At 38.4% G+C, this 262,048-nt stretch overlaps 6 protein-coding genes and 1 long non-coding RNA gene across 9 annotated transcripts; 3 read left to right on the forward strand and 4 right to left on the reverse strand.

The window, feature by feature from the left end:
• Positions 1–5,898: 5,898 nt before the first annotated feature.
• LOC127645299 (voltage-dependent L-type calcium channel subunit beta-3-like) lies at positions 5,899–40,493 on the reverse strand. Its single transcript, XM_052128870.1, has 14 exons — positions 40,198–40,493; positions 25,691–25,768; positions 18,058–18,180; positions 17,764–17,903; positions 17,565–17,626; positions 16,721–16,743; positions 16,480–16,560; positions 16,076–16,134; positions 15,818–15,927; positions 14,037–14,188; positions 13,466–13,561; positions 12,509–12,682; positions 10,036–10,676; positions 5,899–8,955 (listed from the first exon to the last, which is right to left on the reverse strand). The coding sequence occupies exons 1-14, from the start codon at positions 40,213–40,215 to the stop codon at positions 8,721–8,723; spliced, it is 1,992 nt and encodes a 663-aa protein (XP_051984830.1). The 5' UTR covers positions 40,216–40,493; the 3' UTR covers positions 5,899–8,720.
• Positions 40,494–54,779: 14,286 nt separating this feature from the next.
• Positions 54,780–58,731, reverse strand: tmem236 (transmembrane protein 236). The gene is made up of 4 exons (XM_052128875.1): positions 58,438–58,731; positions 57,509–57,581; positions 56,184–56,307; positions 54,780–56,065 (listed from the first exon to the last, which is right to left on the reverse strand). Exons 1-4 carry the CDS (start codon positions 58,683–58,685, stop codon positions 55,455–55,457), a joined length of 1,056 nt encoding a protein of 351 aa, XP_051984835.1. The 5' UTR covers positions 58,686–58,731; the 3' UTR covers positions 54,780–55,454.
• A 5,218-nt stretch (positions 58,732–63,949) lies between these two features.
• Positions 63,950–162,440, reverse strand: LOC127645306 (collectin-12-like). Its single transcript, XM_052128881.1, is given in 24 exon segments — positions 63,950–65,822; positions 66,973–67,106; positions 67,348–67,501; positions 70,314–70,368; positions 70,472–70,559; positions 70,809–70,891; positions 73,118–73,212; positions 73,512–73,713; positions 73,805–73,895; positions 76,990–77,136; positions 77,222–77,317; positions 77,467–77,542; positions 77,646–77,730; positions 95,444–95,513; positions 95,515–95,548; positions 99,076–99,141; positions 104,732–104,841; positions 104,981–105,123; positions 105,624–106,112; positions 107,976–109,019; positions 112,956–113,042; positions 118,634–118,756; positions 156,115–156,165; positions 161,886–162,440. Coding segments are annotated over 24 exon segments (3,735 nt in total). The 5' UTR covers positions 161,893–162,440; the 3' UTR covers positions 63,950–65,617.
• Positions 99,944–101,160, forward strand: LOC127645308 (uncharacterized). Its single transcript, XR_007970770.1, has 4 exons — positions 99,944–100,036; positions 100,211–100,260; positions 100,475–100,642; positions 101,131–101,160. It is a non-coding gene; the product is annotated as an uncharacterized LOC127645308 (long non-coding RNA).
• Positions 162,441–165,992: 3,552 nt separating the features above from the next.
• Positions 165,993–184,325, forward strand: clul1 (clusterin-like 1 (retinal)). The gene is made up of 9 exons (XM_052128874.1): positions 165,993–166,059; positions 168,556–168,700; positions 168,869–169,017; positions 170,253–170,423; positions 170,647–171,082; positions 171,206–171,328; positions 171,718–171,932; positions 183,473–183,651; positions 183,946–184,325. Exons 2-9 carry the CDS (start codon positions 168,598–168,600, stop codon positions 183,962–183,964), a joined length of 1,395 nt encoding a protein of 464 aa, XP_051984834.1. The 5' UTR covers positions 165,993–166,059; positions 168,556–168,597; the 3' UTR covers positions 183,965–184,325.
• Positions 184,326–184,500: 175 nt separating this feature from the next.
• Positions 184,501–242,455, reverse strand: yes1 (YES proto-oncogene 1, Src family tyrosine kinase). 2 transcript variants are annotated; one of them, XM_052128872.1, is made up of 12 exons: positions 242,318–242,455; positions 223,611–223,898; positions 207,496–207,595; positions 204,963–205,061; positions 201,855–201,958; positions 201,551–201,700; positions 197,739–197,894; positions 194,586–194,765; positions 193,875–193,951; positions 192,785–192,938; positions 190,701–190,832; positions 184,501–186,852 (listed from the first exon to the last, which is right to left on the reverse strand). In XM_052128872.1, exons 2-12 carry the CDS (start codon positions 223,888–223,890, stop codon positions 186,644–186,646), a joined length of 1,641 nt encoding a protein of 546 aa, XP_051984832.1. In that variant the 5' UTR covers positions 223,891–223,898; positions 242,318–242,455; the 3' UTR covers positions 184,501–186,643. The 2 variants fall into 2 exon arrangements, with proteins under 2 accessions (XP_051984832.1, XP_051984831.1); XM_052128871.1 differs by lacking the exon at positions 242,318–242,455 and adding an exon at positions 241,946–242,295.
• A 5,348-nt stretch (positions 242,456–247,803) lies between these two features.
• Positions 247,804–253,714, forward strand: LOC127645304 (glucagon family neuropeptides-like). 2 transcript variants are annotated; one of them, XM_052128877.1, is made up of 5 exons: positions 247,804–248,083; positions 248,506–248,610; positions 249,669–249,803; positions 250,218–250,322; positions 250,836–253,714. In XM_052128877.1, exons 2-5 carry the CDS (start codon positions 248,507–248,509, stop codon positions 251,017–251,019), a joined length of 528 nt encoding a protein of 175 aa, XP_051984837.1. In that variant the 5' UTR covers positions 247,804–248,083; position 248,506; the 3' UTR covers positions 251,020–253,714. The 2 variants fall into 2 exon arrangements, with proteins under 2 accessions (XP_051984837.1, XP_051984838.1); XM_052128878.1 differs by lacking the exon at positions 250,218–250,322.
• Positions 253,715–262,048: the final 8,334 nt, after the last annotated feature.

Genomic DNA, 262,048 nt, shown 5'->3' on the forward strand with positions numbered 1-262,048 from the left:
AGGCAGTGGGTGGGCATCAGTGGCATGGCACTGGAGTGGTTTAGGTCATATTTAGCGGATCGAACTTTTTGTGTCAGCATAGGTGAATTTGTATCCTCCACTGCTCCTCTCTTGTGTGGGGTCCCACAGGGCTCAGTCCTCGGCCCTCTACTTTTCTCTTTGTATTTGCTTCCACTTGGTTCCATACTTAGAAAGCACGGCATTTCATTCCACTGTTATGCAGATGACAGTCAGATTTATGTACCCCTTAAAAAGAAAAATGATAACTCTGTTGGACAACTACTCAATTGTCTCGACGACATAAAGTCCTGGATGGCTCTGAACTTTTTAAATTTTAATGATAAAAAACAGAAGTGATGGTTTTGGAGGCACCACTGGGACCCCGCCTGTAGATCTGGGCTCCTTGGCACCCTATATTAAATCTAACATTACAAATCTAGGAGTTAAAGTGGACCCTGAGCTTAAATTTGACAGTCACATCAAAGCTGTTGTCAAATCAAGCTTCTTTCATTTGAGGCAGCTGGCCAAAATAAAGCCAATTCTGTCAAGACAACATTTTGAAACTGCAATCCACGCCTTTGTAACTACACGGCTGGACTATTGTAATTCCCTATATGTGGGGGTTAGTGGGTCCTCCATCACCCGTCTCCAGATGGTACAAAATGCAGCAGCACATCTTTTAACAGGCACATGTAAACATGAGCACATTTCCCCTATTTTAGCTTCATTACATTGGCTGCCTATTCAATTTAGGATCCATTTTAAAATTCTGTTATTTGCTTTTAAATCTTTAAATGGTCTTGCCCCGCCATACCTCTCTGAGCTTCTACACTCTTATAAACCCGTCCGCGCTCTCAGGTCAGATGATCAGCTGCTCCTGACTGTGCCTAAAACTAAGCGTAAGCTCAGAGCGGACTGTGCCTTTGCTGTGTCTGCCCCTAGACTATGGAATAATCTGCCTTTGCATGTAAAGTAGGCCTCTTCTTTATCTGTTTTTAAAACCCTTCTTAAAACCCATATTTTCTCTGTGGCTTTTGACACCTAGTAAGAGGTTGATTTTATTTACTTGATTGTATTTGTTACTTTGTATTTATTGTATAGTTATTAACTGTACATATGTTTATGTATATTTTTCTATATTTTTCTGTACAGCACTTTGGTCAACTTTGGTTGTTGTAAAGTGCTTAACAAATAAAGTTGGTATGGTATGGTACTACAGAAGGTATGTTACTGGCCCACTGATGGATTTCAAAGCCACCAGAAGACAAAAGACTTCGCATCCTGTTGACGAGGTTATGGGCTTTCTCCGGGGAGTCAAGACTCTGCAAACAGTTATCTACATAGATTGCTTGCTCTACAGAGTTCCAAACATCTTCGTAGTCTTCACTGTTGTCCTTCACATGTTTTTGTAGTGCAAATGTGGCACAACAAGGACTGCAGGTTGTCCCAAAGGGAAGAACCTGCCATTCAAATACACTTGGTTCTTCGTCCCTCTTCATGTCCCTCCAGAGGAAGCGTAACAAGGAGCGGTCTTCTGTCAGAAGTTGGACCTGGTGGAACATTGCTTTAATTTCTCCACTGATGGCCACCGTGTGCTCTCGAAACCGGAGGAGGACACCAAGAAGGGATGGACCCAGAATGGGACCAGGAAGAAGGTGATCATTCAGCGCTTGTCCTCTGTATTAATTGATGCAATTGAAAACAATTCTTGATTTGTTATTGTGGTGAACTAAGTGATGAGGGAGATACCATGACTCTGTAGAGGAATCTACAGCCTCAGGTGTCAATCTCTTCACATAGCCTGCAATTTCAAGCTTTTGTACCTCTTGGCAATAGGTCATGGCTTGTTTGGTGTTGTTTGCGATCCTCCGCTCTGTACTTCGAAGTAGTGAAAGACATGCATATTTGGGTGCTTGTAGACAAGGACTGTCTTTCCGTCGGAGGAGAGGTGTGGCATATCTCTGTATGCCATCTACATTCACTCTTATAGTGCGCTGCTCTAGCAATTCAAGTGCTTGCTGATCCAGCTTGGATCGGGTGGCAGCCTTCTCACTGATATAAGGCAATGTATCAATTTGCCACAATTTCTCCATATGCTTTTGAAGATCAGAGTGGGGAGAGCTCGCTGTGGTATAGAAACACTGCTGCTCATCAATAGGGAGATATAACAAGCTGGCAGGACCTTGAAGTGTCCAGCCAAGGGAGGTACATATTGCAACAGGCCCCCCAGTAGGACCAACACGAACAGGCTGGGTAGGGATGAGCAAATGTGTAAAGTCAGAACCAATGAGTAGTACAGGCTTTACTTTGTCAATTCCTGGGATTGGCAGTCCTTGTAGATGTCTGTACTTCTTCATCAGTACTTTAACTGGGTAATTATGCTCAGAAAGACCCAGTTCATCAGCAGTGAATGCATGATAGATCTTATATCTATTTTCAGGGTTGTCAGCTGGTGAAATTTCAAAAGAGACGGATGCTCCTTTCAGGTGAATGACCTCATGCCGTACAGTTCTTAGTGAGAGGGTTTCTGGTTCTTTCTGTAGCTGAAGGTATTGTGCGGCTGAGGAGAGGATGATGGTCTGCTCTGACCCATCATCCAGCAGAGCATATGCCTCTAGTGAGTGTTCAGCATTATGCAGAAGTACTTTGACTACCTTTAACATGACATTTTTTGGACGGTTGGGATGGTCAAGGTATATGGTATCTTGAGGAGTACTAACCATGAGGATTTTGTTGGGCTCCTGTTCGTTTACATCATGTAGCACAGTGAGATGCTGCTTTTGACATATTTTACAGGGCTTCTTGAGGGTACAAGCCTTGGGTTTGTGATTGCATCCACAGCGCCAACAGCCTTTGTCTTTAAGCCACTCTGCAATTTGGGCAGTTGTCAGTGACTTTAATTTTGAACACAAACTGAGATAATGCTCACGTGTGTCACAATATGGGCAGTAAGGTTTAGGCTTGTCTTTGGGCTTTAGAGGGAAGGCACTGTGAGTCTGAGAGGTAGGGTGTATTCTATCAGGACTACTACTGATATTGTAGTACACCGAAGCTGATGGCTGACTTGGATCTCTCTTCCCTTTCCATTGAGGCTTCGTCTGCTCTTGAAACATAACAGCAGCTCTGCTGGAGATACGCCTTGCCTGTGATTTTATCTGGAGCCAAGCTGATAAGTCCAGCAGAGTGTATGTTTTGTCTGTCCCTGTGATTAGTATACTACGACTTAGACAATGCTCAACAAACCCATCACGGTAGCTGGCAGGCAGTTTGACTAAGAGTCTGTCCACATGTGAGCCACATCTCAGTTCGTAGCCATTCTCACCCTCTAAGGAACGAAGCATACCCACAAGAGCTTGTACTGAGAGTGCAAAGTTATCAAATGCTTCAGCATCCCCTACTTTGACTGGTGGAGAGTTCAATATAGCTCCAAGTTCACTCTGTACAAGCTGGCGGGGTTGCCCATATTTGTCTTGGAGGGCTTGCAATGCAGTTGTGTACGGAGTTGGGTCATGCATGTAGGCTTGTGCTAATTTGTAGGCACTTGGTAGCTTTAATCTGTCTAGAAGCACTTGGTATTTAAACTGCTCAGTAAGATGAGAATGGCCACCTACAAGACTATCTAGAGCCATTTTGAGTAAAGCAAAGTCAGACTCTTTACCACTATCAAATTTAGGCAGAGCTGGTTTAGGTATTCCATATGAACTGGCAATCAACATGTCCATCATATTGACTGGGGGCTGTGGTTGTGCACCCGGAATACTAGGCACTGAATATGGATGTGGGTTAAACAGCAGTTGCCTAACAGGTGGATGTAACTGACCTGTTGGAGGATGAGTTGGAGACTGAATTGGGCCTGTTAAATTAGGTAGCTGGGCATGACTAGTCCCTGTAGGAACATGTGGCATATATGATCTAGGCAGAAAGGTTGGGTTGGCACCTGACTGGCTAAGACTAATGGTTCGCCTATCAAAAGACAGTGAATGCTGTATTGTTGTAGAAGGATAGACATCTAGCATAGTTGGGACAGTAGGCGATTTTACCTGCTGGGGGGGCATGCTTGGAGATACTACAGGATAAATAGAAGAAACAACCCTTGGAGGATCAGTATGTAATGGTTTGGATGTAGTGAGAGATGTTATGTGCTCAGGAAAAGAAAATGAAGTTAAGGACTGAGTAGTGACTGGATTACTCTAATGTATATAAGGTGTTGAGTGTTGTGGATTATCAGATAACTGATGTATTATGTTGTGAGCAACTTCTACCTTCTGTGAGCACAGAATATCAGTCTGTACTTGCCCTAGGTCAAGTTCACCTTTGGTTTGTTGAACAGGTGTTACATTTTCAGTCTCTGATTCTCTAAGAAGTGATGCAATGAGACTTGCTTTCTCTAGCTCCATCTCCTTCTGTTTAATACGCCGCTGTCTTTCAAGCTGCTTAGTGATCAGTTCTTTGGTCTTGTGAGCAGCACGGGCCTCTTCCTCTAGATGCCGACTTCTCCTTTGCTGTTCTCTGAGCAAATCTTCTCTCTCATGTAGCGCTAGGCGTGCTTGTTGATCCAGGAATTCACACTGTTCTTCAGCTTTGCTTTCCTCAACCATCTGTCTCTGCATCTCTGCAAGCTCCATGCTCTTTAATTTCTCCTCTACAATAGCTGCCTGTAGATCAGTCAGTCGTTGTCCGGCTGGATCCAGAATTTCTGCTGGTCTTTGTTCTTGATTTGCTGCAACGTGAACTAGCAGATGAATGGGATGAAGGTGGTCTACTAGGCACATTATCTGGTTGTGCAGCTGGAATGGTGGCTACATGCCTTATACTGCTGGTATCCGTACTGGAAACTGGAATTTGACTTGGTTGATACCCAACTTCGTAATCACTTAAGGTGGATGTCTCTCCCACTGAGTATGAGGATGCACGATCGGCTCTGTGATCTCCTGCTGTGACTGCATGTTGTCTTCAAGGTTGCTATCATCCGGCTCGAAGGACCATTTGTAGAGGTGGTACCTCTGGAATGTTCAGATAGTTCTTGAAAACTGGTGACTCCGGTAAGAGAGTAAGGGCTCGGAGAGTTATATCCACAAAACTTTAATGAATTGCTGGGTACATGGATACAAGTCACGACGGTGAGTAATTTGGTTATAATGCATAGTAGTGGAAAGGTATGAGTGTGTAGATGTGTTTGTGTGTGTGGTCTGAAACATAATAAAAATGTGCAAATTAGACAAAGAATATTACAATCCTCTGTTAAATTGTTACATGTTAAACATTTACCATACTGAACATAAATAAACAATAAACAATCACCTATTGTCTGAAATTAACTGACAAATCTACAATTATTAGTGTAGTGTGTCAAATTCAGTTAATCTGGCTAACAGATTAACATTTATAATATAACAACAATGCATTACAGCACGTGTCTGTAATACTAGCATGTTAGCTTCCCGACAGAAATTGACAAATAAAATCAACTTGTGCAAATACAATAATGATAACATCAACATTATTAACAGGTATATTTCTTCTAGAAATTAGATATAACTTACTTTTTCTTCACGAACGCACACAGCTTTATAGATTACAGTAAGCCAGCTTGTGCGATGTATAAAGCACACTGTCTTAAAATGAAAGGTGTATATTAATCAGTAGTGTGAAAGACATGTTCCCTCTAGTGGTGAAGTATGAAAGTGCAATTAAAGGAATAGACTTTCTAACACTATTTGTGTATTGTGAATTTTTACATTGGCACAAGTAACTGAAAATTATTCAAAATGAAACAATGGAGGAAAAGACAACGTGATTTTAATAATAGCATTTATCTGCAAATGTCCAAAGGTAAGTAATGTGAGAGCAGATTTCAGAATAGCTTTCTTTCATTTGGCATTTTACAATATAGTGAAGACCAGGGCTAGTTGTCATTTCGGGAAATTGCCAAAGGCTGTCTCAGTAACTCTAAGAATATAAGTCATATGTCCAAATGCATACATGCTTAATTTCTATAGAATATGTGTTGTTTTCAATCACCGGTTCTAACCTGTTGTAAATGAAAGGGATATTTCACCCAAAAATGAAAATCCTCTCATAATTTTTTCTCACTCTGATACCATATAAGATGTGTATGACTTCTTTCTTTTGCAGAAAGTAGGTAAAGAAATTAAAGTGAATGATGGCCAGACATTTGAAGCTCCAAAAAGCAGATAAAGGCAGAATAAAAGTAATCCATAAGACTCCAGTGGGTTAATCACTGTCATCTGAAGTGACCAAACATACCAAAATATAATTCCTTTTTCACTATAAATCTTGACAGCAGTCTCCTTGGCGATCGTGATTTCAAGTTTGATTACACTTAATATTTCGCCATCTAGTGCTTTGTGCTTCAAGCTTGAAATCATAATCATGCCTCGAGATTTCAATATAAAATGTATGGTGAAAAAATAGTAATATTTTGGTCTGTTCTCACCCAAAACCAATGGGATCACTTCAGAAGACATTGATTAAACTACTGGAGTCAAATGGATCACTTTTATGTTGCCTATATCTGCTTTTTGGAGCTTTAAAGGTATGGCTGACATTCACTGAAATTACCTACAGAGCCTGAGATATTTTTCTACAAATCTTTGTGTTCCACAGAAGAAAGTCATACACATCTGGAATGGCACGAGGGTGAGTAAATGATGAGAGAATTTTCCTTTTTGGGAGAAATATCCCTTCAAAGAAATGTATTCTATTCACAAAAAAAGTACCATATTATCATATTTTTGTAATATTGTAGTTTGTGGGTAAATAAGCTAAACCATAGTGGCATATATTAAGCCAAGATTCAAATATATTATGATGGTATATTTTGAAGAACTCTAGGACTAGAATATCTTTCAGCTCGGGGCAAGTTCTCAAACTAGTTTCATACATTGCAGTTTTTAGTCAGCCAAAACAGTTGTTGGATATCTTTTGTTACCCTTTCCATTTTTGCTGTTTCATGAATTGTTTTACTTTTAGAATTTAGTTGAAAAGCCATTAAATAGCTTATAATGCATTTTAAATACAGGTATATTATGAGAGTGGTTGATGTATTATCATAGTTACTAAGAAAAAGACCCTGAACCTCATTAGGCAAATACTGGTTTGGCTGTGTTCTTGGGCATTGCAGTGTTAAGCGTGGGAGTTCTTGCTTATATTTACCTCAAACTTTCAAAAAGACTATCTTGGCCTATTTGAAAATCCAATATATAGTAACCCAGAGGCTACTTATTCTGAAAGTTAAGATACCAAAACATTGATTAACCTTGACATATCTGAATAGACTTGTTTCATGGTGCCCCAATACCAGAGTACATGTAAGGGATAATGTATAGTACAGTCAGTCATTATTGTTGTGCCCACTTTTAATTTAATGGCAATCCAAGCCAAAAGGCAAAGAAATATTTTACCCAAAACATCCATTAAAGTACAATTGTATTAAATACACTTTTCAAAACGGTCTATTTGTACTGCATGTGTATTCTTAAGAAAAATACCTTTTTGTAAACGCTTCATAGTATAGTTCCTTTTTCCCCTAATTAATCTAAGGTGAATACACAATGAGAGCTATTTTTGGAAAAACAAAACAATGCACAACAAAAAGGATAAAACATAATACATTTGAAGTGTGTGGTATTTGGTAGAGGACATATAAATAAAAACAATTTAGTCAGACCAATTGAAAATAGAAATATATCTATAATACATTGCAGCAGGAACTATCCACAGTTTTATCTGTACATATTTTCGCACGCATTTATGAGGTATGTACAAACGCATAGAAATCAATTTCAAGCTATAGTGTTAAAAACTAATGCATAGTGTACTCAGATTACATAACAGGATATTCAAATAAAACTCATGGAACCAGATGTATAAGCAATATCAACAGAGCCAAGAGTTTTTAGTTTGTTTTGTTTTTTGTACAAAACTGGAAACAAAGCTTTGTCCATGCTTTTAATTAAATAGATACTTTTTACCCATTTCTCTCAGGACATTAAAGCATGCCTTTATCCATTCCATATGTATACTGTATGTATATAAAAAAAAAAAGAACATCTGAATAGGTTAAAATAGATCCAGGGTCACGGTAAGCATTGTTATGAGTAGGGCTCCATGCAGAAACCAGAAATACATGTAGTTGGTTGGTTAAAAATATTTACATTTTATATATGATAAATCAAATTTGGAACAGAACAAAAAAGTTTTCATCTGCATTAATTTTGCATGAGCATCAAACACCGCTTTAGTATGGCTTAAGGTTTGATTTTCACATAACTACAGTTGAAGTCAGAAGTTTACATACACTTCGGTTTAAGTCATTAAATCTAATTTATTAACCACTCCATAGAATTAATATTATCAAACTATAGTTTTGGCAAGTCATTTAGGACATCAACTTTGTGCATGACACAAGTCATTTTTTCCAACAGTTGTTTACAGACAGATTGTTTCACTTTTAATTTACTATATTACAATTCCAGTGGGTCAGAAGTTTACATACACTTAAGTTAACAGTGCCTTTTAACTGCTTATAAATTTACAGAAAATTTATTCAAGCCATTAAAAAAAATTAGCCAATTAGCTTCTGATAGTAGATGTACTGAATAGGAGGCATACCTGTGGATATATTTTAAGGCCTACCTTCAAACTCTGTATCTCTTTGCTTGACATCATGGGAAAATCAAAAATTATTAGCCAAGACCTCAGAAAACAAATTGTGGACATCCACAATTCTGGTTCATCCTTGGGAGCAATTTCCAAATGCCTGAAGGTACCATGTTCATCTGTACAATCAATAGTGCGCAAGTATAAACACCATGGGACCACGCAGCCATCACACCGCTCAGGAAGGAGACGCATTCTGTCTGAGATGAAAGTAGTTTGGTGTGAAAAGTGCAAATCAATCCCAGAACAACAGCAAAGGACCTTGTGAAGATGCTGGATGAAACAGAGTATCAATCAATCAAGAGTAATGAATAAAAGTATCTATATCCACAGTAACACGAGTCCTATATCAACATAATTATTGATATATAATTATATATATATATATATATATATATATATATATATATATATATATATATATATATATATATATGGGGGTTATTATAATTATTTGTTTTTTTAAGGCTCATTTCACCTATTTAATTATTAATTATTTGTTCATTACTTATTTAATTTTACTTCTATCAAAATGTAGTCATGGCAGTGTGTCTGAAAGAAATAACACATTCAGATGTCTAACGCACGAGTTACAACATAGTCGGGAGCAGGTGTACATTTTGTTTGTACCAACTAACATTTTGAAAATACGAAAACCTTTATGAATCCGAAGATTTACATCAGACTGGCTTTACGAATGATTTACACAAAAATTTGTTCTGCTGGTGTTTCATGGATGAGGCCCTTATTCAGTCGCTATTCACTGATCATCCTTCACTATGCCATTGCTTTATCAGTGTTATCAGTGATATTTAAAGATTATCAGTGTTAGTTAGCTAAACAACAGAAGAAGATTATCAGTGAATAACAACGTTTTTTAAATAATTTTTTGGATATTTACAGTTGCTATCCACTTTCATTACATGGAAAAGACCAGCTCAAGATTTCTTGCGTTTCACAAACAAAAGAAAAGAAAAAGAACAAAAAAGAGAAAAAAAAGAAAAGAATGCAGGATTGGAATGACACAGTGTGAGTACGTTTTCATTTTTGGGTGAACAATTCTTTTAACAACAATGGTAATAGAAAGTAAGGTATAAAGCATAAGGAACACAAAATTATATGAATGAAAAACATCAAAAGAGAGATAAAGGAAAGTTAGACGTCAACCAGAGGAGGCAATGATGCAGCAGTATGATCAACAGACAGGGCACAACAGATCAAGAAAGAGAAACCGTGTTGCTCTGAGTACACAATAGACAGCTTTTCACATAGCAGCATTCAAAACAATCCAAATCCAGAACATTTCAGCGATGAATGTACATATCTTCAGTCCATTCCTCTGTCTCCACACACCTGTCCCTCTCTCTGTCTCTGTCCCGCTCCCGTCCCTGGAAGTGGTAGTGATTGTGATGCGGGTAATTGTAGTGATGTTCTTGGTGTGAGCACAGCTGGCTCTGGTTTCTCTGTTGCCTGTTACGCTTATTGTGGTCCAGCTCGTAGTCCTGCTGTCCGTGGTGGGAATAATCCGCCGGAACATCTGTGGTCCCACGCCGGTGATGATGATGATGATGGTGATGGTTGTGATGGTGGTGGTTATGGTCCCTGTGAATTGTTGTCCTATTTTGGTAGACCTCGGTTTGGTCCAGATCATCCTCATCCAGGAGCACGCGCCTGCTCCGGGGCTCCGTGTACAAAGAGTCTTTAGTGGGCAGCAGCTCCGTGTCACTGGGCTGCTGGTGGCGCACTTGGTGGTGCTGATGTTTATTTTGGTGCTCAGTTCGGTTGGTGTTGGAGCGATGGTGATGATGGTGATGATGGGTCTGTCTCTTTGGCTCACTACGAAGGAGCCTCTCCTCCTCCTCTGCCTCCTCCTGCACTTCTTCCTCTTCCTCTTCCTCCTCTCTTGTCTCCTGGGCCTGGGGCAGATGCTCCTGCTGGTACTCCTGAGATCCTTTCCTCTTAGTGGCAGCCACATTCTTGCTTTTCTCTTCCTCCTGTAAAGAGGAAGAATAATGTTTTGAGATTAAACACTCTAGAATGTTCAAGGTTTTTCTCATTTTTTCTTTATTTAGTCTCACTCTATGGACATTCCTTAAAAAGCAAACAAATACCCATACAGTGTGAAGGTTTTCTGAAATAATGCACAAATAAAGGAAGCTGTTGACTACTATTTATTTATTTTCACACAAAAAAAACTTTTCGTGTGTACAAAAGAGTTTAAACAAGCTATTTGCATTTACCCTCCACACCTGCCATTTACCTCCTAACCTTATTCTCATAGACAGGTGATAATGCCAGGTGATACTACATTTAAATAAAAGTAATCCACAAATGTGTTTCAAGTCAAGAATCAAAAGCCAAAAAATTCATAGTCAAAGTCCATAGTCAAAATAATACATTTCGTAATTCATAATCAATAAACCAATAACAAATGCACTTATACTTGAAATGGCTCCAACACTGTTTTTAATTATTTAGAGATGCTTCTCTGAATAGTTGCAGTAAAAAAGTAAGTAGTTACTTAAAGTGTTAAGAAAAAAAACACTGAACTACAAAAGTAGCACTACCACCCTATTAAAATATTTACTTACAACACCTAATATTCATAAAACTATGGAATACAAAGCACTAGTGTCTACTAACACTACAGGCATTTTACCCTTAGAGTCCATCCTACCATCTCACTCACCAAACGTTTTACCTCAAGTCTTCTTTAAACGTCCAAGAGAGTTTAGTAAGAGGTGGGGAGGAAATTAAAAATGTTACAGAATGACACCAAAAAAGAAAGGTTTTGGAGCATTATTGAGCTTGCAGATGTTCCAAGCTTAAAGGGAGTAGATTTTTTAAATATATTTTAAACCTGTGTATGATAATCACACTGCAAAACAAATAAAAATAAAATAATTACATTTTCTTAATCAATATTTTTGTTAATTGTGTTGTATTTTCCAGTAAAATACTTAGTGTAAGATACACTATATATATATATATATATATATATATATATATATATATATATATATATATATATATATTAGCCTGTTTTTAAGAGAGTTACACATTTACATTTCATAACAAAATTCCATCAAATTGAACTGTATCATTTTTAACATATACCTAATTAATATACATTAATATATGTATATACTACTAACTTTATAATAATATACCTTAATCTTATATATATATATATAAGCAATATCACATGAGCAAGAGTGCGATATGGCCCTTCATCAGCACTGCTGTGCCCCGTGCCTGCGGCCAAATCAGATCATCTGAGTTAGGGAAATATAGCATGATTGCATGGAACTACTTTATTACGAGGCGGATCAGAATCTGCCATTGCTGGTTTAAAACAAATGATGTGTCCAAGCCTCCTTGAGTAATTAAAACATTTCACTTCAGAAATAGTATCACGGCTTATGCTGTTTCTAACAAGTCATTGGATAAACAAGGATGGATGTGTGTGTGTGTGTGTGTGTGTGTGTGTGTGTGTGTGAGACAGAGAGAGAGAGTGAGTGAGTGATACACACACAGTGAAGTGTCGGAGTGCTGATGGAACATATCTCGTCCAATCAGTTTCGAGAACCATTGTATAAATAGTTATTTTGTTAAAAATTACTCAATTCAATTTGATGGATTTTTGTAAGACAATAGGCTATATCTTACATTAAGTTGTTACCAGCGGTATAGTAGTGTCTGTAGAGGTGGGCTTTGTGGGCTACTGTGAATTTATAAAGGAAGTCATTTTGGATAGCTTTCTAATGGCTTTCTCCCAGTACTTTTGCTCCAGCTAAAATACATTTGCTTCTTTCAGAGTGTGTACCTTAGCAGGTGTGGGGCTGGTGGGAAGTGTGTTTTCTGCCAGTTTCTCCAGCATGGGATTGGGAGGCTCCATTTCAGGAGGGTGGGTGGCTCTCCAGTAGGCCTCCAGGTAATCAGCGATGTGCTCGCAGGCATCTGTGAGCTGGTTCTCATCCAAGATGATATCAAAAAGCTCCTGTGAAACAGAGAGTTGATGATGTAATAACAAGGGTAAGAATAGTGACTTTGAAACAAAGCCACAGAGTAATTCTGGGACTAATTTATGTCAATGACTGCGAGGGGTGTCTTTAAGGTGCCTTGCAACATGGTGTAGCTTAAAAATAACAGTCTTTTTTGATAATCAGATCAAGGCTGTTTCTGATAAGGCCCTGCAGCTAAATTTGGATTTTATATATGGGCCGTTAAAAGGAGAACGTCAAATAGATACAGTACATCAGCATGAAAACATGGGTGATCATGTTGATTTTCTAGTAAATAAACAGACTGTTATGTAAAGAATATAAGAGGTACTGAAGACAAACAATAACATGGTTACCGTTTGTGTCAAAAATCCAGAGTAACTGACTAATTTAAAATAAATTGTTCACCAAAAAATTGAAATGGTGTCATCTGTGTCATTTACCCACCCAACTATGAATTATTTTCTTTGTAACGTGAAACTTAAAAGGAGATGTTAGAATTCAGTCTGTTCCTCACAAAGCTATTGTATGGCTTCATCAGACTAGGAATATAGTGCACAAGGCTCGCGTGGATGACCTTTGTGATACTTTTCTGTTGCTTTTTTGTCCTTTTTTGAGCTTGGCAGTATACTGTACTTGTACTTGGAGATTCTACCTTTCATGATCTCCTTGTATCACGTCAGAAAGAAAACAATATGGGCCTGTATCATGAGGAAGAGTACATGATGACAAAATATAAATATTCTTTATAAACATGTTTCAATGGAAGACACACTTACATTAGGACACTGGGCCAATTTGTCTGCAGCCACCATCTGAACATTCAGGTGTTTAGTCTGAGACTTTCCTCTGGTCTTAATCAATCTTGTGAGGACCTGAACAGTGGATGAAAAGAGCAAGGAAAATGGACAGAATGGATGAGTGGGAGGAATAGGGAGTGAAAGAACACTGGGCATTAGGTTTTGTTGGGTCACAAGAGAAAGGTTCTTGCTTGCAACCAGCTTTCTCTGTGAAATAAGCATTTTTCTTTTCATTTAAATGCAATGGCTGTGCATTAAATTGTTTTGGGCAATGAATTAAATGGTTTTTCATGCAGTCTAGCATAGAAATATATTTATAATTTTGAATGAGAACACAACTGAGAGCATGCAGACTTTAAAAGGAATTGAATAAACTACTGTATATTTTCAGAAAAAGACAAGTTTATCAAACAAGCTGATACGGTACCTTCCTAGTGGTAACTCTGTTATTCCTATTCATGACCTTAATTTATTAATTTATTTTGTATTGAAAAACTCTTTGATAGTATACTTGAGCAACTTTCCAAGCTCTGTGAAAAGGGATTCCAACCTTAGGTGATGAAATCTTGACATAGACCAGGATTGGGGCCAATGAGGTCTTGCTAAGCTGGATAGGGTGGTTAACGGTGTCTGCATCCAGAACCACAAGCTGTAGACTGCGAGCTAACTCAAAAATCCTCTCTACTTCTCCTTGGATTTGGGCTGTAGGGAAAGAGAGAGTAAATGCAACAAGCACTAAAGTTCTTTCATATGACATCTTCCAAATATTATTCTATCAAATCTACTGAAATGCAGCTCAAAGTACATAAATGTATTGTGAAGCTTTTAATGTCCAATTCTGCTCATATAAAAAGTAAGAAGAATGTCAAAAAAGGATTTTCAGAAGTAGTTTCAGAAGTGAAGCTAAAGTTCAGCAAATGTCCCAAATTCAATACGAAACACATTCTGATAAAATTTCATTCAAAGGTCATGCATTATGATGGCACAGATCCTCGTCCACAGGAAATAAAAGAACAATGAAAGCTTAAAGCTTGCTCTTTTCTCTAAAGTGAGCAAACTTTAATGATAAAAAAAAAACAGGAGAACCGAGTTAAAAAATCAACCTACTGGTTTGCATCAAACTGGTCTTTCACAACTAACTAGTACACAAACATTAAATACTTTGGCTTGTATTTGTTTCACCAAAAGAATTATACATGAATTGCAGAGGATTTAGTGGTAATGGTGTCTAACACAAGCCGAAGCTTTTAGGAGTAGTAACCTTCACTAAAAGTATCAGGGTTTTTTGACAGGTATAGTGTTCTCTATTAGGTGAAGCAGCTCTGATGACACCAACAGGAATGAGTTGGGGAGAACGACAGGCTACTGCTGAGTAATACATACCCGCAGCATCTGAGGTTAGAGAGCAATGTGAGGAACAGAGTGGAGAGAACCAATCAGATCTCCTTAACAAAGCTACACACCTCAGATCCACACTTGGTGAGAAAACACAACCACTATTGTTGAACAACTACTTAATTAAAATTAATTCCACTTTTTTGTGTGATGTGACAATTGTAATTTACAACAGTTTCTTTGAAGTGGGGTCATTTTCTTCCAACAGCCTCAGATTTTCTTGACTTCTTTTTTTTTTGCATTGATAAGTTGCTGTTAATAAATGATCTCTTTTACAGTACATGAGCTATAAATAAAGGTCTGGGTTCAGTGATCAATCAAATGTTTTCAAGACGCTCTCTGATTCTGTCACTGATTCAGCATTGAATTTCATTTTAATTATTTAAAGTGTGTAATTCTATTGAGGTTAAAATATATTCTCCAATCCCAGCTTAATTTCCAGACAAAACTTTAAGTAAGCCTTTTCAACACATAAAAATTGTAAGGACTGTTCTAAATTTGGCTAATTTGTATGATATCGTACGAATAAACTTGTTTGGAATTGTACGACTTTCGCTACAGCCAATGGCATCGCTTGACATATTTTCCATCTAATACGCAACAATTACATGCTTCTGTCACACACAACAGCTTCCTATCATATTTATACACTCTACTGATTGGTTAGGTTTGGTGGTTTGGGTAAGGGCATAATATTAATAAGTATGTCCTTCACGCATTACACATTTGGGTATATGCACGTGATGAAATCATATGAATGAAATCGTACAACATCATATGAAATAACCAACTCATAAAATATGTACGAATTTTCATGATATCGGGTTGGCCATTTATTTTAGGTGCAGAAATTACATACTTCAGCTTTAACTCATGTAATTAGTTTGTAATGAATGATAAAGATAGAAAAAATAGAAAAGAAAAGGTAGTGATTACCTAAATTGGAGCGGGTGTTGGAGCGATCCATAATGGCGTGCTTGCTGGGGTTGTTTAGGATCGACCGTTTGGCAAGTGCAATATCCGCCGTCACCCGGGTGATAGTTATTCTAATCATGAATTTTATATATCATAAACATCACATTATTCTATATGCCTACACAAAATGATTAAATCATAGCAGATATAAACATTTGTGGACATAAATATGTCATTGCTCAATGGTCCATTCATTCTGTATTCATATGGGCACCATACCTTCCTTCAAATCGGTGTTTTAGAAAATCAAATAGAGCTTTTTGCATCATGTCTGTAACCTGCAAAATGAAAAAAGAGGGAAAACTCATATACAATTAAGCTGTGAAGTATAAAGACTTCCCAAACTAAAGTGCCATTTAGTAATGTACAGTAGGGGGCAGTAAATATTTGTACTGCTTTTGTGTGGCTTTAATGGACATAATCTAAAGGTTCTGCTATAAGATACTTTATATAAACATGAATCACGGTATAAAATCATTTCTGTTTTTGTTTTAAGAGTAAAATATTCATATTTGTTTGATGAGCTACTGGATTCTTTAAAGCAGTAATGTTGGAAAAAAGCATAGACTTTGGACTGTCCGTAAATGTCTGAATACAGCACACATTGAGACACTGGTAATCACCTCATAGCCCTTGAGTGAAGGCCCCATGAGCACCACAGGACGCATGGAAGGCACAACATCATATGCAGCCAGTTGTTCTCCCTGCAATATAAAAATTGGTGCAAATGTTCTTAATCAAAAAGATGTGTAAATGGTTTTGTAAATATGAGTATACACGCATGTGTGTGTATATATAATATAATATAATATAATATAATATAATATAATATAATATGTGTGTACTATATAGGGGGGTGCTTACTGATTTTTTCTTTACTTGCTGAACTGAAAGTTAAAATAAAAAATATAAACATTTTATTGCATACAGTCAGGTAAAAAGATAACAATGTATATACACTCTCTAAGCACTTTATTAGGAACACCTGTAAACCTACATATTCATGCGATTATCTAATCAGACAATCACGTGGCAGCAGTGCATTGCATAAAATATTGCAGATATGGGTCAGGAGCTTCTGTTAATGTTCACATCAACCATAAGAATGGGGGAAAATGTGATCTCATTGATTTAGACCGTGAATGTTGGTGCCAGACAGGCTGGTTTGATTATTTCAGTGACTGCTGATCTTCTGGGATTTATACGCACTACAGTTTCTAGAGTTTACTGGAATTACTATAATGGTGCCTAAAACAAAAAACATCCAGTGAGCAGTAATTCTGCAGACAGAAATGCCTTGATGAGAGAGGTCAACAGAGAAAGGCCAGACTGGTTCAAGCTGACAGAAAGGCTACGGTAATTCAGATAACCACAATGTAAACTGTATTGAGCAGAATAGCATCTCAGAATGCACAGCACATCGAACCTTGAAGCGGATGGGCTAAAACAGCAGAAGACCATGTCAGACACTTTATTAGGACCATAGTGTTCTTAATAAAGTGCTCAGTGATTGAATTTTCTACCTTTATTCCAAGTAAAAGTACTGATGCAAATCTGTTTTGTCTAGGTTAAGGCATGATAACAATTTCTGAATCATTTGATGAAAAACACGTTAACATGCAAATTAAGTAATATACAGCTCTCTTACATCAGTCATTTCTCTGAATATACATAATATATATATTTTATTAATGTAATGTCAGCACACCTGTTTGTGGTGGAGCTACTTTCTTTGCGTTCATATCATCTTTGGCAGAACTTGCTGCTTTACTGGAACAAGAAAAATAAATAATTTTGAACATGATGAATGTTGCAGCAATTTACTTTCTTTGTCATTTCTGACTCATTCTCCCTAAAAGAACCAAAACATACAATATACAAAAAACAACACGTAAATAAGTTTTTACTTGGCTAGCGCTTTGGCGGCCTTCCTGGCCTGCACCTCTCTCCTGATCAGAATGGTCTCCAGATTCACTGGGCTGGGGATAAAACCAACCACTCCTCCTTCCTTTACAGGCCGCCCAATCCACCAGTCATTATTAAATTTCTGCACAAATAAAACAAAACAAAAAAACAATATGAGGTAGCTTAAAAACAACTTCATTGACTATTGAATATCTAATTAGATTTACCTAAGTGTAATAATTGCACAGATGATTAGCTGGGCAACTACATTGCTGGAAAACCTATTCTGCTCTCACCTCTTTTATATGTAGGAAGTCTTTAGCCTCAAAGGAAACTCCTTGCCCTGGTATAGGGACGTTGTCATCATCTGCAGGAGTGTAAGTGAAGTTTGTTCGAACAGCGAAAGCAACAGGCTTACACTGCATGGTGGGGTGAGAGAGTTTGAATCAATTGAAATTTCTGCTTTTATTTTCACACAACCCCGTTAATTGTACTTTTTTCATACATTTATTTTTAGTAGCTCAGATAAACATGTTGATCAATTTCCGACATGCAGTACAAAATATAAATGTGGATGCAATATATGGAAATCTACTATGTCTTTGGTTAACCTATTGTACAGTAAACGAACATGTTTATATTTCAGTGTTATATGTGTAGTGTAAATGTTTATAGAACTGTTTGCTTTAACAAAAAAAAAAAATTGTATTGTAAAATTTTTAAAATATAAATCTCATAAAGAGTAGGGGTGTAACCTGGTGTCCTGGTAATATACCCCACATTGGCTGTATCATTCACTCTAATCTCTCCTATCCACCAATAGCTGTTGTGTGGTGAGTGTACTGGTGCACTATGGCTGCAGGTAGTTGAGGACTTTCCCCTGTTTACTATGTATAGCGCTTTGAGGATCAGAAAAGTGCTAAATGAAAGTAACATTCATTAATTCATTAACCAGGAAAAGAGAGCAGTCTGTGTGTCTTTCCAAGTGTTATCATGAACTCATTAAATCAGGTATGTGCTCTGCTGTGTTATTTTCAGTAGAGATTACATTACTATATAATGGCAGTCACAAATGTCACAAACGATCCCAAGCTTTCTTGAGAGGATGAATCACAACTCTACAATCTGATAAAAGGATACATACAGAAGGTGGCTAATGTGATCCTTTGTGAGCAGATACCTATAAATTGCTAACAGCGTGTTTCAGTTCAGAATATTATAGATAGAGGTACAGATAAATCAAATCAAATATATAGGCCTATTATGTATGGGTAAGAATATTTGTGAATCTGTATTGTGGCTGTATTGTGGTAGTGTTTATGAGTGAGTCTATGTGAATGGGAGCAGATAGGGATGCTGATACAGAAACACTGTTGTGTTCAGCATGTGAGTAATAGCACATGTGCTGCATTGCCCCAGGCAAGTTACTAATAATAGCTTTCATTCATTTACCTTCAAACCAGTTAGAATGCATGACTTTATTCTCGAAGAACTCCATATCTGCCCAGTGAAAGGGTAATACCATCTAATGACAACTATATGAGGCTTTAGGAGAGTGCAGGTTTGGATACATATGATGAGATCGAGTGATATCATTGTAATTCAGTGTGCACTGTGAAATCTTTGTACCTGCTAGCCAAATAACATAAGTTGTCCTTAAAGTTCTGTAAAATGAGCAAGAATGGTTAATATGGATTGCAGTGTGGTGCCCTTAAATAAGGTCTATAATGTGCTACCGTGATCATATTTGCTTCTTCCTTATTTATTCTTGTAACATACTGTACAGTAACATGACAAAATGACTGGTGTAGAATTCAGTGTTGACAAATGGGATTTTATGATAAACATCTCAATTTTCATGAATCACAATGTATACCTATCTTATATATATATATATAAAATCTACTCCATTCGATTAAAAGAAAATAAATAAAGAAGAAAATAAATCTGCCCAAAATATATGACTGACAAATTAATAAATGTAATGTGAATGTAGACACTATTTAGTGGCAAGGCTATAACATTCTATTTTTTAAATATATGTTTTAAATATCTAATATTTATATTTTAAAATGGCCAAATATTTTGGGGGAAAATAAATGACAAAAACATATTTGAAATACATATATATGTCACGATGTGGGAAATCAGGAGAAGGCAGACAGAAGGTAGGATCCAAACGCGGCTTTATTGAAACAATAAATAAACAAAACACAGGAACAAAAGAAAGGACCACAATGGAAAAACAGAGACAGAACCTTGGAAGGACACGGGGACATCAACAGGGGGAACAGGAACCACAAACGAGAGAGTAGTCACAGAACTCGGGCTGGAAACAGGGAGCTAACAATTACATCCATAAACAAACAACGACCGACAGAGACTGAACAAACAGACAGGGTTTAAATACATGGACATAGGACAAAGGGACCAATGAACAAACAGAACTCAAAACCAGATAACAAGGTGATAGACAGAAACCAATGATAAATTAACAAGGGCAGGTGAAAACAATGAACGGAGAACACGAAAGCTAACAGGGAGACTATGGAGCGAAAAAAGGGACAAAAGTGAAAACTAAGGAATTACAAAAGTGACAAAAATGATAAACAAAGGGCAACAGTGAAACAAGACACCCCTAAAAGGAGCGGATTCCAGACGCTCAAAAGAAACATCACATAAAACAAGAACAAATGTCCATTGACTGTGGGGGAAGCTTGTGGTGGGCAGACAGACCAAGGGGGGCAACAAAGGGCAGACAGGCAGTCCAGGGGGCAAACAGGGGCAGACAGACAGTCCAGGGGGCAACGAGGGACAGACAGACAGTCCAGGGGGCAACGAGGGGCAGACAGACAGACCAAAGGGGGCACAAGGGGCAATCAGGCAGTCCGAGGAGGCAAAAGGGGCAAATAGGCAGTCCACGGGGGCACAAAGGGCAGACAGGCAGACCAGGGAGGCCGAGGGGGCAGGTAAGCAGTCTCTGGGGGTGTGTGCAGGGAACCAGGTCGGGTGGCCTGGGGGGCGTCCACCGGGTAGGGACAGGTTTAGGTGGGCTGGGAGATGGCCGCAGAGCAGGGGCCGGTTCAGGGGGCCTGGGAGGTGGCCACAGGACAGAGGCTGGTTTAGATGGCCCGGGAGCTGGCCACTTGGCAAGGGCCGGTTCAGGGGACCTGGGAGGTGGCCACAAGACAGGGACAGGTCTAGGAGGCCTGGGAGGTGGCCATCGGACAGGTCCAGGAGGCCTGGGAGGCAGCCTCAGGACAGGGACAGGTCCCGGAGGCGGAGCTGAGAGGGGCTCTGGAGACGAAGCTGTGGGAGGCTCTGGAGGCTCAGGAGGCGGAGCCAAGGGAGGCGGAACCATGGAAGGCTCTGGAGGCTCAGGAGGCGGAGCCGAGGGAGGCAGAACCATGGAAAGCTCTGGAGGATCAGGGGGCGGAGCCGTGGGAGGCTCAGGAGACAGGGCAGAGGGAGGTGGCGCCGCAGGAGGCTCTAGAGGCGAAGACGAGGGAGGCTCGGGAGGCTCTGGAGGCGGAGCCGATGGAGGCCTAGGAGGCGGAGCCGAGGATGGCTCAGGAGGTGGAGCCGAGGGCGGTGACGCCGTAGGCAGCTCTAGAGGCAGAGGCCTGGAAGGCTCTGGGGACGGAGCTGAGGAAGGCTCAGGAGGCGGAGCTGAGGAAGGGGGCGCCGTAGGAGGCTTTAGGGGCAGAGACCTGGAAGGCTCGGGAGGTGGAGCCGTAGGAGGCTCGGGAGGCAGAGCCCTAGAAGGCTCGGGAATCTCTGGGAGCAGAGCCGTAGGAGGCTCTGGAGGTGGGGCTGTACGAGGCTCTGGAGTCTCTTGGAGCAGGGCCATAGGAGGCTCGGGAGGCGGAGCCGTGGGAGGCTTGGGAGGCTCTGGAGATGAAGCCGTAGAAGGCTCTAGAGGCGGAGCCCTAGAAGGCTCTGGAGTCTCTGGGGGCAGAGCCGTAGGAGGTTCTGGAGGCGGAGTCATAAGAGGCTCTGGAGGTGGAGCCGTAGGAGGCTCAGGGAGAAGGGCCCTGGAAGGCTCGAGAGGCTTGAGAGGCGGAGCCCTGGAAGGCTCGAGTGACTTGAGGGGTGGAGCCCTGGGAGGCTCGAGAGGCGGAGTCCTGGAAGGCTCGAGAGGCGGAGCCCTGGAAGGCTCGAGAGGCTTGAGAGGCGGAGCCCTGGGAGGCTTGAGAGACATGAGAGGCGGAGCCCTGGGAGGCTCGAGAGGAGGAGCCCTGGAAGGCTCGAGAGACTTGAGAGGCGGCGCCCTGGGAAGCTCGGGAGGCGCTCTGGGAAGCTCAAGAGGAGCCCTGGAAGACTCGGTAGGCGGAGTTCTGGAAAGCGCGGAAGGCGGAGCTCTGGAAAGCTCGGAAGGCGGAGCTCTGGAAAGCTTGGGAAGCTGGGAAGGCACAGTTCTAGGGAGTTCGGAAGGCGGAGCTCTGGAAAGCTCGGGAGGCGGAGCTCTGGAAAGCTCGGAAGGCAGAGCTCTGGAAAGCTCGGGGGTGCTGGCTCTCAGACGGTCATGGCTACTGGCGCTGGCTCTTGGACGGTCAAGGCTACTGGCGCTGGCTCTTGGACGGTCATGGCTACTGGCGCTGGCTCTTGGACGGTCATGGCTACTGGCGCTGGCTCTTGGACGGTCATGGCTACTGGCACTGGGACGGACAAGACCACAGGCGCTGGCTCAGGGACGGTCGAGGCTGCAGGCGCTGGTTCAGGGACAGTCGAGGCTGCAGGCGCTGGTTCAGGGACGGTCAAGGCTGCAGGCGCTGGCTCACGGACATCTGAGGCTACAGGCGCTGGCTCATTGACGTTTGAGGCTATCGGCACTGGCTTGGGGACGGTCGAGGGCTCTGGCTCGCTCACAGTGACATGCGTGGGCTCTGGCTCGCTCACAGTGACAGGCGTGGGCTCTGGCTCGCTCACAGTGACAGGCGTGGGCTCTGGCTCGATGACCGTGGCAGGCGTGGGCTCTGGCTCGCTGACCGTGGCAGGCGTAAGCTGGAGAGCGGAGGCATTCCTTCTCCTCCTACTCTGGGCGGAAGAAGTGGGCAGCGCTGGCTCATCGATCTGGGTAGGCAGGGGCTCAGGCTCGACAGCCGGAAGGGGTGGTTCTTCAGGCACGAGTTTTCTCAGGACGAGACTCACGTACTCCCTCCACGTGAGGTCTCCGGAGTCCGGCAATTCCCTCTGCCGGTGTGTTGGTAGCCCGAGCCGGTAGATGGTCTTCAGGGATGTGTCGTCGATGCCGGTGTGGATGGCAACAGCGGAAAAGTGGGAGTACTCGCGGATGGTCAAATCCGCCTGGGCCAGTACCGTAAAGTAAGCCGCTAGATCCATTGTAGTGGTCGGTCGTTCTGTCACGATGTGGGAAATCAGGAGAAGGCAGGATCCAAACGCGGCTTTATTGAAACAATAAATAAACAAAACACGGGAACAAAAGGAAGGACCACAATGGGAAAACAGAGACAGAACCTTGGAAGGACACGGGGACATCAACAGGGGGAACAGGAACCACGAACGAGAGAGTAGTCACAGGGAACTCGGGCTGGAAACAGGGAGCTAACAATTACATCCATAAACATCCATAAACAAACAACGACCGACAGAGACTGAACAAACAGACAAGGTTTAAATACATGGACATAGGACAAACGGGGCCAATGAACAAACAGAACTCAAAACCAGATAACAAGGTGATAGACAGAAACCAATGGTAAATTAACGAGGGCAGGTGAAAACAATGAACGGAGAACACGAAAGCTAACAGGGAGACTATGGAGCGAAAAAAGGGACAAAAGTGAAAACTAAGGAATTACAAAAGTGACAAAAATGATAAACAAACGGCAACAGTGAAACAAGACACGGTAATCGTTACAATATATATATATTAGCAATGCATTTTCTTTATATATTTTTGGGCCTTTTTGTATATCAAAAACATAAAGATTGTCTCCATATTTAAAAATCCTGTCTCAGTCACAGTGCAAACAATAATAAATAATAATTTTATTATAATTGCATGCAATTATTATGTCATCAGTTGGTATTTAATGTAAAGCAAAGTCAAATGTCAGCACAATGGCAGTCTAGCTGTTTATAACTTGGCCTGTGGGAGATGGCAGGTTGTCATGCTTTCTGCTCCTTAATTAAAAAGACCGTAGGGGAATCATTGACATGGGCAGGGAATTTAATTCAATTTTTTAAGTACACCTAGCTAAATTAGACTCTGTAAAGAGCTAATGATACAACACCAAGCATATGTTGATCATTCACAGCTTGCTATGGTACAGGTAGTTGTTATAAGGTTTTGGACTTAATTAAAAAATAGAACAAAAAGCATCTAGCTAAGGCAAGTTTTACTTTCATTATTGCTCATACCAATGGTTAGGGATTTGAACCCTTGAGTATTGAATTTTGGCATGTAACTTTGTGACGAGGAGGAAGGCATGGCCGGGCCGTAACGATGGATGCCAATCAGCGGGAGAGGGTTAAAGAGGAGCCAGGGAAGCCAGTTTGAGTGAGAGAGATGCACATGTTGTGTGTGTGCGCATCTTTGTTTTGTTTATGTTCGTTTAAATTGAGTTCTGTCATTGTTGATTGTTCAGCTGGTTCCCGCCTCCTCCTTGCCCATCCTTTACCATTACATTGGTGCCGAAACCCGGGAAGGAGGAGAGATGCTTTGTCATGGAGTCCTCGTCACTACCGTCCCCCAGGGAAGTAGCCGCGGCCGTCCGGCAGGGGGACGGGAAGTCACTGCTGGCCACCAGGAGGCAGCGGAGCTGCTGCTGTCCGCCATTTAAGGGAGTAGCCGTTCCGTCAGCCAGGGGTTGGAGGACTCACTGCCGTCCGCTAGGGGAGGAGCGGCTATTGTCCGCCAGAGGGCGGAGGAGTGGCTGACAACCAGGCAACGACATGTCCAGTGACTGGCGAGCAAGTTTTTCTCTCTCTCTCTCTCTTGCGTGGTCTCTTTCCCTCTCCCCTCTCACTTACCCTCGTCTCTCCCAGGGCTCCAGAGAGGCGGGGAAGACCTGCCGGCAGGAGGACAGCTGGAAGGGCAACACAAAGGGGAGTATGTCATGCCGGAAGTTTCCCCAACCTGAATAGGGCGGCGGAGCAGTGTGACGAGGAGGATGCCGGGCCGTAACGATGGACGCCAGGCGCTGCATCAGCCCAATCAGCGGGAGAGGGATAAAGAGGAGCCAGGGATGCCAGTTCTCGCTTGTGTGTGTCTTTTGTTTTGTTTATGTTTGTTTAAATTCAGTTCTGTAATTAAAGTTTACGTTGATTGTTCAGCCGGTTCCCGCCTCCCCCTTGTCCATCCTTACCCGCTACAAACTTGTAGTGAACAGTCTGTGCATACGGACATGAAATGATACTTCAAATCATGTTGATAACTGGGGAGAGGTGTGCCATTACTTTTCAAACCGATCACCCTTGTGATTTGCATGGTGGATTCTTGTCTCTAGATTTGGCTTGGATGGCTACTTCTATGTGAGTCTAGTTACATTTTCTAACTGTATTGTAATACAACAAACCCTTGGAAGACAGCTCTTTTTTCTTAGGCCAGTAAGCAACCACAGAGCACCTTGCAATGTCTTACCAACCACCCAAAACACAACCAGGCAACTATCTACAATACCCTATAATCGCTGCGACAATTAGCACAGACACGCACAACTCACATTTTCTTTAGCAAAATGTAAACATCTAGTTATAGCTAATCTCTCTCAGTTAACACTAATGTGGTCTTTTCAGTCAGAGGATATAGTAATTAGCTACTTTGTTAAACTGATAGAGGAAAAAACAGCCATTCAAAATGTATGGCCACATCAAAGGCCATAAAATATTTCAGTCAATCTGGCCATGTAATACATTAGGTAGCTGGAAATGGGCAGCAGGGATAATTATGGAGTTGCACTCTACCTTGGCCTTCTCCAGCTGGACTTGGGCATTCTTCTCCTTCTCCTCAGTGGCCCCTAAGTCCTGACGGTCCGCCGAACCCTGTAGCAGTCCAACACAAGAGAACCAGCATTATTACAACACCCAGACTCACTCTCTTTCACAAGTCTCTCCACTCTGTCATGCTGTAGCTCAGTAGAGTCACAGAAGTAACTCTAGACAACAGGCACTTGTGTAAATAGTGTCAAAACTAACACTCAATAAAATGTGAGATGAATCAGAATGTGTTGAAAATATGCTGTCTTTCAATTACTAAATTAATTCATGAACTTGTTTTTTTACATCCATTCTTGAACCAACACACCAGATTAACACATTTAATTTTAACAGATGAATGAATATATTGTTCGTTTTACATTACCACCAATACAGGTAATACAATGTCTGGGTATTTACTACGTGTTTGGTTAAACTTTGAAATGTTTTAGTGTTGTATGTGAAATGTAAATGTAAATTTTTTATAAGTGAAAATTCATTATTTAAAGGTCCTGACATTGACAGTGAAGTTTAAATATGGCTATATCTGTTAACTAGCAACAGTGAGCACTGTGTCTTTTTGTGTGACACCATAAGGTATCTGGATATTAGCATTGCCATCAAAGTCACAAATGATCCCAGGCTTTACCCTTTGTCACAAAATTGTATTACTGGCTACGCACAAAGCACACTGTTCAAAGTCATTTGGAAAAATTCTCCGTAATCTCTGGCGATAACAATTCAAAGAAGCATTAGCTCTATCATACTGAACTAAGCTTGTAAATTGATACAAGCATAACATTCCATGTGATTTTTCAACACAAGTCTATCAATGGCAAAGTGCTACCACAGAAGAGTCTAGAAGGAAAAGTCATTATATTTGATTCTATGCCCTGCTTACCCTACTGAGGTGTTTTTATAACATTCATGCTGCATATTTAAAATATTTTGGTCACAGAACAAAGCTATAGAAATGTAAATGTTCAAATGTGAGACCCACACAAAATTGTTTCCTCCAAGTCATCAGCTATTCCAGACATAATGCAAGAACTGATGTACCATACTTTCAAAACACCAAAAACTAAACTAGTGTTACGCTAGCAATGTCCTTTTCTGCATATCGCGGTGTCATTTTGTGGTCCATTCTGCATAACGCAGCGGCTCATTTTAGCTTATCGAGGCCCATTCTGCGGCCGACCCACCAGCCCACTCGGTTATCCCGATGGCCAGTCCGCCCCTGATTGGCCCCAAAGTGCGTAGGCCACCGGGAAAAAGCCTGGTATGCCAGATTACCAGTCCAACCCTGATCTCATCCCTACTGTGCAGGGAGGAGTATTTATGGTAAAGATGTACTTAAATATTGATCTGTCTCTCACCCACACCTATCATATCAATTCAGAAGATATCAATATAACCACTGGAGTCTTATGGATTACTTTTGTGCGTTTTGGAGCTTAAAAATGTTGGCACCCATTCACTTGCATTGTATGGAACTACAGAGCAGAGATCATTTTTGCTCTGCTGAGGAAATAAAGTCATTTACACATCTGAGATGGCATTAGGGGGAGTAAATGATGAGAGATTTTTCATTTTTGGGAGAACTATCCCTTTAAGGGAGGGACATTCTCTTTCTAGAGAACATTTGATTGGAAAAAAATCTGAGAAGTGCAAGTTGAGTCATCGATATCTTTGGTTTGTTTACCAGAAGAGAAAGACAGTACATTTTAAATGCATAAATTTATGCTAACAGTGAATTTTGTCAACATGTAGGAGTATGCTAGCATGGCCTCAATGCTAACACAGATGGTCTGAAAGCCACAAAACTCCAATTTTGAACTCCAAAGTCACAATTGCAAAGGAAACATGCACTGTGATCAGGTTAAATTATGTACATTTTTCATATGCAAAAGTCTGTTAAGAATACAAATGTGATCTCAGCCTGACTATTATAATTAATACATATTACTTATTATTGTTTAAAATGAACAGGCCTTATAAGTTACAAAACACATTATTACCCAAGGGCATGCAGTGAACATATAAGAAATTAGGTTAATTAGCAGAGAAGGTGGTGAAAAGGAGAAAATAAAATGAGGAAGCAAAGGAGAGACAGAGCTAATTGGGGTGGGGGTTGGGCGGTTAGGATTCCCATAGGCACAGTCATGTAGAGGTGCTTGCTTTCATCTCTGTCATAGACATCTGTTCACTCAGTGGCATCTCTCCTGAAAGTCAAAGTCAGAGAGAGCAGAACAAAACGTTGCTGAATTATTAAACAATGCCACGGTCACCAAAATGCTCCTCCAACTACAGAGTTAGCATTGATTGAGATTTTTTTTACAGACAACACTGAAACCTGTAAAATTGTATGATCTCATTATTACATATCAGCACTCAACAATTAAGAATGTTATACTGACCCAGGCAGGCCAGCAGTTCAGATTTTACTTGTTAATCTTGGAATATTATAACACCTCTAAATATTCTTCATTTTACTTTAAGGAATACATTTAATATGCATCTATGTACACTGTAGATATTATATAAAAACTCAGCAAAAAAGAAACGTCCTCTCACATTCAACTGCTTTTATTTTCAGCAAAATTTACGCGTGTAAATATTTGTATGAACATAAAAAAAGATTCAAAAACTAAGACTATGTGACAATGTGACAAACAGAAATGGAATAATGTGTCCCTGAATGGGGGGTTGCATAGGCGACGTTGTTGGTGGGGATGTCTGGTAAGGACCTGCCTTACAACAGGCATACAAGCCCTCAGTCCAGCCTATCTCAGTCTTGCGGACTATCCGAGCACTGATGGAGAGATTGTGCATTCCTGGTGTAACTGATCCTGTGCAGGTGTTTTTACAAGTGGTCTGCCACTACGAGGATGATCAACTGACCTACCTGTCTCCCTGTAGCACTGTCTTAGGCGTCTCACAGTACGGACATTGCAATTTATTGCCCTGGCCACATCTACAGTCCTCATGCCTCCATGCAGTACGCCTAAGGCACGCTCACGCAGATGAGCAGGGACCCTTAGCATCTTTCTTTTGGTGTTTTTCAGAGTCAGTAGAAAGGTCTCTTCTTCTTCTTGTTAATGGCCGTTCACTCTTTAGGAGTATTACCGCCACCTACTGTATAGCTTACATGGGTGATGCATCTGTATTTTTATTGTTTTTTTTATTTTGTATTATTAATCACACACACGCATATACTATCCTATATACATATATGTACATATACATACATGAGGATGTAATACCCCACCCACCCCAGAGGATCTGAGCCCATGCTTCAGCTGGCACTGCTTGTTCAGCTCCTCCAGCATCCACGCTGGGCTCCTCAACCACCATGATGGCAGAAGCACCACAATCACCATACATTATATCCTGTGCTCTAGTCCTGTATTCTTTAAAAAGGTTAAAACAGCCCTATATGTCTGAGAATCTCTCAAAACCTTTCCCAAGTGGTCCGTGACATTTACTGTTCTATCCTGTTATTAATAATGTTATTAAAAAGACTACTGCTTGATCATATTTATTACATTTAATAAATACATGCTCTACAGTTTCTAAAACATCACATTCATCACACATACCATTTTCATGCTTCCCCATTATTAAAGTGTTGAATTTAATCCTGTGTGTCCCAGTCTTAATCTATAAATCATTACTTCTTCCTTTCTATACCTTCCATAACATTTTTATTTTCCTACTAATTTTGCAATATTATAATACCATCTCCCTGTGCTGCTATTTTCCCATCTTTGTTGCCATACATTTTCTAGTTTCTTTTTAATCACTGATTTTACCTCACTTCTCCCCAGGGGTAATTTAATATCCACCAAGTTTTTCTTTAATGCTTTTTTCTAATTTATCAGCTATTTCATTCCCTGCTATCCCAATGTGTGCCGGTATCCAACAAAAGTATATTGTTATACCCTCTGCTTTCAATCTGTACAATAATGTATAGATTTCCATCAGTAGATCTTCTCTGTCAGTTCTTGTAGTCATTATACTTTTAAGAGCTGAAGACGAATCTGAACAAATGACAGTCCTAATTGGTTTAGTCTGTTCAATCCATTGTAGCCCTACTATTATAGCAATTAGCTCTGTGGAATATACAGACAATTTATCAGTTATTCTAAGACTTATTTTTGTTTTAAAACTTGGAAATATATAATCTTATACCAACTTTTTGATTAAATGGATCTTTAGATCCATCTGTAAACATCTGCATAAAAGAGTACCAATTTTCTCTCATAAACACATTGATATCATTACTACCCTTCTTCTGCTTTTTCCCAGGCCTCTAATAATCTCATTTCAACAATAGGTTCCGGAAAGTTCCATACTGGGACACCATATAATGGCATATTAGGGCAGATGACTTAATTCATCCATTATTATTTTTATATTCCCCGCAATCTTTTAAAATTGTGAGTGTGCGATGATTATTGTCACTTCTTTGCAAGTTAACCCAATACATAATAGTTAGTTTTTCCCTTCTTAAGTCTAATGGCATCTCCCCCATTTCAACCCTGATGGCATCTAAAGGGGTTGATCTTATTGCTCCACAACAGATTCTAAGAGCTTTAGACGGTAAATTATCCAATTTATTCAGTTCTGATTTAGATGCAGCCCCATACACTGCACATCCTTAGTATATCGATATACAAGAACATATTAAAGCTTGATATACATGTAACAGTGAACTCCAGTAGAAAGGTCTCTTTAGTGTACTAAGTTTTCATAACTGTCATCTGTTAGTGTCTTAACAACCTTTCCTCAGGTGCATGTTCATTAACTGTTTATGGTTCATTGAACAAACATGAAAACATTGTTAAACCCTTTACAATAAAGATCTGTAAATTTATTTGGATTTTTACCAAATTATCTTTAAAATACAGTGTCGAGAAAAAGGGATGTTTATATATAATTTGGACCATGGCATGATTGTTGGTTCCAGACATGTATAATACTTATGGGTCATTGGCAAATACAGTTGTCCAAGGTGTTCAAATTTGAAATCTTTTAAAAATCTAGTTTAAAACACTTGTGTCATGTTCTCAGAAATGTTTTTTTTTAATAATAAAAAAAAAGAAAAAATCCTTTTATAGCATTTTCTACAAAACAAATTTTAAACTTTAAAACTGTCATGTGGTGAACCATCAAGTTTAAAGTATTATAATACATAATTTGCACCTTAAATACATGTGAGTATAAACAACATAATCATTCATTTCCAAAAAGTTTTCAAACGAAATATTTTTTTGAAATATTATGCATTTTTTTGTCAAAAATATCAAGACGTTTTCTCAGGGTTACACCACATGACTTGAACAGAATATGCCTTTTCATAAAAATGTCAAACTAAATAGCAGATGTTTTTTTTTTTTTACTTTATGCTCAGCCTTGAGGGTCTAAAGCTGCCTGCTCTTTTTTATGGTTTTTATGGTCAACATAAACCTACATGTTGGTTACACTCAATTACTTTTATTTGGTGAACAAAAGAGTTTTTAAATATTTTAAAACACAATTGCTTCACTTTTTTTATTTCAAGAAATAACAATAAAAGATTATTCTGCACTTTTTTCAGGAATTTCACTTTTTAATGAGACTTTTTTTTTACTGTCCCTGGACACCACATTACTTTTTTTATTTTAAGCCCCAGAAAAAATATCAATATGATTTTAAAGTCAGAAATTGAAAATATGCTCATCAAAGAAGAGGTGTATTCAAGTAAATGGTTTGTCAAGTTGGTTTTTATATATTTTCTTTTGATCACTCACCCACTGTCACAGACACATTTTTTTCTACTCCAATAACCAAACTAATAAAAGACATTTGGGCTGTTTCTATGAAAGATGCTTAAACAGTTGTGTAAAAAAAAAATTCTACACACAAAAGGGTTTTATGGGCAAAACCTTGAAAATTATTTGAATTAAAACATTTTACTTGTTGTAATTGTACACTCGTCATAGCAATATATTACATTCTGTTCTCTTCTTTTTAAAGGGGTCATATAATGCCATTTTTGTACAAGATAATATGAATCTTTAGGGTTTAAATGAAAACTTTGTAATACACTGTTATTAAAAATTCTCATTAGTATTTTAAGAAAACACAAATTTTACCTGCTCAAAATCAGCTCTGTTTTCAGCACGCCGTTTCAGTGCATATGACTTTAAATGATAATGATCTTTGGTCACCCCGCCCCTCCGTACACAGTTTTTAATAACACAATAACCATAACGCGTTGTTCATTATAAACGTGGGATTATGAATTATATTGAGAACGTCGTAACGTTATGGAAAACATGCCGTAATGTACCCTGAGTGTAAACATTAGCCACATTCATTGTGAAGCGTGCAAGCGATTTGCAAAGATTAATATAAAGGTTAATAAAACGTTACACTTACTTCTTCTGGAGGTGCAGAGGGAATATAAATAGTTTGTACCGAATCTTTTTTCAGCAGCAGCTTCTTAGCGAAACCAGCTTTATACTGACCTTCGTTTATAAAGCAGTCTGGTGAAAAATGATTCGCGCAAACATGAACGCATTGACGTTGCTCGTGGGGAATATTCCCATCGTAAACAAAACTCAGCCACTGCGTCTTCAGCGGTTCAGATTTAGGAGCATCAAAATGACTGCTGTGTTCGTTATTACACCGAAGAACAGAACACCACAATCGCTTAGGCGCCATTCTGCTCCAGTGTATCAACAATGATGAGGAACTATGATTGACAGCTCGCTCACGAGCGAGGGCGGGTCTGTGTTGAAACACTGCTGTCAATCAACAATCCTGGGAGGGGCGTCACACGGTCGAACGGCTCAATTTGAGGCAGGGGAAAATATATAAGGAGATTAAAACAAAAACACTGGATGGATTTTTATCATAATAGGATGGTTGTGTACAGGCACAGCCAACACACATTTCAGTACAATCAACTTGAAAAAGTGCATGTACCATTATATGACCCCTTTAATGAAAGACTGAATATTTTCTTGAACTGTCCTTTAGGCCATTTTTGAAAGTGCACGGAACTATGCAAAGTTGCATTACCTTCTGTGGCATAAGATTCACGTGAACACTAGAATCGTCAAGTCAACTCATCACTAAACTCTGACATGTTTGCCAGTGTTTTCTGACAACCAGTATCTTTTCGCAGTGGAGAGAGAGCTCACGCGCTCAAGGTAGCCAGATTGCTTGACTAAAGCATCGCCCTGCCCAAATGTATCCAAACTGTACAAGCATCAAGATCTAATTAGGGGATTTCACCTACAGAACTCTGGCAACCTCACATGTCGAAATAAAATCTGACCGGCTAATCGACCTTATTTAAAGTCTGCTATTTATCAAATGTCAAAAATTCTGTATTTTACTTGCATGATTAGTTCAAAGTAATACATGACAAAATCGATCTAAGGTGGATGGTAAGGGGGATGGTGGTTTTTATAAGGGAGATGCTTTTTGATATTAAATTTTTTACAAGGGGGATGCATCCCCTCACATCCCCCCTCAACTCCAGCCCTGTATATATATATACACATACACACACATATATATATATACTGTATTGTGATGAGGAGGAGGGCATGGCCGGGCCGTGAGGATGCACACCTGGCACTGGGTTGCCTAATCAGTGGGAGAGAGATAAAGGAGGAGCCGGGGATGCCAGCGAGAGAGAGAGATACACGCGGCCACTTTGTGTGTGTTTGTGTGTTTTAAGTTATGCTTAAGTTCCTTTGAGTCCTTAAAGTTTATGTTGACTGCTCAGCCAGTTCCCGCCTCCTCCTTTCCCATCCTTGAACCGCATTACATTGGTGCTAAAACCTCGGAAAGGAGGAGCAGCACGCTGCCCGGGAGAACTCGCAGCTGCCGTCCGCCAGGAAGGCAAAGGATCATGCTGCTATCTGCCAAGAGAAAGAGGAGCCGCTGCCATCCACCAGGAGGCAGAGGAGCCGTTGCCGTCTGGCAGGAGACGAAGGATTTGCTGATGTCTGCCAGGAGGGTGAGGAAATGCTGCCATCCGCCAGGGGGCGGAGGAGAGGCTGAGGACCACCGAAGAAGAGTGTTTTCTTTTCTTTACTCTTCTCTCTCTCTCCCCCCTCATCAATGCAATTTACAAAAAAATATTTATTAGGTTTTCAATAATAGCTGGAAATGAAACTAATGTAATTCCATGATAAAACCTAATTTATGTTGTTAGCCAGTAAGATCATTTTAAATAACATTTTATTAACATTTAAATCAACAGAATGTGCAACAACAATGTCCAATTCCTCATGAAAAACAAATGTTTAAATTTGAAGTTGCAAAAGCACATACTGTATAGTGTTATAATATACAGTAAGATGTGGCAACAACACAGCACTGGCTCAATAGGGTAAGTAACAGTACTGCCAACTATCCTCATTGTTGAACTCTGCATGTAGGAGTGCGCCTTATGGAGAGGTCTCTCCATTATGCTGAATACAGACATTATATAAGACAGAAAGGGGGTACTGTTTGCTGATTTTCTCCAAGCCAGTGATCAGACCTATACTCTTCACTGTTTCCTGCCCAGACCATGTTCAAGGTACTCCGCTCTTATGCTAATTTGACAGAGGCAATTGTAGAGGAATCAAATGCAAGCCTTTTCTTATTGTGACAAGAGCTCTTTTGGAGGGTGACCCAAAACTCAGGAATGTTAACTCAGCTTGTTTGATGTGGCATCAGTGTTCCTCCAATACAGCTCACATACAGTAGTGAAGGGACTATGATTGACTTGCCAGTGCGAACCTAACAAGCAAACCACATGGCACACCTTTATCATGGAAAATCATAATTTGTTTTAAAAAGCATACATTTAAAATAAATAACTCACTGTTAGAACAGATATGGGGCAACATCATAAAAAAGAAGAAAGCAATAACAAGAAAAAAGGGAAATGAAAGAAGGCCGGAGAATTTATTTTCAGGTTTGCTTTGAATCTTGTAAACCAAAAATTGTTTTTTAAGCCAAACATCCTCTGCATTATATCAGGAAGTAAATTCAGTGGTCCTTCCAGTGTAATGCGCATTGCATGAAATGTGGCTAAATAAATATACCGTGTTTAGTCCAAGCACACAGCTATAGGCAAGCCGAGGGAGAGTCTCCTAACTTTTTTACATTTTCTGAGCTGTTTTTGAATGGATTTAAATAGGGTCAAATATATGTTAAACACTCTTATTGGTAGCTGAAGGCATTACTTACAGTGAGAAATTTCACAATGTATAATAAACGATTATGCAGGGGATGTGAAGCACTTTATAAATGATGGGCATTCAAATTCTGAGGAGTTCTGTGGCTACAAATTCTGATTGGGCCAGCCTATAGGTAATTTATTGCTGGGGATATTATTTTTTAGGGAAAGATTTTAGAAAATTGGCAATAATTATAAAGGACATCCATTTCAATTGTCACTGGTTTTATAGAATGATTAAGTTACACTGTAGAAAGAAAAAGAAAGATTTGTGCCTCAACAACCATAAGGTATAAAAATAAATAGCTTCTACTCAGAAATATACATATTTTTAACACTTTTAGCTTTACTTCATTTTCATTAATGTGTACACCACCAAATATCATTATTAAGATGAACTTAGAGAGCTACATGAAGTAAATGAATTATCCTGAGTTCTTTGAAGTTTTGTAGCTTACAAATCCATAGAATTCAAAAGGAAATGATGTAGGCATTTCATTCGTTGTTTTTAAGAATTTATAGAGATTTTAGCTATTTTTTGTACTATTGATACTGTTTTATTGTAAATAGCGGTTTCGTGTAAAGTCACCATTAGGGTGATTAGTGCTCCATTAGTTGTCAAGTTGGATCCTGTTCAATTAATGTCATTTTTCCTTGCACATATGAATATGCATAATTGAAGTGCAGCTTTAAATTAAGTTTAATGGGACAGTTCACCCATTAATCACTTACCCTGATGCCATCCCAGATCTGTATGACTGCCTCTCTTCAGCAGAACACAAATAAAGATGTTTAGAAGCAGATAGAGCTCTGACAGGCCCTTATAATGCAAGTATTTGGATGCCGGGACTTTAATGGTCCAAAAGTCACACGTAGGCAGCATAAAAGTAATCCATGCGACTCCAGTCGATCAATGAATGTCTTCTGAAGCAAATCAATAAGTTTGAGTAATAAATAAATGTATAATTAAAACATTAATTATCCTTCCTGCCAGCAGTTGATGCACCACATAGCTGTCGTGTGACGTAAGCGAGTCTGTGATTTCATGCAAGAATTCGGAAGCAGCGCTTATTTACAACAGAAGAACGAACGTCACGAGCGATTGGGCCATTTCAAACAGCATCAGAGCCCTGGACAGAAGCACCGATTTAGTTAAGTTAAAAATATTTTAATTGTCAACTTGTTTCTTACATAAACCTATCGATTTGCTTCAAAGGACATTCATTAATTGACTGGAGTTGTGTGGATTACACAGATCTGACAGATATCTTTCTTCTAAAAATCTTAATTTGTGTTCTACTGAAGTAAGACAGTCATTCACATATGGGATGGCATCAAAGTATAATATACTGTACTCAGTATTTACCAGTGTTCAAATTGAGTCAGAGCTCTTGGGGTGTTATTATCTCCATTCTCTTGGGTTTCTCTAACAAAACAACAGGGCACCACATGTTTACCTGACCACAAACATAGTTAACCTGATTCAGCTGAGCTTTTGTGCTGAAGATATCCAATGCTTGACATATTTTCACTTTTGTCCTTGTGTTCTTTCTCTGTTCAATTCTCTGCTGTAACTCACTAAGTTGTCTGTGCTCCAAATAAACTACATCTCTGACCATGTTACTGCATTGGCATTTGGCATGTATCAGCTCTAATGCGGGGAGAGATGATGTTCGGGTGGCAGAAAAAATGCTGGTAGCCATGAAAACACGAGACTGTCTACCCCGTTTGAACTGAATAATCACATCAGACATAAGCATGACTCCTTACATTCCCTACACACACAACTATCCCTCATCACAGGAATGGCAAAATAATTAGACAAAGATATTTCTTCACATAGCATCCATATAATACCTTTAAAAATATGAGCCAACAAGTTTTGTTAGATAAATACTGGCAAAACGATGTGTATATTAACAGCGTGCCTATTAATTGACCTCTAGCAATGGATAAGTTCTAAAATAAATGATGAAGTGATGTTAGTAATGTAGGAGTAGGCTACCAACAATCATAAATCAAACAAGAAATATACCTTACTATTATTGTGAGGTGAAAATGAGGATTTACTTCCCCAGTGTCACCATCTGTAAGTTCCTTTAGAAAACAGCGAGTGATTATTTACAAAAACTGTGACAAATAATGGACAATGTGGACATTTGAAAGAAATATAGTTTTATGTATTTTAGTATTTTAGTATTATAGTTTGGTATTATGGGGCAATCCCTTGACTCTTGGCTCTCTGGAGTCAAACACAACAGAGGAACAATCTGTGTATGATAGAGTCCCACACTTTCTTATTTCAAACTGCCGCCTAATCTAATTAAGACTAAGATTAAGATTAACATACTGTTGCTAAATGAGCTCTAGCAGGTCACCCATGGATTCAACCACACTGTATTCATGACAATGCCAAATGATACTGTTTGTTCACTGCAAAATAATGACTATATATATATACACTCACCTAAAGGATTATTAGGAACACCTGTTAAATTTCTCATTAATGCAATTATCTAATTAGGGGTGTGGTCCTGGTCAAGACAATCTCCTGAACTCCAAACTGAATGTCAGAATGGGAAAGAAAGGTGATTTAAGCAATTTTGAGCGTGGCATGGTTGTTGGTGCCAGACGGGCCGGTCTGAGTATTTCACAATCTGCTCAGTTACTGGGATTTTCACACATAACCATTTCTAGGGTTTACAAAGAATGGTGTGAAAAGGGAAAAACATCCAGTATGCGGCAGTCCTGTGGGCGAAAATGCCTTGTTGATGCTAGAGGTCAGAGGAGAATGGGCCGACTGATTCAAGCTGATAGAAGAGCAACTTTGCCTGAAATAACCACTCGTTACAACCGAGGTATGCAGCAAAGCATTTGTGAAGCCACAACACGCACAACCTTGAGGCGGATGGGCTACAACAGCTGAAGACCCCACCGGGTACCACTCATCTCCACTACAAATAGGAAAAAGAGGCTACAATTTGCAAGAGCTTACCAAAATTGGACAGTTGAAGACTGGAAAAATGTTGCCTGGTCTGATGAGTCTCGATTTCTGTTGAGACATTCAGATGGTAGAGTCAGAATTTGGCGTAAACAGAATGAGAACATGGATCCATCATGCCTTGTTACCACTGTGCAGGCTGGTGGTGGTGTAATGGTGTGGGGGATGTTTTCTTGGCACACTTTAGGCCCCACAGTCACCAGATCTCAACCCAATAGAGCATCTTTGGGATGTGGTGGAACGGGAGCTTCGTGCCCTGGATGTGCATCCCACAAATCTCCATCAACTGCAAGATGCTATCCTATCAATATGGGCCAACATTTCTAAAGAATGCTTTCAGCACCTTGTTGAATCAATGCCACGTAGAATTAAGGCAGTTCTGAAGGCGAAAGGGGGTCAAACACAGTATTAGTATGGTGTTGCTAATAATCCTTTAGGTGAGTGTGTGTGTATATATATATATATATATATATATATATATATATATATATATTTACATTAAATGTGACCTGTAATTTGCAAGTAAATTATGCTATCACCCAAAACTGCAGCATAAACATACAATACATTACACATATTATTTTAAATGATCAGTGGCACTGGGAGTGTCACCTCTCCAGATTCAAAAGTGAAATCTATGCAGTGGAAAAATAATAAATGCCAACAACTGTATATTTCTACATCAACTAGATAAAATTTTGCCTTTGAAACCGCTTATGTGATACTTCGGTGGCACTGCATAGCACAGAGACAGCATGGTGGCTGTTCTGTACTGAAACACACTACCACAATCAACTGTGGTAGAGATGCTAGGTCAAGCTACACTCATGCACAGTACGTTTCTCTTTATCAGTGTTGTTCCTGGTCATGATTGCTTCTCTGTAAGGAGATTAAGATGGCATGCGTCAGTCCAGGATTTGGAGAGAAAAGACAAATGCAAGCTCCCCCTGGCCAACAGACAACACTACAGATGGAGCTTCACGCATCCCTATTACCCTGCAGGTGCAAAACAAGGACTACATTCTTTTTATTGTTATTTATTTGTCACACATTGTTCACATATGCCACACTAGCACCTGTCAAATTATTTATTCAAGGCTGCATAAAGCAACGATTAGGAATGCTTGATCTTGTTTAAGGTGTGACTACATCACAGGACACCCACTTATTTTAGTCCACAAATAACAGCTCTTTGAAGAGGAAAGACTTTAAATGAATACAGGATTATGGTAGGTGTAAAAAGCCAAATCAAATAAATTACTTTGGGGTTTTTTCTCCCCCCTTTTTCTCCCCAATTCCCAGTGCCCAAGTCCTCATGGTGGCGTAGTGACTCGCCTTAATCTGGGTGGTGAAGGACTAATCTCAGTTGCCTCCACGTCTGAGACCATCAATCCATGTATTTTATCACGTGGCTTGTTGAGCATGTTACTGCGGAGACATAGGGCGTGTGGAGGCTTCACGCTATTCTCTGCAGCATCCACGCACAACTCAACACGCGCCACACCAAGAGCGAACCACATTATTGCGACCAAGATGAGGTTACCCCATGTGACTCTACCATCCCTTGCAACTGGGCCAATTTGATTGCTCAGGAGACCTGGCTGGAGTCACTCAGCATGCCCTGTATTCAAACTCATGACTCCAGGGGTGGTAGTCAGCGTCTTTACTCGCTGAGCTACCCAGGCCCCCATAAATGACTTAGTTTTGCTTTTTTGAAGCTTGAAACAACATGGGTCTGGTTAAGTGCCCCATTGAAAGCTCATTATTAGCCTTTTTTATTCTAGGTAGCAGGTATCCAAAGAAAACACTATACTACTATAGGAAACTGTCCGGTATTTTACACCACGCCTGTTCTAAATTTAGAGATCATTTGATAAACAGCTGAGTTTTGTAATCCTGACAATTGAAAAGGGATTACGCACATAACACAGCTCAGCACAACTACGCCAGTTTCTGCATTACAATGATTGTGCAACCGGTCACATGGAGGTTACATTTCAGCACAATTCCACGTTTGCATATACGACATCTTGCATAGACCACACATCTTTAACCCAAGCACTGGTGTACACAGTGTATTGTCCGTGGCACATAAACGCAATGATGCAGAGCAGCTCAAGCTCATGGATTACATCTGAGCGCAACAGATGGCACTCTCCTCGAATGGCACTCTCATGTCTACCTCATCACTCCCTGGCGCTCGCTCGCTCACACACACACACACACACATACACACACACACACACTGCACATGAGACGTCTTACCTTTTTCTTGGGTGGCATGCTCACTTTTTCGTTTTTCTTTACGCTTCTCCACGATTAACAGCTTGAGTATTCAGTTTTAAACTGTCAAACCAGAGATTGACCGACGACTGAGAAATATCCATGTAATATTCTTCTTAATCTGTTCCGTCCTGGGATAGTCTGCCAACTTCTCTAATGTACCGCGAGCGTGCTTTACGGTTTATGTTTTGCATAATCATAATTTCGCGAGCGTCAGACTTCTTTGATTGTTGTCCAGGAGAAAGCGCAAACGATGGCTACTGGAAGTCTATACATGAGTGGATACTTCAGCGCTGTGAGCGGCTCCCGCTGTTAGTGGAGTTTGCCACCCCCCTCCCCTGTTGAAGAGCTTATCCCACAGAGTGGCATCTGTTGCTCCACGCACGAGCTACAAACCTGCGCGAGTTGCAAACGTTCTTCATGTTCCATCACTTAGCGAGGAAAGCACTCATTTCATTTGATTCGACTTAGAGGTAGGAAACGATTTGCTAAAAGGCGCGCGAAAAGGAAATGTGTTTTTTTTGTAGTGTTAAAAGTCATTTAGTTTTTTTATTTGGATGTAGGCCTACCTGTATTACACACATATTTTTCTGTCATGGTGCAACTTTATATTGACTTCTATTGTTTTACATTGACTGAACTAATAAAATTTTTTATCCCATAACCTAAACACTTTGCTGAAAAAACAAAACAAAAAGTTAACCTTATGTGCATCATGTGATAACTTTTAAATTAACTGTTTTTATTCAAGTCAGAAATATTTCTTAACATCACTAATGCCTCCTACACACTACATGACTTTCAAAGAGGTTGGATCATGGTACCATTCATATTACACAACTGTCTGTCTTGTCAGTTTTAAAATTATGAGACGACTCTGCGATATGGGTGAACACATTACAAAACATTTCACTATTGACGAATCCCCGATGACTGCCTGGACTCCAAATTACGTTTCACAACAGATTACACGCGAGAAGTGATACGAGATAGGAAAACAAATGATTATCATACGTTATGCATTTCAGAATATGATGTGTATGTTTTTAATCATATATTTTATTTGTTACAATATGAAAAAGTACCTCCTACTAAATCATCTACCTATTTGCTTACCTGACTGTCCAAGAGAATTGGCTATTTCTATCCAACTCTTCTCTGTCTCCACCCGGTTGTATTGAGTCAAACATATTTCACATTGCACGATTTGGAATTGCAGACAGGTCCAGATATTTAACATTCTAGTGTCAGCGATTGCGTATTTGATAGATCATACATTGCGTTTGTCGCTCATGGGCGCAAGCTCTGATGTGCCTACGATTTCAGGCTTTTGTCCACGATCTCCACAAAACTGTCAGCGAGCGAAACTCGAGCTTATAGTCGTGTAGTGTAAACTCGGCATAAGTCAACTTGAATACATTTGGTTACGCAATCAAAAACACATTTTTAAGGGTTTGGAAAAAATTGCTCCTTTAAGTAACATTGCAGGTTACCATTTTTTTTACAGTTCATTAAACCTAATCTGCACAGAAACATTTTTGCATAAAATAAAGCTCACTGTAGCTTACTTCTTGGGAAAAAATTTGTCTCCAAACTATAGTTAAGTATGTACACACACATTTCTAAATAAAGCTAATTATAATTACTATAGACTTCTAACCCCAACCCTGACCCATATACAAATCAAGAAATTGTAAAAGTCCTCTTTAGAAATAATAATTATATTTAATTAAAAGTCTTTTTAATTCAGGGCGTCCCAGATGTCCCCATCCCCAGGGCCGTTGCAGGGTATTCTGGGCCCCCTGACTCTATGTTGCTCTGGGCCCATTTCCTATAAAAGAAAAACTGTTGACAATTTGTTGTGGGCCCCCCTTGGACCTATTGGCCCCTAGAATCATTACCACTTTTCACCCACTAGCTACGGCCCTGCCAATCTCCAAAGGTTCAGATTTAGCAAATTTCTGAAGTAAATCCATAAACCCTTACACACATTAATTTTGATGCAAAATGCTTTGTCTTCTTATTTCCACTGGAGCGTAGACCTCTACATCTTACATGACATATATATTACACTAATCAGATGAGTATTAAAGATGTGCACCTGCAAGTGTGCATTGGCGATCATGTGTGTGTGTGAGTAAGTGATAATTTTGGTTCATGTTACTTTGTGCATTTTTTTAGTGTTTTCATGTAAACTTGCTTTGCAAGTATTGTAAGTATATGTAACTCCACAAATCTAGGTTGATGTATGTATTCATTACCTGTGCATGTTTGATTGATTGGGTGAGACACTCAGGGGACAACAGATGTGTTTATTAGGGCTCATAAATCCCTAGACGCTTGCCTTTTTGGTACCCAGGGAAACAGATACAGCTTTAAAGCATAGTTACATAAGAGTCCGGGCAAGGGGAGCTGAACAACTGCCATGATCGTTGCAATAGAGACTTAAATGACTAGGGCAATAATCTATGTACAAGGCACTGCTACACTATGACTCTCACACCTCATAAATAATCATCATGTCATCACTGGTTCTGCACACAAGATCACAGCAAGACATGCAAGCAACACATGACTGAAGTGATGAAAGTGGTAACCGTTCTTAAATGCTGATGTTGTTTATCAAGTAGTGTCATAGTGGAGTATAATTGAATTTCAATCAGTGCTTACATTTTAGTTGCACACTTTGAGATGCATTTTGAGCGCAGCATATTTAAATGGTGTGCCTGCTTGCTTTGTTCTCATATGAATAAAATCAATAAAGAAATGCAAATAGACCAATTTTTTATTAAAGTATTTAATATTAAAAGTATACAATCAATTTTTTAATCAATTAAATTATATAAAGTCCACGCATAATAGTGTAGTTAAATATATTGTTAGGTTTTTTGGTATTGTGGCAGTACACTGTTTTAAGTGGCAAATTATTCGATTTTTTTTTTCAGCATGAGACAGAGGCTATATAGATGTCTCATAGAGAATAACCCATACATTGCAGGGGAACATGAGAAAGTAGTCCAGATGAACCATTAATACAGGACTGCAAATATTGTACTATTTTGTGCATATCCTGTGTATAATTTTCAAATAACATACAATTTGTATAAATATCCTGGTTAAATTCTTAATTCCTGGTACCCTGGATATTTTTATTTTTGTTTGCTAATAAATTATATAAGCTTGTAAGAGACAACCAACATAAAAAGTAAATAATCAGAAAAATCATGAACAATGTAATTATGAAATCGTAATGAGATCATAGAGTAAAAGACCTGATTTTGGTTTGTTTTGACAAAATGTGTAGTTAATGTGCATTTTGCTTTTGCATGGCAGTATAAATGTCACCATTAGTCAAAATAATGTCTTATATAGAATAAATGATCTGTAACTCTATTTTGGACTTTTTAGGGTTTAGCTAAGAAAAGTGACAAAGATCTCAAAGATCTATATTTTACCATTTTATGAATAAGAACATTGCATCTATACATTTGCCTTGTACTCTAATGTTCTTTCTTAAATGTCAACCACCCACTTACATTGCGGAGATATGTTGCGTTCCATGAGTACAGATGCACTTACTAAATTAGGTGACATGTCTTAGCAGGGGGACATTTCCCGTCTCCCATAATAAAAGAGGATTACTGTAGAAGCAATCATTGATCATAAAAATGTCTGTTACATTGTCTAAATATAGCTTACATTAGCCTAGACATAATGCAGCCCAAATAAGGACTCTATTCTTTTTTCTCTCTTTTTTTTTTTAAATATTATTTTAAAGAAATATTCCTACACAAATGGTAGACACATACATCATATATTCATACTCATGAGAATGAAAGTGCATTGATATGCATGTGAAAGCATACACAGCTGGATTATACTTTAAATTCACGCACGCATGCACACACACACACACACGGCCAATCTGTAAGCCTCTTACAGAGGGTGTGTGCAGTGTAAAGCCATGCTCTGTAATACTTTTCAGTGGGAGATAACAAACTTTGACTGCACAGCTCCTTAGGACTTAATGTGTAGTTCATTAGAAATTGTAAAGGGATCCGATCCAAGGTCAGTGTTGAGCTTTATAAAGTATTAACTTTGTTCCAATATGAACTTGAATATTTTGCTTCTTTTTTGTATTACATTTGCAACTAGAATGTTGGATTGTCTGCTAACAATACTCCAGAAGAGCTTACATTCCATTTCTGTGAGAGTTATATCTTTTTTTCCTCAGTAATCCTTGTTCTTAACAGCATTCAGGTCACTCATTATGCCTGTTTGAAATGTGTTCGGTCATGAAAGCAGAAGAGTGATTTGGAAGGGTTTCCGACTTCTTAGCCTGCACATCTGTTTGAATATGGTATTACAAATAAACTTGTAGGGTTTTTAGGGACTATGGAGCAATTTTTAGTCCAGCTGAGATGCGTTTTGTATTCATGTTTTCAACCTCAAGCCACTTCCGCAAGATCACTGTGCACTGCTAATAATTTCAAACTAAATTAAATTCGGCATATTGGCTAATCTTTTAGACTATGGCATGCTGCCAGCTTTATTTTGTTCAGGATCTTAAAAAACAGCCCTTATTGAAACAAATTTGACATTGTTATGCCATTCTAACCACAAACTGGGCATCACAGACTACGGAATACAGCTGACAATAGTGTTGGACTGAAGAGAGCTTTCTACAACCTACAGTCCATTTAAAGCAAAGATTCCCATTAAAATCCATGTGCCTTGAAATAACATTGTGAGTAGAGTGAGACACACATAAAATCAACAATTAAATAGTAGACCTCAACTAAATGAGGTAGCTCAGGTTAAACCCTTTAAGGTTAAAAAGTACTCACCCAAGAGACATTTTTATTCTTAAGAGTCCTGGGCATTTCTGCAAAGAGGAGAAGGTGACCCAGTGATTGTTGCCGTCAATCTCTTTTTTGAGAGTTCTGTTGCCTCTAAGGTCCTTGGCCCAGTAGCACTGGTGTCTAGTCCCCCTGATGTTCAGATTAGGCTTTGATATGATTCCAGCTTGAAACATGAGTTCACATTAAACTATACAGTGGATATCAGCCACCACCTACATGATTTGTAAAGATGATGCATGACCTGGACGTGATGAAAAACATACAATGTTGTCTTTTCTCTACCATTTTCTTCCTCTTCGGCCCCTCTGACTGGCAGTGCATTAAAAAACTGCATGAATATGCAACGTAACATCTGGATGGTGCTCCGCCCTGTAGTGCTGGAGGCTGGAACTCATGAGCGGCCAATCCTGCCCACCCAACAGCTGCGAGAGGAGATTTAAAATTATAGAAAGAATAAGGTGGAGCACAGGGCCATCCTGCCCAATGTTGTCAGACAGATTGTATGTCTCTCTAAAACAGGATGAGCATTGCTCATAATCCTACAGCACAATTCAAACACACTCTGTATTATGCCTCTACTCAAGACCAATACATTGAGTACTGCAAAACGGCATAATGCATATTCACTATGCCTTTCATTCTATGAACTAACACCAGCCTTCATCTGTAACTTTGATACTTTGAATCCAAAGGATTTATTAACTACATAAGAAATACACTATATGGCAAAACGTATATGGACACCAACTATTAACATGTTTATCTCCGGCCCTTAATTCCTTTGAAGACAAATCTCAATTCTACTGCATACAGTGACATTCTAAATAATTGTGTTTCCAACATTGTGGCAAAAGTTTGGGATGTGTCTTGTTTTTTTCATGCATGACAATGTCTCTCTGCACAAGCCAAGTTGAGGTCCATAAAGAATTGAGTCTGGTGTGTTAGAACTTGACTTTCGCTTATAAAGCTTACACATTAACAACACTGAGCACCTTTGGGATGAACTGTAACATTGACTGCTAGCCAGGTCCCATTGCCTAAAATCAATACTGACCTTACTGATGCTCATTTGTCTGATTATGAACAAATCCCAATGGTCATGATCCAACATCTAGTGGAAAAGACTTCTCAGAAGAGTGGAAGCAATTTGGGTGTAACAGTTTTCAAAATATTCTCAACTCTGTGATTGGATATTTGGACAAAGGAATGTTTCAGGGAGAGCCTGTAAATCTGGGCTGCTTAGGCCACTGCCAAGTGACTTCAAGTACAGTTACAACAGAATTGTCAGTTTACCAGTGCTAAAGCTTATACCTTTGTCCTGGTGTCTTCATTAATTTCCTCAATTCAAAGACAGTTCCCCCAAGCTGGCGTTAAACCATCATCAGTTTTGCACATGATTCCTCACATAAAACAATAAAATGCTCAGCATTTTAAAAGGTCATGAAATACACAAGGCTGTTGCTAAGGTGCCATGTGAATACATTAATCATTCCTGTTGGGGGACATTAACACTACATATAGTTTTAAAAAAAGTTAACACTTTACAAAAAAGTTGTATATGTTAACATTAGTTAACACAATAATTAACATGAAATAACAATGAACCAACAATTATATTTTTCACGCAAATTAACACAATAGCAGCACTGTAAAGGCCAAAGTACACTTTGGTTGTCTGCGTTAATGATCGCTCCACGCACAGTATGCGTGACGCAAATGTAATTATCAGAACAATTTGGACAGAATGTCCTTGTGGAGCCCAGATCTTTTTGTCACGGGCACAGTCTGTGTGCTTCGTCGCCGCATGCGCCTGCTGTTAACTGTACTAAAAGAGGATCACCAGGCAGTCATAGTGTGCATGCGTCGAACAAGTTTGTATGCGCTCACGGTCAAAAGAGTATACTTTGAAAGGCAACACGGCTGACCACGGCCCGAGCCTTAAGAAGCCGTTTTTGTACCAAAGGAGCAATGCAAGCTTTGAAGTGTCACCTCCATTTTTTTGCAAGTCTCAGCCAGCAGGAGGCAGTAAGCACAGCTCCAGCTGTACAGGCAATGCGTTGCTTTACAGTCAACAAACTGACAGCTGATCAAAGACAGCTGTACAGAGAATAGAAAATATGCAGTAGTCTCAAAATGCATTTTTTTTAAGTTTCAAACTACTCTTAAAGTGATAGTTCATCCAAAATTTGTAATTCTCTCATCATTTGCTCACTGTCTTTGATCAGGTGTCAGTTTGCCATCCCAGATGTGTATAACTTACTTTCTTTAACAGAACACAACAAATATTTTTAGAAAATTATCTCAGATCTATAGCTTCAAACAATGCAAGTGAATGGTGATCAGACATTTGTAGCTCCAAAAATTGCATAAAGGAAACATAAAAATAATCAATATGACTCCAGTGTTTAAATCGATATCTTTAGAAGCTATATAATAGGTGTGGGTGAGAAAGTCCTTTTTTGCTCTAAATCCCCACGTTCACTTTCACATCTGAAAGTGAAATTAAACAGGTATCACATGTGAATTTCAGATGTGAAAGTGAAGATTTAGAGTAAAAAAAAGGTGAACTATCCAATATAAGCCCAAAGTATACTCAGATTTTGATGCAAAATACTAACATCTGCTTACATTGAAACGCTAGCTTTTCAAAGTACTTCGTTTGACATATGACTTCAGTGCGTATATACAAAGGCGGTTGGTGCATGCATGCTACAATTTCTATGAGATACTGAACTTTTTATCTTAAGGAGTTTAGACCCATAAATATGTCTTTATAGTCCTTCAGACTGGCATCATTCAAATGCAAGTACTGTATCTACTGATCTCCTCACACACGCACTCTTCACTTGCACATCCATTGTTGTTGTTGGTTATTTCTACCTTCGTCTCCTGTTATTGACCTCCTATTGCATCTTCTTCTGGCAGTTCTTCATGACAGCATCGACTCAGCAATGAGTGTTTCCACCTTGTGCGGTTAGAAAAATCAGGCTGTGTGCATTCAGTGCTCGAGCACTCTGCTGATGACGAAATTTTGTCATGCTTCCTGTAAACATACGCCTAATGTTCATGTCTAGTGTCCTAAAAATGCAGCGTTTATGCTAGAGATTCTGAAAAGCTGAAGTTCGATGAAACCACAAGTGAGACACTCGAACATTCCAAGTTTGCAGGAATGGAACGCAGGATAGGCTTATGTTCAATTATATGGAAATAAACCAAATAATGTATTGACTTGTAAAGCCACTTTTTAATTGTACAATCAATGCTTTACTCATCTGCCACTTTAATGTATTTATCTTGAATTATATATATATAATTTTGCCATCAGCAAATACTGATAGATGTGATTAATTTGATTAATTAATTGCCATAACATAAAAAAATATATATATATTAAAATTGACAGCCATAAAATTAACATTAACAAAGATTTTAAAAATGCCGTAATAGTCCTTTTCATTTGTGTAATGCTGTGTATGTGAATGCCAGAAATTGGCATTAACAGAGGCATGTCCTTCATCTGATGCCATCCTGTCTCCGGTATCCTGTCAGGATCATGACAGAGAGGGGTGATCTGCCATTAGCCACTGCCAATAGCCAGACAAACACTTAATATAATTCAGTTTCACTCAGGCTCACTATCTGCCAAAGAATATAATTCAAGTTCACTCAGGCTCACTATCTGCAAAAAAAAAAAAAACAAAAAAAACAAGCGTAGATCATAGTATAGGAAGAACATTCAAGTGAAGGCTAAACTAGTCCCTCTTTCCAGCCTTTCCAATCTCATTAGAGTTTAATGTTTCACCTTGTCACATTATGCTGCTATGCAATAAAAGATTTCCATTTAATGATTTGCTCTTAAAACTATTACTGATTAAACCATTTCTTTCTCACAATTTCACATCAATAACCACATCTAACAATCACACCCAAAAAACAAAACAAAAACAAATGACAAACTCTAAAGATTAACATTTGATCAAGTTCACAGGCCTACAAATGCAATCACCAAGGTTTAACCAATGTTGAAACAGTAAAGCAATGGTCTCTGTCTCTCGGCCCAAAACTGTGCAACCCCCAGGGATTTTTGAGGCTACCTTATATTTTCTCTTTGGTGGCTTAATGGAAAGAATAATCAATATGTGTGTTATTTTGGAGAAAAATATACTCTAGGCATCCTAGATTAATGTCTGATGGTACATTTTCTTGCTGCATTGCTGCAAAAGACCATTGCTGGTCACCAGCTTAGTATTTTGGGTCCTGGTCCCTCAGCATGGGATGCTGTTGTCTGCATTAGGCTTTTAAACAAGCTTAACCATCTGCATAAGAAAGACCATGCTGGTCAACTTGCTTCACTAGCTAGGTTTTGCTGGTGAAAAGCAGGGCTATGCTGGTCCACCAGCTAGACCAGCACCAAACCACCACTAACCAGCATTAACCAGCATAGACCATCATGGGAACTGCATGGTAGTCAAGCTGGTCTTTTCAGGGTGCTCAACTCAGTTTGTCTAGCAGTAGCAAGTTTTCATACTTGCTCTGCAGCAGCAGCGTAGCAGATCTAGCCCACCAAGACCAATCTCCTATCAATATGTCATAACTACATCAACATGCAAAATATTTCCAAGACTTGTCATGACTGAGCTAATGTTATTTATTTACTCACCAAAGTCGCATTTACTCGCATTTTGGTGCTTGGCCGAGTGTTAATTCTAGACCTGGCAAATCACCAGGTCAGAGAGTCTTTGGCTAAAAAACAGTGGGTTCAAATTTTTATTTTGAGCAACTTGCATGAGATCTAATGTGAGATTGGATGAAATTTAAATTGTGTCTTTTGGACATAAATACATGCTGTATAATCCATGTTAGAGGATTAGACACACAACAAAACCAAGAACACATGGCAGGGAATTGGAACAGGCCGCACCTCCCCATGCACTTCAATGGCTTAAAGGAATATTCCAGGTTCAATACAATTTACACAAGTTGAGCTCAGTCAAAAGTATTTGTGGCATAATTTTGATCGCCACAAATAGTTTGCCCCTCCTTTACATTTAAAAAAGAGAAAGGTTACAGTGAGGCACTTACAACGGAAGTGAATGGGACATGTAAACATTAAAATAATCACAAGACAGAAACGATATGCTTGTTTACATGATTTTAGTGTAATAAAATTACTTACTAACTTTTACTGTGTAGTTATAAAATTTTACAACTTTGTTTCCATGACGATGTAACACTGTAAACCCTCAAACCTAAAATATTTTAATTTAAACAACTTTATAGCTCAGAGGAAATTATAAGCTTCACATTTCTGCCTTTAGACCCTTCAACAATTGGCCCCATTCACTTTCATAGTAGGGTCATTCCTACAATTCAGAGACATTTTGGCCTTAAAGCTTGAAAAACGTAATACACATTTTTGTAAGTATCTTTATGTTTCATTATTAAAGGAACATGTTAAAGATTTTATATCATACCTGTCAAGCTTAATGATTAAAAAACTTGTGATGTCCAACATGAGATATCCATCCAGTTAAATGGGCAGGGTCAGAGTGGAACATAATGTGGTGGACAATTAATGGATAAATTGCTAATTATATTTAGAAAAAATAAATGTAAACCTACATTGATCATTTTATTTCTGTTACCATAAATATCATAAACTTTCCATATGGGGTCTTGACCAATATAAATATCATCCTAAATTAAAATAAAACATCGATAAAACAAAAGAGTTGTGCACTCGAAATAACTCAAAATGATTTTGCTGAATGGCTGTTGTCATTTCATAACATATACAGTATCTTTTATTAAAGGTTACAGTATCATGACATTATAGGGTGGACAATAAATCAGGACACACACAAAAATATCTTATCAATGTTAAAATGACACATTTACCACAAAGAAATACATTTTATTGCGAGAATGTCATACCACTTAATTGCATGGAACAACATTTAGAAATCAGATGTTTGTCATGCAGCTCTGGGGACATGAGGAAATTACATTAGTATATCAAATATCATAAAATTATTTAAAATATTAAAAATTAGATTTTTAGGACCACAGTAATGTGTAGAATTATTAATTGTCTTTATTAGTTTTACCAAGCTTATTACAATTGTAATCAGGTTATATTAAACAATATAAATATCATAATTTGTACTGGGGACTTAAATGGCACTGATTTGTAGGAATGACCCTGTAAGAGCCTCATTATAACCTCAATTTTTGGCACTCGAGGGATGAGTCAAAATATTATTTTTGTTGTAAGCAACATTATGCCACAAATACTGTTGACTGAGCTTAACTTGTATTGAACCCAGATTATCCTAAAATGTGAAAGTTAGGGTTCAGTTCATCCTAACACATCAGTATTTAACCATGCTCCCTCACTGTCTTTATCCATGCTTGCAAATGCTTCTAAAACTATTTTATCTTTGGCCAGTCATTGGTTTGACTAATTCTGAAGGATTCCTCTGTCGTTGTACTGACTGTGTTCTAGCAGAATATACCAATGGAGTGCTTCTGAGGCTTTGCAAAAATCTGACACCACCATTAAAGTAAGAGACATTACTTTCATCTTAGAATTATTTTCTTTATACTATGAGCTCTTTTGCTGACACTGCATAAAGTCTGTGGCACGATAAGCCTCTTTACTACCTGTTCGCACTGACAGCTTCTGAGCTCAGTGTGTTCTGTGAGACTCTCCTTCCCCTCTGCATGCTCTGGAGAGATTTAGGCAAGGGATTTATCATGGCACACACACTGTGACTCTTATCTCAGATGCTTTTGTCATTCCATTCTTTACACACACTCTCATTCATTTTCTTTCCATGCTGCAGCCCAGGTGGCAGTGAAAACGTGGCTTGTAAAATCAGTGAGTGTATTTTTAGATCATCAGATTCTGCGGTGAGGTCCCAAAGGAAATATATGATCCGAAGTCATATGTTATGAATGAGTGATGAACCAACATATAAACTAGTCTTGGGTGTTGCGTGCTGTTGTATGTGGATTGTGGGGTAAAAGGCCATTATTTTCTTAGTTTTCATCTCTGCACTAAATACTACAATGGGAACAGATTGCCATTTTGAAATCATAAAAGTCCAGAATGAAATTGCCCAGCAGAAAAACTAAAAAGTGTTCAAAACCTGGATATTATCAATAACATCAATTTCACCCCTGTTCCCAGATATGAAAGCCAATACACACAGAAAAACACTCAATTAAAACTTGAAGTATGCATACAATTATATTGCATAACATTATCTCACACATTTAAATGTACATCTAAAACGCTGTTCATGGGTCATATTTATACTCTTACAGTAAGTATAGCCCTCAAGAGCATCCTGTCTAGTCACTCTCACAGTGGAAGATGATGTTCAAGCATGCTGAGGTTACTCACATAGGTGGACTGTTCTCTCCGCCAGTGTCCCAGACCACAGCAATACATCAAGAGAACATCCAGGGGGTCGTGATGATGGTGCAGCCAAGAAGAGAGGCTAAATCACTCTTCCTGTGACTCACAGCCTCTAGATCCCGTTCGGTAAGGCACAGCCATCATATCAGTCTTATAAGAGATGCAGCAGGTCTCTACCTCTGTTTCACACATCCTCTGGTCATGCCTATGCATTCACAGAGCATATTAAAAATAAACATCCCTCCACAATTGCCAGGCTGTCAGTCATTCTTTGGATGATTCACATCCTTTGCACACCTCCTGATGCTCAGGACCAACGGGCACACAGTCTGCTGACTCCAGGTGTGTGTTTGTTCCACTCTTCCCTGTAGTGCTCTTTATATGAGTTTCTCTCTTTATTTATTTACACCAGCCTGCACCCTACCCAGACAAGCCCCCCTCTTTCCAAAGACACACACACAGGTTCAGAGTTTAAAATTGATGCACGGTGTAAATGTAATTTTCTTGCCTGACTTTCTCTGCGTCAGCCTCTCCCTGCCCTCTCCGGCCAATCAGAATCCAGAAGTGAGCCGTGTCTGGGCAGCCTTGTCTCCCAGTCCACACAGGCAGAGGCTGGACACTGTGCCTTTTCTCGGCAGTTACTTTACCTCCACGACTCCTCCCTGCCTCCTTCCCCTGTGGCTTCAGTCCATTGCAAGCTTTCTAGTATCTCTCTTCTTGTGTATCATGACACAGGCTTTACTCATTACCAGAGTTACCCCTTCTGTCCTTTCTGTGGCTACCGGAGAGGCTGTGAACTTCTGTTTTTCTCACTCCCTGTTCCTATACTGTGTGCTAGCGCTTGTAACACAAGAGAAACATGGTCTGAATTCAAATGTGCCTCTGGCTACACAGCTTTACAGCACTTTCTCTTCCTCTCTTCGATTCTCAGCCCTCTTGCTATCATTTGCCTTTATCTGTCCACTCCACTGCCTCTGCTTTATCTCTATACTGTATCTGTAAGTCTGTCCTTGCTTTCTCCTCTCCCCCTGTTGTCCCCTGCTGAGGAGGTGAGAGAGAGAGCTCATGCAATTTTACTTGCAGCATCTGTTCACATGCTGACTGTCAAGTTTAAGCTGAAAACATTAAGCTTTATTTTACATTCTGCAGGAGGCACTCTGAGGATAACAATTCATCTACACTCAGAGATACATTTTTAATGCCGACTCTCAAGGAAGAAAATTACACCTCGTTGGTTAAATGAGAATAGTGCACAGGAGAAAATATGCACCAACTAGCATTCCTAAAAACCAAGTCAGCCATATTTTTCTACTGGAGTACTTACAAATACAGATTTAAAAAAATAGTGTCATAGTTTTCACATGGTAGCGTAGTGGGCTAAAGCGCATAACTGTTAATCAGAAGGTCGCTGGTTTGATCCCCACAGCCACCGGGGGGATTGTCCCTGTAATAAGTGCACTGTAAGTCGCTTGGGATAAAAGTGTCTGCCAAATGCATAAATGTAAATGTAGTATCCAGTAGCCTATATAATTAACATCTTTTAAATAAATCTATTCTTAATATTAAAAATATCCCCCAAAATTTCAAATATTAATTTGGCCGCCTAAAATCCATTTTTAGCTTAAATCTCTCTCTCTCTCTCTCTTGCATGGATACACACACTGTGTGGGTGCATTTGGATAAAATGTCACATTTTGTATGCAAAATGATTTAAATTTTTTAACATTGGTTTTTAAACTTCCCTCAGAATCAAAGCACATCCTTCTGTTCTTCTAAAAAGAGAGAAGCCTCACTTTTTTGGGCAACAGGAAGTGGTGTAATTCCCCAAATTTACTGTAATAAACCCTTGGTCTTTGATTTTGGAAAAAATATCAGAACAAAATTAACCAGTTATTAACCGGTTACCAGCATTTAAAAATATTGCTTTATCTCTGGAACAATTAAGAGCAATTTTGTTACAGTTTTCGGTTACGTTCTGTAAAGATTTTAATAAATTTTTCGTTTCAGTTCCTTGAACCGTTTTTAGTCCCTGTTTGTCACACCACACACTGTCACAGCCCACTACGTGGCAAGGGTGTCTGATAACAGCAGTCTCACAAGAATTAATTGATAATCTTATGGTCAGGGATGTAAAAAGTACTCAGAAATAATACCTAAAATACTTAAAAACATACTTGCGTGAAAGTAAAAAAGTATTCACATTAAATGGTACTTAAGTATTGAAGTCAAAAGTTTTCCTAGATAGAATGAAATCAGGAGAGGAAATTGTGTGAGGATGTTGTTTAATTCAAAAATGTATTTTAATAAAAAAAAAAAAAAAAAGATATGAGAAATATGAGGTTTCATTTATAAGATGCAAGGGGATTTTTGAAAAGCTTCTCTTTGTAGTATGATATGGGTCAGAGTAGAATCAAATTATTAACAATCAAGCCTTTTACAAAAAAGCAATACGTTTTTCATGACACAGGTCAGATGAATTTGCATTATCTTAAGTCAATATGATCCTTGCGTGAGCTACACTCACATGTTGAAATGAAATCCAACAATAAATATTTAAATAAATACAAATGCATGTGCAAGAAGTTGATATATGTTCGAAATAAAAATTAGGCAGGAACATTTTAGATCAGTGGGGATGTATGGAACTGCAGTATATGTACTACATAAGCCAGAAATTGGATGCATAGAAAAACACACAAAAAAGCCTCAGTCAAAATATGAACACAAACAGCATTTGCCAATATATTTCTCAATAAATACAGAACGACAGAACCTTTACCTGGAAACAATAACAAACAGATGTTTGTGCCATCCGTAAAATATAAATCAACAATTATACACATTCATATGGTAGTAAAACATATTTACAGATGAAAATACAGGACATTATCAATATTGTACCCCTAATCGTTCTTCTGCTGCATTTTCCACACAAACCAGACTCCACAATGTCCTCAGAACATGCTTCCTCTATTCAGCATCTTTAGTTTAGTCATAAAGATGAAGTACACGAAGGATGCGGTTGCGAGAATGTTCTTTAGTATGTACAGTAGGGGAGTAACATAACCAAAGATCACCACCAGGCAGATGCGCACCACAAGAAATGGTAAATCTTGGGACAAAATACTTAATGATGCCAGCAACGGACTGTTGGGTGTTATTACCACACGCAGAACAGCCATATAAGCCAGTATGTATATAGGGAAGACCCACCCTGAGTAATAGACAGAAAGTGTCCCGGCCACCCTCACCATTTCCACAGTATCAAACCAGAACATGAAGCTGGCTACAAAGAGGTCATGACGAGGGTCTCGTATCCAAAGAAAGTGCAGAGGACCAGAGTGAGAGTGAGAGGAATAAAGATATGCTGCGCTGCTGGCCCGAGAAGTGCTGCACAAATCTGCATCACCCCAGTAACCCGATGGTGACCCATTCCAGACCGGTGACCTCAGAGATGTGCCACTGTCTCCTCCATTAGCCCGCAGCTGTGCAGACACTGATGTCACCTGCTCCAAGTGAGTCAGCGCTGGGCCCGGCATCTCAAATTCTGACTCTAATCCATTTGCTTTTAAAGAAAGGGGATAAAAAGAAGACAACTTCAGAAAGGCAGAGAAATAGATAGACAGACAGACAGACATGTCTTTAACTTATCTGGTCAAAATATATAATCTGTCATCACTTACCCTGTCCTGTCAGATGAAGAGGGCGAATTCTCTCTACTATGTCCACACAAATGAGGGAGAACAAGACCAGTGAGACAGGGAGCTCAGTGAAGTGGTCATAACAAATGCCAGCATCAACCTGAACCTGCATAACCATAAATAGGCCAGGGGGTTGCTGAGAGAACAGTCTGGAGCAAAAAAAGCCTTTTAACATCCTCAAGAGAAAACGGAGGTGAAAGACTAAAAACGAAAGCAGTTAAATCACCGCTTTTGGATAAATCACCACAAACAAACTGCATATGTTCTATTCTTAAAAGTTTCTCCACACTTTTTGACCAGTGAATTTCCATGACTTTACCATGACCTTTCCAGTTGTTTGTGATTACTGGATAAAGATGTTTTAAAAATCCTCTTGATTCAGACCACTTCACAAATAAATCAGACCGATTTGATCATGAGCATGCTGTGTCTACACAAGAGCAACATTGAGCTGATTAAATATTTGACAGCAGAGCATAACTAGATTTTTTTGCAGATTTATCAATAGATTCATCTATGTAGATTTATCTTTATACATCTACATGACATTTTAAGACTTTACTTATTTGCATGACTTTGTCAGACCTGAAACACACAATTTTAAAACATTACAGATATTTCCAGGCTTAGCACAATTGTGGGAACCATGTCAGTTACAAACAGGCTCAAAATTTAGGTTAATTTCATTATTTAAAAACACACGTGCCAACCCCTATCAGAGGTTCTAAAGGTATTTGCTGTCATCAACAGACCTTCCCTAACTATGACAGTAGTAATGCATTTACAGTTAATGCACATCTAAACCCTACAGGCCTCGGTTTTAACCTGAGACTTCAGTTGGCTGCAATACAAAACCATTGACATTCCACAGACTATATAATACACCATATTTTTGGTTAATAGCAAATCTCCTGTTCTTAAGTGAGTTACTGAGTACCTCCGAGATCTGTCTATGAAAAGTTTCTGGTTTTTTTTCATGATAAGCACTAGTATTTATTACATGGAAAGTACCATAGAGTTTCTCATACATGCACATTTTCAGTATAAAGGTTTTTAAAACATTCCACTGATCTGTATGCACTGTGAATAACATTAAAAGGTACACTCTTAAAAAATTAAAGGTTCCAATTAGGACAAAAGAATTTCAGAGCCTGATGCCATGGAGAATATATTCTATGTTCCACAAAGAACTTATTAAGGAAAACCTTAATTTTTAAAAGTGTATCTGCTTGGGTAAAATGGAATGAACTAATCAGCAAATACAAGTTCATGCAGTAGTTTAAAAATGTGACTGAGCAATGTATTACCTTTGAGCTGGCTATGATGATGGCAAAGCATGGTAAGGTGCTGACCAACACATATGCAAGTGTAACAGGTCTCCTGGAAAGGGGATAAGGTTTTGGTTTTTCCATTGTGAAAGTTACACCCTAACAAATTTTTTTTTACACCGTGCTCTATAGTATTACTGTTTTTATATTATTTGGGTGCGTTGATCCATTTTGGCATTCATAATACAATTAAGTGATGACCCGAACTCTGTTATTTTTTATTACATAACTTTAAGGGGAATTTTAAAATGTATGTTATACATATAACAGAAATTTCCTGCATTATCTGAGTGCGGATCATCACTTTATTATTTTGCGAATGTTACACCCTAACCAAATTTATCTAAAAACTTGGGAGTTTCCAATTTCAGAAAAGACAGCTTATAAGAATTGTGTTTGCATTAACTAATTATTCTACTATTCAAAAGAAGGCATCAATGAATTACTTCAAATAACAGGATGTTTCCTTGATATGCCTTGCATTACAATAAATAAACAATAACAAATAAATACATTCTTAAATCCTCATGCTTAGACACTTCCAGTTGAGAAGAAAATTGCATAATACAACTGATTTTCAGAAAATGTAACTTTTTTTTTCAATTTATTTTTCTTTCCCCATTATCAAATAGTTTTTTCTTGTTTTAACCCTAATCTAACAAAAATGCATGGAGGTGTAGGCTTAAAACGACAAAACTATTTGTCAGTGGGGTAAAAAAAAATAAATAAAAATTATCCGGATATATTCTCTGAATAAAGTCTTAACATACGCAGTTTGGTTGCAAGGATTTTTAGAAATGTTTTACTTGACAAGACAAAAACAGAGTAAGAAAATGATTTTTTTGCAGTGTACTTTTGTAACTTGGTTTATATAATTGTGGCAGCATAGTAAATGGAGATGCACTTACCAGTTAGTTACTTCTGAGAATCGTCGTGTCTTAAGAGTGAAGTACTTCAAAGGCACCCAAACAAACAGGGTTACACATGCCACATAGGCCACAGAGGCAGCCACCACCAGCCAATAGGCTGTGGAGCTCGACGTCACAGACCGAATGAGTGAAGCAAAGCGCTCCATAACTACAAATACAGGAATGCAGAGACATGCAAACTGCAGAACCTCATTAAGGATGAATTTGACCGTCTTCCCTGAAGGCATCTTGGCAAATTGAGTCTTCAGTAAATCCCTCTATGAGTGACCTGTCACAAAGCACATCCACTGCATCTCTCACGCTAATGAATGACTGAATGCTCCGGACTATGTACACTGGCAGTGCTTGCACTGCATTCTTAATAGAGTTATTTTATTGCCACAGTAATGAAGAAGTCACGCTTCTTTTTTATGGCTTCATGGGGGAAAAGTTGCATTCTGATATAGCAAACTGAAACACTACAATCATTATGACATTCACAAATCCAGGAATAATACAAGTGAGGATACAACATTGATATAGTGAATATTGAATTAAAATGGTGATTTTAATCTGCACTGCACAAAATCCCACTCTATTCTTATAACAAGCACTTTAATTTTAAGTGAAATAAGTGCAGACTATTTTCAAGATCTATTTTTTTTTTTAAAGGTGCTATATGTAATATTTTTACTGTACTAAATCATAAAATGACCATAATATGTCATTAGAGAATTAGGAAAATTCTCCGATAAAAATGCTACAAACAGTATATTCTATTTTGAAGTTTCCATTCCAGGCAGGACATCCTGTTTATGTTTTGGCCTGTGTGATCCCGCCCACTCACCAATAGTATTTCAACACCGCTGGGTTGCCAGATTTGAACAAGTTTGCAGGCGCAGGCAAAAAAACTGCAGCCATGGAAGCCAGCAAGCAAACTGGATCAGGGTCAGGGATAAAAGATTCAACCCGACATAAAAAGTCTCGTCATGCATCTAACTACCACCACGAACAGAGGCGTAGTAAAACAAGGATAAATTAAAAGGATAAAATTAAATTAAAGGAATAGTTCAACCAAATATGAAAATTCTGTCAATATTTACTTATCCTCATGTCGTTCCAAATGCACAAATAATTAATTATGGACTAATTTGAATGATTTGTTTTACTTTAAAGTGAGTTCATATCAGAAAGCATGTGAGCTTCCACCTGAGTGAAGAGGCCTTTTTGAAGATCCCGCTCTGTGCCGCTTGCTCAACCCAGAATGTGCTTCGTGATATGCCGGTTTGGGAATTTGCATAATAAGCAATTGGCCTGATGTTATGGAACTCCATTTTGTTTTAGTTAAGTTGCAAAACTTATAGCCTAAATAAATGCAAAGTATAAATCAAACAAAGTTAAAAACGAGGAAATGGATAGGAAGTGTGGAGAGACCGTGAGAATTAGCAACGATTCCTTTTGGACTCGTACGTGTCACATTGCCAGAGAGCACGTGGGTGTGCTACGCGAACATGATAGTGCAGCAAAAGGTGAGCTAGTATTCGATAATAAATTAATTTATACGTAAGATATATTATGTCGCATTATGTCATTGCAGCTGCCAGCTAGATGCAGGCCCAGTTCTGCTGGGTTGCACCCTCAGTTGAATATGTAAGCTTAATAATAAATCTATATTGGCAAAGCATTTTTCCTTGAATCCTGGCGAACACACACACACACAAAATCCCTGCATCAGAAGCAATACACATGTATGATCTTGAAGAGTTTGTCCTAATTTACAGGCGGAGCATTCTGCTTTCATGCCTCCATTGTTCAACTGAGCGTTTGATTAGTAAAGATTTCCGCTCTCGCATAGATAATTTCATTGCCGGTTGCTTTCGATTTCTGCTTCGGGATAAAGTGACACATAACTGCTGGTCAGTTTCCCAAAGACAAATCCACACCTTAATGGTAAGAGAAACATAAAAAACAAACTCTATTAGTGGTTGCGGACAACTTCCGAAATCGCTTGCTTCATTATTGCACAGAGAAAAAATATATAATCACTTTTCTTTAAAGGGTAACTAAACCCCTGCTCAGAGTCTGACTCCACCCACGAGCAATATTTGAAAAATGCTCGAAAAGTGGCCAGACCCCAGCGGGGATAGAGGGGACGAACCGAGGAAGGGGCTTAGCGGGGGGGTTGCACCTGAGACCCGTAGTGACAGATTAATTGACAGCTGCTGTCAGACTCTAAAATGGAGAGTGACTGGAGTGACGCAAGTAGCTTTGCCACGGAGCGGTCTTTTGAAGTCGAGAACCTTTCTCCCCCACCTTCACCTGAAGTGGAGGAGGGTGAATTGTCTGTGGATACAGGGCCAGAGCCATATCAATTCGAGCCGCTGGCTCAAACTGCGGTTTTAACTCCCTGTTGAGCATCCGAGTGCGCATTCACCTTCACTCGCGTGCAGGAAAAACAAACGAAACGCTGTTCAGTGATGTTTATCCTTTTAGCAGGATTTTTATTTAGCAAGCTTCACTTGAACATAACATCAGTTAGCTGTTCTCTCAACTTAGAAGAATGTGACGTAAAGCGTAACGTCATCATGTAAAAAACCGTATACCTCCAAATAAAACTATACAGGTAGTCAATACCGTAATACAATGTATAAGGGTGCAATACGTTTAACACTCCCGCATCGCGAACGCGCGTTTGTCGACCCCAGAGGATTAACTTTAGCCTAACCATAAATTGTGATTCAAATATATATGATCACTCACCTCAAGACGCCGCTGCGGTGGTGGAGTCCATGCAGGGGGAGCAGCGTTTGGCACTGCGTCGCTTTTCAGCGCGAGCTGTTTGGAGAAGCCCATTTCCACCTCCATTGCGTAAAATGCAGTTTGCACACTCCTCCAGCTCTAGGCGGGAACTCGCGGTCTTCCAGAACAAGGACGTGCAACCCCTGGCGCCTAATTTCCAAGTCTGCTGGAAAGCTATACAGTCCAGCAGTGCTGTTGCAACCAGAAACACTACACCTACGTACCATCCTGACCACTGTACTAAATACAGATAATCTATGCTAACTTGAAGCTATCCTAACTGACGCAATACTATGCTACTAACTAACTATGCTTCTAACAATACTACACTAACAAATATGCTAATTAACTACCTAGACTACACTAAATAATCTAAATAACTATATAAATGCTATGCTAAATAGATGCTAAAATACTGATCGTTTTCAATACTCGCAATTCCAACTACTGACTCGCTACAGTGGTTTTGACGAAACAAGATGGTTTTTATACTGCCATGGGCGTGGTAGCTCGTACCAAGGGCGTGGTGAGCTGGAACCTGCTTACGTCAGCTGTCACCGCTTACCTCACGAAGTACCGCAAACAGCCAATAGGAAAATTCAACTGCAGTAGCCACCGTTCAACCTGAAGAGGGCAGCACTCAGACGTTTTTACACCATATATTGTAGAATTAAAACACTTTATACACAAATGTCAAAAAAATTACTTGAATTAATGTCCAGTACTAATAAAGCCCCATTCTTACAGATCATTAACTAAAAAAAGTTGGTTTAGGGTTTAGTTACCCTTTAACGAAGGCAGTGTCATTTGTGAATTAAAGAATTTTTATTTGTTTTGGGTTCCTTAAACATGATTTCATCCTTATTGGACAAAATCTCACTTTATGCTGTACACATATTGTTTATCTGTAAAATATATGGTTAAACCTGTAGGCTACATAGAAAGAGCTTGCACAAGACGTGATCGTTAGACGCATATAAAGTCCAGATAAAATTTATGCTGCTTTAAAAATATCATTGAAAAACAAAGGGGGCATATGGTATCCACAGTCCTTCAGATTGCATATGATTTGCACATAGCCTATAAAATTGTAGGGAATATTAAAGCAACAACACTGAAATAGAGAGACTTTCACTGGTCTTTTCTGGATAACTCAATACACCCTTTAAAACTGAACACAAAATTAGGATGAGAAATTGTTCAAATGTATCAAATCTACAGTAATCATTCCGTGGAGACAACTGAAAAACAAGCATGAATTTCACTTTTACCTGCAATATTTTTCCTGGTACCAGTCCATGTTTTTATTATTGCAATAAACGACTTGAACAAACTTTAAAGTTGAAAAGATTTTGGTTTTCTGCATCGGTTGTATCACTCGGGTCCAGTTTATCACTTCAAGAGGCATGTTTGAGGACTTGTTTAAAGTAAATAAAGGTAATTAGAACTGAAAACAAATGTTATGTAATTATTTGATTTGGATCATAGACAGATACATGGGGTGCAAAATTAACGCTTATAATGAACAACACTTTTTTGCATACACACTCAGAAATGGGTAGCTGCGGCCCTTCGAAGGGGCAGTTGCTCGGGCCACTGTAGCAACCCCTGTGTACGTGCTTGGAACCAAGTATCCTACAGAGAAATTTTATGTCGGAGCGGGATTTGAGCGAACAATTTTTTTTTACCAGTGAGCGGTTCTTGAGCGGAGAGTCTGTTTGGGCCGTGAACGTTTGAGTGGAGCGCACACGCATGGAGCGGGTTATTGAGTGGAGGTTCATACCACTCCGCTTCACTCTGATATCAACTACCATTGTATTGACATCATGAACCAATATTCATCAAACGTTTATTTTAGTGTTCTGTGTAAGAAAGTCATATGGAACGACATGAGGGTGAGTAAATAAATGACAGAATTATAATTTTTGGGTGACTATTCTTTAAGCATAAACTTATTTTCTTACTCTCATTGTTTGTGGTGTGAAACTATTTATATTGCACTAATTGCAAGTTAAGTCCCCTTGAGTAAACTGAGGTAAGTGGCTCAAATAATAAAACTTATCGGTAACTCCCATCAAGGCTCAAACCTGTAACCTTTTTTAACTCTAGTGAAGGTATATTAATTAAGCAAATTAATATACAGTACTGTGCAAAAGTCTTGCAACATAAGATGTTTCACAAAAGCATTTGTCTTAAGATGGTTATTTATATCTTCAGTGGGTCAATAAGAAATATTAATGTTAGACCCCCAAACATTACTTTTGCAAACAGAAAATATTAGAACAGAAGAACAGGGAGCCCTGTAACAGATTTCATGGCCCCACAAAGCCACCCATGAACATCGTGTCAGTCTGAGATGACATGGAGAGACAGAAGTAATTGAGACCGCCTAAATAGATAGAAAAACTGTGGTGAATTCTCCAAGAAGCTTGGAACATCCTATCTGCCAACAATTAAAAAAAAAAAAAAAAAAAAAAAAACTGCGTCCAGGTGTACCTAGGAGAATTGGGGCGGTTTTAAAAGCAAAGGTGGTCACACAGAATATTGACATTGTATGACATTAAGTGATAAATGAAAATTATTTATGTCATTATTTTTGAAGACATCTTCACTATGCAACATGCCAAAAACTTTTGCACATTACTGTATTTATTGTACCTTTTCCACAATGAGCAAACACACCAGAGACATAAAATTGAAACACAATGTGTGCTATACATTTGGCCTAGTTTTATTGTGAATACTAATAATTATTAAGATGATTAAAATACTACATACAAACAACTGGGTACAGAACTGATACACTAAAAATCTTCCCTGTGGATAAGGTTTACGTAAGGATTCTCATCTCCATGTGCAAATGCTAAGGTGTTACAGAACTGGCTCATGGTCCCAGGGTTCCAATTTCCCAGAATGTCTCTATGAAATGTCAACAACTACTCTGATAACACTGCAGCCTAGACAGAGATGTGGGGTACCACCTTAGTTTATAGTAGGAGATTCAAATTAACGCATGGCATATGAGCCAGTTTGTTTTCTTTAGCGTTAGTCTCAGCCCTCCACAGGACTCAGAAACATAGATGAAGTTAACCCAATCATTCCACACACTACGATGCATTTAAACAAGATCACTCATTCCTGTGGCCATTCTAAAGGATATTGATAGTTTGTAAAATCTAAGACAAGATGCATGAGTATTTCTAACATCTGTATCGAAAGTTACAGGAAAAAAGGAAGACCTGAAAACATTTACAGAGTGCACGGTTAATGGCATTCTAATTGAGTCATAATCATCTAAGGGCTGAGGAAGTTTAAGGTGGACACGTTCGAAATGAGGGTAATGAAAAGGGTAAATTAAAAGTGCATGACATGGAGTAGCATTACTCCCCACCATCCCATGTGTCCTTTCTACAGATCAAGCAGCTGCTTTGAACATAATGTTCTAAAGACAGAGGTGAGATCACATATATACACATTTAGATCTGAACATAGGCAGAATATTACATCCTTCTTGTATTAATGTACTGTTAATTAAAACAGCAAAAAAACAATCACAATTTAAATAAAAATACACTAAAACATCTGATCACTTTAACACTGAGAACTGAGTTTAAAGGGACAGTTTACCCAAAAATGAAAATTGTGTCATCATTTACTTAATATGACCCCCCACACACAGTTGAACAAAAATATGATAAAAGAGCAATGGGGACTAATGCAAACATTTTGCCTAACATCTCCTTTTGTGTTACAAAGTGTTAAAAAAATAAAATAAATTCAAAGATTTGGAAAAAGGTGAGTAAATTATGTCAGAATTTTCATTTTTACGAGTGAACTATCCCATTAAAGACATTTAATGTCTTTAATTGGTTAGAGGTGATGGGTCACTGTCAGGGAGGACTATGGCAGTGTTTTGCTACATGGTTCTGGAGGAGAGGTGACATGTCTTCTGTAGGCCTGAACTCTTTCTCACCATCACATCCAGTCACATAGTGATGAGAATTTAACTGACGAAACCTCTCTTTCAGGACCTGCTGTGACAAACACCGGACTATTGAGACCTACTGTATATGACATTGCCAAATCATTCATATAACTTAGTGTTTCTCATCACCTTCATCAATTTTCTAATAATAGCCACAATTGTAAAAGATCAGTCATTAAATCGCTCTCTGAGAAAATACAACCAGTTAGTAGTCAACAATCACCACATGCTTTCATGATACAAAATAAGTGTTTCTGGGTATGTTTGTAGTGTCTTAAATAAATGAGAATACCATCTAAGAGATATCTTGTGTGTCTGTGGTGTTTCAAACTGAATGTTCTTTTTTTTATGAATGCATGTCCGTATGAAATCAGAGAGTTTGAGTCTCTATGGGTCCTATAAGAGAGCTTTCTCTAGATAAGGGGTCTGTTGGATGTCTGCAGTAGCTGGTAGGCTATGGATGGAGGGCATGGTATAGCCGGTCTGGGTCATGCCTGCTGGAGCACTGGATTGGTTCTGATAGGACTGGACATCAGCTGGGGGCATGTTGCCTGGAGTGGGGCTGTAGACTGGAGGTTGGCCCATGTACATATGGACGTCGCTGTTATGTGTGTGAGAGTATATATATATATATATATATATATATATATATATATATATATATGACAAAAAAAATATATATTTAAGCTTAATGAATAATATCTTACATACATTTAAATAAATTCAAAAAGAAGCATCGCACCTTGAAGATCAAGAATACAAAATATTGAAAGTCCTAAATTGGTAAATACAACAACCCATAAAGAAATCTGATATATTGCTATTTATGCAAAACACATATATAATATGTATGTACATGTATGATCTTTACTGATCTATAAAAAAAAGTCTTGAAATATATATAAACTTGTATATATATTTTAATATGTTTTCAAAATACTACAAGAATGGCTGTTTTCATACATACATCAAGCACATAAGGTATCCACAAACTTCAGGCAACCTATGTTGTTTGTGGACACCTTATGTGCTTGATAAACATTTCGACTCTTAATTTTAAGTCCATAGGCATCAATTCCTCCTTTGCTGCAACAACAGTTTCCACTCTTCTTGGAAGGTTTTCAACTATACTGTATGTAGCAAAATGGCTGCAGGGATTTGCTCCCATTCAGACACAAGAGCATCAGTGAGGTCAGATAGTGATGTTGGGGCAATTGGGCCCAATTGAGCCCAATTGAGCTTCCAATTCATCCCAAAAATGTTCAACGTGTTCCGTTTTGGGTTTTTTGCAGGCCAGTCAAGTTCTCTCACACCAGATGCAGTATGTTAAGTTTGAGACATTATAAATGTATTCATGCATATGTATACCTCTCTGCTGGATATCAGTTGAACAAGTGACTATCTGTTTAAGATTGCACATGACCATTTACTGAAGGGCAAATGGGAAGCTCTTGTTGTGAAGTAATCACCAAAAAATTACATATGCACAATGTGTACAAAATATGTGTACACACACACTTCTAACTGACCCTTCGCTAAGCCCCGCCTTAAAAGTGCTTCTGGCCAGTCCTGTGTGTCTTATGTGCCCAAGACTTTTTTTTTTATCTAAATAATGTACATATCATATATGGCCATCTATCAGAATTCTGTATGGCAGTGTTGTAAATGTATAATACAAATAAAAAAAATAAAATAAAATGTGACATTTAAACAATTAAAATCATAATACAAAAGTTAATTACTGTGGTTACCTGGGAGCTGGCTGCCCGGCAATTGGTGTTCCTGTTTGGTTCATAACAGAGAGCTGCTCCATTGGAACATTGTATGTTGGTGCTCCTGTGCTACTCATTGCATACTGCCCTCCAGTGGACTGGACAGTGTACACCTACAAATACACACACAGAGATACTCAAATGATCTGATATACTGTTCCAGTGACAAAATCCTCTTAAATCATTACAGCACAATAAGCCATCATTACAATCTTAATCACTCCCAAACTAAATGGATAAACAACACAGTCATCATTTTACAGTCTTAAGAAATTGTCTAATTTCTTCACACAGAGTTTTAGGCTCGTCCACAATTTTTGTTTTTAGTTGTTCCTCAGGTTTGCTGGTTCTCACCTGTTGGGAAGTGTTTGGAGTCTGCTGCATGTAGTATTGCTGGCTCTGTAATTTAGCATACATGGCGTACACTGGATCTTCATTCATTAGCTTAGCATAGAGGGAAAGAGCTTCCATGACCTTCATATTCAGATCGGACAACTCGGAGTGTTTCCTGAAAACAGAGTTATTATGTGAGATCTAAGGGAAACAGCACATGGGTTTGTTTGAGTTTCAATTCACTAGAAATGATTGTAGGTTTGTTTACAGGCTTTGGGTCCATCTACCTTTGAATAATTAGTTCTCATTTTTGTCTTCAAAAAGGAATAACCGATAAACCGTTCATTTACATTTATCACATTTCCATTATCTCTATCACATCACAACAATTAACATTGTATCCGCTTGGTTGTCAATTTAAAAAGAAATAGACAAAAACGGAAAACAAATTATTAAAATTAACTAAACTAAAATTTTTCTAATTATTTTAATGAAGAACATTAATATTTCTTGATAAAACCTCTGACAGCTGCATGTTTATTGCAATGCATACAGATCGTATAGGCCAGATGTTAAAGGGTAACTAAACCCTAAACCAACTTTTTTTAGTTAATGATCTGTAAGAATGGGGCTTTATTAGTACTGGTCATTAATTCAAGTAATTTGTTTGACATTTGTGTATAAAGTGTTTTAATTCTACAATATATGGTGTAAAAACGTCTGAGTGCTGCCCTCTTCAGGTTGAACGATGGCTACTGCAGTTGAATTTTCCTATTGGCTGTTTGCGGTACTTCGTGACGTAAGTTCCCGCGAGTTCCCGCCTAGAGCTGGAGGAGTGTGCAAACTGCATTTTACGCGGGATTGCTTCTCCAACGCAATGGAGGTGGAAATGGGCTTCTCCAAACAGCTCGCGCTGAAAAGCGACGCAGTGCCAAACGCTGCTCCTCCTGCATTGACTCCACCACCGCAGCGGCGTCTTGAGGTGAGTGATCATATATATTTGAATCACAATTTATGGTTAGGCTACAGTTAATCCTCTGGGGTAGACAAACGCGCCGGCGCATTTGCTGGATTTTTTCACATAGCGGCAAAATATGAATATCCTACAGAGCGCGCGCTATTGACATCAACTCGATAAAACTCATCAGATTCATGTACATGTCGTCTTGCGACCGTGTGAGGAATAATAATAACATAATAGTAATACTCCTGGAGAAAATTACCACTCCAGTCACTCTCCATTTTAGAGTCTATTAATCCGTCACTACGGGTCTCAGGTGCAAATTTCGATACCCAAGTGGTTAATCTCGTCAATGTCAGTGATAAGCATGTGGCATGCTAGATGTGCCCAAATCTAAAAGTGCCAGTGATTGGCTGTTTAGTCATCAAGGAAAAACACTAATTTATGCTGGCTACGCCCAATGACGTGACTCACATGTGAGGCTTTAGTGTGTATGCGTCCCAACCCCCATAGATGTAAAAGATGTGGAAAATATCAAAAGTGTGGCTACATTTCACCAGGCTCAATGCCAACAGCACACAATGCAATATTTGCGACAAGATAATTGCTGCCAAGACCGGCAACATGACAAATCTGATGAAGCACTTGACAGTGCACTGAATAAAGTTAAGAGCAGAAAGTTGCACCGTCTTCAACTGCAAGAAGACCGAGCTGGTGCAGTCATCCTCTCAGCATCCACCTGCCACAGCGCTTCCGTCAACATCCCCACCACGAGTCCTCCTCCAAAACTACTGATGAATGCAGTGGCGCTATGACTGGGACTCTGACAGGTAAGGTTAACGTTTAGCAAAAACCAACAAACAAAATCGAATAACTTGTAGTGGTACATGCTTGTGTACATGTTAAATTAACGTTTCTGTGTGCGGTGACATAGTCCTTCAATCTGGGACCTATGTAACGTTAGATATTGTTTGGATGTATGACTGTAGATAGCTAGCTAAATCGATGCTAAAAATGCTTTAAGGTTGACAGGAAGTTATCAAGTTTAACATACAATAAACTAGTTATCTTGTTAAACCGTACTTATCCTTAAGGTTGGCTGAATTAACAGTCTAGCTTTCTTGTTTGTTTTTTTCCTCTTCACATTTATGTTATAGCCTCTGCCCCTGCGGATCCTGGCATGAGGAGACCAGAAGGCTCAGGAGTCTTTGAGTCTGTAAAAAAAGTCATAAACTGAAAAAATAAAACCTACGGTTTTTTTTTAGGTAATGTGTAGTGTTTGTAATCTTGTTCAAATGGAAAAAAGTATAGTTTAGGAACTGGTATCGAAGTCAAGGTAACTGAACAATACCCAGCCCTAATCCTAACAATAAATGTAAACAATTTGTAGTGATTAAAACAAAAGGTTCATTCTGCTCTGCTTAACACATATAATTATAATACCTATAAGGACTTGTTTAACACAAATATATTCCCCCATAATTCACAAAAAATATATATACAGATTGACATGTCGAGCGAAATGAAGTGCTTGCTGATTGTAGCCATGGCAATATGCACACTTGAAACCACACCGTAAGCACCACACTGTCTGAAAAAAAGAAAAGCTGCCCTCCATGTACACGATAACCTTGTGGTGATTTAGTGCTAACCCCGTCCTGTGTGAAAGGGCTTTTAGTCTGAAGGAAGGAAACAAGAAAGAGTAGATAAAGTTGCAGGTTGACCAATAAGTAGAAATGGATGTGTCACATCCACCCACCTGTGCAAATGTAATAATAACGTTTTACACTTATTTCACAAGCTTCAAAATCAAGCTGAATTCTTGTTTTTATATTTCTTAAATGAAACAAAAAAAAAGTGTTTTCTCAGTTTTGCCAATTTCTTTCTAGAGGAAAAACAAGTAAACATTTGGTTTATTGGTTACTCCGTTTTGAAGACAAAAATGAGAAGTAATTATTCTAAGGTACACGACTGCTTTGCTAGACATTTTGATTAATCGATTTTTTGTTTAAATGCGTCTTCATACCCGTCAATGTCCTCCAACTTCTGATCAATAAGGGGACCCATCTGGTTGCAAGCAGCTTTTTGGGAAAAGTAAACAATTGTAAATCATCTCTATCCAACAAAGAACCAACATACTTCATCAGAACATGTATTAAACAGAGGCTGTGGTTTCAGACTCACCCTCCAACTGCAGAAGCTCACAGGTGTCTGACTGATCATCTGTTGGATCTGCACTCTGGATCATCTGAAGCAGCTGGTCCATTTTCTCCTGCAGAGCAAAGACATTGAAAGGAAAATGATTAGACCACACAACACTTCCATTAGAGCTACAGTGCCACTACTAATTTTAAAGCAGCAGTTCCCCAATGAGCGCATCTGACTGATATTACGTAATTGGAGCAAATCAAATAGTGGATCACACATATCATGTGAACATTTATCTGAGGTTATAAAGGGGTGTATGCATAAGGCAGGTGAAACAGAGCAATACTGTGCCAGATGAAACAGGCAGCCTTACCTCATCAATGTAGACAGGCTCTGGTTCAATAGCCTCAACCTGGATGTCTTCACTGAACTGCACAGTCTTTTTCTCTGTTTTCACTAAGGATAGAGAAACACTGCAGGTGAGTTTTAGTGTTGGGGGTCAAACTGAAAGAGAATGAACCTGCAGCTGAGTGAGGGAGGTCAAGTCTACTAAGCAAAAATGTAGGAACAGCCCACAATAAGAAACCCATGACACGAGGGTGACATATGCATTACTGTGCAAATAAAAAAAAAGAAAACATTAATTTATTTTTATGTTGTTTTATATCTTCTGCATATTGTGTCAAGTTATTTTTATTTTTATAGCGCTTGTCACACAAATTGTTTCAAAGCAGCTTTACAGAAAATCATGCATTAACAAAACAATTACCTGTAATATCTACAACGTTTTACAGTCATCATTGTGTAGTTTGATTAAATATGATTGTAAATTGTGTATACAAGTAAATAATTAAATAATAATTGTTTTTAGAACACCAGTGAGCAAGCCGAATGCGACTGTGGCAAGGAACACAAAACTCCATAAGATGTTGGTGAATGGAGAAAAATAACCTTGGGAGAAACCAGACTCACTGTGTGGGCCAGTTCCGCTCTGGCTAAACAGCATGAATATAATGCCAATATTTTACTCCCAATTTAGAATGCCCAATTCCCACTACTTAGCAGGTCCATGTGGTGGTGCGTTTACTCACTTCAATCCGGGTGGTGGAGGACAAGTCTCCACTTCTGAGACGTCAATACGCACATCTTATCACGTGGCTCATTGTGCATGACACCGCAGAGACTCCCAGCATGTGGAGGCTCATGCTACTCTCCTCGATCCACACACAGCTCATCACTCACCCCATTGAGAGCGAGAACCACTAATTGTGACCACGAGGAGGTTACCCTCCAAGCATGCTGAAGCTGTTTGGAAAGTTTAGTGTGCATCTGGACTGTGATTTGTGTAATTCTTCCTCTCCTCAGTCAGGTGCGAGCAGCAGTGCTGCTCTCACGAGTCATCATTTCAGTTTAATGTGATCTTGTGTTACGTTAAATGAGATCAAACGACTATTCGACAATGAACATTTTTGTTGACAATTTTTTATTGTCAACATTGTGAATAACATTGACTAATTGTTTCAGCCCTACTTAGCATGCTCGCATATGAAAGCTTTCAGACCAGTTTTATGTCTTGTCACTTTTTCAGTAATAGAAGCTCATTGGTGACTTGAAGAGAACACAAAAGCCCATTCTGGCAACATAAATATTTTTTCTGTCATGTTGGATCCTTTTTTCCTGTTGCTGGAACCATTAACTCAGCAGGGAGTCCTGACGGTCAAGGGATTACGACCTCCCGCTGGCAGACACTAATGTATGCTCTGTCTCTCATCTACTGGCCGGCAAATATGTTAATGAAGCTCAAATCTGAAGAATCTTTGGAAAAATATGGAGTTTTTTCTTCCTCCTCATTATACATTTTTCACAACAGCCTAGATTTGTTTTTTTACATGCTACAGTAGGTTCTATTAAATGGATAGCTCACCCAAAAATAACAATTCTTTCATCAATAACTCACCCTAATGCCATCCCAGATGTTTATGAGTTTCTTTCTTCAGCAGAGCACAAACAAAGATTTTTTTCATAAATATCTCAGCTCTGTAGGTCCATACAATGCAAGTGAATGGTGGCCAAACCTTTGTAGCTCCAAAGATCACACAGAAAAGTAATCGATATGACTCCAGTGGTTCAATCCATGTCTTCTGAAGCGATGTAATAGGTGTTGGTGAGAAACAGAACAATATTTAAGTCAATTTTTTACTCTAAATCTCCACTTTTACTTTCAAGTGGAGTCAAAGTGAAGTGGAGATTTAGTTAAAAAGGACTTACATTTGTATCTTTTTATCCCCCACACCTATTATATTGCTACTGAAGATATAGATTAAGATATACATATGGATTACTTTTATGTGTCCTTTATGTAATTTCATTTGCATTGTATGGACCTACAGAGCTGAGATATTCTTTAAAAATCTTCATTTGTGTTCAGTAGAAGAAAGTCATACACATCTCGGATGGGATGAAGATGAGTAAATTATGAGATAATTTAAATTTTTGGGTGAAATGTTCCTCTACAAAGTGTTTGGTTTTAGTTATGGTTGTATTAGAATACTGACCTTCTACTACAAAAGGACACACACTTTAAGAAAATAATGTGAAACAGGAAGACATGTAGACACATGCTGCTAGAGCAGGGCTTTAGACTGATTGCAGGAGAAGACAGAACGTGACAGCTCTACTCACTCATCTCAGGCTCTGCTGTTAGGTCTGCTGTCACAAAGTTTGACGGAAAAAGCCCAACACCCTGATATGTCTCGCCCTTCCACCAATTGGGGTCACTGTGATAGAAAAAAGATACTTGGGCCACATAATTTAAAGAGGACTAAATGTTAAAAAACCGTACTTCTATTTCGTAAGTATGTCCTTGTAAATTAGCCACCAATAGAGCTGAATTAATTTAACAGACCAAAGTGGTTAACGAATGCAAAACTTGGAAAACAGACCAAATGACTGAAATTGTCATATATTAAGGGAATGAAAGAGAGCCTGCAAATGGTATATATTGTGAGGGTCTGGTAGATTACAACATTTCCAAAAAAGCACCATCAACAATCGAGACTCGAGAAACGAGACTCACCTGTCATCCAGGATGGTGATGATCTCCCCTGACTTGAAGGTGAGCTCGTTGTCCTCAGCTGCCTCAAAGTCATAGATGGCCCTGACCTTTCTGCCCTCAGTCTTATGAAAGCTAATGAGGCTGCTGGTGCTTGGGTAGAGTCCAGACAGAGAGACCTGAGGCTGCTGCGGTTGTCGCTGTTCCTTCAGCGACAGTTCGATGGCTGAGAATGAATCACAGAGGCACAAAACAGTGAGCTTCTCTTTCTTCAAGACAATGTATCACTGCTCTTACCATTACAGATATGTGCACACCTTTAGCAAGGTCCTCTTCCTCCTTTTTGTTTGTTGATGTTGCAGGGTCTTTTGCTACCAATGCAGGACTTGCTTTAGCTTGTTCTGCTGCCTTAACAAACAAACACACGTAAAATAAAAGTTAAACATCTCATAACCTTATCATTACTTACTAGGGCCGTAAAAACAAACCGTATGGTTCAAAACCAATGGTTTGCTAAGCTTTGGCACTGTGGTTCACCTCAAGTTTAAAAACGCATCTGCAGCACAAGGTTTGGCGAAGAAAATTAAGTGTCCGATAGACAAGCACAGTTACAACTTCTTCTAATGCACCAGAATGGATACGCTCTGCCTGTGTTTCACATCGGTCAACTTGATGACATAACAGTTCTGCACGCATTGGAAGTAGTTGAAAATGGCAAGTGCCAAGCAGAGAAAATGAGACGGTGATAGAGAAGCCCCCAGCAATATTTAAAACTGTCTGAAACATTAGCTTTTGCAGTCAATTACAACAGAAATGGTCAAAAAACCTTTACAAAACAGGCACTGTTTGCTGACATCGCTCGGCGTGAGCGTCATATAATTAATAATTTACACTGACATCGACAGAGGCTATACAGCGCGCACAGAGCCCGAAACTGCACATGCCCCATTCTGTTTTTAAGAAGGCACTCAGTGCTAATTTGGACATGAAACAATTCTTGGGGTGTTCATTGCCAAAGTTCATTTGCCCTACTCCGGTGATAAGGATGTGGGATTTTCGCATAGGATTAAAACACTCTGTTACTACAGCACTTCTCGTATCCATTTTAATAGCAAGTTTAGTCCTTCTATAGTGACGTACAGCTTCTGAATGTTGAATATGTGTTGAGTTGAGTTTAAAATGCCCTTTATGTTGATGCATGTAGCACAATAGTGCAGGTATCAAGTTAAAATTTTGATTTATTTTTTACAATTTATTTAATTAGAGAATTTTTTTTTTAGTTAAGGTCCCTAATGAAAATTAACCATGGTTTTACTATAATAATATTGTAGTAACCATGACTGTAATAATATCCATGAATGCTGTCACTATAGTTTTCTTAGCAGAAATCATGGTTTTGATCAAATTAGCCATGGTTTTACAACAGTAGCCTAATACTGTAGTTTCCATATAGTGACCATGATTTAACTAAAGTATTGTAACATGACAGAAACCATTTTTATTTAGTTGTTACAATAATTTTACTACAAACACCATGATTAAACTATGGTTACTGTAGTAAAACCATGATTTTTATAAAGAGCAAACCTGTTGAAGTGTTTACCACATACACTCACCTAAAGGATTATTAGGAACACCATACTAATACTGTGTTTGACCCCCTTTCGCCTTCAGAACTGCCTTAATCCTACGTGGCATTGATTCAACAAGGTGCTGAAAGCATTCTTTAGAAATGTTGGCCCATATTGATAGGATAGCATCTTGCAGTTGATGGAGATTTGTGGGATGCACATCCAGGGCACGAAGCTCCCGTTCCACCACATCCCAAAGATGCTCTATTGGGTTGAGATCTGGTGACTGTGGGGGCCATTTTAGTACAGTGAACTCATTGTCATGTTCAAGAAACCAATTTGAAATGATTCGAGCTTTGTGACATGGTGCATTATCCTGCTGGAAGTAGCCATCAGAGGATGGGTACATGGTGGCCATAAAGGGATGGACATGGTCAGAAACAATGCTCAGGTAGACCGTGACATTTAAACGATGCCCAATTGGCACTAAGGGGCCTAAAGTGTGCCAAGAAAACATCCCCCACACCATTACACCACCACCACCAGCCTGCACAGTGGTAACAAGGCATGATGGATCCATGTTCTCATTCTGTTTACGCCAAATTCTGACTCTACCATCTGAATGTCTCAACAGAAATCGAGACTCAGCAGACCAGGCAACATTTTTCCAGTCTTCAACTGTCCAATTTTGGTAAGCTCTTGCAAATTGTAGCCTCTTTTTCCTATTTGTAGTGGAGATGAGTGGTACCCGGTGGGGTCTTCTGCTGTTGTAGCCCATCCGCCTCAAGGTTGTGTGTGTTGTGGCTTCACAAATGCTTTGCTGCATACCTCGGTTGTAACGAGTGGTTATTTCAGGCAAAGTTGCTCTTCTATCAGCTTGAATCAGTCGGCCCATTCTCCTCTGACCTCTAGCATCAAAAAGGCATTTTTGCCCACAGGACTGCCGCATACTGGATGTTTTTCCCGTTTCACACCATTCTTTGTAAACCCTAGAAATGGTTGTGAGTGAAAATCCCAGTAACTGAGCAGATTGTGAAATACTCAGACCGGCCCGTCTGGCACCAACAACCATGCCACGCTCAAAATTGCTTAAATCACCTTTCTTTCCCATTCTGACATTCAGTTTGGAGTTCAGGAGATTGTCTTGACCAGAACCACACCCCTAAATGCATTGAAGCAACTGCCATGTGATTGGTTGATTAGATAATTGCATTAATGAGAAATTGAAAAGGTGTTCCTAATAATCCTTTAGGTGAGTGTATATTCTTACTTTGGATTTGGCAGTAAGATATTTTTTTTATGAACATTGCAAATACTGAACAGTACCGAACCTGTGACCCAAAAACCATAATACAAAGTGAACCGTGAGAAAATGTAACCATTATACCCTTATTTCTTAATTTTCTCATGTTAAAATGATGACTGAATGGCATGAAATTATAAAATATAAGAAAACTAAATTTGCACCAAAACCATACACCCATGTACTTCAATGTCAAAAAATGTTTGATACCGTTCTGCATCTGAATAATTACAAACAGTGTTCCCGTACCTTTTGACCAAAGAATTTCCATGTCTTTTCCAGTCCTTCATGATAAGATAAATATTTATATAACAGAGATTTCACTCACAAACAGCAATTTTTAGCCAGCCAATTAAATATTTTAGAGTTTAGCATAACTAGAAAAATGTGTATTCACTATAGACACCTTCACTTCATAAGCCTTGCCTTTCATTTTTATTATTTCATAATAATTTCCACACACACACACTTTTTTTTTTTTTAAATGGCTGTGCATGTTAATGCAATATTTGGTGTATACAACCTTTTAAACTAAAACTGCAATCCTGAAACACATTTAATTCCCAACATGATTTTATAATAAGTATGATATTTCTAAGAATCCATTTAACCAAGAGAGCCCGCTAACCTGAGAGCCCACAGCAGGGAAGATGACGCCCTGTTCCCTCAGGTTCTTGATCATGGCTGAGATGAGGCTTAGTTGGGGGTCATTACGGAAATCCTCTGCCCATTCCACCATAAGTGCCTTCAGCTTCTCACACACTTTTGGGTGGCCCTTGGGAAGGGACACACATCAGATTTACGCATGACAAACCCAAATCATAAAGTATGTCTACATAAAAACAAAATGAAGTACATACCTTATTTAGCACATTGCTAACTTCACTAGCAAACTCCCTGGAACAGACCTCCAAATGGAATATTTTTCCACAGTTTGACACACATGCACCAAGTAGCTACGTAAGAGAAAACACTCATCAGTAAATTTAATAAGAACAGTTTCTTTCTGAACAAGGAAAGCTCATAAAATGGCTTCGAATGACTGCTTACTTGAAGCATACTTTCACCTCATCAGATAGAAAGCATTTAGAATCTATTATCTTACCGTCAACGCTTGCATGGCAACATGGGGATCCTTGTGATTCACTCTCCTCATTATAGAACGCAGGCATTCTTTAGGCCTTCAGAAGACAAGGAGTGATAATACATATTTCACCTTCTAAAGCACCCATAAGTTAAAAGACATTATTCTCAAAAACGTCTAGAATGGTCTTGTTGACTAACCCGGTGCGAGACTGCCCAATTTTGTCGCATATGTCCAGAATGAGGCCCCAATCCTCAGCTGTGTTCATCTCACATGTGGCTTTCTCTGTAGATGAATAATAAAATCAAAATTCTGATTCTGATCAATCCAACCATCAAATAGAGGCTATGAGAAAACAAACACACAAAAGCACACATGCCTTGTTCAAATCTTTGTGATGTGGTACAGAAATGAAAGTGGAGCGTAGTTCTAGCGGGAAGACCAGCAGGTGCACATCATCACATCATTAGCTGGGTAACTCCTAGCCAATCGCACGTAAGCCAATGCTTTATAAGTCTGCTCACAATCTATCACATTGCTGTTTTGGTGTGCTAACACTGCAATCTTCTCAACTTCTGCCAACATCAAACCCATGGGGAGTAAACAACCAGCAAACCCGGATCTTCACCCATATCTCATTCACTCAGGAGATCTCACTCAATCGCATTGCATGACCCAGCGCGGAAGGAGCGCGCACCCCGCGAATCCTGCAAAATCATCGGCCCAGGCAGCAGCCGGCTTCCATCAGAAATAAGCTAAGCCATTTTCATATCCATCAAATGCATTCAGATCTAGTCATGGGTCTAGACCTTCCGTTGCCATGCTACCTGTTCATCACAAAGTTGCAACGCTGCCTGTTCATCATAACGCTTTCGCATTAACATCAAAAGCCAGTATTTCATGTCAACAGCGCATTCACTCTCATAGTATGTCAGGCAATCATGTAATCTCATGAGGGCAACTCGGTCAAGGTTCATTCACTTGTCATTCACAGTCTGCATGCCCGAGCGTTCCCCATTGGGGAATTAAGATAATTATTCAGGCACATCATCATGTTGAGTCAACGCTTATCATACGGGCTCTCATTACTTCATTCAGTAAGATTCCCCCATTTTGCGGCCGCCTTCGCCCAAATCACGTAAAGGGTGCGTTCCAATCCAATTCATCATCCCTATGCCCTACTCACTAGGAAGACCGAGCCCATGATGTGAGCATTCCGAGGGAGCATGACATCACAGTTTCACCTGGTGATGTGCGCCCCCCCTTCCCGAGCACAAACCATGCAAATTACATACCCAACTTAAATGGCTGTATCTACTGGCTCCCCTGGAGTATGGACACAGTTGTAGTATCTTTCGAAAGAATACACTTTGGGCTTCACTTCTCAAGTTTCAGAATTAATATATGTTGTTATTTTTAAAGTAAAAACAACAAACTACAATCTCCAAAAAAAAAAAAACTTTGAAATGGGCTCATTCTGTTTAGAAGACTTCATATGATAATATACAGTTTGACAAAGGGAATGCTGCTCAGATTGCATAGTCTGTCAAAGAACGACGATAAAATGTAATTCTTCCAGGCGAGATCTCATGTAAACATAGAGAACATATATTATCAAGATTTATAATTGCGTACAAAAGTGCTACTGGACGTTATAGAATGAACTCTGTCACGGACAACTGACCCAAGAAGGCCGAACTGGATTCATCTGGCGATCGCCATTTCATAATAAGGTATGGAGTCCCGTTTTTGATATTGCATGTTGTCATCCGCACTTCCGGCACAAATAAACAAATTGCTGTTTCTGGAGGACTGCTACCATGCAACAGAGATCGGATATCAACGTCGAACACTTAGACCTTCGAAAAGACGTATAATCTGTTAACAATATTCAAATATCCATGCATGGATATATCAGAATGCAAATATATTAAACGTAAGCAGAGTGACGTCACTCCCGAGTGCAAACAAATGCGTATCAACGGGTTAATATAGCCTTCACCAAGCCTTGTGAAAGAATTTACTTCGTTCGCTACAACATTCGATGAGGTTCCCAGAGCGCCTCCAAAGGCACATATACACGATCCATAAAACGCAGCATTTTCTTACTCCAGACGTACTTCCATGTTCTCATCGCTAGCACCACTGTTGCAGCACGCCTCTGACCCCTAGCAGTAGGCTCCGCACCGCTTCCCCATTTCATCAGATTATCTACCACCAGCGTACGGCATTTCGCTATGATCAGGTCATACAGCGAGTAATTCCCATCTCATGGCATACTTCCATTTTATTATCATTCAGGCATCATCAAAGAGCAGAAATTCGTTGGCATGTCTTCACAAATCATTCACTCATCGTGGTCAGACCACTACAGCAACAACTAATCAGAACCAATATGATCGACAGCGTAAATGCCGGAATTCAGCCATACACGTTTAGGCGTGCGTGTATCTGGTCTCCAGAATATGTCAGAGACAATGGTAACTTGGCACATCAGCCATCGAATCAGCTATCAAACACATTCGGAAGGAGATTTGCAAATATTCACAAAAGATAAAGTGCGATACTGCATCTTCAGGTCGTAAAGGTGGGACATGAACAGCCGGAACCGATCCATGCTCGAGAATCACATTCTTGAAGATCCCGATTCATATCGACACACATTCACAAAGCAGTCTCGTGCAGGATGATTTGTACAAACATGCACACGTTTTCGTATGTTTTGGGGCACACCTCCTTCAAAAACTAAACCGTCCACTGCATCTTCAGGGCTCTATGCTGGGAGTACATAAGACTCTCATGTTCCTTTTACAGCCAACAACTAAACTCTCATGAAGCTGAGACATTATTCTTCTCACCGTATTTGCTCCAGCTCGAGGAATAAGAGGGAGGAGAGAGAGAGAGTGAGAGAGAAGAGAAAAAAAATAAAAAAATAAATAAAAAAAAATAACAACCCATAACAAGCCATGTCTCTAGAATTCTAGACATCACACACATTCTCTAACCATGCAAGCTTCCCCCCTAAAGAAACATGACAGGATCAGGTCTATTTTCACGTCGTTCCCTGGTCAGTTTGGGTCTCCTAACGCAATCTCCAGCCCCATCAGGCCTCCTCAATTTTGCCATGCTTATCATTCCTCAAGGACACTCCGCCGTTTTTCCGCCTCCTCACACTAGCTCATTCCATAGACAGCCTCTCCTATCCACTAATCGATGATGGCTGGCGAGAATCTCCGGATGACACGCCCCTATTTCTCGGACATGGCTCCCTCCATAGGATTCAGGGGTTGCCGTCTAGGACCATGGTTCACCGGGGAATGGCCAGAATTATACTTTCTTCAATATAGCTTCCTACGGTCCAGACGCTCTCTTCGTAAGTAATCCCATTGCTAGATATTCCATAAATTAATGTATTTAACAAATGTTCTCGATCTACAATCCCAGTCTCGATGTGGTTCAGCGGAGGGAAGAAAGAAACGACACCGAGACCCAAGCTTCAAATCCTTCCTCGCCATTCGTACAGCACTTCATCATACGGTCCAGCAAACAACCTTTCCCTCTACCCTCCAATGAAATGGTTCTTTACCCTACATGGGGTAAAATATATGTTTGAGTTCAGAAATAGGAAATACATTCCCAGAACCACTGCAGCCTCATTCTGCGATGACACAGCAAGCTACATCTACAAAAGAAGTTTAAAATAGGCCTTTCTTATTCCACACCCATCATCACGGCCAGCGTCATATGGGTTCCCTCCAGAAACTCAAACTCATCATAGTCATGCGACAATTCCGCAGTCGTTTCTACAATCAATAAAGTCTGGCCCTCCTCGAACCATCATGTCCCCTATGAGAAGTCTGACATGGCCTGTAACTTCATCATCCCAGCCAGACACATTCCCGGGTTTTTCAACGTAGTCTCTGACCCCCTCCCTCGCTTCGCAGGAGTTCCACAGACCAGCTCGATGGGCACCCTTCGAGGTATACTGGAACCTACAATGAAGATGCTCGGCCGCTGCTCTCCCCAATCGTACCCGAAATGGTCAACTTGACCCAAATCATCAAACAAGCTCAACTCCCCATCAGCCATAAGTTCTCATGCATATCTGGTGGTGGTTGGCGGCTCTTCCCCAGCTCATGATTCTATGATTCAATTCAAGCAAGCTCACCGTTCGCAAGGACAGCACATAACTATGTCCCCCCTCCCCCTCGCCGGGCTTCCATAATCTCAAGCACAGTTCCTTCGCAAAGGTATTGCTCAAACCAGCCGCCCTCGCCGGAAGCTTGCGCCATAACGAGATGGCTTTCAACAAGGTATGGCACGACAACATCGGCATTATCGTATGGCGTTATGTATGCTGTTCACTCTGGCAAAGATAACCATCAAACAACTTTCCCTCGTCGGAGGGTTTTCATATCAATGTTGTTTTCTTTCAATTAAGGGACTGCACGCAACGTCGCCATTATCGTATGGCTCTACACACGTTGTCCCCTTCGGCAAAGATACCTCAAACAACCTTTCCCTCGCCGGAGGGTTTACATATCAAATGTCATTTATCTTTCAACAAAGACACTGAACAACAATGCCGACCTAAAGCAAAGATTCTGCTCAACCAGGGGCTCTCGACGGAGTGCCCAAAATCACACTCGAGGACAAAGAGGAAATGCACAGGGATGAAATCAAACTCCAACTAAAAAAAAAATAATAAAAATAAAAATACTGCTTTCCCATCGCAAAGGCTTCACACAACCACGCCAGAGGTATTGCAAATTTCACGTCAAATTCTGACGCTCGTATCTCTTAATTCCTCCTCCAGAATGAATGCCCAACTCAAGACCTGGTTCGTACCAAACTGGATCATCTCTTTTGGGGGTAGTATACTACTTTCTCTCTTTTTGGGGGTAGGCTCCTCGCCCCTGCCTCCTATCTCCGGCAGGACATGACGGTTCCGGGTACAACTACCTCGGACTGCCGGACGGGGCCTACGTCAAAGAGAGAGACATCACCTCCCGTTTTACATCTATCAAATAAATGGCATCTCAGACTTCACTCAAGCCTGCGTGTCTTCCTGATAGAACTACTGTCCCATTGCAAAACAATAACATTCATGGTAAACAAAACACATTATGAGACTAATTATATATATGAAAATAATACCAGACCACCGTAATCAGCACTGACTGACAATGACATTTACTATGTGCCCTGTTCATCATTACATAACACATAGGCCTACACAGATTTCAGTTTGCACGAACTTTCCATATCATATTCAGTAGATAAGAAGCATTCTGCTACTTTAATGTTTAAGTACTTGTGCATCTTTAAAGGAATAGTTCACCCAAATTATCTCATGATTTACTCGCTCTCCTGGCGTCCCAGGTGTGTATGACTTTCTTTCATCTGCTGAACTAGGGCTGAACGATTTGGGGAAAATGCCATTGCGATTATTGAGGTTAATATTGCGATATGCAATTGCGATATAATAAACAAATGGTATCATGAGTCAACTTGCTTGGTTATCAAGGAAAATGCACAAATAGATTACTGATAATGCTGAAACATGTATTTTTCAACTCAAACATACAAACTAGCAACAACAACCACTATAAATACAGTGTTTTCAAATAAAAATATTTTTACAAAATTAAATAATATCTTTGCATTACTGCAAGTTTATTTTCTCAATATTACACCTAAATAAAATAGAACAATAAATAAGAACATACGTATTTTCACGAAAATAAGATTGTCCAAACAAACAGGGACATTTAAGCAGGATGTAACGTACTTTCTATAAACTCTTTTGAAAAGGAAACTGGATATAAAAGTGTGGTTCACTCAAACCACTTTTTTTTTTAAATGGCCAACTGTATTTACAAATCCTATTTCTAAAAAGTTCTACTTATCGCTGGTATCTCTTGTCCAGTGTGTGGATCACTTTCTGAAATCCCACTTTGCTAACGGTGCATCATGTCTCTTTATATCTCTGTGAAGACTTGTCATATGGCACTCGCAAACACATCTGTAATTGTGCTTTGTTTTGTTTGGCTTGCTGGGCTTTTTAATGTAGTTTTAGTCAAAGAAAACTATTGACATTTTAGTCATATTTTAGTAACATTTAGTCATATTGATATTTTAGTCACTGAACACTGTAAACATTTTAGTCATAAGAGTATTATTGATAAGCATTTGTCAATCTTGTCTATCCAAAGCCAATATATATATATAAAATAAAAAATATTCAGATAATTACAATGCATTACATTCCTGTAGCAGAAGAGTTAATCATTGATAAGACAATACAAAAAGCGGCTTTAGAATACAATGTATTGTTTACTACCATATTATTGATCATAATCCAATCATTGGCACACAGTTCACAGCAATCCATTTCAGCAACATAAAATGTTTAGGTCACTGTATCAAGTTCAATATAGTTTAATACTCAATCTTTAAACACATCTTGAGATCCCTTTGTTCGGATTTGAGCTCCATTAAGTATTTTGAACGCAAGAACGTAACGCATGTGTTGTGTTGTTCTGCCTACTGAAGTGTTTTCTTCACTGTATAAACTGCGCATTGCTCATACAGCTGAAATTTCACTTACTGCCCTCTGGAGTAAACAGGTGGTACTACAAGCTTGCATTTCTCAGGAATCTTCCTTATTATGGTCCAGGGGCATGCGATTAACTGCGTAACTTTTTTTACACGTTATTTTTTGAAAAATTAAATCGCACTGAATTAACGCGTTAAATCGACAGCCCTAATAGTGTGTGTGTGTGTGTGTGTTATATATATATATATATATATATATATATAACACACACACACACACACATTTTATTGTTGTTGTCATTTTAGTGTTATTTTTCACATAAGATTGATCTTATCATGATGATCTCATCAATGATGCAACAAGCTGCGAGCTGCAGACAGCAGGGGTGGGAGACAAGCATCTCCCGGCATCACCCGGCAGAACTTTAAATGTCTCCCGGTCTCGACTCCCGCTCAGATTGGGTCTCTTCCGCGACTGGTTGAAGCAGCTCTGACCGCACAGAGAATGACAGTTTTGGAGTTTGTGCTTATTTACATGTCATGCTCCCGTATTATATAAACTATAAGGGGCCCAATGACGTGACGTGCGATTTTGATGTCCAAACCCCTTTATGATGTCAAAATAAGGAAATGTTTAATAAAAAGCACATTTATTGAATCTATTGATCTCTGTTTATCAAATGATATGAACATATATTGAGGGTATTACAAAGTGTAAGAATTGTTAGACATCTCTCAGTAGCCTCGCGCAGCAGTCAGAGCAGAGAGGAGACACACACCCCTCCGCGTCCAGGCTGCAAATGAATCGCGCATGCGCATGGCCGCCACTGTTCCCGCCCTGGCTTACAGAGCGGGGTATAAATGTAAATGTTCACTCACTCTCACACAAAAATAAATCACTGCATTTAAATTGACTCACGACATAGCTTTCCATTCACTTTAGTCTAGTCTCTTGCCAAGTTTGCTTGTGCCAGCTCTCGCTAGTCTTATCAATCTCGATTTACATAGGCATTTACTACAAAACCCCAACATTCTTTTTAAAGACTAAACCCACAAACATTCTTTTTTAAGATTAAATCAAATCTTAGCCCTAGCCAGTATTTTTTTTTTTAACTGCTAGGCAGTAGCTACACTTAGCTAAAACTACCCAAACGACTAAGACACACACACACACACACACACACACACACACAGACGAGGACTACAATCGTTAAGTATTAAAATAAAATCTGAATTGTCTGCAAAATAATTATTTTGTTCATTTAATTAAAGATCCCGACTGATTAGCCCCTGATACGTCTCTCAACATACACCACACACACAGTTACATATTGCCTAAACTTTATTGAAAACACATCAAAATGTAGAAATTTCTTGTGAGGACCAACAAGCCAACCGACGCACCACCAGCTGCAAAAAAGCTTCAAAGGTAAGATGAAGCATACCTGCAATTTGGGTTTACAGTCACGGCTGATCTGAGACCTCAGTGTGTCGTGTGTGCCGTGGTGCTGGCAAACGACAGTATGAAGCCCTGCAAATTAAAAAGGCACCTCGAAACAAAGCATGCTGGCATTAAAAATAAACCAGCTGAATATTTTAAAAGAAAGCTTGATGGCCTCCATCAGCAACAGGCAACCATTTCAGTGCACAGCACTGTGTCTAAACAGTGTTTGGAGGCATCGTATGTAGTGGCCAAAAGGATCGGTAAACTGGGTAAACCGCATACAATCGCCGAGACTCATTTTGCCAGCAGTGCAAGACATGTGCGGAATAATGATAGGCGATAGTGCAGCAGCCAAACTCGGTGCAGTACCACTGTCCAGTCGCTAGGAGAATTGTAGACATGTCCAATGATATCAGAGAGCAACTGATAGAGTTCGTAAAAAAGAGTCCTTCCTACGCGCTGCAGCTGGACGAATCCACTGATATTGCTGGGCAGGCACAGCTCCTCACCTATGTCAGGTATCTGCGGGACAAGGCGATTGAGGAGGATGTCCTGTTTTGCCGGCCTCTTCAGTCGCACACTACAGGAGAAGCCATTTTCAATGTCCTTGATATTTTTATCCGTGAAAATGGTTTGGCTTGGGACCGATGCGTTGGCCTATGCACGGATGGTGCGCAGGCAATGACGGGGCGTGAGCGTGGCCTAGCTGCTCTCGTTCAGCAAGTAGCTCCACTTGTGAAATAGACACATTGCATGGTCCATCGCGAAGCACTAGCTGCTAAAAAAATGCCGGTTCTCTTTGACTCCGTGCTGAACCAATCTGTGAAAATAATAAATCTCATCAAATCACGGCTGCTAAACTCTCGCTTGTTTGAGGTCCTCTGCCAGGAGATGGGGTCAGGGCACGAACAGCTGCTTCTGCACACTGAAGCTCGCTGGCTCTCCAGGGGGCGGATGTTACAGCGGTTGTATGTGCTTCGAGAGGAGGTGAAGTGGTTTTTGACAGAAATAAAATCAGATCTGGTGAAGCATCTGGATGACACTATGTGGCTTGCGTCTCTGTCCTATTTGGTCGATATATTTGACCGCTTGAATGGACTGGTCTTTGCAAGGCCGCAAAACTCATATTTTGCTCCTTGCAGACAAAGTGCACGCCTTCACACAAAAACTAGACCTCTGGCATGGCCGCATCAGTCGAGGGAACTGCGACATGTTCCCCAGCCTTGCAGACTTTATCACTGATGCAGGCACATCACACGATTTCTCCTCCCTATTTCAATCAGCGTCTGAGCACCTGTCAGCAATGAGAAAACAATTTGCGACGTACTTTAAAGAGGATTATCGCTCTTTTGCGTGGGTTCGAGATCCGTTTGTGTGCACAGCAAACGAGCTATCAATTGATATGCAGGAACAGCTTATTGAGCTGAAGAGTGACAGTAGACTGAAGGAACTCTTTAGCTCCTGCCCTCTTTCGTCATTCTGGGCAGCATTGATGCAGGAATACCCTGAACTCTGTGACATCGCCTTGAAGATTCTCCTTCCTTTCGCGTCGACATATTTGTGTGAGGCGGGATTCTCAAAAATGACTGCACTCAAAACGAAATAAACGTGCACAAATCGAGGATGATTTGAGGCTATGTTTATCAAACATTGAGCCAAGAATTGAGGATCTTTGCAAGGCAAAGCAGGCTCAGGTCTCACATTAACATCACCTACCAGCAAGCTTCTGTAAAAAATGCAGATGATGCCTACTATTAGGCCTAGTAATAATAACAATAATAAAGCATAAATTAATATCAGAGGTCTGGTGCCAATTCCCAATTATAGCAATAGCCTAGTAATGATAATAGGCCTACTGATGATGATAATAATAATAATAATAATAATAACAACAATAAAGCATGTAACCTCATATAATTATATAGCAATAGCCTAGTAATGATGATAGGCCTACTACTACTCATAATAATAATAATAATGCCTGAAAGCTCACATTAGAAGTCTGGTGCTACTGCCAATTATTATTATAATAATAATAATAATAATAATAATAACAACAACAACAACAATAAAGATGTTATGTGTAACATTCACAACATTATTATGTGTAAGTGTTGTAAAACTGACAATTCATGTGTTAACTCATATGGTGTCATACAGAGTAACAATTTAAGTCAGGCGGGATAACGCTGTTTTTTTCCATTGAAATGCATAATTTCACTTCATGGAGTTGAGGAAACAATAATAACATGATACCAAGTTCTGTAAAGCATTTTCAGACATTTTGCATTTTAAATCACATTGCAGTGTTAAAATGTGGGTAAAGAACTTGAACAAGTAGGGTCACGTTTAAAGAAATCACAATATAATGAGAAAAAATTGTTGTGCAAAAAAATGTTTTCTGAGCTCTAAATATTGTTTACTGCATCACTTTACATATTCATCAAGTATTATTGATCTGAAAAGTTTTAATACCATAATATTTAGAAAATGCATTAACGTTACCCCGTATGACATTTTGACTGGTGTCGTCACTTGATTCTCAGTTAAACCACTTAAAATAAATTGTTTAAAATTGAGATTTTAGTAATAAGTAAAAAACATCCCCATAAAGATAATAACTACTTTGATGTGCAATTTTAACCTATTTGAATTTTTTATCAGTTGAAAACCTTATTTGTCACTGGCCCAAGGATGAAATAAAGACATATCGCCAAGCTATGATCTGTGTTTCTGTGTTATTTTTCCTGGCCACCAGTTCAGTGTCGGTCTGCTTGGGGTCCATCTTCACCTGATTTCCATGCTGCACACCGTAAACTCACATGACATGACTGCACGTGCCACACCCTAAACTGAAACAGACTGGTCATCTTTTTATTAGCGGTGTAGAAAATGGGCAAACAGCTCTCAGAGGGAATGGGCTGTCACATCCACACGTGCACTTATATATTTAATAAAATCGCAGCATTTTGCCGTCATATAATCGCACCAGCTGACAATGCGATTGCGATATGATTCATCCTGCAGCACTATGCTGAACACCAATGAAGATCTCAGCTCTGTATTTCCATACAATGCAAGTGAATGCCAACATTTTGAAGCTCCAAATCCACATTAGGGCAACATAAATGTACTCTAGATTAGAGGTCGACCGATTAATCGGCCGATTTTTTTGCATTTTTTACATAATCGGCATCGGCCAATATCCACGCATATCAAGCCGATTATTAGGCAGGCGCATCTGTGGGCATCCTAGTGTTGTTGTGGAACACGTGTTCGATGCACGCTGCCCCTAGAGTCATTTTCCAGCAGAGTGAGCAGACCTCATCCAGTGCCTAAGGAAGGAGCTAAATTCCTTGGAGAAAACAGTAAGGATTAAATTTGTATAACTTCTTTAGATTTAATTAAAAACTTTTGATATGTTACTGCCAACTTCAAGAAAAAACATGACAAACGCGATAGTTGACATGACGTTCGGCTACTTTGGATATTGATAGCGTAGTTGAAGTTGCATTATCACAGCAGAAAGGTTGCTATCATGTCACAATAAGTAAGCAAGAATTTTGCAATTACAGACAGTGAATCTGAGACTTTTATTTGTTCTGTTTGTGTGTCTTCTATTTGAGAGGGTTGTCACTCAATGCAGAGAAATAAGTAATAAAAAAAGATACCAACGCGCTATAGGCTATTGAAGGACTGGCTTTGGTAAGCTCGGACGTTATTGGTTCTGCTGTCGGTACTGGAGAAATTAAGAAAATACATTCTTTATTGCTATAAAGAGAAAGTTATTTTATCTCGCCAGCCATTTCTATGTATAATAATATGAAACCATTTGTCTGTGATGCAATTTAGCTATTCGCAGTCAGAGAGAGAGAGAGAGAGAGAGAGAGAGAGAGAGAACTCGCTCACGCGGTGCTACAGCGAGCACAAAACGAGCCCAACACGAGCCCAGCTTAATGAGTGACAGAACTAAACATTCAAACATAGCCTGGTTTAGATCTGTGATTATTAGTCTGATTTTATTTTAGATTTCGCCTTCCAAAGATTATAAAAATAATATTTATACATAAGTCGCATTCTGTCTAGCACAACTTCCTTCCCTTCACAGCGGTGCACTGACATTCCTCCCTAAAACTCAAACTTAACGTCAGAATCAGCACGATCGGTGATTGTTGTAAAATACAGTCTAGCTACTGTTGCTAAATTGCGGGACGCGTTTAATAATAAAAAGATCGCAAGAGATACCGTTCCCAAGGCGGCGCGCGCTCCGAAACAGACCGCAACGAGTCAAGCAAAGTATAGGCTAGTTTGGGTTTCATGCGTCTAAAAGATCAAATATACACAAAAATATGTCAAAACGACCGGCTTGGAGATTCGCTTAAACACAGTTTATGTCTTAAATGGACGTAGTTATGGAAATAGTTGGGGAGAAAATATGCTGCATCAGGAGCCTATTAGATCTGAACTCGGTCTTAAAGGGGAAGCAGTCTAATAAACATGCTGACGATTGAGCCATTACTGCGAATCAAACAACAAAAGGCAAAGAGAAAATCACTTACAGCTCTTGAATGAATAACTTCTGCATTAATAAGCATTAATCTATCAATGATAAACTATGCAGTGTTATTTTACAATTGATCACTTTATTAGATTTCTTTTTAGACCACACCTGAACAGTAATGTTAGTAGACCTTCCTGAAATTAAATCACTGTGCCTATATAACGTTTATATTTGTGTAATATATATATATATATATATATATATATAACAAAAAGAACCGTTAAGAATACCGTTAAAGTACCGGATCGATAAGCAGTATCGGTAAGATAGTAATACCATTAAAACCTTAACGATACCCATCCCTAGTTATGCCTGTGCTTCTCTTGGATGCTCTGAATATTGGATTACGTGTCTGGATTGCCCCTTAATTAAAGCTGCATTTGGATCTCAACCTTCGTGTCTCGGAGCAGTTCGTAACACCTGCTTTGTTTATTTAATATATTTGTTATACATTATTTATACAATATGTTTTTACATTATACATTTTTAATTTTAAGTGTACAAGTGCAGATTGGTCAAGTGTTCAATAAATGTATTTGTTGAGAAATGTTGTCTATCTTAAGTAATTATTTGTGTTACATTTTATATTTCAAATAAAAGGTTCAAATAAGAGGTTAAAAACAAGCACATATCGGCCAAATATCGGCCAAAATAAATCGGCAGCATTAATCGGCCATCGGCCGACCCGGATTTCAAAAGATCGGCATCGGCCTGAACAAAAAACAATATCGGTCGACCTCTACTCTAGATGACTTCAGTGTTTTAACTTTTTTTACTATAAATTCTCCTCCCTGCTCAGTCAATCTCCACTTCAGTTTCACTTTCCCATTGTTCTTCTGTTTTTGGTGATTCACAGTTAACGCACCCCTACTGGGCAGAGAGGAGAATTTTTGATAAACCTGACTTAAATATTGATCTGTTTCTCACCCACACCTATCATATCGTGTCTAAACACATGTATTTAACCACTTGAGTCATATGGATTACTTTTATGCTCCCTTTATGCAGATTTTGGAGCTTACAAATTTTGGCACCCATTCACTTGCATTGTATGGACATACAGAGCTGAAATATTCTTCTAAAAATCTTAATTTGTGTTCTGCAGAAGAATGAAATTCATGCATATCTGGGATGCCAGGAGAGAATTTTCATTTTTGGGTGAACTATCCCTTTAACGCTACTAGACTGTTCAGTCATTTTTTTTTACCGTTTTCATTTTTGTTTTTTAAATAAAAATGGTTTCCTCAAACTGAGTGGCTCAAAACTTGGTGACTTGATTTAGATATGCAATCACAAAAATAATAAAAAAAAATGTCATTCATTTGATGAGACAATGCAACACCTTGGCTGTTATTGGTCAAAATTGACCCACCATAGGAAATGAATGGGAAGACCATAACAATATGTGTTGAATACAATCTATATATCAGCCACAATGCTGAATGAACACACACAGAAATGAGACTACAAAACATCCAAAAGATTCACACCCACTCACACTCTTACATACAGAGAGAGAGAGAAAAAAAATAGGTTAGACTATGACAGCCAGAATAAACAAACAAACAGTCACACACACAGACATATCATATTTTCTTTATGTTTAAATTTATAGACGTGTCAATTTTTACTGCAGTGAAGTTGCTAATTTGGATATGCAAATGATAGTGAAATTGAAACATTTGCATGTAAATTAAAGCTGAAACGATTAGTCTGATTAGGGCTGTCGAATAGTCGTCTGATTGCATTTAACACAACATGAGATCTTATGAAACACTAATGATGACACGGAAGAGCAGCACTTCAGCTCGCAATTGATTGAGGAGAGGAAGAAAGAACAGCTCAGTCCAGACGCAGTCCAAACAGATTAAGGTGATGTAGATCGCAGAGTATTACAAAAATAATAAAAAAAATGCAAAACAAGTAAATACAGAAGCAGTGTCGTCATGAAATAAAGCGGAGCGTACCTGGTGTTCCGCTTGAGCAAAACGTGCCTGTCACAGCGTCTAAAAAGGAAACACTGCACCGTTATATACACTCACCTAAAGGATTATTAGGAACACCATACTAATACTGTGTTTGACCCCCTTTCGCCTTCAGAACTGCCTTAATTCTACGTGGCATTGATTCAACAAGGTGCTGAAAGCATTATTTAGAAATGTTGGCCCATATTGATAGGATAGCATCTTGCAGTTGATGGAGATTTGTGGGATGCACATCCAGGGCATGAAGCTCCCGTTCCACCACATCCCAAAGATGCTCTATTGGGTTGAGATCTGGTGACTGTGGGGGCCATTTTAGTACAGTGAACTCATTGTCATGTTCAAGAAACCAATTTGAAATGATTCGAGCTTTGTAACATGGTGCATTATCCTGCTGGAAGTAGCCATCAGAGGATGGGTACATGGTGGCCATAAAGGGATGGACATGGTCAGAAACAATGCTCAGGTAGGCCGTGGCATTTAAACGATGCCCAATTGGCACTAAGGGGCCTAAAGTGTGCCAAGAAAACATCCCCCACACCATTACACCACCACCACCAGCCTGCACAGTGGTAACAAGGCATGATGGATCCATGTTCTCATTCTGTTTACAAATTCTGACTCTACCATCTGAATATCTCAACAGAAATCGAGACTCATCAGACCAGGCAACATTTTTGCAGTCTTCAACTGTCCAATTTTGGTGAGCTCTTGCAAATTGTAGCCTCTTTTTCCTATTTGTAGTGGAGATGAGTGGTACCCGGTTGGGTCTTCTGCTGTTGTAGCCCATCCGCCTCAAGGTTGTGCGTGTTGTGGCTTCACAAATGCTTTGGTTGTAACGAGTGGTTATTTCAGGCAAAGTTGCTCTTCTATCAGCTTGAATCAGTCGGCCCATTCTCCTCTGACCTCTAGCATCAACAAGGCATTTTCGCCCACAGGACTGCCGCAGACTGGATGTTTTTCCCTTTTCACACCATTCTTTGTAAACCCTAGAAATGGTTGCGCGTGAAAATCCCAGTAACTGAGCAGATTGTGAAATACTCAGACCGGCCCGTCTGGCTCAAAATTGCTTAAATCACCTTTCTTTCCCATTCTGACATTCAGTTTGGAGTTCAGGAGATTGTCTTGACCAGGACCACACCCCTAAATGCATTGAAGCAACTGCCATGTGATTGGTTGATTAGATAATTGCATTAATGAGAAATTGAACAGGTGTTCCTAATAATCCTTTAGGTGAGAGTACTGTATTTAATGCATCATTTATTAAAGTTCAAATAATAAGAAAGCGGGCTGTATAAATAAGCACAAACTCCGAAACTGGCATGTGTCTTTTTGGTCAGAGCCGCTTATAAGAGTCGCGTAAAAAACAGCGTGAGAGTGTTTCAAATTTCTCCCAGCTGATACACTGTCTTGCGCGGAGACGCTCATCACTGGCGGGCTTGCTGCAGCTAGAGTTTGTTTATAGTGATTGATCGCGACATAGTGAATTATATTTTGAGCGTCACGGTGTGTTATGGTGAAGAAAATCAGCGATACACAGCTCTATAAAGAAGAGTTTGTTTTTTGTGAGTTAAAGATGGATCGAAATCAAGTGAACAAAAAGGTGAGAGGCTGTAGTCTTGGCCCATTATACAATGCAAACATTTTTTTTTTTTATTTGTCTTTTTTGGTTTGTTTTCCAATATAAATATCTAAAACTCCTTATATACATTCACTTTAGAATCTATTCTGCAGAAGAAGAAAACAATTATCAGAGAATTTTGAATATAATATTTAATAAATTTTTATATTTTTAAATATTGAAAAATCCTTAAAACAAGATACATTTACATGAGAAGCAACATATAAGATCTTTAGACTTGCTTTTAGAGAAAATATCTTGAATATGAGTCTATTTTGTCTTTACTGCACTGGCAGAAGTATGAACAAGTGGAAAAAATATACTTATTAAGATACATTCTCTTAGCGAGTCTAAATATCTTATATGTTGCTTCTCAAGTAAATGCATTTTTAGATAATGTTAAATAGAAAACAAGACAAAATCTTGATAACAATATGATTTTTTGCAGTGATATTTTTGATTAATTAAACAATAAAGATCAAAGTAGTTTTCCCCTTTAATCCAGTGAATGTCATTTTAGAGGTATTTTTTAAAAGATGCTTTTGTCCTCTTTATTGTTAATAAGCACGTTTAATACAACCTTTTAAGTCGAGGCACAAGCTGAATAGTTGGTTAAGAGCTAATGATTAATCATTGCAATAAGTCGAATAATCATTCTAATTATCGTTAGATTAGTCAGTTATTAAAATAATCGTTAGTTGCAGCCCTAATGTAAATAAGATATAAATAACCTAAAATCCCAAAAGTGCATAATTTTATTGTTACTACTTCAGGGAAGTTAGTGTAATAACATTTTCATTAAAAAAGGGGGTACACCTTTATTGTATCCAGTCAAAAATGACCACAAACAGCCAAGATGTTGACCATTTTTAACAGCTTAGGAGGGTTAATGTGTACTGTATATCCAGTGTGTGTTATCATGTGTATAATATCGATATTGTGTATTACAGTGCATTAAGTGTATTGTGCATTATTATGTCTGTATATTCTCCAGTTTTTACATGATTGCAGTGTTAAATGGACCCAAGAATTTCACTCACTGTTGCACTTTTGGTGCAGGAATAAAGTGATTTGATGGTTTCATCTACTTAAAAAATGTCAGGAGAATAAATTAATATATCGTGAATAATTCACATGTGAGAACTAACCATAGAACTTAAGCTAAATGTCAAGCTGGCATAAATGCAAAACACGAGCAGGCTAAAAATTCAATCAGGATGTTGGAGATGATGACTATAAACGATTATCTTCATAACACTAGATAGGCTACAAACATGCAATTGGAACAATAATAACGAGCAGAACACCAGCAATGGCAATAATTTCGACGCCATTATAACAAAACAACCCTAATTATTTATGAGAGTAACAGATGGGCACTGTCTAACATTTGCAGAGTCACCGTCTGAACCGTTAGCGCATGTATTTATATCGGGCTGAATTACTGTATTAATCATCTGAAGTGAACTGGAAATCACCCGTTTTCATTTTTAGTGCACTGTCAGTGCCATAAAAACAGAGAATAGTGTATATTAATCGCTGACAGACACTGCGTCTCCAGCTACAAACTTGCCTAGCAATGCGGCTAATAACAAGTTAAGCGCACTAGCTGTGAGACTGTTGTCATTTACGGCTTTGTTAACGGTTTCACGGCAAAACCACCGTTTGGACGATATTAAACCTGCAGAATGCAATACGTAAAGATCCTACAGATAATTAAAGCGTGATACAGAAAAGAAATAGAAAGCGGGTGGGTTGCTAAGCGCAACAATAGACATGTATGTGCTCCCGTTAGCACGCCTGTTAGCTGCCTGACATATCTTCAAACTTACCAACATCTTGATCAAAGGGATTTGACGTGAAGAGAGGCATGGCCAAGATATGCACTGAACGGAATCAAAGGCTCGATCCTCTTCTTGTTCGCCTCCCTTTCAGCACTTGGTTAAAAGTGAATTAATAAACATAATAAAATCAAAACTACACTCAGTGTTGATGATGGAACCCCTTCAGTCACCCATCTAGCAGCACTTCTGCATTATGGGTAAGAGGCGTTGTGGTAACCCATTTACTACAGATTAAACACACAAATATCATATCCAAATAAATATGAGAGGCATTGTGTATAGTGCTATTTGAAACTGATATTCCAATTTCGTTTATAGAATTGTGCAAAATGAAGACTTATTAAATGTTAAGAAAAATCATATGATTTAATCACATGGTACACCCATGACTCAACAGAGTCACGGGATGATGTAGTCAACATTTTTTTTTATTATTTCAATTGCTTCTCTTCTACTGCTGCGTTCCATTTAAGTCGGATGTGGGATATTCCTACTTGATATCTCCGATCTCCGACCATAAATGCATTCCATTACCAGATGCTCTGAAGATGACGTGTAAGGAAACAAAACTGCAACGCTCTCGTTAGCTTGTTTGACTGCCATTAGAGATGTCTCCTAGCAACCCAATAGATAAACAGTGCTGCAAGGCTAGCATTTGTGCTTCAGGTGTACGATTATCAAAAGAGATTATAATTTACAGGCGTTTGTTAAACAAGCTTAAATATCATGTAATGTAGGAACTTTGACTCATTTATCGATATTACTTAATTAAAGTGAATATGTATCACTTACTTTGTATATCTCAACGAGTGCCGACATTTTAGCGTGAAGACAAGCACATGCATCTCAACGAAATCGGAGTTGAAATTTTTTCTACAAGTCTACAAATTGGAATTCCGATTTCAAGCGGCTCCATTGCAATTTTCCTAGAATGAAAATCCGACTTTCGGAGTTGAATGGAACGCAGCATAATTGACCTGTATCAATGACGTCACTTTCCCCCGCTGCCGCCATCAGCGGGAAGAAACAATGGCATTGAAAGGAAAATCATCAAAAATGGCTTTTGGTACATGCCCAGTCCCAGGAAATGTTCACACATGTCTGAAGACAGCACAAATATTGGCAAATTTAACTTTCGCAGACATTAAATATATTTTATCCACGATTTTTTTCCATACACCGGCTAGTATGACGTGTGACCAGCGAATCTATCATTCAAAAGTTACAAATATTTTTGTGTTGTTTTCTGGTCTGATTTAGTCACAGTATAAAAAAACAAACAAACAAAAAAAAAAACGTCTGTGTGAATGTTGGAGCTGATTTTAACTCCTGAAGAAGGCTTTTGTTGCATCCCACAGTGCAGCACACTGATATTGGTCACAAACATGGAAACAGTTGCTCTGTACAGATGCTCTGTAAAACAAACAAACAAAAAAAAAAAAAAAAAAAAAAACGTTTGTGACTATTTTTCAGCACAAATGGAAAAAGTTATCAAAATAACACAATGCCAACTTTCTATTATGATTGCATCAGTCAGTGTGAGCCCACATTGAAAATTCTTCATAGCAAATTGATTCCCAAAACAATGTTTTTCTGTTGTTGTTTATTTTCTGTTTTTATGGGGGCTTTTAGCTTTGATTTCTTTATATAGTTTTACTTTCTATTTATATTCAATGTGTCACTTCAATTTAGTTTGGTTTTCACATTTTGTCTGTTAGTTTTAGTTTAGTTTTCCTTGATTCAGTTTAGTTAGCTTTTATTTTAGTTGTAGTATTTTATGACTGCTAAAGCTAAAGCTACTGATATAATTTAAAATGTCTTATGTAATAACATTTCTCAGTCTTGTGTTACATCTATCTTGTGGGATTTTCACGTTTAATTAAAGTAAATTGTGAATGTTTCAAATTTTATAATAACTGTAAGTTTACTTTCCCCCAGCCATTTTTTTCTTCTTCGATTTATTTATTTTTTTCTTTCAGTTAACGAAGATGTTTTGATTTAGTTTTTGTTAACGATAATAACACTGCATGTAACAAGGAGACTTTTTTTATACCTCAAATGCTATCCTTTCACTTTTTGGACAGTTAGTGGTTGGATAGTTTTAAGTAATCACATTGAACTAAACTGAAAATGATTTTTAATTATTGTTTTTGTCTCAAAATAGCTACATAAATTTGCGAAATTTGTAAAATAATTTTGTCTATTGTCTATTATATGTCTATATAATTTCTATTATATAGACATTGCACACAATGATTTCATTTTTTTTTTTTTATAACCGAGGGACTGGTCTGAATTGTTTTCTTTGGTAATCAACATTATGCCACAAATGATGTCAACTGAGCTTAATATGAACCCTGATCGTACACAGAAAAGCAGTCCTCCTCCAACACTCCACATAGGAGAATACACAAACAGGAAATTCAAGAGCATGCCAAGTGAGGCATTTTCAATACAACAATCTATTTAAATTAGTGATGCATTGACAAGGATATCCACATTCAAAAGTTTTCATCAAAATTATAACATTTTAAATGGTCTGCACTTATATAGCACCTTTTTAACCTTAACAGTATTCAAAGCACTTTACACTGTGACACATTCATACACCAATGAAGGCAGAGCTGCCATGCAAGGCGCTAGCCTGCCATTGGGAGCAACTTGGGGTTCAGTGTCTTGCCCAAGGAATGTGGAGTCATGGGAGCCAGGATTCAAACCACCAATCCTGCGATTAGTGGCCAACCCACTCTACCAACTGAGCCACAGCCACCTTTTTCATCTTAAAAAGAACATATTGAAAAATACCAACTATATTTTATTTCAGATAAAATCATGACCTGTTATGATGTCACTACATACATGTACATGAATTCAAATCCCAACTGTTTTATACATTGCTACTACATAATCAAAAAATGAAAAAGTTCAAAGTTTTTATTATTTTCTCCCATAATACTCACATCATTAATAACCAAGACTTAAGTAAAACTCTGTTGTGGAAAAAAATTGTATTATAGTTATTGAAATATATCAACATATTATTTGTAGCTTTATGGATGGCTTTGCGTAGCTTTATATGAATTAAAGCAGCTACAAAGACTCATTGTAATGCACTGGACTAATGGATTATCAGCTTTGTTAAAGACACAGTTAAAAACATTTTTAATGGTATTTACAATCATGATTACAAAACATTACAGCTTTTTTTTATTTATTTAAAAATTAACATGAATGGTGATAAGTGTATTTAGTCTGCCGCCTTGAATTGCTCAATGATTGTCTGTGTAATTTATTTTTGAGTCCATCAGGTATGAACGTTTCTGGGCAAAGTGGTATAAGGGCAAAGTGACAGATGCCTTCTGAAGTGTCTCTGTGATTGTCAAATCTAGAATATTCTCTGCTCATTCTGTAACGGATGCTATAAAACTGGAACGTTTGCTGTAAAAAATAGAATAAAGACAGCAATAAATTATATGACTAAGCAAATAACCATTTACAAAGAAAACAAAAAGACATGCAAACTGGCTATAATTTGTAACTTACCTTCATTGATTCGTTCACAAATGAAACTAATGCGATCTTTGCAGAAAAAGTCATTCCAATTGCCATCATGTATTAACCCTGCACAGTCCTCCCCTTCCTCATGACCATGACTCCAATTATCAGGCTGCCCAGGTTTCCATTTCCTATAAGTTAAAATCAGACAAGGCTCAAAGTAAACAGGATTATTACACATATTGGTAACCTGTTCAATTTACTTATTCATATTTAATCCCACCAATGCATTACATTTATGCATTTGGCAGATGCTTGTATGCACTGTAATCCCAAACAGTTGTACTAGCTCATAACTAATAAGGTCATAACAGTCAAATGTCGTTATGCAGTTGACCAAACTATAAAGTATTTAGCTCTGTTGAGATTTATGCCACTTTAATTGAATAGGGCTCAATATTTTATAGCTAATTTGTGTGGAACACTCAAAACGTTTAGGAACCATACAGTAGTGTCATGACGTTATCGACGTCATGGCGTTCTGGTGGGTGGGTCTTATCTCTCCCTCAGGAAAGCTGAGTCAGCCATCTTGAATTTGCCTTGAGTTTTGGCCAGCCCCACAGTTTAATTTATTTTTATTTGTTTGCATCAATGCGCACTTTTATCCCCTCGCTTCAAACCACCACCTCATTTTTTTTCATTAGTATTATTGCCTTCCTTTTTTTAAGCGCCGTCTTATTATCAGCCCTGATTTGGTAAGTAACGCTAACTTTTTTGTTGTTGTTGTGTTTTAAATTGAATTTCAATAAATAGTCTTAAATTTGGAACTGGGAATATATTTGTACAATGTGCACAGTGAATATTTGTTGTAAATAGTTTACAAATCCAAGTAATTGTAACTTTAGAAGTTGTTGAATCTTACAACAGTGTAAAGTTATCAGCGGGTTTCCTGGAAGAACTACATTTCCCATAATGCATGTTTTCCCGGACATTGACGAAAGGCATAACGTTAACTTATCCCTGCTTCCCGATTTCTGCCGGTTCGGGTGTTGTTTTCGCTGTTCGCTGGTAATGCACGTGCGTACTGTGAGTAACGTTATACTTATTTCAATAAGTGTCCGCGTTACACAGTCAATATTTTAGGTGGTCGAGCTGTGTGTATTTGTGTGCTAGCGTGAATCGAACAATGCTAAACAACATAAAGTGAGTGTGTTATCATGATGCTAACAAGGTCTGTGTTTGTACTGTATTTCTTTGTAGGCTCAAGTGTGTGGTTGTAAGATCATCTAGAAATCATTTTAGGAGTTCAGGTAGGATGTATTATGAAATAGTGTTATTAGTGTTTACAGCCTGTTTTAAATTAAAGAATGACAATTAACTTTCTATTTTGACCTTGGTTCTGACTCATCCCTAGTAGAATTGCCCTTGGTTTTGCTACCTGGCAACTGAAAACTTCTTAAAATGTTCACAATTCTGTTCCTAATTCATCTTTGTATATTTCTGTGTAATTCTGTCCATGTACAGGTGTTTGCAGAGTTCCACCGAATCAACAATGTTAACCTGCGCAATCAATTCTACAAGGAGCTGGACAGACACACGCCTAAACTCATCACCTTGTTCAGAGACAAGGCCACCAAGACTGGCAAGACAGCGGAGGAGCTAGCCAAGCTCATGAGGATTTATGATCTTCAGGTAAATTTTAAACTTTACATGATCCAGAAACAGATTATTAACAGATTATATTCAGACAACTATAAGAAACCATAGTGTGAATTGCCTGGACTGTGCCCTGAGGTTAAGTGATTATTCCATGAACACAATATTGTCATCTCATCAGAGATAGACATCTTGACAAGATGTATTCTATCAGAAAGAGGTACCTTTAAAAGATACTTTATCAGCTTCAATTTGAAGAAGTCCAAATAACTACTGTTTTCGTGGAAATTTTATTTACAATTTTAAGTTTTTTCCTTTGTGTGTTATTAAAGTATTTACAATAGAAAGTTATTAATTTGAAAAATGTTTTACTGAAGAAATGGTGACCCAAAATACTGAATCTACTATCTATAGCAATGACCACCATCAGAATATGGAGCTATTTAACACTTTGATTTTTTTTTTAAGTGTTTGCTCTGCATTTGTGTAATTACTGTTGTAATGGATATTTTTTGTCCATCTAGGAACAACGTGATGTAAATATGAGACGGGCCCTCGATCCTTCGGTGCACTTCCTGTGTACCTGCGTGAAGATGCCTCCAAGTTCTTCAGGACCTGTAATGTAAGTGTACTGGCCTCACTATCAATCCCTTTGCCTAGCTATTCAGTCAGCTTAAACATATAACATCACTCAAAGAACTCTAGGAGAACCAGGGGGGTATTTCAGAAAGCAGGTTATGTGAAAACTCAGAGTGAACCCTGAGATGAGGGAAACTCTTGAGTTATCCATTCCAGAGGGTAATTCCAGAAAGGAGGTTCAACAAACTCTAAGCCTAACCCTGAACTCTGAGTTAACTTACCCTGAGTTTTCAGTTCCAGAATAGCAAATCTGAGTTAGGTAATTCGACTCTGAGTATCTTAAATCTGAGTTGAGCTTGTGCCTGACGAGTAGTATAAAGCCATCAATGGAGCTCTGATACTGTGATGCTCCATGGCAAACAGGATGCAGAGAGGTAACTTAAACTCTGGGTCTGTTACTGTGGTAACTTACTCTGTGAACCAAACCTGCCAGTGAGCTGGTTAACCTGAAGAAACCCTGAGTCTGACGGAGCTGTCTGACAGCGGCTGTCCTTTCCTTCTCAGTCCGATCATGTTAAAGCAGAAATAATTCACATAGTTTTACACCAGGAAGAGAATTTTGATTCATTTAGATGAGCTCTCACTCCCTGACAAGGACTGAACCGAACAGTAGACCGCTTCTCATCAGTCCGTAATTTATATACTCCGGCCGCACAGCTGAATATCAGACTACACGTCATCGCTGACGTGCTCTCAGATCAGAACAATCGTCTTTGTTTTAGCTTTTTTTTATCACTTTGCAGGTTTAATCAATCGCCTTCCATCAGCCAGAAAAAGATAATTAACTAATAATACTATAATAATAATATTTAGAGTCGAATTACCTAACTCAGATCAGCTGTTCTGGAACTGAAAACTCAGGGTAAGTCAACTCAGAGTTCAGGGTTAGGCTTAGAGTTTGTTGAACCTCCTTCCTGGAATAGCCCCCAGGACCTGTTTATGAAGTTTACTTGAGTTGTTATTCTGCAAACTGACATGTAGAAATTACATAAATGAAAAGGTAAGTAATAAAGCATTCCACTAAACAAAAAGTATGCTAACAGATAGGTGTGAAACTAACATAAGATATAAGCATATGTAAAGAAAATAGTTTAAACATGTAGCTTAGTTGCAGTCTAAGTGCCAGTAATGTTTAGAGATCATTAGCATGATTTGTATCCTTGAGGGGCTGAACTCATTCTTGTATTATTTGTGTTTTATAGTCAGCAGATGGTCCAGACCTCACTGACACTCCAGTGGCTCTCCTGACAGTCGTCACGGATAACACTACTGATGCGGCCCTCTTCAGCCCTGAGAGCATCTGTATTGTCGTGGAGGATGAAATGCTTGTGAGTGGTCCCACAAATCTGGCTGACTCATTTCTCCTGCTCTTTGGGTACGTCTATGCACTAGACCTACAGTACCCAAAGAATCTCGAGCTTACCTTTACATTTATACAAAAAGTTGTAATGTGTCTTGAGGACAACAAACCACTGAAAGGGCGTCTACTGACGCTGAAGAATGATTTGTTCAATGAGTGAATCACTCAGAATGGACTATTTGTTGAGCTGAGTATTGAGGAAGTTTTTTGTTGTTTTTTCTCCTCTTTACAAATGTAATCATTTGCCTGTTCTACCTCACATTTAAGATGACACTGTTTGCCTTTTCTACCTCAGATTTAAGATGAGACTGTTTGCCTCTTCTACCTCAGATTTAATTAATTGATTGTTAAAAGATAAATATCACAACATTGACGCATTGCCCAGCCCAAGTTTTTGCACTTAATAACGCACATAATAACTTGTGGGAAACGACTGTTTCATGCACTATACATGTTTAATGTTCTGTTGGCTAATGCCTACCTTGATGTTGTCAGTTGAATGGCAACAGTTGAACTTCATTTGAATTTAAAAATAAAACAAAGTGAGTTGCAGCCTTCAAGGTACAGTAAGTGCCTAAATGTTTTTAAACAGTATTGAAGGATCACGCTGACTTTTTGGGACTTTAGGTTATTCACCGTATCCCCCAGAGTTAGATAAGTCCACACACACCCTTCTCATCTCTGTGCGTGCTGTAACTCTGTTTGACGCACCCACCGCTAGCCTAGTTTAGCACAAAGACTGGAAGTAAATGGCTACAGCTAGCATACTAATCCCAATAAGTGACAAAATAACGCCAACATTTTCCTATTTATATGTTGTGATTTGTATAGTCACAGTGTGTACAAATAACAAGGTCATATGAGACACAGGCATCTTTTAACGTATACATAGGTTAAAAGACGGTTAAAAGATGCCTGTGTCTCATATGACCTTGTTATTTGTACACACTGTGACTATACAAATCACAACATATAAATAGGAAAATGTTGGCGTTATTTTGTCACTTATTGGGATTAGTATGCTAGCTGTAGCCATTTACTTCCAGTCTTTGTGCTAAGCTAGGCTAGCGTGGGTGTGTCAGACACGCAGTTATGGCACGCACAGAGATGAGAAGGTGTGTGTGGACTTATCTAACTCTGGGGATACGTGAATAACCTAAAGTCCCAAAAAGTCGCTGTGTTCTTTTAAATGGCTCCACATTCTAATAGTTGTCATTGCTGTTGAGGATGGATAATACTTAGAATCTTATTTAATTTTATCATGAATTCCTTGTGAGTTTTTATCATAATGTTTACTGAATAATGTGAGATGGAGACCTAAAATACTGAATCTACCCTCTGTAGCAATGACCACTATCAGAATATGGAACTATTAACACTTAATGTACTTTTTTTTTCATGAAATCATTTCCTTTTATTTTATGACAAGCACTTTGTTTTGACTGAGCTCCTTCGATTTGTGCCTTTTAAAAAGCACATTGTGTTGAATAAAAAAAAAGTTGCTAAATTGTCACTGTGGTGTCACTCATGTTTTCTGACATTATTAGCTGATTATAATTGTGTAGTGGGCCGACATCAGTATTTTAGTTTAGAATAAATTTTGATTATGAGTTGAAAATTATAGAAAATTGAGTGTATTTCCCACATTATATGAGTTTAAGAATATTGAAAATTTTGAGTGTATTTCCCACATTTTATGAGTTGAAGAATATTTAAATTATTTAGTGAATTACTCACTTATTTTAAGTTGAGGAATATCAATATTTATAAGATAACCTTGAGATAATTTAAGGCAACTGTACATATAATTTTTATTTTATGTAAACTTAAAACATTTAAAAACATCACTAAAATATTTTTGTGTAATCTGTTACAAAATAATTTTTGAGTTCTGTGAACTTATTAGGGTTTACAGTGTGCAAATTGTCCTAGAGTGCATTCAAGGTTTGCCTTTTACCAGTATTTGTGTTCTTCTGAGAATCTTGACATTGTTTGTACATTGTTCTACCACTTGAAAATTACTATGGATCCTCTAAATAATGGGACAAATATTATGTAGATATACACTGGAGTAACAATAACGATTCATGCATATTTACATTTATATATACAATCAATTTACTCACGTATAGGTGGGCAGGTTCCCATCCACCCATCTCCAGATGTTTTCCTCTGCACTGTCTGTGAGGCCCAGCCAAAAGTAGCCTTTTCCAGAAATATGCCTCTTTATCCATAGCTGTGATACAAAATATAGTGGACATGGTTTAACACTGACTGTAAAACAGTGGTCTGTTTAGACACTGTTTTAACAGTTTATTTATGACATATAACATATTTGAGAGCACAGATCATACACTATAACAACAAAGATCTACCTGCTCATCTTCATCATTGATAATGAGCATAGATGAACTATTGTTGCCGCATCTTTCCTTTGTTTCATCAAAGTTCAGATTCTCTGCTGGAACTGAGAAGTAGTAGCATGTTTCCCTAAAGCTCTTCCACTGAGGTGGGCATCCTTAGATAAAAAAATACATCAAACATTATCACATTTTCCCTTGTGCTTAAATGTAACACTCAGTTATCAGATACAAATCAAATGTATTTGGGATTGTGGTATGTTGACTAATAAAAGATACTATACATTTTACAAACTAACAGTAGTAAATACATCTCAAAATATGGTGAGGAGATTTTAGTTTGATAGAATAAAACCATACTGTATAATTAATATTACATGAAACCCTATACATTTTGTATTTTAAATTTTTTATCTTATAAGTTGCATTCAAGGTATACATTGTATCAGTTTGTGTATTCCCGGCGTGGGAGTCGAAGCCATGATCTTGCTGTTGCTAGTGTCATGCTCTACCAGTCAAGTTACAGGTACAGGAACTCTACAAATTTAACTAGAACATGCTTTGGCCGGGAATTGGACCCTAGTCTCCCACGAATCAGGCAAGAATTCTACCACTGAACCACCAATACTTATGTTAGAATGTAAAAAAGAGTGTGTACCTGGTGCACTTGTAGGTAGAGCTACCTGGTGGTTGACAAAGGCTTGAGGATCTACAGGGGGCACAACTACTGGTGCAGGAAGTCCTGGTAATCCAGGAGGTCCAGGTGGGCCCACGGGGCCAACGGGCCCATGGGCTCCTTCTGGTCCTGCAGGCCCTCTGAGTCCCTGTAATCCCTGTGGTCCTTGTGGCCCCTGAAGACCTGGCTGACCATCTCTTCCGGGCAGACCAGTTATACCAGGGTCACCTTTCTCTCCTTGAGGCCCTGCCCTGCCTCCTGATCCCCGCGAACCCTTTTGCCCAGGGCTTCCTTTTGACCCTGGTAGACCTTTGAACCCTGGCACACCGTGAGGCCCTGTTGGACCTTTTTCTCCTTTAGGCCCAGAAACACCAGGTGCTCCTTTTTCGCCAGTTTCACCTTTCTGGCCAGGGTTCCCAGGAGGCCCTTGGGAGCCTTTGTCTCCCCGAGGACCCTTTGGACCAGGAGGACCTGAAATCAATGACAAATAAATTTACTTGCTCTATAACGGTCTAAAAGTACAAAATGCTGGTAGTGAAAATGTCCATTATTAAAGAAATAGATCACCCATGAACTCACCCTCATGTCATTCCAAAACTGTGTGACTTTTTTTCTTATGCGGAAGACAAAAGAATGTGCTCTAAAGAAGACTGTTTTCAGTGCTAAACAATGCAAATTGTTAAGTTAACACTCGAGCCACGGTGAACAAGCTTCTCTCATAACAATCATGATCATGCAACAGTTATGAATATTTTCATTAGAAAATAACTTACATTTTAGATTGTTTCTCACCAAAACTTATAGTATGTTTTCAGAAGACTTGGGATATGGTGCACGACTCACATTAGCAAATATGACGCATTGACTACTTTTATTGTACTATTGGGTTCTTTTAAAAGTGAGAACCCACTTTTGTATTGAAAAGATGGACCACGGTATTCTTTAAAACATCTTTTGTGTTCCACATAAAGAAGAAAGTCATTTGGTTTTGGAATGGCATGAGGGTGAATAAATTATGACAGAATTTTCTGTTTTGTGTCAACAATATTTTAAGGCTTGCTCTGGTTACCAGAGATAATTTTTACAAGCACAAAGCCTATAATCCTAAAAAAAATTTTTTTTATAAAATACTAAAATCTTTCAAAAAGATCAGTCTTTGATTTAGCCTAACGGCAGCCCACATGACCTCACAAACAGTTTTGGTTGCTATTTATGGTTCTAAATATCATCGTTTTAAAATAATAAAAACATTTTAATTTAATAATTTGAAATCATTTATAATGTATTCATAATAAAAGGGTTTCTCAAAGTTTTTGGACAAAGTACCCCTTTCATGACCCCAATTGTTTGAGATCCATCAATCAGAGAAGTTGCTATTACCATAGAAAAAGGAATTGCGGCTGTAACTGCTCTATTCCATAAACTGTAGTGAGCTGCCTCTGGCGGAAGCATTTTAAGGCACACTCCAGATATGTAGACTGTTCCAAAAGGTAGGTTTCGTATTATACTGCTACTTATAGTATGTATCCTTCCACGGGTAGGCAATCCCAGAATGCACTGTGATGAGCATTTCCAAGAATGGGAAATTTTTATAATAAATATAATGCATTCAGTACTGAAAATTATTTAAATATATATTTTTTTAAATAACAGAAAACTAACAATTTTACCTAATATGTGTGTGTGTGCTATGTCTATTATGCTTCAATAGAGTATCACATTTTTCTCTCTCTCATTTTCTGCTCGAATTGATTCCAGTATATTGGGAGTCCCCACGCCTTGATGTTTAGGGGGTGGTAGTGGATTTACATATTTGAGACCCAAAAATGAATATGTTATGGGGGGTCTCTAATGCCTTGTGGGGGGTCCCTGCCCCCCTCATTTCAACTTTTCCTTTCACGTCACCTGTATCGAAATAGTTAAGGGTCGAGTCTACCATGCGCTGTGTGTGAGGAGTGATGTTTCAATGACGCTTAGAGTTGCTGCATATGTAGATCATTCCAAATCGGTGGCTCTCTCATGTGGCTCTGTTTCAGTTAGGCTGCTGCCAAAGTAGGTAGCTGCCTATGTATGCAGGAGACAGCAAGGAAGCTCACTATGTTCTGGAACAGACCCATAGTCAATGACTTAGACTATAAAAATAGACTTTAATTCAGCTCAGGAATTTTCCAAGACACCCTGGTAATTTAACCCCCTGAGTATTTAGTAATAGATTGAAATGAACATTTGAGTCAATGATTAGGCTGTTTTGACTGCATGAGTAACTATATTGGGCCATTGAATTGCAGACTCTGTCCTAATTTAAATTAATAGAGGACTTGCCTCAGGTCTTACCCTGAAGGATAGTGAAGTTGGTTATAAGCTGTGAATGTTTGCTGTCAACCAGTTTCATTTCCTCCATGATTATGGAGAGGTTGCTGACCTCTCGGTCAAGCCTGGTGGCAAGTTCTTCGTGCTGTGATTTGAGCTTGGCGCTGTCTGCCCTGGTCTCAGCCACACTGCTGTTCAGCCCCAGCAGCAGGTCAGAGTGCCAGGTCACTGTCTCAGCGCAGGTGCGCAGACCATTAATGTCTCTGCTGATTACGCCAAGCAGCTGTGTGGCAAAGCTTACATTGCCTGTTATGCGGTCCATCTCCCCCTCGTTGCGGTCAAGACGTGCTTCCTGTTCGTCAAACTTCATTGAAGTGGCATTGTCATGGTCTTGCTGCTGGTCCATGAGCTCACGCAGGCTTTGGTCATGACCATCAGTGATGGCTGAAGCGTTTTGCACCTGCTCTGAGAGTGAGTTCAGCTGCGAGGTCACATCTTCTAGAGTGTCACTGTTAGAGCGAGTCAGTGCAGAATTATTAGCAGCTAATACCTGAAGGTTCTGCACCTTCTCTCTAAGCCAATCAGCATCCACTTTGGTCTGGCTGGCCACCTGCTGAAGTCTCTGATAATCATTCTTAAGCTTCTGGACAGCCTGGCTGGTGTCCTCCACTGACCTTTGAAGGGAGCTAATCAGGTTCCTCTGCTGGGTCTGGGTAAAGTTCAGAGTGCTGAGGCTGTGGGTGTTTTGGCTCTTCCTGCTGCTCTGCACCTGAAGATCCAATTGGAGCCGCTCTGTGTCTGTCTTTAGTCCATCAATCAGGCCGCTGTATGTGTTTAAGGTGCAGTTGACTTTGCTGATAACGTTGGCATTGCTCTCCAGCAGATCTCGCAGTGAGAGATGTCCACTCTGCATGTCCTCACCAGCTAGTTGTAGCTCATCAAGAGCAGCTCTATTGCTAGAAGCCCTCAGAGCAACGTCATTGAGCTGATTCTGCAAGGTTTGAATTTCCAACTTAAATGAGAGGAGCTCACTGGTGGCGTTCTCTGACTTCTCTCCTGTTTGATCATCTGCATAACAAATTTAGATTTAATTAAATGCAATGAAAAATCTAAAATTAAGTGTTTCAAGCATTTAGCAAAATCATTCTGTATTTAAGGGATAGGTTACCCAAAAATAAAAATTCTCTCATCATATACTCACCCTAATGCCATCCACGATGCGTATTACTTTTTTTTCCCCATTGAACACAAACAAAGATTTCAAGAAGAATAACTTCTTTATAAGCTCTTTAGGTCCATTAAATCCAAGTGAATGATTGCCAGAAATTTGAAGCTCCAAAAAGGACATAAATATACCATAAAATGATAAAACTCCAGTGGTTAAATCCATGTCTACAGAAGCAATATGATAGGTGTGGGTAAGAGGCAGTGTTGGCTCAGTGGTTGAGGCTCAGGGTTACTGACCAGAAGGTCGGGGTTCAAGCCCCAGCACCACCAAGATGCCACTGTTGGGCCCTTGAGCAAGGCACTTAACTCCAGGTTGCTCCAGGGGGATTGTCCCTGAAATAAGTGCACTGTAAGTTGCTTTGGATAAAAGTGTCTGCCAAATGCATAAATGTATAATGTAAATGTAGAAACCTAAGAAAGTGTTTCAACGCTGTTCAAATGCACTTTGGATTGCATAATTTATATGTATAAACAGGTTTGGGGAGTAACGAAATACATGTAATGGGCATACTTATTTAGCTGTATGTGTGTATCAGTATGGTATGTCATTGTTTTGGCCGATGCTCGCTCGCGTTCCTATGGAGTGTGTGCATGAGCGCGAGCACGAGCAACAGGTAGATGGCTGCAGTTCACTTAATGGCCACAGGTGATTAATAATAAGGGTTTCTGAATCTTACATACTGTATCTTTAAGACAGCAAGTCATACACATCTGGGATGGCATGAGCGTGAGTAAATGAGAGAATGTTCATTTTTTGGTGAACTATCCCTTTGATACAATTTCCCACATTTTAGAATCAAAACCATGGAATAACACAAATGGAAGTATGGGAATTATGTAGTGATCAAAATGTTAAACAATCAGAACTATCTTGTATTTTAGCTTCTTCTAAGTAGTCACCTTTTGCCACCTGGGCCGTTATATACAGTCAAACTTTTTGAAACACTTACTCATTCTTTATTATAAATTTTTTTCTTCACATTTTAGAATAATTGTTAAGTCATCAAAACTAAGGAATAACATAAATGGAACTATGGGAATTATATTGCGACTAAACAAAATCCAAAATAATCTTCAAAGTAGTCACCATTGGCCTAGAATTTACAGACATGTACTCTTGACATATTTTCTCAACCAACTTCTTGAGGTATCACCCTGGGATGCTTTTTATCCCATATTGAAGGAGTTCCCATCTATATTGGGCACTTATTGGATTATTTTCTTTATTATTTGGTCATTATATAAGTCATTAATTTAAAAAATGTTTTTTTATTAAATGTTAGTTTTATAATGAAATAAATTAATATGGTGGCACAATTATATTTTTGTCTACAAAACTAATTTCAAACATTTAAGCATATACCTTCAGATCAAAAGATATTTAAGATCATGAGAATCATTTCAGTCAAGTGTTTCAAAAGTTTTGACAGGTAGTGTACATAATATCACTGTTTCCCAACTTTTTTCTGCCATGGCACACTTTTTATGCCTAAACAATTCTACGGCACACCACAATCCCACATAGGCTAACCATTGTCAATATTTTTCCTTTTCAAGAACTTGTCCATATTTTCTATCCGTCTTAGTAGCGTGTTTACTTGTAATATTTGAAATTCGGCTATGCAAAATAAAAAATCCAAAAACAAGTCACATAGGTTGGCTACACTGTGTGAATTCACAGGTGGCAAAAGCACAAAATGGGTCATGAAAAAACAACAAATGAAATTCTTTGTTCTTTGTTTGTTTCAAGCAAACTTTTCTAATTTTAGATTTGTTCTTGCAATGCCACAACAAATTACAAGGATGCAAACTCATGAGAGGTGAAAAAGGTAACACCAGTGTCAAGCGCCGCATCGCGCTCCACGTGACAAGAGTTGCAGATGTCACGAATGTAGGTGAAGGTAGACGAGGGGCGAGGATCTAGATGCAGTGGTTTTTATTGAAACAAAACAAATGGTAACAGACACAACAGGAACAAAGGAAATACCCGCGATGGGGAAAAATAAAGCAAAACAACACGAAAGTCATTCGATGGGTTTAACAGGTAGGAGAAACAATGACGGAGAGCATGGAAACAAGCATCCACAAACATTAAAGACCGACAGGGGAATGGAGAAACAACCGGGGTTAAATACAGCGACACAGGAAGATAACAAACGATATTCAGGTGCAGACAATAACGCTGTGGCAGTGGTGATGAGGGCCGGGAACCATGGGAAATGTAGTTTATTACACAGACAGTGAAACACGGGGCGGACAACAAGGAAAACGTGACATGGAACGTGAAAAGTGGCATGTGAAACAGACAACACAGGAACGTGACAGCAGAAAGCATCACAGAGGGGTGATTTTACAAGTTTGCCACGTAAAAATGCGGGAGGTGAGCACAATAAACATTGAAAACATGTATTTGGAAGAAAGAAAAAATGCTTGCATTTGCTTTTGTAGCAGAAAATAATAAAAGGACTTGTTTATATTTAGGTCTTAACATTTTCTTGCTGAATTTAAATTAGTTCAATAACTGGTGTCTCTGATATTTGTAAATTATATAGTAATATTTAATTAAAAGAAATTATGAGCCATTCAATGTCTTCACAAATTTGGACAGTTTTTTAATATTTCTTGTTGCTTAGTACTCTTAAAGACATTACTGGTGAAGCAAAAACGTGTGTGAAAAACACTTTGGTGTAAAGTGACGTCACTTCTGTAACGTTCCGGTGTTGTCTGTCCTATGTTCTCTGTTTTCACCCATCACGTTTATGTCATGTTTCCTGGTCTGCTCCGTGTTTTCCGTCTCACCTGTCACCGCTCCTATTCCATGTCACGTTTTCCCTGTTGTCCGCCTGCAGTCTCACTGTCCGAGCGTAAAACTGCAATTCCCACAATTCCCGGCCCCTCTCACTGCCTGCACTCTTCATTGTTCTCACCTGTGTCTCGTCAAGTCTTCATTGTGTTCGTGTATTTAACCGTGTCTGTTTCTCCTTTCCCTTGTCGGTCTTTGATGTATGTGGACGTCTGTTATCCGTGCTCTTGCTCTTGCTCTTGCTCTTGCTCTTGCTCTTGCTCTTGCTCTTGCTCTTGCTCTTGCTCTTGCTCTTGCTCTTGCTCTTGCTCTTGCTCTTGCTCTTGCTCTTGCTCTTGCTCTTGCTCTTGCTCTTGCTCTTGCTCTTGCTCTTGCTCTTCGCCCGTGGAACCCTTGGTATGCCCTCCGTGTTTGGTTAACCCTTGGTATGCCCTCCGTGTTTTGTTTTCCCCTTTTTCCCCTCGTGGATGTTTTCTTTGCTCGTGTTTTGTTTTGTGATTTAATAAAAGATTCCGCTGCAAGTAGATCCCTTGTCCCGTGCCTACCTTCACCGTCATTTGTGACAACTTCATAGACTTCAATGTATTCTGCAGCGCTGACACAAGTCATGTGAAAGACCCATAACACGTATAAATATCACTCACATTTGCACAATAATCATTGCTCTTCACAAAAAAAAAAAATAAAAAAAAAATAAAAATGTATTTCATGCATTTATTTGTTTTGTAAGGAATTTTATAATTTTCCATGCCACACCTGACAAACTTTCACAGTGGTTGGCACAGTGGCAGGGAAACAGTGTGTTATATGATAATTGGTCAATGTTTTTCCTTCAAACTCATCCATTAAAAAAAGTTTTGCAAAGAAATTCATAACTAATTACAAAAATAAATTCAGTCAAGTGTTTTAAAGCATTTGACTGGCAGTGCATGTGATCTCTATATAGAGCAACATCTCATGTCTACTGGACTCACCAAGCTTCTTGAGGTCTGTCTCTACAGCCATGATCTTCCCACCATAATTATCCATTCCCTCTGTGACCATATCCATCTTTTGAACAACTGCGGGACAGACATTATAAAATGTCAGTAAGACTTTATCTGCACCAAGGCCTGAAAATATACAGTGCATTCATAAAGCATTAATAACCCTTAATTTTGTAAAACAAAAAAAATTATGTTGCAGACTTATGCTAAAATGCTTTAAATTATTATTATATTTTCACATCAATCTACACTCCATACCCCATAATGACAAAGCAAAAAATTAGATTTTTAATAACTTTGCAATTAAAACCCTGAAATATCACAATGAAATAAGTATTCAGACCCTTTGCAATGACACTTGAAATTTAGCGTGCATCCCATTTCTCTGGATCATCTTTGAGATGTTTCTACACTTTGATTGGAGTACACCTGTGGCAAATACAATTGATCTCACAGCTCACAGGTCTCACAGCTGAAAATGCATATCAGAGCAAAAACCAAGCCATGAGGTCAAAGGAACTGCCTGCAGAGCTCAGAGACAGGATTGTGTCGAGGCACAGATATGGGGAAGGTTGCATTTAATTTTTTTGGCTGCATTGAAAGTTCCAAAGAGCACAGTGGCCTCCACAATTCTTAAATGGAAGATGTTTGGAACAACCAGGACTCTTCTTAGAGCTGGCTGCCCTGCCAAACTGAGCAATTGGGGGAGAAGGGCCTTGGGTAAGAGTGGTGAACAAGAACCCAATTTTACTCTGGTTGAGCTCCAGAGATCATGTGTGGAGATGGGAGAAACTTGCAGAAGGACAACCATCACTGCAACACCAGATGGAGTGGCCAGATGGAATCCTCTCCTCAGTGCAAGACACATGAAAGCCTGCTTGGAATTTGCAAAAAAACACCAAAAGGGCTCTCAGACTGTGAGAAGTCTGAGATAAGATTCTCTGGTCTGATGAAACGAAGACTGAACTGCTTGGCCTCAATTCCAAGCATCATGTCTGGAAGAAACTGTTCATCACGCGCGCAATACCATCCCAGTGGTGAAGAAAGGTGGTGTCAGCATCATACTGTGGGGGTGTTTTTCAGCGGCAGGGACTGGGTGACTGGTCAGTGTTGAAGGAAATATGAATGCAGCAAAATTCTGAGATATTTTTTATGAAAACCTGGTCCAGAGCTCTCAGGACCTCAGACTGGTCTGAAGGTTTACATTCCAACAGGGCAATGACCCCAAGCATACAGCCAAGATAACGCAAGTGTGGCTTAAGAACAACTCTGTGAATGTCCTTGAGTGGCCCGGACTTGAACCCAATTGAGCATCTCTGGAGAGACCTGAAAATGGCTGTCTACCGACAGTCACCATCCAACCTGATAAACCTTGAGAGGATCTGTAGAGAAGAATGGCTGAAAATCCCCAAATCCAAAAAAGTAGTCGCATCATACACAAAAAGACTTGAGGCTGTAATTACAGCCAAAGGTGCTTCAATTAAGTACTGAGTTAAGGGTCTGAATACTTATGTCAATGTGAGAGTTCAGTTTTTACTTTCAATAAATTTGCAAAGTTATCAAATCTAGTTTTTGCTTTGTCATTATGGGGTATTGAGTGTAGACTTTGTGAATGTGAATTTTTTTTTATAATTTAAAGCATTTTATCACAAGGCTGCAACTTAACAAAATATGAAATAAAGGGGTTTGAATACTACAAAAAATAATCTATACTGAGAAAAAAAAAAAGAAGAGTTTTGGAAACTGCTTCAACAGAGGTCCTCAGCACAGGATGTACCGATGGCACTGCATTATTATATGATCTCAAACAAATCTTTGTGAAAAATTGTAAATATGCATTCAACAAAAAGACAATAATAGGTGAACTTAAACTAAAGCTAAAAGTAAGATGCTAAAGCTTAGCTTAATGTTTCTTTGTCCCTCCAGCATTAAAATACATTAAGTAAAATTAAAATGTAATGTACAAGTGGGCTATATATGACTGCACATCACATTCCACACACTCAGTCACGCAGGAAATAGACGACACTCCATTTCCTCTGGAATTTGGAATGGATCCCGAGTCGTTGTTATCTGAGTGTCTCCTGCAAGCCTTTGTGTTGATTCCCAGCAGTCTTTCTGGCACTACTATAGCTATTTAGACACAAATTTTTGGTCTCAGCCCTGATATGTGCAATAATAAAAACCCAGTTTAAGCAATTTCAAGATGCTTAAGGGCTAAAACAGTAATATAAACAGTCATAGTCATGACTGGACTACTTATGTCATTTTACAATTTTGTAAACATTGTGTGTATTGTTTGTTGTTCTTGATTCTAGGGTTATGTTCACATTCAACACTAGAGGGCGCTTTCATTGTGGATTCCGCTTTAGATCTATTGGTAAGCAGTTTATGATTAAAATACCAACTGCCACATTTGTCTTTGTCTTTTTCTTTGGAATGGTCAGACTGTGATCTCATTTCTGACAAAGCCATGGGGAAAACTAGAATGGATTAACCCCCCCCCCCCCCCCCTTGCTCAGAAGTGTTTATTCCAATGAATATCTCATTGGCAGTCAAACATGAATGGAATAAAGACATCATCTTCACTCTTCAGTATATTTCCACTCATTTTTTTTAATTTGTGTTTCATTCAGACACGCAGCACTAAGCTATTCATCGCCAGCAAACTAAAACACATCAAAGATCTTGGGTGTTAGCATTCCTGACTGGGTTTGTGTAACCAAACACAAAACAAATATATGCTGGAAGGGAAAATAAATAAATATTGAGGTCCATTTCAAAGGCTGGTTGGTCATTTTCACACTGGGAGGCTGTTAGTGGGAGGTCAACACTGCAAGTTCCTCCTCTCAATCCCCTGTCCTCCCTCTCTCCTCTTTTTTTCCTCAAGAAGAACGAGCATTATTTCCCTGTACAAACCATGTTATTTTTGAATGGAGTTTAGCGGGAAGGTTTTTAATCGCCTCATTATGACAGAATCAGCCTAAATCTGCATTAAAAACCATTGGGAGGCTCACTGGATTCAATTTAAAAATTGCAATTATAAATTGCTGTTCATATGTAGTTGTTAAGAAGGGAGTTTTTAAGTGACTTTAATATTTGTCCTCTTAACAATGTCTTTCTGGTAATTTAGAGTTTAACTGTTCTCGCCCAAAGGTTAACCAGATTCACTCTGGCACAGCCAACAATGGAAACATGAACTGTATTTAGAATGCCACAAAGTCCCTGTCAGTCAACCTGCGGTTTCTGAGGCAACAAATTGCTGCGAAGGCATAAAATCTCCTCTGGAGCAGATTTGCTATGAGGCTTGCTACTTTACATGATCTTCTCATCTGGTTGACATTAGGGTGGGAAAAAAGCTCAATATAAGCGATTTGCCTCTCCCAAAATAAGCAAAAATAATAGATTACATTTTTTCCCATGTGATGGAACTTTCAGGACAGAAATCATAAGCATAGTATACAGTAGCCTACATAGAGTAATGTCTTTTCAATAAGTGTATTCTTAAAAGGATAGTTCACCCAAAAATGAAAATTCTCTCATCATTTACTCACTCTCATGCCATCCCAGATGTGTATGATTTTCTATCTTCTGCAGAACACAAATTATGATTTTTAGAAGAATATCTCAGCTTGGTCCATACAATGCAAGTGAATGGGTACCACAATTTTGTCGCTCCAAAATGCACATAAAGGCATCAGAAAAGTAATCCATATGACTCAAGTGGATAAATCCATATTTTCTGAAGCAATATGATAGGTGTGGGTGAGAAACAAATACATATTTAAGCATTTTTTGCTTGAAATTACTGCCCAGTAGGGGGCGGTATACACGAAGAATGTGAATTACCAAAAACGCAAGAACAAAAATGTGAAAGTGATATGTTTCTCACACACACCTATCACATTGCTTCTGAAGATACTGATTTAAACACTGGAGTCTTATGGATTACTTTTATGCTGACTTATGTGATTTTTGGAGCTTCACATTTTTATTACTCTTTCACTTGCCTTGTATGGACCAAAAGAGCTGAGAAATTATTTTAAAAATCTTCATTTGTGTTCAGCAGATGAAAGAAAGTCATACACATCTGGCATAAGGGTGAGTAAATTAGAGACATTTTCTTTTAATATTAAATATAGCTGCAAAAATATTTCAAAGATTACTTTAGCCAACAAAAATTAATCAATAGTCTAAATCTCTTGCTGGCCGACTGATTTATATTTTTTAAACATTGGGTTGGGTTTTAAACTAGTGGTTTCCTTCAAAATCAAAGCACATATTTTTGTTCTACTAAAAAGAGATGAAGCCTAATGTTTTCAAGCAATAGGAAGAGGTGTAATTCTGAAAATGTACTGTGATTAAACCCTTTTGTCTTTGTTTCATGTAAACAACTATCATAACAAAATTATCCAGTTATTAACTAGTTACCAACATTTTGTGAAGGTAACAAAATATTTTTCTCACTTCAGAACAATTGAAAGCGATTTCGTTCCCGTTCTAGGTTACATTCTGAAAAACAAAAATCGTGTTAGGTTTCTGTTCCTTTAACCGTTTTTATCCCTGGTATTACTAAAGTGTTTACGGAACATTTTGAAAAGAATTTTTTTTTTCAGACTGAAATTCGACTTTAAAATGGAATGTAAATGTACTGAATATCATGTATTAACTTATCCTGTTTTATGTCAATAGACAAAATAAACTGTTTCACACAGCTCTGCTTCCTGGCTTTTCCAGCTAATACAGAAAACACATGCCTCTGTATTACAACTGTGCCTATGGTGAAGCATGCTTGCCTTATGTCAAGACCAGAAATAAAGTGAGCCAAAGTTCAACAATGAAAAGCAGAAATTATGGTGAATGTTAAATTATGGCACATTCTTGAAACAAACTTTTTTCTTTGGATAAGAAAAAAATCCCAGTAACTCCGGGATAAAACACTAGCACAGTTTTCCAGGTTTCTGGAAACAGAAGATAACAGTAATTATGTAAATGTATCTTGCAGTTTTGTTTGTCCACTGTGAAAAGCTTAGAGGTGTTAGAGAAACCCAAAAGGCAAATTCACCTCTGGTTCCATCTGGAGTGGTTTTTACAATGGAGCTTTTCTGTTTATGAGTCAAATAAGGTCTGTGGTAAACATTACTTGAAGATCCTTGGATGTTTTGTTCTACAACAAAAATTACACATAATCAGACATCAAATATGAATTTTTAAGCCATTATGTTCTTAAAAAATGTATGTTGCTAAAGAAGGACTACAACTACGAGTATGTGATTGTACGTGCCAGACGAAAACTCTTTATCTAGCAACTTGTTAGCACTTTTTTTAAACATGGCATCTTTAAAATTCACGTTTAGGGTATGATGACTGTGTGTGGTTTAAGCTGTATAACAAAACATTCAAGTATCTTCAAGTAATGTTTACCAAAAACATTATTTTACTCATAAATCTAAAACTGCCATTATAAAAACCCCTTGTAAAATCCCAAGGGAACCCATGGCCCGCAAATCCTAATTCTCTTTTGGGGATTTGGACTACAACCTGAACAGCTCTATTGTGGGCAGAAGATGCAACCATATATAATTATATTTACAATTACAATTACATGTCACACTGTAATAGATTAATGATTCAGCAATGCAGACAATGTCATCAGGAGGTCCTACCTTTGTACCCCAACACAGCCACAGCTATGGTGAGCAGTGCACAAAGCACATATAGAAGGGCAATGGCCACCCTTAAGGCCCAGTCATTTTTACATTTAGTGCATTCACTTCCCTCCTGGATACCTGCAATAGAAAAGCACATAGCATCAAAATGTTACATTTCTATTCTTTCTATATTTCTTATTTCTATATCACTTCTCATACAGCAATTCTTTCAAATCTGACAGGAACAACTGGGATAGCTGCTGCTCTTGGTTCGTGCATGACGTGTGTATTTTTAAACAATTATTTTATGTATTTAATTCTTAAAGGGATAATTTGGGGTATGATAAAATGTAAAAAAAAAAAACACAGGTCCTTAACACTTACTTTGTTTACCAATTTTAAACCATGACTTGCACCACACATAAATAACTAATATCGGCGTTATATGCTCATGCTGTTAGCCAGAGGGGAACTGGCCCACACAGTGAGTCTGGTTTCTCCCAAGGTTATTTTTCTCCATTAACCAAAATGTGACCTATGTGATTTTTGGAGCTACAAATGTCTGATCACCATTCACTTGCATTTTATGGACCTACAGAGCTGAGATATTTTTCTAAAAATCTTAATTTGTATTCAGCTGAAGAAAGAACACATCTGGGATGGAATGAGGGTGAGTAAATTATAACAGAATTAAAATGTTTTGGTAAACCATCCCTTTAATATGCAGAGACAGCTGAAAGTAAGGCATTACTTGGTTGATTGCATGATAAGATGAGGAGAAAACCTGTTAAAAAACTGATTATATTTGCTATTCCATATGGTGATGCTGGTGGCGCAGAAATTACACACTAAGCCCTTCACTAAGTCGAAGCGATTCTTTTTCTCTTCAGCATATTTTGTATATTTGCTTCTATTTCATATTTTCTTTGTATTCAGCTCATTTACACTTGATATGTTGATAATGAACCGCTGATTATAATCATAATGACTGCATCCGAATATACCTTATACTGTCAATAGTATGCCATAAATGTATACTGTATATATTCATAAATAGCATGCAAGAAATTCCCGGATGACCTACAATTCTCGGTAAGATTATTCAATATTGAGAGTAGTCTGAGGTAACCAATCTTCTGTACTATCCAATTATGCATTTATAAAACAAAACACAATTTCAAGGGACAAGCAAATATTTGAATGGTTTGGCGCAAAGCAGCGCAAGAGATCACAGTCTTTTGCCACATGAGGGTGGAAGTGAGATCCTCAGATTAACTGCTTGTTTTCACAAGCCAAGCTGAAACTACACCATTACTCTGGTGAGAGTGTCATCCTTTCCTGGATGAAAATGACAGTCAGTCTGGTTCAAATTACCACTGAGCCAAATTGTTTACCCTTTAAATATAAACGGAATAAACAGAAAGTCAGCCATAAGTATTTGTTATTGCCAACGTTGCACTTCCAACATCCTGAGCCACTAGGACGCACTGCAATAATTTTTTAATGGCACGTAAAGGAACATGTTATGTCAAACTTGTATGTTTTTGTTATAGCAAATCCTGTAGCAAAAAGTGAAGAGGCACCCTGTTGTGCAGAGGTTGAGGCAGACAAGGCGCTTAGCAAATAAACATCAGACCACTATCTCCAGAAAAAGTCCAGACATTCCACAACTAAGCACACATCCTCGTTTGACTTCCTCCCCATAGTGTTATCAGAATGTGGGTTTTATCAGCACGTGGTCACAGTGGCAGCCATGGCATCCAGGTCAGGCTAAAATGAAAGCCCAAGGAGCGAACCGGGGGGTGGGCAGGTCACTGGGGAGCTTGTCTTTAACCCCACACATCTGTATAAACATCTTGGCAGAGCGCCTCAAAGGGCCCTCCAAGCTATGGCCCCAGATGTGGGGAATCTATACCCCCGTGGACTGAGAGTTTGTGAGGTGGTCTGTGTGGGGGAGAGCAGGAGTTGTCTCCCAACAGCCACCAGCCACTCTCAGTCAACTATAATCAAACCTCACCATGTAAACAAGCAACATCACCACCTCCAGCTATGGGTCAGTGGGATGTGCAAAAGTGAGAGAGATTGAAAATAAAATAATTAATCCATCACTTCTACATAATTTTAGAGTGTTTATTGCTCTTTTATGTCCACCTTATGAAAACTATTTCACCAGAGATGGACAAAATGCTCCCAACTGAATTAAAGCTAGTTTAATGCTTTTAATAAAAGGGCTTTCTCTTCTCTCCCTCCTTTTTCACATATGCTTTCAAAATCAGGACGGAATAGCTGCTCTGAAAAGATAGAGGTTATGTGCAATGTATATTTAACCTGGCATATTTGATGTCCCTCCAACAAATGATGCATTTCGGCATGCATAGTTGAACAGCCAGATGAAGACTGTAACTCAACTATGTAAAAACATGCGATAGAATCATTATAAATGTACATGTAAACTTACTGACTGAGTCACCTCTGATACAAAATGAACTCAAGCAGTCTACGTGGACTGTACAGTGCATGACAACATTACCCATAAATATTCTGACATGCATTCAAACAACCACACATTTTTTGTTTGGGACTCTGGGACTCTGGACTCTGCACTGGAATGGATGACCATACCTTGCCCTTTTCTACAGGGCTTTAGAGAGGGTTTGGAAAGGGGCCAAAACATCCCTTTCAACAGACTGATTTGGATCCAAGAAATTTCCAATGAGAAAATAACTAGTCAAATAGCCTGAATGGAGTTTAAGTATAACACAACATAGCCCAAGCCTTCTGTAAATGACTGTATATTAAAGATGAGTGATCTAGACTGAATAACTGTTCTAGACTGTAATATATATTTCAGATTTTGAGTGTTACAGATTTCATATTAAAAGTTGGAGGGGGAAAGAAGGAGAGAAGTGCTTTCACTATGTGTGAGTTGGGGTCGTTCAGCTGTGGCAGGCAATACCGAGAGAGAGAGAGAGAGAGAGAGAGAGAGAGAGGGAGAGATCCACGCCTGTGCAACATCTGTGCTTCATTTGGACCCAGAAAATTGCCAGTGTTACCAAACTCCTCCCTCTGAAAATCTCCAGAACTACCCTCAGAAGTCAAAATGTTTTGCAAAGCTTTGCACTTATATAAAACACACCATATATAGGCCTACGTATGTATGTGTATATTAAAAAAAGCATATAAAAGATGCATAAAACAAGTTCACTGATAAAGGCAGTGCATTTGGTCCTGTGTAATTTGACAGCAGCAGCATCTTTATAACAGGCTTTACATAAATCTTCTAAGTAATAAATTGATTGATCCACGTTCAGCAGGTTCAGGGTTTTGATTTTGCGATGTGCTTGGTGGTCATTGCATATTTTTTGTTAGATCTAACTTCTTATCACATAGTATGAGTGAGTTTGTGTTTATTAATTAATCACCACAAACAGCTAAAAAAAAAAGCCAAATATTTTTAAATATGGATGAAATCGCTACTTGATGCAAAACATAATTTAAAGTAGCAGCAACCATAAGAAAGTCACTAAATTTAGTCTCAATTGGTCCAAGTTATCAACACTGGAAGTTGCTGAAAGAAAGTTCCTTTATTCAATTTTTTCTTTTGTTTTCTTTGTACCTGCAGTAGGACCCACTCACACTTGCCCAGTTCAACAGAACACTTGTGATTGAAATGCCCATGGAAACAATACAGATTTCCACAATAAAAACAGAAAACAGTTTATGTTTGAGTTTTTTGGTGTGGTACTGGGACTGAAATACAGTATACAGTATAAATGATTCATCTCCCAAGGGAGTCTAAAAGTCAAAATTGGGCTTGCAAAAACACTATAAAAGACGGTATCCCCTGTTTCTATTTTTATGTCAGAAAGCAAGAGACCCAAGAGGAGAGGAACAGTTCATGGGATTTATTGACAATAAATTAGAACAATGGGGGCACAGACCGGTGCCGGTCCGCCGACCTCTTAACACAAGCCCAGTCCCTATGAGGGATTCTCTGGTGGCTTTCTAGGTGCAACAGCAACTTTGAATAAAGGCATGAGTGGACGGGACCTGAACGTCGGGCTCTTGGGTGGGGAACAAAAGGGGCAGGTAACCGAGCCTACACTGGAAGAATGATAACCCCGTAGAAGATGACTGCAAAGAGTTGTGGGCATACTCGACCCAGACTAAATGAGAGCTCCAAGAAGACAGATTATGGGAGGCCATACAGCACAGGGTCTTCTCAAGTTCCCGATTAGCCTGCTGTCTGGGGATGGAACCTAGAGGACAAACTCACAATAGCCCCCAGCTTTTGACAGAATTCTGCCCAAAATCATGACACAAATTGGGGGCCTCTGTCAGACACCACATGGGCCAGGAGGCCATGAATGCAAAAGACATGGTTAATGGCTGCCACCGCTGTCTTCCTCATTGTGGGGAATTTGGGTAGGGGAATGAAGTGAGCCGCTTTCGAGAACCGGTCCACAATAATCAAAACGACTCTGCTGCAATGGGAGGGGGGATACCGGTAATAAAATCCATGGGTGAGACCAGGGTCTCGAAGGAACTGACAGCGGTTGGAGGAGCTTGCCCAGGGGTTGACTGGAGGATTTATGACAAGTCCACCCCTGATTGGCCCCAAATTGCGTCAGCCCACTGGGAAAATGCCCGGTAAGCCAGATTACCAGTCCAGCCCTGATAACAAGCGGCACTGAATGAATGACCACATTCCAGGACGTATATCTGAACTGATCACGGAACAAATAACAAACTCGCTGGGCATGTAGCGGGAGGAGCGGTGTTACATAGTGCAGCACAGACTTTGGCCTCCACATCCCAAGATACCATGCCCACCACCCGATACAAGAGAACGAAGTCAACCTGGTGAAAAATATGGCCTAGCGAGCCTGTCTAGAATTAAGGTACTTAGCACTACAGATGTACTCTGTTCTTATGATCAGTTCCGACCACGAAAGGTACCCCCGGACCCTCTAACCAGTGACACCACTTGCCGGATTGCCAGCAATTCTCTGTTACTGATGTTGTAATTCCATTCAGCTGGAGTTTAGCGTTGCGATAAAAAAGTGCATGGATGCACCTTTCCATCTGAGGAAGAGTGCTGAAACAGAACTGCTCTGACCCCAACATCTGACATATCCACCTCCACCACAAACTGACATGAAGGGTCTGGAGTATTAAGGACAGGGGCGGTTGTAAACCACTTCTTTAATTTAGAAAACGCAGCTTCGGTTCACAGAGACCAACAAAAGTCAGCGCAGGTGGAGGTGAGATCTGTAAGAGTTACGGCGAGTTGTCTGTAGTTACGAATAAACCTACAACAAAAAATAGCGAACCCCAGAAATCTCTGCAATGCCTTGCAGGAATCTAGGGTTGGCCAATCGGAGATGGCTCTGACCTTGGAAGGGTCCATGCACACTCCCTCTGTGAAATGATAAACAGCAGGAATGGAACCAACAGGACACTTCTTCACTTTAATGAACAGCTGATTCTCTAGCAGTCGCTGAAGCACCTTCCCAATGTGCTGGACATGGTCCTGGTTATTCTGGGAACATATCAGAATATCATCTAGATAGACAAACACAATCCAGTCGACCATGTCTCTGAACATGGCTTCATGACCATGAAGGCATGACCATCCAAGGATGCCTCCACACTACCGGTGCAGATGGAGATTGGACCAGGTAGAAGGATAACTGTTCCAAATGATTGCCAGAGACTAAGGTAACTGGCTTGGTGGAATGGGTGATGATAGTCTGGAGTGTGCTGCTGATGGTATTGGCTGTGATAAATTCATCCAACTGGACCACTTGACAACTGGAAACCATTTTGATGTCAAGAAAGTTCCCTTTAGCTCCGGAATCCACCAATGTTGAAAAATGTCACTAGTTGATCCATACTGCAGTCGAGCAGGGAGAAGAGTACATAGTCCAGGGGTTTTGCTCAGGGGTGTTGGGCTTGCCAATAACCCCCTGCCTACTGACGAGTGGCTCACTTTTACAGGACAGGAGGTGCAGACATGGCCAGGATGGGCACAATATAAACAGAGTACTTGGGTGAAGCATCGTTACTTGTCTGCCAGAGAAAGCCGAGTCCTCCTGATCTGCATAGTCTCTGCCTCGGTCCATGATTCTGTTGGCCTGGCCGGAACAGTGGACTGGTTATGGCGGTCAGCCACCCAGGCAGGTGGAGAATGGCGACAGCAGCGATGCAGTGTCAGGCACTGATCCACTCGTATGGCCAGGTCCACCAGGTTGTCAAAATGGGGAGGCTTGGAATGAAGAACAACAGGGATGTCTGTTGTCCCACATGGCTGTTCCCCATTCACTGGCCCTTCCGGTGAGGAATGTGATGATGCATACACCTTCATTGTCTCTGATGGGAAAACAGAGGACTGAACAAGAAGTACAAGGAACATTGTGAAAGAAAGGTGTGGCAAGAACCTGCTTCACCTGAGAAAGGGGCTGGAGGACTGAGACGAGTCTTAATCATCCAGAAATGTGTGGAACCGCCAGAGCAGACGAGGGCGCTTCCTGGGTCTGACTGGTGTCGGAAGGTGATATGTTGGATGACAGAGGTGAGCTCAGCGAACTGCGATGCCATCACCTCCAGAGGAAGGTTAGAATTGGAGATCTGATCCTGCTGACATCCCAGTAAAGCTCCCTGCTGAGAAAGGGTAGAGCGAAGAGTGGATTCCTCCTCTGGCCCCATCCTGGCTAGATTGTTCTGGCAGAAAGCAAGAGAGCCAAGAGCAGAGGAACAGGTCACAGGATCTATTGACAATAAGAACACAGCAGGGCTGGCAAAGTGTGGAAAACCTGACACCAACTGCAGCAGGAAGGCAGTGAGTGTGTTTGTAGATGTGTGTGTGTCGTAGTCATGTAAAGAGCAGATCCGTGAGGAATCCTCCATGAAGAGTGTGTTCATAGGCGAGTATGCATCTTGGCAGTTTAGAGAGCGGATTCGTAAGGAATCCTCCATGAAGAGTGTGTTCGTAGGCATGTATGCATCGTGGTAGTAGGGAACAGATCCGTAAGGAATCGTCCATTGAAGAATGTGTAGGCAGAAGGACAAGTGCAGCAGCAAACTGGAAGGTATCCATACTCCAGACACACAGGCAGAGACGGGCAACCAATACAAATACACGAGACAGGACCAACTGAGGAAGAGAGAGTGATATGACACAACAACAATCTATCAAAGCTCATGACGCAACGAAATGTATAAGTAGGCAGAGAATCAATGGAGAACAGGTGCTCTCTGCATGCTAATTAGTTGCGTGATCAGCGTTCCCATGGAAACAATCAGTATTCCCATGGATATGTCGATCACGCATGCCAGCAGCACCTAAGACACATGATGGAGAGAAAAACAAAACAAACATAAACAGGGAACCGGGACTGTGACGTTTTATTTTAATAAAAACAAACTATTTATACATCTAGAGTGGGTGACTGTCTGATTCGTAATTACAGTAAGTTCAACCCAAAATGAAAATGTTGTCATTATTGACTGCCCCTAAAGTTGTTTCAAACCTTTATTAAATTATTTTCAGAGTGAATATGTGCACTAGATATAAATAGCACCTGCCACACAGCTACAGTATTTCCACTCCAATGCTCTGGTGGAAACACAGAAATTGGAGATTGTGGGGATGAGGGCGTAGTCATGTGTCTGTTTGCAGGAGAGAGGGAGTGGTGTGGCTGATCAAACTGGTTGACGTTGTTTCTTGTTACAGTGATGGTGGAGAGAGACCTTGAAAAGCAGCCAAACTCGGCAGAGATGGCAGAGAGAGAACAACACGCGTGTGCGTTGTTGCCGGCTGTTATATCTATTAAGTGTTTTATGTTTTAAGAGGTTTATGTTTATTTTAGATGTGACTTTATTTAAACTGAGAAAACAAAAAAATCACAGAGAGTGCAATAGCTGTGCAGAGAGGCAGAGAAATAAAGAGCCTTACCTGAACTGCAGTGTGTCACTGCTCCCTGTCTCCTCCTTCCCATACCCGAACATTGACTGTGTTACAAAGACAAACTGCACCACTAGTGTTGCTTCAGTGGAGTGGGGTGTAATGGTGGTGTACTGTAGATGTACTTTTCTTGTGCAGTCAACTCAGCTTCAAAACTGCCTTCAGTGCCACTTTTTCCATCCTGTTTCCTGTCTCCACTCTTAATATTTCCTTTATAATAATAAATATAAAGGTTGATTTCCTCACAGTGATTTGTTACATTGAAGGTCGTTGAGTTGAGAGAAAGGTGGTAAAATTAAACATGGGTTTACAATAGTAATTCTTTTTGAAGAATTTTTTTTGAAGAATTCTATGGTTTCTGTAGTAAATTCATGATTCATTTTTTGTAAGGGAAGGTTAGGGTTAGGTATAGGTTTAGGGGTTTGTTGGACTATTTTTGCTAAGGGGGTATTTACGCTTGGTCACTTCATGTGTTTTTACCGATTAGATTGATATCCAATTGAATAAGTACATTCCATTTACCCTCGGCTACATCAATGCGCCAAACGGATATAAATCCGATCTTCGATTCCTGCTCTATATGCAAATAAAAAAGTTTACTTCTGTGATTACGCTAAGGCATGAATTTAAAAGATGTAATTAATTATTAGCCCAGTGCGCATGGGTGTCTGTATGTGCACATGCTGTGTATTTTCCCCCTCTGGACTTAATGTAGGTAAGATGCGTCAAGTGTGTCAGCTGTAGTCATTTTCAGTGTTTAGTTTCAGTTTCTCCAGCAATCTACATCAAATGAATGAAAAAAAAAGGTTCTGTCTCTCCTACATAGTGCGTCCATCTCATAATTTGTTTTATTTATTGTGCTATGCAAGCCCTAAGCAAATACTGTAGATGTTCCTGTATATTTAGCATTTTCCCTGTATTGACAGAGTTTCATCTGTAACGCATCTCAAACCCTTCCAGAGGTGAAAATACCTCCTTAGGGTAATTAGAATCTATCGCTATTTGCCAATTGTTTTTTCTGTGGAACCCAAAAGGAGATGCTAGGAAGAATTTTAGGCTCATTCACCACTTTCGCTGCATCTTTTTCCATACAATGTAAGTAAATGGTGACTGAGGCTAAACATTCTTGCTAACATGTCCACAGAAGAACGAAAGTCATGCAGGATTGGAACACCATGAGTGTGAGTAAATGATTACAGAATTTTCAATGCCTTTACTATCCCTTTACAGGACCATCCCAGGATAAGTTAAACTCAGTTGACAGCATTTGTGGCTTAATGTTGATTACCACAAGAATGTATTTCGGCTTGTAAGTAGCAAAAACATAGGTTATAATGTGGCACTTAAAATGGAAGTTCAATGCGGCTCAATGGATCCAGTCTGTAAACATTAAAATACACACCGTTTAAAAAAGTATAGCTGCAATACTTATACATTATATGTATAAGTATATATGTTAGCATGATTTTAGTCTGATAAAATTGCTTCCTTTTCTCTGTTAATTTGTATTCATTTTTATAACTTTGCTGCTGTATGATGATGTAATGCCATAAAACAACCATAAAATGGTCAGCTCAAATTTACAGCTCAAATAATACAGAAGTTTAACCAAACAATTCATTTACCGTAAGTGGTTTTATCAAATTCTAAGATCCACATTTTTACCTTTAAACCCTCTAAAAATTGGCCCCATTCACTTCCATTGTAAGTGACTCACTGAAACATCTTTTCGTTTTTTTTTTTTTCTTCCAAAAAAAAGTCCAAATTGTTTTTGTTGTACTCAACATTATGCCACAAATGCTGTCAAATGATCTTAACGTTTGAACCCAGAATATTCCTTTAACAACAAATTGGGAACATTTGAGCAGTAAACTGGAGCAATTTTCATAATATTTATAGGCTTTATAATAGGCCTATGCCTGAATTCCTCAAATGTGAAAAAGTTTTGAGAATAAAGTGTATTATTTACATAAACGCATTACCTCAGTCATTATTAGCTTATTCTGTGACTGGACATGTTTAGAAGATGTGATGTTGTGTTCCATGAAAAAAGAAGGTCATATGGATTTGGAATGATATGAGGGTGTGTAAATGATGACACTTTTTCATTTTTGGGGGAACTTTCCTTTAAGATTAAAAATTAACTTTCACTTTTAATTTATTTTAGATCTGTCTTAAAGTTTCAGTAAAGTCATTAATTAGTAAAAGCAATGGAAAACATCATGCAATTATTTACTGTAGGTCATTCAAGATTATTATTTTACTATACAAAAACATTTTTTTAATTGTTTTAATAAATGTTCCATATATTTGCTTTATCGATCTATGTTAACATTCAGAACATCTGGTAACATCACTCTCAGCAGACACAAATATAAGATATTGAGTCATTTAGCATCAGATTTTTCAGGTTGCACATTTAATGTATCTGGTGCACATGTCTCATGTCTGGATCCAATCACCTTGCCCCCTGCGCCCCTTATTAAAAGCCCCCTCTCTGGAATGTTAACAAGCAAGCACTGTAAAAAAGGGGGTATAACCATAGAGACAAATTACTACACCATTATGTTACTAAACCTCTGAACTGTACTGCAACAACAACAAAAAAATAAAACAAATCCCCATTTTTGACGGCATACAGGTTTATAACACTTTAAATAGGTACAACCACCACAAGTATCTGGAGCTTATTAAAGACAGAAAAAAAAAAAATCAAAGGATGCAGAACATTTGATACATCATCCCTTCATGCCAGGACTGAAGAACAAACATTTAAATGTCAGCTCAGTTTACAATTTGGATGCAAGGAATGCTTTGCTCAAAGAACTCCTTTGTATTACTTTCTTCAGGCAATTTATAAAAACACAGCCATGATATAGGAAGTGAATTCTGTAGAGCGTTTGAAGAAAGGGTTAACTTTTAAACTTCAAGAACACTCACCAAACTTGGTGTATCTGTGCGGAAGAGCTCTGGTCCAAAAAACAGCACAGCCCATTATCTGGAGAATCTAATTTAAAGGGATAGTTCACCCAAAATGAAAATTCTTTCAACATTTACTGACCTTCATGCAGTTGCAGTCGTAACTTTGGCTAACATTTTTGACAGGGTGAGTAAATTATATATGATTCGTTTTTTTTTTTTTTTTTTGTCTGAACTATCCTATCCCTTGAACCCTTTAACATGGGGTCTTTAGTGACCCTAGACCTCATTCCACCCCGCTTTTTGTTTAGTAAGTCCCACATATTTTTAGTAGCCTATTCTTCAAAAAATATCTACTCGATAGTATAAAAAAAAATACTATCGGGGGCTCCCCTGCCTGAGAGATCGAGGGAGGAATGTGACAGGGCGGAAGGCGGGGCCGGGTCGTGATTATACAAACCCGGTCCCTTATCAGGCTAATTAAGCCTCCGAGAGGGATAAAGGCCGATGTTCTATAACTGCACATAGCAGTTTTTGAGGTAGCAGACAGGTATAAAGTCACAATAATTCAAGTACAACTCAGCACACGTGTGTGTGTGTGTGTGTGTGTGTCTCAGTCCAGTCTCTGAGTATTGAGGAGTCTGATGGCTTGGGGGAAGAAGCTGTTACACAATCTGGCCGTGAGGGCCCGAATGCTTCGGTACCTCTTGCCAGATGGCAGGAGGGTGAAGAGTTTGTGTGAGGGGTGTGTGGGGTCATCCACAATGCTGGTTGCTTTGCGTATGCAGTGTTTTTTGTACATGTCTTTCTTGGAGGGAAGAGGGAAGAAAGGTGAGATGAAAGCTATAATTCAGAAGGAATTAAATAAAGAATGGCAGGGAAGCAGTAGGGGTAGGTGGCTTTATATAATCAGGAAGATAGTGGCAAGTAAATGGTCTATGGGAATGAATAAAAGGGAGGAAGTATTGTTAGTGAGGCTCAGACTGAGAAACACTGGCTTAAACTCAACTTTTGAGAGCATTTAGGGTATATCTGTAAGTGTAGAGGATATTTTGGGTCTAGCGGATACACTGGTGTATAAAGCACTTTTTACCTTTCAACATGACACAGGTTTAGTTAGAAGAATATAATATGGTGCAATGCTTGGATTTGGACTGTGTGGGGATTTAAAAGGATGGAGCTGAACAAGCAGTGCCATTTGATGCCGGATCCACAAAATAGCTCTAAGATCTTGGCAGAGCATCATGTTTTTAGGCAAAAGGATGTAGGAAATACAATACTGTAGGTGGCGCTAATGCTCCTAGGAGTGAACAGCCATTAACAAGAAGAAGAAGGAGGAAGTTAGTTAGGCAGAAACAGTAAGAAAGTGTGCTCTTTTAATCTGCAATCCAAGGACATCATCTCTTATAAGCTCTTGATAAGGCATTGCCTGTGAGTTATATGATTTGGGAACGGTTCGGCAAGGCACAGGTAGACCTGTTAGCCTCCCGAAAGACCTTCCACTGCATGCTCTGGTACTCCCGAACGGAGGCTACCCTCGGGACAGACGCGCTGGCACACAGCTGGCCCAGGGGGCTGCGCAAGTATGCATTTTCCCCAGTGAGCCTTATTGCACAGGTGCTATGCAAGGTCAGGGAGGACTAGGAACAAGTCATTCTGGTGGTCCCCTACTGGCCCTCTCGGACTTGGTTCTCGGATCTCGTGCTTCCCCTGAGGAAGGACCATCTCTCTCAGGGACGGGGCAACCTGCACCGGCATCCACGCCCAGACCTCTGGAACCTCCACGTCTGGCCCCTGGATGGGATGCGGAAGATCTAATTGGCCTACCACCTGCTGTCGTAGACACGATCAACCAAGCCAGAGCTCCCTCTACCAGGCAACTTTACGCCCTGAAGTGGTGCTTGTTCACGAATTGGTGTTCTTCCCGGTCTGAAGACCCACAGAGGTGCGCAGTCGGGTCAGTGCTCTCATTTCTGCAGGAGAGGTTGGAGGGGAGGCTGTCCCCCTCCACCTTGAAGGTGTATGTTCCGCTATTGCGGCCCACCACGACACAAGTCTTTGGGTAATCCTGATTTGCAATTAATCAAGATGGACTTCAAAGACTTTGGTCATTAATCTTACAGTTCAAACACAATCGATGTTTAATCACTGACCCTTAACACTTAGTTTAATAATTTTAAACCATGATTTTAACTATACATAATTAATATTTACATTACATTCAAAATGTTAGCCAGAGGGGAACTGGCCCCCACAGTGAGTCTGGTTTCTCCCAAGGTTATTTTTCTCCATTAATCAACATCTTATGGAGTTTTGTGTTCCTTGCCACAGTCAGCCTACAGCTTGCTCACTGGGGTTATTAATACAATTATCATTTAATTATTTTTAAACACTATTAAAAATCATATTTTATCGAAATTACACAATGATGATTAATCGACTTTATAGACATTACAGTTTTATCGTCTGTTAATGCTGATATTCTGTAAAGCTGCTTTGAAACGATGTGTGTTGTGAAAGGCGCTATACAAATAAAATTGACTTGACTTGAATTCACTTGATTTGGTAATCAGGTTAGAGGCGCCCGGAGTTTGAACCCTCCTCGGACAAGCCTGTTCCCATTCTGGGATCTCTCAGTGGTCCTCTCGGGCCTTCAGAGACCCCCCTTTGAGCTGCTAGAATCAGTTGAGCTTAAGGCCCTCTCCCTGAAGACGGTTCTATCATGCCTCCATCAAGAGGGCCGGGGACATGCAAGCGTTCTCTGTCAGCGACACCTGCCTGGAGTTCGGTCTGGCAGACACTCACGTCACCCTAAGACCGCGCCCAGGCTACATGCCCAAGGTTCCTACGACTGTGTCTGATACATGCTTTTCATATCTATTTGGACCGCACACAGAGCTTTAGATGTTCTGAGCAGCTCTTTGTCTGCTTTGGTGGACAGCGGAAAGGGAACTCTGTCTCCAAATAGAGGTTTTCTCACTGGGTGTTTGACACCATTGCATTGGCCTATCACACCCTGGCTGGAGAGAGACGTTGTGTCCTCCTGGCCACGTCGCTGAACCGAGCCACTGTTATGGCCAAACCTCATTGTCGGCTCCTCAGCCAAAATCCTAAATGAACAGACGCATTTCCCTCCTTATACCTGTATGTCAGGGGGCGGGACATGCAAATTCTGTCTGCCAATTTCTCATTGGCCTTATGCGCAAGGCTTTCGAGAGACCCCTAGTGTCGCTTCTTCGATACAACGTCTCATTCCCTCCATCAGGGAACGGAGGTTACAACAGTAACCTAGACATTCTTTACCCATTCTAACCTTTTCTTTTTGTTTTTCTGTTTCAAAAGTAACAATAATAATAGTTCCAAGACAACCCAGAAATACAATGTTCGCAAAGCCACAAGTCTGAAGAAGTTATGTTTCAAATTTGAAGATGATCTAACAAAAAATGTGGTTCCTGCAAGCTTTTTTTCTCTGTAAAATCGCTGCCGGTGTACAGAGTAAAATTAAGGCTCCGCCTTTCAAGACTACACAAAATCTGACTGCACTGCTTGGTTATTATGAATAAAACTATGCTGCATTTTTAAAAATAAACTTTGGAGATAGGCTCATTTTGTTTATGAGACTCTAATATATAAGATCATATACAGTTTTACAACATGAATGCTGCTCAGATTGCATAGTTTGTTAAAGAACGACAACAAAGGGTAATACTTTCAGGTGAGATCTCATGTAAACAAGAGAATATATCAATATTTCTCAGATTTAGGATGTTTTTCAATGAACGCTTGTAATGGACAATTGACCCAAGTGTGGTGAACTGGATTCATAACAAAGGTATGAAGTCCCGTTTTGATATTGCATATTTTTATTTGTACTCCTGGCACAAATAACTAAATTGCTGTTTCTGGAGCATTACTGTTATGAAACAGAGATCAGATATCAATTTTGAACCCTTTGATCTTTGAAAAGATGTATAATTTGTTAACATGAATTGCATTTATAGAAGTTAAATTATATATTAAATGTAAGCAGAGTGACGTCACCACCGCATAATGGGGAAATGCGTATCAACAGGTTAAAGTATGCGTACGCACAAAAGGCAGATTATCCCAGCTTGCGGAAGATTGTGCTTACATGCCCTTGATTCATTCCCCCAGCCTGTCTCCTCCCCAGAATATCCATATATGGAGTGTACAACACCTGTTTTTACTATGCTTATCCTCATCTGCATACAATTACCATATGCATTTCACCATCTAGGCATGTGATTACTGCGTTTAACTGTACGAGAAACTTTATTATAGGAGATTAGACTATAAATGTCACATGTGCCCAAAGGTTAGATGCTGCACCATGAAGAAACATTATTTATTAAGATATGAACTTGTTTTCAAAGAATATATCTTGAATATCCCTTGGTAAAATGTTTTTATCTTTGCAGACATAAATCTAAACCAAGCAATTTTGCTTCTCAGAAAACCTTTTAAATCGTTTTAAGTGTGTTTTTATTTATAATTTGTTATTGAGAAAGATTTTTAGTACTGGAAACAAAATGAAAATTATTACAATTCTTTGTGCAGCATTGTCTGATATCATCAGACTACAAAGATTTTATATTTGACTGGTATTTTATATATATAATCACAGTCCTCTAAATTACCAGCAGATGGAGGATTGGAAGATGAATCCCCTCCACTAAAGGGACGTCAAATGTCTAGTCACTCAACAGATAATGCCATCCAACTCTCTTGAACTATCAGTCATGCCATGAAATGAGCACCCCTGCAGCATGCCTTACCCAGGTTGTGTTAGTCGTTATTCAGTCTTTCCTGCCCACAATTCTGGTAATACAGCCTAAACATTATTGGCGAAATATCTAGCAAGATGTCAACTATTATCATCCAGGCTTACCAGGTTTGAAGATAGGCCAGATGATTATTTGGCATGGAAATCCAATTCCTTAATGCTATTGAGACCTTAGATCTTAAGGTTGATCTTAAAATAGTGGTAAGGTACAGACTCGGCAGAACATGCTCGGCGTATTAAATCAGTAAATGTAAGGAAAGCATCTGGAGTGAGCCTTGGAGTGAGATGGAGTATCATGTCAGATATCTTAACGTTTCACAAGCTGAAGGTTGAGAGATCTTACACACACAGAGGGGTGCCCTATATGGTCAACCAGTCTTTTCGATCCGCTAGGTTTCCTGGCACCAGTAACCATTACTTAGGGAGTTAACAACACAAGCCAGTGATTGGGACTTCATCCTCTCTGAGAGTATGACAGAAAAATGGATGGCGTGGCAAAATTCATGGCATAATCTAATTGACATTCGTGTGCCCTGCATATATTCAATAGTTTCTCTCTCCAAAGCTCCAAAGCAGGATTTTTACTGGGAAGGTCAAGAGTCACACCTTCTGATCTTGCAGTTACCATGCTGGAGCTCTGAGCAGCTGTGATGGCTGTTGAGATTGCAGTAGTGAAGAAAAAGACATGACTCAATTCAATCAGTTACTATAATGACAGTATAGACAGTAAAGTGGTTTTGGGGTATATTCATAACCAGTCAAGGCACTTCTATGTCTATGTAAATAACAGAAGACAATAACAGGGTACAATGCATAAGACAGTCTAGAAGCCTGAACAGTGGCATTACGTGCCAATGAACGAAAATCCAGCTGACCATGGTTCACGTTCAGTCTTTGCTTCAAAGCTCCTCACCAGCACATGGATTACAGTGGCTCCTTTCCTTCATCACAGTTAAAATCCAACACCAGAACAGCAAACCAGATTTGAGCTTATTGACCTAAATGTAGAAATTTGTCCTAAGGTGAAGTCCTTGTCCACTCATATCCCTGAAAATCACCTGAGCTCAAAATGGTGGGAACGCTTTTCCAAATGGAAATCTATAGTTTAGGCTGTAACTAATCCCTGCCACATTGCTCAATGTTTCGCTCATCCTAGAGAGGTTGGAGACTATGTCAGTTGGTAAATCTGCAAGAAAGGGATGTATATGGATTCACTGGAAAAGGCAGAGAAAGAAATTATTAGGAATGCACAGCACAGAGTATATTCAGAGGAATTTAGATGCATCCATGCAAAGCATAATCTTTCCCATCAAAGTCCACTCTTTAAACTGAATCCCACAATTGACAGTGATCGTCTGTTGAGAATTGGTGGATGCATCTGCCGAGCTGGCCTCGAGTTGAATGAAACAAACCCTGTTATTGTCCCTGGCAGAGATCACATGATAAGATCCAACATCAGGGAAGGCATTTTACAGAGGGAGCTAGTGGCCTGTGGTTAGTGGGAGGTAAAGGGGGCATAAGTTCTCAATCAGTGTGTTACCTGTAGGAGACTCCGGGCAAAGTAGAGGAACAGCAGATGAGTGACCTGCCGGCAGAACGGCTCCAAATGGATCCCTGTTTCTTCTATGTTGGTATGGACTTGTTTTGCCCATGGGACATGTCAGCAAGGCACACAAGAACGTGTTCAGTTTCTCGCAGATTAATTCTGGAATAAGTGGCGGAAAGTATATCTAAGTACTTTGCAATGTCTTCAGAAATGGCCACACAAGAAACCTGACATCAAAGAGAGAGATGTAGTGCTTCTTAAGGAGAAACAAGTCAGGAAGAATGAATGGCCCATGGGTATCATTGTGAAAGCTGTTCCAAGCAAAGATTGGCTTACAAGGAATGCTGAGCTCAAAGTTGTTCAAGGACTGACCAAGATTTACCACAGGCCTATTTCAGAACTGGTCTTCCTAGTGTCTCTGAATTAAAATTTCATTATTGAGTTATGACATCTTAAAGATGCCAGGTTCTGGCACTGTCAGTTATTTTTCTTATGAAGTAAGGTGACCTCTTGTGGTTAAATCTGGTATAGCACATGGTTTAAAGGAAGTGACCTCACTAAAAGGAGACAATGCATCAGGAAGTTACTTAGGCAGCAACAGCAAGAAAGTGTGCAATCTGCAATCCAAGGACATTGGAGTGTATTGGAAAAAGCACAAATAAAATGATTAGACTTTTATGATTCAATATATTTTTATTAATTGGGCAACAAAATCTCAATGTTCTCTCTTTGCACAGTCATAGCCAGTGCTTAAGCATTTTTACAGTCAGAAATTAGTATAAATAATTCTGTTTCAAATTAATAGCCAGCATTGTCCAATCACAGCCAACCATGCTAAAATAAAATTATGCGTTATAAATTCTGAATCTAATTACTGATTACCATTGTCCCATGTCTGCCAAACATGTTGAGTGGTCAAAACATCATCTGCAGACTGAAACTGAACTTTTTGGTTGGATTTTAGGTGAGTGCACTTAGCTGCATTAGAAATCTATAGTATGCACCGTTTCTCCCTGGCTCCCTATTTAGAGAATGATTTAACCTCCAGCATGCTGTGTGTCTATGGAGTTTCCTTTGTGTCTTTATTATTCAATCAAACATACTGTGTTTGAGAGTAAAATTTATTATTTTGTAATTAAAAAAAAATAAAAGAGTGCAAAAAAGTCTTCTAAATGCTCAAAAATAAAGAAGTTGATAACAAAATTATTTGCAGTGCGTGTAATCTTTTGAAAACTTTTTTTTTTTGTGCACTTCAAAAACTTTTCATCACAAACCCACACATTTTGCTCTCTTTTCTGCTGTCTTTTTTGCCGCTGTAAATATTTTGCTTGCGAGTTGAAAAGTTTTGCTTGCGAGTTGAAAAGTTTTGCTTGCGCGTAAAGCTGTACCTCAGTGGGCGGTCTCTAACAACCAGATGAAAGGCCTTTTTCTATTGGTCACCCTCGATTGAAGTGACCGGTTGGCCACGCCCATTACAGTTTCCCAACGCTGCTGCTGCTGCTGCTGCCATCAGTGTCGCACTGCGGTCAAGCCAGCCGTGGTTTGAAAATACACGGTCAAGCCAGCCGCCAAAAAAAGAAGTGTGTGCGCCTATTACTATGAATACGGTAATTTCAGTAACAGCACAGAAAGAACGCGCTTTCAGAGCACTTGAGTTGCCCAGATCGATCCGTCCGTCTGTCTATCTATCTTTTTCTTTCTTTCTATGTCTTTTTATCTATCTATCTATCTATCTATCTATCTATCTATCTATCTATCTATCTATCTATCTATCTATCTATCTATCTATCTATCTATCTATCTATCTATCTATCTATCTATCTATCTATCTATCTATCTATCTATCTTTTTTCTTTATTTCTATCTATCTATCTATCTATCTATCTATCTATCTATCTATCTATCTATCTATCTATCTATCTATCTATCTATCTATTTCTAAAGGCCAAATTTCTAATAAGTAGAAAAAACTAATGGTCAGTTCTTGTAGGGGACGTCCCATACCATACAGTATACTCACCTCATATCAAACCAGTTTACTGTAGCATTTTGGAGAAATGTCACATTATTTGACTTCAGAGGCCCATTAATACCTCATTTCTAATAAGTAGAAAAAAATAATGGTCAGTTCTTGTGGGGGACGTCCCATACAGTATACACACCTCATATCAAACCATTTTACTGTAGCATTTTGGAGAAATGTCACATTATTTGACTTCTGAGGCCCATAAAGACCTAATTTCTAATAAGTAGAAAAAAACTAATGGTCAGTTCTTATACTGGACGTCCCATACAGTATACTCACTTCATATCAAACCATTTTACTGCAGCATTTTGGAGAAATGTCACATTATTCGACTTCAGAGGCCCATTAATACCTCATTTCTAAGTAGAAAAAATAATGGTCAGTTCTTATACGGGACGTCCCATACTGGGCTGGCTTGACCGTGTATTTTCAAACCACGGCTGGCTTGACCGAGTGCGACGATGATGGCAGCAGCAGCGGCGGAAACTGTAATGGCGTGGCCAACCGGTCACTTCAATCGAGGGTGACCAATAGAAAAGGCCTTTCATCTGGTTGTTAGAGACCGCCCACTGAGGTACAGCTTTACGCGCAAGCAAAACTTTTCAACTCGCAAGCAAAACTTTTCAACTCGCAAGCAAAACTTTTCAACTTCATAAGCAAAATATTTAGAGCCGCAAAAAGACAGCAGAAAAGAGAGCAAAATGTGTGGGTTTGTGATGAAAAGTTTTTGAAGTGCACAAAAAAAAAAAAAAAAAAGTTTTCAAAAGATTACACGCACTGCAAATAATTTTGTTATCAACTTCTTTATTTTTGAGCATTTAGAAGACTTTTTTTGCACTCTTTTATTTTTTTTAATTACAAAATAATTAATTTTACTCTCAAACACAGTATGTTTGATTGAATAATAAAGACACAAAGGAAACTCCATATGTGTCTGCACTGGTCTCAGAACAGTTTGAAATGCAACTTATCCTAACCCCATATAAAGCCTCTGAAAGCAATCATTTCAGTGTGAAAATGAAAACCCTTTACTGACAGCCCAGTGTTTTCTGAACTGAGATCCATCGGTTTTAGATTAATTTAAATTAAGCATTGCATATAGTGAAGCTAAAGCACAATGTCTGCGCAGAACGACGTGGTATCGCACAAGGATATCTTTAGAAGTTTAGTATCACAGGATATATATTTCTTGGTTTATTATAAGACAAATAAGTACTATATTCATGCAGTTGACTAATATATCCTGTTGATTTTCTGTGTGACAATGGTGAATTATCAGTATCCCATATGCATGTACACAAACATATTATACATGCTATTTCTTACTCAAGGTGGCGCTGATATTTCAGAGATTGACCTGCTTTATATTTCACATTGGTATTTGACGAAGAAGCAGCGTTGAAGCAAATTATAACAAGTTTAACACAAGAAGAGTATGATTTGATTTTGTTATTTGGGTGTAATAATGAAATTATGTAAGTTGTGTCTATTTAGACTCAAAAAATGCCTCATAAAATACATATAGCTAATGTGTGATCTACCTCTCATGGTTAATTAAGCATCACCATCTATGGTATTAGTGAGATAGCAAGCATAAATTAACAGCCAGGTAAAGTTGCAAATTGCGGTTAATTTTCATAATAGGCTGTGTCTACCAGAGGAGGGGGGGCTCAAGTTACATGACAACTCCAGTTGCAAATTTCAGGACTTGTGACTTGTTTGATTGAAGTAAGAAAATGACTTGACTTGACTTAGACATGAGAGAAAATGACTTGGAGGACTGAAACTACAAAGAGAAGCATGACAAGAGAAGAGTCAACAAAGGCAATTTTAATCTGTTATAGAAAAACGTTTAAACGAACAAAGGAAAATCTTCGCTTCAGTTGACATTTGCAATTCATAATGGGTAGCCTAAATGTCAGTAGGCAATATGTTTATGTAAAAAAAGAGAACAAATAGTTTGTGAATTTAAAACAATCGAAAAATATATTTCCATTATCACAAAATCTGAACAACTGGCCGAGATGGAGAACATTTTCTAGTTGCTTCACATCGGCTCCTCCACATTGATGTGAGTGTTCAAGAGGAAGTTAAAAGCTGTGTCTCAAAACTGATAAACTGCCTTACCAGACATCACCTTTAAACGTTTATCTAGCATGTGTTTGCATAGTAAAACAATGCGGACGGAAGCACAAACGTGTTCGGTGTGAACAACAGCCCCCACAAGCTCAAAATGCTGCGATATTGATGCCCAAAAATGCTGTCTACTGTATGTAGTCAGCTCACTATGTCATGAGACAAAGTCTTACGCCAGTCATAGGAAATCTGTCTTGAATATTCCACTTCAGTATCCGCCTCCCCGTTTCACACAATAGTTTTCATACACTAAACAAAATTTGTGTGTTTTACGATTGCAAAAAAAGTTGTTATAGTATGTTTGCACTGAATGTAGTGTCTCGTAATGATCATTTTCAATAACTTATTATAAACAGTAATTACATTTTTGTTTAAAAAATAATTATTGTGGCATTAATTCATATACAAAAATGTACTGTAAGCCACGACGGAACAGCCAGCACCACTGATCGTTGCCTGCGCAGTTAATGCTGCACAAGCTCAAAATGTGCCAAACATGACAGATGATCGGCCTGCAAAAATAATCTCTTTTTTCTATAAGGACTTGCCAGATGCTCAATATGCAATGAAAGGATATTGGACTTGACCACCACGACCTCAAATTTCATCATTTCCAGAACCACACGGAAAGGTAAGTAAATAATTTTGATATGGATAGATTTTCACTAATATCTAGAAATATTAATGTGCAAAATTACTGTTCTTTTTTTAACTGTTGTCAGTAGGCCTAAATCAAAATCTCATGTTTTGTATGTTGAGCGTGATTAATAACACATTTCACATTAGCTGGCATTTGCATTTTTACTCGCTTCTTTTAATGATAGAAAATAATATAAACAGTTTTAATGACACTGTGTTCTTTATTAGTGGCGTTTCACTCAATGATGATATTTCATACTTTTTTTTTAGCTATTGTGATATGTTGTTTTTGATCCTGTTATGCATGTTCACAACATAGTGACAAAGTCTTGGCAAACCTTATTTTCTACAAATGCAACCAATTTTGGACACAATAATGTAGATTGGATATTCGTTGCTATTTTGAACATTTTATGTAAGTAACTGAATTTGTTTTATTTTATATTATTCTAATTTCAGATATTAATGTAGCACAGATAGGTATATAATTCGACAGAGCTGTGCAAAGGTTTTAGGCACTTGTGAAAAATTTTGCATAGTGAGGATGTCTTCAAAAATAATGCCATAAATAGTTTTCATTTATCACTTATTGTCATACAAAGTTCAGTAAACATAAAAAAGCTGAATTAATATTCGGCTTTTGCCTTATAAACAGCCCCAATTCTCCTAGGTAGACCTGGACACAGTTTTTCTTGGTTGTTGGCAAATAGGATGTTCCAAGCTTCTTGGAGAATTCACCACAGTTCTTCTATCTATTTAGGCTGTCTCAATTACTTCTGTCTCTCCATGTAATCTAGACACAATGTTCGTTGGCGGCTTTGTGGGAGCCATGACATCTGTTACAGGGCTCCCTGTTCTTCTATTCTAATCTTTTCTATTTGCAAAAGTAGTGTTTGGGAGTCTAACATTTATATTTCCTATTGAAACACTAAAGCTGAAGATATAAATAACCAGCTTAAGACCTTAAAGATCTTAAAATGCTTTGGTGAAACATCTTATGTGCCTAAGATGTTTTCACAGTACTGTATGTATATAAGTTCATCTTTTCGGGGTAAAAATAAATATGTAGCCCAAATAATAACTTTTATTTATTGCTGTTTGGTACTGTGACTTGACTCGACTTGACTTGATACTTAGCGGGACTTGAGGTAAGTGACTGACTTGACTTGACTTGCTTGATTTGTCTGCATTGCGACTTGAGACTTGACTCGGACTTGATGGTTAAAACCTCTGTTGTCTACGGATGACAGACTAAATCACAAGCTCTTTCGAAGTCCATTTTCACCTCAACTGACCAATCACGCTCTCTTCAGAAGTTCACAACTGATCAATCGCTATTCAACTTTCTAGCATGCACTGAAATACATAGCCATAGATGTTTACTAGTATAGTATGCCTTGTGTGTAAGCCACTCTGATCTGTAGTGTGTAACACATACTCGAAACACAGATTGATGATATCAAGTCTGATGATGTAATGTTCCAGCTGTCTCAGAGCAGTTCAGTGATCGTTACACATGAATGCTTTGATTATGTATGTTATGAACCGAACAGCTATTCCTGCTGTTTGTACATGCCGGTAACATACTTTGACAGGGCGGAGGGCGGGGCCGAGTAGTGATTCAACACACCAGTGTAAAGGGATTAAGGGAAAGGAAGCAGCGAAAATCGGCTTGACAATATAAATTATATTTAAATGTAAAACTGAAACCAAAAGACACAAACACACACATATGATGGACAGCTGCCCGTAAACGCTCTCTCTCTCTCTCTCTCTCTCTCTCTCACACCACCAGCCGCAGTCGGTCTTTATCCCTCTCGGAGGCTTGATTAGCCTGATGAGGGGCCGGGTGTGTTGAACCCTGCCCTCCGCCCTGTCACACATACGCTAACGCTATTATATTTAAAGTATTCCAGATTCACAGTTCCAAATATGTTTGGCCACTACAAGTGTCTAAACAAATCTAAAGTAACCCTATGGCACAGGGGATTTGTGGACTGAGGATGAGATGAGAGTATTTCCCAAAGATAAGCACAAAACTGTTGTCACATCTGCTGGTAACAGACAGGAAGTCAGAAACAACAACAGTCTTCCATCAAAATAAAAGGCTTGATTAAAATAATTAGGCTTCTGAAAAAATAAAGGCTTGAGATTGTATAGCAATGCTGCATGCTAAATTATTACTGAGATATATTCCCATTGTATATTACTATTACTTCTACAGTTTTTTTCCCTTTTAGAATTTATATCTAAGCAATGGCAACAGTGATTTTGTTTTTCTAATTGTGCAGCCTTGAAGTACTTCTTTTCAAATGACAGATTAATCAGTATTAATAATTGTCATTAAAATTTTGAGCAAAATAATCTTGATTATTATTTTCACAATTATCATGCAGCCCTGTGTAGCTCAATATGTTTTTGACAGTCAGTTACGTCTCATGAAATTTCAGTGTAGAAGTAATGATTCCTGTTCTATATTTATTTCATCATCTCTTTAATATACAGTATGAAAAATAAAATAAAAAAAGATATTAGAATATATTCTATTCTATAATTTTCTAATTGTCTCGAAAATCTGTCGAACATTTGACACTATCAAGGCATTTTGTAGATCCATTTGTGAAAGGTATATGTGCAAAGTCCCTGAGCACCCGAGGTATGAAATACTGCTTGGGGAAACACCCATGCATTTAAGGGTTATGTCAGTAGAATGCAAACTGGGGTCAGGAAATCAAATCTACATTGAAAACTACACCTACAATCTACACTGAATACAATTATTGTTTGAAATACTAAAGTCATAATTCCTCTGTAGATTATTGCTCACTCGTGGTTGGGCTAAGACATGATTTGTTTACATTTAAGTGTTTTTGCTTAAATGTAATCAGACACATGCATCTTTTCAAAGAACGTCTTTGTAAAGTTTTCAATCGCATCATTCTTTTTATGACACCAGCAAAGAAATAAATCCTTTCTGGAGTTCAGAGAGAGGCAATAAACTCTTTCCTAAGACATTGGCACTGTCAATGGGACACGTGTGGACTGTTTTCTACAATAATTACTACCTTATGCGATCAAGGCCATGTGCAGTTTTAGAAATCTTGTGAGACTCTGAAGGAATGGGATGACATAGACCTAGTGATTGTTACAACAAGCCTCTCAACAACATAAAGGACTGTTTAAAGGGATAGTTCAGCTTTTCAGTAATACAATACAGATGACTATTACAGAGCCAGGCATAATCATCTATAAGCATTCCTATAGATTTAAACAAATTAGATAGTTCACCCAAACATTAAGATATTTTAAGACTCACCCTCATGCTGTTCCAAACCTGTATTACTTTTTTCTTCAATAAAACATCTCCTTTTGTGTTCCACAAAATAAATAAATACAGGTTTGGAAAAAAATGAGGGTGATGACAGAATGTTCCTTTTTGGGTGAATTTTCCCTTTTAAATATGTGGGCATTCTTATAAGTACTTACAGATGATTATGCCTGGCCCTGTAATAGTAATATGTTTTGTATTACTGTAGAAAGTTACTGTAAAATAAAGCACAACCTATATAGGAAATTATAAAAAAGCACGTATGGAAAATGTGTGGAGACAAAAGCAATGAAAGATGTGAAAAGTTAATTCACAGCCAGACAGGCACAGGCAGATCCCACTTAGAATCTGAGACAGGAAATCAAAGTCCAAAGACAGGAGCCTCTGGCTAATGAGCTCAAAGAGAGATTCCGCTCTTGATATTGCTCTATTGTGCATAATAGTGTTTATTATACCTTTTTAAATATTTTTTTTTTTCTAAATGATTTAGCAGTATTGGGACCTATACCTACAACTTAACTTGAGCCTTAACTCATGAAGTTAAAAAGAATAAATGGTAGGATATGGCAGTCTTAACTTTTTCACATTCAAATTTTAAAGTCAGCTGATTTTTTTTTTTTTTTTTTTTTTTTTGACGTTGTTTCCTTAGTCCACAAAAAATTAAACACATAAACCATACAGCACCATTATATTACTGCAAATAACATTCCTGGCTGTTAAAAAAATAGCAACTAATGTGCAAAAAATAAATAAATAAACATTTTAGCCGGTCCATATTTTCAAATGTTAAATCAAAAGAATAGACTGTTCCAATAGCGCTTCAATAGACAGTTCAAATGTTACACTTACTGATCCCACAGTATACTACCCCCAGCTAAAACTTCATAATAGCAGCGAAATACCACACTGATTTTTTATTCATTACAGTATACAGTATGTAGGGTAGCAATATTCACAGATAGCAGTGGTATTCGGCTGAACTCAGTGGTGAAGCATCTCAGATTATGAGCATAGGCAAGGGGCTCTTCAAACAGATTGAAGACATCAGACTGGAACCGAACGCGAGAATCTCGAGACACTTATTTCCAAGTTTAACTCCTTTCCAGAAAAAGTGTTTCACAAACTTGTTGCTTAATATGAGAAATGTTATAAAGAGAGCAAGATGCAAAGACCAAAGACCTCCACCAACTGTAAGGGGCTGTTCACACCGAACGCTTTTGCAACCATCCAGTTGATTTTCTATGTAAACACACGCTAGACGAACGTCTTTGTTTCACTTTGTTTTTGTTTATTAAGCGTCTCGTGCAAGAGCGCTGTTTTTTTTTGATCCTGTGTCTAATTAAAAATACTTTTAAAAAGCTTCTTGAGACACCAGGATTCTGATAAACTGTATTTGTTGCACTGTGTCTTGCCTTTTTTAGTGCAAGAATGAGATTGATTTGAAGTCATTGTCAGTGCTAGGCACAAATCCAAAATTCGAATACACAGTTTTAGCATTCAAATGTGCATTTTTTTCTTAAACTCAATAAATATTCAAAATTCAAATTTTTATTTGACAGCCCTAATGTACACATCTGTCTCGAATCTTTCTTGATTGAGATGCCAAAAGAAAGTTTGGTATAAACATAGCAAATTATACATAGTGGCTTTGATACATGCAGAATTCTGTGAGGTAACACAAACTTACCTTGGCCTTATTCCAGCACAAGATCTGTGATATTTATTGTTGTTTAAGCATTGCTTAATACAAATGCAAAGCAGCTCCTTTATTCAAAGTGAAATCACTTTGATTTTAAGAACAAATGTTCCTTTCTTTGAAAAGTACTAGCATTATGTACGGTAATTGCAAGTTCTGGCATTCACCTACTTGAGTATTCACAGTATACAGTGTAGGTTATTATAGTGGGGGTTAAAAAGCATACAGGGAATTAATTAGATTGTTTTTTTGTGTGAGCAATGTGAATGTGATTTTTTTCAAATCCAATTTGGGCCACATTACAATATGCTTTTCAAATCCAGTCTTTTAGAATGTCTGAACATGGCGTTACTTGCAAGTTATCTGTTTGGATCTCTGTGTTCAGACAATGCAGTCTTTTTCTAGCATTTCTACAATGGTTGCTATAGTGTTGACATGGGCGTCACTACCATGCCATGTGAGTTTTAAATACACAATTGGTTGTAGTCAAGTCACTAGATCTCGAGTCCAAGTCGATTCTCAAGTTCTCACTGCTCAAGTCCGAGTCTGAGTCACCAATATTGTGTCACAGTCGAGTGTAAGTTGAGTCCCCATTAACTACGTATAAGTCAGAAAATACAGGACAAACTGTGTTCCTTATTAGTTCAATAAGGACAATCTTTTTTTTATTATTATTATTATTTATTTTTTTATAAATGGGCTGATCCCATACTATAAGGGACAGGTGACAACTAGAAGAGCTTACCTTTCGCGATGCACAGGAGAAAGTTGCCAGTTGAATTTACCGGTTGTCCCTAGTTGCTCCTCAGTCACTTTATGGAAAATTTTCCATTTTGCTGAACATTTCTTGACATCCATGGTAAAATTACTATAACCAAAACTGACAACACGGGGCACTGGCATGTTGATGAAACATTAAAGTTGTCTGGCTAGCTAGCGAACTTCACATATTATGGAGAGAAAGACAAAAAGGTGGATATTTGTTCTCTGCTTGTGTAACAGTAGCCAGCTGGTAAGTGATAGCTCACTCTCTTGGCCTTAAGAGACGCACTAGCGACTGAGGCTAGAGGCCATGCCTTTTCTAGCTTCTTTGCTAGCGCATCCAGCTCCCATGCTGGGGATTGCCAGTTCGAATTCCGCTCGTGGTGTGTTGAGAAGGACCAGTGACATTGGTGCCGTGATGCAGATGGGAATGAGGTTTAGGGGAAGAGTGTAATGGTAGCCAGCTGGTATTTGATACTGTAGCTGTGCAGTGTGTAAACCTCACTCTCCTGGCCTCAAGAGAGGCATTAGCGACAGAGGCTAGAGGCCATGGCTTCTCTTGCCTCCTTGTTAGCACATCTGACTTTCATGCCAGGGATCACCAGTTCGAATCCCATTTGTAGAAATCATGGCATCTAGCCACAGTGCTGAACTCAAGTGGCAGGTTATTTCATGGTCCCCTCACCACTGGCATGAATGTGCAGGGTTGAGAATGGAAGAGGTGATAAAGCTTTGATTGCATGTAGTTCTAAGGTGGGTTGATGACAGCGTTTGACTTGCCAGATTCTGTTTACCACAAATGTACAGCAACATGTCAAATAGGCATATACTGTCTATGTCTCATACTAAATAAAGTAATCTAATCTGAAATGTGGTTTAATTCCAAAATGTTAAAAGACAAGCCCAGCATTGGTCATATTGTGTGCTGGTGTGCTAGCTTAACTAGCTTAACCAGCAAGACTTTTTTGATCAACAAACTCAACTTAAAAGACAATGTTGGTTGACCAGCTTCACCAGTTGGCAATACTGGTCGACCAGTTAGACCAGCACCCAACAAGCAAGGTAACTTTGTAGCTGGGGTGGTCAGATTGGATTACTTGTGCTCTTTTTTCTGATTCAAATTAGCATTCAGATATGCAAGAAAAATCAGAATTGGTCTGCCACTGGCTTTCATGTGGTACATGCTAGGTCCTAGATCTGAATCTGATTCACCGCCATGAGACCCAACTGTGAACTGTATAACAAATCACTGACATCAAAACTGGAATGACCGCAGACAGGCCACACAAACTGTGATGATGATGAAAGTTTCATCAAGCATACTCTGCGTGAGACAAACCGGAGCACGGAAAACCGATGTCAACTTTGGCCTTTAGTGGGAACATGCGAGGCAGTTCAGGGAATGTGAGACAGTTTATCAGTATTAGCAAACTAGCTTTGCTATTGGCATTTACTTCATGGACAGTCTCGAAAATATGACTTATTTTGTTGACATCATGTGCATATGGTGGTAATGAGCATGGCATTAATGGTTTAAAAGTGTGCATGTATGTCCTTTCAGGGTGGCAGTCTGTTCATACTGATGACAGATATAGATAACGCAAAAGTTGACAGTCAAAGCAAAGAGACTTCGGCTGTTGAGCATAATAAAATCGATCCCTCCTAGAACTATCACGTAAGAATCGTGTTTCTATTAAAGCACAAACAAAGGCCTTATTACAAATCAACATTAGAAAGATTAGGCCAGAGGGCAGTACACATGCCATTAGAATCACACATGATCCAGTGGAACAACTAAAGAGACATTACACCAATTCATTCATTAGTAAAATACTTTTCATGAGCAGACTGTGTCTGGGCGGCATCTAAAAACTATTACTGCCCTATTTAGAACAATTATATCTGTACCTACAGCTTGGACAAAAAGGACACCTGGGTCCAAAAGTAACATACTTGTATTAAATTTAAAGCAATTCAAAATGCACTATGCATAGAGTATGCAAATATTCTGTTAACATAGTTCTAATTTAAATATGCAGTATTCAACAGTGTAATGCTTGGCCAATATTGCCCACAATGCATCCATATTTTCCTTTTCTGTGGAGGACATACAAAAGTTTTATTCAAGGGCAAGTAGACGTGCTAGAATTGTACCAATACATGTCTGATTTGACCTGCCATGTTTCTTATGGTAACATGGCAGGTTCTAAATTCTATAGACAGACATCTGCATTAATTTATGATATAACATATAATTTATCCAAAGAGACATAAGCATTCAAGTTATATATTTATCAGAATGCGAGTTTCCTGAAAATCAAATGTTGCCAGTGCTTTACCAGTTGTTCCACGAATTTTGAATTTTACCTACATTCATTTATTTATTTTTTAAATAGTATGCAATATACAGTAGATACTATGTAGTAGGTAGTATGCTGCACATATGCAACACAGAGCCAATTTCCAATGCACCTCAACAAAGCCTCAGGGCTAAAACATTTACTTTAAAGGGAGTCTAGAGGAACTCATACTAATGACCTCAGTGATAGAAATCACATTATGAAATAAAAAGGTTTGCTTTCAATGTTTTATGGTTATGATTTTATAAGGAACTGAGAGGAGAGAACACCACTGGGGCCAATGAAAACAACACCTCCCACAAATGTATTGTTGCCAGCACTGATTTTCAGTATGGCTCATTGCTCTAGACAGTAATGTGATGTCATCTATATGTGCCCATGGAGATTGAAATTAGCCCTCTCTTTTGGAACATTATAATGTTCTGGGATCTGGCCCTAAACGTTCATGAAACAGAGAGGAGTTAAAAGACCCTCTGAGCTAGTGCAGAATATATTTAGGGTTTGGAATCAAGTCACATAAATATAATACTTCTTGGAGACACTATAATAAAAATGTAATTGTTATGGACATGTTGCCTCAATAAAACTTAAATATGTGAATGATAATAGGGTGACCACAACACAAATTCACATTATACGCCGATTTACAGAATGATTCTGATGTCAGCTGAAAGTTTCTGTGCGATTTTCTTGCTCTCACTTTGTCAAAGGGTTTGCCATAGAATGCGGTTGGCAATAAAAATGCAAAAGAGGCTATTGAATGCAGTAACATATAGCACTCAGCAATCATCCTTCATGTAATTATTGACACTAAACAGAGTAAAGTCAACAATTCTTGCATCCAAATTAAAACAGAGCAAAACAAACCAACTACTGAGTGATTTATAAAATTATTAAACACTTTATCATGTTATTTAAGGGAATTTCTCACCCAAAATGAAAATTGGATCATTATTTACAGCCCCTAATCTTGTTGGAAACCAAGTGGAACACAAAAGTAGAAGCTGTCAAACTTCAAAAGGATGTAAAAAAAAAACATCTACTTGTAAAAATGTCTTGTGCATTATACTGAATAATATGAAAAGCTTGTATTTGCTTTCATAAAAAAAAAAAAATGCTGTGTTGACGTCATTGACACCAAAACAACTTTGGTTCGTTCATGTGTTGGAGCCGATTTTTGAACTGTGCATGCAAACGCAGGCAAGATGCAATCTTTGTGCATGTTTATCAGTGAAACCTAACATATATCTTCAAATGGCTTGGAATATTGCGCAGAAGTCATATTGACAACTTTTATGATACATTCATCATACTTTTTGTGTGTATATTTTGTTAATTATTATACTGGAGCTTAACAACTGCAGTATGAACTGTCATTGTATGGCATGAACATGGAAAAAAAATTCCCCTTTTGTGTTCCATATAGGGATAAACACATATAGGTAGCATAAAAGTAATCCATAAGACTCCAGTGATTAAATATATATCTTCAGAAGCAATTTCATTGGTGTGGGTCAACAGCCTTACTAGTCCATATTTTATTACAAATTCTCCTCCCAGCCCAGTAGGTGGCCATATGCACAAAGAATGTAAATTGCCAAAAATAATAGATGAAGAAGGTGAAAGTGGGGATTAATAGTAAATGATCTGTTTCTCACCCACACTTACTGTATATTACTTTAACCACTGGAGTCTTATCGATCAGATTTATCCTGCCTTTATTTGCTTTTGGACCTTCACAATTTTGGTAACCATTCACTTGTATTGTGAGAACCAACAGAGTTGAAATATTCTTCTAAAAACCTTTGTTTGTGTTCAGCAGAAGAAAGTCATACACATCTTGGATCGCATGAGGTTGAGTAAATTACGAGACGTTTCTTCACTTTCTCTCTTTATTGTAAATTGAATGTTCTAGCAGGAGCACAGTCATGTGTGCTGGTTAGAAGGGGTTTGGGGGTCTGGAATGAGAAAGGTTCATGCTAGTGGGTGGCTGACCGCAATGCCTGGATCCTGACTCAGCAATTAGTGGTCATCACAGTGAATGGCTGTCCGTTACCGTAGCAACTACGCCTAGCCTGATATAAGCCAGAGTCACCCAAGAGTGCTCCCAACCTTCATCACTTTACACAGCCAATAAAACCACTGAACTCTTTAATAAACTTCCCTGCCAGACATGCTTGACACGTAACAGAACAAAGTGCTGCAAACACTAGTAAAAAGCTGCCACTCCATCCACTGTGTGTTGACAAAGAAACCAAAACAAAATGTAAACAATCATTAAGTTTGGAGATGGAAAATGGATGTTGTGTTGTTCAATTTTGCAATACTCATGGAGCCATTCCAATTAAGCTAGATGTTCCATAATTACTGTCTAAATGTCAACTGTCAAAGAAGCGAATTCCTTTCTTGTGCCGTAACATTTTCAGAAAAGCAAGCTTATTAAAAGTCTCAAGTAGGTATTTTCTAATGATAAACTCTTCACAAACCAAACAGTTCACAAAAGGTAAACCACCAAACACAATGTACAATACCAGTTCCACCAAATCGAAGTCAGATATATAAAATGAAACACGATCAAGAATAATACTGTGCGGCAGACCCCTTGACAGTTTAAGTAATCAAAGTCTTAGAAACAAAGGCACTTTGCCTCTGTCTTGGCCAGTTGTGTAAAAGGGATTGCCAGTAAGTAGTATTCCGAGTCGAGTGAAGGAAAATACACATCTTTTTTGACTCTACCTCTTTTTTCAGGCCAGGAAGCACAGAGTTGATTTTGGCTGACTTGTGAGCCAAAAGACTTTCATTAATATATCAGACACAGTGCAGCACTCGGGCTCTATATTCTATTGGTAATGCAAAAAGAAAAAACTTGTGTTGTTTTTGAAAGAGTGCCAGACTCTGTGGAGCGGCAAAGGCACCGGGTCATCCATCATTTAAGTGTGGCACCATATCAAATGACAGCTTGTTACAGGGGTGCTGTTTGTGGGCAAACACATCTCAAAAGACCACTGTCTTAACCTGTGAGGAGCAGACCAAAATGTAAAAGGATAATTCACACAAACATTCTAATTCTGTCATCATTCACTCACCCTTGTGTTTTTCTAATCCCATAGAACACAAAAGGAGATATTAAGCAAAAGTTTCAGACACCATTCACAAAAGATCCAGTAAAATTAAAGTTTTTCACACTGAAGACAAGCTTTTACAGTAGCATTTTTATCTGGAAAGAGCGGCACCTATATATCAGTGATGGTACTGTTCTTTTATAGTAGATGTTAGACAGTTAACCATTCATTTTTTAGCTCAGAAGAAAATAAAAAAGATTATTGGAAAACTTACACATAGTTTCTGCTGCAAACAAATACGGAATCATGGTTTAAAAATATTATTTCAGAATATAAATGTCTACTGGGTAGACGAAAAACTTTTAAAACCCCATAGACTTCCACTGAATAGATCCCCTCTCATGTGGACATCATAGACATTTGGGGATGGTCTCTTAACTTGGGCCAGTAAGAAACCATTTAGCAACCACCTATAAACACCCTAGCAATGCCATAGTAACCACTAAGAACACCCTGACATTTAAATAATATAAACAAGTATCATAACATTTTTATTTATTTTTAATTACTTATTCTTTTATACATTGTTATGAGAATCCAAACATAATTTCGACCGATTATAATATTAATATTAGCCTTTCACACTTTAAAAAAACAACAACAAAAAAACACAGGAAGATCGCTGTAGGGTGAAGTCTCACTGTCCTCACTCCTCACATAGGAAAAAATCATGCTAGAGCCAGACAGATGGTTTGTGCATGCTGAATTTATATCTATTTGTCAAGAGTTGAGAGGGGGAGTTGGTAGCATTCCTAGTTTACACAAGGAGACCACCACCCCTGATCTTTTGCCTGGAGGAATTTCAACAACAAGCCAATTCAACATAAACAAGCAAGTTTTACTCTACAAGCATCTAAATCTTCTTTGTCACAATGTAAACTACACTGTTGTAGAAATAATTTTTCTGAGCATATCCAGCTCAGATTTGTGTGGCTACATGCTCTATCCAAGGGTCTCCACTGAGAGCTTCTGCAAAGGTGGCTTTAGAGACTCAAATTCCAATGGCCTGACCCTGCCCTGACCCAAGCCATTCCCTACTAATGCCCCCTCCAGAACTCTTATGGCACATGCCAAGAACCCCCTGCTTGGAACTAGTGATTTGTGCAGGGGCTGCACTCAGATCTGATGGAGATCTGTGTACCATTCTCCTAATCCAAGTAGCAGAAAGCTTGATATAAGGATACAATCCTGCAGACCCCCTGGCAGCTTAACTTGCAGACCCTGTGGGCTGGAGGACAGACAAATGTTCATTCTCCATCTACCTCCATCATCCTTGTCTGTGCACGTGTATTGAAAACACAAGCATGTCATACTGTATTTCAAACCAGCGTTAGAGCACACAATTACATGAAGACCCTAGGGGGTGTATTAAGCAAGTACTCTGAAAACATTCTCCAGCTAATAAACTTCAGCCAAATGAAAGCCACTTGGTATGTAATATACCATATCGAAGTCATCTTCACTACAAAACACACAATCAACAAAAACATGGCCACATACATCTACATCCTACCACTATTTTCATTATAATATACTGCGAGCAATGGAAAACAGCTCAGGTTTTTTACTGTCAGAATTACTTCAAAATTAACTGGTTTTTTTTCTGTATTTTTTTATATTTCCTCATTCAGTGCTTTTTCCCGTCAGCATTGAAAACCATCTGAAAAACCATATCCATGTCAATGGGTTGTAAAATAGTATCTCTTTTATTCCATTGAAGGATAAAACATTACTTTTGCCAAATCTGAAGCACAGCCTTTTTATTTTGAGTGAAGAAGAAATTATTGAACTTAATAGTGAAAATGTGTTAAAAGCAAACTCAAACAGACAGCTTTGATTATTTGGTTATGCCAGACAGAAGGGGCTCGAATAGTTTCCATGCCATTCTGTCCATAACTGCACTGGCTCAGCATAAAGCAGTGCATTGAGATGCAATGTACCCACTGAGAGGGCACACACTCCTGGGTGGACCCTGCAACCCACCAGCCCCACTCTCTAGTGCTGACAAAGAAATTATACTTTCTGCCATATTCCTTCACCCTATCTACACACTTTCCCTACTCCCACCTCACAATTGTCAAGCCATGCAAATTAGCTTGAATTCTTTCTACCAAATGGGCAAAGGAAGTATATCAGCAACTCAATAGACATTGTCTCTGACACCAGCATTTCAAACCATGTTGATGTGGTGTCCTTTCTGAACACTAGCAAAACCAAACAGAATAGCAAAAATGAAGCCTGTTGTCAAAAAGGTTTTTCAAACACAGCCAATTACAATTCCGTTTGGTGCCGCTAATTGTACCAAATTACACTAAGGGTGGTAAATCAAACGTTTCATTAGGATACAATGTTATATCGATTCTCTCAGCGATGTGAGGTTACCTCTTAGTCAGCGTTACCACAAAGTCTGTCACGATGCAATTTTGTTTCGATTTGATTCAGGGGCCTGCGATTATGTGCCTAATTTACACAGTCAGTTACATTTCTTTTAATTCACAAATGCAATCAAAATATAATCTGAAAATTTTATGGAGCTCTTGGATCCAGTTTACACATTGGGACATCCAAAATAAAATAAGATTTTGGATGTTGTTGAGATTTTGGATGTAAGATTTTCAGTTGTTGAAAAAATAATACAGAAAATAAAGTCACACACGTGTGATTCTGTCTCATTCCCTGTTGTGCTTTTATGTTGAAGTTCTTGTTTAGTTACTGTTTCCTGTTAGGTTTTTGTAGTTCCTTGTAGTTTAATTTTATGATTGGTTTTCCCCTGATTATTTCTCATTCCCTGATTGTTTCCCCAGGTGTTCCTTGTTCCCTTGTTTGTTCCCTTGTATATTTAAGCCCTTGTTTTCCCCAGATAGTTTGTCAGTTATTGCATGTTTTATTATGCTTGGTTCCCTGTGTTTTTCTTTACTATGTGTTTTCTTGTTTATTTTAATAAAGCTGCACTTAGATCCTCATTCTTTGCCTGCCTTGTCACATTATCATTCATTTGATGACAGCTATTATAGGTAGCCTATATAATTCTATATAATCATAAGATTGTAGTGGACCCTGACAACTTTAGACTTTCAGAGTAATTTGAATTACAGCCTTAGAACAAATTATGCATGGATGGAGTGGAGAGAAAATATATCAAGAACAAAAATAAGGATGGAGTGAATGGAAATATATTAAACGGAAAGATCAAGATTAAGAACCTAAAATTTGACAGATGGGAATTGCTTAAAGAATGATGACGATTATTTCTGTTTGATGGAAATGTAATAAGCAATGATCCCGCCCCACAAAATGCAAAATATGAGTTATGAATGAAACCGGTCTCTTATGATCTGTCCGGTGACATATGAGTTTGTCTAGTTTGATGAAATTCAGAGTAACCATTGTGAGAAAATGCAATAACTACAAAATCCACATCAAAATAATTCAAGCCATTTTTCTCAGTTTCAATGTTAGTTAATGAGTATGGCCTTTATCGGTAAAGGGTATTGATATTTTTTACCAGTTTCTGTGTAAAGTCATTTAGGGAATGCAGGAATTTGGATGGATGGATGGAAAGTAAAGCCATATAAGCACCAAAGGTTATTTTCATGTAGTTTAAAACACAGTGACAAACAGTAAACAACAAACTATCACAGCACTGTATAAATGTGTTTATGAAAGAGATGTAAGTCACGGGGAGACAGACAGTATCTCTCATCGACACTGAATTAACAACTAGGGAAACAGTGTATTCAGTTTGAAAGTGTCAGAAGAAAGAAAGAAAAAAAAAGATATATTTGCAATCAAATCACGCTAGAAATTAGCCTTGAATTCTGTTTCATGTGACTGTTGACAAAGATAAAACATATAATTCAAACATGTTCCAAGTTTAGCATGATCAAATACAAAACATCAAGATCAAAAACCATAACACAAAGGCATCCAGGACCAGACCTGTTCACTAAAACATCCCTCTCTCTGGGGCAAATGATAATAGCACATGTTTAGAGGGGAAAACAACTGCTGTAGACTCCAGGCCATGACCTCATTTGACTTGTAATCAGCTTTCCAGATTACAAGTTAGATAGGGTCTAATTCATCTTCCAAACACTGACAACACTTTCAATCTGATATATGGAAAAGATTAAAGATTGTAGTGTGTATTAAGAACATTACTATCAGTCATCAAGCACAGCAATCCACTTACCAAATCTTTTGTAGCCAAAAGACTGCACTTCCTCTTCATCATTGAAGTCATCTGAAAATGACATATGACACATATTAATCCCTGCATGCCTGATAATCAAAGGATGTCCTAATATTTGAGGACTATCCACTATTCTTTATCATGATAAAATACACATATATAGGATGCAACAGAATGCTTGTATCTAACATTTTAAAGAAGCTCTAAAAATTGCAGTATAATATGTATGTGCTTCCCAAGAAACCATGTGAGCATGTTAAGTTGAGATAATTAACATAAATATAAATAACAACATCTTGCTGGGGTAAATTTGGCGGCAGTATTAACACTGGCCTGGATGGTACATTCACTGGTTAACTAAACGATACCATTCTCTACTTCCTCTTCTTGCGATGGAGTACAGTCTGCTTGGAGCACTTCGGGTGCTCTCATGTGGATGCCATGCTCATGGGAAAGGACAGAGGTGACTCCAGGCAGTTTTATGTGTCATTGTCCAAGGCCAGAGAAAATAAGGAAAGAACACATGTTTCTGTAGTTGGAGCCCACTCCCCCTTCTGCTTTCACCAAACCAGAGTCAGAGCCGCAGGTGGGAGAGGGAACAGACTGTTAAGGAATCCCACAGAGAGTGACCTCAGGTCCAACCATCCAACTGGACAGATATATGCAAGACAGGCTGAGCTGGACAAGGAAATGGGGTCTGGCTGTCTTTGTTGACTGATGCTGTTGGCTATTTCAGTCTTTTTCCTGAAAATAACAACATTTCTGGGAAAAGCTGAGGAACAAAGCTCCCACACACCCAAAAAACAACATTTTCACAGAGTCATGACATTTGAAGTGAAATATTACTTCAAATAAAACTTTTAAGGCGTAGAATATTACGCATGGAGGAGTATCATGGAAGACTACCGGTGACTCCAAACTCAGAAAAACAGCATTTAACAGTGTGTGTGGCCTAAACTGCCTTTTAAGCAGGGACGTGCACAGACATTTTGGGGGGCAGGTGCTCAAGTGGAAAAAAAGGGCACTTCTCATAAATATTTATTTTTAAAAAAATTAAGCAAAATGTTATATATTAACACAACTCTAACTTCATTGCCAAATTATTTTAATTATTTTACACTCACGCAATTGATTCAGACTTTCTACAAAATAATCAGTTCACACAGAGACCATGGTTATTTAGTACTCTCTAGGTTTATCACAAGAGCAGGCAACAGCAAAGGAAACTTTGCCACAATGTGCATGTTTTCTATGTTTGACAGGGCGGAGGGCGGGGCCGGGTCGTGATGCTACACACCCGGCCCCTAATCAGGCTAATCAAGACTCCGAGAGGTATAAAGGCAGACTGGAAGCTGCAGTGCGACAGAGAGAGAGATTTACGGGCAGCTGTCCGAGACCTTTGTGTGTTTGTGTTTTTGTTTAGTTTTTCATTAAACTATTATTTATATCGTCAAGCCGGTTCTCGCCTCCTCCTTTCCTTTAATCCCTTTACGCTGGTTACACTGGTGGAGGGATGCGCCTAAGTAGAGTCCTCGCCACTACAATCCACCCCAATGGAGCAGCCATGGCCATCCGCCAGAGGACGGAGGAGCCCAGCCGCTTGGAAGCGGAGGAACAGCAAACTGACTGCGAGGGGCAGAGGGGCTCTCAAACAACCGCCTGGAGCAGTTACCGCTGCCAGGGGTGGGGGAGAACCCTACCGTCCACCAAAAACGCAACAGGGTGTTCTGTCCGCCAGGGACCGGAGGTCTGCCTCCGATCCGTCAGGGGAGGTGCGGCTGTCATCCATTAGAGGGTGGAGGAGTGGCCGAGGACCAAGCTACAGTGTATAGGAGAACCAGCGAGTAAGTGGGGTTTTTTTCTCCTTTCTCTCTCCCACTGCCACTCCTTGTTGGCCTTTCCCTCTTTTTATTAAAAATGTTTTTGTTAATTTGGCACGATTGTCTTTATGGCGTGTAGGTGCCAATTTTTTTTTTATTTCCCTCCCCTTGCACCCACCCTCATCCATGTAGACGGGGATGACCCCAGGGAAAGAGTGGGGGTGTACATCATGCCGGGGGCTCCCCAGCCTGAGAGAACGAGTAAGGCATGTGACAGGGCTGAGGGCAGGGCCGGGTTGTGATGCTACACACCCGGCCCCTAATCAGGCTAATCAAGCCACAGAGAGGGATAAAGGCCGAATGTAGACTGCAGTGGGACAGCGAGAGAGGGGCAGCTGTCTGACACCTTTGTGTGTTTGTCTTTTTGTTTAGTTTTTCATTAAAATATTATTTATATCATCAAGCCGGTTCTCGCCTCCTCCTTTCCATTAATCCCTTTACACTAGACTTTTTACACTTAATTTCAAGTATGAAATTATACCCACTTTCACATTAGATTTGTAAATTGTGTTGTGTAAATATGTTGTTTATTGTAAATTGGTACACCCACTGTTGCACTTCTGCATATGGTCGTGTGACAATAAAGCGATTAGATTTTTTATTTGATTTGATGTATTTAGAATAAATGACTGCACCAAGGAGAGGGAAATAGTTTCACTAATAATTTGTTTATATTGCACAAGTCATTAAATCATTTGAATTATTTTGGTGTTATAGGAATACATAACATTTCAATGTATGCAAATTAGTGCATTTCAATTAGTTAATGCCTAATTTGCATATTAATCTGGCAATTGTGATAACGTTATTAGACACAAATTTTACTGTATTCACCTGTAGTGCCTCCATTAAGTACATTAGCCTGTATGGCCATGTTATATTGCCTCAGCTAAACTTTAGCTAACTTATTACATTAGCTAGTAGCTAATGAGTCATGCATGTTAGCAAGACACAAGTTAACTATATTTGTCTTTTGGCTAACTAGCTGTAAAGTCGAGGCACTGGTAGCTTAGTCTATTGTTAATCACCACTCACCTCCACACAAGCCAAGAAAAACACAACTGGGATTGGAGCTGGGAGAGGCTGCTGCCTGCATTTCTGTGGGTCTAATGTGCCGATGTGTGCTGCATATATATATATATCTATATATATATATATATAGATATATATACATACATTTATTTAAAAAAAAAACAAAAAAAATGAAAAAAGGGCACTATCTCTCAAGGAAGAAAAAAGGGCAGGTGCTCAAGACCCCTTTGATGTCTATGTGTGCACGTGCCTGCTTGTAAGGTTATTTCCATGTAGGCTACTTTTTGCTCTGTTTACTAATCTCTAAAATGTTCATTCATTAAATTATTTAATACATTTTAACAAAAGATTAACCAAAAAGTTTGGCCTAAATCCAGGCATTGCTCGAGAAAACTGTCACTGTTAGACATAAACATAATGACAAGAAGTCCACTAATTCCTGCTTATACAATCAGAATTGGTTTGTTTGGAAATTGCGTCAATTAAACTTTTTTTTTTTTCTTTTTTAAGAAAACTAATATGTTAATTCCTTGAATAATTGTATGGATACATTAAAAACGAGATTTTTTCTATTCAAAAGTTTAACTAAAAACAGATAACTCATTTGTTTTAAGTTTGGCCTATATCCAGACAAACCACAGGAAAACAGATTTTTACTGTTCTGACACAAACATTGTGCCAATTAGATACAACTTTCATTCAGAAGTGATTTGTTTTAAATGTCAATTTCAAAATGTCTGTTTAAATGTTTATGTCTCTGCTTAGAAAAGAATGAAAGCCAGCATGCATGAGTAGCCTGTATAACAGAGCTAAATCTATAATGTGATTTATCATTTCGCTAGATGGCAGCATTCGGGCAGTTGATCAAAATATGAGAAGAACATAATAATTGCATAACTCACAATTAAAGCACAAAACTTTCAAGTTAAGGTGTGGTGTTTCCTGTTTGTCAGAGCATCAGGCCAATGAACATGTAAAATTATTCAGTATGTGAATGATTTTTTTTATTTTCTACAGTAGACCTTTTCATTTCAATAATAACCCTGACTCATTATTTTCCACTGCTGCACACTTAGAATTAAAGGGATAGTTCACCCATAAATGAAAATGCTCTCATCATTTACTCGCCCTCATACCATCCAAGATGTGTATGACTTTCTTTCATTTGCTGAACACAAATTAAGATTTTTAGAAGAATTTCTCAGCCCTGTAGGTCCATACAATGCAAGTTAAAAGGAGTTTAAAAAATTGAAACTCCAAAATACACATCAGGGCAACATAAAATTACTCCAGACTACTCTGATGGTTAAATCCATATCTTCTGATGCAATATGACAGGTGTGGGTGAGAAACAGATAAATATTTAAGTCCTTTTTCCTTCACTTTCACTTTCTCCTTCTGTTTTTGGTGATTCACATTCTTCATGCATATTGCCCCCTACTCGTAAAGGAGGAGAATTTATGAAAAAAAAATTACTTTATAATTTTTTCAAGTATGTCAAAGTGGCTTACATTGGCTTACAGTGACCACTAGTGGCCAGGATGCTGCATCATTCAAACACAGTCGTTTTCAGTTACCTATGCCATTGTAGAAATTAACTTTGGACAGTAAACAAGAATTAATTTAATCCAGGAGCAGTTACTGAGATTAAGCAAGTAGTATTCAGCTCATCATGTGATGCAAACATGGCTTCCCCATGAGGGTGCCCATGCTCCATGTAAAAGAGCTTTTATAAGGTTACTGATAAGACTGAACTCTTCATCTCACATGAGTGGTCATGATTACATAAATATGTTTCAATATTACTATTAATTTCTTTAGAAGAAAAAAAAATTAAATGAGGACAAAAAATTAAAAATACTGAGCGCACCTTTAAATATTGATCTGTTTCTCACCCACACCTATCATATAGGGTCTGCACACATAGATTTAACCACTGGAGTCATATAGATTGCTTTTATGCTGATTTATGTGGCTTTTGGATCTTAACAATGTTGGCACACATTCACTTGCATTGTGAGGACCTAGAGAGTTGAAATATTCTTCTAAATATCTTAATATGTGTTCTGCAGAAGAAAGAAAGTTATACACCTGGGATGCCAGGAGGGTGAGTAAATTATGAGAATTTTAATTTTAGGTGAACGATCGCTTTAACAGCAGTTTACACTTTTTAAAAAAAGTTAATGTTGAATTAAAACCATGTTGTTTAACTTATATAGAATATGTAAATAAAAATAAATAAATAAATAAAAACGTAATTCTCACAAATGTTTCATTTTTAACGTAGTCCACGCTTTTGAAAATGTTTAAGGGTAAGGAAAGCAATGCCCATGAAAATCCCACACAATAGCCGGGTCAGTGTGGATAATTTTATACAGCTGTCTTCTGGCAGTTCAGCCAAATAAACGGCCAAGATTAAGGGCCGTTCGCACCGAATGCGTTATTGTGCTCGTCCACATTTAGACAGACGGCTTTCGCCGTTATGTCATGTCTCGCACAGCAGTGCTGTTTTTGGTACGCTGTGTCAGGTAACAAAGAACGTCAACTTTTTAAAATGCTTCCTGAGACACCTGCGTTGTATTCGCTTCACTGCGTTTAGATTTTGTTTTGCGCAAGAACGTGTATGGTCTGAACGGCCCCTTAGACACCACGAGCAGTTTAATTGCAACCAGATGTTTCATGCGCTGAAGTTACAGGCATTCCACTCACAAGGGAAAAAACAAGAAGAAAGAGAAGGAAAAAAGTAAAGAGGCATACGCGTGGATAGACTCGTTCAATGTCTTACAAAGGCACCGTTTCAACAAAGTGTCAACAGAAAACAATTATAGGCCTAAAGCAAACATTTTTGCTGTCGCTTACCCTTCATTTTGGTAAAACTGAGGTTCACCGTTCCGTTACGAGCCAAACGTTCACATCAATCTCATGACAATAGTGCAGACTCAATTATAGTGCTGAAGCACAATGATCTTGCTCTGAAAGCTACTGCCTCTGTAGTTCCTCCACAGTGTGGAAAATGTCCTAAAGTTTCACAGATGCGAGCATTCCACCTGAAACATATGGCGGAGTTCTTGCATCCTCATATCCCTGTGACTGACGCAAAAGTTGTACAAGAAAAAGGAAACAACAAATGGAATGGGTGATCGTTGCTTTACAGACAAACTTTTGCTAAAAAACAAACATTGTCTCTCTCTCCATGAGTAACGATTCACGATGGAAATGCAGTTAAGGTAAGTAACGATACCTCCTCTTCTGCATGCTGACTGCTACCCAAGAACCACAGAGAAGTTGAGAGTCCGTAGGGTGTCTGTTAGTCTACTTGTTTTCAAAAGTGAGTGAGTCTCGTGGGTTCTTAAAGGAAAACCAGGTGAAAAGCAGCAGCCTCCACTTCACTGAGGAGCCTTTTACTCTGCTGCGCATCTGGAGTTAAACTTCCTCTTGGCACATGGGAGGGTCTTACACGTTGCATTGGTTATTATTGGGCTTGGAGTATACAGTGAAATTTAATCTGTAATAAGGAACATTCCAGAAAATGCACAATACTACTCATACTATGTCTTTAAAGAGTTTATCCCAAACTCAGCATTTCAGATATCTTCATTTGCTTTGCAATGTTTTTCACCATGTCCTGAAGGCAGAACTTTTGCAGTCTAAATATCAAAATGTGCTATGTGGTTCAAGCATGCTAAGAAGGAACAATTTTTATCTTAAAAAAAAAAAAAAAAGGTGTAGTCATAACTTTCTATTATGCTTAAATGTAAAATGGATTGTGAAGGTGTTATTAATGCATTATAACACATTCACAAATCATAATGAATTAATAAAATGTATCAGTCGTATATTCTTTTAAATAAATGACGTCAAGTCAATGGTTTTTATTGTCGTTTCAACCATATACAGTTAGTACAGTACACAGCAAAACGAGACAACGTTCCTCCAGGACCATGGTGCTACATAAAAACAACATAGGACAAACACAGGACCACATGAGACTACACAACTAAGGTAGTATATATAATATATAATATATATTTTATATAGGTTATAAAGTGACAGTAATTAAAGTGCAACTCAGGACACGTGTGTGTGTGTGTGTGTGTGTGTGTGTGTGTGTGTTTGTGTGTGTGTGTGTGCCAAACCAGTCTCTGAGTATTGAGGGGTCTGATGGCTTGGGGGAAGAAGCTGTTACACAGTCTGGCCGTGAGGGCCCGAATCCTTCGGTACCTCTTGCCAGACGGCAGGAGGGTGAAGAGTTTGTGTGAGGGGTGTGTGGGGTCGTCCACAATGCTGGTTGCTTTGCGGATGCAGCGTTTGGTGTAAATGTCTTTGATGGAGAGAAGAGAGACCCCAATGATCTTCTCAGCTGTCCTCACTATCCTCTGCAGGGCTTTGCGGTCCGAAACGGTGCAAGTCCCAAACCAGGCAGTGATGCAGCTGCTCAGGATGCTCTCAATAGTCCCTCTATAGAATGTAGTGAGGATGGGGGTGGGAGATGTGCTTTTCTCAGCCTTCGAAGAAAGTAGAAATCACAGTAATACAACATTATAATACCTTTAATAATATATTAGAGACCAATACTATAATATTAGCTGTATCTGGTACTCATAACAAATTACAACTACAATTATAAAGTGTATCCTAACATAATATTTTAGATTACACTTTAAGGTACACTCGTCTGATTACTTTTGGATTGTAGGTCCCATATTATAATTAACTGATTTTAAGTGTATTACTGTAAATAAAAATGTACACTCCTTTCATTAAGCATTAATAAACATGAAATCAAACAACAATTTGCCTACAAAAATTAGGTCATGTAATCGATATGTAATCAAGTAATCCATGAAAAGTCGTTTCAAAATAAAACATTTAAAATACATAATTGATTTTTGTAATCTGATTACGCAACACAGATTACGTGCAGTTCCGCCTGTATGTTTTTTTAAGAGTAGCTTTGAACCACATAACTGTTTCTTCAAAGGTGTTCCTATAGTAAAGCATTATAATTAAATGGTGATTACAATTATTTATTAATATATTTGAAGTATGTGTATAAATTATAATTCTTATTATTAGGAATATCTGCAAAGTGCATTAAAATATACAAATATAATGCAATGTCGGCCTATACACAAGTTCTACTGAATCTCTTTCTCATCAGTTATCATGCACCTTTTTTAGAGTGAGAGTATTGACTGTTGTCCAGAATTGCTTGCACAGTCGTTCCACTTTAATAAGCGCACAGCTCATTTTGTTCTTTGTATTTCTTACTTAACTCCTTTACCGCAGGGATCCGTGATTAATTATTTGACATCCCTCTGGATTGTGCAGATTCGTGTGATCCATTGCACCACGCGACTTTGTTGCACTGGCCAGAAATGTTTTTTCAACTTAACAAGGCTAAGCACTAACATAAAAAAACAACATAAACGTATTACAGCTCTACTGCTGGGATCTAAACCTACTTTACAGGTCCTCTTAATTATTGTGCAGCTTTTGTGCCAAAGCAGATGCCTTATCCAATTTTACTTACCATCAAACTGTCCCTTTTCTTTCAAATACCCTTACAAAAATATACCATATTAATCATAGTTGCAGTAATAGTTATTGTTAGTACAGAAAACTGTGATAACTTTGTATTAGCTACCACTGTCCAAAATTTATGTCAGAGTCCACATTCTGAAAGCTTCATAGAGAGCTTGAAGGAAATTACATTTATTTATTTTTACAGTAGAAGCAATGAAAGTAATAAATTGTATTTTGGTGGAAACACGAATATGGAAAATGTCTGTGTCTACATCATTTTATTCTGACCAACTAGACTGTTCTGTCTTTACTGGTTATATTTATTCTGCCCTGTTTGGGCAAGGTTCCCATAGTCTCAGATCGAGAACTGGCTAACAATTGAGTAATCACCCTCAGTGTGCCAAGCTGTCTGGTCTGTGGCACTAGATGAACGTGACAGGTCCAGATAGATTTACGTGAAACAGGTGTCTTTGAATTTAGCTTAGATGGACATAACAGTGGCCCATATTTCTGTTTCTCATTAGAGGTTAGAAAATACTATTTTCAAGCCCTGAATAGAGGGCACTATTAAAAGACATGGTGTGCTAATGGGAAACGTAAGGGGAATACAGGCCTGTTTGGAATATTTGTTTTATTATAAAGGCAAGGTTTACAAACTGTTTATAAATCTTTAAAAAATAAAGTAGCTGCCCAGTCACATAAATATTCCTGCATTGTTTCATATGTTGATAACAACTGATTTAGCTTTGCTGCATACTGTATATTTACAGACTGTAAATATTATAATAAGAACCTATAATGCAGCATTTGTAATGCCCAATTCCCAATGCTTTCAAACTCCTCGTGGTGGCGTAGTGACTCGCCTCAATCCAGGTGGTGGAGGACAAATCTGAGACCATCAATCTGCACATCTTATCACGTGGCTTGTTGAGCATGTTACCGCAGAGACAAATCATATGTGGAGGTTTCACGCTATTCTCCGCAGCATCCACACACAACTCAGCATGCGCCCCACCGAGAGCGAATCACATTATAGCCTCTACGAGGAGGTGACTCTACCCTTCCTAGCAACCGGGCCAATTTGGTTTCTTGAGAGACCTGCCTGGAGTCACTCAGCACACCTTGGATTTGAACTCGTGACTCCAGGGTGGTAGTCAGTGTCTTTACTCGCTGAGCTACCCAGGCCAATAATGCAGTATTTAACAATTAGACCACATAAGATAATAAATACATACAGTATCAAAATTATCTGTGGTTATATGAAAGTCATACATGTATTTAAAATAAGTGTACTGAGTATGGCACAAAAAAAGGCTGTTTACTAGTGTTGATGGCTGGATTACGTCAGGCCCCAACCTTTCAATACTTTAATTGGATCACCTCTGGTGCGACACTGCATAAATAGAACCATCCAGGTACAGATAAACAGCACACCTTCCTTCGACACAGAAAATAACATAATACCATCACACACACTGTGCAGTCAGGCATTAGAGAGAATTTTCTGGTGAGTTCTTTTTAGATTAAGATGATGCTGTTTACTAGATATTTCCTTATTATCTAGTGTATAGATTGTAGTCAAATCATTACTGTTTTTATCTGGAAGTGAGTGTGCTTTATTCAAGGGAATAGATTTGGGGGTGGGGTGGTGGTGGGGGGGGGTGTTTGAGGCATTGAATCTATGCACCTAGCTTTATCCATATTTCATGAACTACATTGATCAAGGCACAAATACTTATCTTTCACACTTGAGACATTTAATTGACCAGTACTGTAAAATACAAACTATGGAGAGTATTTGACTATGGAAGAAAATAATATATGTTAAACATCAACATGCTTACAACATGCAATGTTGATGTTTGATGACCTAATAGTAAACAAATCACTAATAACAATAGAAGACATGCACATTTACTCCATTGTAAGGGTTATAATTTTAGGATATGAGAACTACAGATACTAGATAATAGAATTTTAAATGCACAGTATAAAGTTAGCTGAGTCCTTTATTTGCTAATTACTTAATTACTTAAGCAGTGATTCTATGGCTTTAAAAGCACATCCTCCTTTTTGCTAATGCAGACACTATTGTGTAATCCCCTCGAATTGGGGCGCGAATACCATTGGTGGGAGAAAATTACATTGATTGATTGAGGGTGATTGTTTTACCAGCACTCAGACACATGACATATGACTCAACAGCTTTACAACATAAGCTTTTGACTTGAACTTACCAAATTGGAACTTTGTTTTGTAAGGTTTAGACAACAGATTGCCATGAAGCAAAGCTGGTGAACTTCTCATTTCTAATAAACCAATATACCTTTTGTGGAATTTTCTCACGTCTCTCAGTACTAACTGTATTGATTTTCTGCATTGCACCTCTGGATCTTACAACTGTAGTCTGAGACTTAGTTCAATGTCTAAAATGCCTTGTCTTTCAAGATAACGCCTTTCATGTCTTCTCTGATCTTGTAAACAATCAATTTCTCAGTTCTAAATTCACTGTTTGCCAAATCAAAGGTATGGTAACATCGGAGTTCAGTTTATTAAGGGATCAATTAAATTAAGTCACAAGACTTTTAAGATGTATATAAAATCTTTGCATCTTTGGTTGATAATGTGAACTTATTGCCACATTCTGTAATAATTTTAAAGGAATATTCTGGGTTCATTACAAGTTAAGCTCAATCGACAGCATTTGTGGCATGATGTTGATTATCACAAAAATAAATAAAAAAAATAAGTTACAGTGAGGCATTTACAATGGATATAAATGGGGCTAAGCCTTAAATGTTAAAATACTAATTTCTTCAAAAGTATTGCCAGAATATGTTAACAAATTGCGTGTTAACACGATTTTAGTGTGATAAAATCGCATACTAACCATTTCTGTGTAGTTATATCCAAATTTACAACTTTGTTGCCATAATGATGTAACAATGCAAACCCTAAAATGACTGTAAAATTTAAGCAACTTTACTGCTCAAATAATACATGAAATTTAACAGAAGAATTAATGTACATGCTTTTATAAAATTATAAGCTTCATATTTTTGCTTTTTAATCCTCCAAAAATTGGCCCCGTTCACTTCTATTGTAAGTGTCTCACTATAACCTTGATTTTTGCTTCTTTTCTTTTTCAAAAAAAAAAGGTGGGGCGAGTCAAATTATTATTATTATTATTATTTGTGGTGATCAACATTATGGCACAAAATCTGTTGATTGAGCTTAACTTGAATTGAATCAGGAATATTCCTTTAATTACCTATGTCACATTTTGTGCATACCCCTTAATCCCAGAAAAGACACTTCTGAGAGCCATTGGGTCGCTTATAATCTGGAAATATCTAGATGCAGATTAAAGAATGGATTACAATTCTAAATTGATCTGACAATAAACTAAAGATGGACAGACATACCACATGACAGAAATGTATACAAGTACAAACGAAACAGTGAAATAAATTATTTTAATTTAATAGATGCAGTGCTACTCAGTGGTTACTCACTGGTATTACTACTACAAATCTCTGTGGGAGACAGCAAAGTGACTGATGCTGGGTGTGCAAGAAGATGATAAATAGAGATGGTTCAACAAACTACTGTTAAGGGATTGTTTACTCAAAAATGACAGTTCTGTCATCATTTACTCACCATTTAGTTATAAATTAACCAATTTGACTTTCCTTCCTCTGTGGAACACAAAATTAGATGTTAGGCAGAGAGACTCAATCTCCAATATTTTTCATTGTATCTTTTCCCCCATACTGAGGATGTCATCAAACATCTGCCTAAAACATCTCCTTTTTGTTCCACTGAAAATAGGAAGTCATATGGCTTTGAAACAATACGAATGTGATTAAATTATGACCGAAATTTCCATTTTGGATGAACTATCTCTTTAAGGATGATATTAGTTATGTTTAAACATGTCTCATTCAGAAATAGGTCTGCTAATAAAATGAAGTATTAAGGCAAATATTTGTTTCTTTAACAGGTTTTCTTTATCATCTGAGACTTAAAAGGATAGTTGCTGAGGATGAGGGTGTTGATACTCTCTCTGGTTTTACTGGCATCTCTGGGGGCCTTTTATTGCGTCCCTGATACAGCACTGCCTCTGGTTTCAGCCGACACTCTCAAACGTGAGTCTTGAAGTGCTGAATATCATAAATAGGTTCTCCACTCCTGTTGAATGAATTTACTAATGCCAGGAACAGCAGATCCCGGCATAAATCATGATACAGAATATGTGAACAAAATGACCTGAAAATGCGCTCACTGATTTACAGTATGTGTTGATGGTGTTTCAGGCCTGTCTATCGAAGGCGAGAAGCTGGTGGATCAGGAGGTGAGCAAGGCACTGTATGGAATCAAACAAATGAAGGAGGTGATGGCCAGAAATGAGGAGAAGCACACAAATCTCATGAATTCTCTCAGGCATAGCGGGGAGAAGAAGAAGGTCTGTGCTCACATGCATGAGCCAGTGCTGCAATGTTAAAATTCATAATTAAATGGGGAGAGGACTATACTATGTTCACATGACTTTCCCCTCTCTCTACTCCACATCATTTCCTTTCATCTCTGTACTGTTCTTGAAATAAAAATGACAGAGAACTGAATACCATTGTGCTATTAAAGGTATCACCAAAATGTTCACCAAAAAAATTATTCTCTCATCATTTACTCACCCTCATGCCATCCCAGATGTGTATGTCTTTATTTCTTCTGCAGAACACAAATTCATATTTTTAGAATGTTTCAGCTCTGTAGGCAGGAGCGGACTGGCCATAGGGAGAATCGTGACTTTTCCCGGTGGGCTGACCATGAAACGGGGCCAAATGGGTTGTGACTGGCTGAAGAGGGGAGCAAAACAGTGCTGCTATATGCCGAAGGGGCCACTATATGCGAGCTATGGACAGAGAGAGTTGGCAATGTAGAGTGTAAAAGAAAATGCTCTGTTAGCAGGCATGCCGATGATGGTGATGATGATGTAGGTCCATACAATGCAAGCGAATGGTGGCCAGAACTCTGAAGGTCCAATTATCACATAAAGGCATCATAAAAGTAATCCATACGACTCCAGTGGTTTAATCCATGTCTTCTGAAGTGATTCAATGGTTTTCTGGGTGTGAACAGACCAAAATATATTTCCTTTTTCACCATAAATCTTAACAGCAGTCTCCTTGGCGATTATGATTTCAAGCTCAATTACACTTCCTAGCACCATCTAGAGCTTTGCACATGTGTCAAACACTATGAAGTGGAATCGAGCTTGAAATCATAATTGCACCTAGAGACTTCGATGGCAAGATGCACATTGAAAAAGGAGTTATATTTTGGTTTGTTCTCGCTCAAAACCGATTGGATCACTTCAGAAGACATCGATTAAAACACTGGAGTCATATGAATTACTTTCATAATGCCTTTGTGTGATATTTAGACCTTCAGAGTTCTGGCCACCATTTACTTGCAATGTGAGGGCCAACAGAGCAGAAATATTTTTCTAAAAATCTTAATTTGTGTTCTGCAGAAGAAAAACGTCATACACATCTGGGATGGCATGTGGGTCATCAAGTACATGAGTAAATGATAAAACATTTAACATTTTACTGAAGCCTGCCACAACAAAAATCAAATATTCTTCTATTAGACTTCTATATTCTATCTATCTATTATACCTTCTTGTACCACTAGGGGGCAGCAGAGATAGCCCATGAGGTAGTAAAGAAACTAAATGAAGCCGAGGAGCAGTGTAAGGAGTCTCTTAAATCCTCCTGGGAGGAATGCCGACCTTGTCTGGAGGACACCTGTAAGAACTTCTATATCAACACCTGTCGCCGCGGCTTCGCCACCTTCACTAATAAAGTACAGAACCATAATTCACCTGCACCATTTAAACTGAACGCATCCCTTTTTCCAAATACTGTGACATACTGAGAGCAGAAACATAATAGATCCATATTTTTCTGTGCTTACATGTTTAGTAGATATTCACATCCATATTAACATGAAAAAGTGGTTGAATGTGTGATACAAAGGAATCAACTTCCTACACTATTATACTACATTATACTTCTCTTCTCCACAGATACAGAACTTCTTCCAAAGACTGAGCTCTCGCTTGGGTCCTCGTGATACTCAGGATGAGGTAGTGTTGAACCAGAGTGCGGAGAATCCTGACCTGGATGTGGTGAGAATCAAGGACTCCTTCAACAACCTCCTCACTAAGGTTGGAACCCTGGTCAATCGCAGCGTGGTGCTGGTTTCCCATTTCCACCATGAGCTGGACCAGGCTCTGCACAAAGCCTTCAGCCCTAAGCTCCAGGAGGACAGGGGAAGTGAGCTGGGACTCAAGCCTGCCAACAAAGCCCTGGATTCTGCCTTCCTGCAGGGGGTGGGCCTGGATGATGTGCTGGAGTCCTTCTTTGACTTTGGCAGAAGTGTGCTGGAGGAGTTTGGGGCAGTGGTCACACAAGTGTTCAGCGACCTTCATGAAACTGTGAAGGAGACAGAGAAAGGGAGAGGTAATTTGTCCTAATACATAGGTTCATGCAATAATACACATGTACAGAGTTCCCTAAGATCAATTAAAGAGTCCTGCATGCATTAATCAACTTTCTTTGTATGTGTTTGTGTGTTTACCCCAGAGAAGAACGTCTTCCCCCTGTTCCTACAGAACAAAAGACTTTGCAGAGATCTACGCAGGCAATCCTCAGAGTGCTGGCAGCTACAGAGCAAGTGTGAGGCCTGCCAGGGAACCTTATTGACTGGTAACAAAAACATCTAACTAAGTTCAGATAACAAGGATTAATCTTATTGTTAAAAGGATAGCAAAATCAAAAATGAAAATTGTACTGTCAATCACTCACCATGATGTTGTTCCAAACCTTTATGACTTTTTTTGTTCCATGAAAAACAAAAGGGCATGTTAGGCAGATCTCAGTCACCATTTACTTTTATTGAATTGGGAAAAGATGCAATGAAATTAAAAGGTGACTGAGTTGAACATAATATGTCCTTTTGTGATGGCAGAAAGTCATACAGGTTTGGAACAACATGAGGGTAAGTAGGTGATGGAGGAATTATTATAAAAAACATTTTTTTTTAGCCCTTTAACTTCAAACATGGAGCTTATTTGTGTGTAATTTATGAGTAACAGATTGCCCAAATATAAAGGAGCTGCATGTGGAGCTTGATGAGGCTTCTCAGCTTTTGGAGGTGTCAAAACAGCAGTATGAGGAGGTGCTGGACATTGTGCAACATCATACTGATGACACTATCAACTGGCTCAGCAACATGGCCTCTGACTTTGGTTGGGTGACCGAGTTTACCAACAACAACACCACCCCTGAGAACATCTTCAGCATCGCAACGGTAAGACACTAACAAAAAAGTACCAAAAAAAATACCAAGTTACTACCATTTTCTTTTTTTTTTTCTTTTTTAAATTTATGGCAATTGAAAAAAAAAAAACTAAATAAAAAGCGGTGTTACAATCAAGGAATTTAAAATATGTAATAGAAAGTATTAAAATTGTCCATGTAACTTCGGATTATTTGTTTTCTTGTTTTTGTCTTCAAAATGAAATAACCAATAAACCGTTCATCACATTTCCATTATATCTCTTTATCACACCACAGCAATTTATGTTGTATCTGCTTGTTTTTCAGTTTAAAAACAAATAGCCAAAAACAAGAAAAAAAGTCATTCATGCATAATCCGTGTATCATTTGTTCTTTTCATATTCAATTAAGAATCCAAAATCGGAAAAACTAAAAACTACTTTTTCAGTAATCATTTACAAAACCAATATTAAAAAATAAACAGCAAGTTGTTTTTCGTACTTTTATACTCCAGTTAAAAATAGAAATTGGAAACATGGCCACGGGATGGTTATATCTTCATATAATATTTATATATTTTTTTGTCTTTGTAACAAGGTAAAAGGGAAAGGAGGAGGTGAGAACCGGCTTAACAACATAAATAATTATTTAATAATTAACTTAAACAAAAAGACCGGGGAGCCCCCAGCATTACATACTATGATTTCTACATGTTCAATCCAAGTTTCATGTACAACAGTAAAGAGAAATGTCATCATATGGGAAGAATTACAAAGAAATAGCCACTTTTGAAACAGAAAAACAAAAAGAAAAGGTTAGAGTGGGCAAAGGAATACAGACATTGGACAACAGTTATCCCTATTGAGCTTTTGTGGGATCAGCTAGACTAAAAGATGGGCATCCAGGCATTGCTGGAACAGGCATCGGCGACCTCTCTGAAATGGCTATGCTGGGGAAAAAAACGTTATATTCCAGAATAATATCTGTTTATTATGGGCGGATTCATTTTCAGCACCTATCTAGATTCTAACTCACTCATTCTTCTGCCTGGATGCTCAGATAGTTATAAAAAATAGGTTTGGTGAATTAACACAGGCAACACTATAAGTCAAATGAAGCCATTTGCTCTTTTGACATAAATAGCCTCCTTATTCAGGGGGTCATTTTCAGCACCTATCTAGATTCTAACTCACTCATTCTTCTGTCTAGATGCTCAGAAAGTCATAAAATAGGTTTGGCGGATTCATAAATGCAACACTATATATCCCATAAAGCATTCGTTTGTATTTAAATAGACAGTCTTATTATTCAGAGTGATAATAATAAGGCAGAGCCATTTTTATCCACCTGTCTGGATTCTAACTCCCTCAATCTTCTAGCTGGATGCTCAGATAGTCATAAAATAGATTTTGTGAAATAATAAATGCAACACTGTATTTCTATCAGGAAGACACGCAGGCTTGAGTGAAGTTTGAGATGCCATTTATTTGATAGATGTAAAACGGGAGGTGATGTCTCTCTCTTTGGCGTAGGCCCCGTCCGGCAGTCCGAGGTAGTTGTACCCGGAACCGTCATGTCCTGCCGGAGATAGGAGGTAGGGGTGAGCAACCTACCCCCCCTGCGGGACAGGGCTCAACTGGTGCTGGTGGGGAGGTGGAGGTTGCAGTGTTAGCACACCGAAACAGCAATGTGATTGATTGTGAGCGGACTTATAAAGCATTGGCTTACGTGCAATTGGCTAGGAGTTACCCAGCTAATGATGTGATGATGTGCACCTGCTGGTCTTCCCGCTAGAACTACGCTGCACTTCCATTTCCTATTGAGCATTTACACAATCTATGACTTTGTGTACAGGAGGTTCTTTAGAGAGGTCAAACAGGTCATAATAGTCTCTCTCAAAAAGTGTTGTCTAGAACAATTATCATAGTAAACACACACAAATCTATAATCACAGATAGTCATTCTGAATAATACAGAAATATTTTCTGTAAAGAAAACAAGTCTCACCATTGCAAACTCAACCAAACATCTATCAAAATCACAATTCATCCTTGTCTCAAATGCAGTAAATAAAAGGCACACAATTTTTCAACTATAAAAATAGTTAATTATTGAAAAACTTAAAAGGTTATTCTGCCATCCCAAAGGAGGGCTTTGTTCCTTGACCCCATGTTAGAATGTTTGCCAAATATTAAACAATGCCAGGATGTAACAAGGTAGTTGAAGTTGTTAATCTACACAATGTGCTTTTTATGTGCTAAATCTATAATTTCTTGCTAAATAAAATCAGTTATGTTTCAATGTTACAATAATGATTTTCATGTTAATGGCTTTTTTGCGATACAAGGGATGCAATGTGTCATGGTGGTCAAGCGATACACTGCCTCACCCAAAATAACAAGATGGCACATCCTGTGGTGTCTTTACTTTGAAAGTAATTGATGCAAAATAGCTCTATGTTATAGAGCTCATCTGTGAAGAACACTTATCCTCCTAAACTGTCAATTCCTTAAAGCATTATCTTTGGAAACACAATGTAGAATAATTATGGTGTATATAGTCTGCTGATGTCTAATTTATGTTTGATTTCTCTGTATGATCAAATTGCTTCTTTTCTTCTTTTTTAGTTTTCATAATGTGTACTCAGAGAGGAGCTAAGTGTTTTCCTAAACGACAAAGGGAGTGTTAGAATTAAGGAAGGAAATTAGAGAAATTAGGCTGGAACTCTTCTCTAAAACAGCAGTATGTTTAATGTTATTGCAAAGTATTTTAGAGAAAACTTTTTCCAGTGTGCTTAGATTTGTTTCTCAGAATTTCACCTGTACCATTTAGATTTAATAGGGTGCAAAATATCTTTTACAATGCATAGTGTGCATTCATGTTATCCTTCTCACTTTAATTGGTTATTTTTAGATGACCTGAGCCAGCTGTGCCATGACTATGGGGAGGAATGTAGTGATAATAACTGGGTAATAGGGGTGTACAATATGACCAAAATCGTATATCACTATATGAATAATTTTATATCACGATAACAATATATATCAAAATATAGTAAAAGATTTCAATAAAATCAATAAAAAACTGATTTATAAACTAAATAGCCTTATTGTAATGCCTATTTTTGGAACTCCAGTCAGTGAATTAAATACTTTATAAATGAAAACTTCCTCTTTATAGAGAAAAACACAATGTCAAAGTAAATAAATAATATATAAAAAAATCAACTTGTTTTCAAAAATCTACCTTACCAAAATACTCAATTTCACAGTATGCCACATTTCAGTTTGAAATATTGTTAACCATTATTATTATTATTATAAACTTTCCTCAATAAACTTAAGATCTTCTCAAAGCAATGTGAGAAAGAAAATAAAACATAAGTAAACAACAAAATATACAACAGAAATAAACAATTCTTGAAGAGAAAAAAAATCTAATAAACATAACATCTGGCAAAATAAGTAAACAACCAAATTATGGCGCAGTTCATCTTTTGTATTTCATGATATTCTTTTGTGTGCTTTATTTTGAGGTTGTAAAACAGATTGCTTGAATTATGAGTGATTATATCGTCGTGCGACACAGTTAGCAGAATAGATTTGTCTGCTCTGTGCTGGCTTTTGTGAACCCACAACACAGACGTTGCACCTGTTTTAATAACAAGCTTGACCTGTTTGGGTGTCATTCCATTCTGTGGAGATATCTCCTGTCTCTGGAGCGTAAATATTAGACAGCCTGCAGTATTCACGCACACTTCGGAGTTCCAGAGACAGCACGCACCAGAGTCACTTGAAACATTCACGTGTCAGATGAGAAGAATATTTAGCACTTTTGAAGTGCCAAAAGCGCAATGAAGGTCATTCAATTAGCTTGTGTGGCCACAGAAAAATTTAAAATGCTGGAAAATACCTTTCCATGTTTCTTCAATTCTCTCAGTCTCGAGTGATCAGGGCTGGACTGGTAATCTGGCATACCGGGCATTTTCTCAGTGGGCCGACGCACTTTGGGGCTGATAAGGGGCAGACTGGCCACCGGGAGAACCTTGTGAACCGGTGGGTTGGCTGAGAAACGTGTTGAATGGGCCGGGATAAGTTGAAATGTACCGTCGCTTTATGCAGAACGGACCCCAAAAACGGTGCAGCGATATGCAGAAAAGGACAAGTTTTAGGCCAGTTGCCATGTAAAATCCGGGGCTGATTTCTCTTCCCAGTCCAACACTGCACGTGTTGCCCTGCCCACAGATAGAGAAGACCACGCTGTGTGCATGGACATTTACATATTGCAGTATAGGCTACACAATATAACAAAGTCTCTATCGATTGACACTTTAAATCGTCACGATATATATCATCATATCGCCCAGCCCTACTGGGTAAGTACCCAGTCCACCAACAGTTACAGTGTCTGTCCGTAACATTGCTGAAAGATCATACATTTTTTGCGTTATTTTGGATTAGTGTTTCCCGACTGCTGTGCCACACTAGTGTGTTGACAGGTTGTCAGGTGTGCCGTGGAAAATTATCAATCCCCCCACCCACCATATATCATTGATGATATATCCGCTGACATTGAGTGTTGTACTCGAAAAATTATTTAACTAGTGGAAAATTTGCACTTCAGGTTGATGAATCAAGAGACATAAGTGAACATTCCCAGCTGTTAGCAAATGTGTGCTTTGTGGATTGTGAAATCATCAGAGAGAAAAAAATTTTTTGCAAAGAGTTGCCATCAAAACAACAGGAGAGGAAATATTTCGAGTGACATCCGATTATATTAAACATGGAGGACTAAAATGGGAAAACTGTGTAAGTGTGTGTACCGATGTTGCAGCATCTATTACCGGGCCTACCAAGGGATTCGTCAGCAGAGTCAAAGAGAAAAATCCAAATGTTGTGGTCACACACTTTTTTTTATCAAGAGGCACTTGAGCCAAGATGTTACCAAAAGAGCTGTCGGACATGTTGGACGGTGCAGTGCGGATTGTCATCTTTCTAAAAACAAAACCTTTGAAAAGCAGCCTATAAGCCACCTTATGTGAGGAGATGGAGGAAGACCATCAGACTTTATTGTTTCATATGGAGGTCTGATAGCTGTCCAGTGGTAAAGTATTGTTGTGTATGTATGAACTGAGGGAAGAACTAAAAATCTTCTTAACAGCAGAAAAATCGCAGTACGCATTGCTGTTGGCAGATGAGGAATGGTGTGCAAGGCTAGCATACACGGTGGACATTTTTGATTTTAAATTGCCTATGACTGCTGCAATCAGTGGTACCACCAATCTTGTGTTCAGGGACAAAGTGCATTTTCTATGTTTGCCTGTTACAATTATGTAGGACACATTCAAACAGGTTTAATGAAATATATCATTTGAATAAAATGGTGTATAGGACATACAGAATTATCTTGCTTTTGTTACTACACTAAACCAATTTTCATGAATATCTGAGCATCCAGCAAGAGGAATCAGGGAAGTAGAATCCAGGCAGGTTGGTAAAAATGACCCCGCCCAGTTTTTACCCAACTGAATAACAAGTTTGTCTATATTATTTGTATCAAATGCCAGGGGGGACATTTAGTGTTGCTTGTGGTAATATACCAAACCTATTTTTATGACTATCTGAACATTCATCTAGAATATTGAGTGAGGTAGATTCCAGGCAGGTAGGTAAAAATGAACCCGCCCAGTTATTACCCCCTGAATAATAAGACTGTCAAAAGAATCAAATACAGTATGGGACATGAGGTGTTGCTTGTGTTAATATGCCAAAACTATTTTTATGTCTATCTGAGCATCCAGACAGAAGAATGAAGAAGGTAGAATCCAGGCAAATGAGTACAAATGACCTGCCCAGTTTTTACCCCCCCTGAATATTAAGACTGTCTATGTCAATAGAATGACATATATTATGGGACATACTTGTGTCAATCCACCAAATCCATTTTCAAGACATTTATTTGGCATTTCAATTGTTTGAGCTCCCAGACAAAAAAATGAGGGAGGTAGAATCCAGGAAGGTAGGTTAAATCATCCTGCCCAGTTATTACCTCCTGAATTATGAGGATATTTATTTCAAAATAGTCAAATAAATACAGTGTTGCTTGTTTTAGCCACCAGCCATAAGAATGAGGAAAGTAGAATCTAGGCACGTGGGTAAAAATGACTCAGCCCAGTTATTACCCCCTGAATAATAAGACTGTTTATGTCCAAATAGTCAAATGCTTAATTTGACTTATAGTGTTGCCTGTGTTAATTCAACAAACCTATTTTTATGACTATCTGAGCATCCAGGCAGAAGAATGAGTGAGTTAGTATCTAGATAGGTGCTGAAAATGAATCCACCCATAATAAACAGATATTATCCTGGTACATGACAATGTTTTTTTCTGCCAATGTTGAAAGATAGACAATTACAGCACATTTCTTGTGACTACTGCATGTATCATTTACAACTAACAGGTTTATGAAATAAAATACTAATAACAAATAATTACCATCATTCCTGTCCCAAAGAAACCCAAAATCACACAAATGAATGACTACAGACCAGTCGCTCTGACGTCTGTGGTCATGAAGTCATTTGAGAGACTAGTGTTGGCCCACCTGAAGGACATCACTGGACCCTTTCTAATTCCCTTTCAATTTGCGATACAGCATCTTATTGAGCAAACAGGTCTGTGAATAATGCAGTCAACATGGGATTGCATCATATTCTGCAATATCTGGACAGATCAGGGTCAAATGCAAGGATCCTTTTTGTGGACTTCAGTTTGGCTGTCAACACCATCATCCCAGCTATTCTCTGGACTAAATTGCATCAATTCTCTGTTCCCATGTCTATCTGTCAGTGGACCACCAGCTTTCTGATGGGCAGGCAGCAGCTAGTGAGACAGGGGAAATTCACTTCCAGCACATGTACGATTATCACTGGTGCCCCCCAGGGATATGTGCTCTCCTCACTACTCTTCTCCATGTGTACCAATGACTGCACCGCCAAGGACCACTATGTCAAGTTCCTGAAGTTTGCAGATGACACTACTGTCATCGACCTCATCCAAGATGACGATGAGTCAGTATACAGAAGAGAGGTTGAACAGCTGTCTCAGTGGTGCTGTCAAAACAACCTGGAGATGAACACACTCAAAACAGTGCAGATGATAGTGGACTTTAGGAGGAACACCCCATCATTATCCCCCCTCACCATTATAAACAGCACTGTGGCAGCAGTGGAGTCATACAGGTTCCTGGGCACTACCATCTCACAGGACCTGAAGAGGGAGATACACATCGACTCCATTGTTAAAAAGGCCCAGCAGAGGTTGTACTTCCTTCATCAGCTGAGGAAGTTCAACCTGCCACAGGCGGTGCTGATACAGTTCTACACAGCAGTCATTGAGTCTGTCCTCTGCACTTCAGTAACTGTCTGGTTTGTTTCAGCTATGAAATCGGACATCAGAAGACTACAAAGGACAGTTCGGACTGCTGAGAGGATTATTGGTTGCCCCCTGCCCTCCCTTTAAGAACTATACACTTCCAGAGTGAGGAAAAGGATCTGGAAAAATCACTCTGGACTCCACTCACCCAGCCCACTAACTTTTTGAACTGTTACTTCTGGCAGGCGCTTCAGAGCACTGAGCACCAGAACCGTCAGGCACAGGAACAGTTTTTTCCCTCAAGCTATCCATCTCATGAATAGTTAAAACAGCCCCATTGAGCAATAATAATGTGCAATACACAGCTTAGTCTATTTATATTTATCCAACATTCCCTCTTCTGCCATACATTCCCTTGCATCTGTATATTTGTATACAAACAGATTTGTATTTGTACATAAATATCAGAATTAGGTACAACACCTGAACTATCGGAAACAACATGCCGAACTGATCCCGTGTGATCATGTTGGTGAAAAGGCATTTATTCTGAATAAAATGAGTGAGGAAGGACAGATGACATTGCAGGTTTAACCAATCAGTATAGATAGTTGTCACTTCATCCACTTGTGCAAATCAAATATTACGATTTTACACTTATTTTATGTGCTTGAATAAAAAAAAAAGAAAAAGAGAAAAATATTCATTTATTATGAATCATTAATTTCAAAAAGGTTTTAAATCAAATTTTCAAGGTAATCATATATACATGATACAAATACATACACTGTATAAAAAAACTGCATGGATTTGACAATATTTAACATTAATTTTAACAATAAAATACTACTTTCAGAATTTTACTGTAAAATCAATGGAGACTGTGCCATTTTCTGTTATCACACAAAAATAACAATATCACACTGCATTGTGGGATAATTGTGTTTTGTTTGAATGGTAAATTTGACTTACTTATGAATGAATGTTACATAGTACTTTTCAGACACTACACTCAAAGCACTTTACACAGTCAACAGGGTACTCTCCTCAACCACCATCAGTGTGCAGCATCCACAGTGTGCTCACCACACACCAGCTATTGGTGGCAAGGAGAAAGTGGAGTGATTGAGCCAATAAATGGATGGGGATTATTAGGAAGCCATGATTGACAAAGGCCAATGGGTGGGAATTTGGCCAGGACACCAGGGTTACCCCCCTACTTTTTTCAAGAAATGTCATGGGATTATTAATTACCACAGAGAGTTAAGAACTCAGTTTAACGTCACATCCAAAGGACAGTGGCTTTTTGCAGCATAGTGTCCCCATCACTATACTGGGGCAATAGGATCCTACACAGTCTGCAGGGTGGACACCACCTGCTGGACTCCATAATACCTCTTCCATCAGCAACCTTAGTTTCCCCAGGAGGTCTCCCATTCAGGTACTGACAAGGCTCAACCCTGCTTAGCTTCAGTAGGCAACCGGTCTTGAGCTACAGAGTGATATGGCTACCGGCAATTTACAGTAAATAAATGTTTTCCTAGCTGGTGCAATTTTTATTAAAGAACATTATTCTTTGCACTGTGTGACGGAGAAAATTTGTTCAATTTAGAGATTGACTTTGTCTGATCAAGATGTGTAGTCTACACTATAGGATGCATTTGTAAGAAAAAGATAAATGGTTGTAATCAAAAAATGAGGTAGTGATGCTTGCAATGCCAGACTGTGATTTGATTGATCTGTTAATGCACATAAACTTTTAGTAGAGTTGGCAAACAGGTACACACAGAAATCAGCTCACAGCATACATAACTTAATAATGGTGACAATTTACAAACATTGCAGGTTAAATATATAAGTGTGATAATTGTGATTCTACAATACAGCACTGCTACATTACAGAAATGTAATGGCTCTGTTCAGAGTAAATTCACAGTATATAGTTGTCTTTTAATTGTAATAAACTGTAGAACTTCTACTGTAAAATATACTGTGGAAGTCATGCAACTTGGTGCCAGGAATTTACTGGAAACTCACACAATTTGTTTTTACAGTGTATGTAAATAATCATGAATCATGAGTCATTAATATCAGGATGTATTCTTAGGGTACTCAATTTGACCTGAATAAGGTCAAATGATAAGGGTCTAAAGGGGTCCTCTATGTTTTAGTTTTTGTGGTCACATGACAACCGAATGTTGGTCACACCACCAAACTGAACAAAAGTATTAACAATATTTTTAAATGAAATCGTTTCACTATTTATACATTTTTTAAAAGAAATAAATAGTTATAAAAGATTATTACAAACTTAAGCCAACATTTCATTTGAGAATTTCAGCTTTTAATGAGAATATTATGTCTCCCGACAGTTAAATCACATTTTTTATTTTAATATATATATTCACAATTCCTGACATTTAATCATAGAAAACTTTCCCTGTCTTAGCTCAGTTAGGAACACTACTTTATTTTAAGAATGATAAATGTCAGAATAATAGTAGAGAGAATCATTTTTTCAGCTTTTATTTCTTTCATCACATTCCAAGATGTCGCTGGAATTTTGGCCCATTCTTCCAGACAGAACTGGTGTAACGGAGTCAGGTTTGTAGGCCTTCTTCCTCGCATATGCTTTTTCAGTTCTGCCTACAAATTTTCAATCAGATTGAGGTCAGGGCTTTGTGATGGCCACTCCAATACCTTGACTTTGTTTTCCTTAAGCCATTTTGCCACAACTTATGAAGGTATGCTTGGGGTCATTGTCCATTGGAAGACCCATTTGTGACTGAGCTTTAACTTCTTGGCTGACAGCTTGAGATGTTGCTACAATATATCCACATAATTTTCCTTCCTCATGATGCCATCTATTTTGTGAAGTGCACCAGTACCTCCATCCCTCCCATCAAAGCACACACACATACAACAACATAATTCTGCCACCCCATGCTTCATGGTTGGGATGGTGTTCTTCGGTTTGAAAGCCTCACCCCTTTTCCTCCAAACAAAACGATGGTCATTATGGCCAAACAGTTACATTTTTGTTTCATTACACCAGAGGATATTTATCCAAAAAAGTATGATATTTGTCCCATGTCCACTGTAGTCTGGCTTTTTATGGTGGTTTTAGAGCAGTTAATTATTTCTTGCTGAGCAGCCTTTCAGGTTATATTGATATTTGTTTTGTTTTTCTGTGAATTTGGATACTTGTCTGCCTGTTACCTCCAGCATCTTTACAAGGTCCTTTGCTGTATTTCTGGGATTGTTTTGCACTTTTCACACCAAACTACGTTCATCTCTAGTTGACAGATTATGTCAGTATGATGGCTGCATGGTCCCATGGTGTTTATACTTGTACTATTGTTTGTACAGATGAACGCATTACCTTCAGGCATTTGGAAATTGTGCCCAAGGAAACCAGACTTGTGGAAGTCCACCATTTTTTTCTAAGGCCTTGGCTGATTTCTTTTGACATCCACAGGTACACCTCCAATCAGAAGCTAATTGGCTAATTATCTAAAGGCTTGACATCATTTTCTGGAATTTTCCAAGCTGCTTAAAGGCACAGTTATGTAAACTTCTGACCCGGTGGAATAGTGATATAGTCAGTTAAAAGTTAAATAATCTGTCTGTAAACAATTGCTGGAAAAAATATTTGTGTTATGCACAGAGTAGATTAAACTAAATTACTTGCCAAAACTAGTTTACTAATATTAAATCTGTGGAGTGGTTAAAAATGTCTTCAACCTTTTTCAAATGTCTTCAACCTAAGTGTATGTAAACTTCTGACTTAAAATGTGTAATATATATATATAAAAATCACAATGACGTCAAACTTAAAAATTGAAAACATGTTCATCATAGTGTATGTATATTTAAGTAATTGTTAATTGCATTAATCTATTTTTGAATAACTTGATAAATCCAGGAAAATAAAATAAAAACTGAGCATCACATCATTGACCCATATACAGTATCAAAGTACCATCATATTGCTATCTGATATCCTCTCTGTACCATGGTATGGCCACAGTACTTTATGAGAAAGAATAAAATTGATCTGGATTGGAGGTAAGGTAGTTACAGTAAAAGTAACTGTACAAATATCTGTATCAGACCATCAGGCTTCATACAATACTAGGTAGAAAAATCTGAAAATTGATTATACTCTTTAATCCTAAACAAGCCATTTGTGATTAGGTTGTGGCACAGACTGAAGAGGGCGACATCACCCAAGCAGCAGACACTCAAGTGGAAGTCAATATCCTAAACTCCCCCACTCTCACCCTGACTGTACCTGCTGATCTCAAGCTGCAGGATCCAGCGTTCATCCAATATGTGACACAGGAGGCTCTGGGCATGTATAAACAGATGGCCAGGTGAGATATGTTCAAATTAAACTCGCATCAGGCAACATGACAGTATTGTAACTGAATACACTTACCAGCATAAACTTAATCAGTAAAACCAAGCAATGGTTAACATTCTAACGAAAAAAATATAAAAGAATATCCCATTGTCTAATCAGATAAATGTTTTTTGGGTTTGTTTGTACAAGAGATACAAAGAATCAGATAACAGATTGTCTGTAGATTAGGCAGCGACAATCAGTTCAGACTTGCCTTTAAAAAGTTATTTAACAATGTTCAAATACTTTTATTTGTACTTTTCAGGCATGATGATGTGAAATGAAACTAGAAGTCTCATTTTCATCCCAGCACTAACCTGGACACACAATCTTATCCTGTTAAAATTATGTCTGCTCATATTCTATGCAATGTTTATTTAAAATCAATGTATATGTCTCTTTGTTTCATCATTTATTTTAGGGTGTCATCATGTAACTGCAATTAAATTGTGTAACACAACTGGTGTTAAATTACCTACATATCAAGATGTCAGTCCTATCAGAAATTATTCACATTGTGATTGTCAACAGGTGTATTTTTAACAACTATTCAATAATAGAGCAAGTAATTTACTTTCAGTGCAAAACCATTTGATTAGTTGACTATGTAAATGTATTCACTTGGGGAAAAATATAGACAATAAACCTGAGTACATTTTTTATTTTATTCTCTTAAAGGCTACCTTTCTGTCGCTAAGAGATAATTAATGGTTTAAGGATCAACTGATAAAACAATTGTATTAATGTCTGTATTCGGGTCAGAATGTCTGTACCTGTTTTTGTAGAGATTTCAAATAATCCTCAGTCAGTTAAAAGCATTATTTAAAATTTTATTTTTTTACTGTACAAATTCTTCAGATTAGTAATCATAACCATTGTCTCACAACAAATGTCCTCATCATTTAGTTAAAACTCCGCATTGGAGACCCTCACTTTACAACCTACCAGAGTTATCTCTCTTTTTTTTAAAGACACAAGGAACATACTTGATAAAAGAGTTTCGCAGAAACTTGCCTGTATCCCTTTTAAAACAGGAGGTGGTGATGAGAAAGATGTGTGGGCAGTATCCTGGATAAAGACATAGGAGACAATAAGGTCCCTGAGACAAAGGGCTCACATACATGAGGACAAAAGCAAGGCCTCTCTCTAAATACAGAAAGATACACAACAAAAGGGAGAAGAAACCCAGTAACAAATTAGCCCTCCAAATATTTCCAGAGATGACCGTCTTCTGTTTCATAGCAAGTTCTTGTCTTGTCGTGGATTAAATTAACCCATTAACTCAAATATTAAGACCTACTCTGTAACATTAGTGTAAAAACTGTACCTTTGCCCTTCTCCATTAGACTTATAATATTTCATCTTACAATTTAAGAGATAAAGGATAACATCGAACAGTAATAAGCAGTGTTGGTGAAGCTATTTAAAGCTTTTGCTACACTCAGGTTGGAGGGCAAATTCTACTCATTCCATCAAAACTTTGGTTAGTAAATGGTCTTAATCTGCAGTACCTGAATATTTCAGTGTTCATGCCAAAACTAAGAAAATGTAACACCTCCACAAGTAGCAAACATCGTATGTCATCATAGTGACAGATAAAAAGTGTCAAACATCAGACTTTCTTCACAACTAATTTCTTTTTTAAGAAACTTGCAAAAGAGACAAAAATGGATCAGCTTAAAATTATTTTAGCAAGTTCACATTCGTATGCCAGGATGAAGAAACCGTTTCTCTTGAAATACTTACATAGAAAGTGTTATATATGAAGTAATCTGTAAAAAGAGCAATAAATCTATGTCCTTCATTTAGTACATGAGGTTGGAAACACTATAAATGAAGTGGCATGAAAACAAAAACCTTATACATCAAAAAGAAAATCAGTCATTACTGTTGTGATATTTAGTGTTAAACTGTTGGGTTTAAACATCATCATAAGGACTGGTCAGATCTAGCATTTCTTTATTCATTGGTCTTTCTGCTAAATTACTGTTGGAGAATCTAAGACAAAATAAGATTTGTACATTTGCGATATGTTCAACTTTTTGCTTTGAAAATGTGCAGTTGGTTGAAATGGCAAAGCAGAAATGCATTGTGAAAATAGAGGCTTCCCAATATGAATCCTCCCCCAGGATATGATTTCAAGTTCTCATCAAAATCTTGATAGAATTGAGACTGATTAAAACTAAAATGAAAGAACATATGAAAATTATGATTTACTGTTTTAGAGGATATAAATCCACCCCTGTTATCAATCTTATAATTTCAAATTCTCACTCTGGATAGTTCCCTCATGCTCACATCCATCTGTCTCTCTCTCTCTATAAATGTCCTCTGTCTTTCTCTGACTTCCACAGTCCTGTCCCAGCAATGGCACAGTCTCTGGTAGCGCCAACAGATTCAACCACAGTTATTGGTCACTTGTAATAACCTACTCAACTACTACTAAAAAACAAAGCAACATTACAATCAGAATAGGATTTAGTGTCCAAATGAAAAATAACACAGGCAAAGGGAATAATAAAAAAAATGATATAAAAATTAAATGAAAAAACAAAATGTAATTTTGTGCAACTGTGAACCAGCCATTAGCATTAAGCTTTTTGCTTTCCTCACAGCTCCCTCTGTCTGCACTGCAAGATAACCCAGCAGATCTCTGGAAGCATGATATGGTCCTGTTCCAATGCCTCTAACAAACACACACCGCCCATCAACTCCACCACACACACATTCTCGGGCAAAGAGCTGCCTGAAAAAAGCCATTCTATGATCATTTTCGGTGTTTAATGCGCTAATCAAGTTTAGAAATTTGACTCTGGGGGGAAAGGAAAGAAAAAGAGAGAAAAAAACATCTCTTTAGGACAAGTGCGCTGGGGAACTGTAGGGAAGAGGTGCCACAATGGGTTTGGAAACCATCCTGCTGCCTTATTAGCATGTTGTTGTGAGTCTCTAGCCCTTTAGGGTCTCTACAGGTTGTCTCCAGGCTGGTACTGAGGCTCAGTGGCGGTGAAATAGTCCTCCAGGAAGGACTGGATGTACTCGAAAGTGGGCCGCTCATCGGGCTCCTTCTTCCAGCAGAGTCGCATCATTTCGTGCAACGACTCCGGGCAGCCCTGAGGACACGGCATCCTGTAGCCCCGCTCCACCTGCTCCAACACTTCTCTGTTCACCATGCCTGCAAACAAGAGTTGATCTGAAGTCAGTTTGTGTAACCACCCACTGTTGAGGGGACCAGACAGTCTCAGGCAGAATGTAAGGGGTGTGTAATTACAGCGTTGCTTGGAATTCACAGAGGATGACAGCTTTGAGGTAAAAAGGGGACAGACAAACTGGTGCCATGTTACAGGAAAAGGAAGTTTAAAGCACTCTCTGAGGAAGGAGACTTTTCCTGGACTCAGCGCCTGTGAATCAAAGCATTGGCTACTGAGGCGAACACACATCAATAAAATCCTTGAAAATTTATTGTCATATTATTTGTGACTATGAGCATGCAAGATACACAGTGAGCTTTGAAAGCCCAGCCCACTTTCATTACACCGCAATGACTCACAGGCATAATGACTCAACAGTTAGGCTTAATAAAATCACAAGTCAATAGATCTCGCATAAGTGGAGAGCTAGAAAGCTGCTAAACTTTCTGCTGTGTCTTGGATGGAAATGTCTAAGACTATGAAAGCAAAGTGTTGTCATATTTCAGATTCTATATTTTTCCTATGATACCAGTTCTATTCACATTCAGAAGTTTCTTTCTGGATCCTCACTTTCAAAAAATTCCTGTTTTTATGGTAATATGATACAGTGCTGGTCTCAGATGGTAATACCAGATAAAATAGTCCTTAAATTAATGTACCATTGTATTAACATGGTACTTCAGGTACTTCCAGGAATGCCATGGCACATGTCCAAGTACCATGGTACATGTATAAAAAAATATATAAATGGTATTACCATTCTACCATTTCCAAAAACTCTGGTAGTACTATTTGATACTTTTACCCCATGTTGCGCAAACTCTTACAAAAATCCCTTAGGAATTGACATGCATTCAAACATGTACAACAGACGACTGTGTGGTCCAATTTTGAAATTATACATTTAACTTTGGTAAGCACTTTCATCTAAAATAGACTTCGTCCAAATTAGCATATCATCATAGTATGTACACAATTTAACAAAGAATGTACTTAAAAAAAAAAAGCATGTTCTTAAGGTATACAGGTGAGTAGTATGAATACATTCTGGACATTAGACGTAAACCGATCGGGTTACGGCTCGATTTTACTGATTAATCGTGCCAATAGTTGCTTTTTGGAACTATCGGTAATCGGTTCTACAGTATTAAGTATAAACAACTTGGTTCTACAGTATAAAGGCACTGTCACATTTACAGTCATCTCAAATGAAATTTGCACAGTGGACTTCCGGTGATGAAGAATTCCCCCTTTGTGTCTCCAACTTAATATCTTGTGAATAAAAAACTTTAAAAAAAAACAAACAACAACTGATGAATCTGCTGAAATAAACAGAAATAAAATAAAAATAACATGTTAAAAAATTTACGCAATTATTCATGTCTCCAGAACGTAATAAAGAATATATGTATCATTGGAGCAACTCAAGCTTGAAGTGCCAGCTGTGTAGGTTATGCGCAGCTCTACAGAGAACAAACCACACTCAGGCTTGCTTGACTCTTGCGTGGCACAGAGGAATCCAGCAACATTTGCAGTGAAAACCTTTATTAGACTTAAAATTAATAACATTAACCAACGCGCTTTGGCACGTAGGCCTTCATCAGGGTTAGGATAAAAATACACTACATGCTCATTTAAAACCACTCTGATCAAAAGCACACTTAAAGAACCAATCATATTGGGCTCTGGAATTGAATACCTGCTAGTTATTAGATTAACTAGGGACGTGCATTACCTCGATCATTTAATCAGTCACGATACTTAACTAATCACAGTGTCAGAATGGTGTCTCAAATAGATAACAATTCACTAGAACACCTCACAAATGGCCATATTAAAAATATAGATGTAAAAATATTATTAATCCAGACACAATTTTTCAACACCAATCAAAAAACAACAGAAATCAACAACACTTGGCACTTGCGATAGAACAAGATTTGAACACGTTTTTGAGTACAAAGAGCTGGACACTATAGAATGGAGAGATCTTGAGACATATTTTCATAAGACGTTTCAAATAATGGTTAACTTGAAACACAGACCGAAAAAACACTGTGTTTATGACATGATGCAACCAAAGATGCTCCAAAAGCACCAGTCTGACACGTTTACATTGACATGTATTTAGTAAAACCCTGACTCAATTTGTAATACATTTATCTCGGACAGATTGGCAAATTAAATTGCAAAATGAATGGCTATGGACAGTAGGCCAACGATAGGCTGTTCAATAACATGGAAATAAACAATATATTGCCTTCTTTTCTGGTATAGTTAGTGTCCATTCTTCTATGGGATAGTTAAGTGTCCCTTGGATGCGCACTTCACAATCTAGCCGGATGTAGTAGGTCATCCATCATATTTAAATCTTTCATAGGTCATATTTCTTGCCAATTTAATCAATGTTGACATACTACTCCATTGACATACTGCTTCTGGAATCCTATACATTGTGAAAGTATGTATATTCGGACCCAGGGTTAGAGTACATTTTAGCTTGAGGTGCCATGCTCAAAGTCAAAATGGTGATGGCTCAAGGATAGCTATTACTGGGGTTCAAACCTACAACCTTTTGGCTCCCAGCCAAGATCTTTAACCACAAAGCCACCCCACAACAGGTAAATGCATTTGAGTAAATTTACCACATAAATCCAGCCTAATCTAGGATTCCACATGGAAGCAGATGCCCATCAATAATGGACTGACTCTAACAGTGTACGACTGAATGATTGATGAATTGCATAACTCAGTTTATGATGTGCAGCATCACTGAGGCTTTAGGTAAGCACTACAAAAGACAAAAGCTGGGCAGTGCAGGGAGATATGGACTGATGGTGGTAAATAAGAACTGGTGCTTTGTCAGTCCTTCATGCCTACATCAGCCAGATGGCTATTTCAGAGTAGTAATTACACACCCAGCAGTCCCACTTTGCTCCAGCAGGGGACACAGTGGACTCTGCATCTTTCAGACTGTCTAAACCTTGTTGGTGCTCCTGGAAACCAACCTACCTGAAGAGTTTAGTCACAACACCACTCTAACACACCTGCCTGTAATTTATCAGGTGAACCCAAAGACCTTGAGCTAGCTCAGATGTGTCAAGAAGGATGCAGATCTTCAGAAAAATAATAATAAAATAAAATAAAATAAACACCACCACCCTGCGATGGACTGGCGACCTGTCCAGGGTGTCCCCCGCCTTTTGCCCAATGTTAGCTGGGATAGGCTCCAGCCCCCCGCGACCTTGTACACAGGATAAGCGGTTGACGATGGATGGATGGATGGAAACACCACCACCACCAAAGTAGTAGATATGGTGAACAATATTTTTTTTTATTGTTCTTTAATAAGGTGACTTCAATTTCAGTCTGATTTTCATGCAAAGTTGATGTATGCCTTGAGAGCATGTGAAATGTAGCTCACAGGTTGTATGGACTACTTTCATAGTGGGTTTTATTAATTTGTTTCGTGTTTGACATTTTTGGAGTTAGAAGCTTGATATACATGGTCACAATGAGCTGCCATTGTATGAAAATAAGCTGTCCAAATATTCTTCAAACATTCTTGCATTGAGTTCCAGAGGAAAAATAATAGGATGTATGTTTGGAAGGAAATTAGTGCAAGTAAACAATCAATTTTAATTTTTTGCAATTATTCCTTTCAATAGATATGGCAGTTTAACTTACTGAAGGTGAACTGAACATACAGGTAAATTAAAATGTAATTCTGACAAAACTATGGAAGAGTATGAGATTTCATACAAGGTTATATAAATTATAAATGACATGAATCTGGGACAGAATGTATTATGTGTATTGTTTCTCTTCTCACCTGGATATGGCACTCTGCCTTTAGTCACCAGCTCAGTCAGCAGAATACCAAAGGACCAGACATCAGATTTGATGGTGAATCGTCCGTACAGAGCTGCCTCAGGTGCAGTCCACTTAATGGGAAACTTGGCTCCTAAAGAAACAATGGCACGGTTACACAATCTCTAAATTACTGCAGTGGAGTCAATGACTATTACTAAAGCAAAGCATTTGTCAGCATTTTAAAGCATCCCTGTCGACGACTCTATCATTCACTGGATTTGAGTGGTAACAAATTTAAATGGTATTATTTTTGATAATTTGCCATTTAATTGATAATGAAATTATAGGACAAGAAATGAGTTTGGGACATGATGCAGGCATGACGCAGCTTGTGTGCGCTAACTGCTAGTTGCAGAGTCAGTTCTGACAGGTGGAGTTTCATATGATTTCTCAAGCCAGGTGTTAATAATAAAAACTGTTTCCTGTTCTTGGATTGGGTGCCCAGCTACACTGTAATGTTCAAGCACTTGTAGTGCAGTCAATGCAACAACTCAGACTAAACCTACTAGGTGCTCTCCAATGGTAGTGCACTGAGGGCAAATAAACAAAATGCCAGCTAATCAAAACCGAGATTTTAGATGGCCTGTCCACCCAAAATGGGTAATTAAGATCAATAGATCCAATCTTGTTTTAGTTTTTTTTGTTTTTATATGTTTTTCATTTTTACATTATAACAAAAGTTTATTATTTTACATTATCCTTTTTACCTTATTTGTCAAGTATGCATTGTATTTATTTATTTTTTTCTAATATGATGTACCTTGATTTGCACTGTCTTTGTTTTATTTCTGTGCAGCTCATTTGAAAACGCTTTGGCAATACGAATGTAAAAATAATTGTCATGCCAATTAAGCACCTTAAAACTGAAAAAACAAGAACAAAACAGAAGAAAGAGAGATTGAGAGAGAGAGGGGGGAGAAGGAGAATGTTGAAAGACAGAGAGCTGAGCAGATTGAATGTTGCACAGAGAACTGTTAACCCAATCAGGCCCAGAAACCATTTTATAGGGTACAATCCCTCCCACACATCAATCATCCAAGATTATCAGAGACATCTGCAAATATTTCCAGTATGTACAATGAATAAGCTTGCAGTTTTATGAGATTTCATTTTTCACTGACCAAAGGTTTTTGCTCTGTCAAGCTTTTCTGCGATGACAAATAATAATCCTCCATTTATGCACCATGTAGACAAGTATGCTTATTCTTTACAGTCGCAGTGCAAAATATATTTCTGCACAATGGCTTTGTTGCCAATAACAGCATTGTTCCTGGCCAAAGATGGTGTTATCTACTATAGCACCTTTTGTGAATGACCATTTCCTCTTTTAACATTAATGAAAGAGGTCTGATTTTGTGGCTTTCTTAGTATAAAACCAAAAAAAAACCAAAAACAATGATCGTTCCAACTGCAAATAAACAATGCACTAATGAAAATGCCATTCCAAATGTGTATGACGAATATTTCTCTGTATCTCAGCTCTGTAGGTCCTCACAACGCAAGTGAATGGTGACCAGAACTCATAAGGTCAAAAAAGCATAAAAAGGCAGCATAAATGTAATCCATACGAATATGGTGGTAAAATCCATATCTTCTGAAGTGATATGATACATAGGTGTGGGTGAGAAACTGATACATTTTTAAGTCCTGTTTCACTATAAATCTACACCCTTGGCCAGCCCCAACCAGTAAGGTGGCTGAATGTGAAGGTGTAGATTAACAGTAACAAAGAACAAAAAAGTGATCTGTTTCTCACCACACCTATCATATCACTTCAGAAGATATGGATTTAACCACTGGAGTCATATGGATTACTTTTATACTGTCTTTATGTCCTTTTTGGACCTTCGGAATTCTGATAACCATTCACTTGCATTTTTAGGACCAACAGAGCTGAGATATTCTTTTAAAAACCTTTATTTGTGTTCAGCAGAAGTCACATATCAAAGTCATTTTTGGGTGAACAATCCCTTTAATATCTTGAGACCACAAGGGATTGATTAATAGAAAGTGAGTGTTTACATCGCATTTCCATCCACTCACCTTGTCTAGCAGTGTACTCATTGTCTTCAATCAGTCTGGCCAGGCCAAAGTCAGCTATCTTACAGACCAGATTGTCACCCACCAGGATGTTAGCAGCCCTCAGGTCTCTGTGGATGTAGTTCATCCTCTCAATGAAGGCCATGCCATCTGCAATCTAGACAAGACAACAGGAAATCAAGCCCCCGGCAACTCCATGCATTCTTCATTAAAGCCAACCCATCAGATACAGTCATGAAAGTTCTATTTTAAAGCACCGGAATGCTGCCTTAATGGGTTCAGTTAAGGGAAGCACATGACCGGCTCCAATAAGGCAACAGCATGACTTGTTTTTTTTATGGGATGCATCTAAAAACCCACGGTTTAACCAATGATGAAATCTGAATCCATGTTATTCCAAACCATAGGACTTCCATGAAACACATGACAATGAGAGTGAATGAAATTGAATGGTGACTGAGGTTGACAGGCCCTAACGTTGTGCATAGCATCTCCTTTTGTGTTTTACAAAAATAGGCAAATGGGTTTGGAACAACATGAGGGAAAGTAAATGACCATCCCTTTAAAACAACACATCTTAATAATCACAGCCTGAAAAACTGTCCACATGCTTTTTGTATTCAACAGATCCTCAAAGAAGCTCAGATGTGAGAGATTGAAGCTTTCGCCAAGCAATGTGGCAATGATGTGAGTCCAGTGAGGAGAGAGTGCGAGCGCCCAGGAGGAGGTAAGAACATGAGAGAGCAAGAGCAATCGATTTAAGCGAACAGAGCAGAATTGAGTGGACCCATTAAAGTGAAGTGGCCCCACAGGCGTGGCTGTTAAGTGCTCCAGGCCTTAGAAGGGAAATGAGGATCATAGTGCCTGAGAGAGACAAACGGGCAGCAGGATGTCATATTAGATATTAAATAAATATGACAGCCAGATGGAGGCTGAAACTGAAACCCTGCCGCTCTGGGAAAAGTCGGCTTGTCCAGGTTCTCTATGACATGCTTTTGAAGATTGGCCTGCTGTGTGTTACTAAATGCGGCAGAGGAAAACAGAGTTGGCTGGCTTAACCGTGGAGTCATGGATAGTGGGGTCTCTCTCTCACCTGGGCAGCCATGTCCACCAGCTGTGGCAGCTTGAGGTATTTGCCCTCACCTTCCTTTAAGAAGTCCAGCAAACTCCCTGAAAGACAGCAGTGCAGAGAATAAAGTTTAAGTTTCATGTTTATTCAACATAACCAACTTGGGTGGCAGTGACATTTTTTTCCCTATAAGCCAGGGGTTTTCTAACATTTGTCAAGCAAAGCCCTGTGACCTAAACTATTTGCTAGATTATAATACACCCCCCCACAGCCCTAAGCTATGATAACTTGTCAATAAATACAACATCTTTAAATAAATATAACAACTATAACATCTCCATGTCGTTATTTGCAAACAATTAAAACAACTAAAACAAATCTAGCAATCACCAACGTTTCAGAATGAATTGAGAATACAAAGTTGTTGTTTATATGCAATATATGGGTGCAATAAGAATTTTTTTGCACTTATTAGATATGTGCTTTTTAGTATAAGCTCAGCAAAATGTGCTAATTGTCAAACTCCACTGGAATCACTTAAGAGCATTAAGTCTCATGTGTGGTTCACTGGTCATGGCCACGCCAAATTGGATTATGGAAACATATACGTGTGCAATGCACTCATTATTGAATTTTGACACAGGCCATGGAGCTCTGGGAAATATTATACAGAATACCTTGGTCTGTCTGGAGCTCATAAATAAACAGTGAACAAAAATATTGGATGCAATTTACCTTTGCCCATGTACTCTGTGACAATGTAAATGGGCTCCTCAGACACCACAGCATACAGGGGCACCAGCTTGTCATGCCGAAGCTTCTTCATGATCTGAGCCTCTTGCAGGAATGCTTCAGGAGACATGGTGCCTGGTTTCAGAGTCTTTATAGCTACTTTCGTTGTACCATTCCATGTACCTGGAAAAAAAAAAGAGAGGTGCAAAAAGCAAACAACATGATTTAATAGGTTAAATTAACAGGGTTCTTTCCAATAAATTAGAATTTGAACTTTCATACTACAGCTTTCTTTTATTTCCAGAATGTTTGCTTTCTAAGCCTATTTCACCATTACCATTAGCAAAACAAAGTTTTTGACAATTCATTCCCAAAGAAAGGGAACATTCCCAAAGTTTTCATAGTTCAAAAACACAACCTGTTTAATAATCCAGTGAAGACAACATATTGATTCTTAGATATTACAATTAAATTTACATATAAACTTAAGTTAAAAAACAAACCAAAGCCACAAAATAAAGCATAAACATTAGTTCATCAAAAATATTTATAAGAAAGACGGAATAGAGAAATCATCAGTGGTAAAAACATTGCCGCGTGGAAATCAAGGGGCTTAAGATCAATGGCCACAAACACGAATTAACATTTTGAATTGAAACAATGGATTCCTAATGAGCCATTCAAAACTAGAGCGAATATCCACGCAACAAAGTTTGTTTGGATTTTTTATGGCAAGTGTTAATTTTTTTCTTTGCTGGGCAATGAAATGCCCTGATTAATAAAATATGAGCTTTAGATCATCTGCCAGAAGCTGTTCCAGTTACCAAAACCAGTGCAACAGGTAGCGCTAAAGCACTGAAAGCTATTTTGACTACCAAATATAAATGTTTATGGAACTCAAGTAAGAAATCCTAAACCAGCAGAGAGGAAGTATCTCTTTTGCATTAAATTGCTGCATCACTGCCTTGCATACACTTAAAAAATGAACTGATCTTATGTGGACTGCCTTTATAATTTATTCCATATTGCTAAATTTTTTGCCTTTGATGGGAACAGAGGTGCCAAGCTACACCTGAATGAGCATTTACACAAATAAATAGACACTAACATAATTAAACATGAGTATTATAAAAGGAAACAATCATCATTCTCAGAAATAAAAAACATATGTGGCACATTGTGTAAGAGAATTCTTGTGATGGCAAGACATTTCATTTGAAAATAAAATAACATTTTGGCTTGACAAAGCCTTGTCTGAAAGTGGGTTTAAAAAAAATGTGTAGATAGATAGAACGACAGCCGACAGAGTTAGATAGAAGGAAGAGTGATTGTTAAAGCAGATTAAGGGTGTTTTCATACTTGAGTCCTCTTCAAAAGAACCAAACTCAGACCCCTTTAAATGGACCAAAAAGTGGACAGAGTGAAAGCGGACCCAGTTATCTTTACAGTCACACTGTGTGAGACCTTGTTAGTGGGCTCAGATTTCTTTTTGGTCCACTTTACCAGTTACGGGGTCTCAGTCCTTTTTGCATTCACACTCGATGTCATTTGTGGGACCGAGCCCCACTTAAAAAATATTGCGAATGGGAAAATCAAGTGAGACCGGAGCACTTTTTGTTCACAATACACGTTATTAGCGACCCAAACCAAAGGCTGCAAGCAAACCATACTTAGACCAACTCCTGAGATAGCCTTGGCTCAGTTCGCTTTTAAGGGGTCTGAGATCGTTTGAAGTGTTCACATATTGGCGAAAAATCCCGCAAACCACACTCCCCTGAAACGGACCAAGTGTGACATTTTTAAACAGTCTTAACCTGTTTTAACATTTCATCAATGTAAGTCTATGGGATTTTGTGGATTTCTGATTGTCCGCTGTGTGAAAACCGAAATTTTGGACTTGGTTTAGTGATTTAAAAAAAAAAAAAACCTTAAACCAAGTCTCTAGTATGTTGACAGTCAATCCCCTGCAGGTCCTTTCAAAATCTTAAGGTGAAGATTGTTTCTTTGCCAGTCTGAGGTAGAGTTTTGAGAAAAACATGATTTACCAGTCGGCGTAGATTGCCGGCTCATGACAAAACAGTTATGCGGAGTCTATTATGCATGTTGGAACACATGCTCACACACAATGAGTGGAATTTCACAGATTGTTTTATATGATGTGACATGCAGTATCTTGCACCAGGATGAGGTTTGAAAGCAGTGAGAAAAGACACAAGTACTTAATAACCCACACCAACACCTCTCTCCAATGCATTAACAGATCACTTAAAACTATAATGCATTTGAGAAAATAACAGACATTCATCTGATATTCAGAGTATATTTAAGTGCTCCCATAATAAGCTGTACAATGGTCTCAAAAAGAAATTGGACACTTGGGTCCCACTTAGAAATGTATGAAATATAATTTCATTAGATAACCAAATATCAAACCAAGTGGCACTTATTTAGAAGATATTAAAATTAAGTAAATGCACTCCTCAGATTCAGAGGTGCAAGTTACATCAACAATGCATAAAAAATTGTATAACTGCACATTGCTCAACTCAAAATATAGGCTCATTTATTTACCTTTTTCAAGGTATGATGAAAAATACCTTGAAAAAGGCATGTTTGTGAATTGCGTTTTTTTCAATTTATTTTGAAGATATCACAAGCACACATAGGCAAACATTTTATGTTCAGCCAATTAAGTTGGTTAGTTTTTAAAATTACTGAACAATATTCTGTTTTCTACAAATTATTTGGACACTTTCTGGTTGTCAAATTTAGTGGAACATTTAGTTACATCTGTGGTTTCTCTGCAAGGGTTTCTGTGTGAACTTGATGGAATCTGACTTCATACATCAAAAATAACCTTAAGGCCAGATGGTTAAAAGTAATTGCAAAAATGGTTAAGAAAATGGGAATTGGTTTTGAGAAAAGGTCTAGCGTTCTTTTTTTTTTTTTTCAGATGTCACTTGATATGATATTATGTTACCTAATGCATGACATTTAGACGTTTTAAGTGTGACATAAGTGTCCAAATACTTTTTGGGCCAATGTTTGTGTTGGTGAGTCAATCAGGTCTGTTAGTATTATAACTAACTGAGTTTGTGGCCTATTTGAGCTATTTTAAAGTGTGAGTTTCATGTATTGTATGCAAGCCTGTCTTACCCATCCAAACTTCTCCGAAGCAGCCCTGGCCCAGTTTGAGCTCCAGACGCAGTGAGTCTCGTGGAATCTCCCATGCATCTTTAGATAGGCCCTGAGTCTGGGGCTTAACCGTCGGACACACCGTGGTCAGTCTGTAGCACAGCCCATCTGCATGCTCTACACATACAAACATACAAACAGATACGAGTGATGTCAGAGATACTGATGTCAAAGTGAGTGAGAGAAGGGTTGGGTCAAATAAACACCTGTAGAAATTAAATAAGGTGTGTGACATTTTCACAGTTTCAAACAATGGTAACCATAAAAGAACATGACTACAAAATGACCCAAACAAAAGTCATAAATTCATCAATTACCAACCATAAAAGTCATTAATCACCATCTTTCAACAAACTGAATAAAAGTCTTAAGGGTGACAGGGACACAGAGAGAACAAGACAAGAACTTAAGGCCTTTCATTAAGGTTTGATGTTCATCAGATAAGATGAATATGAACAGAAATTGTTACTATTATCAAATGTTATATGTTACTTTCACATAATGATTTATAAACAGCGCCCTCAGTGGACATGTTTCAAAAAACATCTCACAGAAAACCATGAAATGCTCTATTCAGAACAGGATAGAACAGGGCTCCATGCATTCTGTAATGAATCATTTAGATCAGGGGTCCCCAAACTACGGCCCGCCCCCACATTTGGACCGGCCCTCTGAACAATGCCATGCAGAGAAATATTTTTACAATTTAATTTTAAATATGATTTAATCATATCATATTTGTATTTGATAATACATATTGGCTTTCAAAATAAAATTTCCCTTAGTTATAATTATTAAAGTAGCCAAATTATTTGTTAGATTCACCCGGATTAACGTTCCATCGTGATCGAGCGGGTGCACGCGATCCAGCAAGAAAATTTAAAGTGACAACAAAATGGCCAAACGGTTGGGAAAGAGAAAAGTTGATACAGAATGCAGGGTATTTAACCAAAAGTGGACAAGTGATTATTTTTTTGTTCAATGCAAAGAAATGGCTGTTTGCCTCATCTGTCAAGAAACAGTCTCCGTGTTCAAAGAATACAATCTGCGCCGACACTATGAAACCCGCCACAGAGACAAGTATGCGAGTTTACAAGGCCAAATGAGAGCAGACAAAGTGTCGAAGCTAAAAAGTGGACTATCTGCTCAGCAAAATACGTTTGTACGGCAAACCCAGTTGAACCAGTCATCCATTCGAGCTAGCTTTCAGGTAGCTAAACTGATTGCAACCTGCGGTAGGCCATTCAGTGATGGTGAGTTCGTAAAGAAACGTATGAATGCTGTTGCGGAGGAGGTGTGTCCCGATAAGAAAGACGTCTTAAATGCGGTGAGTCTGTCCGCAAGTACAATCACCAGACGAATTGAAGAAATGGGGTATAATGTATATGCCCAGCTGAAGGAAAAAGTTAAAGAATTAGATTTTTTTGCATTAGCGCTGGATGAAAGTAATGACGTGCAGGACACGGCACAGCTGCTCATTTTTCTTCGCGGAGTTAGCTCAAACTTTGAAGTGTCCGAGGAGCTGGCAGCCCTAAAAAGTCTCAAAGGTACTACGACAGGGGAGGATATTTTTGGTAAAGTGTGCCAAACGATAGAAGAGTTGGATCTAGACTGGTCTAAGCTGGCCAGCATCACGACTGACGGAGCTCCTAGTATGGTTGGCGCGTCAAGGGGACTGATAGGACGCATGAACAGAGAAATGGAGGAAAGAGGTCTCATGCCCCCTTAACAAGTACACTGCCTAATTCACCAGCAAGCACTGTGCTGCAAAGTTCTGAAGTGGGAATCGATTATGAAAATGGTAGTGTCATGTATAAACTTCATCAGAGCAAACAGACTTAAACACAGGCAGTTCCAAGTCTTTCTGTCCGAGCTAGAGTCTTCTCACGGAGATGTGCTTTACCACACAGAAGTCCGATGGTTAAGCCGGGGCAGAGTTTTGAGGCGTTTTTACGAGCTGCTACCCGAAATCAATGTTTTTCTTCTGACAAAGGCCAAAACTGTCCCAGAACTGATCGACACAAAATGGAAATGGACCTCGCCTTTTTAACAGATGTGACAGAAATGTTGAATGGCTTCAACGTGCAGCTCCAAGTCAAGGGGAAACTAATATGTGACATGTATTCCCACATAAAAGCATCTGAGGTGAAACTAGCACTGCTTGTGGGACAAGTGCAAAAGCAAGACTTCACCCATCTCCCTGTTACCCAAAGCCTCTCAGCTGAGAAACCAGTGGTCCCACTCCCAGCTGAAAAGTCAGTGGAAGCGCTGGAAATGCTGAAGGCGGAGTTTGATGTGCGATTCCGTGAGCTACATGTCCACGCTAAAGAAATCCGCCTTTTTCAGAACCCTTTTGCTTCTGACATTGACGAAGCCCTGCCTTCTTATCAGTTTGAGTTGGCTGAGTTACAGAACTGTGATATTCTGAAAGACGCATTTAAGCCCAACAGTCTCATAGAATTGAATTCTATGCTGCCCTCCCTAACGAGACCTACCTAAACATCAGAAGGAATGCAATGAAGATGTCCACACTTTTTGGCAGCACGTATATCTGTGAGCAAACCTTTTCACGCATGAAACTGATGAAAAATCCGATGAGATCAAGACTCACTGATGAACATTTGCATCAGTCTTTGAGACTGGCTGTGACAGGAATGGAACCTGACATTGGACTTCTCACCAGCCAGAAACGAGCCCATAGTTCACACTGATTAGCCTAATACGCATGAGTAAGTAAATAATTTGATTTCAATAGCAATGAATATGAAAAAATGTCATTACGATAGTAATAATGCTCTTTTAATAGGCTATATATCACTTGATATGTATGGTGCATAAATAATAAATTAATCTAGCATTAGGAGGCATAATACTGTAAATCATTTAAAATCATAATAAAATCTCCACAATAAATCACTCCGGCCCAAGCCAATTTCTGTTAGACTACAGCCCTCCATTATAGAAAGGAAAAATGATGTGGCCCTCATAGAAAAAAGTTTGGGGACCCCTGATTTAGATAATAGACTGGTTCAACCAATTAATTGGAATGAACCGACTCAAGAGAATGACTCGCTCACAAATAAGACGCAACTATGGCTTGCAAGCATGTTTTAGTCTAAAAAGAAATTTCTATAGCTGAGCATAATTACAAAAATATGCACTCACTATAGAAATGTCCATAACATTTTTCTATGACTGTTTAATGCTGGGAACACACAATTTCAAAACTTCCTGATGTTTCCAGGTTTTTCACGGTCTTGGGAACCCTAAAATAAGAATTTTAAGTAATCATCCTTTGAGAGTTTAACCACTGGGACAGAAATTGCATTAGGCTGATGGCTTCACAAAGACCACAATTAGAGGAATCTACAACAACAGTGGCAGGACGGTCATCTAACTTCTCATAAAATCAAAGAGGTGTCGATTTCAAAATCCCTCTTAGACATTCTCCTATGGAAACTAAGCCAAGATTAACTGGCAGTCTGAGTGACATGGGAGGCGTTTCCACAGAGAGCGCTCTAAGCTATAACTAACCACCCTGCCATCTCCACATGTGTGGTATTCAGCCATTTCAATCTTTGCTTGAAACTGAAAACCCTCAATGTTGATGAAATTGCAAAAGCGAATTGGGATGGATGGATGGAATGCTACAATGATAAAACAATAGATTGATAGATAGAATGATAGATAGGATGACAGGAACCCAGACTATAAAATCAAATGGATTAAATATTTGTAGAACTCAAAATCTTGACCCAGTTGAATTTGCTAACCTGTGTAATGCTTCACCAGTTTCTGTAAAGTCTCAAACTGTGCTCTAGTGGTGATGTAATAGCCCCCGTTGTCAAGCTTTCGGATTTTATAGTGTTTCACGTTGTCCCCTTTCATCTCATCCCAGTCCCGTATTGAGAGAGAGTACGCCCCTGCAAGGATCAGAGAAAGGAATGGATGTTCAAACAGAAACACATAAAAAAGGCACTGAATATATTTCAGCTTCAATTTGTCCAGGAGAACCAGGTGTAGGCCAGACTAGGTCCAGAGCTGTACATGTTTTAAGACAGATAGCGATTCCATTACCTTTAGTGGTCTCGCTTTCTCTGACCAAGAAAGTGCCCCGCTGGTTACCAGGAATAAGCAGCAGTCGCTCAGCATCTTTACGACCCATTTTTCCAAAGTACCATCTGTGACACAAATGACAATAAATCAACTGCCCAGCCATGCTAAAGCTGAGTATGGACCGTTATGGAGAATCTAAAGGCATTTAGACTGATGAAACTAAACTAAACAAAAGCGACCAAGTGACCAAGCCACTGGGACAAAGAAAAAAGAATCATTGCAAAATATAAAAAACATTTTTTTGCCGTAAGATATTTTGAAATCAACTTTTTTTTGTTCATGTTTTTTATTATTTTAAAATCATGTGCAAACTTTTTGTGCTGAAAGTCTGGATTTGGTTTTTTCATGATGTTCCCTTTTTAAAGGTTTCATAAAGTGCTCATGTCATGGCACCAAGCATTAGAGCACATACATAAGGAGCTTTCTGCTAGACTGGTCTTGTACAGTTGAAGTTAGATGTTTAATACACTTAGGTCAAAGTCATTAAAACTATTTTTTAACCACTCCACAGATATAATATTAGCAACTATAGTTTTGGCAAGTCATTTAGGACATCTACTTTGTGTATAACACTAGTACTAGTAACAAGTTAACTGTGCCTTTAAGCAGCTTGGAAAATTCCAGAAAATTATGTCAAGCCTTTAGACAATTAGCTTCTGATAGGCGGTGTACTGAATTGGAAGTGTACCTGTGGATGTATTTTAAGGCCTACCTTCAAACTCAGCACCTCTTTGCTTGAAATCATGGGAAAATCAAAAGAAATCAGCCAAGACATCAGAAAAAATTTAATTAAATTTGTGGACCTCCACAAGTCTGGTTCATCCTTGGGAGCAATTTACAAAGCCTGAAGGTAACAAGTTCATCTGTACAAACAACAGTATGCAAGTATAAACACCATGGGACCACGCAGCCATCATACCGGTCAAGAAGGAGACGCATTCGGTCTCCTAGAGATTAATGTAGTTTGGTGCGAAAAGTGCAAATCAATCCCAGAACAACAGCAAATGACCTTGTGAAGATGCTGGAGGAAACAGGTAGACAAGTATCTATATCCACAGAAAAACAAGTCCTATATCGACAATCTGAAAGGCTGCTGAGCAAGGAAGAAGCCATTGCTCCAAAACCCCCATAAAAAAAGCCAGACTACAGTTTGCAAGTGCACATGGGGACAAAGATCTTCCTTTATGGAGAAATGTCCTCTGGTCTGATGAAACAAAAATTTTACTGTTTGACCATAATCACCATCATTATGTTAAAGGGTGAGGCTTGCAAGCAAAAGAACACCAACCCAACCATGAAGCATGTGGGTGGCAGTATCATGTTGTGGGTGTGCTTTTCTGAAGGAGGAACTGGTACACATCACAAAATAGATGCCATCATGAGGACGAAAATGACAATGACCCCCAAGCATACGTCAGAAGTTGTTGCAAAATGGCTTAAGGACATCAAAGTCAAGGTATTGGAGTAGCCATCACAAAGCCCTGACTGAACTGAAAAAGCATATGCAAGGAAGGAGGCCTACAAACCTGATTCAGTTACACCAGTTCTGTCTGGAGGAATGGGCCAAAATTCCAGAAACTTATTGTGAGAAGCTTGTGGAACACATCATCGGAGGTGAGTTTCCCTCCCTCCCGGACATCTATACCAGGTGGTGTGTGAAAAAAGCTCAGAGGATCTTCAGAGACTCCAGACCCCCGAGCCATGGGCTGCTCTCACTGCTACCATTAGGCAGGCAGTATTGCAGCATCAAGACCCGCACCAGCCAACTCCATGACAGCTTCTTCCCCAAGCAATCAGACTTCTGAACACTTGATCTCTCACAATCAATATATATCAGCACTGCACTTTATTAATCTCACACTGGACTGCCATAAATTATATTCTCTCTTAACAACACACTGGCAACTGACAGCCTGAATGTCAATACAGCACAATACAACCTGGAGTGGTGGTGGCGTAGTGGGCTAAAGCACATAATTGGTGATCAGAAGGTCGCTGGTTCGATCCCCACAACCATCATTATTGTGTCCTTGAGCAAGGCACTTAACTCCAGGTTGCTCCAGGGGAATTGTCCCTGTAATAAGTGCACTGTAAGTCGCTTTGGATAAAAGCATCTGCCAAATGCATAAATACTGTATATTCCTACTGTATATTTTATATATAATATTTTTTATTGTATACTGTGTATTTTATATTGTATGTGTATTCTATATTGTGTTTATTGTATACTGTAAATTGTATATTATTATTTTTATATTGTGTTGTGTAATTATGTGTATATAAGATATGTAAATTGTGTTGTGTAGATCTGATGTTTATTGTAAATTGGTATACGTCTCATCACTGTCATGACTGCTATGTTGCTTGGAACCACACCCAAGACTTTCACCAACTATTGCACTTGTGTATTTGGATGAGTTACAATAAAGTGATTTGATTTGATAAACTTCTGACCCACTGGGAATTAAATGAAAGAAATAAAAGCTGAAATAAATCATTCTCTCTACTATTGTTCTGACATTTCACATTCTTAAACTAGTGTTCCTAACTGAGCTAAGACAGGGAATGTTTCCAACGATTAAATGTCAGGAATTGTGGAAAACAGAGTTTAAATGTATTCATCTAAGGTGTATGTACACTTCTAAATTCAACTGTATCAGACACAGGGGTTGTCTTTGGGCAGAATCATGAGTGTCAGTAGATTGTAATCAAGGCTAGCAGTACACTGGTAAAAGCAACCCGGAAAAACAAAAGCTTGGAGTGTCTAAAGACTGTATGTGAGAACAACAATGTAGAATAAAAGCAAAGTTTGTTCAGAGAACCAGGAAGAAAGATAGAAAAAGAGAGAACAAGTGAGACAAATAATGTGGGTAAGAGAGCAACACTGTAATAGAAAAGGAAAGTAAGCAAGTGAAAGAGAGCCTTTTGTCTGGCAGTCATACATCTGTTGCTGTGTTTGTTAGCACCAGGGCTCTGGGCGTACGTGTGACTGACCATCACACTCTCTTAATTATGCAATTGTGCAAAAGGATGAGATGATTGAATAAGCACAGGAGAAAAGTTGCTTACTCTTCGGCTTGGATGGAGTCGGCAGGGGCCACGTAATTGCTGGGAATGTAGCCCTTCTGCCCCGTGTTGATGGATCGAGCCTCCCACCAGTCTCCCTCTCTGTTGGGCGAAGCACAGATACAACTCACTTTACTACCTTATTTCATGTCCTTCACCACAAACTGACAAAAATTTAGCTACAAGCATCAGCCAGCAGTATAAATGCAGGGAGGTTAAGGAATCTGAGGTATTTGAGATTAAAATGTCAGGGTCATGACGTGTATAAGAAATACAAGGGATAGTTCACACAAAAAAAAAAAAAATATATAAAATTGTATCATTTACTCACCTTCATGTTATTCAAAGCCCTTATTACTTTTTTTTTTTTTTGAAGAACACAAAAGGTGTTAAATGGTAAATGGTCTGCAATTACAGTATATAGTGATTTTTAACCTTAGTGGTTTTCAAAGCACTTTACACTGTGACTCATTCACCCATTCGCACACACACACACACACACACACCAATGATGGCAGAGCTGCCATGCAAGGCACTAGCCTGCCATTGGGATAACTTGGGGTTCAGTGTCTTGCACAAGGACACTTCGGCATGTCATGTTCAGGAGTCATGTGGGTCAGGAATTGAATAGCCAACCCTCCGATTAGTGGCCAACCCGCTCTACCACCTGAGCCACAGCCGTCCACTGTTACATGAATAGTTCACCCAAAAATGAAAATTCTCTCATCATTGACTCACCCACATGCCATCCTAGATGTTTATGACTTAAATTCTTCTGCAGAACAAAAATATCTCAGCTCTGTAGCTCCATACATTGCAAGAGAATGGTGTCAAATCTCTGAAGCTTCAAAACTTGTGAATGCAGCTGCGTGCCATCCCATGAGTGATTAACATAAACAGTCGCTTATGTCTAACGTGAATGCAAACAGGTGCAACAAATCAGGCATGTGTCAAAATATCGGGCCAGTGCATAAACTTTACATTCTAAATGCACTAATGCAGCCTAAAATATTTGCCCATCTAGGTTATTAATATTAATCAAACAACATATAAAAGAAAGCCACTGAGTGCTCTTTATTTAGCCTATTTGTTATTATTAGCCTGCTATGTTCTTCCTTTATTTAATACATAGAATACTTCTTTACTAAGACTAAATAATAATAATAAAACAAGAAGCAGTGCTTACTTGATAAACATCTACATTAATCCTTAACTTTTTAAGGAGTGTGATTTTGTTTAAATAAAGGAGTGTGTTCAATAGCATAACAGTAGATTATTCATTTTTATTGTGGTATTGAAATTCAAATATCAAGAATTGTGAACTTTCACTGGTATTGGCACCCACCAACAAAAAATGTGGCATTTTAATAATTATAATAATAATATTATTTATATGTGTATATATATATATATATATATATATATATATATATACACACACACACACACACACACACGCACACAATGTACATTCTGTTCAGGTGACCGAAGTTTCTGCCCAATATAAATTGGATTTGCTTAGCAAGAACAAAAGTGAGACGAAAATTTGCGACTGATTTCAAGATTTAGAGAGAAAAAGGAGTTATACAGTATTTTGGTCTGTTCTCACTCACACCTATCATAACAGTTCTGAATAAAGATTAAACTTCTGGAGTTCTATGCATTACTTTTATTCTGCCTTTGTGCTTTTTAGAGCTTCCCATTTTTGGTCACAATTAATTGCATTGTGAGTACCAACAGAGCTGAAATATTCTTCTAAAAATCTTTGTTTGTGTTCAGCAAAGTCACACATATGGGATGACATGAGGGACAGTAAAAGATGGGAGAATTGTCATATTTGGGTGAACATCCCTTTAAGCAGAATATTAACAACAGTCACCATTGACTCTCATTGCATCTTTTTTCATACAATAAAACTGAATGGTGACTGAGACTTAGTAAGTCATACAGGTTTGGAACAACATGGAGAGTAAATTACACAATTTTAATTTTGGGGTCAATATCTGCTACCTGGATTTGATTTTCAGGTGCATTTTTACATTTATGAGGGTACACTGTGTGTTTAAATCTACTGTTTATCATAAATGGTCATAACATGTATACCTGTAACTTAAATTGAATTAAGAATTATATCCAATGTAACAAATAAAATAAAAAAGTTACAAGGCATTTTTGCAACCATGTTTTGAATTTCAGGGGCAGTTATTGTCACTTTGGTGGCATTTTTATCCCAAACCCTGTTAAATTTTAGACCCTGGTCATAAGGCTCAAACCTGCCCCACAGTCTTAGACAAGAGTAGAATTTGAGTGTTTAACAGAGAGCTAAACATGGCTGGTGGTTGAACAGATGGCCCATTATGGACATGCAGTAACCCAGACAGATTTTGCCAACAATGAGCTTGAAATACAATGATGGATTAAAAAAAAAAAAGAAGATCATAAATCCAGCACAATTAAATTCTTGCAGCTGGATCATCTAATCTACTACCACGAGATGACACACTTAACCAGTGCCACCCTGGGTTGAAGAACTTACGTGTTGTTAATGATCTGAAATCTGTCGCCTTTCTTGAAGGAGAGATCATCTGATGTCCTGGCTTCATAATCATATAAGGCCACAAAGAAAGTTACACCACCTGCAAGAAAATCAATTCAGGTTGAATGTGCACCAGTTGTATAAAAGCAAAAAAAGAAGAAAAAAAAGATTCACAGACTAATAGCTAGTTAGCAGCTGATGCATTGAGCAGTGTGCCAGGTAACCTAATTTTGCATTCAAAATTAAAGCATCCGATTCTATTTTAGCTACAAAATAGAGTTTATTTAAGCATTAACTGACATGCTGAATGGAGCATCCATTGATTTTGTTACCGGCTCAGTTGTCTGTGCAGTCAGTTATCATTAGTCAGCCTTCTCTTTGTCTTGACTACATAAACAATGGGTTTTTCACCAGCCTGGTTTATGGATGGCAAAGGCTGGTCAGGTTTGACAGGAAGCAGAAATACGGCAGAGCTGAGATGGTTTTAAATGAGAGGAGGGGGCAAAGGAGTGGGTAGGATTAAATCTAAGCAGGCCTGTGAGACCATATTATCCATTAGTGAAGAACAGAGGGCCATCCTACTGATTACATCCGTTATGCCACACACAGATCTGCCAAGTCTAATGGCTATAACACTTGTGTGAGTGTTGTCAATTCTCTGTTTGGCTATTAAACTGTATAAGGCTTGACCTGTCGATGACTTGAAGTGTCGCTGATGGGTACTAACTAGGGCTGTCAATCGATTCAAATGTTTAATTACATGCCGTCCCGATTAATAGCATATAAATATTTGCTGAGAAAGCCCCTCATATAACAATAATTCAATATGTAATGATGAAATAATTATACATAGTTATCTTTAAATATTTAAAAATGAGATATTAAATATATATATATAAAATAAAAAAATATTCAGATAATTAAAATGCATTACATTCTTGTTGCAGAAGATTTAATCATTGATAAGACAATACAAAATGCAGCTTTAGAATACAATGTATTGTTTACTACCATATTATTGATCATAAGTCAATCATTGGCATACAGTTCACAGCAATTCATTTCGCAAGCGAATTTGTCAATCAGTTCGAGATTTATTATATTGTCTCGGGTGCGTTGCGTCATAAACATTACATTTTTAGGTCACAAGTTAACTATAGTTTAATACTTTGAACACATCTTGAGATCCCTTAGTTTGAATTTGCGCTCCATCGAGTGTTTTGAACGCAAGAAAGTAACACATGTTTGTGTTGTGCTGCCTGCTGAAGGGTTGTTTTGTTCACGGTTTAAACTGCGTGGTGCCATACAGCTGAAATTTCACTTACTGCCCTCTGAAGTAAACAGGCGGTACTACAAGCTTGCATTTCTCAGGAATCTTCCTTATTACGGTCCGGTGTCATTGTGATTAATTGCGTAATATATTTAATAATATGTAATATGTTAAATCAACAGCCATAGTAATAACATAAGATTATGACAGGTATGTGAATATGGCTTCATGGGAGACTGGAACCAACAGTGTGCTGGGTAGTAGTGTTGGGTTCAAGTCTACCTTAATCGAGTCCGAGTCAAGATTATAACAATCGAGTCTGAGTCGAGTCCAAAGTAATCTGTTCATGAATCTGAATGAATTCTAATTGTAACCAAAAACTCAACATCAATAATTTAAGCTAATTTTAAAATTCACAATTAAGAAAACATTATTGTAAACATAAATTTAAAGGGTAACTAAACCCTAAACCAACTTTTTTTAGTTAATGATCTGTAAGAATGAGGCTTTATTAGTACTGGTCATTGATTCAAGTAATTTTTTTGACATTTGTGTATAATGTGTTTTAATTCTACAATATATGGTGTAAAAACGTCTGAGTGCTGCCCTCTTCAGGTTGAACGGTGGCTACTGCAGTTGAATTTTCCTATTGGCTGTTGCAGTACTTCGTGACGTAAGCGGTGACAGCTGACGTAAGCAGGTTCCAGCTCACCACGCCAGATTCATGTACATGTCGTCTTGCGACCGTGTGAGGAATAATAATAACAGAGTCTGACAGCAGCTGTCAATTAATGTCAGTATAGATAATATTAGAAATATTACAATATATTTCTAGTGGGTGGAGTCAGACTCTGAGCAGGTGTTTAGTTACCCTTTAACAAAAACACCTCTGTTGCATTAATATATATATATATATATATATATATATATATATATATATATATATATATATATATATATATATATATATATATATATATATATTATTTATTTATTTTATTATTAGTATCCTGCTGAACAAATTTAAAAATGGTTTCCGAATGAAAGCATATGACTTCAAACATAGGCTAAAGAAAGTGAAAGCTGCATTAGTCTTTACAGCCAGGGTTATTTTATTTCAAATTTTAATTAAGTTTTTATTTCTACTTCATTTTCAATTTGTCCTTTCAATTTAGTTTAGTTTTTTTCTAAAACGATCCCTATAAAGAAAAAATAGTCTACACTGAGATTTCTTTCTTTTCTTTTGGGAAAATAATGAGTGAACACAGTAATTAGCACTCTCTGAGAAGTTAATCTCACGACTGCAAATGCTACATCTGAAAACACTGGAAAAGCCCACTGATAATATTAGAGCCATTTATCAAGGACATGATTGTCTAGTTAATTAGCAGAAAACGGCACAATGTGAGGCAGATCTACGCACTGCTCGTGCATCTAAAACCCTGATACGTCCGTGTGTTATCGTAAAAAAATAAAATAACTGAATTTAACCAAATATCCTGTTTAAAAGTGGACATTCCTTTGGTTCTAAAAGGATTAGTTCACCCAAAAATGAAAATTCAGTCATTGTTTTCTCACCCATGTGTTGTTATAACCCCATATTACTTTTTTTTTTCTTCACACAAAAGGAAGAAATTGTGAAAAATGTTTGAGCTCAGTTACAGTATGGCATTCAATGGCAGTTTATGTGATCAACACTTCAAGCTTCAAATGGACACAATAGTATAATAGTATATTCAGAAGTCTTATCAATTATTGTTTGCAACTCATACCTTGTTCTGAAGGGAAATTATAAGGTTTGCTGAGAAACAAACTGAAATCTGATTAATAATTAAGTGAAACTCTTGACCGACCTTTGATCTCCTGTGTGCATTTATGAGGCAGACTGAATGCAAGCTTTAGAGCTACTGGCACAAGAGCAAACTCTTAAATATGGTGTGTTGCTTTCGTGATGATTAATGACTGTTTGTGTAATGATAGTTCATGAGTCCCTGCTTTGTCCTGAGCTGTACTTTTCTTTGGCTTCCCAGCATCTTCTGCACATTTGAGTTCATCCCAACAGTGACCATATGATAAAGACATTCAGCTTTTTTCACTAAGGGACTCATACAACTATTACAAAAGGTGCAAACATTAATTGATGCTCAAGAGTGCAATACAAGAACCAAGGGGATGCAAACATTTGAACAGGATGATTTGTGTAAATTACAGTAAATATTGTTGTAATGTAGCTTTTGAAGTGCCGTACAACATAAAATATATAATCTTTTATCGCTTATATTTATATACATTTTAAAAGTGGTGTGAAAACTTAAAGGCCTAAAACAAAAGGGTATGCAATCTTCTGCACTTCACTGTATATATATATACAGTGAAGTGCTCTATATCATCTCTATATATATATATATATATATATATATATATATATATATATATATATATATATATTAGAGATGCACCAATTGCAATTTTCTTGGCCGATTCCGATTTCCGATTTTTTGCAAGTGTGACCTGCCGATACAGATTTTTTCCGATTCCGATTTTCTTTCTAAAAACTATTATTGACCACATATACAAACAAAATCTACCTTTCTTCAATGCTATATTTTATTTTCATAATAAAATAAATTATTAAACATTACAATTTCCCCCAAACTGCTAAGTTACAGGATCTTCTCTCACTTAACCAACTCTCAAAATAATGTGCTCTGTGACTGGAAAGAGGTAGAAATAACAATTAACTGCAAATGAGTTGCTTTATATAACAGATGTCATTTCACACTATTTTTATAAATGGACCTTTTTCTCTTTATTACTCGTCTAACAAAACAATTCCAAAGATCTGAAAAACTGAAGTGTCCAATACGCTCAACTTACGTTAGATGCTTCGGGAACGGCTTGTAACCATACCTGTCAACACTCCCGTTTTTCCCGGGAGTCTCCCGTTTTGTTATTTCTCCAAAAAAAACTCTTGTATGGCCCAAACCACGTTATATGAATAATCACATCAATATATTATTCCAAGGTGGTCCAGTTGCCAGATCTTGAATGAAACGCATCCTACTCACAATCGACACATCATACACATTACAAATCATTTGTGACCTCAATCTGGCAACCTACAACCCATTTGCGCTGTTGATATCTGTGCAGGCAGTAGACGCGGGATGTTAAATCAAGCATCACTGGTAGAGGGGAGGAGAAGACTCAGCTGGTGCTCCGGTGAAAAAGACAAAATATACATGTACATTTAACAACAGCTGGATGGAAGAATTGAATTTCATATCCCGAAGCCATACCGACAATGCCCACGCCTTTTGCAATGTGTGTCGCACTGATTTTAATATTGGACACGGTGGGAAAAATTACATTACTCAGCACATTAAATCACAATGGCACAATGTCTATAGTATTTAGCCTGTCTCTGCCATCCAGCACCCCCCTTCCCCTCTCTCGGATTTGTGTACCCAAATGTTGACAGATAACAGGCTGCGTGTGTTACATGACACGAGATTAAACAACTCAGGCAACGTGACGTCGGAAAGTACCTCATACTCTGTATCGAGGAAATGTATCAGATTTCTAATCCCTCTGTCCTCAACTATGGAGAACAGGTAGTCATCCAGGGCCATGAATTCCATAATTTTCCTCATTGCTTTGGTATTTTCGCTGCTCATACCAAGGAAAGATAGGAGAGGCTGCTGACTTGTGGCTGGCTCTGAGCTCTGGCTAGCTTTAGCCGCTTTCACTTTTTAGCTTCTTTTTTAAAATGGGCATTTTCAGCTGGGTGATGGTGTTTTAAATGTCTAATTAGGTTTGTTGATCCGAAAGTTATTGTGGTGGTTCCCCCACGGTTTACTTTGGCCTTACAATTATTACACATTTCGAACTTTATGTATTGTTCACTCACACAGTGAAGATCTTCCACGCCAATGACATGTTTACATGCATCTGTGACGTTATATAAAATGGACCGGCTTGGAATCGGAAAGACGTGAGGCTGACCGGCCGGTCACCAGTCCGGCCGAACATGCGGAAAATCGGCTAATTCCGGTCCCTGGCCGGTCGATCGCTGCATCTCTAATATTTATATATAGTTTGTGAAAATGTATATTTTATTTTATATTTAGTTTTTCACAATTTAACCACATTTTAGCTTTTTTAATATATACATTCCATGTAGCCTATTCTATTCATTTAATTTAATTTCATATTGTATGTTAATTATGAAATTATTTGGCATGTCAGGGAAACATTTTAACACAAAATTCACAACATTGGAACCTAAAATTTAAAATACAATCCACACATCTCAAAATTTAAGTGCTTGTACTATGTAAAAAGTGCAGTGTGGCTGTCTGAATGTGACATTGTCTGATTTACTTCAGCTTGACACTTGAGCGGGTCCAAATGCATCAAAATGTGCATTAATTAGTATTGACATTGCTTGAGCAGGCCCAAATGCGTTACAATGTGCATTAGTTCATAAGGTGAACAATCAGATCAGAGAGCTAACTTAAGTTCCTAAAAACATGTGGTCTGTCCAATTACTACAATTGCTGCACAGCTAAATCATAAAGTTATAATATATATGATAAAGAACAATAAAGTGGGCCTCGCTTCAGGGGCGAGGCCAGAAATTTCCAAATGAATGGACTTTGGTGGACCTCTATTCTGTTCCTAATTTCATCATAAATATAATGAGGCACGCCCCTTTCCTCAGCCTTTATGAGTCAATACTCGCTCATTTACCAAACAATATGTACAAAAACAATAATTACAATTTTTTTAACAATTATTAAGTTTATTATTAGAAATGTATCTTAAGTTATATTGATGCAATTGCAGGGCTCAATGCTAAGGATTTTTGCTACTGGCCTGGTCGGGTCAATGCTTCAGATTTTTACTGGCCCTGCCAAAATTTTCACTGGCCCAACACAAAAATGATAAATAGCTGTTTTTACCATCATGGCTTTAAAAATGTGTCCAAAGATAATAATAATTGTTTATTTATTTTTTTATGTTTTTAAGACAATGTCCCCCCAAACTGAATCACATTTTTAATTTGCAAGATATGATTTATGCCTTATGTAATCCCATTTAAGCCCTTTAAAGATATAATTCATAAATACATCACATTAACCTCAGCAATCCTGCCATTTACACATGTGCTTTTAAGCAAAGAGTTCAGTTGTGCAGATGATGGGTTTTCTGTCACCCATTCAGTCATGCAACTTTTGGTCATGTGTAGTGTATTCAAAAACAGGATCAAAGATTTAATCACAGAGTTAAAGATGTGATTATTGGCTGAATGTAATACACATATGAATATTAAATGTATACTTACATTTTGAATATTGAGCAGCTCGTGATTTCCAGACACATGTATAACTGGGGTTTAACTAAGTTTATTACGTATCATTTGTGCTTCATCTCTAAAATTAATGAGATTATTATAAAAAAATGTTTACAGTGGGAATAAAACTAGCACTCTGTCCCTTTACGAGAGCATATCATGTTAAACAGTCTATGCTGCACAGAGAGTGAGAGATGATGATGATGAGACATTATGCACAGAGAGACATGGATGTTCAGTCCTATAGAATGAAACTTGATTTTTTTGTGTTCCAATGTGGGGATTACTGCTTTTCACCAACATGTAAAAACAAAAAATGTGGGGATTTCGCGCACTGTGAACACAGAATGTGCAGGGATACTTAATGTTGCGTAAAACGTGCAATCCCTCTACGAAATTCATGAAGTGGGTTTTTTTCCTTCCATTTTCTACACATTGGTAATAGCTGCTGCTTAGACTCTTGGAAAAGAGCGAGGACAGTGCTAGGAGAGTGCACTCGGTGTCTGCACAATCTTGTGTGTGCACACGACTGTGCCTTGACGCTTCCAGTATATTATGCGCTTGTGCATCTGTGTGAGCTAAATAGAATCGTGCTCACTCGTAGGTTAGAATACTTTGTTTGCTCAGTGTAATTGTTGTGCTCTCTCACTTGTTGTTTCCCTGCACTAATATTATAAATGCAGCACTGGCCCGATCGGGCAAGTGACAGTTCTAGCAACAGGCCCGAATCTCTCTCACACTGGCCCTGGGCCATCGGGCAGTCCTTATTGTCGAGCCCTGAATTGTAATGGGGCTGTCACTGCATTGTGTTGAATAAAGCACTCGATTGACACCATCTCATGCCTTTGGTGGATTTTGTTCTGTTAAAACATGCTCACGCATGTTCCACCACAACCACTCTCTCGGCTGGCGCAAATCTTAATGTATGAATAATATAGTTATAAGGTATACAATAATTACACATATTATTTAAAATATAAAGGCTGTATCTGTATAAACACATTGAAAAGTGGCGGTCACTCCCAAAAATTATGCTCACGCATGTTGTGTAATGAGGATGAACATCAAATCAAACATTACTACACATAAAACATGGTAGCTTGAGGAGAGAGCATACAATTCACTTTCATACATGACAAAACAAAATACATGTCGATGTTAACCCCCCAAAAATAAGATAAAATAAAATGTAAATATTTTTTCCGGGCAGCACTCACCCACCAAAACCACTCTCTCGGCTGGTGCAAATCTTAATGATCCAGCCGGAACCAGTTCAATACACAGCACCAGCCAATGGGTGGAGAGTGCTCTTAAATATAATTAAAGGGTCATACACAAAATTAAGTAAAGCATGTTGAAGCACCTTTCTGACCCTGTTACACATTGAAAAATGAAATGGCCGCAGAAATAAATACAACTTTTCAGGCCTCTTGCTTTTCACAGGTGTTTGCTGGGTTTCCCGAAGCACTAAGAAGAATGTTAGTAGCATTTAAGTAGGTCTTGATCTCTATGGTGCATTTCCCAAAAGCATTGTTATCTTTGTAAAAAAGTTTGTAAATTAACAAGAGCTTTGTACCACTCTTTAAGTCCATTAAGTGCAACTTAACTGTATCTTTCACAGTTTATCAGAGAAAAAGGGACATTGAATAAATTATATTAATATATTTTGATAATGGGAATGCCAATGTACTGTTTTAGAGGATAAAAAGGTGTGAGAAAAAAAAATCACATTGAAATCAGCTGCAGTGTCCACAGTCTGTGCATGCAACAAGATAGGTCTAAATTAGGTCTAAAGACAAATCTAAATTTACATAACAAATAAAACCGTACAATGATTTATTGGCCTTATTTGATAATCATAGCAATAGAAAGATTGTCTTATTTAACAGATTTCTTTAACAGATTTCTTTAGACATATGCGAGTAAAGTGACCCTGCTGTTTAACATTTTAGAAAATACGTTTATCAAAGGAGTTTAAAGTGAGTGTGCAAAGAGAGATTCCCTTCATTCTGTTTAGAAAGACCTATGAGTAGATCAGTACTGATGTCCGTCATTTTAATCCTGTTCTTTGTGCATCTGTTCAGTTTCCAGCCAAAGAAACAAAACAAGCTACGTGAGATCCCCTTATTATGATGTGATGCTCATCTGGTACATTCACATTACATGTACTCCTTGCGTCACATTTATTAATCTCTAGAAGCTGAGCAAACATCTGGAACCCTGTCTTACCAAAGCCGTCATTTTTTATTTAATACATTTTGGCACCTCGACAAGGTTACAAACAACTTCCATGCTTGTTAGTATTTCCACGTTATTTTCAGTTTGAGAAGACAAACTCCTGGATATATTTGCCTTAGCAATCAGCAAATTTGGACTGGACAGCTCCCGTAACGAAGCACTTAAGTTCAGCTTTATAATGAGCAATCTATGTGCTGGTATGGGAAACAGCCGTTACTCTATCGTAAAAAATAATGTAAAACATCAGTAAAGATGATCATACAGACATAAGTTGCAACATTATCGGCAGGCCCGGATTACCTAATGGGCATTATGGGCACGGGCCCAGGGGCCCATGCACTTGGGGCCCAAGCGAGGGGAAGATTTATTTATTTTTTAAAATTGTTTTTTTTCATTTCCGAAAACGGAGCGTATATTTGCACTACGTGCCGGCCCGGTGCCTGTCTTTTTAGCAAAAAGACGCTCGACACAAAATAACTACTGTAGCGTAAGGCGTGAGGTGCATGATGGTAGCTTTTGACGCATTCGGCCAGAGTTCGAATCCGCCTTTTGCCGAACTCGCTCTTCTCACTTTTCCCAACACATGCAGGTACTTACTGCTGGTGGTGACACGTACGTGTGCATTTGAGCAACACTGGCAACAAAACTAGCACTAGTGTAATAGCTAAATAAGTTAATTGCCATTATGCAACGTTTTAGAAAAGTATGAATTAGCAGAATATCCAGTGTTATGAAAACAGTAGGTCACAACATAACTACAATGCATTCTTTAATTCCCTGTCTTATTCTGCCCTCTGGCATAATTAATACAAACCTTAACATAAAGAGACGGACAGTGTTATTAACAGACAGTAAAAATCATACTAATAATACTATCTGATGAGCCCAGAATATAAACTCAACGTGTTTAATTACACGTTATAAGCATTGCCGAATACACTCAAATGAGATCGACTCAGAAAAGACGTCAATAAATGCACGCGTCACCTGCTACATCCTCTTTGTTGCATGCGCAAATTATGATCACTAATACAAAATACAACATTTTATTCACAATTTTTGCTAACAGGAAAGCCAGGAAGAAGTCTTTTTAAGGGCAGCCGGAGAGAGGAGAGGAGGAGAGACAGACAGACAGACAGACAGACAAAAAAGTGAGGAGAGGAGGAGAAAGACAGACAGACAAAAAAGTGAGGAGAGGAGGAGAAAGAAAGACAGACAGACATACAGACCCTGAGGAGAGGAGGAGACAGACAGACAGACAGACAGACAGACCCTGAGGAGAGGAGGAGAGGATGAGACAGACAGCCCCCGAGGAGAGGAGGAGAAAGACAGACAGACAGACAGCCCCTGAGGAGAGGAGGAGAGCATGAGACAGGCAGACAGACCCTGAGGAGAGGAGGAGGTATTGTGTGTGTGTGTGTGTGTGTGTGTGTGTGTGTGTGTGTGAGAGAGAGAGAGAACAACTTACATGAAATATAGTATTATCAAAAAAAACAAAAACAAGCTGCTTTATTTTACATTTGATTTACATTTACATTTAGGGCATTTGGCAGATGCTTTTATCCAAAGCGACTTACATGTAGTACATTTGACAATAGTTGGACAGGTCATACACCAGCAATTGTAATTTGTATTGTAAGCAACCAATATTATACCATAATACTTACAGCATCTTGTAATGTGTCTACTACCATTTCACTATCATTCAATCATCAAACAAAGTGCCATTAGGGGCCATGAATAATAAAGTGCTAAATACATAAGTGCAGAATTTTTTTAGTATAAAGAAGAGAGAGTATAAAGAAGAGTAAAAAAGTTGAGTTAAGATGACCTATACTGTTTGCATCCTTTTCGTCACAGGAAGAAGAGAGGGGGAGAGAGACAAAGAGCGGCAGCCCCTGTAGAGCCGAGGAGTAGAGGACAGGAGAGGAAGAGAGAGACAGACAGGAAAGCTACATTAATGGGTGTGTGTACGTGTTTGTGTGTTAATTATGGAAGAATTTGATTCATATAACTGGATTGGTAAAGGTGAGGCACCATGTGCTTGCATATGCCAGCTAGTTGCTCGCTATAGGTGTTACCAGTGACGTGCGGTGATGTCTTAAAGAGGCTAGGCACTGAGTTATGAAAGCCAGATTACCTGATTGTTTAAGATAATATACGTAATAACAGTGAACGTTACGCACAAGCGCAGCATATCACGAAATGTACAAATCAGGATGTATATAGTGTGTACTCTCTCTCTCTCACGCACACACACACACAAGCGCGTAAACAGTGAACGTTAGGCACAAGCATATCACGAAATGTACAAATCAGGATGTATATAGTGTGTACTCTCTCACTCTCTCTCACGCACACACACACACAAGCGCGTAAACAGTGAACGTTACGCACAAGCGCGGCATATCAAGAAATGTACAAATCAGGATGTATATAGTGTACTCTCACTCTCACTCTCACGCACACACACAAGCGCACAGCCACATAGCCAATTTCTTACATACCAATCAGTTTGAAATGATCGGATAATTTTTGGGCCCTTTTGCTGTACTAGTCCATCTAAGGCTGGCGTAGACCTCCCTCTTGCAATTAACTCATATTTGGAATTAAAATCGAGCTTGGAAAAATTTCTTAATTCCGTGATTACAGCCGGTGCTGTCATTTTGATTTTGAATTTGGCGGGGATTAGGCATGGCTACGCTAGCTGTGGTGTAATGACGTTAGCTACGCAAATGTCCAGGAATATCTTGATTTTAATTGGTCCATGTCTGACACGTAACGGAGATGATTACGGGCATAACATATTTACGTCAAAAGGCACAGCAGATTTGTACTTTTTGCCGTACGTGTTAAAGAATACAGGATAGAAGTGCGCATGCGCAACATGGGATTTCCGCTTGTCTGCAACGAATGGACCGTAGAAGCACTGCTTATTCTACCATTTGTTTTTAGTTGATTATGCGTAACTGCTACATTTGTCATCATAACGTCTAAACAATTGGAATAACACACATATTGCATATATAAATCACAAGAATAAAAAGTAAAAATATAAATACAAGTTTATTATTTAATAAACATTTTATTTTTGAATTTTGGCAGGGTAGGCAGTGCCTAGTTTGCCTACCCAGACCGCACGTCAGTGGGTGTTACCAGCAAATAGTATCCAAAAATTCAAAAGCTTGATTGTGTGGGTGGGGTGGGGTGGGGGGCCCTACAAGACATTGTGCCCAGGGGCCTCTGAATTCTTAATCGGGGCCTGATTATCGGGAAACCTAGCGTTGGCTTTTCCCCTAAAGATCAAATTTTTAAAATCTGACAACTCTCCTTTGGTTTACATTCAGGCTTTGTGGATCTGCTTCAATGTTGCAAAATATTTATTTTGATTATTAGTCTATGTAAAAGCACAGATGATGTTGCACATGTTGACAAACTCACCGCTGAGTTTTGTGCAGAGCTCGCTCGGATGTTTACCGCAATTTTAGCAAAATCATTTGGAAGGTCAGATAAAAGTGATTGGTGGGCCTCATCGCATCAACAACTTACATTAAATAAAAATATTAAATCGTACCGGGAGTCTCTTGAGTAGTGGTGGTATGCAAGAAAAACTGCAGGTACTCAGTAGACAAAATTTTAAAGTGCAGGTACTGTATACCGGTGAGCACCCACCCACTTCAAGCACTGCATGTGCGATATTACCAGTTGTCTGGTCCTGTGCTGTGTGAAACTGCCTTGTTTAGTTTCTAGTATATTGTCTACATACCTGTCTTTGTGTTCATCATGCCAGACACCTCGGTAATTGATGTTATACAGTAGTCTCCATAGTAACAATCAAGCGTATTGGAAGACTGATGAGTGTGCCGCTCTGCACGTGCGTGTTTGCTCAATGTGGTGAAACAACTCTGGCTACCTCGACGACATTAGGGGATGCTACAGCTGCATGCAGACAGAGATGTGTTCATTTATTTCTGTTTCGTAATTTGCCATGGACTCTGCTGGACTCTGGAAAAAAAAAAGTCCCAAATGCTCGAGTCCGAGTCAAGTCCATGTAAAAATGCATCCGAGCCCGTGACAAGTCCAAGTCCATTAAAATTGGACTTGTGACTCAAACTCGAGTCTGAGTCCCAACTCGAGTACTCCAACTCTACACAGTAGGGATGGGAACCTTGAAAACTTGAATGATTCTGATTCCTGAACGGTTATACTAATGATTCTTAATTTAAAGGAACAAATATTTGGAAAATAACAAATGTGATTCTTATGGCATATACTGCCTTAAGCAGTCTGTTGCCAGATGAGATCATTTCAGATATCGACAGCAAATATAACAAATTAGGATTCCTGCAAAAGGCTAGCATACACATTTTAGGAGCATTAATGCAATCCAATAATTGGTACGAACTATACATTTAAAAAAAAGATATAAACGTGTTATTTCAAGTAATATCTAAAAAAACGTGTTTTGCATTATTTCTAAATAATGTATAGATATACATGATAAAAGAGTTTTTTAGCTGTGTAAGCCCATCTCTTTTGCTGGTGCCTGGGTGTTAGGGCAGCTGTTGCTATGGTTATGGACGGTGTCCATGTGGTGCTTGGCCAGGTGTCGCAGACTGACCATGAACTTTCAATTCACGTGACACTTGGGCTTACACAAAAACTCCAAAATAGGACAGAGGAATTAGATATACCAGACTCATATCCAAAGACAAAGCAACTTAAATCGACGTTTGGAAGCATTTAAATGACTAACTGAAGATCACGGATGGAAACCATGCAGACAGAAGTCATATACAGCCTAAAAATATGCATCCTACAATGGGACAGGTTGTTCCAGTAGTCACCTCAACCAACTAGTGAGTTAGCTATGGTGATTTAAAAATCATGAATTGAGAGATACAACTTTTTGTAATGTTTATGTGAGCTGTAGTTAATATTGCATCTTAAATAATCCTCATTATTTACAGCATTGTTTCAGTTACAACTTCTCCGCTTTCAACAATAAATGTCAATTTGATTCATTATTGGACTTTAAATAGCCTGCTTTAAGCAATGTTCCTGTTATTATGTATAGTCCACAGGTTTATTTGTGAGGTGTTGTGGAGAGATTAGACAGTATTTTTATGGAGTCTGTTGACAATTCTTTATAGCGGGTGTCTCACAGACTGTTGCAGAAGAAAAAAAAAACTGTTGGATGACGTGAACTAAATGTTGTGCTCCCACGATAATCTTACAGTTATGCACTCCAAGCACTCCGGTTACATTAAAGTGCATCATTTTGCAACCGGGAATGCAGATAAGCGGTGTTGTGCCCTACATTGGTGTTTTCTTATTATATACCTCCTATTAATTTATTGTGACTTAAGAGTGTGACTTTATTGGACTTGGAGTCCAATTATCCCTAAAAAATGCATCCACTAAACATGTTCAAGTGTGATATGTCTTTTTTTGCCTCTGTGCATAAAAAAAAAAAAAGCAAATAATCATAAAAACGGTTAACCAAAATGTTTTCTCAGACAGTAATCTAACCATCAAAATCTCAAACTATCTCTAGTGATGATACTCCATTCATTGATTTATTTTATAATCTACTGATTTATATAAAAACTCATAATGTGTATCTTTAATTACTATTACACATCATCATATAAACAATTACTGCCTGACTTATGTTTCACAAGACTTAATCACAACATTTCATAAAACAGTAACAGTTCTTGTTCCATTTTAAATTGTACATGACAGTAGTCATAACTTGCAGGTCAGTGACATTAAGTCAGTACCAGCTCTAACTGATGTGTAAGTGTTTTTGATTCACTAATAATACCGGCTCATAAAAATAATTTATTTGGGAATCAGTCTACACTGGTCACTGTTTGTTTCACACTGTAGATTCAAAAGAACTGGCTCATTTGAGTCATTCCTTTGGGAAACTGTAATATACTGGTTGCACTGCTTGCTTTATGATGTTTGATTTAGTAGGTTGGCATCACTGCCACTGAATGGCACTGCAGAAATCACAATCAGAACTGTCGGTGGAAAATTGCATTTTCGAGAACTGTTAACACAAACAAAAGTCATGAAAATCATGCGACTCACTGACTCTGTTCTCTACCCACTCACTGACATTGACAACAACTTGTCTGGCATTGATAAAATTCTCCAGATTTTCCCTGGAGACGATTTCCATCAGGCCAGACTGGATTTAGCTTTTAACCGAGGGCTATCAGATCAAATGCTGTCTATAAAAGAAGGTCTGTAAGCAGCGGTTGTCATGTGACAGGAGATGGTGTATTAATCACACAATTAAGAACCCGACTGATAAAAATGACAATTTACAGAGTGCAGACAAAGATCTACTTATTTCTGTTTTCTGGTGTAGACACATACTGCATTAATATCCAGCCCCTCAGAGTCAGGGAGAGAAAGACATAACTGGTATAAAGAGGTCTCTTCACTGCACTGCCTGAAGCAATGGATACTTTCTCAATGAACAAAGAGGAATAAATCACATTAGTTCGACTCTCTTTTATTAAGGACTAGAACTCCAACTGTAGTTTGTAACTCTGTTTGAATGAAACATACTGGAAATATTGTTTCAGGGGTCTCATTTACATAACATCTGGCTTCAATAAACTCTTATCGTTCCATAAAAGTACTTACCATCTGCAAGCAACCAAACACCAAAAACAACCTTTCTCCTTACGGTGACCCAAGGTCCATGAGCTTTTGAATGAGCTATGGACCTCAGTCAGGGTAGATTTCATTTTTAATTTGAAACTAGTTCAAATATACACACTTCAATTGCTGTGTTTTTATCCAAGGCATTTAAAGGGATAGTTCATCCAATAACTTTTTGGAAGACTCACCATTCACTTTCATATGGAAAAAAGATGCAGTGAAATGGATAGGAGACTTCATGAACATTCTGTCTAACATCTCCTTTTGTGTTGCATGGAAGAAAGTCACACGGGCTTGGAAAACATGAGGAAGAGTGAATGATCATTTCGGAGAGAAAATGTCAGATTTTCATGTTTAACTGAACTATCCCTTTAAGAAAGATACAGCAAAAAAGAGCTGTTTTCCATTCACATAATTTGTGTAGGGCCCTAGGTCTTACAAAGCCTGTGATCCATGAGGCCAGCCATGGTATCAAACATCTGATACCATTTCTCAGGAATTCTTGTTTCCTCAGACAAAGCTACTTCACAAAGATACAGGTAGAGCCCTTATCGTTTGTCCACTCACCTGTGACGGCACCGGGGAAGGGGTTGCTCACGGCAACAGTGGAGAAGGAAGAGGAGGCCCCACCGAAGGGTGTGATGACAGAGGAGGAGCCACCAAATGGGGTGAGCCCAGATGCACGGCTGTTGTAGTTGTTTGTTGGCCCCTTTAGCGCAGGAGACTGGCCCATCTGAGTGGGGTCTGGTCCGTATAGACCCATGTGTGACCCAGGGGTGGGATTGGTGGGATCTGGTCGGTACTTCTGTGTAGGACCCTTGTCCTCTTTACTTTTGACACAGCCCATTGTCAAGCCTGTCAAAAGAGGAGTTCATATTTACTAGCAGACATGGCTGTTTACATTTTTACAAAAGAATGTAATCTTGACCTTTCTCAGTGATTGTAACAGTTTATGGCATCAATCAAATGTTTTTTGTAGAAGTTGTGGTAAAAGATGTCACATCCAACTGTTGAGACTCCCTGTGATCTCAGGAATTTGACAGATCCTGAGTCACTCCTCTAAACAAACAAACAGTTGTGTTTCATACGGCATGAACTAATCTACCAAGTTTAAAAAGTTTTTAAGTTTAAGTCATTTTTCAGAGTAAATCTTACACTGACTAGGGATGAGAATGGTAAGAAATTAAAAGATTCGGTCACACTTTATATTAGTTGGCCTTAACTACTATGTACTAACATTAAATACATACAAGACTATGTACTTGTCGTTACTGTGTGACTAAATGTTGTTCTGCAAAATTCCCACATTTATTGCTATGGAGGTTGAGGTACGGGTAGGGTTAGGATAAGGGGTTAGAGTTAGGTTTTGTGTTCAGGGTTGGGTTAGGGGTAAAGTTAACAGTGTATCTACAAATGTAATTAAATGCAAGTACTTTAAATGTAATTATAATGCAACAACATGTATGTACATAATACGTACATCATATTAAATGGTTAAGTACACAGTAGTTAAAGACACCTAAACTGAAATTCTTTTTGCATTTACTTCCCCTTAGCAACCTGTTGGCAAATGATGGGATCATTTCAGATTTCTGTTTGTTACATACACTGAGAGTGCATTATATCATTGTTCTGTCCATCGGTGGATAATTGCACGTTCAGGAACCGTAAACAGAAACGAAAGTCATAAAAAAAAAGATTAGATTTCCAAACCTAATCTTTACGTTTGCTTTATGAATGCTATGAGAGAAGATCATTAACACGAGAACTTATATTGTTTAGTGCAACAATCAAGACAATTTCCTTCAAGAATGCACGAGCCACTAAGAACAAGCTTTTGTATAAATCGCAATATTCCTTTCTCACACAAACTTCAACTATCTATTCAATAGTTGGCTACAATCTAGGACTTTTTTGTTGCAGACTTGCTATTTTTCTGAGGTGGATGCTCAAAATATGATTTGAAAAGTTTACAGATGACTGTTTGTTCTTTACTTTTTAATTTTATGGTGAAAGGTTTAACAAGTAGGATTAAAACGAGCATAAAAAGAGGAAAAACATTAAACGCATATTCTCAATGGGGAAAAGTTCAAATTATACCACAAAACTGTATTAGCATCTGCTTTCTCTTACTTGCCAAATCAAAACTCTTTTTAAAGGATTTGCGGTAATTCCACAGCAGTGCTCGGTCACCAAAACTTGACAACTAGGGATGACGATTTTGTCTACTTGAGTACTCCGACTAATTACTCGCAGAGTACTCAAGGGCCAATTACATGTTCATAACTGTATATATAATAACATGTCTGACAAACGTCTATGGCTGCTGCATTGCGTCTTGTTGTCCCAGTGTGTCATCTATTTATTGGCTGTTATAAAGTACTACGTTTTACAGAGACGGGTTTTCAAAACATGGTTAATTACACTGTCTTTGTTTTGATTATTGTAACGATAGCACTGCAGCGTAGTATCAGTTTGTTTGCCATGAGAAGTCTCTGATAATCAATGTACCCCTCAAAGTCACAACATAATTAATATCAAAATAAAAAATAAGCTCCCTCTTTGGCAAGTTTGTGATTAGTTATCAGGTAATAGTCACTGGATTTCGAATTAAATGAAAAGTCACATCATACGTGATCACTATCGATCATCATTTTCATGATCGATCATTGCTGCCACGTCCGAGTACCCGAGTCCTTCAGTACTCGTGCCCATCCCTAACGTCAACCACACATTTTTCGAGCAATGCAGCCAAAATCACTAGGTCAATGATCTATGCCTCCAACAACCCACAAGTACACAACCTCTTCTCACAGTAAAGAGGGAGGTCTGGACATGTTGACTGCTCCGTTTGGTCAATTTGATAGGAGGGCTTTACTCTTGGAGGCGGATCTTGAGAGAGATGACACTATATTCTCCAGACATGCCATCCCAGCTTGTGTTTCTGCCAGGCCTCTTTGTCTGGGCTGATTTCAGCATTGGGCAAGCACACATATGCAGGGGAATGAGGAACGTGAGCAAGGCCTTGAAGGAGGAGGTGGACCTAATAAGAGAGTTACAAGGCTCAGCAGGGCCACCTCACATGGGGCTTTTCTACCAAAATGATGTTAGTTCTCATGCCAAGCCTGTGGTTGGGTGGTTCATGGCTAGGGCAATCTGGAGCCCATCATAAACCGGCCACACTTTCCACTGACTTGAGAACCAAACAGTGATGCAATAGGTCACATGGCTACGTGGTAGTTTTACATGAATACCTCACCTGCCTACAAAGAAACATGGCATGTCACAGTGTTTGTATACAGTTAACTTAAACTTAAAAGGATAGTTCACCCCAAAAATTTCAATTCTCTAATTATTAACTTACCCTCATGATATCCCAGGTGTTTATTACTTTCTTTCTTCACTGAAACACATTTGAAGAAAAATAGACAAATATCTTGGCTCAGTAGGTCCTTAAAATGCAAGTGAATGGAGGTTTTGTTTGAAGCTCCAAAATTCACAGACAGTCAGCAGAAACGTCATCAATACGACTCTAGAAGTTAAATTAATGTTTTCTAAAGCGACACGATCACTTTTGGTGTGAAAAATATCAATATTCAAGTACTTTTAAACTATACTTCAATGCTTCACAAGAGGGTGGCGTCTAAGTAGTCTCTCATAATCTCACATTCTCCATTCGGTTGAGACATCCAGGAGGAGCACACAAATACACCATTGTGAGTAAAGAAACAGATATAGTTGATGTCAGAAGTTTACATACGCCTAAACATATAAACTCAGATTTTCACAATTCCTGACATATAATTGTAGAAAACATTGCCTGTCTTAGGTCAGTTAGGATCACTACTTTTAAGAATGTGAAATTTCAGAATAATAGTAGAGAGAATAATTTATTTCAGCTTTTATTTATTTCATCACATTCCCAGTGGGTCAGAAGTTTCCATACACTTTGTTAGAATTTGGTTGCATAGCCTTTAAATTGATTAACTTGAGTCAAAGGTTTTGGGTAGCCTTCCACAGGTTTCTCACAAGAAGTTGCTGGAATTTTGGCCCATACCTCCAGACAGAACTGGTGTAACTGAATGAGGTTTGTAGTCCTCCTTCCTCGCATATGCTTTTTCAGTTCTGCCCACAAATGTTCTATCGGACTGAGGTCAGGGCTTTGTGATTGCTACTCCAGTACATTGACTTTTTTGTCCATAAGCCATTTTGCCACAATTTTGGAGGTATGCTTGGGGTCACTGTCCATTTGGAAGACCCATTTGCGACTAAGCTTTATCTTCCTGGCTGATGTCTTGAGATGTTGCTTCAATATATCCACATAATTTTCCTTCCTCATGATTTCATCTATTTTGTGAAGTGCACCATTCACTCCTGTAGCAAAGCACCCCCACAAAATGATGCTGCCACCCCTTGCTTCATCCTTTTTCATCCTTTTTCCTCCAAACATAATGATGGTCATTATGGCCAAAAAGTTATTTTTTGTTTCATCAGACCAGAGGAAATACACAAAGTAGATGTCCTAAACAACTTGCCAAAACAATAGTTTGCTAATATGAAATCTGTGGAGTGGTTCAAAAATGTGTTTTAATGACTTCAACCTAAGTGTATGTAAACTTCTGACTTCAACTGTAAATGCAGATCTAAACCAAAACCAACCAGGCTACCTGGTTGGTTTGCTGTTCCTCCTCACTTGTAAACAGAGCTGCTCTTCCGGCTGTAATGGACATGCCTCAGTTGTCGCTGTCAAATATCGATGCGATTACATAACGTGTGTAACGCTGCCGGTCGCAATCATGATTTAGAGTTAAAAAAAGTACTTAAATGTTTATTTTTTTCTAATCAAAATCTATTGAGTCACTTTAGAAGACATTAATTTAACAACTGGTGTTGTATGGACATAGTTTATGCTTACTGTCACGATTTTTGTTGCTTCAAAAGAAGAACCTACTGAGCTAAGATATTTTTCTATTTTTCTTCAAATGTGTTCTGGTGAAGAAAGAAAATCATACAAACCTAGGATATCATGATGGTGAATAAATAATGAGAGAATTTTCATTTTTGAGTGAACTATCCCTTTAAACAATTAATTCCACTGTTACAGTTTATAGTACTTAGCAAATTAAGCCACATTAAAAAAAATTACACTAAGCCAAGCGAACACTACCAGTCAACATTACCTGGCATCTTGAGCATACAGTAATACAGTGCATCCGGAAAGTATTCACAGCGCTTCACTTTTTCCACATATTGTTATGTTACAGTCTTATTCCAAAATGGATTAAATTCATTATTTTCCTAAAAATTCTGCAAACAATACCCCATTATGACAACGTGAAAGTAGTTTGCTTGAAATCTTTGCAAATGTATACAAAATAAAAAAACGATCACATGTACATAAGTATTCACAGCCTTTGCTCAATACTTTGTTGAAGCACCTTTGGCACCAATTACAGACTCAAGTCTTTTTGTGTATGATGCTACAAGCTTGGCACACCTATTTTTGGGCAGTTACTCCCATTTTTCTTTGCAGGACCTCTCATCCTCATCAGGTTGGATGAGGAGCATCGGTGCACAGCCATTTTCAGATCTCTCCAGAGATGTTCAATCGGGTTCTGGGCTCTGGCTGGGCCACACAAGGACATTCACAGAGTTGTCCCGTAGCCACTCCTTTGTTTTCTTAGCTGTGTGCTTGGGGTCGTTGTCCTGTTGGAAGATGAACCTTCACCCCAGCGCTCTGGAGCAGGATTTCATCAAGGATTTCTCTGTACATTGCTGCATTCATCTTTCCCTTGATCCCGAATAGTCTCCCAGTTCCTGCCGCTGAAAAACCTCCCCACAGCATGATGCTGCCACCACCATGCCTCACTGTAGGGATGTAATGGCCAGGTGATGAGCGGTGCCTGGTTTCCTCCAGACATGATGCTTTCCATTCAGGCCAAAGTGTTCAATCTTTGTTTCATCAGACCAGAGAATTTTGTTTCTCATGTTCTGAGAGTCCTTCAGGTGCCTTTTGGCAAACTCTAGGTGGGCTGTCATGTGCCTTTTACTGAGGAGTGGCTTCCATCTGGCCACTCTACCATACAGGACTGATTGGTGGAGTGCTGCAGAGATGGTTGTTCTTCTGGAAGATTCTCCTCTCTCCACAGAGAAACACTGGAGCTCTGTCAGAGTGACCATCAGGTTCTTAGTCACCTCCCTGACTAAGGCCCTTCTCCCCTGATTGCTCAGTCTGGCCGGGCGGCCAGATCTAGGAAGAGTCCTGCTGGTTCCAAACTTCTTCCATTTATGGATGATGGAGGCCACTGTGCTCATTGGGACCTTCAATGCTGCAGAAATGTACCCTTCCCTAGATCTGTGGTCGATACAATCCAGTCTTGGAGGTCTACAGACAATTCCTTGGACTTTATGGCTTGGTTTGTGCTCTGACATGCACTGTTAACTGTGGGACCTTAAATAGACAGGTGTGTGCCTTTCCAAATCATGTATAATCAACTGAATTTACCACAGGTGGACTTCAGTCAAGTTGTAGAAACATCTCAAGGATGATCAGTGGATACAGGATGCACCTGAGCTCAATTTTGAGTGTCACGGCAAAGTCTGTGAATACTTATGTATGTGATTTTTTTTTATTTGCAAAGATTTCAAACAAACTACATTCACGTTGTCATGATGGGGTATTGTTTGTAGAATTTTGAGGAAAATAATGAATTTAATCCATTTTGGAATAAGGCTGTAACATAACAAAATGTGCCGGATGCACTAATATATATATATACACTCACCTAAAGGATTATTAGGAACACCATACTAACACTGTGTTTGACCCCCTTTCGCCTTCAGAACTGCCTTAATTCTACGTGGCATTGATTCAACAAGGTGCTGAAAGCATTCTTTAGAAATGTTGGCCCATATTGATAGGATAGCATCTTGCAGTTGATGGAGATTTGTGGGATGCACATCCAGGGCACGAAGCTCCCATTCCACCACATCCCAAAGATGCTCTATTGGGTTGAGATCTGGTGACTGTGGGGGCCATTTTAGTACAGTGAACTCAATGTCATGTTCAAGAAACCAATTTGAAATGATTCGAGCTTTGTGACATGGTGCATTATCCTGCTGGAAGTAGCCATCAGAGGATGGGTACATGGTGGCCATAAAGGGATGGACATGGTCAGAAACAATGCTCAGGTAGGCCGTAGCATTTAAACAATGCCCAATTGGCACTAAGGGGCCTAAAGTGTGCCAATAAAACATCCCTCACACCATTACACCACCACCACCAGCCTGCACAGTGGTAACAATGCATGATGGATCCATGTTCTCATTCTGTTTACGCCAAATTCTGACTCTACCATCTGAATGTCTCAACAGAAATCGAGACACATCAGACCAGGCAACATTTTTCCAGTCTTCAACTGTCCAATTTTGGTGAGCTCTTGCAAATTGTAGCCTCTTTTTCCTATTTGTAGTGGAGATGAGCGGTACCCGGTGGGGTCTTCTGCTGTTGTAGCCCATCCGCCTCAAGGTTGTGCGTGTTGTGGCTTCACAAATGCTTTGCTGCATACCTCGGTTGTAACGAGTGGTTATTTCAGGCAAAGTTGCTCTTCTATCAGCTTGAATCAGTCGGCCCATTCTTCTCTGACCTCTAGCATCAACAAGGCATTTTCGCCCACAGGACTGCCGCATACTGGATGTTTTTCCATTTTCACACCATTCTTTGTAAACCCTAGAAATGGTTGTGCGTGAAAATCCCAGTAACTGAGCAGATTGTGAAAATACTCAGACCGGCCCGTCTGGCACCAACAACCATGCCACGCTCAAAATTGCTTAAATCACCTTTCTTTCCCATTCTGACATTCAGTTTGGAGTTCAGGAGATTGTCTTGACCAGGACCACACCCCTAAATGCATTGAAGCAACTGCCATGTGATTGGTTGATTAGATAATTGCATTAATGAGAAATTGAACAGGTGTTCCTAATAATACTTTAGGTGAGTGTATGTATGTATGTATGTATGTATATATATATATATATCTATCCCAACATGAAACCAATGTCACCTAATAATAATTGACTTTGAGTTCCAGTGTTTTCAAATAAAATATCAAACAGTATGAAATTTCATTGCACCTTTTGTAATTCAGTAATATGAATAATTGGTCAGGGGTCTGAATATTTTTGCAAGGCACTGTATATCATTATCATGATATAAAATAACTCATATTCTGATATATAATTTGTCATATCACCCACCCCTAGCCATCTATATGCTAGAGTACTCCTACATTTTGACAAAATTCACATTTACATTTAAAATATACAGTCTCTCTCTCTTCCAGGAAACAGGCCAAAAATATTTCTTAGTCATTCTGCATTAAACAGATTTTCATCTACTCAAATGCTCTCTAGTATCAAATCATGGTTCATGGCTGTGACATAAAAAAAAGAAAATTGACACACCCCATAATATGTCCCACCCAAATTTCCTTTCAACATAAAAACGTTAACAGAGGAAAGAAAACGTCACTTGTCAAAAAATTTGATTGGGTCTTCAACTGAAAAAAAAAAAAACTGAGAAAAGGAAATAACAAGCATGGAGAGTAGAAAAAGTGGAAATAAAAAAGGCTTGTGATGTCGAGTTGGTGTCAACCAAAACAAAGAAGATAAATTTAAAAAACAAAAGAATGAACAGAAGAGTGTTGGAAGCTTGAAGTGAGTAAAACAAGTTCTTACACATGTGCTGTATCCATACATTTGGCCTGTGACAAGGGTGGAGACAAGGGAGGAAGCAGATAGGTGTTACCTCCTCAGGACAAGTTAAGCCCATGACAGGTACAACACGTTTTTCTCGTTAACAAGCCAACACAGGCTTTGGTCAATCCCAGCTCAGAGAAATCTCTGGCAGGACGAAACCTGACATTTGACAGACTTGTATAAAACTCAATACTGCACCATCTGCTTCCAATACCCATAATTATATCATATACTTTCAAAGGATGGGCCTGAGGGGACTGTGGCAACCTTTTAATGAGGGGAACATATAAATGTGTACCTGCTCATCACAAATGAGCTTCAATCACATCAGAGAACCTTGACCTATGCAACAATCGACGTTGTTACATCCAGTATAGGTTGAGAGTGAGTGGCATGAGTTATGCATGACAAAACTAAACCACTCCCATTATGATCGCAATTGTGACTTCACATGCTTGCAGTGTATATACATCTTTGATGATTACGATGGGAGTGATTAAGTTTTCGCATCGCATTGAACTACTCGCACGTGTTTAGTGACAATGCTGTTGGACTAAAGACTAAAACCTGCAGAGCATGTGGCCTCTGAGCACAATCTAAGCTTTGTAAGAGATCTGCTTGCTGCTCAGCGTGTGACAAGCACACAGAGCTAACAGAGGCTGAGAGACATGAGTATGATCTCCAAACCTAGTCAATGACTCACCTCTCCCTCTGTGTCCTTTTAGAAATGACCATACTGTAAATAGCGCAGATCATCACACCACCACGTACCTGCATGAGGCAGGTAGGGCTTTCTATTAGTGAGTACAGCACTCTATTTGAAAAGAAGCATGAGTGACGAAGCTTGGGAAGGGTATATAAGCAAAGGGGTGAAATATGGCAGAAATATGTGTATGGCTGAGGGGGGTGATGAAAGGCAGAGACAGCAAGTAATTCACAGATGTTAGGATTGTTAGCATACAATGAAGGGTCTGTGCCTATAGAGGGTAGAAAGAGCATTAACTGTGTGTACACAGTGACACAGACGGATGGGCTTCATTTTCCATGCTTGGATGAACTCTTCACTGTACAGCCAAACACGCACACACTTACATGTACTATATTTATCTAGTATACAAATGAATTGTCTGAAAGAAGTCACTCAGGGTAAATGGAGCAAGCTGGGTCATATAAGGGGGGAACAAATAGCATAAAAACCAAGGCATTAAAACCAACTTGACAATCATTCTTGGACCATCTATTTGTATTTAAGCGAAAGCTAGAGGTTAAAGACCATCTTAACTTCTTATCGACCTGCATCATTTCCTCTATGACCCCAACACTACCACAGGATAGAAGCTTAGGCTCATTATAAGCTTTAAGAGCTGTTTAGAGCACGAAAATAAAGCACACAGTTGGGCATGTCTACTTAGCTGGTCAAAATATGATCCTTAAAGTTCTGCACAAAGAAAAACAAAGTGCTAACAGGAAAATCTTGTTTATTATTGGGACATAGCGGTAAAAGATACCGGTACATCGTTACCAATCAGAAATGAAATTACACAATACCAGTGTTTTGCAGTACCAGTAGTACCAAGCACAGACTTAATTCGATACCCGCACACTCTGACAGACATATTGCACAGTTAATCAAATTATAATCGATGTCCTAGTGTGATTCTTAAATGGCGTAAGACTGCAATCTTAGTCTACATGAACTGCATGCTTAAAAGTGAACACATTATGCCGATCGCTCATAACTCCAAACTCCACAGAATCATGTGTGCTGCATGTTATATGAGGTGTCAAAATAAAAACTCTATAAATAAAATAAAAAAATTAAATGCCATGATATGTTGAAAAGTAAATGTTCTATTTTGGTTTAAAGTTTTAGGAATTAATTTGATTTGACACTTTTTAGATGATGAAATTAAATTACACTTTTAAACATGGAATTCTAAAAAAATTAAATAAAATAAAAATCTCAGGGTTTGTATCCTTTATAGTATTCCATTACAAACACCTTTCAAGAGTCAATGAGGTCAGGCAAAAGGTCATACATCTCATTGGGCATGTCCAATTGTTGTAGGACACACATCTGCTAGGCAGTGTAAATCAAGCCAAACTGGTAGCAGATTGGTCACATAAGGTTTTCACTATGGTCTACAAACTGAACAGCTGAGCAAATGAACAAGGGTCCAATGTATATTACAAGGACATCAAATGATTAATTAATTATGATTAAAGCAATATAAATAGCTGATGAAACTAAACTATCCAGTCCATAGACTAACACAGAACATAATGAATCGTTTTAGGTTACCGGGAATCTGAATCAAACCAAATCAAATCCAATGAGGTTGGATTACACAAGTACCCTGAGCTTTCTGTCATCCACACCACCATTTTTAACCCAGGAGTAGCTAACCAAGTAGGGATGCACCGATACGACTTTTTCTCTTCCGATCCGATATCTGAAATCTCAGTATCGGCCAATATATCCCAATCTGATACCAGTGTCATTTTTTTGCATAATCAGTGTAGAATATCTTTACATCATTGTGTGGAACTAATTGGGGGTACTCTTTTATATGTAAAGAAACACAACCCTCTAACTACACATTATTTTTATATAAATGTATATAGTAAGGATGTTAATGCTGTAAAGTCTTAAAGAATTGTCAAATAAATTCTAAAACAAAAATGTGCATTTTTTTTATTTATATTTGATACATTAGGCTTTAAAGGTCATTAACCTCCTGAGGCCCAACAATTGATTTTTGTATAGGACATTTGTTATTTAAGATTTTCTTAGCCCATACATGTTCAAAAAAGTGGTACATCTTGGGGCATTATCAGAGGACTCCCTGGGCTTTTCAGAGATTCAGCACACCAAATACAATTTTGGATGAACTTTTTTTCAATTTCAATATTCAATTTTTATATTTATTTTATGCACCAAACACCATATTGACATTTAAAAGAAAAAGGGAACCTGTAAAACTTTTTTTACTGGGTCTCATGAACTTATGGTATAAGATGACATCATCATAGCTTGCAATGTAAAAATATGAGATCTTTATAATGACAGAGGAGGATGAATGAAAATAAACAGAAATATTAGTTTACATTTTAAATATATCTCATAAAAAGTACATGTAAGAATTTCAAATATTTTAGAGATATACCCCAAAAGCCTGTTCTGTCATATTTGATACATGTAATTTCAACATGCTTTTTCAATTCAATTATATACAAAACTTTACCCAAGCATAAGTTGCTTCGATTCAGCAAATAATCATTTGAAAATATCAGTATAATATCAGTAAAATAGAATCATTACTGTCACTTTTACTTTATTAAAATAATGGTCATTTTTTTCCAACATAAGGGTCTTTTTTGCTGAAGTCCGCCACCATTTTAAATAGATCGATATAAACATAGAAATCACTTTTTTCACAAATACCCACTAGATGGTGCCATAAACTTACAAACAGTATGGTTTTTGCTTTTCAGCTTGAACAGAGAGTGAGACAGGAGATGTTAATGTCCATAATCAATTAATTGCATTAATAATTTATTTAAAGAAGTTTATCGATCATCAAATAATTTCAGGATAAATGCATTCTGTAATAATGGCTGTAGACACAGTCATCTACCGCTAGAAGGCACTGCATGTCAAGGCTTGTCCGCATGATATAAGACGCTCAGATGAAAGCTCCGTCTAAACCAAGGAAAATGCTGCCTTCGGGGGCAGTATACAGAGGCAGGATGAAAATAAGGTGTTTTTCAAACTGTTCGGAGACCACTTTCCTTAAGAGTTCCTTTCATTCAAAACAGCTGCAGCCGAAGTTCAAGAGGGCTCAATGTGGCTAATCAGTGTTGGGGAGTTTCTCTATGAATGCACATTATTATCTGTGCTTACACTGTGATAGTGTGTTAAAGTACAAAACGACAACAAGAACTTTTGATCTGCTGGTCTCCTTTTTTCCATCTCAACCCATCGCAATTGCCAGAAAAGCAGATTCAGCTGACATCTCGCCAGCACCAGAGAAATGGTAGGCTATATTATGTAGGCTACTGTTTATGCAGCATGTTTTGGTCGAATTTCAAACAAAAAAAATGTCCAAAGGTCCGAAATATCCCACTATCCACCATGTGAAGTTATTACTAACAGTATTTCATTAACAGTAATTAAACAATTCACAAATTCAAACTAAACATGTTTAAAACCTAAAAATTACACCTAAATGTATTAAAATACACTGAACTAAGAATATATTAAGAGTAAGTGAAAACACCAATACTTTTATAATTGCAATCATTTTTATTATATTTAAACTGTATGCTACATACACATATTATTTGGTGTCCTCCACGTGCGTTTAAATTATCATTAATTTCCACAACGATCGATTATGAAAATGTCTGAAAATGTACATCCTATTATGTAGTCTATTAAGAACTACTTTACTATTAACTGGTCTACTGGATAATCTAGCAACAAAATTAACAGTAATTTCAGTCTAAAGTCTTCAGTAGAAAAGAAACCAGTTTTCTTTGAAAAATTTGTTCAACTTCTATCTGGACTTTAAAGGATTACAGGTACGATTTCTCTTCCCAGTCCGCCCCTGGTCAAAGGTGTCAAACAGACCGGATCTGGCTCAAGGAATTATCTCCGGCCCACGGGATGATTTGCGGAAAAAATAAGTATTGTTTGAAAACATTCACGTTGATTTGGCCTGTAACTTGGGTAAGATGTATTTTTATTAGGGCTGTCGATTTAACACATTAATTCAGTGTGATTAATTTGATAAAAAATAACGCATTAAAAAAACGGACCGTAATAAGGAAAATTCCTTCCTGAGAAATGCAAGCTTGTAGTACCACCTGTTTACTCCAGAGGGCAGTAAGTGAAACTTCAGCTGTGTGGGCAACACACAGTTTATACAGTGAAGAAATCAACCCATCAGCAGACAGAACAACACAAACATGCGTTACATTCTTGCATTCAAAACACTTGGAGCGCAAATCCGAACTAAGGGATCTCAAGATGTGTTTAAAGATTGAGTATTAAACTATATTTAACTTGACACAGTGACCTAAACATTTTATGTTTATTATGCAACGCACCCGAGACACTACACAAGCATGTCTGACACATGTGTACATTGACGGGTCCTTAAACAAGCCCTCATAATAAATCTCGAACTGATTGACAAATTCACTTGTGAAATTAATATTTGTGAACTGTGTGCCAATGATTGACTTATGATCAGTAATATGGTAGTAAACAATACATTGAATTCTAAAGCCGCTTTTTGTATTGTCTTATCAATGATTAACTCTTCTGCCACAAGAATGTTATGCACCCACCAACCCGCCAAATGTGGATATTTTATGCACAGTGGTGGGTTATTTCTGTGGCGGGCAACTTATCAAGAAGAAATGCTGTCATACACAAAGACACGCATTTGAAGAAACACACTTGATTATAGTTTGAAGAACAGATGAAAGAATAAAGCAGTTGATGTGCGTATCTGATTCACTGTGTATTCGGAGGCGCTCTGCCATCCATAAGCGCAGCGCTTCTCGTGGAATACGCGCATGTGGAGTGCTCACGGTTTCTGCTGTTTCAATCATCTGAAAATAGTTTAAAACTGCAAGAACAGTGTCATCCATGACAATGCTGCAAATGATTTCAGACCATCTCAAGAGGTGCTCTAAGTTTAGTTTGCTTGATTTCCACGGAACAGTTCACGTTTACACGCATTGTGAATGTAAAATTGCTTAATTCCAAAAATTTGTAGCTGAATACATAACCATACAGAGTAAATGACATGCAGCACCATACATTAACTGTCATGTGTGTCATCATAATGCACTACAGCTTCAGAGGTGGTGTTTTATATAACTTTATGAATAACCAAAGGAGATTTGGTAGAAACTTGATTTTCTGCAAGTTGCTCTCAGTCATGTCGAAATGGTAGTGTACAAAGTTGATCAAATATGAAAGATTAAATTATTCAATCAGGCCTGTGACCCAAAATTAGTTTGACACCCCTAAGAAACATCATCGTATTCCTGGCTGCATGTACTATATATAGTGTGAGCAGTTTAAAAATTTATTCAAAAGTTTTGAAATTAAAAAGAGAAAGTCTATACATGGAACTACGGATGTCATTTGTACTTTTCTCGCAATATCAGTGATGTCAGACTTTCAGAGAGTGACTCTTCCACTCCGCCCTGGGTACATCATATTACACACTGAGCATTTTAACCACATTCTAATCAAATACTCTGATGTATTTGATATGAACTCCCTAATTATGAGATTTGAGATGTCTCATTATCCCCTCAGTGCTGATGAGAGGCTATGAATGTGCTCTGTTAGAAGCATCGGACCCACTGCTCTAATGAGAGATTAACTGCAGTGTGAGAAGAAGAGAAGGCAATTGGTACTTGCTTATGGCGGTTACACAATGATGATAGTGGTAACTGATGGTCAGGCATGTTTTCAGGCCTGATTAAACAGTCAAAGTACCAGAATGCCACATGACATAAAACACAGGGACCCATGCCAGCACTAGTCAGATCAAATGGATTAAGGGCAACAAATCACTAGCTCCACAGAGAGCCATGTGTGTTAAGTAGGGCTGGGATAAACGATTATTTTTTAAACGATTAATCTAGCGATTTATTTTTTCAGTCCGATTTGATTTCGATTTGATTAATCGACTTGTGACAACACCGGTAATACCGGTTTCATCGGGGGTGGGGGTGTATAAAATGTAAAAAAAAAACATTTGCCGGGAGTTTGATTGACTGGAGATCTGATCAATCAATCATAATACGCCATTTTTGTCCGACAAAGTAGTCAGGAGAGAGAAGATTAACGTCGGTGGATTTGAATTTGAATAATGGATTGTAGGCTACTGTACTGACATCTTTCCGCGGTTAAAACAACAGTCCTTCTGATGTAGGCTACATTCATGTTTAGCCTATTTGATGCTATAAATTAACCAAGGAAAAGATGATCAGTTCACGAGCAGCTTTAACTGAGGCAATCTGTCACGGCACATTAAAGAGCCACAAAATAGTAGGCCTATTTATGGTTTAATTTTCTTTGAATGACCAAATTTGAAAGTTGAGACTTTATTAAATGTTACCTGCTTGGTCCTGTCTGTCAGCGCATTGTCAGTGTCCTCTATGTATTTTTCACGACATTCATAGCTATAAGCGCATTATTAATAGCTATAAGCGAAAAATGTAGGTGTCGACAACGTATTATAGCCTACTCCAACATCGAGTGCAAAGTGGGGAGTTGAAAAAAACTTACGGTGCTCTGTCATCTGCAGCTGCAACCGGGTGGCGCCTCTTCAGATGCTGGTGCATTGCCGTGGTGCTAGAATGGAAGGCCATCTCCATTTTGCAATGACACATCACGGAATTGTTTCCTTTTAAATTAAAGAATTCCCATACTTTAGAGGAACGAGTGTATGCTGCCTTGCACTTCTGATAGTCTGAGGAGCCACTCGTGTTGCTACTATTCGTTTGTTTTGGGTCCGACGAATCGACGCGCATATTTTGCGTCAACGTATTTTTTGCGTCGAAGTCATCGATGACGTCGACGCGTTGTCCCAGCCCTAGTGTTAAGGTTTGAATGTGTGCTCCTTTTAATATCTGCTTTGGAACTTGCACCATTCAAAACAGAAATCAGCATAACTAGGCTTGTGTTAACAGTGACTAGGAGTTTATTGTGCATAACAGAACACACTACTGAATGTTCTTATTAAAATCAAACTAAACAGCACAAAGAGTACTGAGCTGACATATAGTATTTCATCACTTCAATCACCAAGCCAAGGAAATGGGGAGGTATCTTCTGATTCCTGACACAGGGCATGCAGGTGACCCCACCGACATAAAAGGGATCAGAGCTCCTCTTAACTTGCAGCATCCTCGGAGTAGCCTGTCCCAGCTCTTTAGCTGACCAGCAGTGCTACTCTTTTACATTTTTGCTGATAATGTTAGCCCAAATATTGGTTCATGCTTGAGCCTCTTCTCCATTCATTATCCCCCACTTCAGGTATGCAAATCTAGTTTTCAGTGCAAAAGATGTGTTAATAAATACAGAGCTTGGCTGAGACTGTCAGCAGAACATAAAAATTGTAAGCAAGTGTAGTTGCTGAAACTTTCGAAGCACTGCAGAATGGCCTAATCACCATGGCATTTTGCTGCCGCTGCCAATCAGAGCTAAGCAAGGAGGGGGAGGGACTAACTTCCTTCCGAGGCCATTCATACTACAAAAGCCACCTGCTGTGCCAGTCAAAGAATGGAGTGAGGGGTGCAAGAGGACAGAAAAAGATGGATATGAGGGGAAGAGATGCATAGACTAGACTCAGAGGCACAGCAGTTGTAATCTATGTTTTTCTAGTCTATGTACAGTACCACTACTTCTGCCTTTTAACTCATAATATTCCGATACCAACATTTGCACTCTAAACACACTTTATATCTAGTTCAGAAACACTTAAAGAAGCAAAATGGCATTATATCCATATTTATGCTCCTAAAATCCTTTAAATGCTAAATTTCCATAGTCTCCCAACTGCTTTATAGTTCTTCATTCTTGTGTTTCAGGCAAGCCATGTGATGTTTATGCTGCTTCTAAGCTAAAGTAGAAAATGTAAATATGCAATCAAGCATGCAAATCAATTTTAGAGAGTAGGGGGAGAGCGGGGCACAAACATATGTGGGGTTAGTTGTAACACACCTGGTTTAAACGTTTCCACAAATGCTGGTAAAGTCTGTGTTTTTGTGTTACATAATTGTTAGAGGGGGATTTTAAGCTGTCATAATGGTCATGTTACAATGTGCCCTGCCTATGGAGCATGTTGTAACATTTCACTTTCCTTTTTTCCAGGTAGATGGTGAAAAAAGTATACGCTGTATTCATGAAACAAGTCCACATATTTGTACCAGACATTTGTAAAATTAATGTGAATAAAAGAGAAACACTTTGAACCCCAATTGCTTTAACACAAATTAAGAAAAGCCCTAAAAGTGTTAGTTTGTGCCCCTCTCTCCCCTATTATAAGTTCAACAAGATCTGCATGACCTGGTAGTAAGAGATATACAGAAGACATGATCGATTGGAAACGGATCAGAGAGCTGAAGGTGGCATCATTCCCTTTGCTGAGAGTCAAGTCAGCATCAGCCAGTGGGGCAGGACTTGTTGTGCTCACAGGAGGATTACTGGAGGATTATTTTAGCGCTTGCGCACGCGAGAACGCACTCACACTGCATTGTTATGATTTGCTTGAATTAGTTATACCATGTAAACAACTGGATTTTTTTTTTTTTTACAAACACTTTATATTGTGCTGGCAAAAACTGGAGTATATAGTTAACTGTGGTAGAACTACAATAGACTGGAAGGGAAGTATAAAGTATGTTTATGTTAAAAGTTGATTGTGTCCAGTAAGTGACACCTTACGACCCTGTTGTTAAGATTTCACAGCTGACACGAGCCCCTTCAAGGCGTCATTCAAAGCGAAATACAATGTTAAAATACACACAAATACAAAATAAATGTTACAGTTCATTGAGAGAGAGAGAGAGAGAGAGAGAGAGAGAGAGAGAGAGAGAGAGAGAGAGAGAGAACAATGTATCAGAGTGAGCGTCAGGCACGTTGGTCCAAAGTGTGAATTGTTCTATGTTCCCTGTGGCTTATAAATAAACTACAGGCCTGCATTGTTTAAATGTGTCCAAAGTTCCTCGTAAACGGACTAAGTGTTAGTTTGGAAATCTGATGCTCATACGAATTTATATGTATTCGCGAACAGGACGCGTATAACGTTTCCATTTAAATGTACAGTTGAGGTGGGATCTTGGAGAAGCCACGTTTCATTCTGTACCGACGAAAGCACGGAGTCCCAGGGCTTCGAAACTTCTTTTGAAAAATAAAACTAGTTCCGGGGAAAATAAAAGAAATGCCCGCCGCTGAGATTTGTACTCAATTTGGAGAGACACCCGCAAAACTAAGCGCCCAGTTGTTTTCGAGCACTAGCTTACTCGTTTAAAGCATAATCAAATGCGAGAGAAGACTAGGCCATTTGACTCGACTTTCACGAAAGGAATCGAGCTCGGATCTGTTTTCTTACCTTTACCGAATCGGGACTCTTTTCTTGAGGTTACATGCGCCTTCCGATCGCTTCGTCCTCTTTAAATGTTTCGGGGAACACTCAAAGTGGTATTGTTGTGTTTAACTTGAAAATCACAGTAGGCTATGTCCCATTCCTTCACCATGTTAACACCTCACGAAACGAGATACATAACTGCTGTGCTCAATTGAAGGGAATCCGTGATAGAAATTATGAATCCAGTCACGTTACTTGATTTTGTTCCTTTGCTACAGTATAAAAAGAGTACAATGATCACCCCTGGCAAACAAAACCCTTTAAACCGGAACCGGTAGAGACTGTGTGGCTATGCTACATGACAAAAGACAGCTCTAGGAATAGTGGATGGACTACCGCAGATGTGCCTCCTCCCTCCGCTCTGAATTGGTTTAACTTGCAACTACGCATCCCACAATATGGCCGCCACAGGGAATGGGGAATAGCAAGAAATCCCAGTTTCTCAATCGTCAAGTCGAGGAGGGACCCCGAGTCCGTGATCTTTTAAAGTGTATTATTCAGCTTTTGTGATTCTGTTATGCCAGCATTTAGTAAACACACTGGCCGACGTTTGGTTCAGTCTCATAGCGCCCCCTGCCCGTGGGCTAAATGACTGCAGCTTTCTATCATTTTGTTTGTGTTGGGACAGGGGGCCTGTGTCCCAGAACTCCAGATTAACTAATAACTACTGATTTTCCCTTCACTTTTCTTTTAAACAAATTCGTTAACTAAAGTAACTAATTTAAATGGAGTTAATCGTTTAAAATTTAATAAATAATGTTTGAAAATTAATTACAAATTTAAAGGGAATTTACAGTGACACCCAGGACCAAGAGATGCTGCTGTGAGTGGGGTGGCCCCCCCTCTAGCTCCGCCCCTGCACACGAGATCACGTTTATGTTGCCAACTGCTCGTGACATGGGATGTTCAACCTAAAATTAGCTTTGTTTATCTAAAAACAGGTACACCACAGTGATCCTAACAACAGAACACAACACATCTGCACATAAACCAGAGAACAGAACTTACTAATTATGTCTGATGAGCTTGTTGTTTGAGAATAGATGTATTTCTATGGCCAGCCTTATTGTGGCTGCTTGAACAGATGCTCTGGTGCCCAGGAGAGCAATGGTTGGTCAACAGTTACTCAAAATAATACACTCGATTTTGGTTTGTTTCTCACCTTATTGTATGCTTTTAGAACAATTATGAGATTCATGGAATAATTTATTAGACTTCTGAATGATACTTTTGCATTCTTTTGAAGCTTGAAGAGGTAGTCACCATAAACTACCATTGTATGACATCACTGAGCACATTGTGTTAAGTTTAAGAAATTAATTTGGGCTTCTAACAACACTGGGGTGAGTAAAAATATGGCTGAATGTTCGTTTTGGGTGAATTATCCCTTTAACATTTACAGTACACAATTCAGGTGACTATGAAAAAACTGAAAGCTTACTCCATTGGTACTGTAAATGCTGACATCAAGTGGATATTTATCACACTACAGCCTTATTGTTCTTCCGTTACGAAGTTAAACTGTCAGAATTGCACCTAAACTAACAGAATTCACACAGTATACACTCACCTAAAGGATTATTAGGAACACCTGTTCAATTCCTCATTAATGCAATTATCTAATCAACCAATCACATGGCAGTTGCTTCAATGCATTTAGGGGTGTGGTCCTGGTCAAGACAATCTCCTGAACTCCAAACTGAATGTCAGAATGGGAAAGAAAGGTGATTTCAGCCATTTTGAGCGTGGCATGGTTGTTGGTGCCAGACGGGCCGGTCTGAGTATTTCACAATCTGCTCAGTTACTGGGATTTTCACGCACAACCATTTTACAAAGAATGGTGTGAAAAGGGAAAAACATCCAGTATGTGGCAGTCCTGTGGGCGAAAATGCCTTGTTGATGCTAGAGGTCAGAGGAGAATGGGCCGACTGATTCAAGCTGATAGAAGAGCAACTTTGCCTGAAATAACCACTCGTTACAACCGAGGTGTGCAGCAAAGCATTTGTGAAGCCACAACACGCACAACCTTGAGGCGGATGGGCTACAACAGCAGAAGACCCCACCGGGTACCACTCATCTCCACTACAAATAGGAAAAAGAGGCTACAATTTGCAAGAGCTCACCAAAATTGGACAGTTGAAGACTGGAAAAATGTTGCCTGGTCTGATGAGTCTCGATTTCTGTTGAGACATTCAGATGGTAGAGTCAGAATTTGGGGTAAACAGAATGAGAACATGGATCCATCATGCCTTGTTACCACTGTGCAGGCTGGTAGTGGTGGTGTAATGGTGTGGGGGATGTTTTCTTGGCACACTTTAGGCCCCTTAGTGCCAATTGGGCATCGTTTAAATGCCACGGCCTACCTGAGCATTGTTTCTGACCATGTCCATCCCTTTATGGCCACCATGTACCCATCCTCTGATGGGTACTTCCAGCAGGATAATGCACCATGTCACAAAGCTCGAATCATTTCATATTGGTTTCTTGAACATGACAATGAGTTCACTGTACTAAAATGGCCCCCACAGTCACCAGATCTCAACCCAATAGAGCATCTTTGGGATGTGGTGGAATGGGAGCTTCATGCCCTGGATGTGCATCCCACAAATCTCCATCAACTGCAAGATGCTATCCTATCAATATGGGCCAACATTTCTAAAGAATGCTTTCAGCACCTTGTTGAATCAATGCCACGTAGAATTAAGGCAGTTCTCAAGGCGAAAGGGGGTCAAACACAGTATTAGTATGGTGTTCCTAATAATCCTTTAGGTGAGTGTATATCTCACTTCTGTTATTATCGTGTGCATTCCCTATTTTATTGTGTATGCATCATATATTCTGTTTGCAGTTGATATGAACATTCTCAGTGCTTTTTTTTTTTTAAAGGTGCACGCAGTAATTATATAAGCATATGTTGTCTTGGACTTACACTGACACCTACATGGATGCAGCATCATTCAAACTCAATAACTCAGTTTTTAGTTACCTATGTGCAATTCACTATTCACACAGTCGGCCATGATTCATTTAATCATGAAAATGTCCAATAACAGGGTGGTTACTGAGATTTATCGAGTAGTATTCAGCTAGTCATGCGATTCTAACATGGGAGCCCTCGTGAGGGGACCACCTCAATGTAGAATAAAACATATTTTATAAGGTTACTGAGTCTTCGTATTTTATGAGTGAGCCATGATTCTACACATGTTTAAAATGACAGTTTATTTCTTTATGAAGAAAAGTTTTTTAATCAGGATAAAATTACTGAGTGCACCTTTAATAACTGGTTGACCCTTCCATTATGATTCCTGTATTTGCAGACCAGACCTGCACAGTGATAAGGAGGAATTTTGCACCGTTCACTTTTGCAAAAGTGTTTTATCCCAATACCCTTGGGATGTCTGGAACGAATTGTACTTTTGTGTTCATGTCAAATTATCTCAATAAGACTGAGGTCAGAACTCAATGTCTGGGCCACTTCAGAAGGGTGCTTTTGTTAATTGTCCTGTTGCATCATCACCCATCTTCTGTTGAACTTTGAGAGACTGATGGCATTATATTCTCTAACAAAATGTCTTAATAAACTTGGGGATTTATTTTTCCATCGATGATAGCAGGCAGCAAGACCTGTTTTTCGCTCTCACTTTAACAAGCAAGAGAGAAATTATAATAAACCAACTTTATTTAAACCTTTAACTACCTGTATCTGCATATAGATTAATGGTATTTGTAAACTCAACTAAATGTAATTTAACTTAAAGTAACTTTAATAATGATAAAATAATCTATAAATTAATGCAATGCAATTATTATATATTTTATATTTATAATTAAAATATGATCTAATAATTTGTTTAAATTAAATCAGAATAGTAACCAGAAGCAAGAGCAAAGCATTACTGAAACTGTTTTAAGAGAGGTTTCATTCTGTAAGCAGGCCTAGATATGCGTCATGGCGAGGGCATGTCCATCCTTTGGGGAATCCATAAATCACCAGTTGGAAAATTTAAATGACCACCATCTGCAGTCACACAGGAGACGAACATGTGACGAAACAGCAACCGCATCCCACTGTAATTAAGGACGCACTTACACTCCTGTTGATACTCAGAGGAAGGCCTCCAGTTGATACCCAGAGGAAGCAACATAATAGCTTTACTGTAAACAATTATTCTTCTTGACTCACACATTGTCCGTAAAATCATGCGTTCCAGTATCTATCATTTGCTTAATTTACAGTATTCCATGTCTTTCCTTACTTTCCTGCAAATGTTCTTGTGTGAACTGAAAACTTCTCAATTATTATAATTACTATTTGGCATCTATTAATAAAAAGTATTAAAATAATAGGCTACACTTAAACATAAAGGACCGATACAAACTTTGCAAATACAATATATCTGCATACAACTATATTTTGACCCAGAAAATGATGAACAGTCTGAGGCCTGTGCTGACTTTTAGATGTAAAGAGAAATACAAGAATTTGTTGTTTATGAAGTTGTCCTGAGCATTAACATGCCATATATTAGCAATGTTTTATAAATGACACAATCACAGCGACCTGAGGCGAAATGGAACAGTGGAACAGACTCAAATGCTATGATTTTGTCACATTGGAAAAATGCTGTAATTTGGTGCTGAACATTTGGGAAAAGTTCAAATGCGACGCACGCTAGAGTCTCAAAATGTGTTGTTCCATTTTTTTTATTTATTATTATTATTATTATTATTATTATTATTATTATTTTACCTCCACAGGTGCTCGCGCTCCAATAAAATCAAAATCTGGGAACAAGAAATCTTAACGCTGTTGTGTTTGCTTTCAAATCAGAACCACGTGGTGGCAGTATTGAGGTAAAAATTCGCAGATTCATTCTTCATCTAAATCACGCACTAGGAACGGAATGAGTGATTATACATGCTTATAGACTTATAGTTTCGTCATACAACGTCAGAGTTCACTAAACGCACTTATGAATTAATTAATACTACATTAATCGGTGGATCACGACTCTAGTCTTCGTCACACGTGTGCGGACAAAAACAGTGAATGAACCAGAGTTTGTTCACAACACTACAACAAAAGTATTCTGCTTGACTAATAATTATTTGCTTTTGTTAGCCTGACAGAAAGAAAAACACACAGATGTATATATTAAGGATATAAGTGAATAGCCGACTGCTAAATAAGACATCAGACGCAATAATTTCCGTTCAACCAAGAAAACCACGACGCATGTGCCATTAGTCTACAGCAGCAAAAACGTATAAACTTGTCTTTTAATTATTGTGTTTCATAAAGCAAAGAGTATCAGGAATTGTGTAAACAACAAACTGTATTTTTAAATCGATATTAAAAGATATCCTCTAGGAGTAGTCAAATACGAGTGGACTGTGTTTTCATACATGAACAAAGTTCAGCACCACAGTGGTGGACAGCTCCCAGCCTTTGACCCTGTGACAAATGAGGCATTTTTGAACATGGCTATTTCTGTTGTCGTGTCCAACCTCTATTGTCTCATCATTGCGTGCTGCTAAGTGTATGTATGAAGTGACTGATGGGTTGGGACCTCGAAACCACCCACGGACATTTAATCTTAATTGACAGTCATGTAAAGTTGAAAAAAGTTGCAAATTGTCCTTTCTCCTGAAATTACGCTTTGATGAAAGTTCCAGTTGAGGTTTATGTGTGTGACTCGTTCAACGATGAGGAAGGAACTGTACTATTATATTCCGGGAGGAAGGGTTGATGACGTCTATGGCATACTTAATGTGACTTATTGAAAAAAAGGCAAGACTCCCTATTCATGGATAAAAATCCGAGGTAATCGGACCACACGAGAAAAAAGTTTTGTACAAAGATATGTAGACAAACGAGCGCAGTTGATTTCACCGAGGTTTTCTTTGCCAAAGTCATTTTGTTTGTATTGGTTATTGTATAAAAGACAAGTGCAGGGGTTTAACCGACGAGCACATAAGGAAAGGACGGTGGCGCTTCAGGGAAGAGGTGCCGTGAGAAAGATTTCTATCTCTCTCACACAATCACAGCCGCACCCGAGTCGCTTCTAACAGCATTTCGATCTACCTTCTCTGCAATAGGTAGGTTGCAATCCTCCATTTGCGGGCAAAAGGCACTTTTATTCGGATTTATAATACGAAGACACCCATACACCTGGATTTTTATTTTTACATTTTTTTTATTTTCCCGGTTTTGCCGTTTGGCTCATCGAGAGAAGGATTCTGTTGTGCATGCATTGCATTCTTTAAACTTTTCAAATGTCATCTTACGCAAGGAAAATACAAGTAAAAAAGTAATATTGGTCCTGATTTGCCTATCTGGATTTGTATAAGCTTTCTTAACAAAAGTTTTTTTGCATTTTACCTATGTTGAATATAGCTACCTATTACGCGTCAGATAAACTGAACGATTTCGTATATTTACCTGAGCTGTATGATGGAGTGTCTGCAGTGTTTCATAAACATTTTTAAGTGATTCATTTAACTTTCTTGTATCTTTACAGCATGGCCAGATCTAGTAAAGCGACTTTAGCGTTGCTCATCTACGGAATCATGATGCACTACAGCGCCTATTGCACGCCTATTGGGATGACTTTTCCCAAGATGAGGTACGTATGGGTTTTCTTTCAAACAGAAAATAGGGAGAATAGCCTACGAGGAGTTTTATTTTCCAGTCTAAACACTCGATTGATTAAATTAATCATCTCCGTATTTCTCAATCAAACCTTGCTCACGGGACACAGAAAAAAGAAAAAGGCGGTTATCTTTAATAAAATCTTGTAAGTTTGTGACATAAAATGATATAAATTGGAAAATGATAAGCTTTGTGGTATTATTCCATACTAGGCTTCATATAGGAACAACCCCATGAGATTTCCCCCCGAGTGTTTGCAAGGCTACAGTGCAAACGCAATGTGGGAGGGCGTTCGCATTGCTAAGAAGGAATGTCTCCATCGGGACAGGCAGATACAGTGCTGCTTGTATGAAAATGAGAAACCAATGAATGTACGAGTGGTCTGTAAGATGACGGTACACTGGCGTCACTACAAACCGAAGGAAAACGAAGAATGCTCAGTGCGGGACCTGTGATTTTACTGGTATAAGATTACAATGACAATATATGCTAAATAATACATAGTAGCCTACCTTTCATAAGTCAATATAAAATCTAATTTTGGGGCAAAGCTTTATCTAAAATAGCTAGTAGCCTAAACTTTATTATGTTTTGTATGCTTTAAAGAACTGCGAAGGATCGCCTCCAAATAATTTAAATTGGCTCCAATCTATTAAACTGCATATTTATTCTATAGAATAAGTATCGAATAATCTCTCATTTACCCCCCACCCCCCACCACCACCCCCCGCCCAGAAGATAACACAGTAATGAGACGGTCTGTTTCTATGAATGCGCCACTGTTTAGGCTATTTTATATAATATCCATGTTTATTTGATTCATATGGTATAGTAAAAAAATTAAATTATATATATATATATATATATATATATATATATATATATATATATATATATATATATATATATATATATATATATATATATATATATATATATATAGGCCTATATATATAAAAACGTAGACATCTTACTCTGGTGACTAAATAATGATTTATCCAATGCAATTAATACATTTTGTTCTAATTTCAGACTAGAGAATGATGCATTTGACGAAGACGGAAACCCGTTTAGCGACCTGGCTTTTGGCACTGATCAAATTGCTATACGAAGTCCTCCATCTCTCACGGATGACAGTTACACGCTATACTATCCACTAGAGAAAAGGTGCATTATTTTAGACTTGAGGTCTTATTTGAACTCAGTGTCATTATGTTTATTTACGTTGTTACGCAATGTCTGTTCGTTTTGTTTCCCAGCTTTTTTCCCTTTGTTTTTTTCTGTTTATTGTTGCGAATGATATTTATTTTAATCAAAGTGCATAGATAGATAGATAGATAGATAGATAGATAGATAGATAGATAGATCGTTTACCGATCGATTGACAGATTTACTAGGGAAATCGATAGTATTCGCGTTTAACCGAGAGAAGTGGGATATAAATCAGGCTGATTACTCTGCGAGGAAAAAAAAACAAAAAACAAAAAAAAAAAAAAAAAAAGAAAGAAAAAAAATTGAACAAATTGAACGTGTTCTGTGGTATTTCATCACTGATATTATGTGTTTGGCGTTTTATCTTAGAACGGAAAGGCATGCAGATGGATTATTAGATAGAGCCTTGAGGGACATCCTGGTTCAGTTATCAGCACGAAAATATCTGCATTCTCTGATGGCAGTTCATGTAGGGTAAGGGCATTTTAAGCGTTTATCTGCCGTCATCTTTGTTTTCACCCCTCTTATTTTCAATGGAGATGACATCGTTGTCCTGTTTTGACTTTCTCGTGTCTTAATTTTTCCTTTGTTTGTTGGATCGCATGGGCGTGGAATTTCATTGTAGACTATTCGTAGATTAAATATGATAAATAAAAAGTTTTTTTTAATGTATTATTGTATGTGCTGCACGAAAATGTTGCCTATTGTCAGAGAAAAACTGTCGAGAGGCAATGCGCCAGAATACATTTAATTTACAACATGCATAATTTATGAGGCTTGTCTACGATGTAGCCTATTCTTTCGATTTTTAGCTCGCATTTCGTTGTAATATTAACGAAATAAATATCTGAGATAGGCTACCTTTTTAATTAAACGATAGAATTTTAAAATATGTTTGCATTGCCAAGAATATTTAGGATTTGCTGAAACCTGTTAACACATTTTCTATGCCAGTCATCAGCCTAATAATAGTTTATTTATTTGCAGCGGAGGAAGCAGCGAGGAAGACGAATCGGAACCGTTATCAAAAAGGCACTCGGATGGAATCTTCACCGATATTTACAGTCGCTACCGAAAACAGATGGCCGTCAAGAAGTATTTAGCAGCGGTCCTGGGACGAAGGTACAGACAGAGAGTTAAAAACAAAGGACGCCGATTTGCTTATTTGTAGCGCTGACAAAACTGCTCCCAACTGTCCTCCCATGTGTACATTCAATCCTAAGATCAAAGTCATTCTGATATTTAACTGATTAATCAGTGGATCACGCCTGTGTTCTTTAAACATGTATTTATGTATGAAGTAAAGCCATTAAAATGAATATTTTACTAATAACATTGTTTTTCTTTTTGTACAAAAGCACTTGAAACCGCACAGTTATACTTTGTGGACCAACCGTTTAGTTTCATGTATATAGCTATATGTGTTGAAAACAAAAGATAACAAAAATCATCAGGAGAAAGAAAAAAGAAGGAAAAAAATGTGCACCTTGAACATTTGCCTGATATCTTTTCAAATTCATCATCATATGCAGAAAATAAATAGATTTTAAAAAGACAATCACAGTGCTGAATGTTATACTTATTTTTGTAATCTGCTAAAAAAAAAGAAAAGAGTCCAAAGTCTGGCCAGGGATGTAAAAGGGGAGTTGGAGGATATATAGTGGCTGGCATGATTCCCTCTTTCTTAGCCCACTCATTTGAAATGTACTTCAAATCATCTTGTCTTAACCAGATGGAATGTGATTGTCTCACCTGTGTTTTGTGATTGGAGCCAGTATGCCTGATTGAAGAAAAAAAAAAATGACACAAGAGTAACTGTAAGGTTGATATATTTTTTTCTTGGTGTCTTTTTCCCCTGTTTAATTCAGTGATTTATATCCATTCTTCTTCTGTGCATGCTATACTTAATGTATGCATGCATCTCCTTTGCACTTCTTTGTTTTTCATGCAGTTTAATGTTTCCATTCTGTTCCATGCTCAATGTGTTGGTCCTTCTATCAGTGATCAAAAAAGATCTGCCTCTGAGGAAGCAGGATGTTTTTTTTGTGTGTGATTGACACAAGAAAAAACAATTAGAAATTTAATGGAACTGAATAAGTCCTAATATTCTTAAATGCATGCTCCATTCTTCTTCCTAACGATGTTCCTGCCATGGTTCAGGATCTGTAATTTTGCATGCAGCTCACCACTTTTTCCAATCCAGTGTATCTGCTGCATGCATGCTCCACTGAGCCCCTAAAATGTGGATTTGGAGTGTCGCTCTCTCAGTCCTTTGCATGTTTTCAATACCTTTGTGGATGGCTTTGCGTCATTTCATAATTGCGGTTCTTATGTTCTCTTTGTATTGCAGAAGCTGTGAATGCTTTGATATGTGCTCTCTGCAGCTAAACTAAACCGATATCAGTTATTGGCTGAAATTATGACATCATTCAATGCCACCACAATATCAAAATCTTGTGTTAAGGCTGTGTGTTAAAATGTGCCCGTCAAGAAATAAAATTTGAAATCTCTCCATCAGTGTAATCTACAGCAAATGTAGTGGATAGTACTTGTGAAATTTTCTTCAGTGGTGGTACTGTTTTAGAGGCTATAAACACAATAAACAATTGCTTAGTTCTGCAGAGATAGGATGAAGTATGCTTAACAGATTCATCGCCTCATAGTAGACCTAGAAAAATAATTTATTACATTAATGCTGATCTGTAATTAGTGCTGATGACTGAAGGAATGTGAGACAGAGAGAATGGGGAGGCCAGAAAGAACAAGGGAGGAGGTCCTTGAGAACCTCGGAGGAACCATTGCCATTTTCATTATCTTTATAGCCAGATTGAGCTACTGCATGTTCAAGATAGACTTCCTCTTGTACTGTATGTTTATATAAGAGACAGACACTAGACTCATCGTCATTAGGTAGGGACACAATGCAAACTCATCTGGTGGTTTTTCTATTCTTTGTCTTTTTCTTTCTCTGTTTTATTATACATGTTTTGGTTATGCCTGTATTGATTTAGTATATTTTTCCTGATATGGAAATTAGGTCTTGTTCATCCACAAAAACCATTGTCCCAGGCGTGAAATCAATCTTTCTTCAATTTGGCATTGTCCCCCAGGCTTTATGTGAGTAAGGATGTGTCTCTGAGTGTGTTATGCAAGGACTATGTGTGTGTCTATTAGGCAGGTGGCTGAGTGAATGCATGTGTAAGTGTGTGGACATAATGATGTTATGAAAGATTGTGATTATTGGCTTAGGTGCCTTGTGACAACTTCTGATAAAAAAAATCGCCACTTATAATGGATGGCAATTTTAGTGGCCCTACAATGCTGCAAACTATTAGGTTCCATTTGACTAACTTCATCTTAACTTTCCCTCTCCTTTTCTTTGAAACTTGCTTCAACAAATTATTTAGATAGAGCTGAAAAGCATGGCCAGCATATAATGTGATCAAGTCTATTACTGAACTGGTGTAAATGGTAAAAGTATTACGTGTCTGGATTGTTTAAGCTGATGAATGTGTGTAAATGTGGCAAGCACGTGTTTTTGTTTCACTCTACTAGTAACTATCTCATTGTAGCCCAACTTGATAAAAGGCCCATGATGCCTACATAGGTATTGTGTTGTTTGTTGTTGCATTGCTTGAGGGTTTTTTGAAAACCTGATGGATCCCAGGTCACAGCACAGCCTGTTGTGTACATTTCTGAAAGCGCCGAAAGCCTTAATGTGAAAGTTTTATCTATACCTGAAACATTATATGTGACAAGTGAATATTAGCAAGTGACATCATCATATTAACACATATAACTCCATAAGGGGTGACATTTTTAAATGTTAAAAAAAGTGTTGTAAGATTTGTATGAATAAATTTTTTGTAAACAACACATTCTAATTGATGTCTAATCTTTGGAACGTTCCTCTAATTGCATTAGCCCACGTGAACATACATTTTGTGTGTTGCTTAATAAGTCCACTTTCATCCACACAACCATACAAGGAAGGCTCATGCTGTGACACTAATGATAGACCAAATCCACTGCTGTTAAATATGTGTAATTAGTATAATTCAGATACTCTGTATCTTTATATATCACTGTGGGTGAGCTGTGTGAGTGTGATATGGCTTTAATTTATACTCACAATATTCAGAACATTAAGAAGAACACTGTGTCAATAATTCTGGTCAGCTAGACCAAAAGTAGCTGTCAATGAACCACCCACTTAAACACTGGGAGGAAGATGTATACATATATGGACACAGAGTCCCATTTTACTCATACCGCTACTATAAATAAATACAAACACAAACATTTACATATATGAAAAAAACAAAATGACTAAAATTAAATGAACTGCTATGTCAGATATATCTATGAACAAAACTACAGCGGTGACAGAAGATTATATAAGCTCAGTATTGTAAAGCTATTAAAGTGGCTCAAGGCTCAAAGCACTGTAGATGCATTAAATTAACACATGTTTGAAAACTGCCAATGAAGGTAGAGTCTGTAATCATTACCCGGACGTCTAAAGAGCTAAGTCTGTAAGTTACAAAATGAAACCGACATCATACATTTTCTTTTTAAACATTCCGTTAGTTGTTGATCACTCTATTAAATATTACTTTAAAATGAATCTTATGTAAAGCTTCAAAAGCACTATTTAAAGGAATAATAAGGGTTCAATTCAAGTTACACAGCATTTGTTGCATAATGCTGATTACCAAAAAATTATTTTGACTTGTCTCTCATAATAAAAAATAAAAAAACACTGTTACAGTAAGGCACTTACAATGGAAGTGGATGGGCACAGTCCATAAATGTTAAAATCCACACTGTTTAAAAAGTATGGCCACAAAAAGAAAACATTATACAAGTTAACATTATAATAGTGTGATAAAAGTTAAACATAAATGCATAATGTTAACATCTTGTGGGTATACTTTTGAAACAGTGTGTAATGGACTGGCCCCATTTACTTCCATTGTAAGTGCCTAACTGTAACTGTGAATTTTGCATTTTTCTTTAAATGAGGGATGGGTCGATTATTTTTTATTAATCAACATAATACCACAAATGCTGTTGATTGAGCTTAATTTGTAAAAATAAATAAATAAAACAAGCTCAATCAACAGTTTTCCATTAGAGCCAATGAAACACCAAGGGCAGGGCTCTTGAGATTGGCATGTGTAACAAATAACTTTGGCCTTTGGCTTGGTTTACTGCAGACAGATGAATAATCTATCAGCATCGTTGGTACAGTAGATTCCTCTGATCACAATCATTTGGCTTCACCTCTAACAACACACTTTTGTCCATCCTGGACAAAAAGCTTTCTAACTTACACAGTGAGACAGTAGATACCTCACTACACAGTCTCTTCTCATACTTCTGACAAACTTCTTTCCTTCCACCCAGCCTTCCCTCAGTCATACCTCCTTCAGAGATGAGACACTCAGTCAATCACTTTGGAAGTGAGGTCATAATGGGCAAAGAGTCACTTGTTGTTTATCTCATAATACACTGTTTGACACTAGTAAAATCTATGCTCTGAAAAAGCTTTTGAAAGGGATCTTGAAGACAAGTGCTAATGGAATCACATTTTTACTGAACTAGATTGTGATGATGGAAATACTACTTAGCACACCAAGTGATACAAAAGGTCTATGAGGAAGTCACAAGTATATAACACATATGAAACTTTGTAGAATAAATCTGACCAGGTTCCTCGGGGTGGAAAAAAACCTCTCAGTTTCCACAGGAGTCTTCAAAGGCACGTTTCTGTGCTTAACTGTGTGAGTTTTCATGATTGCTCTCAAGTTACCATGTACATATGTATCCCTGTTACATAGAAGTGTTTCCCTGGTACACATTCACTCTGTCTGACAGACAAAGGATGAGAGAGGAACTCGACCCGGGGGACCGGTCTGAGGGTGTGGCTCCAGCTCCATTAGTGTGATCTGATCCGGTGGTCCATGCAGATGGTGGATCATTGCTCCCATAGTCAGCTAACCTAATCAGGGAAGTGTTGCTGAGCAACAGGCCACAAAGGACTGTGTGTATATGTGTTTGTGTATTTCTAGGTGAGCATGCTACTACATAATAAGTGTTTGATGTTGACAGAAAACATTTAGTGAGTTTGCTTTTGGGTATTCACTCCATTTCTTTGGAATACCATAGAAAACGCATCTCAGATTATACCCTATATTACTAAATTCCATGTGGTTTTTGTATAAAAACCACATAGCTTTAGCCAGAAGAGGTACAGTTCTTCAGAATTGTTTGCGATACAAAATCTTATGTAAATTGCACATTAATTTTTTCCAGGTTCAGCTCTCTCTCCTCAAAGGATTGGCTGCGTAAAAATAAATAAATAACTTTTTGTATAGGGGCCTCAAAGGAAGGAACCGAATCACAGCAGAGGCCTCCATCCTTCAATTAAAGCTGTGAAAACTGCAGCCAGGCAAGAATCATGCTGGGAGCCTCCATCTTAGCCTTGTACTTGTCCACCCCCCCATACATACACCCTCTTGCTGCCCCCCTCACCATACTCCTGTGGTGCAAAATCTGCTGGGTACATGGGTGTGAAGTGGCGGCTAAGGGGGGTTTGCCAAGTGGGTGACTTTATTTAGATCAACATCCACCCACAGTCTTTTCTATTGTATGTACCCCATTGTTTGTGAAAGATGGCAGACTTATACCAGTGTGCATGTGTGTATGCACCTGAACACGCTCCCTTGAGGAGTAATTTGCAGTCATACAACAATATGTCTAACGTAAACCTGTGGCCTTGGTAACTGTGGAAGTGGGGGTGGGGGGGCTGGTGCCTAGGAAGACATTATCATTTTGTGGGAATCTAGCTTCATTTGGAGCAGTGGTGGTCTGTGAGGGAACTATCCAAGAAGGCTGATATGTAAAACAACATTGGTTAATCAAGCCAATTAAAGATTGCAGCAGGCAATTTCTGCTAAGTATTCTACTCCTGTTCACTGATGAGCTCTACCTGATATTATAAAGCAACATTCCAGGTTCAATACATGTTAAGATCATTTGACAAAAAAATAAATAAATACAAAAATAAGTAAATCATTTGATGCAGGGTTTAAAGGCAGACATTTTGAAGCTTTTTATTTTATAAAATCACTTACATTATTTCTTATGTTAAAATTTATAAATTGATTTATTTGAACTGTTAAGTTGTTTAAATCAAAAAAATGTCACCGTCTTTAGAGAGCTACCTATGCATCTGATTGTTTTAGGGTATTTGGGTTACATCGTAATGGCAATGAAGTTGTAAAATTGGTTAGAAAGCAATTTTATCACACTCAAATCATGTTAACGCACATATTGTTTATGTCTTGTGGCTTCATATTTGAAACAATTAGTGATATTTATGGGTTGGCACCATTCACTTCCATTGTAAGTGCATCACTATAACCCATATTTCCAAATGTATTTTGTGGCACAATAATCAGCAATATAACACAAATACTGTTGATGGAGCTTAACTTACATAGAATCTGGAATATTCCTTTAAAATGGTCTATGCGTAATAATATTTCTGATCATCAATCCAACACTTGTCAATATGGTGTTCAACAATGCATACAGCAACTCCATCCTCTGCTCCTTCATTGAGTCAAATTTATGGATGATCCATTATAATTCATCTACATTTTGGCTAAATCTGAAAGTTTTTCTTCACCTGTTGCATTAATCACAAGCCAGGTTAATTACGCACTAACATAATACTGAAAGCTGATTGGCTTGAAAGCTTACCTCTGATAATGATTGGCTAGTAATACAGAAGGATGCTTTATTTAGCCTCCGTTTTGGCTTTTTTTGGACCTTGCGTTATTTGAATATCCCTTTTATGGGTCAGTTTACAAAAAGGAACATTCATGCTGTCAGCCACCTCTGGCAATCACAAAGTGATTAAAACTCACCTGGGTTACGGCACATGAGAGAAAAATGAAAAACATATATTTTTACATTATATGCATTTGAGTTATTCACATTAGTAGGTAAATTGATACAAGGGATTAAACTAGGATTTTGGAAATGGGGAACCCTTGGGAAGTGATTCTGGAGCTCGGTCCAATTTAAGGCCTGATTAAAATAACTGTTAATTAAAACTGTTAATTTAATTGTAGTCACATTTATATGGTATACATTTTTGAGGAGGCTCAGCCTACACTAATGTTGAGCACAGCCAAAAGTGTTGTTCTGGCACCAGCAAGCACTGTAGCTACTGATTCACCCCACTTTTTGAAGGTCAAGCCTTAGGCTAAAAAAGCGACACCCCAGCAAGTCACTCAGTGAAACACTAGGTATCTTGCAAGATAATACAATCACACCACTACTATGAATCATTCAGTAGAGTCCGCTAAAAGGCCAAGGGGCCGGTCTGCTCAGTGTTTCGACAGTCTCTCTTAGTGAGCTGGTGCTGCTGTCAAATCTGCCAAAGAGCACAAAGCTGACTATGACACGCTGCCTTCCTCTGGGAATTGGTGGGGCACACTTACACAAAGGAGAGAGCACTGAGATGAAACTCACATTGACAGTGACTGGTGAACATCCCTAAACACGATCCCATTTTCTCAAAATAAAAGCACTTAAGCTGGATTTTTTTTCCTTTTTATTAAACTATGCATTATGTTCATTATGTGTAAATTATGAGCCCTGGTATTGGCTCCTAACCCTGATGTAAACGGGCAAAGTTCTGCTGTGGGTATTTATGGATGATAACAGGAAACTGAGTGTTGCTAAGCCCCAGGAGTTTGCTGGATACCATGCAAGAATCAAACAGGGAGGAACATGGGAAAACTAAGGCCTGTGGGAAGAACCAAAGACGTCAAACAGTGAGTGGCAGGAGATGCTAGTTTATCTGAAACAACAGACTGAGTTTAACAGTGTGTGGGTCCTATGTTTAGAGACCACAGATGAGTCACGCCTATTTGTACATTGTAGACATTCTGGAGTTCTATTTTTACTTTATTGTTGGTCTTGACTGCTTTTCTGACTATATGGAGGTATTTAAAAACAAACTCCCCAACAGCAGATTTCCAGGAGCATTGGAAATAAGTATGCCAGAAAAGCTTGTGGCACTGTCCATGGTGTTGAACTTTCATCAGTTTATTGGAGCTGAAGAGGTAAAGGATTCACAGCTTGTAACTTTCCCTCTTTGTTCTGGCAAATCTGTAAAATAAAGCTTCCTCAGCGAGCCATACATGCACAACTTTTGTTTCCACTTGCTGTACAGTATATGCCAACTTTCCCAGAACATTAATTCCTTTGGAGCTAAAGATCTAGCCATAAATGACAGATCTTCTGTATTTGCAGCTCATTGCTCAATGAGATAAAAAAGTATTGCTTGCCTTTTTCCCTCATCCCCCATCAACATTCATACCAAATATCAGCTGAACGTTACTGCCATGTTCCTGCAGAAAAGCTACTCTTTGACAGTGATAGAGGTAGGCTTCTCAGTGAGTAGGCTGCCAAAGACAGAGCCATCCAAAGAGAGTGGGCTTCTCGGAGAGTTGAAGATGTGTCGGCAACCTTACTGTCTGCTTCTGGATTTTGATGAGAGTTAAAATATGTATGTACTTGGCACATCTCTCACCAAGGAGAATTGAGAATTGACTTTGGATTCCATCAGGGAAGCAGACACTTCTTTCTGTGATAGCTATTTGGAGCATCTGTCCCAAATTTCTCTTATGAGTAAAATAATCCAGACATTCATTTCTTGGCCACCCACCCACTTAACTCACAACATCTGCCTCTGTGAGGCACAATTGATTTTCTGAGTAGGAAAGTGTGATAATGAAAAAAGTCTAAATTCAAGCACTGGAGATAAACGTTTTATTCCTTTAGTTTTGTTGGACAGTTCTTTATTAGAGTTTGTGGCTTTATTTTTGTTGGTCAGTCCTTTTTTTTTTGAGTTTTGTGGCTTGTAGTCCATGTCTGTTCTTTGAGGCCATCTCTATGATAGTGTACTTCTAATGGGGCTTCCACATGACTCATGTCAGCATTGCTGAATACATTGAGCTATATGGAGTGAAACATCAGCTTCAGTGTTGCCCAGTGGTGCTTCCATCAAGTGCTGTAACACAGTGCTCAAGTTCAAACAATTTCAATTTTAAACCCCATTGCTGCAGACCTTTTGAAGTATGAGCCAATGATTATCTGGAAATTTGCATACATGCTTAGTTTGTTTTTGCAATGGCAGGTACAACTTTACACCAAATAGATTTTATAATGCATTTTTGCCTCACCTGTTATATGAGGCATATCTTTTATAGCAGTGTTTCTCAACTGGTGGGTCGTTGTACAGGTCTAGGTCAGTTCGGACAGGGTAACAGACAGCAGGCAAAGAACAGTGGCAGGGTTTTTTTTTTTGTGCAAATGTAATCAGTGTGGCTTGAACCATCAAATAACCACTCATAAGGGATTCACTCTGCTCTATTCTACTATATCTCTGGAGTGCCCATGCAACCAGCCTTCCTTCGTCACAGACCACAAAGCTGATGCAACCAATACGAATTATACTGAGAGTTTTCTAGTCATTTATCATCCAAATTACAGTAGAAATAACAACTGTGGCATTTAAAATATATAGTTTAATACTATGAAGCAAGATGGAGCCATTATGTTGCACGGCAAGTCATCGCGTCCAATGTGTTTTAGCTGTCGTCTGTGTTTTTATGTTAATAATGTGCTTGTTGACTCAGACTGTATTATCAGTATCAGTGTGTGATCGCCAAACACTTTTAGACATTCAAGCCTCTTAAACTCTGTGTATTGGCAAAATGCTGGTGGCCAAAATTTCACCTATTCTAAGTTCCTCTCGTCCATACCGATGGATCTACGTTGCTTGCACTGTGGCACCCATTTTAAAAAGAAGCACCACAAAAGTTGAGGTAAGCTTGGAGGCTTTTTAGGGAGGAAGACAAGAAATGCTCATTCTGACTGGCAAAATGACTCTTCGTTTCAGCAAACGTGGCTTTTACCTGTGCTTTTGGAACAGTCTGGGCCAGAATTTCAGCATCTTCTGGAAAATCACACACAGACGGAGTGGATGGACGGATTATTGCTATACGCTTTCAGCATCAACACCAACACAGTCCTTGAACTCTACTACAGTTAAGCCTGCACTACTAAATGTGAGATCAATAGTGAACAAGAGGTTTATACTTCATTATTTTACTCTATCACATGAACAGCTTCTTCCCCCAAGCAATCAGACTTTTGAACACTTGATCTCTCACGATCAACAATCAGCACTGCACTTTATTCATCTTCTTAATCTTCATCTTATTATCTCACACTGGACTGTCAAATATATTTCCCTCAATACAACTACTGCATATCTATATATATATATATATATATATATATATATATATATATATATATATATTGTATATACTCTTAATTTTAATTTTTATTGTATGTATATTCTATATTGTATTGTTTACTGTACATTGTATATTAGTGTAAGTATGTGTACATTAGATATGTAAATTGTGTTTTGTAAATATGTTGTTTATTGTAATTGGTATATGTCTCGTTACTGTCATGACTGCTATGTTGCTCGGAACTGCACACAAGACTTACACCTACTTGTGTACATGGTAGTGTGACAATAAAGTGATTTGATTTTGATTTGATTTGAACTGGACTTTCCATTTTTAACTGAGACATGGCTCAACCCTACTGACACCCGCCTTCTTTCTAAACTATTGCCAAGGAACTTCAAAGTTTTTAATACCCCTAGAACTACTGGTTGGGGTGGAGGTATAGTATAGTTTTAAATGCAGCCTACTCCCAGAGGAGAAATATTCAAGTTTTGAGCTACAATTGGTTAAACTGGAACTGACTCACACTGTATATTGCGCTCTCTGCTAAGGACTTTAAAAGGAATATCACATTTTCTTTCTTTTGTTGTTCCCATCATGATAATCTTCTGATCATTGGGGATTTTAATATCCATTTATGTTGTCCTTCTAAACCACTGGTAAAACAGTTCTCTAAACGTATTGATTCTTTTAATTTAATACAGTCAGTCTGTGTTGCAACACGTGACCTGATTTTACACTTGGGTTTATCCAATAGTAATGGGTTTAGGACAATTATCTATCTGACCATAAACCTGTCTTTTTCAATGTTAAACTTCTGCCTCTTACATCTAAATGTCAACTTGCTGATTG

This window comes from Xyrauchen texanus, chromosome 6 (genome assembly GCF_025860055.1).
Source record: "Xyrauchen texanus isolate HMW12.3.18 chromosome 6, RBS_HiC_50CHRs, whole genome shotgun sequence".
Lineage (NCBI taxonomy): Eukaryota > Metazoa > Chordata > Actinopteri > Cypriniformes > Catostomidae > Xyrauchen > Xyrauchen texanus.

What these genes read in the sequence shown, in the direction of transcription:
- tmem236 (XM_052128875.1), bottom strand. Translation starts at nt 58,685, where the DNA reads ATGCCTTCAGGGAAGACGGTCAAATTCATCCTTAATGAGGTTCTGCAG. An exon ending in TTCTCAGAAGTAACTAACTG is followed by an intron (nt 57,582 to 58,437) that starts GTAAGTGCATCT and finishes TCCCCTTTCCAG; the next exon opens with GAGACCTGTTACACTTGCAT. An exon ending in TCATCATAGCCAGCTCAAAG is followed by an intron (nt 56,308 to 57,508) that starts GTAATACATTGC and finishes ATGGTTATGCAG; the next exon opens with GTTCAGGTTGATGCTGGCAT.
- LOC127645299 (XM_052128870.1), bottom strand. An exon ending in AGCAAGTAAAGAAAAAATCA is followed by an intron (nt 16,561 to 16,720) that starts GTAAGCACCCCC and finishes TTTATATTGCAG; the next exon opens with GGAGAACAACTGGCTGCATA. An exon ending in CCAGCCCCACACCTGCTAAG is followed by an intron (nt 10,677 to 12,508) that starts GTACACACTCTG and finishes TCCTCTTTACAG; the next exon opens with GAGGAAGAGAAAAGCAAGAA.
- clul1 (XM_052128874.1), top strand. Translation starts at nt 168,598, where the DNA reads ATGAGGGTGTTGATACTCTCTCTGGTTTTACTGGCATCTCTGGGGGCC. An exon ending in GGAGACAGAGAAAGGGAGAG is followed by an intron (nt 171,083 to 171,205) that starts GTAATTTGTCCT and finishes TGTTTACCCCAG; the next exon opens with AGAAGAACGTCTTCCCCCTG. An exon ending in ACATCTTCAGCATCGCAACG is followed by an intron (nt 171,933 to 183,472) that starts GTAAGACACTAA and finishes ATTTGTGATTAG; the next exon opens with GTTGTGGCACAGACTGAAGA.
- LOC127645304 (XM_052128877.1), top strand. Translation starts at nt 248,507, where the DNA reads ATGGCCAGATCTAGTAAAGCGACTTTAGCGTTGCTCATCTACGGAATC. An exon ending in TACTATCCACTAGAGAAAAG is followed by an intron (nt 249,804 to 250,217) that starts GTGCATTATTTT and finishes GTTTTATCTTAG; the next exon opens with AACGGAAAGGCATGCAGATG. An exon ending in CTGATGGCAGTTCATGTAGG is followed by an intron (nt 250,323 to 250,835) that starts GTAAGGGCATTT and finishes ATTTATTTGCAG; the next exon opens with CGGAGGAAGCAGCGAGGAAG.
- yes1 (XM_052128872.1), bottom strand. Translation starts at nt 223,890, where the DNA reads ATGGGCTGTGTCAAAAGTAAAGAGGACAAGGGTCCTACACAGAAGTAC. An exon ending in ACTGGTGAAGCATTACACAG is followed by an intron (nt 197,895 to 201,550) that starts GTTAGCAAATTC and finishes TTGTATGTGTAG; the next exon opens with AGCATGCAGATGGGCTGTGC. An exon ending in AGGCAGAGTGCCATATCCAG is followed by an intron (nt 186,853 to 190,700) that starts GTGAGAAGAGAA and finishes TCTTGTTTGCAG; the next exon opens with GCATGGTGAACAGAGAAGTG.